A 239,091-nucleotide genomic window follows, 5' to 3' on the forward strand; every position below is an offset into this window, starting at 1 on the left:
TGGCAGGGGTCTTATAGCTGACATTTGGGGAAAAATCTGAAAACCGTGAATTTAGGGTTAGATCACACAAAAAAAATTAAATTGTGGTCATGAACTAATAATTAGTATTTTCAACTTTCCAAGTGAGTGACTATATCAAGTGGGGTATCATATGAAAGGTCTTCACCTGTACATTCAAAAACAGATTTTTATTTATTTTTATGCATCATAGTTTTTGAATTATCGTGCAAAATGTCGAAAAAATACGACTGTAGTACGGAACCCTCATTGCGCGAGCCTGACTCGCACTTGGCCGGTTTTTTTTTTTACTAATGTCATTTGTTATTTTTAGGTCTACCTGTTTCTGAGAAACTCTGCTAAAGACATTGAACATTGTTGCTGAGTCTCTACAATAAAGACTAAGTCATCGGCAAATTGAAGGTGAGTGATGCACTCCAGAGTCCAAAAGCTTAAACACGCCTTCCAAAGTTTTTTTTTATCATTGCGAAATAGGCTTGCCCTTTACGACAATCATTAATAAAAAGCAATGATGAGGTCTAGGTTGAAAGCGCGCTTGCCTAGAAGATGCCTATTCACTTTTGCCTTGAAGATATAATACTTAGGTAGGTGATACATATAGCAGTAATACCATAGTAAATTCCATAATATGTCAGCGTCATGGTGTCCGTAGTTGGCCGCGTTCATGCCAGCGTCTAATTTTGGCGCGCGCCGCTCGCGCTGTTGTTTCGCCATCACTTCGACTAACGACTCATATTTTATTTATTTCATGAAAAAAAACATAGCTTATTACGAAATTTGTCTTTGCAGACAACAGTTGGTCTCTTCTAACGATATTGACAATATATTCATAATCATGATCAACCCACCGCCAGTCCATTACTAGCACAGGTTTCCTCTCAGAATGAGAAGGGTTTAAGCCATAGTCCGCCTTACTGGCGAAATGCGGGTTGACAGACTACACACCGCTGAGTAAATTATGGAGAACTCTCAGGCATGCAAGTTTCGTCACGAGATACCTCAGGCCTTCACCGATGAAGCAAATGCTATCCAAAAGTTAGAGGTGCGTGCCTGGGATCGAAGTTCGAACTCCTGACCCCCGAATAGAGGGTCCACGTCTTAGCCATTAAGTTATAACCGCTTGTACTTATAACGAAATGAAGACCAAAGTCTTCGAACCTGTGTGTATTTCCAGTGATGACATACGAATCACAGACATAGAAAACCTCTAAGTAACTCTTTGAGGTTTCCTATTACTCCTAGGAGGCAGCGGGCGATGGAGAGAGCTATGTTTGGAGTTTCTCTACGTGAGCAAATCAGAAATGATAGGAGATCCGTACAAAAAACAATAGTAGCCGGACCTCCCACTCAGGTATAAGATCTTCAGCGCTCACCACTGCACCACTAGGGAGGTCGTCAAAAGTTTAGGTACACATTATAGTGCATTTGCTCTCAAAACCTAGATTTCAGACGCGAGGTGTAAACAGAATGGTTTATAGCCAGACCAACAAATTAACGTGAATTGGTTATGAATTCAGGGCCAAGAATTAAATTCAACGCAATAAATTGTAAGAGTAGTTACCTATATCATTATTTCTAGATAAGTACTTATAGTTAGTGGTCAATTGGTACTTAAACTTAAGTATTTTAAAGCATAATAGCTCTTCTCATAATGTTTATAATATTACCTACCCTTCTTATCTCATAATCTATACCTACTAAGTACAGATTTGTTTGTTATGGTTTGTAATTGATAAATTATCAGAAACTACTGAACTAAATTTAATAATTCTTTCACCAGCTCGTAGCTTTAATTTTAAGTTTGCGTAATAATTATCACCACTATATTATCTTAGAAATCCAACATCTGACCATCAAAAAGAGTTGGTTATTAATTACCTATTTTAAATAAATCATTTGACTTTTGACCATTATAAAGTTACTTTATTCAAAAGTAACTTAAGGCTGTAAAGTAATTAGGTAGGTATGTTCCTACCGCAGACGAAAGATAGAGCCTATTCAGCATTGACTTGAAGATATCATCATCATCAACCGATAGACGTCCACAGCTGGACATAGGTATCTTGTAGGGGCTTCCACACGCCACGCCACTTGAAGGTATAGGTAGGTACTAAAACTTAAAAGTGAAGTGGAAAACTGCTGCTCGATTGCGGTAGAATGACAGCTGCAAAGTCACGATCGCAATCGCTGATTGGTTGATGCTCGCTCAGTATTGGCTACAATGCATTGTTGCAACAAGAATCGCACAAACTCAGCCACCTGACATTATTTACCTGATTTGCATACCAGAACTGCATAACATTAAGCAACTCCTGTTGCACCCCTGCTTCCTCCATCTTTCTCCAAAGTATATCATAAGAAACTAAATCAAAAGCTTTGGAGAGATCGAGGAAACAGGCGTACACAGGTGTCTTTCTCCTTGTATAATATTGTAGTCTCTTTTAAGGCTAATATTGCGGTCTCAGTCGATAATCCAGGTCGAAAGCCGAACTGAGCATCGTGAAAATCGAGTGTTTCGCTCAGCTTTCTATCAAACAGACTGTCCAGAACCTTAGCTATAATAGTCGCAAGTGATATGGGCCTATAATTGGACTTATCAGAAAGATCTCCAGTTTTATTTTTTGCGATAGGGAAAATATACTAAGGGTATAGATTTATAATAAGGGTATAGATTTAGAGGCTTCTACTCGTACCTATAGATGATATCTCCCTCAGCATTGTAGTGATAACTTAATGAAATTTTTCTAAAACAGCAATTCTAATCTAGATTATTACCAACTTGTCTTGTAGACACGCTCAGCCAAAGTCTACCTTTTGTTCTAAATGCTAGCATTGTTGTTATTTTAAAATAAATGCTATCGTCGTTGGTGAATCATATTTCTTCAGGTGTTTGGCGAGTGATGAATAAAGGGCACATGTCGATTAAGGGCAGTGTGTCATGTCATAGCAGAGTGATCTAGAGTGAGGGAACTCTCGGGTTGATCCTGAATCGGCGATATGTCAAATATTAGGCTATGGTGACGTAAAATTAAAGGGAAATAGGGCTACTTTAGAGCTACCTGTGTCAAATGTAGTAACAAGTAACGTCGAAGCCTCGACGTTTTATTTTTAGAAGCAATGTTAGTGCATATTTCGGGCAGATAGATTGGTGGAACCACACACTGTGCGTTCCAGCGCACTGTGAGACCTCATGGTAATGAGGTGTAATGATTGTGAATACGGGGGTGAGTGTCGCTTCTCGTAGCTGTAGTGTTGCCAGAAGGGTACGAAAGTCGTACCCTTGTATTGAAAAATTCAATACAAAAAAAAAAAACAATTTTGAATTACATAGACTACAAGAAAAAGATAGACGGTTAGCTTGTATTTAAAAGGTGAAACCACAAAAACCAGATGTGTCACTTTTTTTGAGACTTTTTGGCACCCTATTGCATATCTTTTTCCTTGATTGTTTCTAGTTATACTTAAATCATACAACAGAGAGGCAATAAGTAAACAAATTTATTAATTGTAAATGCTTTTACATTTGTTGCGTGGAAAATCATCAAAGAAACTACACAATAAAATAAACAAATTTTAATTTATTGATAATAATAACTAATGAAAAAAATATTTTTACACAATACATCCTCATAATTAGTATTACACGCCTAAGAATAATAATTAATTATTTTGTAAACATACCATGACGTGGACTAGCAAATAAAAGATAACTTAACAAATCTTTTTTATTTTATTTTATACATAAGTTATTATTTATATTATAATAAGTGTCAAAATAATCCGTTTACTATATTTTGAGTGAGGACGTTAGAAAATATTTAAACTGTGGATATTTTCATTATTTGCGGAATCGAGGGTTTTATGGTGTTTCCCCAAGCCTATGAGATTATGAGAAAAGTTATTTTTAACCAAAGTCTTTTAGATCGCACATTCAAAACGAAAGTGACCTAAATGCACATTATTTTTTAAAATCCATTAATTCCTTTTTTAAATTAATGTTTTCTCAATGTAAACATTGTGACACATTCTTTTCATACTAGCCGAGCTGAGAGTTCCTATTTTTTGAGTTAGGTCAATGTCATTTTGAAGTTTCGATTTTATTATTACAGAATATAAAATAACTTTCAAAATCAAACTTATTGTATACTTGACGCCTAGGTCCGACCTTTATTTATTATTTTCAATAAGATTAAACATTATACATAGGTATACAGTTACAGGTTAAAATATGGCAGTCCATTCAAATGTAAAAGTGAGAAAAATTGGTCAAAATACAAAATATAAACCAAATTGAAGGAGCCATTTAAACTATCCATTAAATATTCAATATATATTATAGTTATTAATATATAATAATCCTATATAGTAAGTTATCATACACCAATGTGAAAAAGAAGCAGTTACAGTAGAAAACAACTTTTTATTTAAAAAAGTCTTATATTCTATATCACAGATTAAAGGAAAAAGATAGACAAGAGAATGGGCCGCCATTATATTATGAAACATGCCTGGAGAAACCGTTTAAATGTGGAAAGTATGTTTACATACATGATCCTGACACGCACAGGCCTCATTTTTGTGGTAACGTTTGTCCATGAATAGTTAGTCTATTTTTTTCCTTCAGTCCATGTATGCTATGCTACTCTAGCAGACCCAGGTCTATCCATTCATTATAATATGGCCTATATCTTTATCTGTCCAACCGACTATCTGTATATTAGTCCACCTTGGCCTCTCTATCATTTTCCCACGAAATTAAGACAGAGGTTTAAAGCGCAAACATATTTTAACCTCGGTCACAATAACTACGCGTAGCGAGTCACAAGTGTGTTTTGGCCTTAAGTTGGACAGATAAAAACAACATTCAATATGCGAAACGGTATTACATAGACAAATATATTCAGGCGTAATTTAAATCCTATTTTTTAATGAGACTGGCTTGCAATGCACATTGTCTACTATTACGTGAGCAACTAGTTGCGTTTTAACAAGATTTTAACTAACAAATTTGACAATTTGTCGGTTTTTGTATCTGTTAAATTAATTTGTCAGGTATCGAAAAATCTACACCACCTTCGGGGCTAGTTTTGACACTTTGATACAAATCAAACAGTAGCATGAGCAACTCGGTTGTTCTAGCAACTAGTTGATCGTCTGTGCAAAGTGTGCAGGTCAGGTCGCTCAAACATTAGTAGCCCGTGTGTTGCCAGCCTAAATAGATAGAGTAAAATAGAGGGGGAAAACAATAAAATGTTTGTGGGAGATTGTTGAATCATAAAAATGGCGGTGCGCTTGATTTGATATGCATTTCAATAATAATAATTAATATTTATTAGTCCTGTTTCCGAGTTATCAAGTAAAAAAACAAATAAATTTAAATTGACAGATTTAAATCAAATGACGCATTTGTTATAAAAACGTTACTCTTAGTAATTAACGTTATAAATAAAACGAATACAAAATAAATTATAAAAAAACTATATTGATGTAGTTTCTTGTTTTAAATCATTTGTGCTCGCGAACTTTACAATTTGAGCATGATATATTTGAAGTTACAACTTATAGACCTTAAGGAAAGTTTTGCGTGCGCATTCAAAGCGTTACCTTTTGACGTTTAATTTCTCTTTCTTTACGGTAACCCGGTACGGTATTTTTAGCACGGACGAGTCCGACCTTTATTTTATTTTTAACCTTAATTATAAACACCTACATATTACATTGTAACCTATCTAGATAAAAAGGCTTAAGTTAAATGAAAAGAAAAACACAATAGCGTGACAACCATCCATCGACTAAAAAAAGCCAACCTACATTTAGTTTACATTAAAAAAAAATGTTTGTGCTTAATTCCAACGAATACTGCGACAGTGGTATATAAGTTTTAACGACTTTTCACTTTACGACTCAAGATTTTGAGCCACTTTGAGCCTTATATGAGACCATATTCTTAACAAAGTTTGCGTAAACCTAGATATTATTCAAACAATATATTTTCCCATCCCATAAAAACCATGGTTAAAGCTTTACCCTATTTGCTTCACTTTTATAAACACATTTGCTCGTGAATGCTCCGTCTAGTTTTTCCTTTAGTCTATGATTTTACAGATTGCGCAAACTTGTTAAGTCTGTAGTAAACTTTTTTAATGGCTTTAAGGCTCTGGATTCAAGCACTTTTGAGCTTAAGTCACTTAAGTCACTGACATCGATATAAATGACAAGATATGCCCAAGCGAACAAAATTTTTCACGGTTTTGGAACCAAATAAATCAGCGCCACCTCTTACATACTAATGAACGACCCGTTTGAAATCCAGACGTCACTGAGTCGTGCCATTTTGCTTGTCCAATGGCCCTGTCCTTACAAAGTAATATATAAGTCAATGGTCACTGAATATATTACTCGACAAAGACCAATAAAATGGCGCAGAATTCCTTATTTCACTTTATTTAATTTTATTAAATAGCAACACAGAATGTTGAAGTTACAAATGCCTATAAATAACGCTTATACTCCTATACTCTAGCTTAGTCTTAAATGAACTCGGGACCTTTTTGTCCCGATACGATTAAATGTTGATTAAATTACTTTACAAATGATTTTTTTGCTCTGTGATACTTGCACGTGTTAGGGTCAACACTGACTAACGCGAGCGCACTGCGCTTATAATGTTGTTGATAAATGTATCATAAATATTACACGACTTAAAGACCATTTTTGAATCAAGCTCGTGCTGTGCTCAAGCGGTGCTGCGTCGATCAGTGTCCACCTTTACTTTGAAAAATGCAATATAAAATTATCGATAGAAATTGAGTTTGAATTTATGTTTAAGTGAGAGATAAGTACTATTTTGTCGTGTGAATGATTTTATCCGTGCAAGTTACAGACGCGAAGATATATATAATGATTGAAGAGTATGTATAATGCGTAAAAATGGGCTTTTCCGCCATTTTAACTGTTTTTTACCATTCGCCATTTTTCGCGATTTAGTCCTTTTTTAAAGGTGAACCGTACTTTTGACGCGACAGTTGACCTATAGAGCACCAATGGCACGTGAGAAGTCATTTTGTATGGATTATAGGTATGTTGGATCTCAGATTTACAGGTTGTATTAGTTAATTTTAAAACAAATTACACACAGCAATTTTTTAAAATAAAAATAGGGTAGGGTAGGGTTCTCGCAACCAATGCGTTTTTGTAATGCTAACTTCACTCAATACTTCATTAAGTTAGTCGTAAGTGTCAACAAACCGTATTTGTTAGCATTTGATTTTTTTAGTACGAGTTTAATCAATGAACAGTCACCATTAAAGTCTGATGATACAAAAAATTGGTTTATTAAATAACGACAATGCTATTCTTCCATGATTTTTAAAAAAATATAAAATAATATTAAGATAATAGAGATCTCTTAATAATCTGTGCGAAAACGATGCGACTTACACAACTAACTAAATAATTACATAAAATCCATAAATTAGTCCAGATTTAGAATTAAGGAGGTCCCCCACGGCAACTTTGTGCAGCGATTTAACAGTCGCGATGTCTTATACCTTTTTCCACATTTAATAATGCATACATTTTGAGAACTCACTCGCCATATTTGCTTTTTTTCAACCGTCACGTCTCACCTTTAAATTAAGCACTGTAATCGTACTTTAGACATGATAGTTTACAATATGGCGAGTGAGTTCTCTAAATGTACGCACTATAACAATGATTTTGCATCACCACTTTTGCGATACAGATACGACATAGTCTATACTCTATGCGCGGTAAGAACTTAGTATAGCGCTCTCTCTGTTACGTAATCCCATACAAATGATAGAGGCAAAAATCTCAGTGGGCGTTAACAATTTTGAGCCATCAACCTCAACTATTTTCTGCATCTGCATCGCTGCAAAAAGTTACCGTGGATGACCTCCTTTAGGGCGATCACGCACTCATCCGATTCGAGTCCGTGAAAATACGGATAAACTCGGATATTGCTTACGCACAAATCCGTTCTCTGATCCAGACTCAAGCTATCCAGTGGTCACATCTATGGCATACGTCCGATTTGAATCAGGGGCACATCCGAGAAATTCTCACGGATCACGGAGAGATAACGGATGACGGAAGTCGGAGCTAGTGCGTACGGAACGTATTTTCACGGGTTCAGATCGGATGAGTGTGTAACCGCCCTTAATTATTAAAATTATAATATACATAATAGGTATAATATTTATAATAGTAATCATTATTATAGCGACAAACATTATTTCCATTCAATAAATTACACGACGATTAATTATTTATTAAATAGTTTTTGGTTCTTTAGTAAACAGATTTTTTTGTTTATGAACTTTTTTCACGTATTTTTTTATTGGTGCGCGTGTGGTGTGCGTTCATTATCTGAAAAGGGAACAGAATACAACCGTTAAGTGAGACAAAATTTAGTGTTACAGTGAGACAAGGCTCTCTTGGCACTTGAACGACAATGGTACTGATTCTGAGCACAACCTAATTTTAGAGTATTCGCATCCTCTTCTTACTAATGTAATATGAAAAGGACAGATGCAATTTGACAGTTTTAAATCTATATATATAAAAGGAAAAGGTGACTGACTGACTGACTGACTGATCTATCAACGCACAGCTCAAACTACTGGACGGATCGGGCTGAAATTTGGCATGCAGATAGCAATTATGACGTAGGCATCCGCTAAGAAAGGATTTTTGAAAATTCAACTCCTAAGGGGGTGAAATAGGGTTTTGAAATTTTGTAGTCCACGCGGACGAAGTCGCGAGCATAAGCTAGTTTAATTATAAGATGGTAAAACCCGTGATTTTAGCGCACAGTCGCGAGCCTACTGTTTAAATTTGTAGCGTGCACTAAAATTTAGAGTCTTTAAATGTAAAGTTCATGTTCTGTCCCTGTTTAGCATTGTTAAAAAGAAAAGGATGCAGATACTCTAAATTTAGTTTAGAGAAAATCGCCCATTACATTATCCAATTTGCAGAGCGCTAGATGAGTTAGCGTGCTAAATTTGTATAGTGTAAAGGCAGTTAGACAGCTAGTGAGCCAATCTAGTGCGATCGCATGGACTCTGCCGCGCTAGCTCATCTCGTATACTAGCTAGCGCACTAAATTGCATGGTGTAAAGCGTTCTAGCGTGCTATACACTAGCTATGCTATGTGATCAATGTCAGTAGTTCTTCCAAACTGTGAAGATCCCAACCTTTAAAAAAATCTAAAATCAGATGGCTCCAATACGTTAAAAATGTTCACAATTTTTGTGTCAGCAATAAATATTCCTTGACCCAACATTTTCTGCGTCTTTTTTACTAATTATCATTAAACTCGACACCATTGCTAAAGCAATGCCAACTTTCTGGTGTTTTGATGGTGCCATATTTTGGATTGGAGAAATCCAATGATTACTAGACTACTTATTGAAAGAAATTTTTACTCACCATTAAAAAGAATCATATAGTAGACAGCGTTCCCTTCACGCTCCGAAAGGCTAAGCTATCATCATACATATACAATTATACATATACAATATACATATATAGAGATATACCGTGAACGGATGACACAGACACATTCTCACACATACATACAACTATACACTGGAGCAATGACATACAAAAACCCTAGATATACTTTAAGAAAATTAGAACGAGCCAAGAAAATCCCTAACATTTTTTTAAATAGCGAGCAAACGAGCAGGCGGGTCACCTGATGTTAAGTGATTACCGCCGCCCATGAACATTTGCAGCACCAGAGGAACCGCCAATGCATTGCCAGCTTTTCAGGAATTAGTTGATCCGCCCCTTTAATTTTTTGTGAAATTTAGTGGATAGTTAATATTGTATTAAGCTTAGCATTCATACAAATAATACTTGTAAGGAATTGTATTTTTTTCTTAATTTATAGACTAGCGCTTGGCAGCAATCAGACCTGCCGGCAAGTGATGATGCAGCCTAAGATAGAGCGCGCTTTCATTGTATATCTTTGATTTTTCTATATCAATGCCTTTTTGGCTGCTTTAAATGCTTCCATACAAGTTAACTATACAATAAATTAGTGAAGAAAGCTCTGTTTATCAAAACTTTATATAGCCTTTATATAGCCTAATGTTTGGTTTCGATATTCAATCTATCTGTAAACTGAGGATAAGCTACTTAGCAACATTGTTATTTGTCAAAGAATTAAACTTGACAAACAACAAAATTGATATAGTGCATACATTTTGAGAAAGGTCTCGCCATATATGCTCTATATTTCAATTGTCATGTCAAAAGTACGATTTTAGTCCTTTAATCTAAGGGTAAGATCTATAGAGCTCACTTTGACTTAGCTCAGATTTAATTAAGAGAGTTAAAACGAGACAGAGCTATAACTCTCACATAACTTTGTCTCGTTTTAACTCAATCTTAAGTCTGAGCAAAGTCAAAGTGCGCTCTATAGATCTCACCCTAAGGGTAAACTGTACTTTTCACATGACGGCGGACATATATAACAAAAATGGCGAGACCTTTCCTAAAATGAATGCATTATAAATAACTTATTGACAGATCACAAATAAATTGAATATTTAAACCGGATATAAGAGTTCATGCAACTAGGTTTTTTGTGACTAAAAGTTCCAGAACTTCAATCGAAATTTAACCTGATTTATTTCATATACTCTTTGACTATTCAGGTGAATCAGAAGCCTTAGTGTAAGGTCCAGTATCCACCAAAGCGGAAATGAGTTTCGCCGACCAACCAGATTGTTAAATGATAACGTGAAAAATAATCACGGCATCTCTCAAAAATCTAATTGGTCGACTGAACACGCCTGCTTTAGTAGACACTGCGCCTTATATTTGAGGTTAACCAACGTGATATTTTGGCATCACAAGACGACCTCGCATTGGTAAGCACGGCGTTGGCAGACCTCCCACTAGGTCAAACGACTCTGCGGAAGTCCCTAAAAGAGACATATTGCGTTTGTGCACTCATCCGTGAAGTGAAATCACGGATTCCGTAAAAATACGAATCGAATGAGTACGTTTGTGTATCACAGAAGAATCACGGATACGAACCGAATACGGATGAGTGCACAAACGTCCTATGTCCAGCAGTGGACATCTATCAGCTGACAATGATGCGATTACATAAATCTGATTTGTATGGACGGACAAACGTCGTGAATTGACATTTCCATACAAAATCAAGTTAACGTAAATCCTCAGGTTTTTTAACTTAAAAGTTCACACTTATGACTTCTGATTAGTTCACGTGAAAGTACGCTTTAAAAACAGACTTTCAAAGTTCAAAATTGCAAAACTGGTTCAAAATCGAGCGTTCATTCAATTACGTACTTTATATCGTTCGTCTTAAAGTTCACATTTCAATAAAATCGCGATGGAGGATTCTACAAATAGTTTATAATGCATAGACAAAAGCATCGAACCGACACAATCACGCACCGCAATCATAATTTTGTAAGGGAAAGACGTGCGCGTTCGATAGTAAAAAAAATCGTATAAATGCGGCCGCCATTTTGAATAGGTCGGCCATTTTGTTCGTGGCTAACATCTAAATATCGAAACGCACAAGTCCGGCAAACAGGGTGTATCAATTTATTGAGGACAGAAAATTTTTACAAGAGGGTTTTTAGAGACCCAAAGGGTGCCAACGGGACCCTATTACTAAGCCTCCGCTGTCCATCCGTCTGTCTATCTGTCAGCGGGCTCTATTTCTTGAACCGTAATAGGTAGAGTTGAAAATTTAACTATGTGTATTTCTATTGACGCTATAACAACAAATAATAAATATGGCCACCATGCAAAATAAAAAGTACATAGTGTTATATCTTGTACGATGGTACGGAACCATTCGTTATTTTTACTACTAGTTATTTATTGTTCTCGAAGAAGTATTAAATGTAAAAGCACGTTTTTGGATACTCCATTTCCAATAAAACCTCAAAAAATTGATACATACAGTCACAGTAGGATAAATTCGTTGGTGGGATAGTGTTGTGTGTGACGCGGTGGTGGGGGGTGGTATAGTAGGGGTGGGGGGGTGCTTAGTTCCAGATGCGCAGGAACGAGTCCCAGGAGCCGGTGGCCACGGCCATGCCGTTTTCAGTCACGCCGAGGCACGACACGCGGTTGTCGTGACCCGCCAAGATTCCTGCGGACAAAAATAAAAATTAAGTAACGTAACAAAAATAGTTTCGACAAGCCATACTAGATGGCGCTGTACATTGTAGAATCATGCTAAAACTTTTTTTTAAATATTTTAGAGAGCTGTTGAACTTCATCAAACCCTTCAGCGGCCTTAACTTGGATAAACCACACGTGCCGTGGAGAGCACTAGTGGCACATGGCACAGAGGGGGCACGTACCGGCGCGCTCGGACTTCATGGAGTCCCAGACGTTGCAGTTGAAGTCGTCGTAGCCGGCCAGCAGCAGGCGGCCCGACTTGGAGAAGGCGACGGACGTGATGCCGCAGATGATGTTGTCGTGCGAGTACATGGCCAGCTCCTGGTCGGCGCGGATGTCGAACATGCGGCACGTGGCGTCGTCCGAGCCCGTCGCGAACGCGAACCCGGACGGGAAGAACTGCGAACACGATCGATGCATCCATTAGTAAATGTGACCTTTCACGTAAATCCTCTGACTTGGACGCCTAGAGAGGATCATCATCAACTGAGACACCATCAAGAGAGAGCAAGAGAGAGAGATATCATCAAGATAGGAAGCATGCTTGGGGTGAGAGGGAACAATGGAACAATGCCCTGTTGGACAGCGCATGACTGCCGACTGGCGTGAAGTAGCGCAAGACACATAGAGTGACGACTTTCAAGGAAAACAACATTTCATTTTGGTCACTAAGTCAGCGAAACCAATATCTTCCAATGGCACTAGAATACAAAGAAAGAGTAATAAGGGAGCGAGATAAAGAGAAAGGGGGAGGAAAATAGGGAGGAAGAGAAAGAAAAGATAGAGGATGGGAAGAGATGTGGCGAGTAAGAAAAGGGAGAATAAGAGAAAGGGACAAAGATGGAGAAAAGCGGAAAAGGGAAGCGAGATAAAGAGAAGGGGAGAAAGGAGAAGGATGAAGGGGGAAGGATAAAAGAGGAAGATAGAGTGGAGAGAGGGAGATAGTCACCGTGACCGCGTTGATGTCGCTCTCGTGTCCGGGGAAGGTCTGCTTGCACTGGCAGTCGCGGATGTCCCACAGCTTGGCGGACGCGTCGCAGGCGCCGGACACGAACGTGCGCTGGTCCGGCGCGAGCGACAGGGACATGACGTCGCCCGTGTGTCCGGTGAACTGACCGCACTGCTGGCCGGTCTCGATGTCCCATAGGGCGCTGGCAAACAACAATTTTTAAGACTTTTTGGTGTGATTTTAGGGGATAGAGCAATTATTCTGTGTGCATACTGCATACACAAAAGACTGTCCAATTATGTCATCAGAAACAAGTTGAAAAAAGAAACCAGTCTTGAATATGCCCCATAGGGCATTAGGAATAACAAATTTCTGTATGTACAAAACAGCTTCTGGCTGTCCCATCAGCAACAAGTTGTGTCGTCGGCAACAAGTTGCAAGAAACCAGTCTTGGAATGGTTCCATAAGGCGCTGGCAAAGATACCGATTTCTTTAAGGTATTTTTGGGAAGATAGGGGGGATAGAGCAACTTTTCTGTATGATGCCTCACCAATTCTGTGTCAGCAACAAGTTGCACGGAACATATCCAAGGAGATGGTACTCACATAACAAATTCATTACCATTGATTGCACAACAAAACAAACATTTTTAGGAGGCAAGGGATGTCGAGAAGCAGATTTCCCTTGTAATATTCGAAAACACCCTCAAGATATTAATAATTAAAGGTAAGTAAGAGCGATTACGCACTGCACTTCCGTCATCCGAGTTCTCTCCGTCATCCGCGAGAATATCTCGGATGTGCCTCGGATTCAAATCGGACATATGACATCAATATGTCACTCATCGCGAGTCTTCGGTAGGTGGACTCACCAGGTCATATCCCCGGAGCTGGTGAGGATCTGGTTGTCGTCGAGGAACCGGCAGCAGGACAAGTAGCCCGAGTGTCCGGGCAGCTCGCGGGACACGCGCACGTTGCCCTCGCGAGTCTTCGGTAGGAGGACTCACCAGGTCATATCCCCGGAGCTGGTGAGGATCTGGTTGTCGTCGAGGAACCGGCAGCAGGACAAGTAGCCCGAGTGTCCAGGCAGCTCGCGGGACACGCGCACGTTGCCCTCGCGAGTCTTCGGTAGGTGGACTCACCAGGTCATATCCCCGGAGCTGGTGAGGATCTGGTTGTCGTCGAGGAACCGGCAGCAGGACAAGTAGCCCGAGTGTCCGGGCAGCTCGCGGGACACGCGCACGTTGCCCTCGCGAGTCTTCGGTAGGTGGACTCACCAGGTCATATCCCCGGAGCTGGTGAGGATCTGGTTGTCGTCGAGGAACCGGCAGCAGGACAAGTAGCCCGAGTGTCCGGGCAGCTCGCGGGACACGCGCACGTTGCCCTCGCGAGTCTTCGGTAGGTGGACTCACCAGGTCATATCCCCGGAGCTGGTGAGGATCTGGTTGTCGTCGAGGAACCGGCAGCAGGACAAGTAGCCCGAGTGTCCGGGCAGCTCGCGGGACACGCGCACGTTGCCCTCGCGAGTCTTCGGTAGGTGGACTCACCAGGTCATATCCCCGGAGCTGGTGAGGATCTGGTTGTCGTCGAGGAACCGGCAGCAGGACAAGTAGCCCGAGTGTCCGGGCAGCTCGCGGGACACGCGCACGTTGCCCTCGCGAGTCTTCGGTAGGTGGACTCACCAGGTCATATCCCCGGAGCTGGTGAGGATCTGGTTGTCGTCGAGGAACCGGCAGCAGGACAAGTAGCCCGAGTGTCCGGGCAGCTCGCGGGACACGCGCACGTTGCCCTCGCGAGTCTTCGGTAGGAGGACTCACCAGGTCATATCCCCGGAGCTGGTGAGGATCTGGTTGTCGTCGAGGAACCGGCAGCAGGACAAGTAGCCCGAGTGTCCGGGCAGCTCGCGGGACACGCGCACGTTGCCCTCGCGAGTCTTCGGTAGGTGGACTCACCAGGTCATATCCCCGGAGCTGGTGAGGATCTGGTTGTCGTCGAGGAACCGGCAGCAGGACAAGTAGCCCGAGTGTCCGGGCAGCTCGCGGGACACGCGCACGTTGCCCTCGCGAGTCTTCGGTAGGTGGACTCACCAGGTCATATCCCCGGAGCTGGTGAGGATCTGGTTGTCGTCGAGGAACCGGCAGCAGGACAAGTAGCCCGAGTGTCCGGGCAGCTCGCGGGACACGCGCACGTTGCCCTCGCGAGTCTTCGGTAGGTGGACTCACCAGGTCATATCCCCGGAGATCTGGTTGTCGTCGAGGAACCGGCAGCAGGACAAGTAGCCCGAGTGTCCGGGCAGCTCGCGGGACACGCGCACGTTGCCCTCGCGAGTCTTCGGTAGGTGGACTCACCAGGTCATATCCCCGGAGCTGGTGAGGATCTGGTTGTCGTCGAGGAACCGGCAGCAGGACAAGTAGCCCGAGTGTCCGGGCAGCTCGCGGGACACGCGCACGTTGCCCTCGCGAGTCTTCGGTAGGTGGACTCACCAGGTCATATCCCCGGAGCTGGTGAGGATCTGGTTGTCGTCGAGGAACCGGCAGCAGGACAAGTAGCCCGAGTGTCCGGGCAGCTCGCGGGACACGCGCACGTTGCCCTCGCGAGTCTTCGGTAGGTGGACTCACCAGGTCATATCCCCGGAGCTGGTGAGGATCTGGTTGTCGTCGAGGAACCGGCAGCAGGACAAGTAGCCCGAGTGTCCGGGCAGCTCGCGGGACACGCGCACGTTGCCCTCGCGAGTCTTCGGTAGGTGGACTCACCAGGTCATATCCCCGGAGCTGGTGAGGATCTGGTTGTCGTCGAGGAACCGGCAGCAGGACAAGTAGCCCGAGTGTCCGGGCAGCTCGCGGGACACGCGCACGTTGCCCTCGCGAGTCTTCGGTAGGTGGACTCACCAGGTCATATCCCCGGAGCTGGTGAGGATCTGGTTGTCGTCGAGGAACCGGCAGCAGGACAAGTAGCCCGAGTGTCCGGGCAGCTCGCGGGACACGCGCACGTTGCCCTCGCGAGTCTTCGGTAGGTGGACTCACCAGGTCATATCCCCGGAGCTGGTGAGGATCTGGTTGTCGTCGAGGAACCGGCAGCAGGACAAGTAGCCCGAGTGTCCGGGCAGCTCGCGGGACACGCGCACGTTGCCCTCGCGAGTCTTCGGTAGGTGGACTCACCAGGTCATATCCCCGGAGCTGGTGAGGATCTGGTTGTCGTCGAGGAACCGGCAGCAGGACAAGTAGCCCGAGTGTCCGGGCAGCTCGCGGGACACGCGCACGTTGCCCTCGCGAGTCTTCGGTAGGTGGACTCACCAGGTCATATCCCCGGAGCTGGTGAGGATCTGGTTGTCGTCGAGGAACCGGCAGCAGGACAAGTAGCCCGAGTGTCCGGGCAGCTCGCGGGACACGCGCACGTTGCCCTCGCGAGTCTTCGGTAGGTGGACTCACCAGGTCATATCCCCGGAGCTGGTGAGGATCTGGTTGTCGTCGAGGAACCGGCAGCAGGACAAGTAGCCCGAGTGTCCGGGCAGCTCGCGGGACACGCGCACGTTACCCTCGCGAGTCTTCAGACTGGAAATAACAGGGCCTTTTTGTTAGTGACTTGCCTTCTTCAGTTTCACACTTTATTATTATTATTTAGATACAAATTAGCCCTTGACTGCAATTTCACCTGGTGGCAAGTGATGAACATTAAGTGCTAGTATGGCAACCCAACACCAATAAACGCGCTGCTAGGCTCTTTTTTGATTAGTCGGTGCAGCAGCGGTGGGACAGCAGTTAGTTATTAGTGTAAGAAGTAGGAGAGCGAGTGAGAATGATAAGAGATATATGAAGAAATCTTCTGGAGCAGCCCATACAAGGCTGTAGCGCCGTTGACGATGGTGTGCTGTATACACGTGCGGCACTGCCTACCTGTAGATGGAGCAGATGTTGTCGAGGCCGCCGCACGCCACGTAGGAGCCGGAGGGCGCGTAGGCGCACGTCATGACCCATGACGACCGCAGTGGGATGGCGTGCACCTTGTTGGTTGTATGGCTGTCCCATACTATCAGTTTGCCATCCTGGCTAGCTGACACCAGATTCCTGGAAACAAGGGTATCAGATCAGTAAATAATAAATATCAGTACAGTATCATCGAACTTGGCCGTGATATTTGAAAATTCCTGAGGGATAAAATAGGGGTTTCAAATTTGTGTAATCCATGCTGACGAAGTCGCGGGCGTAAGCTAGTTAAATAATAACCAATTAAACACAAACGTTCTCACGCCATCTTCAAACAATAGGAGATTTCGATAAAAATGTAAACAGAGCTATTATATTCATAAAACAATGCAATAAAAGTATCCTGTTTATCAAACAAAAGTACCTGAAGAGTATACCTACGTCATAACAGAAAATAAACGCCAACTCAAAATATTATGGTGTCATGATTTTATTTTAGTCGCTTTATACTAATATTATAAATGCGAAAGGTCTGTCTGTCTGCTAGCTTTACACGGCCCACCCGTTCAACCGATTTTGACAAAGTTTGGTACAGAGCTAGCTTGCATCCCGGCGAAGGACATAGGCTACTTTTTATTCCGGGAAATCAAAGAGTTCCCACGGAATTTTAAAAACCTAAATCCACGCCGACGAAGTGGCGGGCATCATCTAGTTACAAATAAATGCGAATGTGTTTGTTTGTTTGTTATTTAGCATTGTAATATAACTCTGTCTCAAGTCTAAGCTACGTCAGAGTGTGCTCTATAGATCTCACCCTTAGTGTAGTAGCACACACCGGGTATCCGCTAAATCTAAAGTACACCAAAATTGCCTGGAAACCACATTACAGATTTCTGATTATATCCCGCCTTCACGTTCGAGGTAAAAATTTTATGAATCAAATTTCCGTTCCCAATCCTCTTTCTCTAAGTGGCGCGCGTTGTCCTTATAAAAATGTCACTTTTGCGAATGTTCATACGAATTCATGTGAGTTTAATTATAAACTAGCTGCCCCGGCGAACTTCGTACCTACCGCCTCACAGTCGATTCTTTTTCAGGATTTTTTTTAAATATTTCTCTCCGTAAGAACCGTTCCCCGTACTTTAAGGAATATTATGAAAAAAGAATTAGCGAAATCGGTTCAGCTGTTCTCGAGATTTGCGATCAGCAAGTAGCAACACATTCAGCGATTCATTTTTATATATAGAGACTAGCTGATGCCAGCGACATTTGTCCGCGTGGAATTATGTTTTTTTAAATCCCGTGGAAACTCTTTGATTTTCCGGGATAGCCTATGTCATTCTCCAGGTCTTTATCTATACCCATGCCAAAAATCACGTCAATCCGTTGCACCGTTGCGACGTGATTGAAGAACAAACAAATACACTTTCACATTTATAATAAGGGTACTGATTATTAAAAACGTAAATCTACGCGGACGAAGTTGCAGGCATCAGCTAGTATTTAATAATCCGTTTTCTCCTTGCATTATAAACATAAGCTGACCTATTTTACACCTGTGTTTCGGCGATTCGGTTGGATGTACGTACTCTCAACTTGTTATTGTTTTCACGAATGCGTCGATTCCTTCGAACGATCGATATTGAGGAAAACTAGAAGATTGTGTACAGATCGCAACGTGTCTTGGAAATTGTCGAATATAAATAGATTTATTTTTCGGAAGTGCCGTTTTTATGGCTCTAGAGAAATATACAATACGTTATCGTTCACATACATCCACTTGAAACAGAATAAAGATGGAAGAAACTTGAGGAATATAGTTTTCTTATTAGCAACCCTTAGTATCTCATAATATGAGAACTTTTGCCGGAGACGTAATTTCTGAATTTTCTGATAATGGGGCCGATTCTCTTGTACACAATCTCTAAACTAAACTAAATTAACAGGTCTAAATCTAGTGCCATCCTTTTCCGCAAGCAACATTATGAAAGGAATAGCAATACATTTAGGCGTGACATTTTAGTTTAGTTTAGAGATTGTGTACAATGGAATTAGCCACATTATCTGTTATAATAAAAAAGTATCATACTTAGTACAAAACGGTCTTTTACAGAAAAACCTCATTAAATACCATATCGAATATTGCAATTTACATGGTCATTAGTGCAATCATATTTTTTTATGGCCAAAAATAAAAATGGTACCTATCTCATAATCGGCATCCTTACCCTAATATTATCATCTTTCGTTGGAATAACAATGATGCCTAGCTAATTGACCGACCGAAGCGAGGTCTCCACTCTCCGAGTGTTGCACTTGCTATCAGAGCTTTATAACTTCTGAATTACTAAACGAAATTACTTTAAATTTAAACATAATATGTAAATTGATGGCCGTCAGCCGAATATTACATAAAAATATAGAAAAATCTTCGTTTCAGGGAGGATCCCATACGAAATGGGGGCTTTAAAGTGGAGGTTGAAGTGGACGCTATACGTAGCCTAATAGGAAATATGAAATTTTAATATGAAATTTCTAATTTTTAATATGAAATTATTTCAGTTATATCCTGTACTTGAACAACAAATACTAAAATTAGATAGATATTCTAAAAAAACCCAAATTATTTCAATTTTAATGGGCATCAGTATTTTTAACATAACCTCACTATAAATAATAGTAAAGCGAACTCTCTCTCAGCATTTTAACAGGCGAACTTCTCCAATTCTTTAGCTCTTTTTGTTGCGTCCACAGACCACCACCTATAGACGCCTACTAGCCGAACACCTCCGCTCGCCAAGCTTAGGCACTTGCTTAGCATAAAAGTCGGCCCACGCCCGTTCGGTACCCTCATTCCGCAAATTGTTATGATTATGTGACTTTTAAGTCCACCAATCACAACAAAGCATTCTCCCCTGTCCCCCGCCAACATTGTACGATTTTGTTTCATGCAAAACCTTGTATATGCATACTCTAGGAGTTGAATTCTATGTGGTTGCATCTAATGTTACTCTCACTCAAAAATGTAAGCAGTTTACCCAGGTCAGCGAGGATGGCCAGACCCGTTGAAGTGTTACCTGGAGTCGCTGCCCCAGTGCATCGCGTAGATCTTGGCGAGGTGTCCGCGCAGCGTGCGCCGCGTGCGCATCTGGATGCGGCCGATGGGCTCCAGGTTGGCCGTGGCCTGCGCGAGCGACGTGTCGCACGCCGCCTTGCGAGCATCCTGTGTACAAGACATGACATCAACAACAGAACCTTGGTACTCTATGACCAACTCTGTGGCACACTGAGCACTGTCAACAGGGAGTTGCTAACCTACAAGAGTCCCAAAATTTTTAACAATATTTTAGCCTAATATGACTTTTCCCTTTCCCTCTTAAGCATATATCTTCTAATAGGAATATTATGTACAACAATGCCATTTCATATTCCAAACCGATCTTTGACCGCTGAGCTATCGAGCTATTGAGGCACTACAAACTTTGGGTTAGATTCAGAGGTAGGTTCAAATACAAACAGAAAATCTTTATGAGTGAAAAACTTGTTTTCTGCTCTGTAATCTAAATATAAAAAACGAAAAGCTGACTGACTGATCTATCAACGCACAGCTCAAACGGACGGATCGGGCTGAAATTTGGCATTGCATTGCTATTATGACGTAGACATCAAGTAAGAAAGGATTTTCGAAAATTCAACCCCTGAGCGGGTAATATAGGGGTTTGAAATTTGTGTAGTCCACGAGGACGAAGTCGCAAGCATAAGCTAGCCATAAAAACATAGAAATGGGCTATTGCCTATTGCACTGTTTCATATGTGCGCCGGTCACGGACGGACGGGCGTCGATATAATAATATATATCTAGAAGAATATGATAATAAATTAGTTTTATGTCGATGGCTAAAGATAGTTTCTACTTGTGGCCTTTACGTTTCAACTCGACCTAGTATTTTCTTCGTTTGTTGTTTTATTACTGGAAAATAGAGCGACTTTGTACGTGTGGCGTTTCCTATACTTACGTTTTCATGAAAGTAGCCCTATTTTTCAAAAAAAAAAAACCGACTAAATCCGCGCGGAAGAAGTCGCGGATATCATAAAATATAGCCATGTTATCTGGATCATAATAACATATCGATTGACACCTCATTCATCAGAAACGTTGTTTGATGTACTCGTATATGGATACTTATGATAAATTACATATGCGGATGTCATTTTTTCCTGGCGCAGGCTGTCAAGCAAGAAGGGTTCCAGGAAGCGGATGGGTGAGGAAGACTGACTCATGGGCACGAAGGGGGCACATTTGCAAGACGAATGCAGGCTGATGGATACGAGATAATAGAGGTATTATAACATATGTACATTGTACCTGGATGGCATTTTTGAGCGTCTCCGCTTCCTGGCAGACGGTCAAACAAACACAGTTGCAGACATCGGGTAGGTAAGGAAGATGGTCCTCACCATGTGTCCTCGAAAAGGTTTAGGTATTTGTAGAACGAATACAGACTGATAGATGGATACGGGATAGTATCCTGGCGCAGGCTGTCCAGCTCGTTCATGGTGCTGCTGAGATCCGTCTACTTCCGCTACTCCGCTCCGGCGCGCCTCTTGCTACGCACTCTGCACCGCACCGACCTGCGAAGCCTCCCACCAGACAGAAATGAGCATACGTACCCGGATGGCATTTTTGAGCGTCTCCGCTTCCTGGCGCAGGCTGTCCAGCTCGTTCATGGTGCTGCTGAGATCCGTCTACTTCCGTTACTCCGCTCCGGCGCGCCTCTTGCTACGCACTCTGCACCGCACCGACCTGCGAAGCCTCCCACCAGACAGAAATGAGCATACGTACCCGGATGGCATTTTTGAGCGTCTCCGCTTCCTGGCGCACGCTGTCCAGCTCGTTCATGATGCTGCTGAGATCCGTCTACTTCCGCTACTCCGCTCCGGCGCGCCTCTTGCTACGCACTCTGCACCGCACCGACCTGCGAAGCCTCCCACCAGACAGAAATGAGCATACGTACCCGGATGGCATTTTTGAGCGTCTTCGCTTCCTGGCGCACGCTGTCCAGCTCGTTCATGATGCTGCTGAGATCCGTCTACTTCCGCTACTCCGCTCCGGCGCGCCTCTTGCTACGCACTCTGCACCGCACCGACCTGCGAAGCCTCCCACCAGACAGAAATGAGCATACGTACCCGGATGGCATTTTTGAGCGTCTCCGCTTCCTGGCGCAGGCTGTCCAGCTCGTTCATGGTGCTGCTGAGATCCGTCTACTTCCGCTACTCCGCTCCGGCGCGCCTCTTGCTACGCACTCTGCACCGCACCGACCTGCGAAGCCTCCCACCAGACAGAAATGAGCATACGTACCCGGATGGCATTTTTGAGCGTCTCCGCTTCCTGGCGCAGGCTGTCCAGCTCGTTCATGATGCTGCTGAGATCCGTCTACTTCCGCTACTCCGCTCCGGCGCGCCTCTTGCTACGCACTCTGCACCGCACCGACCTGCGAAGCCTCCCACCAGACAGAAATGAGCATACGTACCCGGATGGCATTTTTGAGCGTCTTCGCTTCCTGGCGCACGCTGTCCAGCTCGTTCATGATGCTGCTGAGATCCGTCTACTTCCGCTACTCCGCTCCGGCGCGCCTCTTGCTACGCACTCTGCACCGCACCGACCTGCGAAGCCTCCCACCAGACAGAAATGAGCATACGTACCCGGATGGCATTTTTGAGCGTCTCCGCTTCCTGGCGCAGGCTGTCCAGCTCGTTCATGGTGCTGCTGAGATCCGTCTACTTCCGCTACTCCGCTCCGGCGCGCCTCTTGCTACGCACTCTGCACCGCACCGACCTGCGAAACAACATACATTTTTAGAGATTCGTATCTTAGAAGAAACCCCGTTCAAGTGAGAGTTAGACTCGCGCACCGAGGGTTCCGTACTGCAATCGTATTTGATCGACATTTTGCACGATAAATCAAAAACTATTGTGCCTAAAAATTAATAAAAATCTGTTTTAGAATGTACAAATAAAGCCCTTACATATGAAATCCCACTTGGTATAAGTAATCTTACTTTGTAAGTTGAAAATAGCAATATTTGTTCATGAACACATTTTTTTTTTCATGTGTAACCACAAATTCACGGTTTTTAGATTTTTCCCCTCATGTCTGCTATAAGACCTACCTTCCTGCCAAATTTCATGATTCTAGGTCAACGGGAAGTACCCTATAGGTTTCTTGACAGACAGACAGACAACAAAGTGATCATATAAGGGTTCCGTTTTTCCTTTTGAGTTACGGAACCCTAAAAACCGGTAAGTGCGAGTCGGAATCGCACACGAAGAGTTCCGCACCATCGTACAAGAAATCTAAAACCAGTATGATAAAAATTTGCAAGTTGATGACGAATAGCGCCATTTTGAAGTGATTGTAAACTAATATTTGATCGGGAACACAAATCTTAATTTTTTTTGGGATGTATTCAGAAATTCACGGAGTTCGGATTTGTTCCTTTACTTTTACGTTTCGATTGTAGTTTATGCAGATGGCAGTGATTATGATTATGCGTGTTCAGCAAAAACTATACTTACGCACGAATGACAATAGTATGTCCCTACGTCACATGGTTTCCCTTGCCATCACAATCGCCCCCCATACAAGGCACAATGGAGCATTGACGCCTACAAGACGCTTGCGTTACTTGCGTTGTAGACGTTTGTTGCTGTGCGTTAATGCACAGATACTTTCAAATTGCAACCAACTTTGAACCACACAATTTTGTTGGACCGAGTAAAAAGTTAGCTATTGACGATATCATGTCATTTAAGAAGCAACCATATAAGCATGCAAATGAATAATTTTTTTTTAATATATAAAAGGAAAAGGTGACTGACTGACTGACTGACTGATCTATCAACGCACAGCTCAAACTACTGGACGGATCGGGCTGAAATTTGGCATGCAGATAGATATTATGACGTAGGCATCCGCTAAGAAAGGATTTTTGAAAATTCAACCCCTAAGAGGGTGAAATAGGGGTTTGAAATTTGTGTAGTCCACGCGGACGAAGTCGCGGGCATAAGCTAGTATTTAATATACGGTAATGATAATTTAATAATTTTAATTCTATTCTTATTGTATTTTAAATTTAAACCTTTTTTTGTATCTTTAATGTTTATCAATTTATTGTACCTACCTAAAATTGTATAAATACCTGACAGGGTCTCATGTATATTTAGCTTTTTTTTTTAAAAAAAAAAAAGAATATTAGCCATGTTAAATGACTAATATTCCCCTTTCCTCTCCAATTAAGCGTCAAGCTTGTGCTAGGAGTAGGTACGACAATAGTGCAACGGGCGGGGTTTGAACCGTCGACCTTTCGGTTTTCAGTCCACTCCTTTACCGGTTGAGCTATTGAGGCTTTAAGCACCCACCATCAATTAATGTACATGAAAGCAAATAAAAAAATCAAATCTAACCACTGAGTTTCTTGCTAAGGAGAGCGGGCATTCCAAACCTGTGCAGTAGTAAATTCAATTGACGATTCGAAAGTTTTTTAAAGTTTATTTGACTTCTTCAGATTTTTTTAGTGACAAGTCATGAAAATGCGCTTGCTTAGCAACAGAATTGTGATCTTCACATTGCGAATATTTGGCTGAATTTATCGAAAAAAGTTGACTTTTTTAAAGTTTTTACAGCGTCAGCCATTGCGATCGTTAGTCATGTCATTATCACTGTGCACTTCACAACGTCTCCTAAATATCGAAGAGCAGTGGGAGGGCGGGCGGTGCATTTCGCATGCTGCATGTTGCATCATACAGATCCGACCTGTTTCAGCGGATTACAGCAAATTAAGCTTTTGGTTCATTGTATGACACAGTAATGTTTTGTTTGGCATTGAGATAAAGCTAGCTATCATTGGCCGGTTTTTTGTTTTAAACTAGCTTATTGCCGCGATTTCATCCGCGTGGATTACACAAATTTCAAACCCCTATTTCTGCCCCTCAGACGCTGAATTTTCAAAAACCTTTCTTAAAATGTCTAGTGTCTACGTCATAAAAGCTATGTGTATGCAAAATTTCGGCCCAATCTAAAAGATTCAAAGATTCAAAGATTCTTTATTTGCGGAAACATTTTACAACGAGATGTTATTACATAAAATTGTCCAGTAGAAATGTTTCCAGCCAGTAGTTTGAACTGTGCGTTGATAGATTATTAAGTCAGTCAATCAGTCAGTCAGTCAGCTTTGTCTTTTATATAGTACTAGCTGATGCCCGCGACTTCGTCCGCGTGGATTTACATTTTTCAAAATCCCGCGGGAACTCTTTGATTTTCCGGGATAAAAAGTAGTTGTGTGTGTTGTGTGTAGTGTTAGTCCAGGGTATAATCTATCTCCATTCCAAATTCCATCCAAATCCGTTTCGCCGTTTTTGCGTAATTGAGTAACAAACATCCAAACATCCACATCTTCACATTTTTAATATTAGTAGGATATACATAGATAGCTGTGGCCTGTGACAGACAGGCGAACAGATGGACGTGCTGAAACCATAACGGATCCTTGTTTTACTACAAAACGGAACCTAAAAAACAAACAACTACAAATATAGGAGTGCCCTTATAGAAATGAAGCTGTTTTCAACAACACAATAATGTTTTGTTTGGCATTGAGATAGAGGGAGCCATCATTATCTCGCGTTGTTTTTATTTCACTCGCGATAGGTACTTCATTTATTTCTCTTTAGATTGACTGCGCACTTGTGGAGTTTGTTTATCAAGGAAAATTTTTAAACGTAAAAATAAACTTAAGAACAAAATTGACAAACCTTCAAAGGTCCATAATATTTCATCCATCCCCTAGAAGTTAGAACCCATGACTTAAAGACGAAATTCACGCGGTCGAAGCCGAAAACAAGAGCTAGTTGAAATATTGGCACCGATTCTGTGGTCTTTCTCTAAACTAAATTTAGAGTATCTGCATCTTTTTCTTTATAATATTTTAATTTAAAAAGGGCGAAACATTAATTTTACATTTAATGACTCATGCACAAATTTAAACAATAGGCTCGCGGACGAGCTTTCATAGCTCTTAATCTTCTACAATATAAAAATGAATCACTAAATGTGTTGCTGATCGCAAATCTCGAGAACAGCTGAACCGATTTCGCTAATTATTTTTTATAATACTCCTTGAAGTACGAGGATGGTTCTTACGGAGACAAAAATTTAAAAAATTTGAATCGACTGTTCGGCGGAACGAAGTTCGCCGGGGCAGCTAGTTAAATATAAAACTGCCAAACTGTGTCTGTCCTTTTCATATTACATTAGTAAGAAGAAGATGCGAATACTCAAAAATTTAGTTGTACTCAGAATTAGTACCAGTATTTACTTAAATAATCACAAACACAAAAACTCCAAATTATTTATTTCGGTAGAACAATTTTTAATACATACATGAAATTGGGGCCATTTCACTAGTATGTTTTAGTACTAAGACTCGTGGCAGGCGGCCCCGCTCTTTCATACAAATTGAAATCACTAAGTACCTAGTTCCTTTAATGTGTAATATTAATTATAGAGTTACAGTTAAATAATAGTAAATAGTAGTTTCTTTCTTTCTTTCTGATAGCCTAGTGGTTAGGATGTCCGCCTTCTAATCGGAGGTCGGGGGTTCGATCCCAGGCATGCAACTTTAACTTTTCGGAGTTATGTGCGTTTTAAGTAGTTAAGTAATTAAATATCACTTGCTTTAACGGTGAACGAAAACATCGTGAGGAAACTTGCATGCCTAAGAGTTCTCCATAATGTTCTCAAAGGTGTGTGAAGTCGGCCAAACCCTTCTCACTCTGAGAGGAGACCCGTGCTCTACAGTGAGCCGGCGCGGCGATGGGTTGATCATGATGGTCATGATCATGATGTATGCGTGAGTGAGTGTCGTTCATCATTACAATTAAAATAAGACAGTATAATTATGGGTCATTTTTGCTCCTTTTTTGATAGTTTACAGCGATGAGGACGTAAGCAACAAAAGAAGTAAATGAAAACATAAGGAAATAATTTCAGATACCATCCCGCAATTACTAGTGGAATATTTATATGAAGATCGGTTAAAATTAATTATACCTACCTACGGAGAAAATACAATAAGGATGTCGCATGCAGAAGACAATTATAAGCCCATCTGAATTCTGAATGCGTGCGTAATTTTACCCTTTATGACTAACTAGCTGACCCACCCTGACTTTGCTCGAATGGAATTTTTGAAATGGGCGAGAAATTTGCCGCAACACTTGAATGAAAATCTAAAAAACCGGCCAAGTGCGAGTCAGACTCGCGCCCCGAGGGTATTTTTTTCGACATTTTCCACGATATAAATCAAAAACTGTTAAGCATAAAAATAAATAAAAATCTGTTTTAGAATGTGTAGGTAGCCCTTTACCTACCAAATTTCATGATTCTAGGTCAACGGGAAGTACCCTATAGGTTTTCTTGACAGACAGACAAAGAGGTGATCCTATTAGAGTTCCGTTTTTCCTTTTGAGGTACGGAACCCTAAAAATGTCTATACCTATTGCAACGGATTTCTAAACTCCAAGCCAAAGTAACAGCCGTGAAGCAAGTTATAAATTTTATTCAAAGAAATATGTCGAAGCAACTCAACCGCTTGTCACACTTTAATACGTAAACAAGGTTAAACAACACATTATGTACTAACTACAGATCAATATGTAAACTCAACTTTACAGTTTTGTTTTGGACTGAATAGTTTTGAAACTTCTTTGAAGTATTTATTCTAAGAAAGTATTGGTTTGTTGGTTTGTCCTCCAATCACGTCGCAAGGGAGCAACGGATCGCCGTGCGTTTTTGCATGGGTAAGCATAGTTAAAGACCTGGAGAGTCACATAAGCGACTTTTATCCCGGAAAATCAAAGAGTTCTCACGGTGCTTTTAAAAACCTAAATCCACGCGGAGAAAGTCGCGGGCATCATCTAGTTAAGTATAAGAAGGTACCTAACAGCATACCAGGGCAGTAGGCCTCACGGCTCAATTCACACTATTATTGCTTATTAATTATTTTTAACAGCTAGTTAAGTTAGTCTGTATACCTATAGTACGCGACAGATCGAGATGGTAATCGGGGTATGAGGCTTAGGGACGCCCCGCACACCCGCAAGTCACCCGCACCAGGTTAGCGCGGGGCTGTGCGGGCGTGCGGGGCGTTCCCTCCCCGTTTGCCATCTCGACCTGTCGCGTACGATAGTTGTTACGCAAAAAAACAAACTGATCCAAATCTACGGAGCGTAACTCCGCGATATCAACACGTTTGTAGTTAGTACCATTTAGGTAGGCCGGTAGTAACTACCTTATCAATCGATGTTTTATGTTTATAACGCCCAACTGACGGTTACAGCTAATAATAGTAACTTTTCGATTGGCGCTTTTTACTATTGGCTAACATGCGAATATAATTAAAAAGCCGGCCAAGTGCGTGTCAGACTCGCGCATCGAGGGTTCCGTACTACAGTCGTATTTTATCGACATTTTGCACGATAAATCAAAAACTATTATGCCTAAAAATAAATAAAAATCTGTTTTAGAATGTACAGGTAAAGCCCTTTCATATGATATCCCACTTGGGATAGTAATGTTACTTTGAAAGTTGAAAATAGCAACAATTGTTCATGAACACATTTTAATATTTTTCTTGTGATGTAATCACAAATTCACGGTTTTTAGATTTTCCGCCTCATGTCTGCTATAAGACCTACCTTCTTGCCAAATTTCATTATTCTAGGTCAACGGGAAGTACCCTGTAGGTTTCTTGACAGACAGACAGACAACAAAGTGATCCTATAGGGGTTCCGTTTTTCCTTTTGAGGTACGGAACCCTAAAAATTATAACCACGATTGCGTGACCATATCAATTTTTTTTTAATTTATAGCCAGTGTCAGTCGGGATGATGTAAGAATCCTAACGATAGGTACCCACGTGCATCCAAATCTGTTCATGCATTGAGATGGTGGAATAAACAAACTCACATTCCCCTATTTCATCCCTTCAGAGCGATAGGGTTACATAAGGCAAGCTCGGGAATTCCACTGTGAATCATATTATGGAGGGTTGACTAATTTCATATTATATATTCAACACTGCTGTGATAGCCTAGTGGTAAGGACTCCGCCTTCTAATCGGAGGCCGGGGGTTCGATCCCGGTCACGCACCTCTAATTTTTCGGAGTCATGTGCGTTTTAAGTAATTAAACATCACTTGCTTTAACGGTGAAGGCAAACATCGTGAGGAAACCTGCATGCCTGAGAGTTCTGCATAATGTTCTCAAAGGCTTGTGAAGTCTACCAATCCGCACTGGCCAGCGTGGTAGACTATAGCCACTCTGAGAGGAGACCCGAGCTCTGCAGTGAGCCGGCGATGGGTTGATCATGATGATGATGATATTCAACACTGGGTTTGGCATTTCAATAGGGTTGTCAAAACATCCAACATTCCGAAACATTATTTTTTATCTTTAATACCTATTCACCAGTAGGTAGGCACCAGTGGCGTGCAGGTCATAGAGGCATAAATGCACTGCTTACCCCAGTTGTAATAGCTCAATGCAAATTTTGCATTATGACCTGCCAGTAAACACCCTAAAAGGTTCCCCTAACTAATGCCTACCCTGGCTTCAAACCCTGTGCACGCCACTGGTAGGCACTAAGACAAAGGAGAAAACGTAGAAAAGTTATAGTTTTTAGCGTTGGAAGATTCCCACTAGGACCTAGATGGACAGACGACATCAAACGAGGCTGCAGGAGCCGCCGGGTTGCGGCGGCGCAAGACCGTGGCGATTGAAAGTCCCTACAAGACCCTTTTATTTACAAAATACAAACAATAATTTTCAAACTAGGTTACGTCATATTATATTATGTTTACGGAAAAATTTCCTTTGTAAATAAATTTATTAATCACTAGCGACCCGCCCCGGCTTCGCATGGGTGCAATGTAGATACTAATGTGGTGTCATTGCCTCGGAAACTCAAATGAGAGGATTTTTTTCCGACCTAATTCACATTATTTCAATTTCTCTGTGGATTTCTAATTTTTTGAGACTTAAACTACAGCTATAAACCTTCCTCTTGAATCACTATCTGTTGGTGAAAACCGCATTAAAATCCGTTGCGTAGTTTAAAAGATCTACGCGTTCATACATACATACATACATACAGACAGCGGGAAGCGACTTTATTTTATACTATGTAGAGATGCATGTATCGTGCTATTGAGGAAAATACATAGTTAGGTACTATAATGGCTTTTTTCACACGCATCTATAGGGCAAGGCTGAGATGATTTAGGTATAGAACGTACTTTGACTCAGACTAGTCTATCCATACTAATATAATAAATGCGAAAGTGTGTGTCTGTCTGTCTGCTAGCTTTTCACGGCCCATCCGTTTAACCGATTTTGACGAAATTTGGTACAGAGATAGCTTGCATACAGGGTAAGTACATAGGCTACTTTTTATCCCGGAAAAATCAAGGGAATGTTCGGGAAGTTAAAAACCGAAACTCACGCGGACGAAGTCGCGGGCATCACCAGTATATTATAATAAAAGGAAGAGCTTGACTGCGCTGCCTCAGCTTGGTGCGTATTATGGGCACACCTAGCTGATGCCCGCGACTCCGTCCCTGGGGATTTAAGTTTTTTAAAATCCCGTGGTAGCTCTTTGAATATCCGGGATATAAAGTAGCCTATAATATCACTCTCCAGGTCTTTAACTGTACCCATGCAAAAATTACGTCAATCTGTTGCTCAGCTGCGACGTGATTGAATGACAAACCAACAAACAAATACACTTTGGTGAAACCGTATGGTGAAACCAAGTCACGTTTCGTCGTATCGCACCTTTTGATGTGCAGGGAAAACAACGCAAGGCATATCTGATGAACTAAACAGGTATGGCGCACAGGAAAGATATCTCTTTTTTATCGGTTACTACAATCTCACCTGGTGGTAAGTGATGATGCAGTCAAAGGTGGACTAAGATTTAAACACTCACTGAGATCCACTATCGTGGGCCAGTAATGGGTTGAGAATTAAGATGATGATTATGATGGTGATTGATACCATGTCAGCTATGATAGCTTCATCATCATCACGACGATAGATGTCCACTGCTGGACATAGGACACTTGTAGAGACTTCCACACGCCACGGACTTGAGCCGCCCGGCTACCTACGACTCGTCTAATGTCGTCCGTCCACCTAGTGGGGGGTCTTCCAACGCTGCGTCTTCCGGTGCGAGGTCGCCATTCCAGCACCTTGAGACCCCAACGTCTATCGGTTTTACAAACTATGTGCCCAGCCAAGCCACTTCAGCTTTGCAACCCGTTGAGAATCTGAACCTGCGAGCCGTTCTCATACGGATTTCCTCATTTCTGATTTGATCACGTAGAGAAACTACAAGCATAGCTCTCTCCATCACTCGGAGCTTTCTTATGAGGCCCATAGTTAGCTACCATGTCTCGGATCCATATGTCGTCACTTAAGACTGAGGACAAAAGACATCTCGAAGCTTCCTGAATACTGCCCAACCGAGTTAGATTCGGCGGCTGGCCTCTTTCTCGAAATTGGACCTACCCAACTGGATATGATAGCTTAGGAAAACTTTAGCTGAATTTTGGCAGACTAAATTGGTATGTGACCATATGATCAGATCCCCAAAGGATAAATGGACCAAAGAGGTCACTTACTGGTACCCCAGAGATGGGAAGAGAGCGAGAGGACGGCCACAGAGGAGATGGGAGGATGACCTGCCAAAGGGTTGGCGCGGACTAGCATTAGATAGGGAAAAATGGAGAAGTCTAGAGGAGGCCTATGTCCAAAGAGGACAACCTGAACTGTAAACTGCTGGTGTTACTAATTTTTTTTAGAATAAACTATGTAGGATAGGATAATTAAATAATAGGAAATAAGAAATTAGTAATACGTTTAGTTAGTAATATAAGATGTAAAACTAGTGTATCAGTGAATAAAGGCTATTTTATTATTTATTTATTTTTATTTAAATTGGTATGTTTCTATAGCTACAATAATAATAATTAAAAAATATCAGCACAAATTATATATTTTATGGTTTTGCACTTTTCTTCTCTATTACCATATAAGTTACAATGATGAAATTATCGCATATATACATATTTATCTCAAACCATAAAGCCATCTGTTGCTTTTATTGATGTTAACTACAGAACTAACATTGTCAACAAACATTATGCAGACCTCCAAGTATTGCAAAAGCTTGATCGCAATCCTTCAGGTAAGTTGACACTTTTTATGGTTCTGTACCTCAAAAGGGAAAACAGAACCCTTATAGGATCACTTTGTTCTGTCTGTCTGTCTGTCAAGAAACCTACAGGGTACTTCCCGTTGACCTAGAATAATGAAATTTGGCAGGTAGGTAGGTCTTATTGCAGACATGCAGGGAAAAATCTGAAAACCGTGAATTTATGGTTACATCACACAAAAAAAATTAAATTGTGGTCATGAACTAATAAATAATTAGTATTTTCAATTATCAAAGGAAGATAACTAAATCAAGTGGGGTATCATATGAAAGGGCTTCACCTGTGGATTCTAAAACAGATTTTTATTTATTTTTATGAATCATAGTTTTTGATTTATCATGCAAAATGTCGGAAAAATGCAACTGTACTACGAAACCCTCGGTGCGCGAGCCTGACTCACACTTGGCCGGTTTTTTACTAGAAACTGTAGTCTACAACTAGCTAAAATTGTCCAACTAGAATATCGTAAAAATGTACTGAGATCATGATGATGATGATGATGATAAAAAGTATTACTCTGCTTAGTTTGTAGTGAGCTTCTTCTCAGACTAGGGCACGTTTGCAATCTGCATAGCTTTAGTTTTAAGTTGGTGCAAAGAATTTCACCATTTGCTTCTAATTGGGTATTTGACTACATCAAAAATAAATTATTTCTCAGTGATTATTAAATAGAGAGTCTTCCAAAATACGTAAAATCCACGCCCTTTGTTGGTTTTAAGTTTAATAACTGTTTTAAATTATCGATTAAACTAAAAAAAGCACGTCAAATGATTGTATAGCGTATAGCGGTGGTTTATGGGGCTACAATTCATTATTGAAGATTTCAGAATAATAAAAAAAAATCAATTCAGTCACAGTGATATTTCATAGCTTGCCTCAGTTTTGTTAGGTACTAAGTTCTTCTTCTTAATTTGCTTTATGGCTTTCAGTAGTGCCACACTAAGTTATTCATCATTTGTACACGTATATTATAAATTATTAAATTTTCTACAAATTTTCCTGTATAATTACATATTATGACAAACTTGAAGGTAGGTTTTTGTGTATTTATTTCAAGACTTACTATTCAGTAGTCTGCATGCTTGCAATTATGTCCTTGAAAATTAAAGTTGATTGAATGAGTAATATTGAGTATTCATTTTTAAAACAAAATAAATATTATCATTCTTCAAATGATACCTATTAAGTTCTTGCTCACCTTTGTTTTAAACAATAGGTATGAATTATATCTGAATTACATAAGAAATAGGTGTTACACCCTAAATTTACTTGCAGAATCGCAAACAGAAGCATGAAATATTCATATAATTAAATAAACAAGGAAATGTAAGCCCCAGTTTGCCCAACATGAATAAAAATAAATTTGCAAGCATAATATTACTTACTGCATTACAATAGAGATATGGCTGGAAATATGCGAATAGTAACCAAATAACGCCCAAAACATAGGAGAGAAATTGATAAGGCGAATGAAGTACGAACGAATCGATGTCTCACTGACAGGGCCGTGCCTATAGGATTTCCCGAACGTAAAGCCCCATTTTCAACAAGTCACTGCCTTGCTTTGACAAATTCAGGATATCCTTCGACAAAGTAGGTCCCTTAACGATACTAATACTACATCGTAACTACTGAATTGATTAGTTCATCCTAGAAACAATAACGTCTGACATAGGGTGTACCTACCACGCACGACCGGCGACCATTTCAGACCAATACCATATTCATTCGTGTCACACCCAAATATCGAAAATATATTCACACGATTACAACGATAGACGAAAGATTCTAATGTAATATTACGGTAAATAATACAATAAAGACTTTACCCCACAATCAGCAACTCTCTTCGATTGATTCTCCAGTGGGTTTCGGGCGCTACCTAAACCACCATTAAGACTGGATCTTATCCTTTTGGCACATTTTGTATCTTTCTGACAACACTGCACTAAACTACGGATAATTCACAAGTTTTTAACATGGAGTTTTCCACCATTTAGTATTTCATATGTCCTTACTCCTGAAGCTCAATCCTTTTTGCGGCCATTTGCAAATTGCGTCAAAGTTCCTTCTTCGCGATTGGTAGATTCTAGGATACTGTGGACAGACTCGATCACGCTCTCTGGAGGAAAGTTAACAAACTAAATTTTTAGTTAAGTAAAAATACACTCTAATTCGTTCTAATAAGGCATAATTCTAAGCTTGTAGTTTACACATATGCTGTTTCGAATAAAATGAAATAGGGTGCGGTAAGGCTGAGGTGTGACCCCCGTATCGTGACGTCAAACTGGGCGTGAGGTTGTAAAGGCGCGGCATATTTAAAAAAAAATCACAAGATGTATTTAAATATGTTACTCTACTATATTATGCATGTATTATACCTATATAATATGTGCATAATATAAACCTTCCACTTGGATCACACTATCTATAAAAAAACCGCATCAAAATCCAGTAGCGTAGTTTTAAAAATCTAAGCATACATAGGGACTGACAGCGGGAAGCGACTTTGTTTTATACTAACTATAATTTGTAATTGATTTGTTCCATGAACACATTTTAATATTGTTTTGTGCTGTTATCATAATTTCACGGTTTTCGGATATTTCCCTTTGTCGTGTGCTATTTAAGACCTACCTACCTACCTGCCAAAATTCTAGGTCAACGGAAACGAAGTACCTTATAGGTTTCTTGACAAACACCAAATCAGGATTGAAGAGTTGGGATCCTGAAGTTCAATGGAGTAACTAGTCTATATGCTTGTTGGAATGGAGTAACTAGACAAAAATATATTTTTGTCTTTATCACTCTTCAGAGCTTTTCTATACACCTAGCTTGCTCTAAACGAGGTACTATTATTTTGATGCCATGTCTCCTTGATTCTTAGCCTGACCGTTGGATGAATGATTACCGCCTGACCCCTGACCTAAAATCGTACTTTTGACATGAAATTTGACACAAAAAGTAAAAAGGGCGCGTGAGGAGTAAAATTTTATACGTCATTGAAAAAATATTAGAGATTGCTAATGTATAGATCGACCGTGAGATCGACCGAATAGATGTTAAATGAGGGCGCCACTTTCGGTCTTGTGGTGGTCGTCCGTCAGTCGCGTAGTCGCTTATTGGTCTGTGTCAGTCGCAGTGGTCTACAGAATGTTATTGATCTGTGTCCACAGTCGTCTTTGTAGTTTGTGGGCTCAGTAGGCAGTAGGTAGGTAGGTAGGTAGGTACCTAACAGTTTGTGGGGTAGGTAGTTTGCACAGAGTACTTTTTACATAAGTAGTTTGTGATAAGTGATAATCTATGTTCATAGAGTTGCATAGAGTAAAGTAAAGCTCAGCAAGGTAATGTCTTTGTTGTTATTGTAAATTGTAAATCACTTGTAAATGTAAGCCGATGTGGATTTCGTGCGCATATTATTATAAATTATTTAACAATTACTGCGAAAATCATCGACACATTCGGAAATATCGGTGTATTTGTTTATGGACATAATATTGTGTGAATATTGGCTTTAGTGATACGCTCGAAATCCCTTACATTAAGCTATTGAAAAAGATTTATCTTCCGGCAAAATCGTAATATCATAACTCAAATTCAAACTATTACTTCATAATCTCAGTGATCTGGAGGTTTTCTGGTAAGTTTGTACAATTTGCTACGAATATGTATATGTCAGTTATTTGCACAGTGAGAAAATTTTAGTCTTAAAATTCATTTCACCTTGAAAATGCTCAATATTATTGCTCCGATAAGAATCATAAATTAAGTCAAGTTTTTCCTGAGTCGTTTTTGTAAGCATTTTTATGTCGCAAGGACATTCATTAAGGTGAATGCATTAGCTGGAATCTATGATAAGAGTAAATGTTTTTTGTTTCAATAAACCAACTTGAAATTTATTTATAGTCCATACATTTTATTAATAGTATAAGTGGAAAAATTGTGTCTGTCTACTAGCTTTTCCGGACCCATTTGTTTAACGGATTCTAACGAAGGGTTAGGTAGAGTTAGCTTGCATTCCAGAGATGGACATAAGCTACTTTTTGTCCTGGAAAATCAGTTTTTCACAGGATTTTTAAAATCCTAAATCCACCTAGACGGTGTTGGAAGTTCAATCCTGGGCTTCACCTCTAACTTTTCGGAGCTATTTTTTTTTTTCAGATAGGTACAAGTTAGCCCTTGACTGCAAGCTCACCTGGTGGTAAGTGATGATGCAGTCTAAGATGGAAGCGGGCTAACCTGGAAGGGGTATGTCAGTTTTTATTAAATCTACACGACATCGTACCGGAACGCTAAATCGGTTGGCGGCACGGCTTTGCCGGTAGGGTGGTAACTAGCCACGGCCGAAGCCTCCCAGAAATTTAATTGTGTGCTATAGCTATGTGTGTTTAACAATGAAATATTATTTGCTTTACCCGTGATGAAAAACCTCGTGAGTAAACCTGCATGCCTGAACGTTCTTCATAAAAATCTCAATGGTACTTATGTGAAGTCTGCCAATCTCCATTTGGCCAGCGTGGTGGACCATAGCCCTTGTGTGTAGAGGAGACCTGTGCTCAGTAGTAGCTGTGGCAGTACTGAGCAGGTTAGCAATGGGTCCGATAAACAAAATTAATGAACAAATTATCACCAACCTTGAGCAAATGAAGATATGACTCACATTCAATTGGCAAAGAATACCTTTGTGTTCAGTCAACTTAGTCATCCTTGTTGGTTTAGGAGGAGAAAACAAAGCCTGGATACATGTACCTATAAATTATGCACATAATAAATGTATGCTTTTTTACGGTTCTGTACCCGAAAGGTGCAAACGGGTCTCTATTACTATAGTGCGAAGAGGCTCTCTTGGCGAGCGGCGAAAATCGGAACTAACGTTGCCGTCAAGTGTCCCTTTTATTCCTCATTAAATAGAATAAAAATATTTTATTTCAGACAGCAACAACCGTCCATAATCAGTACCCTTATTATAAATGCGAAAGTTTGTTTGTTTGTTGGTTTATTGGTTTGTTGGTTTGTTTGTTTGTCCTTCAATCACGTCGCAACGGTGCAACGGTTTGACGTGATTTTTTGCATGGGTATAGATAACGACCTGGAGAGGGACATAGGCTTTTTTATCCCAGAAAATCGAAGAGTTCCCATGGGATTTTTAAAAACCTAATTCCACGCGGACGAAATTGCGGGCATCAGCTAGTCAATTTTAAATTAAAGTAGGTAACATCAATTAAAAGTAACAAAGTTATATGGGAAAAAATTTTGGTAGCTAAGTTAATGTTTTACTGTTTTCAATATTAAATTATTATTATTATTATTATACAATCTCGACAGGAGTGTTCCAACCCTACTGAGGAGTTGGGTCCTCGTCGTTAAATTCGTGGACCCCTCAACCCTGATGCTGAAAGGAATTGCATTCCTAAGTCATGGTGATTTAGAAACCGGCCTACGTCGTCGGTTAGAAAAGGGAACGATTAAACTGACGCGATGTCGCTAGATTCCAAATTCTGCTAATATTCCCGTTTGCATTGGGCTTTGAAATCGGTATGTAACTTGCCAGCGGGACAGGAGTGGAGAAGGCGGGTAGAGAGGCGCGAGGGGTGCAACGGATCGACGTGATTTTTTGTATGCATATAGGTACTTAGTTGAAGATCTGGAGAGATCTGGAAAATCAAAGAGAAGCACGGTTTTTTAAAAACCTTAATCTACGCGAACCAAGTCGCGGACATCAGCTAGTTTATAATATGGGTAGTGATATCGGTAGTTTAGTTAATTTCAAGCCAGTGCTCTTAAGCAAGCCTTAAGTCATTAAAACTAAGTACTTAGTAGTTTAAACTCAAGTTTAAATTATCTAGTCAAGTGTAAAATTTATTCATGAATTATAAACCAAAATTAAGGGCAAACACGAAGGTGGCATTGCAGACTCCGCGATAGCGACCTTGGCGGTCCCTTCACTGCAGGCCTAACTGCGGTTAAACTGAGCGTTCAACTTCTAACCCTAAATAGGTATGATCATCATCAGGATCAACTCATTGCCGTCTCACTACTGAGGACGGGCAGAGTCAATAGAGCGAGGAAACGCTCGGTTTGATTCTGAATCGACGATACATCAAATATTAGGCCATGGTGACGTGAAATCAAAGAAAAATAAAGCTACTTTTAGGCTACCTGCGTCAAGTATACTAACATTTGACGCCTGCCTTCGACGTTTGTATCTGAATAAGCTACCATACTAAACAAAAACCGGCCAAGTGCGAGTCAGACTCGCCCACTGAGGGTTCCGTACTACAATCGTATTTTATCGACATTTTGTACGATAAATCAAAAACTATTAAGTGTAAAAATAAATAAAAATCTGTTTTAGAATGTACAGGTAAAGCCCTTTCATATGATACCCCACTTGATATAGCAGTCTTACTTTGAATGTCAACAATAGCAATATTTTGTTCGAAACACATTTTTCTTGTGATGTGACCACAAATTCACGGTTTTCAGGTTTCCCCCCTAATGTCTGATATAAGCTCTACCTACCTGCCAAATTTCATGATTCTAGGTCAATGGGAAGTAGGTACCCTGTAGGTTTCTTGACAGACAGACAGACAGACAACAAAGTGATACTATAAGGGTTCCGTTTTTCCTTTTGAGGTACGGAACCCTAAAAAGGAACGTATTTTCACGGACTCAGATCGGATCGGATTTTTTATTTGTTTTTTTGTTTGTTCTTTAGGTAGTTAATTATAATTCGAAACAGGAAGTGATTTTTTTTGTTATTCTACGGTAATTTACTATTGTGATATATAATAAGTCTCGTATCAATGTGCGAAAATCTGTAAAAGATCCTACAGCAATATTATTTTTTAATCATCGGGGAGCAAAAAATCTGTCTAGGTGTTAAAATTCCTTAATGAAAAATATGCGAAATCGTTACCAAGTTCACTCTAGCACAGTGGATCGAATATTTGCATTGTCCCGGGTTTGATTTCCATACGCATTGATTGAAATACGACTTCTGTACATAGTATAAAATAAAGTCGCTTCCCGCTGCCTGTATGTATATATGTATGTATGTATGAACGCGTAGATCTTTTAAACTACGCAACGGATTTTAATGCGGTTTTCACCAATAGATAGAGTGATTCAAGAGGAATGTTTATAGGTATAGTTTAATATTGGCACCGATTCTAAGCACAACCTAATTTTAGAGTATTCGCACCCTCTTCTTACTATTGTAATATGAAAAGGACAGAAGCAGTTTGACATTTCTAAATTTAATTTTTAGATGGTAAAACCCGTGTTTTTAGCACGCACTCGCGAACGTACTGTTTAAATTTGTATTGTGCACTAAAATTTAGAGTCTTTAAATGTGAAAGTCATGTTCCGTTCCTTTTTTAGCATTAGTAAAAAGAAAAGGATGCAGATATTCTAAATTTAGTTTAGAGAGAGACTAGAGAATCGGGGCCATTGGTTTGTGTTAATTTGATGAAATATGACGGTATTTGAACAAAATGTCGGAGTATCTACATTGCACCCATGCGAAGCCGGGGCGGGTCGCTACTAGTACGAGATAAAAGTTTTACTATGAAAGTGCCTTTACTACTCTAAAGCCCACTGAAATGGACTTATGCAAGGATGCTGGAAGACGTGCGTCATACAAAATGACAGTTATTTTTTGCACCGATTGGAAGCCCCACCGATAGTTCTAATAAGTTTAAGTGAATTTGTGAAGTGATGATGATAAAAAGAATACCCGGCTGAGTTTGTTGTGGGCTCTTCTCAGACATGGGCGCGTTTGGAACTCTCGTAGCTTTAGTTTACGTAATTACATCATTATCTTACAAATCCAACAATTGACAATAATGATGGTTTGACCTTGACTTTGTCGACTCGGGCATAAACCTGAGCTATCACTGTTTGAAAGACTCTCCTCCACTCCACTCCGTCTGTATGCGTTGACCCTTACGGCGATTACGCACTACACTTCCGTCATCCGGGTTCTGTCCGTCATCCGTGAGAATATACATCGTGGATGCCAAAATGTCACTTCAATAGCTTGGATTTGGATTCGAGATCGGATTAGTGCATTAAGCAATATCCGAGATCGGTCCGAGTTTTTTAATTCCCGTATTTTCACGGACTCGGATCGGATGCGTGCGTAATCGCTCTTAGCGTAATATCGACGTGTGGTTAATATTAGAACTGAGAAGATAGCCGAGCGATCACCATTAGTATCAAATTAAGGTTAATTGAGAACTAAAACTCGCTTAACACAATTTCTCAATACGTTGCTGTATGGCTTAAGAAACAAGTTAAAATAAGATTAAATCTAGGGGCCCGTTCCCACGGCCGCCGTCCATTTCTGCAGGAACGGCTTTGGTTTCCGCATGACTGAGTGGTGTTGAGGCGTATAACTAAGTCAGTCAGTCAGTCAGTCAGTCACCTTTTCCTTTTACATATATTTAGATTAGCAGAAAAGTAAATCACTGTAAACATCTATTTAAGTACTTACCATTGTAATTGCATGTTTAACACACGCAATAAAAAAGCTGCAAGGTTAATTTTGACCATTTAGAAATGGATTTACAAGATAAAGTACAAAGTCGGTCACGTAGACGTTAATCGCGGGCTAAATGCGCTTACGCAGGTGTCGGCTAATGGGGCTGTTGCAAAATGACGGCGAAAATCAAGGCGAAAATGGTTAACTTTAAAGAGTTTACAGTAATTCGTCGTGAGAACTAAAAAATAAACTTTATCACTGCCCGTCTCTATATCTATATTTTTTTTATTAATAAAATTGAAATTTCAAATTATCAAAGAAACTTCCAAATTATTAAAAATCAATTACAAAGAATTATAATCAAATTAAACTCATATGGTTATTTGAACTGTACCATAACTGAATCACGCATTTTTAAAATTTTTGTCTGTCTGTCTGTTTGAACGGGCTAATCTTCGGAACGGCTGAACCTAATTTCACGGGACTTTCACAGGCAAGTAGAGAATTAATCAGGGCGTAACATAGGCTACTTTTTTAACCGACTTTCAAAAAAGGAGGAGTTGTGTTATATACGCCGAAATCTCCGAGATTTCTGAACCGATTTGAGTAATTTTTTTTAATCGATACAGTAGCTTTGCGAAATTGTCCCATAAAAAATTTGGATTACAACTCCTGAATCCTGATGCTGTACGGGACCTGACCACAAAATCGTTTTTTAAATGGCATTTAAAAAACGGATATTGGAGGTACCTACCAAGTAAAGACTTGTTGAACTCGAGGACCCTACTCCTCAGCCCTGATGCTGTAAGGAATTGTATTCTTAAATCGTGGTGATCCCACGGAATTTCTAAAGAACTGGCATTTAAATGTTTTTACGAAATATGGTACTTTGATATTATCTCGGGGAAGGTCTACTACATATAATCTACTTTTTGTCCTGGAAAATCAAAAGTTCCCACGGGTTTTTAAAAACCTAAATCAGAGTAACTATTTTAGGTACCTACATAGATTCGAATGATTTTTATTATGTCTATTTTTGAACACTGCTGGCAGGAAAAAACAATTTAATCACCCATAAAGTTAAAACCAACGCGAACAGGAAATCAGAAATCTAGATGGATATCTAGATAGGAATTATAATAATTTATTTTACTTTTCATACAGTAATATTATGCTAACGAAAACCAAGAAATAGAACTAGCAACAACTTCACCGCAAAATGACGCGCGAAGGCAGCGCGCGCAAAATTTCGATCGATGAACTGATGCGCGGCCGCAACGCGGGTCGCACATCAGTACAGACGTACAGTCGCGCGTTTTTATTTATATGGATCTACAAAGGCTTAGGAATCCAGAGATTTAAAAAATATAAATTCCAAACCGCTGCTGGGAATCGAACCCGGTACCTTGCTCAGTGCTTACCACTGCGCTATCATCAAATAACATGTTTCGCTCAGATGGCTAATCTCTATGAAGATTCGCCGCTGGCTGCCATCGGAATTTGGTTGGGAGGACAATCTAAATATATAAAAGGAAAAGGTGACTGACTGACTGACTGACTGACTGATCTATCAACGCACAGCTCAAACTACTGGACGGATCGGGCTGAAATTTGGCATGCAGATAGCTATTATGACGTAGGCATCCGCTAAGAAAGGATTTTTGAAAATTCAACCCCTAAAGGGGTGAAACAGGGGTTTGAAATTTGTGTAGTCCACGCGGACGAAGTCGCGAGCATTAGCTAGTCTAAATATATAAAAGGAAAAGGTGACTGACTGACTGATCTAACAACGCACAGCTCAAACTACTGGACTGATCGGGCTGAAATTTGGCATGCAGATAGCTATTATGACGTAGGCATCCGCTAAGAAAGGATTTTTGAAAATTCAACCCCTAAGGGGGTAAGTTAGGGGTTTGAAATATGTGTAGTCCACGTGGACGAAGTCGCGAGCATAAGCTAGTAAATCAATAATACGTGAATCTAGTCAATTTGTTGCTAAATGCCCATATCAGGCATAGATTGAAGAGGCAAAGATGTCCCAATGGGCCAGTACCTATGTGATACCGTGATACATGTCAGTGTGCCAAACACGTTTGCTTTTAGCCTGAGAACCGTTTTCTTGTTTGACTTCTCACAGTTTCAATAACATAGCTTATGGACTAAGAGCCCGTAAGGGCCAGACCTGCGTTATTTTATAAACGCTGACAGTTTCCCTGCGCTTTGTCCTCAACATTTAATAAATTGTTAAGGTTTAGGATGTCTGACAGTGGGTAGCCACGACACAGGCTGAGATCTATAGAGCGCACTCTGACTTTGCTCAGACTTAAGACAGAGCTAAAACGAGACATATCTATATCTCTCACATAAATCTGTCCCGTTTTAACTCAATCTTAAGTCTGAGCAAAGTCAAAGTGCGCTCTATAGATCTCAGCCTAAGTATCTATCAAAACACGACGTGATTTCTTTCTAATACTAAATTCCGAAGAAAAATAAAACTTTTGTAAGTACACGACGAAATATTTTGTAACTACACCTTTGTTCATGTTATCTACCAAACTTCATAGTCGCAGATCGTTCCTACCTGTAGCTGTGTTGAGAAACTATCTTATAACTTTTATAAAATAACTAAGGTCTGTACCCGTAGTACAAGATTTTACGTCTCACCAAACGAAACCAAATTCGAGAGTCGAAATACTTCCGCGTTACAGTAAAATGGACCTAAACAGCCTTGAATTGAAGTCAAATATTCAATGCCACTGATTTTAATTTCGCAATGTTTCCGCTTGGAGCGCTGGCTGTAGAAGTGTAGACAAACTTGAGCTTTAAAACAAGGCATTTAAGATCCAGTTTACTGTAACGCGGAAGTATTTCGACTCTCGAATTTGGTTTGGTTTGGTGAGACGTAAAATCTTGTACTACGGGTACTGGCTCTCACAAGCTCTCTCTATTAGAGTAGGTAAGCAGCAAGCTAGTGTTTAAGTTACCATGCTAATAACATATCTAGCTTTCTTCTGCGAAATTATGTATAGTTGCTGTACTAACGGTGTAGGAAAATTTCACGAGGAAATCTGTATGCCTGACTCACTTTCCTATTCTTATACTTATAATAATATACCTATACTCATAATAATGGAATGGCGACCTCGCACCGGAAGACGCAGCGTTGGAAGACCCCCCACTAGGTGGACGGACGACATCAGACGAGTCGCAGGGAGCTGCTGAATTCAGGCGGCGCAAGACCGTGGCGTGTGGAAGTCCCTACAAGAGACCTATGTCTAGCAGTGGACGTCTATCGGTTGATGATGATGATTTACGGACTACGGAACCCTAATAGTGCGAAGCCTGACTCGCACTTGGCCGGTTTTTGTGTGTTAAAAGTTAACCCAATTTCAAAAGTGAGAGGTACCGCACGCGTATAACCCAGGCGGCCTTAGGCATGCCTGCGACGGAAGTATAGCCTAGATTGGCCATCTAAGCCCTTAAGCTACTATTTAGTATCTAGCCTAGCCTAGCCTAGCCTAGGTACACCGAGTAAATCCAATTTTGCAATACCTACCTTGTGAAACCGTACAAGTTAGGCTTATTAAAGGTAGAAAAATAATTTTTATTTAAAGAAAGAAAGAAAACCTTTTTTATTTGATCAATAGACTACAATGAACACTACAACAAACCTTAAAACTAATTTAATTAATCTACATGTAAGCTGTGATAGCCTAGTGGTTAGGACGTCCGCTTTCTAATCGGAAGTCGGGGGTTCGATCCTGGGCACGCACCTCTAACTTTTCGGAGTTATGTGCGTTTTAATTAATTAAATATCACTTGCTTTAACGGTGAAGGAAAACATTGTGAGGAAACCTGTATGCCTGAGAGTTCTCCATAATGTTCTTAAAGGTGTGTGAAGTCTACCAATCCGCATATGGCCTGCGTGGTAGACTATGGCCAAAACCCTTCTCACTCTGAGAGGAGACCAGTGCTCTGTAATGAGCCGGTGATGGGTTGATCATGATGATGATAATGATTACATGTACTTTAAGTAGTAGGTACTTAATAGATGTTGCTCATCATCATCATCATCATCATCAACCCATTGCCGAGTCACTGCAGAGCACAGGTCCCCACTCAGTATGATAAGGATTTGGCCCATAGTCCACCTACCTCATACCTATCTGCGTACTTATATGAAGAAATATCACATAGGTATGTTCTACCGACTATTATATTGATTTGCACAGATTTGCGTAGTTTATTGCCAACTAAACAATGTTTCTCAAATGTGTCTGTTACATTACGAAACACATACAATTTGACCCACTTGCATTCCAGTACATACGGCAGAATTGTAATATTATTAATGCCAAAGTGTGTCTGTCTATCTGCTAGCCTTTTACGGCCATATCTGTTTAATCAATTTTAACTATTTTAAAGATATTGTATTGTATAAAACGGGTACATACCACGATTAATTAGGCGATTCTTAACTGCCGATATGTCGACTTAAACACCGGCCAAGTGCGTACCTCAAAAGGAAAAACGGAACCCTTATAGGATCACTTTGTTGTCTGTCTGTCTGTCGGTCTGTCAAGAAACCTACAGGGTACTTCCTGTTGACTTAGAATCATGTGTAATATGTACGAATTGACAGTTTAAACGTAGCATGTTCATATTAGCTGTAACATAAAAATGCAACTCCTCAATATATCGAAGTAGGTTGCCTGCACATCGGATTGAAAGAGAGGTGATGCAAAATTATGTAGGTTAGGTAGTTAAGCAATAAGATTTAAACAATAGTATGTAAGATTTATTTATTGTTATTGTTAGTCCATAAGCGAGAGTAGATCATAAGACGGCTCTCAATAAACATCTTTCACCGTTGCCGCATTTAATTATTACCATACGGCCACAACATATCTCATGGCGACCCTTGCCAGTCGGTGCATGCCTAATCTACGTGCGTGCACCGGCTGGGCACCGATCAAGAAGAAGACTACAAAATTTTCAAAAGAATATTATCAAGATTCAAGACTCAATTAGAACAAAAAGAAGAAAATAATTCCACGTCCTGTATTAAAAATCAAAAAACACTAACATCAAGAAATAAGTTCAAAAATGAATCGCTTATGAACAGAAGACAATCTCAAGCTTCATTGATCGGCCCAGCATCATCGTGCGTCCAGGGTTATCCCGGCCACAACTAGGAGGTGTCCAGGGTATTCCCGGCCCAGTTCGAGGAGTCCAGGGTTTTCCCGGCCCACTAAGATGCAGTAAAGAAGAGGCGCAGACTCCAGACCTCCGGACCTGATGACCAAAACCAGTCCTGACGACGACGGCGACTACACGGCGGTCACGAAATTGATGAATAAAATGCGTCGCTAATAGTTAAAGTAAGTGCAATTTATCTCTCGTAATGGGCAAATAGGTAGAATGTGTAGGAATTGTAATTTTTTTTTGGGTAGATAATTTAATTTTGTACGTATAGGATAGGAGAATATTGGTAATTTTTTTAAATAATAAATAATACTTGCTCCACTATCTACTCATAAGTTCCCTTCGTGCTTCATTTGTAAGATTTTATATAGTGTGTAGGATAGTTTAAAATAATAATAGATAATTAATAAATAAATAAGTAGGTACTTACTTCTTTCGTAAATATTCGGTGTTAAAATCGAAATATAATAATTCAGAGAATTATGACGGTGTCATCGCGTGGTCAACGACACACGCGTACCCGAACATTTTGTATTGTTATACGAGACAATGGTTTTGCTCGAGATGCAATTTGCAAATACAAGGAAATGAATATGAAATAAGGAGAATTTTTTCCCCTACAGACGTTTTTCGTCTAGTTTCGTGCAAGTTTTGACGATGTAAGACTATACCCGGCTTTGACAAATTAGGACTCTGCAAACCAAAGGCTTGATCACCCTTCGGCTGTAGAAGTGCTATAGGTATAAAATATACAATATTTATTTTGGATTGAGACATACTGACGTAGGAATCTGATTGTTATTTATTTGTTTAAACGCGATGTTTTGCGCATATTTAGTACCTCCTCATTCAACTATATATTTGTCTAGACTCTTGATCATTATCTACCGCGCTGGTGTTAGTGAAAGACCTAGAATTTTTATGAAAAGTTGAATGTTAGTGAAATACTTATTGAAAGAAATAAGTTTGATGAAGATTATAAGTGTTATGAAAAATGCTCGCAAGCATGTTATGTTAAATATTAATTAGGAGAGTACGCGCCGCGTTTGTTCATTTGTTTATTTATTTGTATTATGTGAAGAAGTAACTTGAAAGGAAGATGAAGACTAGGAGAGGTTTATTTTGACTGTCCAGGAAATATGAATACCTGAGATGTTTACTTCATAATAGGTATTATTATGGGTTTTAGAATAGAAACCTTATATTTACCGTCTTACGACGATGCTATACGACAGCTGTATACTTATGATGACGACTATTTGATAGGTCAAAGAATCTTTTAAAGTCGATTTGTGAAATCGATACCTCAGCTTATACATATCTAATACCTATGATGCTATTTTGAGATTATTTTATTACCTATGATGAGATTTTTCGAAACTTTTGTAAAAGTCAAATCCTTGACTGCACTTAATAGATTACGATATTTCTATTTATAAGTAAGGTTGAAAGTATGCCCATACGAAGTAAGAGATAAGATAAATTACACTTTAAGCACAGGAAGTAACTAAAAAAAAATGTTTCCTTACATAATTTAATTTTATTTAGCATTAGATTTTATTTTTGTGATTGTCATCATCTTTTCTTCTGATTCGATGTAGCGTCTAACATTTTTTTTTCTTTTAAGGGGAGGGGTAACCGCATACATTTTCAGGGGAGTTGTAATATGTACGAATTGACAGTTTAAACGTAGCATGTTCATATTAGCTGTAACATAAAAATGCAACTCCTCAATATATCGAAGTAGGTTGCCTGCACATCGGATTGAAAGAGAGGTGATGCAAAATTATGTAGGTTAGGTAGTTAAGCAATAAGATTTAAACAATAGTATGTAAGATTTATTTATTGTTATTGTTAGTCCATAAGCGAGAGTAGATCATAAGACGGCTCTCAATAAACATCTTTCACCGTTGCCGCATTTAATTATTACCATACGGCCACAACATATCTCACATGAAATTTGGCAGGTAGGTAGGTCTTATAGCTGACATTCGGAAAAAAAATCTGAAAACCGTGAATTTATTAGTTACATCACACAAAAAAAATTAAATTGTGGTCATGAACTTTAGTATTTTCAATTTTCGAAGTAAGATAACTATATCAAGTGGGGTATCATATGAAAGGTCTTCACCTGTACATTCTAAAACTGATTTATTTTTATGCATCATAGTTTTTGAATTATCGAGCAAAATGTCGAAAAATATGACTGTTGTACGGAACCCTCGTTGCGCGAGTCTGACTCGCACTTGGCCGGTTTTTTGGTACAGTTCGCAAGCATGATTTTTGGTACAGAGATAGCTTTGAAAGCTTTGATAGGTTTGAAATTTGTGTAGTCCACGCGGACGAAGTCGCGACCATAAGCTAGTATTTTATAATTACATTTTCGAATACAGATATTGCTATGATGCCTTTGTTTTGCCACGGCTTGGGATTAACACACACGACTCATTGTGTTTGCAACTGTTAAAATAATACCCTGAATCACGCAACTGACTTCGTAGTCACTACTAAGTACAAAGTGTAGAACCAGTTGAGATAACTAAAGCTACTGAAAGTCCTTTGTTAGAGGTCAACCTTGACGGGTCTTGACAGAAACGACAGACAGACAACGAAGGATGGAGAACACTCAGGCAGGTTTCCTCACGTTGGGGTGCTAGCCAGGTGCTGCCCCCTTTTGGATGCGTCCGAAGGGAAAAGCAGTATTCGGGCCGGTGCAGCTCGTAGCTAATAATCTCTCTTCGGGGATATTGTTGGCTATGGCTAATGACTTGGCAGGGGGAGGTTTTTCCGCGTGTTCTTCTGACTAGCAGAGGGCAAAGTGGACGAGGCGATGGGAAGCGGGCGACGTGCGCGGGATCGCGTTGTCGTCCGTTGGGTCTCCGGGTCGGGGGCCGCACTTCGTTGTGCGCCTCGGACGTACCGTGAGGGGACCTTGTGAGTGGGTCCCGATAGAGGGTCCGCCTCCGCGGATGTCGCTGACTGGGTCCGGTTGTTTGCTTCGGCGTTCCCGTGACCCAGTCACCAGGCGAAGCGCACGAGCGCCGCTGGGATTTAGTGGATATTCCGGTCGCCTGTCGGCCGGCGAGTCCCACATACCTTCCCTCCAGTTAGTTAGCTGGCTGGTTAGCTGGCTAGCTTCCAGGAAGAGGGATACATAAATATTTCCCAGCTTTAAAAAAAAGGTTACCTCACGTTTTTAAAACACACAACTAAAAAAATTTCGTGCCCGGAATCCAATCTTGGACCCTCGAGTAGAAAGCCAACGTCTTAACCACTTATTATTTACTAATTAATTATTAATTATTTCCTTTTTACTAAACAACTTAGCGAGTGTACTAATATTTTTTTTGTTTATTGTTTCAGGATCTACGTGGGCCCATATAACAAAATGTAAGTTTTTTTACATATTGTAGTTACCTACCTAGCTCATAATTCTGCGCGATTTCTTCACGACTGCTCAAAAAAGGAGTTTTAACGGTTCATGTGAGTTTCTGTATTTCACGATAACCTGTAAACACTTGAATAGATTAGGATGTATGGGGTATGTCCTTACATCATCCCGAATGACATTGGCTATAAATTTTTTGGGGTAAAGATATGGTGCCCAGAACTGGTACTTTCAAAAGGAACCCTTATAGGATCGATTCGTTGTCTCTCTGTCTGTCTGTCGAGAAACCTACAGGGTACCTACTTCCCGTTGAGCGAGAGTCATGCAGGTGGGTAAGTCTTATAGCAGACGTCAAGGGAAAGATCCGAAAACCATGAATTTGTGGTTATATCACAAAAAATATAATATGTTTATGAACAAATAATTCGTATTTTAACTTTTAAAATAAGATTACTGTACCAAGTTGGGTATCATATTATGAAGAACATTCTAAAGCAGATTTTTATTTATTTTTATGCATAAGTATAGTTTATTACCACGATTTTTTTTTTAGTTATGTAACCACAAATTCACGATTTTCAGATTTTACCCCTTATGTCTGCTATAAGACGTAGCTACCTGCCTTTCATGATTCTAGGTCAACTGCAAGTACCCTGTAGGTTTCTTGACAGACAAAGTGATCCTATAAGAGTTAGGTTTTTCCTTTTGAGGTACGGAACCCTAAAAAAAAGTACTTACCATTTTTGGTGGCGCTCTCTGGCAGTTTACACAGCCTTTGATATCGGATCAGACTATGAGGAGACCCGCTTACATACACCTTGTACATAACTATAAATAATTGAAACTACACATTTCGTACATATACTAACATCTAACCTCGTAACATTTGAGAGAAACTAACTAACATGTAAAGAGAAAGTACAATCGTAGATTAGGTATCTCGCGTGCACTTCTCAAAAAAAAAAAACTCAAAGCAGTTTGTTCAAAATTTTGATTTTCAATGGTTAAATATTACGAGTATGTAAAGATCATTATTATTTATGATCATTATTATTGTATTTGCAATACCCTGACAGGGTCTCATGTACTTATATTCAGCTTTAAGCACCCACCATCAATTAATGTAAATAAATAAATCTGAATTTGAAATCTGAATCTGAATCTGTAATGGGGATAATTATTAAGGCGCCCTGGTTTGATCAGAAACTTACAATAAATTGGCTGAGTTTCTTTCTGAGGGTACCTATTCTTTTTATTATGGACTAAGAGCTAGCGCGTGCTCAGTGGCGTGCACAGGGTTTGAAGCCAGGGTAGGCATTAGTTAGGGGAACCTGTTTACTGGCAGGTCATAATGTAAAATTTGCATTGAGCTATTACAACTGGGGTAAGCAGTGCATTTATGCCTCTATGATCTGCACGCCACTGCGCGTGCCAGACCTTCATCACACTAATATTATAAAGGCGAAAGTTTGTATGTGTGTGTGTGTGTATGTTGTTACTCCTTCACGCAAAAACTACTGAACGGATTTGGCTGAAATTTGGAATGAGCATAGATTATACTCTGGATTAACACATAGGCTACTTTTTATCCCGGAAAATCAAAGTGTTCCCACGGGATTTTGAAAACCTAATTCCACGCGAACGAAGTCGCGGGCAAAGCTAGTATTATTATATAACTTGGCAGTTCGCTCTAATTATTTCCATATTTTGCAAATTCGTTGCCTAAAAATGGTTAAAAATTGCGTGGTTGCTTTTTAGATCATGTTGCGATACTAAGATTTGATCTCGTAAAGTACAGCTATGTTACTACTAAATTACAAATGAATGAATGAAAGAAACAAATACTTTAAAAAAACCGATCAGTGCGTGTGGGACTTGCACGCGATGGGTTCCGTAAACCGTACCATCGTAAAGACATACTTAACACTTTTTTTTTTTGTGATGTTACCCCAAATTCACGGTCTTTGCATTATACCCTTTACTTGTGCTATAAGACATTGCATCCTGCCTAAATCAACGGGAAGTACTGAACGGAAATATCTGAGCACCTCTCTGGAATGCGCTTCCCCGCAGCTCGCCCATTTTCGCCTATCCAGTACCCAAAGAGTATATAACACTGCATTCTACCAGTACCGTTGCCTCTGCCAGTACCAGTGCCAGTACCGTTGCCAATGCAAGCACGTTGCATGACGTCATTAAGCCAGGTTCGTAGAATCGTAGATATTTCCGGCGGGTTGTACTTACACTATAGGTTTTGATTCCCTTGACGGGTTTTGACAGAGAGACAACAATAAGGGTTGCTCTGGAGGTACTAAACCCTAAAAATACTTGCATAAATAAAAAACATGCCTTAGTATAGGATGTTGTACTAATATCCGACGAGACGATCCGATCCATGCAGTCTAATTCACGCCTTACACCATACACATTACAGTTCATTATCACTTGTATGTTATGTTTGTATGTTTACCAAGATTGCGCGGGCGCAGAAAATGCATCGGTCGACTGGATGCGTTAACAACTTGGTTCCTACGTTGCATAAATGATCAAGAGCGTTCGTGGTTGCTATTTTAGTTCTGTGCATAATATGTGCGTAAGAGGGTAATTAAATGAAATTGACTCAGGACTGATTCCCATGGAAAGTTTTCTTAACTTTATAATATAGAACTTTAAAGAAGTCCTAGTCCGGTTTTAGTCCCTGATCTTTCATATAGGTATTACCCACTAAGGAGCTTCGTAGTCATCAACCGATAGGGGTCAACTACTAGACTTAGGTCTCTTGTACACACTTCCACCCGCCACGTTCTTGCGCCGCCTGCATCCAGCGGCATCCTACGACTCGCTTGACGTCGCCCGTCCATCTACATTCTAGATCCTAGTGGGGGTCTTCCGACGCTGCTCTTTCCGGTGCGAGGTCGCCATTCCAGCACTTGCCTTGGGCTCCCAACGTCCAGTGGCGTGCACAGAGTTTGAAGCCAGGGTAAGCATTAGTAAGATAGGCCTTAGATACACCTTATAGAGACCTGCTGAATGGCAGGTCATAAAGAAAAATGAGCACTGGTCATTTCAACTAGGGTAAGCAGTACTTTTATGCATCTATGAATTGCACGCCACTGCAAACGTCTATTGGTTTTTTAAACTATGTGCTCTGCCCATTGCCACTTTAGCTTTGCAACCCGCTAGGCTATGTCCTACATAGCTTAGCGGATTGGTTGGGGTCCGTAGATGGCTCTCCTCATTTCTGATATGATCACGTAGAGAAACTCCAAGCAGGCTGAGTGATTCTGAGCTTTCTTATGAGGCCCATAGTTAGCGACCATGTCTCGAATCCATATTATGCATGTATGATATCACTGGTACTTAACACGCATTGTTCGAAGACTTTGGTCTTCAAGCACTGAGGAATTTCAGATGAGGATTTTACGAACTTAGGGGCTATTATTCTAAGCTTATGAGCTTGTACCCTCTCTAATATGTGAAGGTTACAAGTCTTGTTAGTTGGGTAAGAAGCAATCACTACTTATGCTCGGAATGAAATTAAGCAACTATCTATAGACGAAACTATTTCAGATGTGCTTACGAAAACCTTTTATGACATTTTAACTGATTAACACTTAAGTTAAAGTTACTTTTAAAATGTGGATTTGCTTGTGAAATAGCTGATAGAAAAAAAAGCTGTTGACTAAAATAAAACCACAAGTTGATTATGCAATACGTCGGAGAGAGAGATTCGAGTTCTGGTCGAGTTCGACATTTATTCGACATGAGTTTTACTGTAGTTCGATTCGAGTGAAATCGCGGCGTTTCAGCTAGTTCATATGAGCAGTATAGGTGACTTACCTATAATAATTAATAATAATTATTACCCTCTCTCTCTCTCCGGTCGTTCCTTCATTGCTGAAGATCGTGGTCCTGGCAACCTGCCCTCGAATTATCTGTTTCCATCGGCTTCTGTCGGTGGCCATTTTCGCAATGTGATAAAATCTAGACCTGCTGGACTCCTTTAGCTGGTCGGACCACCTAGTTGGTGAGCGGCCTCTCGGTCTTTTGCCTTCAGTGTTGCCCGTCACTATGAGCTTTTCTAAGCTGTCATCCCCCCGCCCGCCCGTATGATGTGGCCGAAACATGAGAGCAATCGTTAGCAATTGGTAACATATGGAGGAGAGTCGAGCAGTGATTCCGAGTTGCGAAAGGATAGACACGTTTGTGCGCTTGGCAGTCCACGGAATCCGTATCAACCGCCTCCAGCACCACATTTCGAACGCATCTATTCTTTGCCTTTCTCTTGCTTTGATAGTCCATGTCTCGACTCATACATAAAAATTGGGAAAATTAAGGCACGAACGAGCGAATTATTACCCTACCTTACAATAAAATTGTACCTAGTATAGTAATCATAACTCGATTCAGAATCACGATTCCAACGGGCTCACGTTGTAACACCATAAGTTCTAAATACTGCTGAATCATACACACGTTTTTCCTCAATCTTCCATAATTCAGACTGACTAACTCGGTTATTCCATAGCTTTTCCTTCCCCCGAGACAATTGGTTATTTGCTTGAGTAACTACAATAGTCACTCGTACATTACCTACATCCCATTGAATGCTTGACAACATCTCGATACAGTGCGACAAGGCTCTTTTGGCACGTGGCGAAAATCTGAACTAACACCGCCATCTTGTGTCACGCTGTCCCCTCTTTCACACTCACAGTCACAGTTCACGACAGTTTGGGAGCTTCTGTAAAAACGTCGAGGCTTCGACGTCATTAGCAGGCGTCAAATGTTAGCACATTTGACACAGGTAGCCCTATTGTAGCCCTATTTTCCTTAGATTTCACGTCACTATAACCTAAAAGGCCGGCAACGCATCGGCGCTCGTTCCTCTGGTGCTGCAAATGTTCATGGGCGGCGGTAATCACTTAACATCAGGTGACCCGCCTGCTCCTTTGCTCGCTTTATCTATTTAAAAAAAAATTACAGAAATCGTCGATTCAGGATCAAACCGAGAGTTCCTACACTGTAGTTCGCTCTGCCTTTGTCCTACATATTGCATAACACTGACATAGTGTGCCGGTGTCACTAAACCCAAGATGGCGATTACGTCCGGCCATTGGGCACAATAAGCCACTTTCGTTACACTATCCCCATCTCGGATCCAAGTGATGTGCGCAACATTCATATCGATATTTCATTTGAATCGATAAATTAAGTAAATTATTTAAATGAATACTCAGAGGATCTTCCAAAATAAGCAAGATTCTCGTCCTTTGTTAGTTTTAAGTGTAATAACCATTTTAAATTATCGATTAAACTAAAAAAGTACGTCATTACGATGTGACGTCACATTCCAGTATTTCGTAGAATATTGCATACGCGTTTTGACATTCGATAAAAAGTCACTGATTTGACTAGTTGTCAAATATCGTATTTTTTGGGTTACATGTCCAAGTGAGTTCTAGTATTGGCTAGGTGATATTGCGCTTTGACTAGTTCACACATATTAGCGGTAACTCTAATGCCCATGTTACTATGCAAAACGTTATATTATTATCCCTGTCAGTACATCGCCTTATCTATTTACACATTATCTATCTCCTTATAGGATTAATTCATTCATTTTATCATTCAATTCTTATTAAGTCATTTACATTTATAAAGTGTGACTTGTACGTAATTTTTGTGTAAATACGGAGAATCGTATATATTGTATATTACTAGATGATGCCCGCGACTTCGTCCGCGTGGATTTAGGTTTTTTTAAATACCGTGGGAACTCTTTAATTTTCCGGGATAAAAGTAGCCTATGACCTTCCCCGGGATGTAAGCTAACTCTATACCAAATTTCATCAAAATCGGTTGAACTGTTGGGCCGTGAAAAGCTTGCAGACAGACACACACTTTCGCATTTATAATATTAGTATGGATATACAGAATGACGTTATATTATTTGCATAAAAATGTTAGAATTCACGTTATTTTATAATAATATCTAAAACCTCATCAGCGTACTATAACAAAAAGAGGAATACAATAGTAATATTTTTTGTAATGTAATGTTAAAATTTTTGGCTGTAAGAACATATTAAAAAAACCGGTCAAGTGCGAGGCGGTCTCGCACACGAAGGGTTCCGTACCATCGTACAAGATATACCTGATATTTTTATGTAGAAGTGACACATTAACACACAAATAAGAACATCTCATCATCATCATCAACGTCCACTGCTGGACATAGGTCTCTTGTAGGGACTTCCACACGCCACGGTCTTGCGCCTCCTGAATCCAGCGGCTCCCTGCGACTCGTCTGATGTCGTCCGTCCACCTAGTGGGGGGTCTTCCAAGTTCCAACACTGCGTCTTCCGGTGCGAGGTCGCCATTCCAGCACCTTGGGACCCCAAAGTCTATCGGTTGTACGAGGTACAGTACACTAAAAAATCTAAAAATACATTAACAATTAGAGTTATAATTTATTCCATTGTTTCCCAAATTGTAAAGGTTGAAATTGACAAGGTAACATAAAAAATTGTGAATAATGAATTCAATCGTTATTATTTTACACAATACCTGCACGTAGATGTAAAGATAAACTGTATTGTGCTTAAACTTGCATCACTGGTACTGTTTATTTATAGACTAGCGCTTGGCTGCAATCAGACCGTGGTACAGTGCGACAAGGCTACCTTGGCGCGTGGCGAAAATCGGAACTAACGTTGCCGTCAAGTGTCCCCTTTGTTCTTGTTTGAATATTCTAAGCATCTGTTCTCCAACAGCGCCCACCAGTCGTTGTCATTAAAGTGCCAAGAGAGCCTTATCGTACTGCAAGTGATGATGCAGCCTAAGATGGAGCGCACTAGCCTAGAAGATGTCTATTCACTCCTGACTTGAAAGTACCCAGATTAAAATTGGAGGGGAAAACTGATGCTGGAAGGACGTTCCATATTCTAGTGGTTCGAATTAGAAATGAGGAGGCAAACAGCTTCGTACGGATGTAGACCTTGGCGATGCCTTGCGGTACGATAGTAGAAAAGTGAAGGATCACGTCAAAAGTTTTTGGGCACTCTCTCCAAAATATACCCTGTAGGAATTTCCCTTCCAAACTTTGAAGTTTAGAATTGACCAGCGCTTCGTCACCAATGAGTCTTCTAGCGTGTGATCCACCGAATCCAATGCACCATGCTGGTACTTGGCAGAGCCATTCAACAAATGGCTGCAGTACTCCATGGACGATCGAACTTGAGCTATTCAAATAATCTAGATTTAATCTAGATCTAGGTATTCGAACTGATACTATAATCACATAATACCTTCCACTATAATCTTGTTTCCTATTTGCGTATCGTATTTAAGGTCATGTACGAGTACGGAGTAATTACATGATTAGGGAGATAATATGATAGCATAGATAAACAAAAATACGTGATAACTTAGATAAACAAAAATAAGTACTTATCGTAATATTATCCAAAGTCTGCTAAAGTACTAACGTTATTTTGCCCTCTAAGTCAGTCAAAGTTGATATTATTACAGCAATAAATAAATGGCTTATTTTAATCGTAAACAATTGAGATAAAAATTGTTGTTATTATAAAACAATAAAATGCTTAGATTTATCCGACTTCTTATAATCCAGTAGCTTATTGCCGCGACTTCGTCCGCGTGGACTACACAAGTTTTAAACCCCTATTTCACCCCCTTAGGGGTTTCAAAAATCCTTTCTTAGCGGATGCCTGCGCTATCTGCATGCCTAATTTCAGCCCGATCCGTCCGCTGTATTCAATTTGAATGGCTTACTTATTGCGCCTCACTTTTACTGACCTAATGTGATGTAAGAGACTTATGTCATGTCTATTGTCTTTTCATTTATTTCATTTATTATTTATGCATTCCAATATTGATTATATAAATTATTAAACAATTATTTTTATAATTAAAATATTGAAACCCCGTTGGGGCACAGCAGTCCTACTTTATTTTATTTTTATTTTGGTAAAAATACAGTAAGGCGTAGATGCATAGAACCCAAATAAATATATTTATATTGAATTTTATGCTGTGAAAATTTTTAACGATTTTATTTTATCTCTATAGACTTTTATCGACATAATTGTCGCATGGAAAGGTACATCACTAGTGGACCGGGCGAGTTATGAAACGTCATTTGTAAAGGTTCTGCTTTCCTTTGACTGCGATGTCGCTGTATTCAATCTGAATGGCTTACTTATGGCGCCTCACTTTTACTGACCTAATGTGATGTAACTTGGGGATTACGACACACTTTAGTGCTTATATTTTTTACTTGAAGCGAAGCAACGGCTCTACTGATTTTGATAAATGATAGGTCATTAGCAGAGTGAACTAGAGTGAGGGAACTCTCGGTTTGATCCTGAATCGACGATATGTCAAATGTTAGGCTATGATGACGTGAAATCTTGAATCGTGAAAACTTATCTGTATATATAAAATTCAAAGTCCTGTCTGACTGACTGACTTATATATCAACGAACGCGCTGGTCCTAGAGACATGAAATTTTGAGAGTGTGTTCTTTGTAAAAAATTAGGTAAAGTAAGTAAAGTAAAATATGCTTTATTGTACACCAAAACAAAAACAATAGACATATAACAAATACAGCATGTACAATAGGCGGCCTTATCGCTCAAATAGCGATCTCTTCCAGGCAACCTTAGGGTAGAGGATATTATAAAAATTAAAGAAAGCGGAAGGGGTGTACTAATGAAATAAAGTAAATACACATAATATACGTATGTATATATATATATATAAATGAAAATACAACAGTAAATAAGAGAGGAATAGACGACAGATAAGTGGAATAAAAGTAAAAATAAATAAACACATCAAATGGAGGATAAATAAAATAGTTTCAATTTTGTTTTAAAAATAGATAGTGATTGAGACTGTTTGATATCCAAGGGGAGAGAATCCACTAAGAAAGGATTTTTCGAAATTCTACCCCTAAGTGGGTTAAATAAAATAGGTGATGAAAGTTTGTATGAAAGTCTGTCATTTTTCAAGTTACTTGCATGAAAATCGGTATTTGGGTTGTCGGTCACAAATGAAGAAATACTTGTTCCAGGATTTTTGAAAATTCAACCACCACCTCGATTTCCTAAATTCCACCCGAGCGAAGCCGGGGCGGGTCAGCTAGTTGAATATAAAATGATTAAACGAAAGTGTTCTTGAGACATAAATCAAAACCTTGTTATAACTTATAGCTGACACAGTACAGGTACATCAGTTCGTAAAAGTGTTTGTTAAAAAGTAAATAAAAATGCATAATCCATCATCTACGGACACTGGACAGCCAGTAACAACTTTTCATGTTTGCAAAAGTAAAATATCCTGTTTCTCCATTATTCGCCAAAAAAACTACTAATTTCTGAATTTTATTATTAAGTAGCTTTTTTCCCCAACTTGAATAAGATTTTTCAAAAATCAAAAATCACGTTGGAAGTTCTTAAAACCATTTTATTAGTGAGGGGGCATCCATAAATTACGAGAGATGTTTAAGGGGGGGAGGGGTCGAGTCAAATCTCATCTAATCTTACGTTGGAGAGAGGGGGGGGTCTCGGCAAATATCACGCAATTTTTTTTTCTGATTGAAACAAAAAAAATTATACTATTTTGGTCCATTTAATCCAGATTGTTCATCTTAAGATTTAATCTTACTACGTACTACGATTAAGATCATTCACTAATTCGTTCGAAAGAAAATAATTTCATTCAAGTAAGAAACCCACATCTTGAAAAATCTTACGCGAGATTGGGGGATGGGGGAGGGGGTTGAATAAAATCTCACGACATCTCGCCAGGGGTGGGAGGGAGGGACAGAAAATTCAAAAAAACACCTCACGTAATTTATGGATGCCCCCTGAGGGATGTGAAATGGTGATAATAAAATTAATACCCGGCTGAGTTTGTTTTGGGCTTCGTCTCAGACCTGCCCCCCAATTGTGTAAGAATAACCATTTCATGGGTATCGCAATCGTCAAGAATTCTGCCCTTTGATTGGCTGTGAAAAAATGTAAACAGCGAATCAACCAATCAAAGGGCAGAATTTCTTGACGATTGCGATATGGAACCCTCGTAGCTTTAGTATGACGTTTATCAGTTATCACCAAACACCAATTGCCTGCCAATCCGCACTTGGCCAGCGTGACGGACTACGGCCAAACCTTTCTGATTCTTCACACCACCACAGCCACACATGACAGTTTGTTCCGGCGCTTCTTTTGCTTGAAGCGCGTTGGTCTTATGCTCAGGTGGACGAAGCGCCGGAATAACCAGCTCTTAGTTTTAAGATATTGTGCTGTGTGGCACAGTTTGCTAAATAAACGTCTTTTCTTTCTTTCTTTAATAATAATAATAATCTTTATTTGGGACTATAGCGCACAGTGTACAGTTATACAAAACACAACACCAAACAAACGTACTGAAAAAAAAACAAAAAAACACAACAAAGAACAAAACATGAAGACAAAAAGATCACAAATATTAACTTATAAGTACGGCTTTCCATGCATCTCAACCGAAAAAACCACCGCCATTACTTAGCTCCGATAGATGGTGCACGACTGTACGTGTATAGTATATATCTTTTTTTCTTTCTTTCTTCAGCCGGCGATGAGTTGATGATGATGATGATTATTACTATTACTAATCACCAATAACGTAAATTAGAGCGTCATTATCAGGGCGCGATGTCCAACGCTTATCGCAATGTTACTAGGCACTAGCACATTACGACGCACATACAGCAGCTGTTATTATTTTATCGTAATTATAATTACTGTGCTCTTATCGTCATCAGCCGGGTTGGAAATGTGTATACCTATAACATGAATGGAAGGTTCCAGAATAATATCAACTAGTCTTCGATATAAATAACAAGATATTATGGTCAAGCGAACAAAATTTTTCACAGTTTAGAAACCAAATAAATCAGCGCCACCTCTTAGATACTAATGAACGACCCGTTTGAAATTCAGACGTCACTGAGGTTGCATCGATGCTATAGCACCAATGAGTCGGTGCCATTGCTTATTCTATAACCCTGTCCATACGAAGTAATATATAAGTCTATGCAACTAGTCCACTCTGAATTGTTCGAAACTACTTAACTTACCTATAGCTCGCGACAGACCGACATGGCTATTGGGGAGGTAGGATTAGGTAGAATTTTCTATACAGGATTTTTGGTAAAAAATGGCTTCAGCTTGCTTAACTAAGCCCTCGTCCAAGGAGACGCGGGGCCAGCGACAGGTCGAGATGGCAATCGCCCTGCACACCCGCATAGCCCCCGCGCTAAACCCGCTATCGCCAAGCTTAGGCAGTTTCTTAGCATAAAAAGCGGCCAGCGTCCGTTCGGTACCCTCATTCCGCACATTGTCTTGATTACGTGACCTTTGAGTCCACCAATCACAACAAAGCTTTCTCCCCTGTCCCCCGCCAACGACCTCCCTGGTGCAATGGTAAGCGCTGTGGTCTTATTAGTGGGAGGTCCCGGGTTCGATTCCCGGTGGGGGTTTGGAATTTTATAATTTCTACCTATAGTCGGCTAAACTATTATAGATGAGGGGTATAGGCTGGCATGGTATGGGCATATAATGCGGAGGGAAGAAAGCCATGTCACTAGAAGAATGTTAAGTATGCATGTGGAAGGAAAAAAGAGGAGAGGACGACCAAAGAAAAGATGGATGGATTGCGTGAAAGAGGATATGCGTGAAAAAGAAGTGGATAATACGTTGACGAATGACAGGAATGAGTGGAAGAAGAAGACATGTTGTGCCGACCCCACGTAGCGTGGGATAAGGTAAGGAAGAAGAAGAAGAAGAAGAAGTCGGCTAAACGGCTTTGACCGTGGCTAGTTACAACCCTACCGGCAAAGCCGTGCCGCCAAGAGATTTAGCGTCCCGATACGATGATTCATAGAAACCAAAGGGGTATGGGTTTAATTCAAACTGCGATACCCCTTCCAGTTTAGCCCGCTTCCATCTTAGACTGCGTCACTTACCACCAGGTGAGATTGCAATCAAGGGCTAACCTGTATCTGAATTTAAAAAAAAACTCGATGCATTGAAGGCCCAGAAGGCTCTATTAGCTCAGTCTCCACAACCGGCCCGCCATGCCACTGCAATTACAGCGAGTTACAGTAACGGTATCCTAAAGGATAATTACATACTTGCCTCTTATTATTTAGCTTCAGCTGCCGACAATTACTATAATAACAATTATTTTATTAAGGTTAAAAGCTCTACAGCACACTCGTACTAAGGATTTGGCAATAGTCCACCACGCTGGCCAGTGCGGATTGGCAGACTTCACACACCTTTGAGAACATTATGGAGAACTCTCAGGTATGCAGTTTCCTCAGTGATAGTCAGCAAGTGATATTTAATTACTTAAAACGCACATAACTCCGAAAATCTTTGAAAAGAGCAACCGCCGAGTTTCTTGCTGAATTTCCGAAATAGTGGTACATGCATCTGGCGATTCAAAAATAGTTGTACAGGTTTAATTAAAAAATATATATATTTATTTATTTATAGTAAGAAGTGTGTGCCCTGGATCGAACCCCCGATCTCCTGAATAAGAGGTGGACGTTTTAACCACTAGACTGTCGGATCACGGCTTATACACAAAGAATTTCGCATATTTTATAATATTAGTAGGAAGTTGCATTCCTCCATAATAAGTTAAAATTACAAATTCTAAACATTTCCTTCAAAATAAGGTTAACATTACAAAGTCTAAAAAAAAACCGGCCAAGTGCGAGTCAGACGCGCGCTCTGAGCGTTCCGTACTACAATCGTATTTTATTGTCATTTTGCACGATAAATCAAAAACTATTATGCCTAAAAATAAATAAAAATCTGTTTTTGAATGTACAGGTGAAGCCCTTTCACATGATACCCCACTAGGTATAGTAATCTTACTTCGAAAGTTGAAAATAGCAATATTTGTCCATGGACACATTTTAATTTTTTTCTTGTGATGCAACCACAAAGTCACTTTTTTAAATGTTCCCCTCATGTCTGCTATGAGATCTACCTTCCTGCCAAATTTCATGATTCTAGGTCAACGAGAAGTCATCATCATCATCATGATCAACCCATCGCCGGCTCACTACAGAGCACGGGTCTCCTCTCAGAGTGAGAAGGGTTTGGCCATAGTCTACCACGCTGGCCATGTGCGGGTTGGTAGACGGGAACGGTATCAACGGGAAGTACCCTATAGGTTTCTTGACAGACAGACAACAAAGTGATCCTATAAGGGTTCCGTTTTTCCTTTTGAGGTACGGAACCCTAAAAATACCTATAGAAGCTTTTCAAATAGACGCCAATGATTCAACCTTGGACGTTAACTGGTTTACTTAAAACAAACTTATTTGTTATTCTATCAAAACTTAAAGAAACATATCTTTATATTATGTTTGCCTCAACTCCACTGTCCACAGAAATAAGGTCATGTTATTACAGAGCGTCATCGTCTACGTGCTGGCAAAAAAATATTATTAATCATAGATACAATAGCTGTACAAATGTACACTCATATTAGGGTTGCCACACAAGAGGGGATTATTTAATAATTTTAAACTTATTTCGTGGTGTACCAACATATATATATATTGTATATTAAATAAACTTGCCGGGCATTGCAAGTTTATAGCCTCTAGGCTAAGTAAAGTTAGCAATTCATTTGTTGGAAATTCTATACGTTTTTATAATAAGCTTCCAGAAGACATATTGGAGATGTATCTCATATTGGACAAGTTCAAAGTTTTCATAAAACGTAAACTTATTGAAAAATCCTATTACAATGTAAAAGATTATTTGAATAAGAAGAAAGCGATTTTGTAAAGTGGTGATAAAAAAAAGAATACCCGCCTGAGTTTGTTGTGGGCTCTTCTCAGACCTGGGCGCGTTTGGAACCCTCGTAGCTTTAGTTTTAAGTGCGTATTAATTATCACCACTATATCATATCTAAGTCTATCGGTTGTTCGTACGATGTGCCCCATTGCCGCTCGCATGGAGACAATATTCTATCCACGATTCGCAAAATCGACAGACCATCGAACAACTTGATTGATTTGTCTTTATATTGATTGAATCTATTCACTTTTGGTTTTTTATAGTTTTTAGGGTTCCGTGCCTCAAAAAGAAAAAGGAACCTATATAGGATCATTTCGTTGCCTGTCTGTCGTGTCTGTCAATTCGGGGGATTCAAAACCTATGGGGTACATCCCGTTAAACTAACATCGTGAGCAATGTCTTATAGCACAAGTACTTAAAGGAAAAATCCGAAAACCGTGAATTTTTGGTTACAGCACAAAAAATGAAAGAATGAATAATTAGTTTACTAAATCACATCAAGATGGCGTCCGTCATTAACTTACAATCAGTACCCTTATTATAAATGCGAAAGTGTGTTTGTTTGTTGGTTTGTCCTTCAAGCACGTCGCAACGGATTGACGTGATTTTTTGCATGGGTATAGTTAGAGACCTGGAGAGTGACATAGGCTGCTTTTATCCCGGAAAATCCTGGGATAAAAGCAGCTCCCAGGATTTTTTAAAACCTAAATCCACGCGCATGAAGTCGCGGGCATCGGCTAGTTTATTATATCATATTGGGGTCAAAAGGTCCTGGTCCAAAGGTGAACCCTGTCCCCGTAACAGAAAATCTAGTGTTGAGAAAGCTCCCAGTGCAAAAATCAAATAGCTTGAACTGCAGAGTTTAGTGGTACTAGCAAAAAGTGGTGGCGAATAAATGCAGAAAAAGGTGACAACCTTAATTTAGACATTCACACGCAGAGCCTACACCCCACCCCAATATAATTATGTACCTGATTATTAATACACACGATTTTAACCCTTAGTTATACATTTAATTCAGTCTAAATTACCATGAAGCATTTTTACGATCATCTCGAAAGTGATTTGCTCGAATGTGGTCTGATTCACAATGAGAAACTCGATTCAGTTAGTACGTGTCCGACAGTCGCGAGGGACGTGCGTTAATCGATAAAACTATTCGTCGACTCGATTAAAAATCGATTAAGATTATCTAGATAATCACTGTGTGTTAATAGTCTCGTGTTTATGTGTTAGTGCTGTGTGTTTTTGAGGATTTAGTGTGTTTTTGGTAAGTTTTATTTAGAGATTTGTGCGTTTTTAGTGTTGTTAAATACTAGGTAGCTAGGATTGGCAGTGGAAGGTCGTCAGTTCATATCCAATGCCTTCTGGAAACTTTTCTTTGTTTATAGATTAATTTTATGCGTTTTCGTGCTATATTTAATTAAAATATTTATAAAAAATATTTTTAATGTAGGTTTTTAATAATTAATAATACAACGCGAAGGTTATATTCTACACAAATAATAATTGACGTGACTTCATCACTATACCTATTTTTATTAATGTAAGTTACCTCACAATTGGTTCAGATTATTTTACGGTCCTTGCACACTAAATAAACTGTAGCAACTTTACAATAAGAGATAAGTAAAATATTGGCAACAAAGAATAAATGAATTCACAGATTTATTCATTTATTCCTCTTCCTCTACTTAAAATAAAAAACCGGCCAAGTGCGAGTCAGGCTCGCGCAATGAGGGTTCCGTACTACAGTCGTATTTTTTCGACATTTTGCACGATAATTCAAAAACTATGATGCACAAAAATAAATAAAAATCTGTTTTAGAATGTACAGGTGAAGACCTTTCATATGATACCCCACTTGATATACTTATCTTACTTCGAAAGTTGAAAATACTAATTATTAGTTCATGACCACCATTTAATTTTTTTTGTGTGATCTAACCCTAAATTCGCGGTTTTCAATTTTTCCCCAAATGTCAGCTATAAGATCTACCTACCTGCCAAATTTCGTGATTCTAGGTCAACGGGAAGTACCCCGTAGGTTTCTTGACAGACAGACAGACAGACAACAAAGTGATCCTATAAGGGTTTCCGTTTTTTCTTTTGAGGTACGGAACCCTAAAAATCATCAAATTATTTATTTACTAGCTTATGCTCGCGACTTCGTCCGTGTGGATTACACAAACAATCCCCTATTTCACCCTCTTAGGGGTTGAATTTTCAAAAATCCTTTCTTAGTGGATGCCTACGTCACTATAGCTATCTGCATGCCAAATTTCAGGCCGGCCCGTCCAGCAGTTTAAGCTATGCGTTGATAGATCAGTCAATCAGTCAGTCAGTCAGTCACCTTTTCCTTTTATATATTTAGATTCCTGTTTGACGTCTCTACAAGGATACGGAAATTCGATCCTAATCGATTCCTAATCGAGTATAATACCTGTATAATAATTTATTTATTATTCTGTATGACATTTGTATGACATTTAAGTAATTATTAGCTGCATGCACCCGACATGCAAATATAGCATGCTACTTTTTGCATTATACCTGTTAGGTGATTAGAATGATTTATGTAATTTTTAGGGTTCCGTACCCGAAGGATGCCAACGGGACCCTATTACTAAGCCTCTGCTGCCCGTCCGTCCATCCGTCTGTCTGTCAGTGGGCTGTATCTCGTGAAAAGTAATGGGTAGAAAGTTGAAATCACAGAATGTGTGTATCTATTGCCACTATAACAGCAAATAATAAAGATTTCAAAAATTAGCCATGAAAAATAAAGAAATGTTACTTCTTGTATGGAACCCCTCGTGTGCGAGTCCGACTCGCACTTGACCGGTTTTTACATATAAAATATCCTTTTTCCTTAATTCAAATGTAGACTTGACCTAAGTACTTTGGTTTCGAAAACCATTTCTTGCGACTTAATTATAATTTATACCCAAACAAGTCTAAATATATTTATAGAACTTTGAAATCACGTCAGTTACATTAAATGTGTTCATTGTAGTTTGCGTCATAATTTCATAACCTGACCATCAGCTGATTTTTAGGGTTCCGTTGCTCAAAAGGAAAAACGGAACCCTTATAGGATCACTTTTTGTCTGTCTGACGGAAACGGAAAAAACGGAACCCTTATAGATTAGTCGTGTCTGTCTGTCTGGATGTATGTCACAGCCACTTTTTTCCGAAACTATAAGGGCTATACTGTTGAAACTTGGTAAGTAGATGTATTCTGTGATACACAAAAATAGAAAAAAAAAAAAAAACTCAACTGAATAGTTTGCGCGAGAGACACTTCCAAGGTGGTAAAATGTGTGTCCCCCCCCCCCCCCCCCCCCCCCTGTAACTTCTAAAATAAGAGAATGATAAAACTAAAAAAAATATATGATGTACATTACCATGCAAACTTCCACCGAAAATTGGTTTGAATGAGATCTAGTAAATAGTTTTTGATTTATCGTGCAAAACGTCGATAAAATACGATTGTACTACGGAACCCTCAGTGTGCGAGTCTGATTCGCACTTAGCCGGTTTTTTTAAATAGAGATAGCGAGCAAACGAGCAGGCGGGTCACCTGATGTTAAGTGATTACCGCCGCCCATGAACATTTGCAGCACCAGAGGAACCGCCGATGCGTTGCCGGCTTTTTAGGAATTTGTTGGTTCGCCCCTTGAATACTTGCGGAGAAAAATCTGAAAACCGTGAATTTGTGTTTACATCACACAAAAAAAAATTAAATTGTGGTCATAAACTAATTAATAATTAGTATTTTCAATTTTCGAAGTAAAATAAAATTAATACGTCAGGCTCGTTGCGTGAGCCTGACTCGCACTTGGCTGGTTTTTTAACGTAATAAACCCGTTTAAGAGGAGTTTGTTCGTAGAGCGTACCATAATAACGTAGTTTAGCTCTCATTTTTAACCGACAGGGAAAAAGGAGGTGGTTCTCAATTCGGCCCGATGTTATTACACTTAATGTGTAAATCGAATACCAAAAATGTTCATAATCTCTATATATAAAAATGAATCGCTAAATGTGTTGCTGATCGCAAATCTCGAGGACATCTGAACCGATTTTGCTAATTTTTTTTACTTATATTCCTTGAAGTACGAGGATGGTTCTTACGGAGAGAAAATTTTTAAAAATTGTAAGGATAAAAAAAAAAGAATCGACTGCTAGGCGATACGAAGTTCGCCGGGTCAGCTAGAGTTATCAATAAGTAGGTATGTACAGTACGCAGCCGAAAGTAATGTACATCGGCCTTTAGAATGACATTTCGGCTTTGTAGAGCGTTGTCTCTGTCTCTCATGCCTATATGACGGTTTTGTCGGTCTCAACGACAGAGACAGTGCTCTACAAATTTGCTATCTCCTTCTAAAGGTCGATGTACATAACTTTCGGCCGCGTACTGTATATACTTAATGATAATTATAATACATATACATTTTTTGGTATTTGATTTTTATTTGTTATCATGATATCGCGGGTTAATGTTAATTAGGCGTCGAGGATAATAATTGATTGTGCAGATAACTTCTAGATAAAGAAAATAATAATTAGTACCTACACCATGACCATACCAATTTACAATAAGAAATATTAAGTAACTAGCTTATTCCCGCGACTTCAGCCGCGTGGACTGCACAAATTTCAAACCCCTATTTTACTTACTACCCTTAGGGGTTGTTTTTCAAAAATCCTTTCTAAGCGGATGTCTACGTCTTAATAGTTATCTGCATCATCACAAAGTACTGGACGGATCGGGCTGAAATTTGTAACGCAGATTAGAGCTATTATAACGTAGGTATCCGCTTAGAAAGGATTTTTGAAAATTAAATCCCTAAGGGGGTGAAATAGGGGTTTGAAATTTGTGTAGTCGCGAGCATAAGGTAGTACGACTATAAAGAAAGAAAGGTTTACCTGGTGAAGGGGTTAAAATGAAATGCAATTTGATAGCGATCTCTTTCCGTAAACACTAGTCTCTACCTAAACGAAAGGCGTACTTATGAAGGAGAAAGTCTTATCAAAACAAGTTTGTACAAAAAAATAACGCAAAAACCGACAACTTTCTCCCCACGGCCTGAGGATTAATTTTAGATGTTGATCAGAACTCAGAAGTGTTATATTATTTATGTTATATAATGATGACGGAGGTTATTATCGTATAATACCGAATGAATCATGAAAGTAGGCACAGTTCGCACTAAAGTTCATATCCGGTCGTTACATAGATTACGAGTAATACTGATTCTGAGCACAACTAAATTTTAGAGTATTCATGTCCTGTTCTTACTAATGTAATAAGAAAAGGACAGCTACAAAATTTGACAGTTTTCAATTTAATTTAGAACTGTCAAAACTCGTGACTTTAGCTGCCAGTCGCGAGAGTGAACACTAAAATTTAGAATCTTTAAATTTGAAATTCATGTTCCACAAATTTACGGTTTAAAGATTTTTCCCCTTACGTCTGCTATAAGACTATAGCTACCTGCCAAATTTCATGATTCTAGGTCAACGGAAAGTACCTACCCTCTAGGTTTCTTACTCTCTAGGTACAGACAGACGGACTAGAAAGTCATCCTATAAGGGTTTCTTTTTCCTTTTAAGGTACGGAACCCTAAAAATCGTTTTAGGCAATTCTAAATCTTTTTAGGTATATTTGCCTGTGATTATGAGATACTAGTGTACAATATCATAAACGCAGCAATGTTTTCGTAACATGCTAGCAAATGACTAGCAAAGCATGTCACAACTTTCCGGACCGGTCACTTCTCTACAACACACGCTAGTAACATGCTAGCAAATGACTAGCAAAGCATGTCACAACTTTCCGGACCGGTCACTTCTCTACAACACACGCTAGTAACATGCTAGCAAATGACTAGCAAAGCATGTCACAACTTTCCGGACCGGTCACTTCTCTACAACACACGCTAGTAACATGCTAGCAAATGACTAGCAAAGCATGTCACAACTTTCCGGACCGGTCACTTCTCTACAACACACGCTAGTAACATGCTAGCAAATGACTAGCAAAGCATGTCACAACTTTCCGGACCGGTCACTTCTCTACAACACACGCTAGTAACATGCTAGCAAATGACTAGCAAAGCATGTCACAACTTTCCGGACCGGTCACTTCTCTACAACACACGCTAGTAACATGCTAGCAAATGACTAGCAAAGCATGTCACAACTTTCCGGACCGGTCACTTCTCTACAACACACGCTAGTAACATGCTAGCAAATGACTAGCAAAGCATGTCACAACTTTCCGGACCGGTCACTTCTCTACAACACACGCTAGTAACATGCTAGCAAATGACTAGCAAAGCATGTCACAACTTTCCGGACCGGTCACTTCTCTACAACACACGCTAGTAACATGCTAGCAAATGACTAGCAAAGCATGTCACAACTTTCCGGACCGGTCACTTCTCTACAACACACGCTAGTAACATGCTAGCAAATGACTAGCAAAGCATGTCACAACTTTCCGGACCGGTCACTTCTCTACAACACACGCTAGTAACATGCTAGCAAATGACTAGCAAAGCATGTCACAACTTTCCGGACCGGTCACTTCTCTACAACACACGCTAGTAACATGCTAGCAAATGACTAGCAAAGCATGTCACAACTTTCCGGACCGGTCACTTCTCTACAACACACGCTAGTAACATGCTAGCAAATGACTAGCAAAGCATGTCACAACTTTCCGGACCGGTCACTTCTCTACAACACACGCTAGTAACATGCTAGCAAATGACTAGCAAAGCATGTCACAACTTTCCGGACCGGTCACTTCTCTACAACACACGCTAGTAACATGCTAGCAAATGACTAGCAAAGCTTGTCACAACTTTCCGGACCGGTCACTTCTCTACAACACACGCTAGTAACATGCTAGCAAATGACTAGCAAAGCATGTCACAACTTTCCGGACCGGTCACTTCTCTACAACACACGCTAGTAACATGCTAGCAAATGACTAGCAAAGCATGTCACAACTTTCCGGACCGGTCACTTCTCTACAACACACGCTAGTAACATGCTAGCAAATGACTAGCAAAGCATGTCACAACTTTCCGGACCGGTCACTTCTCTACAACACACGCTAGTAACATGCTAGCAAATGACTAGCAAAGCATGTCACAACTTTCCGGACCGGTCACTTCTCTACAACACACGCTAGTAACATGCTAGCAAATGACTAGCAAAGCATGTCACAACTTTCCGGACCGGTCACTTCTCTACAACACACGCTAGTAACATGCTAGCAAATGACTAGCAAAGCATGTCACAACTTTCCGGACCGGTCACTTCTCTACAACACACGCTAGTAACATGCTAGCAAATGACTAGCAAAGCATGTCACAACTTTCCGGACCGGTCACTTCTCTACAACACACGCTAGTAACATGCTAGCAAATGACTAGCAAAGCATGTCACAACTTTCCGGACCGGTCACTGCTCTACAACACACGCTAGTAACATGCTAGCAAATGACTAGCAAAGCATGTCACAACTTTCCGGACCGGTCACTTCTCTACAACACACGCTAGTAACATGCTAGCAAATGACTAGCAAAGCATGTCACAACTTTCCGGACCGGTCACTTCTCTACAACACACGCTAGTAACATGCTAGCAAATGACTAGCAAAGCATGTCACAACTTTCCGGACCGGTCACTTCTCTACAACACACGCTAGTAACATGCTAGCAAATGACTAGCAAAGCATGTCACAACTTTCCGGACCGGTCACTTCTCTACAACACACGCTAGTAACATGCTAGCAAATGACTAGCAAAGCATGTCACAACTTTCCGGACCGGTCACTTCTCTACAACACACGCTAGTAACATGCTAGCAAATGACTAGCAAAGCATGTCACAACTTTCCGGACCGGTCACTTCTCTACAACACACGCTAGTAACATGCTAGCAAATGACTAGCAAAGCATGTCACAACTTTCCGGACCGGTCACTTCTCTACAACACACGCTAGTAACATGCTAGCAAATGACTAGCAAAGCATGTCACAACTTTCCGGACCGGTCACTTCTCTACAACACACGCTAGTAACATGCTAGCAAATGACTAGCAAAGCATGTCACAACTTTCCGGACCGGTCACTTCTCTACAACACACGCTAGTAACATGCTAGCAAATGACTAGCAAAGCTTGTCACAACTTTCCGGACCGGTCACTTCTCTACAACACACGCTAGTAACATGCTAGCAAATGACTAGCAAAGCATGTCACAACTTTCCGGACCGGTCACTTCTCTACAACACACGCTAGTAACATGCTAGCAAATGACTAGCAAAGCATGTCACAACTTTCCGGACCGGTCACTTCTCTACAACACACGCTAGTAACATGCTAGCAAATGACTAGCAAAGCATGTCACAACTTTCCGGACCGGTCACTTCTCTACAACACACGCTAGTAACATGCTAGCAAATGACTAGCAAAGCATGTCACAACTTTCCGGACCGGTCACTTCTCTACAACACACGCTAGTAACATGCTAGCAAATGACTAGCAAAGCATGTCACAACTTTCCGGACCGGTCACTTCTCTACAACACACGCTAGTAACATGCTAGCAAATGACTAGCAAAGCATGTCACAACTTTCCGGACCGGTCACTTCTCTACAACACACGCTAGTAACATGCTAGCAAATGACTAGCAAAGCATGTCACAACTTTCCGGACCGGTCACTTCTCTACAACACACGCTAGTAACATGCTAGCAAATGACTAGCAAAGCATGTCACAACTTTCCGGACCGGTCACTTCTCTACAACACACGCTAGTAACATGCTAGCAAATGACTAGCATATCCTTCCATATAGATATTGTTACTAACACGCTGGTACACCTAATTGTCAGCTTAATACCACAGAGTAGGACTTAATACTGTGGATCTAAGTCTGAAATAAAATATTACTTATTTACCTATTTGAATTATTGTTATCGAAAAGATTCGTCTCTACTCCACGCCGTCTGTGTGCGTCGAACCTTATTAGTAAAAGCTGTAGATACCTGTAGTTGGTAATCAAAAACCGCAAGTGAAAGGTGAAAAAAAATGACACAAATACAACACACAATAACACAGTAAGTGGGTATACAGTTTAGTATAAAGACAGTAAGTATAAAGACGATAAAAAGTTTCTCTTGCTTGTAGCCCACTTTTTACAAGATGGCCGGAAACGGCCAATCTCGACGAGTCATTGCGATATGGCAGATTGGAAAAATATTTTAAGTATTTAATTTTACTGCAAATGTTCATGGGAGGCGGTAATCACTTAACATCAGGTGACCCGCCTCCGCTTTTGCTCGCCATTTTTATAAAATAAATAAACTATAGTTTGTACTTATTTATTTATGAAACATTTAATTATTATTTACTAGCTGATGCCCGCGACTTCGTACGCGTGGATTTAGGTTTTTAAAAATCCTGTGGGAACTCTTAAATTTTCCGGGATAAAAAGTAGCCTATGTCCTTCCCTGGGTTGCAAATACCTCTGCACCAAATTTCATCAAAATCGGTTGAACGGTTGAGCCGTGAAAAGCTAGCAGACAGACAGACAGACAGACACACTTTCGCATTTATAATATTAGTATGGATATGGATAGTCTAGCACAAACCAATAGTCAAGAAAAAGTTAAAGTTATTTGTCGATATGTGGATTGACTGACTAACTGCTATCAACGCACAGCTCAAACTACTGGACGGATCAGGCTGCAAGTTGGCATGCAGATAGCTATTATGACGTAGGCATCCGCTAAGAAAGAATTTTTGAAAATTCAACCCCTAAGGGGGTGAAATAGGGGTTTAAAATTTGTGTAGTCCACGCGGACGACGTCGCGAGCATAAGTTACTTGGTCGATATTGGTCCTTCAGGGCGGATCGGTTTGATTGATTATTAATGATTAGATATTAGGCCTATAGTAATTCGGTGTTAAATTACATATACTCATAATTTAAACTATGATACATTACGATTACACACATACCACATTACTATTGAGACAAAATTATAATTTATTTCTTATAAATATTTGAACTTAATAGGTTATTTGTAATAATTTATATTTGCCTCTATAATTTGCAAAAAACGGTGTTGCAGGAACAGCTGTTCTACTGTATAACTTCTATCAAATTAAGTTATTAAGCCTTAACTTGATTTAAATATGTAATAAGTAATTTGTAGGTACATGATATATTTACAAGGTTTCGACTTTGGAGTCCAATAACTAGTGGTAATCTAAAATTTATGCGCATAAAGCACACTGAGAGAAAAACTTTATAATTAACTAGATGATGCCTGCGACTTCGTCCGCGTGGATTTCGGTTTTTGAAAATCCCGTGGGAACTCTTTGATTTTCCGGGATAAAAAGTAGCCTATGTCCTTCTCCGGGATGCAAGCTATCTCTGTACCAAATTTTATCAAAATCGGTTGAACGGATGAATCGTGAAAAGCTAGCAGACAGACAGACACACTTTCGCATTTATAATATTAGTATGGATTTGGCAATTCGGCAACACGCTCAAGTTTTCAATCCGTTTAAATATATGAAAGGAAAAGATGACTGATTGACTGACTGACTGACGGATCGACGTGATTTTTTGCATGGGTATAGTCAAAGACCTGGAGAGTGACATAACCTTGGGTTCTAGGGTCTGAGTGCACACTATTATCTCAGAAGATAATAAGTGTACCTGTAAAGCATAATATTAAAATTAAAACTCTGTACCTATTTAATGCGTATTTAATACCCTTGTGTATAATGGATTATTATTATTTGCATTTTTTTAAATAAAAATAGCGAGCAAACGAGCAGGAGACCCACCTGATGCTAAGTGATTACCGCCGCCCATGAATATTTGCAGTACCAGAAGAACCACTAATGCGTTGCCGGCCTTTCAGGAATTTGTTGGTCCGCCCCTTGAGTAACCCCATGTTGTAATCTAATGGGAACACCGCTGATGGGAGTTGATTCCACAATTTGCACGTGCATGAAAAAAAGGATCTAGCACAACAAATTATCATAAAAACAATAAAAGTATTTTTAATGGAAAATTTTCGAGGAAAATCACCTTTGTTTATTGGTTTTGAAATTGTTTTCCTTTCAGAGTCGGCGTTATCATTTATCAGGCGTAAAACTACCAGTACCTGTACCTATATAGTACGCGACAGTTCGAGATGGCAATCATGGTATGAGGCGGGCGGACGCCCCGCACACCTGCACGTCACCGGCGTTATCCCGCACCGGGTTAGCGCGCGGGCTGTGCGGGGCGTCCCTACCCCGATTGCCACCTCGACCTGTCGCGTACCCATTGTAGGAAAATACGTTTTTTGTTGACTATTTCACTATCGTCTCAGTTAAACCACTGAATATATAATAGTACTACGTAGTTAAACCAAGTGATATTTATTTCGTTATTAAAACGCACATACTAACTCTGAAAAGTTAGAGGTGCGTGCTCGGGTTTGAGCCCCGGTCCTCCGGACTATAGGTATAGGAGGCCAAGCGACGTCTTTAACCACGAGGACATTACCACTACAAAAGTATTTTGTTTATGAAAAGAGACCATGGCATCATCATGGCATCATGGTGTGTGGCACGATTTAGGAAATAAACGTTTTTCCTTCTTCTTTCTTTCTTTTATTATCATCATCATAATTATCAACCGACACACACTTGCGCCATTGGATTCAGCCAGTGGCTCTGCGACTCGCCTGATGTCGTCCGTCCACCTAGTGGGAGGCCTGCCAACGCTGCGGCTTTCGGTGTGAGGTCACTTTGGGACCCTAAAGTCTTTGTTCGTACGATGTGCCCCAGTGCCGCTCGCATGGAGACAATATTCTATCCACGATTCGCAAAATCGACAGGCCATCGAAAAACTTGATTGATTTGTCTTTATATTGATTGAATCTATTCAATTTTGGTTTTTTATAGTTTTTAGGGTTCCGTACCTCAAAAAGAAAAAAGGAACCTATATAGGATCAATCTGTCAATTCGGGGGATTCAAAACCTATGGGGTACATCCCGTTAAACTAACAATGAGCAATGTCTTATTAGCACAATTATTACTTAAAGGAAAAATCCGAAAACCGTGAATTTGTGGTTACATCACAAAAAATGAAAGATCACGTCATAATAATTAGTTTACTAAATCACATCAAGATGGCGTCCGTCATCAACTTACAGTCAGTACCCTTATTATAAATGCGAAAGTGTGTTTGTTTGTTGGTTTGTTGTTTTGTTGATTTGTTGGTTTGTCCTTCAATCACGTCGCAACGGTGCAACGGATTGACGTGATTTTTTTGCATGGGTATAGATAAAGACCTGGAGAGTGACATAGGCTACTTTTTATCCCGGAAAATCAAAGAGTTTTTCACGGGATATTTAAAAAACCTAATTCCACGCGGATGAAGTCGCGGGCATCAGCTAGTTTTTTATAATTATGGTTTGAGATTTCTTGTACGAGCGTTGCGGAACTCTTCGTGTGCAAGTCCGACTCGCACTTGACCGGTTTTTTTTGAGTATTTGTGTATGATCGTCACGTAAGCTTTTCGCGCATCGTTAATAATTCAAAACCGCCTTTGTCTTTTAATTCTTGGCGCGTATGCCAAAATCATATGTACTTGTAGATAATGTCATTGTCGGTCAATCCTTATTAGGATTTATGTACATACAAAGAAAGAAACCTGTCTACTTTATTCCTATTAAGTAGGTAAGTTTTTATTTCCATCTGCTATGGGCTAGCATCATCATCATCAACCGATAGACGTCCACTGCTGGACATAGGTCTTTTGTAAGGACTTTCACACGCCACGTTCTTGCGCCGCCTGTATCCAGCGGCTCCCCGCGACTCGTCTGATGTCGTCCATCCACCTAGTGGGGAGGAGTCTCTTCCAACGCTGCGCCTTCGGGTGCGAGGTCGCCATTCCAGCACCTTAAGACCCCAATGTCTATCCGTTTTCCGATCGATGTGCCCTGCCCAGTGCCCGTGGCGGGCCACGCGCAGTGTAGGGTTCCGTAGTCACAATCCTCGAATAACAGATATATAACTCCTTAACCTGTGAACTTTACATAGCCCTGATAGTTTTCCTTTAAAATTGATTATATATACTACTGCTGTGAATTTTTTCACGTTCCTATATACTACCATTTGGCTGATAGAGGGGGGGGGGGGGGGGGGCGACGACACTGGAATCTAATAAAAATTAGCACTTTAAAACATCATATTTTACAAACGAATCTAGAAATCGAAAATGATGTTTCCACACCCACAGTATTTTTAAAAGACCTATTCAACGATACCCCACACTATGGGGTAGAAGAGAAAACAAAATTCATCCTCACTTTACATGTAGGGGTTCCTTGGTTACTACGGAACCCTAAAATCTGCCATACCCCTACCAGGTTAACCCGCTTCCATTTTAGACTGCATCATCACTTACCAGCTGAGATTGCAGGCAAGGGCTAACTTGTATTTGAATTTTAAAAAACCTTTAGATAGTGTGTTCTCGGTGCTACATCTTCTGTTGCTAAGATCAGAAATATATCTACTGATAGTAGGAAGGTTATGTATGGTTCTAAAGGCAGTAACATGCATACCGAGGGACCGATTTAAATAAATGTATTAACCACTTACGTCAATCGATGTAACAGCTCAAAGTTATTGGTTAATTATACAGTTTTTTGCACGCGGACGAGGATCGATTGTTAACTAGGACATGTGCGCTAAGACTTAACTTTTTGCCAAAGATAATACACGGGTGCTGTCTAAGTTAAAATTAACGAAAAAATATTTTTTCTTTTCAATATTTTTTACGAGAGACAAAAACGTTCAGAAGTTTTAAAAGGCTTACGTACTGCCGTCTGAAAAAAAGTAGTTTTTTAGTTTTCGCCAAAAAATGAGAGAATTTTCAAAAACGAATGTTTCTAAAAAATAGTGCGTAATGCCAGAATACTTAACCTTTGGTGGGACCAAAGTTTTAGGTATGATCCTCGACGTAGCAAACTTTTTGGAAACTTTTTCTAAATTTCCATGTTTTTTGGTGATAACATTTAAATATTTTTTGCATCTAAACGATTTATAGATACTTATACACGAATAGGATAGCAGCGTAGTTGTCACAGTTTTTAGTTGGGGTCCCAGGATGCTAGATTGGTGACCTCGTACCGGAAGGCATAGGCCATAGTATGCCACGCTAGCCGAGTGCAGATTGGCAAACCTCACAATCCTTTGAGAATATTCTCAGGCATGCATCTTGCCAGCCTTACGATGTTTAAACACACCGTTAAAGCAAGTGATATTTAATTGCTTATAAAACTATTCTAATCTAGTCTAGAGGTGCTTGTATGAAAAGATAGGGGAGCTTGCCCAGGATCGAACCCCCGACCTCCCGAATACGAGGTGGACGTCTTAACCACTAGGCCATCAAGGCCCTACTTCTCATACCTACTTTAGTAGGTACATAACCGCAGCTCGGTTGTCAATCTAAGGTAAGGTCAAGGCAAGCGCTCGCGTGCGTATCGACACGAGGCGTTTGACAAGGAGTCAGCCTGGGGCCGTAATTATTCCTATTATACCACGTTGATCGTTATACTGTACAGGATGTTTATTGTTTGTGTTACATCATCATTATCATTATCATGATCAACCCATCGCCGGCTCACTACAGAGCACGGGTCTCTTCTCAGAGTGAGAAGGGTTTGGCCATAGTCTACCACGCTGGCCATGTGCGGATTGGTAGACTTCACACACCTTTGAGAACATTATGGAGAACTCTCAGGCGTGCAGGTTTCCTCACGATGTTTTCCTTCAACGTTAAAGCACGTGATAATTAATTATTTAAAACGCACATAACTCCGAAAAGTTGGAGGTGCGTGCCCGGGATCGAACCCCCGACCTCCGATTAGAAGGCGGACGTCCTAACGTTGTGTTACATGCATTTAAATAAATAATTAAAAATATTTTTAGTAGGTACAAAGTAACAGAATTTTAGCTAGACAACAAACAGAAATCACGAACGAGAAAGAACAGTCAAAAGTGCTTTAAGAGGTTGGTCAAAATAAGATTACCTCGAATAAGAGTAGATAGATTTATTTGCACTATTGTAAGTAGGTACATCTGTCAATCCACACTTGGCCAGCGAGGTAGACTATGGCTTAACCATTCTCATTCTGAAAGGATACCTGTGCTCAGTAGTGGGCCGGTGATGATTTGATCATGATGTTAATGCAGTAGGTATATAGTAGGTACGATATTACATAATTATTATATTTAATATAAGACGTGCAATTTACAATCGGTCATTAAAGGCTGCAAAAAAATAGTGCTAAATATTTAAGGCATTTAAAATGATGCATTAATGCATTTAAATATTTATATTATGTGGAATTATAAATAATAATAAACAATGTGAATAATTTATTAAGCGCAAAAAAGAAAAACTTAGTGATATTATTAAAATTATACAATACTGCGTTTAATATTGAATTATAAATTAAAAAAAACCGGCCAAGTGCGAGTCAGGCTCGCGCAACGAGGGTTCCGTACTACAGGTATTATGTAATACGAATAAATTATAATAAAATATGACAATAAAATTAATCCTTAAAGTATTTACTGTAAATGATGATTGTTACCACCATTGTATTCTTTAGGTTATCTATTAGGATTGCTTATATATTAATCATTAGCGTGACTAGAAGCAGATAAATAGGTATATAATATTATATCTATATATATTTATGTTTTATAGTGAACAAATTATTGAAATAACTATTTAGTTAAAAGAAATAGAATAAAATATCAGTTGTAGAGGTCACAGTTAAGTGCTGGGTTACAATAAAACGGATATGACATGTCATTTACGATGTCTTATAAATCATGACACTGCATGTAAGATAATATCTGAAACTATGATTTTAGAGCGACTTAAAAGGCTAAATATTTTCAATAAAGAAACTGTCTACTTTTGCTTAATAGGCCTTGGACCTATTTTATTCAGTATAGCTGATCCCCGCGGCTTCGCCCGCGTAGATTTAGGTTTTTAAAGATCCCGTATAGCCTATGTCACTCAGGAATAATGTAGCTTTCTACTGGTGAAAGAATTTTTAAAATCGGTTCAGTAGTTCTAAAGATTACCCCCTACAAACAAACTTAACGACATTACCTCTTTATATAATACAAACAAACAAACAAAGTTTTCCTCTTTATAATATTAGTGTAGACAACGGGCCGTGCAGCAGAAATCGTAATATTTTAATTTCGCCATAACTTCAAAACCAAACGTCCAATTTTAATCATTCAAAGACCAAATATTATCTCCATAAACTGTTCTTAGTGATGAAATCATTTATTTTGATAAGGATTAATAGCATGAGTAAAATAAACGCGTTTAAATGTAGTCCAAAAAAATTCAAGATTTTTAAATAAAAAATGGTTGCTGTGCCTCACTCGACATAGATGGGTATAGTATGTCGCGGACTTTTTTGTAGATATTTATAAGATCTACAATTAATTAGAACATTTTATGGTTCTATCTTTTATAGTTTAGGCAGCGTACGCAAAATAAGTAACTTTTCTGGTTGATTTTTTACACCTTGTGTCCGAAAAACCCAAATATCTTACGGAACCCTATTTTTTTCCAAAATAAAATATAGCCTATGTTACTCGTGGATAATGTCTTTCGAATGGTGAAAGAATTTTTAAAATCGGTCCAGTAGTTTTTGAGCCTATTCAGTACAAACAAACAAACAAACAAACAAACAAACAAACAAACAAACAAAGTTTTCCTCTTCATAATATTATATATAGTGTAGACAACGGGCCGTGCAGCAGAAATCGTAATATTTTAATTTCGCCATAACTTCAAAACCAAACGTCCAATTTTAATCATTCAAAGACCAAATATTATCTCCATAAACTGTTCTTAGTGATGAAATCATTTATTTTGATAAGGATTAATAGCATGAGTAAAATAAACGCGTTTAAATGTAGTCCAAAAAAAAATCAAGATTTTTAAATAAAAAAATGGTTGCTGTGCCTCACTCGACATAGATGGGTATAGTGTGTCGCGGACTTTTTTGTAGATATTTATAAGATCTACAATTAATTAGAACATTTTATGGTTCTATCTTTTATAGTTTAGGCAGCGTACGCAAAATAAGTAACTTTTCTGGTTGATTTTTTACACCTTGTGTCCGAAAAACCCAAATATCTTACGGAACCCTATTTTTTTCCAAAATAAAATATAGCCTATGTTACTCGTGGATAATGTAGCTTTCGAATGGTGAAAGAATTTTTAAAATCGGTCCAGTAGTTTTTGAGCCTATTCAGTACAAACAAACAAACAAACAAACAAACAAACAAACAAACAAACAAAGTTTTCCTCTTTATAATATTATATATAGTGTAGACAACGGGCCGTGCAGCAGAAATCGTAATATTTTAATTTCGCCATAACTTCAAAACCAAACGTCCAATTTTAATCATTCAAAGACCAAATATTATCTCCATAAACTGTTCTTAGTGATGAAATCATTTATTTTGATAAGGATTAATAGCATGAGTAAAATAAACGCGTTAAAATGTAGTCCAAAAAAAAATCAAGATTTTTAAATAAAAAAATGGTTGCTGTGCCTCACTCGACATAGATGGGTATAGTGTGTCGCGGACTTTTTTGTAGATATTTATAAGATCTACAATTAATTAGAACATTTTATGGTTCTATCTTTTATAGTTTAGGCAGCGTACGCAAAATAAGTAACTTTTCTGGTTGATTTTTTACACCTTGTGTCCGAAAAAACCCAAATATCTTACGGAACCCTATTTTTTTCCAAAATAAAATATAGCCTATGTTACTCGTGGATAATGTAGCTTTCGAATGGTGAAAGAATTTTTAAAATCGGTCCAGTAGTTTTTGAGCCTATTCAGTACAAACAAACAAACAAACAAACAAACAAACAAACAAAGTTTTCCTCTTTATAATATTAGTGTAGATGTACTGCTAGTCTGTTTCTTATTAACTCTGGTTAACATTAAACATTTTATAATTTTTTTACAAAATTATTATTACAAGTAAATAGGGTTCTTTAATCTTTACCATTCATTTGCACAATTAAATAAATCATTTTGTATGATTTCAGTTGTAATGTTTTTACAGTATTTTTTCACGTGTATTTAAATACTGACTGATTTTCGACATTCTGTGAATAAAAATAAGTAGGTACTAAAAGTGTACATACAGCCTTCAGATACCTTATTTTTTATTTCTACCATTAGAATTTTTTGTCTTCTTCTTATATAGAGGATTTACTTTGTTATGTAAATCCTCTACATAAAATTGGATGAGTTTACTTTGTTATGTAAAGAGGATTGTGACTTTTTTGATCACTTTTGTTAACAAAAAAAAAGTAATAAGTACAAGTTTTTGTACAATACCCAATAGTAATGAACAAAAAATATTGATGGATTTTATTTAAAAAAAAGGTTTTAGCATTAGCATATGAAAAGGTGTGTCATTAGTCATTACATATTGCATTAGGTCCATTAGTACTTAGTAGAGATTAAAATAAAAAACCGGCCAAGTGGGAGTCAGGCTCGTGCAACGAGGTTTCCGTACTACAGTCATATTTTTTCGACATTTTGCACGATAATTCAAAAACTGTGATGCATAAAAATAAATAAAAATCTGTTTTAGAATGTACAGGTGAAGACCTTTTTATATGATACCCCACTTGATATAGTTATCTCACTTCGAAAGTTGAAAATACTAATTATTAGTTCATGACCATAATTAAATTTTTTTTGTCTGATTGACGGTTTTCAGATTTTTCCCCAAATGTCAGCTATAAGATCTACCTACCTGCCCATGATTCTAGTTCAACGGGAAGTACCCTGCAGGTTTCTTGACAGACAGACAGACAGACAGACAACAAAGTGATCCTATAAGGGTTCCGTTTTTCCTTTTGAGGTACGGAACCCTAAAAAGAGGAACGTGTAACTCCAAGGTAACGTTGACAATTAAATTAACCATCAAAGAACTAGGAATTACTTAATAGTTTAACAAAGAGATTAGATAATATAATTGCGTCAGTAATAAATAATAATAAATCTAAAGTTTCCTTTGTTCCGAAGTTTCCTTTGTTCCTAATTGGTGTTTTTATTGATAAGAACAAAGTTCAAAGTGGTAGACTTAAGGTGACGCAGGACGCTCGACCGAAATTGGCCGCGCACGTGGGTAACGTGTTTGCTTTTCACTTGACATTGTATGAGAAAGTTGAGAGGCACGATGATTATCACTGAAATCAAGCGCGCAAAAAAGGTTTAGGAAAAGTATTTTTGAGAAAAAACTACTGAATTTATGTTTGCAAAGTAAAGTTATTTCAACTAATGAATAAATAAACTACGTCTAATGATAAATTGTTTTAGAATTTTCATATCCCTAATTTTATTTATTTACGCCCAAAGTTGTCATAAATTTAGTGTTAAAATAGGAATCTTTTGAGGCCCGTAACTTTTAAATCAATATTTTTTCAATGTTTTAGATATCATTGAACCTAGATAATGACGAGATAAATCAATGTAATTCTTAGTTTTGTGCGTACAATATCGAATATTGTTGTATTTTCCCTCCTACGTTTGTATGGAGAAAGCACCGAACTGAGTCCCCTTAATGGTATCGGATGAACCTGTTATTTAATTGGATGCTACAAGAAAGCGGGTAAAACTAAAATAGAAAGTGTTTTTACCTATTGTACATATCATTTGTAGGAAACCTGTACGGCGCCTGAGAGTTCTCCACCATGTTCTCAAAGGCGTGTGAAGTCTGCCAATCTGTACTTGGCCGGCGTGGTGGACTATGGCCAAACACTTCTCATACTGAGATGAGACCCGTGTTTAGTAGTTGAATCGGCGATGGGTTGATCATGAAGATCCACAAGTTTAGACGTTTTGTCTGGGAGTCGCCCACGACCGCCGCCTACCCCCTTGAGAAGGACTTTCGGGCATTAGACACGGGGAGTCTATCGAAAGAAACCAGTCCTCGAGTCGGGAGGCGCACCTTCGTGTTCCTGGTGCGCCTCAGCCGGTGTGTAGGGACTTTATTAGTCCCCTGAGGTGGGTCCTCAGCGGGCGCCGCTGGGCTGGGTTGCGCGGACGTGTTTGGCCCCTAGCCCAGCCACCAGGCGATGCGTGGGACATCGTGGGGTTTTATTCGGTAAAAGTCCAACATAACCTTCGTGTCTCCCCGGATGCGGTGGTATCCATGAGGATTTCCCCACGGAAAAAAGGCGTTTTATGTGGACGAAATAAACGTTCTTGGATTTAAATTTTAACTATATTTGGTTATACAATAAATGATTTGCAGCTAGTCACTGTCGAGTCATTAGTTATACCTGTTACAGCTGGGCGTTTGGACAAATTAGAATTAACGAGCAAAGGAGTTTTTGTCTGTTAATTATCATCCGGTATTTTCATCCTTTTGCAGCTGTTTAATTAATATGATTTTTGTTCGGACATATCTCAAAAGATCTTAACATATAAATAAAAATAAAATAAAAAATAAATCATCTGTAAGTTTTTTGTCGAACCGAGGTACTTTACCTTTATTTTTCGGAAAAAAAAAACTATAAGTACTGCCCAAAATAGTATTATTATAAGAACAATACGCATACCCAGAGAGTTTTGATAAATAACGAGTTTTACATTCTGTGGGCATCAATCTATCAATCAATTAGCCTGTTTGCGTCCACTGCTGGACATAGGCCTTCCCAAGAGCGCGCCACCACACACGATCGTCTGCCTTCCTCATTTACCCACTTCCCGCTACCTTTTTAAGGTCATCAGTCCATCGGGTTGGAGGTCGTCCCACACTGCGCTTGCCGATACGCGGTCTCTACTCCAGAACACGTCTGCCCCAGCGACCATCGGTTCTGCGGCAGATGTGGCCTGCCCACTGCCAGTTCAGCCGGTTTATTTGTTGAGCTATGTCAGTCACTCTGGTTCTCCTTTCTCCTCGTTCCGGATTTTGTCCCTCAGAGAGACACCCAACGTAGCCCGCTCCATAGCACGCTGAGCGACTTTGAACTTGTGGACAAGGCCAACTGTCAGTGTCCACGTCTCAGCGCCATACGTCATCACAGGTAGGACACACTCATGAAAGACTTTCGTCTTTAGGCTTTGGGGTATCGACGAATTCTGTGGGCATATTGTTGTTGTTAAATATTAATGAAAATGTAGAAGAATTAAGCAATATGCACCGGTGACATAAAGAAGTTGATGGGAAGTCGCTGGCTGAAGGCTTTAGACTGGGAGTGGTGATGCTTATTGGTAAAGGCTTATGTCCAATAGGTATTGGAAGGTTGACGACTTCCCTGGCACAGTGGAGAACTCTGGTCTTATTTGTGGGAGTTCGATTCCCGGCAGGAGTTTGGAATTTTATAATTTAAAAATTTTCTAAAATGAATAATTTATTTATCTATAATTGAACGTAGGTATTCTCTGAAAAACGTTCGAACCCAGCATCAAAGTAAACTCAAGTCAGACAACATCCATTAGTCAAGGTAGACGAAAGAAAAGAAAGAAATATATTCATGTTAACTTCGCGCTTCCGTTGATTTGATTATAATATCAACTCTTTTGATATGACATCACAGTAAGAACTGTGTATACCGCGTAATCTGGCAGAACCATTGATTTATATATTACTTCGTATGGACAGGGTTATTGAACAAATGAAATGGCACCGACTCATTGGTGCTTTAGCACCAATGCAACCTCAGTGACGTCTGAATTTCAAACGGGTGGGTTCATTAGTATCTAAGAGGTAGCGCTGATTTATTTGGTTCCAAATCCGTGAAAAGTTTTGTTCGCTTGGGCATATCTTGTCATTTATATCGATGAACAGTCGTCATTATTTAATGACAGTTGTCATTATTTGAGGACTGCGCAAGATTATACGTTGCACGCCTCCATTATAAAGCATTTATGCGTAAATATGGGAACATGTCGGTTTTCTTCTTTGAATTCGATGCAGTAACGAGTTATTTTAGTACGTATTCGTTTTCGTGGTTAAGTAGTTCCGTACATGAATAGTGCCAACGGGACCCTATTACTAAGACTCCACTGTTTCGTAGGTAGGTAGGTCTTATAGCACAAGAAAAGGAATAAATCCGAAAACCGTGAATTTGTGGCTACATTACAGAAAAAAAATGTGTTCGTGAACAAATATTTTCAATTTTCAAAGTTAGATAACTTATAAACTATACCAAGTGGGGTATCATATGAAAGGGCTTTACTTATTCATTCTAAAACAGATTTTTATTTATTTGTATGCATAATATAGTTTTTGATTTATCGTGCAAAATGTCGAAAAATACGACTGCAATACGGAACTCTCGGTGCGCGAGTCTGACTCACACTTGGCCGGTTTTTTTGTATTGTTCTCGGGTTTGATAAAATTAATTGAGTGTAGTTGCTGAGATGTTTCTTAATAATGTTGCATAAGTAATAATATTATGTACTTATTACGTTTTTCTAAATCTTTTTATATTAAGTAAGTACTCGTACAAATGGCTTTTTGTTTCACAATAAATAATCTTGTAAACGGGTTTTATGCAAGTTAGTTTTTAACAAACTATGAAGGTATAGTACGCGACACGTCGAGATGGCAATGGAGGGAATACCGCGCACGCCCGGGTTACCGCGAGGGCTGTGTGGGTGTGCGGGGTGTCCTCACCCCGATTGCCATCTCGACCTGTCATTAAGTACTATCACTATCCATATTATAAATGCGAAAGTGTGTTTGTTTGTTGGTTTATTGGTTTGTCCTTCAATCACGTCGCCACGGAGTAACGGATTACCGTAATTTTTTGCATGGGTATATTTTTTAACCTGTACAGTGATTTTTTTTTCCGGAAAATCAAAGAGTTTCCACGGGATTTTCAAAAACCTAAATCCACGCGTACGAAGTCGCGGGCATGAGCTAGTATTATATATTCTATTGTAGTATTAGTATAGATATGGATATCAAGTTGAAATCAGTGTTGTCAATTTCGGTAGGTATATTTTTAACTAGCTGATGCCCGCGACTTCGTCCGCGTGGAATTAGGTTTTTAAAAATCCCGTGGGAACTCTTTGATTTTCCGGGATAAAAAGTAGCCTTTGTCACTACCCATGCAAAAAATCACGTGAATCCGTTGCACCGTTGCGACGTGATTGAAGAACAAACCAACAAACAAACACACTTTCGCATCCGTACCCTTATATAAATGCGAAAGTGTGTTTGTTTGTTGGTTTGTCCTTCAATCACGTCGCAACGCTGCAACGGATTGACGTGATTTTTTGCATGGGTATAGATAAAGACCTGGAGAGTGACATAGGCTACTTTTTATCCCGGAAAATCAAAGAGTTCCCACGGGATTTTTAAAAAACTAATTCCACGCGGACGAAGTCGCGGGCGTCAGCTAGTTTATAACAAGGGTACGGAATCCGTACTACGGATTAACAGCTTGGCTCTGAGGTCATGTTGTGTACAAAAATATTAAGAACCACTTAGATATAACTTATTATCAACGTTATGCGAAATACTTGCTTTTGTCTATCTTGTTTTGTTGCTGATTGACTTGCCTCCATCTTGTTATTGTCTGTGACAACGTAGGTAAGTAAACTTTTTTGAAACATCGTTTTTAGTTTATTTTATAATTTTTATATGGGAAAACTGGTGTTAATTGTCCATTGTTGCTTTATTTGTTGCGTACATCGATGGTTGTGAACAAGAAAAAAATTTTCTTTCTTTACTTGGAAGCTTAAAATGCGGAATTATTTCCTACATGAGGACCTGTGGTTCGTGTTGATGGGTATCCAGAAGGAGATACGACCACACGAGTAGATATACGACCGCTGCATCAATTGAGGTGATTCTGTTCGTCATGCTTTCGCCCTGCGGTGGACTGTGCAGTGTACATAGTTGATTGTACTGTGAATATTCCACCTAAGATGAATAGTGAAGATATTGCGTACGAAGTGCACTCTGACCGTCTGAGCAAGTATCAGCTCTGGCATAATATGGTTAGGACACTTATGTCGCATAGGCATGAATCAATTGGAATTGATTCATGTTCATGGAATCAATTCGTGGAATTGCAAAAGACTGGTTTAAAAGCTATTTGACTGAAAGGGTGCAATGCACACAGATAACAAAAATCGTAAACGGCGTAAAACACACTTACCAATCCACGTTCAAGTCTAACAAAACCGGTGTACCTCAGGGAAGCATTTTAGGACCAATTTTATTCTTACTTTATATAAACGATCTTCCTGATGTAACTCACCACAAAACCATCCTCTTTGCTGATGATACCACTGTTTTAATTAAGTGTACTGACGAAAAAACTTTTGAGACAGATATCAACTTAACTATTAGACGGATCACAGACTGGTTAGATAAAAATAATCTAAAACTTAATGTAGCAAAAACAAAAATGGTGGCATTTAAAAGCGTTCAAGCTAAAGATATTCCTCTTCAGATACATTGTAATAACTGTGTCATATGTGAAGTGGAATCAACAAAATTTCTAGGTATTGAACTTGATAAACATTGCAACTGGAAAAAACATATTGACAATGTATGTAGTAGAATTAATAAATTTGTGTTCGCTTTAAAAAGGTTAAGGAAAGTAGCCACTAGAGAAGCTGTCTTGAGCGCGTACCATGGCTATGTATCATCTGTACTTACTTACGGTTTGATAATTTGGGGCAACTCAGTTGACATAGACAGAGCATTCAGAGTACAAAAAAAGTGTATACGGGCAATATGCGGTGCACATTATATGGATAGTTGCAAACCCTTGTTTAAGTCCCTTAACATACTCCCTTTGCCTTGTATTTATATAAAGGAAATGTGCATTTTTGTAAAAAAGAACCCTGATCTTTTCACCAGACATGGAGATGAACTTGGAAAACGAACAAGACACAAAGACAGATTGATACTGCCTCGCATAAAATTATGCTTATTTCAAAATAATTCATATTGCATGGCAATAACCATATTTAACCAGCTTCCTCCCCATGTTAAAGTAATGTCACTGCCTTCACTTAAATCATTCTTAAATAAATGGTTATTAGAGGAATGCTACTATTCAATTAAGGAGTATCTAAAACCTTATAAGTGACTTTTTTTTTTTTTTTTTTTTTTAATTTTAAAGAGGCGGATAAAATGTTTATATTTAATAATTTATGATTGATATGACTGACTCATTGATATGGATATGACCTTAAGTATTGTGGTGTTATTCTAAGATTGTTATTTCTATTTTTTTAACTGATGAACATGTATACTTCTTTTTTTTTAATAATTATTATTGACTTGACAGGGGTTTTTTATATTTGAATAAAATCATATTGTTAACATTAGGTACTTTCTAGATAGATTCATTTAAATATAAATAAGTTAAGTAGATTATTGATTGTTAATTTTCACACTTTATTATTCTATGATAATGTAGTTACTATAATAAGTTGCACACCAAATTATTGGTTGAATGTCAAGGGCTCAAAATAGATTTAAGACCAAATTGTACCACATTCTGGCAAATAAAAAACTATTTCTATAAAACTATTTCTATAATTGAACTTGAAGAATCATCAGGTAGTTTAGGTCTTAGTTTTTTTTTTCTCATGTAAATTTTTTTTTTCTTGTTCCTGTGTGTTAATATTTTATGTTAAGTTTTTTTTGTAAGACAATTTAGTTTACAGTCAGTTCCAACATCCCAGTGTATAAAACTATAATATAAAAATGAATTACTAAATGTGTTGCTCATCGCAAATCTCGAGAACAGCTGTTCCGATTTTGCTAATTCTTTTTTTATAATATTCCTTGAAGTAGGTACGAGGATGGTTCTTACGGAGAGAAAAATTAAAAAAAATTAATCGACTGTTAAGGTACGGACAGACGTGCTCAAAAAAAGCGTGCTTTTATGCTAGCTTAATGTTAGCATGCTCATGCAACTGTTCACATTTGCCAGCAATAAGCATGCTTAAATAAACTGTAGAGTTATATGTTGTATGTTGTACTGAGTACATGCTAATAAGCAAACCCTGTTCAGACGCGCTCGGAGCACGCCCCCTTCTACCCGCGCCTCAGGTAGCATGCTCGAAAATCAAACGTCGGTTGATTTTTGAGCATGCTCGAAATAAGCATGCTCATTACATGACACACGTGCTACTAATGAGCACTTGCTCAATAAAAGCATGCTTTCGTGCTAGTAATGAGCACGTCTGTCCGTAGCTTTAAGGTACGGACAGACGTGCTCATTACTAGCACGAAAGCATGCTTTTATTGAGCAAGTGCTCATTAGTAGCACGTGTGTCATGTAATGAGCATGCTTATTTCGAGCATGCTCAAAAATCAACCGACGTTTGATTTTCGAGCATGCTACCTGAGGCGCGGGTAGAAGGGGGCGTGCTCCGAGCGCGTCTGAACAGGGTTTGCTTATTAGCATGTACTCAGTACAACATACAACATATAACTCTACAGTTTATTTAAGCATGCTTATTGCTGGCAAATGTGAACAGTTGCATGAGCATGCTAACATTAAGCTAGCATAAAAGCACGCTTTTTTTGAGCACGTCTGTCCGTACCTAACATACAACATATAACTCTACAGTTTATTTAAGCATGCTAATTGCTGGCAAATGTGAACAGTTGCATGAGCATGCTAACATTAAGCTAGCATAAAAGCACGCTTTTTTTGAGCACGTCTGTCCGTACCTAACATACAACATATAACTCTACAGTTTATTTAAGCATGCTAATTGCTGGCAAATGTGAACAGTTGCATGAGCATGCTAACATTAAGCAAGCATAAAAGCACGTTTTTTTTGAGCACGTCTGTCCGTACCTTTTAGGCGGAACGAAGTTCGCCGGGGCAGCTAGTCTTCTATAATATAAAAATGAATCACTAAATGTGTTGCTCATCGCAAATCTCGAGAACCGATTTCGCCAATTCTTTTTTTATAATATTCTTTGAAGTACGAGGATGGTTCTTTCGAAGAGAAAAATTAAAAAAATTAGGCGGTACGAAGGGGCAGCTAATACATGTCAAAATTGTGGACCGGCAGAAATCGAACCCGCGTCTCCTGGGATCGCGCCCACTCTGACCACTATAAGCTACGGTTCGCTTGCTGCCAGTGACGAAATTTGCGATATGGTATGTTCACTCAGTACTGAAGCGACTGTTTATGCCAAGTTTATTGTTTAGACCTCAGGCTTACGGAACCCTAAAAATTACCGTTCGGTTAATCAATGTCGTGCATATAATGTTTAATTCCAAAGAAATACTCCTTATTTTATATGTACATATTATATCATTTTGACACTTAAAAAAATATATATATATTTCATAGAGCCGGCAGTTACAAATTAAACCACGATCAGTGAAATAGTTGGTCATATAAATCTAAATATTTGTTTTTCTTTTAAAATATAATAAAACTTTTATAAAGGATAATATAATTTATTACCGGAGAATAACTAAAAATTCATTTGAGTAGGTAAATGTTTTAATTATTATTGAGGAAACAGTACGGAGGTGTGAATTGGTGTAATAAAATGTTAAGTGTGTATATATTTTTCGCAAATGTATACGAAATATTTGGTTATCCGTACCTAATAGCCTCGTGGTTACAGGGTTCTGACTACCTCTCATCTCTATGAAAATGATGATAGCTTAGGAGTTAAGACTTAAGACTCCTATTTGAGAGGTCAGGGGTTCAATCCCGGGCACGCATCTCCAACTTTTCCGAATTATGTGCGTAGCGTATGCACGTAGCGTGCATGTTGAGAAATAAAAAAAAGAACGTCTTTACTTAAAGACCAACTTCTGTTGCCCTGATTTTTTTTCGAACACATCGGTGCACGATGCCTATTGGGCTCGTCCCAGCGAAGATAGCTAGCTAGCTCTCTGTTTCATTCGCTAATCACGTGTTCAGAATCTATGGGTTGAGATGATGTTGCTTGGTGGTTGGTTATAGGTTGTCTGGTTTACAAAACGACATACTTACCCATTACCACTTACCACCAGGTGAGATTGCAGTCAAAACCTAACTTGCATCTGAACAAAAAAACTGGCCAAGTGCGAGTCAGGCTCGCGCAATGAGGGTTCCGTACTACACTCTTATTTTTTCGACATTTTGCACGATAATTCAAAAACTATGATGCATAAAAATAAATAAAAATCTGTTTTAGAATATACAGGTTAAGACCTTTCATATTATGATACCCCACTTGATATACTTATCTCACTTCGAAAGTTGAAAATACTAATTATTAGTTCATGACCACAATTTAATTTTTTTTGTGTGATGTAACCCTAAATTCACGGTTTTCAAATTTTTCCCCGAATGTCTGCTATAAGACCTACGTACCTGCCAAATTTCATGATTCTAGGTCAACGGAAAGTACCCTGTACCCTGACAGACAGACAGACAACAAAGTGATCCTATAAGGGTTCCGTTTTTCCTTTTGAGGTACGGAACCCTAAAAATTATAAAACTTTTACTTGATCGAAAAAATAACATTACTTGTTTTAATTGTTTCAGAAAAATGGAGGAGAAGGAACACACGCAGCCGATGACAACTTGACAAAACAAATGAAATAACATTAAAATTAATCCCAAACTAACCAGTTGCAGACTGTGATTCTAATCTATGTAACATAAAACACGATCTCTATTAATTTAATTACAATAATTTATTTGAAAACTTGCGAAACAAAATTCAATAATAAGTAAATAATAATTATACAAGTCGAGTTAAATAAGTCTAAACTAGTAAACAAACAACAACATATTTTTTTACTTAAAACCAACCTACTTTAAACAAATAAAATAGATATCAAACTGTTCAATATTAAATTTTAATCAATTAAAAAATAGTGACGTATCTAATATGTATTTTGCATATCGATAGTCTGAGAGACATCAAAAGTGAAAAAAAATAAAGTCGATATAGAGTAATAAGTGAAATAAAGACTATATACAGACAAATAATTGGCATACATAAGAAGTAAAGTAAAATGCCGGCGATTCTGACGAAGATTCGCGAGCAAGCGTTTCGAGTGCAGCCCACGGCGACCATTGCCGTGGGAGTTGGCGTCGGAGTCGCGCTAGCGGCGTGCGCCGTGTACGGAACCAGGGAGAAGAAGCAATCACCACCCTGTCATAACAATAATAACTATAAGGTATGCAAATGTCGTCTACCAATCCGCACATGGCCAGCGTGGTAGACTATGGCCAAAACCCTTCTCACTCAGAGAGGAGACCCGTACTCTGTAGTGTGCCGGCGATTGGTTGATCATGATGATGATGAAGCAAATGTCTTTTTTTTTAGGGTTCCGTATCTCAAAAGGAAAAACGGAACCCTTATAGGATCACTTTGTTGTCTGTCTGTCTGTCTGTTTGTCTGTCTGTCTGTCTGTCGGTCTGTCAAGAAACCTACAGGGTAGGTACTTGTCGTTGACCTAGAATCATGGGCAGGAAGGTAGATCTTATAGCTGACATTCGGGGAAAAATCTGAAAACCGTGAATTTGTGGTTACATCACACAAAAAAAATTAAATTGTAGTCATGAACTAATAGTAGTTAGTATTTTCATTTTTCTAAGTAAGATAACTATAGGTATATCAAGTGGGGTATCATATGAAAGGTCTTCACCTGTGCATTCTAAAACAGATTTTTATTTATTTTTATGTGTCATAGTTTTTGAATTATCCTGCAAAATGTCGAAAAAATACGACTGTAGTATGGAACCCTTATTGCGCGAGCCTGACTCGCACTTGGCTGGTTTTTTCTTTTCTTTGATGATTTGTTGAGCAAACACATCACAATTATTTTTTTAAAGAATATTAGCCATGTTATATGACTAATATTCCCCTTTCCTCTCCAACGAAGCGTCAAGCTTGTGCTAGGAGTAGGTACGACAATAGTGCAACGAAAAAATACGACTGTAGTCCGGAACCCTTGTTGCGCGAGCCTGACTCGTACTTGGCCGGTTTCTTTCTTTTTACATTAAGTAACTATAAATACAGATTAACATAATTCGCACGTTTTAGTATTTATAAATAATTAATGCAGTAGGTATTATGAAGCCTTCTTTTTATTATCTTTATTCTTTAGCCTTGACTCGTGACTCGTGATATGATGAAATAGTTGCAAACGTAGACTGCGAAAAAAAAAAATTGATTGCAAAGCGGCACAGTAACTACTTACCTACAGCAAAAAGTTTTTTTTAATTTTTTATTCAGATACAAGTTAGCCCTTGACTGCAATCTCACCTGGTGCTAAGTGATGATGCAGTCTAAGATGGAAGCGGGCTAACCTGGAAGGGGTATGGCAGTATTATTAAACCCACACCCCTTCTTTGGTTTTTACGAGGCATTATGCCGCAAACCTAAATCTTAGGCCTCATCATCACTTCCCATCCGGTGTGATTGTGTTCAAGCGTGTGCCTATCTATCATCATCAACCCGTCACCGGCACACTACTGGGAACAGGCCTCTCAGAATGAGAAGTGTTGTGGCCATAGTCATGCCATAAGTTCGGATTGGCAGACTTTACACATCTTTGAGAACAATATGGAGAACTCTCAGGCATGCAGGTTTACTAAATCACCATAAAATATACGAAACTGTGTTTGTTTGTTGGTTTGTCCTTCAATCACGTCGTAACAGATCAACGGATTGACGTGATTTTTTGCATGGCATTAAAGATCTGGAGAGTGACATAGGCTACTTTTTATCCCGGAAAGTCAAAGAGATTTTTAAAACCTAAATCCACGCGGATAAAGTCGCGGGCATCAGGTTGTGGTTAGTATTTTAAACTAATGATTAGGATTCTGATAAGGTCGTCAGGTTACCATTTTAGGTATTTTATACAACATAGTACAAGACAAATATAAGGAATCTTCAAGCTATCATTATGTTATTTGAATAAAAATGATATGCATGCAAAAATACCGTATTCGCGAACTTTCGGTTTCATAATATTGTGACCTTTGCGATAGCTCGAACATAACTTATATTTGACCGACTTTTGCGTACATACGTACGTCTTACATAGCTTAGGTACCTACCTGCTTTTAAAGTATGACATAATAAAAACTTACAAAGCACTGGTGCTACTTTGTCTGGTGGGACCGTGGCAGCTCTAGGCGCCCCGTGGCCACAGCCACCCAAATAAATAAATAAATAAAAATCTTTTTTATTCGTATAAACTTTTACAAGTACTTACGAATAGTCGGATGCATCTACCACTGGTTCGGAATGCCTTTCCTACCGAGAAGAACCAGCAAGAAACTCGGCGGTTGCTCTTTTCAATGCTTAGTTAATCGGCAGCCTATCCTATCTTATGAAGTGTATGAACTATTACGTACCTACTGTCGTCTCGCTCCGATATGCCACGCACAATAGATAGAGTGCTCACGGATTAGAGAAACCTCTTCCAGAGACACTCGGCGTATGGCCAGGAAGTGAAACAGACGTGCATAGCATAGTGTGGTGTATAGGACAGAAGCCGATATTACAGGTGTAAGAGGGATAAGCATATAGTACATTTGTGACTGCTGTTGTGTGTGAGGATAAACTCCACAAACACAATATGAACCGCACCGAATCAGATACACGAGGTCAGTCAGTCACAAATACGTAACAGTTGCGCAACCATAACCTGCCGCACACAAACCCGTCGCGTTCACATCACCACTGCCTCCTCATTATGTTGTTTACTATCTATACAATATTTAAATAACGACTTCAAATGTAAACATTCCATATCATAGAATTTTCCATGATCTCTCTCTCTGTCATTTAAAAAATATAAATAAATAAGTTATTAAGATTCCTTTAGAGTGGATAGGATATAGGATACCCGCGACTTCGTCCGCGTGGATTTAGATTTTTAAAAATCCCGTGGGAACTCGTAAATGTTCCGGGATAAAAAGTAGCCTATGTCCTTCCCCGGGATGTAAGCTAACTCTGTACCGAATTTCATCAAAATCGGTTGAACGGTTGGGCCGTGAAAAGCAAGCAGACAGACAGACAGACACACTTTCGCATTTATATTATTAGTATGGATTTTATTAAATATAGACTTAAGTCCACCTTAAGCCGACCCAGGAATATACCTACTCGTTCAAAGTCAATATTAATTGTTTGAACTTTTAATTAAAACAACGTAAATATTATGATTGACATTAAAATTAATGGATTTACATTTCTAATGGCAATATATGTAGCTACGGGATAAAAAATATGTACGCAAGTATTTTTTTTATTTTTTTGGACAATCAACAGTAGGGCGATTGTCTAAAACCTGCATCAATCATTATTACAATCTCAGTTGTTCTGATTGGCTGAATTTGTGCGAGTCTTGTTGCAACAATGCATTGTGGCCAATAGTGAGCGAGTATTAACCAATCAGAGATGATTGCGATCGTGACATTGTAGCTGTCAAACAACCGCGGTAGGGCCACAGGTTACAAAAAAATCTTTTATAAATGCTATTTTGAGGACCCATTTGGTGATTCCACAGCTTGCAATGAGAAACTTGATAGACGGAGAAAAAACGATAACGGAAATAGGGACAAAAGAAAGAGGTGCTAAAATTAGATACAGCAAGCTGTGGCAATCAACTAACTGGATCCAGTGCCACGACCAAAAACATAATATGAAGCCAAATTAACAATAAAACCAAAAACATTAAATTCAGTATAAAACTAAAATATGGAGGTGCAGAAAGACATAATTATGTAAAAAATATTTTAAAACCTTAACTCGTACATATTATATCCTAAATTAAAAAATCAACATCAAAATTTATTTCATGTAGGAGAACTAATGTCTCTTATGCTTCGTCAATGACTCTACCATCCGGCTCGGAATGCAGATTCTATTGAGAAAGGAGTTACTGATATTAAAGAGGACTTAGGAAAAGTAAAATAGACGAAATTGATTTTTGGCTTTGACTTGCGGTAAAGTTCCCAATGGCTCCTAGATCGCAAATTCAGACCAAATCAGAGATCTATAGAGCGTACTTTGACTTCGCTCAGGTTTAAGTTTCAATTAAAACGAGACAGATTTATGCCAGTATTATGACAGAGATATTATGACGCTGTCTCGTTTTTACAGTGTCGCGGTTGTAAGTCTGAGCAAAGTCAAAGTGAGCTCTATAATCTCAACTTGAGCGTTGTCTAGGGGTTTGGACAGTGACGTCACCTCAGAAGAGGGACTTTTAATTACAGCTAACAAAGTTGAGAATACGTACCAATAATCGATTTTTTACATTTTCAGGTTGCGAAAAATGGTCAGCTGCAAACGGTGCAAAATGGCGGCGAAGTGCAGAGCTGCGGGGGACGCTGCGGCGCAGAGCAGTGCGCGCTGTGCAGGGGAGACGCGGACACCGACAACAAACAGAACATTGTAAGTTGTGTCGTAGCTGATGACTCTTGTACAGGCTGTAACCAGAACGCTAGCAAAAACTTATGCTACCTTTTTTTTTTAAAATTCAGATACAAGTTAGCCCTTGACCGCAATATCACCTGGTGGTAAGTGATGATGCAGTCTAAGATGATAGCGGGCTAACCTGGAAGGGGTATGGCAGTTTTTATTAAACCCATACATACCCCTTTGGTTTCTACACGGCATCGCACCGGAACGCTAAATTGCTTGGCGGCACGGCTTTGCCGGTAGGGTGGTAACTAGCCACGGCCGAAGCCTCCCACCAGACCAGACCAGAAATTTAGAAATGATAAAATTCCAAACCCCTGCCAGGAATCGAACCCGGGACCTCCCAATATTAAGACCACAGCGCTCACCACTGCGCCAGGGAGGTCGTCAAGTCATAGGTCCTAAACACAATCCAATACCAATTACCATTTGCCCCATTTTGTAGTTTTTGTGGTTTAGTAATATAAACACGCAAGATGTAGCGGGCAAAACTCGGGTCAATGCCCCATCTACGACGCGGCATTGACGCCGAGTGGCCTACTTACGGAACGTTCGTTGACCTCTAGCGTCAGTCAGTTGTTTTAACTTTGTATGATAGTGTTTTAGCTATCTGTCAATAGTTATGTTCTCTATTACAGGAAGATGCTGACGATACACAATCTACAGAGCCCGAGCACGTGCCCGGCCTCAATTTAGAGTTCGTCAGGCAGCTGGTCAGCCTGGCGAGGATCATGGTGCCCGGGTTCCGCAGTCACGAGGTGGCGCTTCTGGCCGCGCACACAGTTTGTCTGTTCTCCAGAACCTTCCTGTCGATATACGTCGCGACCTTGGAAGGTTCAATAGGTTGGTCATTTTTTTCAAACTTTATAAATCTAGTTTAGCGTTTATAAATCTTAATATTTTTTATTCGATTAAACTTTTACAAGTACTTTTGAATCGTCAAATGCATCTACCACAGGTTCGAAATGATTTATTTATTTACTAGCTGATGCCCGCGACTTCGTCCGCGTGGAATGAGGTTTTTTAAAAATCCAGTAGGAACTCTTTGATTTTCTCTAAAACAAACGCTTATAAAATTGCTTCTACGTAAACGCACTCATACAAATGTTTAAATTGAGTGCGGGTCGCGCCGCCCATCGCAACGCGCTACGCCCCGCGTCTCTGTAAACGAGGCCTTAGGGGTTCAATTTTCAAAAATCCATGCGGACGATACACCTATATAAGTCTTTTTTCGATGGATGACATTGACAAAAGTAAACAAGTTTAGTATGAACGATATGACCCTGCCTTAGCTAAAGTTCAATAGGTAACATTCTGTGGTTGAATATATTCAATAAAAAGTTTTGCCAAGTCTCCCTTGACCGATACATTCTTGATGTATTGTATTTCGTATTTTACTTTTATTTACTTAATGAATTCAGCCTTTACTCATAAAAAAACTAGAGGATGCCCGCGACTTCGTCCGCGTGGATTTAGGTTGTTTCAATCCCGTGAGGACTCATTGCTTTTCCAAGATAACAAGTAGCCTAGTTTCCCCATAATACGCATTTTTTACACGACCATTAGGAGAAAAACCAATTTTATTCGATTGATATAAAACCAATTTCAATGAAATTTCGTATTTACGTTCAATGTTTAATACACTAAAGGGGTTACGGTATTATACCCTTTTTATGGTAACAGAGCACATAGAATTTTAAATATATAAATATTTATAAAAAGCGTGCAACAAATTTGCGCTCGGGCGGCGCAGACTACCGCTCCCGTACCCCGTCAGTCGCCCGCACAGGGGGTGGCAACTTTGTATGGGGCCGTTGCAGACTTTTTTATGGAATCATTTAGAATGAAACAAAGAAATTCTTTGTCTCATTCTAGACTTCAAAGTCAGAGACAAAGTTTCAAACTATAAACAACTGGCAACTATCTACTCTATGGTACGTTTGTTTTTAGGTTGTTGGTTTAAATATGAAAGTTTTCATTCCCAACAGTTGTGATAAATTTGTATATTTTTAGTTGTATTTCATGTGGTTTAGTGTTTTTGCTTCTATTTTTCTCTCCCTGTTAGCTTGAAGAAACTCGCAGCAGTGTGATTGAGACTAGAGAAAAATAAGAACAGTGACTTATTGTTTGGTGACTCTTTTCGTTTGTAAGATTAAATTTATCATGTCTGATAAATATAGAAAGCGTGTTAAGTGCTGTGCATCGGCTTTCGACCCAACACTTACTATCCACTCTTTACCAAGAGCCGGAAAGGCATCTAATTATGCAAGGTAAATATTGTCGTGTCCCTTAAGTACCAGCTGTTCTTTTTATCTACAAACCGGCTAAAGAAGTCAGAAACGCTGGTGTTTTTGATATTTTGGTTTATTATATAGTATTATTATAATGTTTCAGACTTCGAATTTGGGCAGAATATTGTTTTGCCAATGTAACTGAGTAGGTGTTGAAAAGCTTGCACACCAGCAGTGTGCCTGGCTCACCAGCAGAAACATTGCAACAACATTCAATTTCAGTGGTATGTACCTAGTAACTATTCATTTCTATTGCAATTTGTAAAAAATTCTCAGAAAAACATCAATTTTGTTCATTTTGCCTCATTTTAGAACCTGTCCTAATGTGCCTATCTTGTCTCTGCCAGCAGACACATCACAACAACATTTAATTCAGTTGGTACATAATATAAATTTCTATTGCAATATGTACCTACTTAACACATTCTCAGTAGATAAACCAATATATTGATTTTGTGTATTTTGCCTTATTCCAGGAACAGTCAGTGTGGCTTCCGCAACCCACTAGGTACCAAATGTACCTATCTTATCTCGGCCACCAGATACATCACAGTGGTATGTAATATAATGTTTCTATTGCAATTTTTTATAAATCATCAGTTAAAAAAATATAATAATTTTGTGTATTTTGCCTTATTTCAGGACCTGTCTGTGCTTCCACAAACCACTACTAAATATGCCTATATGCCTATATTGGTTCTGTTCATTATTCTATTTATGATATATTGAATAAGTAGTTCTTGCTATGTAACATATTCCCTAGTTTGAAAAACATTTCAGTATTAGATTATTAATAATAATTAATCTGTTTAAAAGATAATAATTCTATTAAGATTTATTACTGTAATCCAACTTTGGTTTAACTATAACCTGTTTTTGTAATTTCTTCATTATGTATGCTGTGGATTATGACGTATTTGTAATAAAACACTTTAAAAGTACATTTTTTTTACTTCATAAAAAAAAATAAGTAAAAACATAACTTAAATCTTTGTATGCTTTTCACAGTATAATATAAAAATTTATTTCTAAAAATTATAGCATTTAAAAAGTTTTTACTTGTTTTATTCCAGTTTTGTTATGACCGCTTTTCAATCGCCATAAATAATAATCTTTAACTGTGGAATAAACTCCTCGGTTAAAGATTATTTGGCGATTGAAATGCGGGCCTAATATAGAAAAAAAAAAATACGGGGTTCGTAATTTCGCGCCAAAAGTTTAATTCTATGGAATCACTAATAGATGGCGTGACGGTGCACAGTCTGCACTTTATTTGTATGTAGTTGGGCTTCTTCTCCTGGAGTAAATGTGTTCTGTGCGCCCGCAACGCGTCTTTGAGAGCACCCGTGTTTAACTTCAATCCTATTTCACCTGGCATCAGTACCCTTTTTATAAATTCGAAAGTGTGTTTGTTTGTTGGTTTGTACTTCAATCACGGTGCAACAGATTGACGTGTTTTTGCATGGGTATAGATAAAGACCTGGAGAGTGACATACGCTACCTTTCATCCCGGGAAATCAAAGAGTTCCCACGGGATTTTTACAAAAACCTAATTCTACGCGGACGAAGTCGCGAGCATCAGCTTGTAGGTTAATTAATAAAGGCATTAGCAATAACCAGATTATAATCCATTCTTCTTTCTCCCCACAGTAAAACACATAGTCCAAAAAGATCTCCGATCGTTTTCCGCCCTCCTGATGCAGTGGTTCGGCATCGCGGTCCCTGCCACGTTCGTGAACTCCATGATCAGATACCTGGAGAGCAGGCTGGCTCTTGCCTTCAGGACCAGACTGGTGAACCACGCCTACGAGCTGTACTTCAAGAACCAAACGTATTATAAGGTCGCCAATCTCGATGCTAGGATAGAAAACGCTGATCACAGGTATGTGTGTTTTTTTAAATTTCTATTACAGTCAGCCCTTGACTGCAATCTCATCTACAGCCCTCGGGGTGATTACGTATCTCGCGACAGGCGTAAATCTCGCGATCATTGCTGTCAAACGGCCGGCTAGAGAGAGACATCAAATGAACTGTCGCATTGCTACTGCTGTCGCTACTGCAACGTTTTACGTAATCTCCCCGCCTTTTTCTATACCTTGTTCCTTGCCGTCATGTTGGCACCATTGCTTTGTCAGGTTTGTATTGTGTGAAGTACAATGGTGCCAACATGACGGAAAGGAACAAGTGATAGTGAACGATCTGTAGTGGTAAGTGCAGTCTAAGATAGAAGCGAGCTAACTTGGTAGAGTTATCACTCCTGATGCAGCGTATGCATTTGATCACGTAGAGAAACTTCAAGCATAGCTCTCTCCATCTCCCGCTGAGTGACTCTGAGCTTTCTTATGTATTATTCAAGTAATAACATGTATTTGGTTGTTGTCAACAGGCTAACGGAAGACGTATCAGTGTTCACACAGTCGGTAGCCCACCTGTACAGTTCACTCACGAAGCCTTGCTTCGACCTACTACTCATCGTACTAACTCTCGCAAGCTATTCTAGTAAAATGAAGGGGAATATTTTTATTGGTGAGTTTTTGTAGTATTTTCGCAACCACCTCGGTTTTGCTCCTATAGGAATTTCCAAAAATCCGACCCTTCTCCTTGTCTACATTATACGGGAAACCTCAAGTGCGAAATTTCAGATTTCTAGGTCCAAGAGTTTGGGCTGAGCGTTGATGAGTCAGTCAGTGAGTGAGTCAGGCCTTTTATTCTTATATATTAGCTAACTTTAACGCTTAGTTTCACTTAGGAAAGATTTTGGAAAATCGTGCGTTTTCTAGAAGCCATTGAACGGCGAGAAACCACTGAAATTTGTTCCATTATCCGAAAGTATCTCACAAAGCATTCCTCGGCGTAACATAAATCGATGTACTGAGCTAATAGCTAAACAAGCGAAAGTCGTCAACTGTAATAAAAAAAAAACTTTTTAACGCAATACGTACTTAATTACAGCTATAATGGTAATGAAATGGTATAAGAAAAAGTTGTTACTCACCAGGCCCCGGCATAGCGACGGTGGTGATATGCCTCACGGGGCAGCTGCTGCGCATCCTGAGCCCGCGGTTCGGCGCGCTGGCGGGCGAGGAGGCGCGCATGAAGGCCAACCTGCGGCACGTGCACTCGCGACTCATCGCGCACGCGGAGGAGGTCGCTTTCTACGGCGGACACAGGGTGAGTGTCGGCCGAAAAGTTTTAGAGGGGAGCACCCTCTAAATTTTTCGGTCTAGCAAGATAGACCAACGGTTTAGAGACGGTGGTGGATGGCTCAACTATAGTCGTCCAACATGAAAGATCATTCACCAAAGTCATCATCATGATCATTAGTCAAAGATCATTACCTATCTCTTTGCTATCATCAGTAACGGCATAGTTTATTATTTAAATCTATATGTGTATATATATCTATGTAGTCTTATGTATGTCTATTATACTTTATTTGTATGTATTAGTGTATTTACAATATGTATTTTATAATCTTATTATATGGTTTAGTTTATTTAGCTATTGGTATTTAGGTTTATTTTACACCACCTCCCATTGTCCATTTGTTCGTTTTTTCCCTAGCGTTAAGGTTGTCTGGAAGAGATCGCTATTTAGCGATAAGACCGCCTTTTTGTACCTACTTATTAAGATTTCTTTTTGTAACCTGTCATTTGTGTTTCTGTGGTGCAATAAAGTATATACATACATACATACATACATACATGAAATAAATAAATTTTGATTTTTGATTTGACTTCCTCCAGGTGGAGCTAGGCCAGCTCCAGTCGGCCTACAAAGAGCTGGTGGCGCAGATGACGTCGGTGTTCAACAAGAAGCTGTGGTACGTGATGCTGGAGCAGTTCTGCATGAAGTACGTGTGGTCCGGCACCGGCATGGTCATGCTGGCGCTGCCCATCCTCACCGGCACCAGGGCTGACGGTACGTTCATACCTCCCGATACGCTACCCGCGTACTACTATAGTCCCTCTCGCTCAAGGAGAGTTACTGTACCCGACAGGAAATATATATCGACCTTTTGAAAGAGATAGCGGTTTTGTAGAGCATTGTCTCTGTCGTTGAGACCGACATAACGTTACATAGGTATGAGGGACAGAGACAACGCTCTACGAAGCCGAAATCTCTTTCTAAAGGTCAATGTACAATATTTCCTGCCGGCTACTGTACTTACTTGTGGAATGTTATTCCTTCTATTTTACGTATGCTTCGGCTGGTAGCCTAGTATACTGCTATGCTGCTGTATAACTTCAAAACGAAAATTGTATTTAATGCGAAGGTGAACACAAAAATGGAAACAAATTTTGGAACGGCACCTAGTAAAAGGAAGAAACATTTTAAGTTAAATTTTGAATTTTGACTGAAGTTTCACTTTAAACTGATAAGGGGTTAAATATAAAAAATCCAAATCAAAAAAGTATTTGTTATAATTATGATTATGATAAATGAAATTATTAGCAGCATGTTTGGTTTCGACAGAAGGTACATAAAATGAAGGAGATTAACAACGAGAAATTAACGATTTAGGACACTAAATGATGAAAATGAAAACGATGAAATCAATGATGATTATCTTATGTATACGCTTTGATATCTTGTAAGCTACAAAACCCAAACGTGAGTAAAATAGATCTTACATTAAGTTGTTTTTTTTAATTTTTAAAGGTAAATCAGACGAAAGCATAAGTGCAAGAACAGAATACATGACGACGTCTCGGAATCTACTCAACTCGGCTGCAGATGCCATCGAGAGGCTCATGTCTAGTTATAAGGTATAAACTATATTCTATTTACTAACTAAAATTTATTTAATAATTGTAATTATATTCTGTATATTTACTAACAAAATTAATAAAAATTAAAACTGAATTTAAATAAGTGGAAATTGCCACAAAGTGAAATCCAAGCTTTGAAAATGTAAAGTTTTGGATTTTAAAACGTAATGTCAGTGTAAACAAATCTCACAAATTACACTATTGCATTATATACATTTTATGCAGCTTGTGACGAATGTAATATGATGTGCATAATGTTATGTTATTGTTAATTATTTTATTTGTAGCTTGTTGTTGTGCCATAAATAAAGTATAATTTAAATCATTAAATATATTAGTAATTGTTACTGACGTAAACATAAAGGAATAATAATAATAATAATAACAGATACAGAAAGAATTTGAATGATAATTATTGAGATGGTGTGTGTTTAACCCTGACCAAAAAACACCACTGTACTAGGCATGCAAATTATAAAGTCAATTTTCTTCGCCAATGACACTTAGCTTGAAGAAAACACGTAGGAGGTTGTTCGGTTTTTCTTTATGAGTCTGTTCTGGTTTTTCCCAGTCTGATTATATGCATGTGATTTATTCAAGGTTTCTTTTCCAGGAAGTGGTTACCCTCGCGGGCTATGCGACTCGAGTGTCAGATATGTTGGTAGTATTCGGCGAGGTGGCGCGAGGGCGCTGCGTGCGCGCGGTGCACGTGTCCGCGCCCACTCACGGCTTCCAGGTCACCTTCCGCGACAAGCAGCCCATCCCACAAGGTGAGACTACCGCCTGGGCCGCTAACTAGACGGCGCCACTTGTACAATACATCGCGCTACTAGTTTCACACATGTTGGTGGATTTCTTTTGTAACGTAGGCACTCAGCAAGGATTTTTATAAATTCCACTCTTAAATTAAGACTGTAAATTGTATTAAAGTCCTTCATTTTTCCATAACATATATCCATGTATCATATCTATGACAATGACAATAAGGCTTGAAACTTTCGTTTAAAAATTAAGGAATACGTGTTTCAGTTCGTTGATTTTTGGAAATGTTGTTATAGGTAAAATCTCGTACACAACGGACCTATCAATACGACTGAAGAACGTGCCCATCGTAACTCCGGCGTGCGACGTGGTCGCTAGCGGGGTCTCCATCGAACTGAAGCCGGGGACACATCTACTCATCGTTGGACCCAACGGCTGTGGGAAATCAAGGTTAGTACAGTACGCGGCAGAAAATAATGTACATCGACCTTTACAATGAGATTTCGGCTTCCGAGAGCGTTGTCTCTGTCACTAATATCTACGTAGGGGGTTGTCTCGGGGTGCTCAAGTTAAAAATGTATTGTAAGTAATTTTGTCCACAGTTTGTTCCGCATCATCTCTGGGCTGTGGCCCGTGTTCGGCGGCGAGCTCAGCGTGCCGAAGCCCTGCGAGTGCGCGCACTGCGCGGCGGAGCCCGGCGCGCCGCCACACTGCCTCGCGCGACCCGTCATGTTCTACATACCTCAGAGGCAAGTATTGTCGTGGCTTTAGTTTTAAGTTTACGTAATTAATTGTCACTATTACATCATCTTACAAATCCAACAATTGACAGTTAAGAAGTGTACTATACTTAGTACTTACTTGGAATAAATTATTTGAGTTTGACTATGAAATTGTAGAGCGAGTTATCGGCAGCTCCCGGTCCCCTCTGATTCCACAAGAGAGAGAGAAAAGAGATAATGAGAGAGAGAGATATATAACAGTTTACGCGATGGAAAAAGGGGCGTTTGTTAAACTTTAGACTGCAGTGCTGTGCGAGCTGAATTGCACTTTATTGCGTTGGAAGAAGAGTTGCTATTTATTTAAACGCTATGCGAAGATGTTGAAATAATTTGATCAAAAAATCCTTAATAAAAAACATTGCTGAATTGTAGAAGACGTCGCTAAATTATCGCCAACTCAATCTTGGATGTATATAGTCTTCTGAAGTTAAAACTCCATTAGCGAGATTCAAGCTTCGTAGTAAGTAACTCAAGATACCTGTAGTGCCATCTAGTTTGTCCTTTGTTAGTCAAGTCACACAAATTGTTATCCATTATCACAGTATAATCAACAGGTGTATCCTCTTTTGCAGACCATACATGTCAATGGGCTCTTTAATAGACCAAATTACCTACCCCTCTCGCGTGTCGGACGACGACACAGCAGCAGAGGCACGCGCCATGCACATTCTACGAGTAGTGCGGCTTGACGCGTGTGCAGCACGACACGGGGGGCTCAGGGCCGTCTGTGATTGGCGGAGCACGCTGTCTGGAGGGGAGAAGCAGAGGATGGCGTGTGCTAGAATGTTCTATCACAGGTGAGGTTTAAAATTAAGTTATCCCATTATTTATGCCGCAAGACCTCCCTTCGTGCCAAGGATGTAGTTCAAGGGGAAGCATCTCATAGATTTTGGCAAGCTTATGCTCGCGACTACGTCCACGTGGACTACACAAATTTCAAACCCCCAGCTATTATGACGAAAGCATCCGCTAAGATAGATAGGGATCTATCTTAGCGGATGCTTTCGTCATAATAGCTATCTGCATGCCAAACTTCAACGCGATCCGTCTAGTAGTTTGAGCTGTGCGTTGATACGATACGTATGATCAGTCAGTCGGTCACCTTCTCCTTTTATATATTTAGATTACAGAGCACTTTGTATGAAAATGAATAGCTGTAACTTTTTATTGAGTAAAACTTTATTGAGTTTACTAGTAACTTGATTAAAAAAAAATTAAGGGCAATTAGTATTCAGACTTCAAGCAGTTTCTGAAAAAAAGGCTTTGACTGACGGACAACAGTGTTTTTTCATTATGAAGTGTGGAACCATAATCACAATTGAGGAGCTGTCAAACAATATGGTGTAGTTACACTTCTTTTTACAATCTACTAGATGATGCCCGCGACTTCGTCTGCGTGGATTTAGGTTTTTAAAAATCCTTTGGGAACTCTTCATTTTTCAGGGATAAAAAGTAGCCTATGTCCTTCCTCGGGATGCAAGCTATATTTGTACCAAATTTCGTCAGAATCGGTTGAACGGTTGAGCCGTGAAAAGCTAGCAAACAGAGAGACAGACACATTTTCGCATTTATGTTTTTTTTTAAATAGTTATAGCGAGCAAACGCAAAATATTAGTATGGATGGATTTTGTGTTCAAATCCTAAGTATTGTTTCAGACCAGTATACGCGCTATTGGACGAGTGCACGAGCGCCGTGTCCATAGACACGGAGGTGGTGATGTACGAGGAAGCCATCAAGGAGGGCATCACCCTACTGTCCATCACGCACCGCCCCAGTGTTTGGTGAGTTTTACTTTCATCATCTGATTTCACCCTCACCATCTGGGTGTCTGGTGCACTTCGACCGTCCGCTGCGCCAGATCCTTCTTTCCACGCACGTGCAAACTGTGGAACCAACTCCCATCGGCGGTGTTCCCACTAGATTATAACATGGGGTTATTCAAGGGGCGGACCAACAAATTCCTAAAAGGCCGGCAACGCATCGGCGGCTCCTCTGGTGCTGCAAATGTTCATGGGCGGCGGTAATCACTTAACATCAGGTGACCCGCCTGCTCGCTTGCTCGCTATATCTATTAAAAAAAAAAAAAAAAACTGAGTTTCTGTAGGGTCTTCTCAGACCTGGGCGCGTTTGGAACCCTTCCGTATGTCATTGAGACCGGCATAACATCATATAAGTATCGACAGAGACAACGCTTTACAAAGCCGAAATGTCATTCTAAAGGTCGATGTACAATTTCCTGCTGGCTACTATATCCACAGGCAAAACTGATCTCAGAGGGCGCCACAAGAGGTCCGGCCAATGCAAGCTGTCATTCTTCTTTCTGGCTGAACTCTAAGCTGGCTTCTATTGTCTTTCGTAAACATTTTTTCATTTTTTTTCTAGGCGGTACCACACCCACGTGCTAGAATTCGACGGCGCGGGCAGCTGGTCGTACAGAGCGCTGGAGAAGGACGCGCCCGCCCTCACGCCCAGCTTGCCGCGCATCGCCGAGAGCGCCGACACGCACGACAAGGAACAGACCATCGAGTGAATTGTTGTTGCTAGTGAAATTGTAACTAAGAGACACAACCCTGGGACCTTTTGTTGCCCGCGTTTTCTGCCTATAACTTGAGAGTTGCGTGGTTACATAAGTTACACTTACCCCCAGCGCTGACGGTAAGCGCGCGGAGCACGAGCTTTATACAATACCCGGCAGAAAATTGTACTTCGACCTTTAGAAAGAGATAACGGTTTCGTAGTGCGCTGTCTGTGTCGTTGAGACCGACAAAACTTTACAAAGGTATGAGTGACAGAGACAACGAAGAAACTCTACGAAGCCGAAATGTCATTCTAAAGGTCGATGTACAATTTCCTGCTGGCTACTATATCCACAGGCAAAACTGATCTCAGAGGGCGCCACAAGAGGTCCGGCCAATGCAAGCTGTCATCTTCATAGTTTCTTACTTACAGTGCGACAAGGTTATCTTGGCGCGTGGCGAAAATCTGAACTAACGTTGCCCTCAAGTGTCCGTTTTCTTGTTTGAATATTCTAAGCCTTTGTCCTCCAACAGCGCCCCCCTCTGTCAATGTCATTCAAGTGCCAAGAGAGCCTTGTCGCACTGTAGTAGGCGGTTTCATGTTTTAAATTATGGCGTATGAAAGCTCATTTTTTTAAAACTGGTTTACGGCTCTGGGTTCTAGCCCTTTTGAGTTTGACAAGTTAATTTAGCCGGTTCCACAGATGATACTACCTCTATGGCCGGTTCGCTTATGCGCCACCTGTTGGGATAAATTGGTAGTGTGAATACCCAATCGACGGCGCAGGCAGCTGGTCCTTCGAGCCCTCACGCCTCCCTTATCGCGCATTGGCTGTAGTTGAAAATAAATTAATATATCGACTATGGGAAACCATTTTCAAACGTGAAACACATTTGAAAAAATGTTAGTTCGTTTTTTGGCGGGGCAGTCGTGTTTTTATTTTCTTAATGACAACTTCATCATCATCATCATCAGCCTGTGGCGTCCACTGTTGGACATAGGCCTTCTCTAAAGAGCGCCACCACACCCGGTCCTCAGCCTTCCTCATCCAGCCACTTCCCGCCAGCCTCTTTATATCGTCGGTCCATCGTGCTGGGGGCAACTTGACAATGACAACTTGTTTACCTGAAATTAGTAAAGTATGTAATTAAACCGAGATAAAATAAGAGATTTTGTAAAAAAAATGAGATTTTCCGAAAAATATCACCGAATATTGGTGATGGCAATCCGATCCAAATACGTAACTTTAGCATAGAATCGAGATACAACCTAGGCAGTCTATAACTAGATTGATTTTTAGGTCATTCAGTCAAACGTATCAAAGTATACCAGTTTATAGTTTCATTTTAGTATTTTTAAGGTTTTTTTTTAAATATTATTAAATTGAATGTTACCTTAGTACTATTATTTTATTGTGATAACACAAAGAACGTTTAAATAAGTTTAAAATATAGGTATATATACATTTTAATAGCCTATAATTAAAATATTTAAATAATTAAAAATTGTAGGGCTATTCCGAGTTTTGGTAACTATATTATTTGTATGACAATTCACTATTTAACCTTTTGGAGCATTATATGAATTTTCATACAAATAGGTACTTTTAGGGCGCCTCCAAATTTGCCGTAAAATGCCGCGCGGTGTTGCGTGGCTGCAGCGCTGCGGCCGCGCTGCTTTGTAAATTCATATGATTTCAGTCGATGTACTGATGCGCGACTGCAGCGCTGCAGCCACGCTGTTTCCGCGCGGCATTTTACGGCAAATTTGGATTGCAGCAAATTTGAAGGGCTAGCGAAAAACGTCCTTACCTCAAAAAATTAATGACGCACTGATAGCCTAGTGGTTAAGACTTCATTCAAGAGATTCGCGGTTCGATCCCAGATCTCTAACTAGCAAATATCACTTGCGTAACGGTGAAGGAAAACATCGTGAGGAAACCTGCATGCCTGAGAGTTTTCAAAGGTGTGTGAAGTCTGCCAATCCGCACTTGGCTAGCGTGGTAGATTTTAGCCGAAACTCTTCTCATTCTAGGGAGTGACGTGTGCTTGTTTACTTTTTTGTGGCAGGACGCTTAAACGTTTGAAAAGCTCGCAATAGTTCGACTGGTTGGTTACATGGATAAATAATTAATCATTGTAACGTTAGAAAATCATGTCTACAGACTATATTAGTTTTTATACTGTGGTAATCCAAGATGGCTGTCTAAAATTTTTTTTAATGTGAGACTGTCCAGAATAGGGTAATTATTTCCATTTTTTTTTTCTACGGACTTTAATGTAAAATAGAGGCGGAGTTTAGTTCGCGACAAGTCGAGATGGCAATCGGGGTTTGAGGCGGGGGGACGCCCCTTGCCATCTCAACCTGTCGCGTACTATAGGTGTGTGTATTTTGTTCTTCACAAATCAAGATGAAGGTTTAGTATACTGTGTAACATTTTCAAAAAGACACGATCTTATTTGATCTATTTTCAGAGACCTATGTCCACGGCTGGACATAGGTCTCTTCATAGCCCAGGGCCTTGCGCCTGTCCTCCGGTGACGCTGTAGCGGCCAGTAGGTCTCAATCAGAATCTATGCCCACGACAGGTCGAGATGGCAATCGGTGTATTAGGCGGGGGGACGCCCCGCACACACGCACCAGGCTGTGCGGGTGTGCGGGGCGTTACCTCCCCGATTGCCATCTCCACCTGTCGCGTACTATAGATATGCCCACTGGACAGTCAGTAAACGATACATATCGACGTAATTTGTACGGAATGTAGTTACAGTACGCGGCAGAAGTAATGTACATCGACCTTTAGAAGGAGATAGCAGATTTGTAGAGCACTGTCTCTGTCGTTGAGACCGACAAACCGTCATATAGGTATAAGTGACAGAAACAACGCTCTACAAAGCCGAAATGTCATTCTAAAGGCCGATGTACATAACTTTCTGTCGTGTACTGTATATATTTATTAGATTGTGATGTTGGTGTGAATACGGCTGTATATAGTGTAATATATGATATAGTATGTGTAGAGTAGCGGCTGCCGACAGTGATGTTTGTGGTGATAACAATAAACGGGCTTTTCTATATACTTGCTTATTTGTTTCATTTTAAATTTTTTTATTTATTTATTCAGATTCAGAAGCTGTGATAGCCTGTTGGTTAGGACGTCCGCCTTCTAATCGGAGGTCGGGGGTCCGATCCACTTCTAACTTTTCGGAGTTATGTGCGTTTTTAACCGACTTCAAAAAAGGAGTTGGTTCTCAAAAGTAATTAAATATCACTTGCTTTAAAGTTTTAACGGTGCAGGGAAATATTTTAGAGAAAACCTGCATGCCTGAGAGTTCTCCATAATGTTCTCAAAAGTGTGTGAAGTCTACCAATCTGTACTTGGCCAGCGTGGTAGACTATGGCCAAAACCCTTTTCATTCTGAGAGGAGACCCATGCTCTGCTATCTCTAGCTAAAGCCGCTATCTTTTTCTAAAAGACTATGTACAATATTTTCGGTCGGGTTCTATACCGTAGTGTAAGCTGTAATAGTCTAGTGGCTAGGACGTCCGCCTTCTAATCGGAGGTCGGGGGTTCGATCCCGGGCACGCACCTCTAACTTTTCGCGAGTTATGTGCGTTTTAAGTAATTAAATATTACTTGCTTTAACGGTGAAGGAAAACGTGAGGAAACCTGCATACCTAAGAGTTCTCCATAAGGTGTGTGAAGTCTACCAATCCGCACATGGCCACCGTGGTAGACTATGACCAAAACCCCTGATTGACATGATTTTCAAACTTCATTTCGTTTCGCCCAGTGTTGGGGACAATACGCAGAAAAACTTTCAGCTTTATAAAATAACGAAGGTCTGGCACGCGCTAGCTCTCTCTTTATAACAATACAATTAAATTAAAATTATTACCCTTAATCCTAAATTAATTTTATTACCCTGAATCCTTTTCAAGCTGGAATTTAATCCTTATAAAAGTAAGGTGTACTTTTAATAAATAAGTTTTCTTCAATAATATTTTCTGAACTAAGTAGGTACTCACTTACCTAAATAGTTACTTTTCACGCTATAAGTTGGGGCATCGACTTCTCAGATAAGAAATATGTCGTTGTACCTATAACTATGGATTAACCGCGTATTATAGGTTCACGATTACTAATAATTAATTATCTTTTATTAATAAAACTAATAGTTTTAATTTTAATTATTGGATCAATATTCAACAGTAGTACTAGCAAAACAAAAACAATATTGTAGTTAAAAGTATAATGCTCTGGCATAATAGGAAAGGTGAAATATATCTCGAATTGTACACATAATAATTTGATTTATGTGTTTTTTTTAAATGTATGTAGCAGTGGCGTGCAGGTCATAGAGGCATAAATGCACTGCTTACCCCAGTTGTTTAGCTCAATGCATATTTTTCATTATGACCTGCCAGTAAACAGGTTCGTACTTAACTAATGCATACCCTGGCTTCAAACCCTGTGCACGCCACTGGTATGTAAGTACACAGATTTTTTCAAGCCATGCCATAATCATAAGTTCTTTATTCCGTTACAAATAAGCCCTTGACTGCGATCTCACCTGATGATGAGTGACAATGCAGTCTAAGATGAAAGCGGGAAAATTTGAAAGAGGTACCTATGGCAGTTTTATTAAACCCACTGAGTAGAAATTTGCCTACCCCATATGGGTTTCTACGTGGCATCGTAGAAATCTAACTTTTGAGGGCTCCGTACCCGTAGGGTGCTTAACGGGACCCTATTATTACTAAGCCACCGCTGTCCGTCCGTCTGTCTGTCAGCGGGCTGTATATCGTAAAAAATAATAGATAGATAGTTGAAATTTTTACGGAATGTGTATTTCTATTTCCGCCATAAAAACTAATAAAAATTCCAAAACGTCCGCCATTAAAATAAAAGTGTTATTTCTTGTACGATGGTACGGAAACGGAACCCTTCGTGTGCGAGTCCGACTCGCACTTGACCGATTTCTAAATAATTACATACCTACTGCCTACTTATCTACTGAGTAGGTAGCAACATAATTATATAGGTAGGTATAGTAATTAAACATAATTGATAATAGTCTCGTAGTGTGGAGAAATGGTAGATTGTTGATCCCGGTCCATCCGAGGCAAAAATAAGCTGCGCTTATCTCAGGTTCGACGAACTGGCAAATTCCTAGAGGCAAACAGCCAGGAATTGGGTCGAAAGAGTTTAATTATTATCAAAGGTAGCTAGCTGTACAGTAGGTATTAACAGTGCGACAAGGCTCTTCTAGCGCGTGGCGAAAATCGGAACTAACGCCGCCATCTTGTCAAGTTTCAGGCTGTTATCTTATCTTCTTCTTCTTCCTTACCTTATCCCACGCTACGTGGGGTCGGCACAACATGTCTTCTTCTTCCACTCATTCCTGTCATTCGTCAACGTATTATCCACCTCTTTTTCACGCATATCCTCTTTCACGCAATCCATCCACCTTTTCTTTGGTCGTCCTCTCCTCTTTTTTCCTTCCACATGCATACTTAAAATTCTTCTAGTGACATGGCTTTCTTCCCTCCGCATTATATGCCCATACCATGCCAGCCTATTACCCCTCATCTTTTCTACCACTGGCGCTACTTTTAAACTACCCCTTATATATTCATTCCTTATCTTATCCATCCTTGTCACACCACACATCCATCTCAACATTCGCATTTCAGGCGCATGTACTCTCCTTTCATCCGTCCCTTTTACCGCCCAACATTCTGAACCATACAATGTGACAGGTCTAACGACTGTTTTATAGATTTTCCCCTTAAGTTTAAGGGGCATTTGCGGGTCGCATGTAACACCTGAGACCTGTCGCCATTTCATCCATCCCGCATTCATTCTATTGTTCACGTCTCTTATATGCTAAGTAAAAAATCTGAAATTCACTATTTTTGTTAAATATTAGAGCCATTCCATTTACATACCTAACATCATGATAATATATTACTTATCCTGATCAAATGTGTCTGCATATTATAGCTATATTTAGCACTAGGTAAATGTTAAACATCATATGTTGCAAGTCCATGGTCTCTTTCATCAACATCTCTCTTCATCTTTCTCGATTTGGAAACAGGGACGGCTTTCCCAGATTCTCATACAGTTAAAATTAAATAAAACTTACTCGATTATTCCTCCACTTAAAATGCCTCGAGCAGAAGAAGCGCCGGAATTAACAACATTGCCAACTAAGTTCTGATTCGCAAAATACCTACATATTAGACGTCCGGCACGGAATAGCCTCGGGGCGATAGCATTTGAGGTACGTGGCCTTACCGAGTAGGTACCTACTACTCAATCATGCAACGAAATTCTAGAAAACCAGCCAAGTGCGAGTCAGGCTCGCGCAACTAGGGTTCCGTACTACAGTCGTATTTTTTCCACATTTTGAACGATAATTCAAAAACTATGATGCATAAAAATAAATAAAAATCTGTTTTAGCATGCACAGGTGAATACCTTTCATATCATACCCCACTTGATATAGTTATCTTACTTCTAAAATTGAAAATACTAATCATTAGTTCACGACCACAATTTTTTTTGTGTGATGTAACCACAAATTCACGGTTTTCAGATTTTTCCCCGAATGGCAGCTATAAGATCTACCTACCTGCCAAATTTCATGATTCTAGGTCAACGGGAAGTACCCTGTAGGTTTCTTGACAGACCGACAGACAGACAGACAACAAAGTGATTCTATAATGGTTCCGTTTTTCCTTTTGAGGCACGGAACCCTAAAAAGAGCGTAAAAACCGAAAAAAGCTCATACAACGAGTTGGTTGTGTCCCCCGTATCACGCGGGTCCATTGTCCAAGAACAACGCTGCTTGACCCCCGGAGCGAGGTGTCGATATACTCACTCTATACACAGACTAGAGCCGAAACATAGATGGAGACCCGCGAAACACGTGCTCATAGAGTGAAGTCATTCGTGTCGTCCAACCCTGTAAATGGATACAAGAAAGTTTGTTTCAAATACAGGATATTGATTATGTCATATAAAAAACCGGCAAAGTGCGAGTCAGACTCGCGCACCGAGGGTTCCGTACCTACTCGAGTATAATTTCGATATTTTGCACGGTAAATCAAAAACTAAGATGCATAAAAATAAATAAAAATCTGTTTTAGAAAGCACAGATGAAGACCTTTCATATGATACCCAACTTGATATCTTACTTCGAAAATTGAAAATACGAATTATTAGTTAGTAGACAGACAAAAAAAGTGATCCTATGAGGGTTCTGTTTCTCCTTTTGAGGTATGGAACCCTAAAAACTAGAAAGAGTGCATTTTCCGATCTCCAATTTCCACTGTCTAATTTTACACTCCTCGATTTTTAGGGATCCGTACCCAAAGGTTTAAAAATGGAGTCCTATTAATGACACTCTGCTGTCTGTTTGTCTGTCCGCGTGTCACAGGTCTCTAGCACGCAGATGAAATGAGTTGATGATGAATGACCTGAGATTTTCGTATTTGGTGTAGAACCAACCAAAAACCAAATTCTATCAATTCGCTGCTACTGGACCTCAGGTTCAGTATGGTATCTAACCGGCTTCTCCAGGCCTGTTTCATTTGTTGTCACTCTCTGTACTGTCTATGTCTTCCTATGCGTCTGTACCTCAAATACTAGTAGCAGTAGATAATTATCACCGGAACATCCCTCGCATATATTAGTAAGCGTGACCCGCGTGCGTCCAGTCCAGGGGCCGGAAAGTCGCTTAGTATCACCTTTTGTAGTTTTTACTAGCGCTGTCTATTTGTTGGTCACCTGAACTAAATTATTGCTTGATTTACTTTACTCTATGGTCAGAGATTGCAAATGGCTGCCATTTGTGTTGTGAATTGGCATGGTGTTTTGTTTTTTCTGTTTTGGCGAAAGGTAAATTCCGTTACTAGTACGTCGAGTCGAGTGGTTTCTACTTCGTCTTCTCGTGAAATTAACATTTAGTGATCTGTGAGACATAATAAAAATAAAAAGTAAATCACAATCAGTGTTGTTATTCCAATGAACCTATAATTAAGGTGCCAAAAAGGTGGTCCTGTTACACTGCGTGCATTGAATAGATAAACCAAAATCACATGGATCTTTGACTTTTCAGTGTTTTATTGTTTTCAATTCACTAATAAATTAAGTATTATTGTTAAATTAATACTTGTTTTGAAACTCAATAAAACACTGTAAAGTCAAAGGTCTATTGTGGTTTTGGTTTACCTATATAATGCACGTAGTAGGTACCACCTATTTATTTATAGGTATAGTAGGTATATATGTATGTAGGTACCTATAGGTATGTATACAGTTACAGTTGTAGGTGACCAACTAATAGATGGTGCTAGGTTTGCATTAGGAATTTGGGTGACATTAAAAACTTATGAGAAGGCTCTCTATTTCCAGTGTATTACTTTACTCTATGGTCCAGTCGCAGCCCGGCCGCCGTCGCACGCATGTGTGACTCTCATCTCCTCTCCTACTTCATCTGTGTACGTAGAAGGAACCTTCCGCGATCATGTTCCGCGTGTTTTATCTTCTCCTAGTCATAATAAACATATCTAGTTTAGGTGATATAGTTTCTTGCGCGAATTGTGTTAATGCAGAACTCGATGTAAGAGAACTTAACGATGTAAGAATAGAGTTTGTGAAACAGCAGATCCTGAAAAAGTTAAGGTTAACGAAGAAGCCCGCCGTGGCTGTGCCGGTGAACAGCTTGCCGAACCCGGTGGCGCAGGGACAGACGCTGAGCCAAGGGACTGCCAAGCCGCCCGAGTTTGATGATTACTATGGACGGACCGAGCAGAAGATCATCTTTCCTGTTGAAGGTAAGAATAGGGTTAAGGATTTTTGTAACAGACAAAAGAATATTGAAAACTAGTTTCTGCCCGCGGCTTCGCCAGCGTGGCCCACAGGAAACAAATGGCATTTTTTTCGGTTTTTAAGGGTGGTAACCCTTAAGGGGGCATTTCCAAAATAACTTAAAAAAGATTTTTATTATTTTAAATCTAATAATCTAAATACCAATTTTCACGTCCCTAACTTCAAAAACATAGGACTTTCATACAACCTTCCAACCCCCATTTCATCCCTTTAGGGGGGATTTTCTCATAGTCTTTTCTTAGCTGACACCTAACCTGAAGAGAAACCTTCTTTCCAAAATTTCAAGTTAATAATATCAATAATTAAAACTTTCTCATACAAACTTTCATCCCCTATTTTACCACCCTTATGGGCAAATTTTCCAAAAATCCTGAAAAACGTATTTCTTCATTTGTGACCGAAAACCCAAATACCAATTTTCATGCAAATAACTTGAAAGATGACGGACTTTCATACAAACTTCCATCCCCCATTTAACCCACTTAGGGGTGGAATTTCGAAAAATCTTTTCTTATTGGATACCTAATCTTTACAAAGAATAGACTCTCCAAATTTTATGTCTTTAGAGCCAGCGGTTTAGGCTGTGCGTTGATATAATATTATAATATGTCAGTCAGTCAGTCAGGACTTTGAATTTTATATAGGTAGGTATACCTATAGATAAAAGTTAAGGGAAAAATTAAAACAAAATGCTAGGGGGGAAAGCTTGGAGTTTTTTCTAGTGAAGGATTGAGTAAAATTTACTAAAAATTAAATAAAATTGATAAAATCGTAATAAGTAAGTACTTAGTAGTAGAGTAGTAGTAGATCATGTGCGTGCTTTTGTGGATTTTCCTGAAGATTCGAAATTAATTTATTCATTATCTAAAACTTGGAATACATAATAGCTAAACATATTTTTGCAATTAAACAATATACTTATGGAGCTTGGGTCGCTTGGAGCTTGTCGACTTGGGTCAACATTGCCTATCGCGATCAGCTGATATGCGCTGTCACAAAAGCCACAGGTACCTACGTCCCTTTGCCAGAAACTAATTAATTAATTAGGAATAAGTATACATTATAAGCTGTGATAACCTTGTGGTTAGGACGTCCGCCTTCTGATCGGAGGTCTTCTAAATGGCGCGAAAACTTTTTCCGCGTTTTTTTTTTTCGTGTGAAAAGCTGTAGGTTTTTAAAAAGATCACGGCTGTACCTTACCTTTTTCAACTTTTCTTAATCAGATACTAAGTAAGTAGCTACTTAATATTCAGCAATCTTTGAAAACAGCTTAAAACAATGTTAAGAACGTGTCGGTATTTTTTATTATTATTTTAGCAGCAAAAAAATATACAAAAATATTAAAATGAATAATCAAGAGGAAAAGTAACTAAGTAGTTAATTATGAATCTAATTATTTATCTGCATTATCAAGAAAGCTAATTACATTGACAATAACAACGTACTAACATACATCTGTTATATACTATGCATATGCATATTAATAATTAAGATAGGGATATAAATAGTCAGGTAGAGACTGCGCTCTACTAAGATTAGTAGTCATACAGTTTCGATATAGTAACACTTAATGTTCAGACACTTTAACTTTAAATGAGCAATCTTGTATAATGTACCATCATCATGATCAACCCATCATCGGCTCACTACAGAGGACGGTTCTCCTCTCAGAGTGAGAAGGGTTTTTCATATGCGGACTGATATACTTCACACACCTTTGAGAACATTATGAAGAACTCTCAGAGATGCAGGTTTCCTCACGATGTTGTCCTTCCCCGTTAAAGCAAGTGATATTTAATTAATTAAAACGCACATAATTCCGTAAAGTTAGAGGTGCGTGCCCGGGATCGAACCCCCGACCTCCGATTAGAAGGCGGACGTCCTAACCACTAGGCTAGGTGATTTTTTTGTAGGACAGAAAATATAGGCGTGGCATGATTTGTTAATATTAGCGGAGTGATCTAGTAAGAAATACTATAATATCGGACGATATTATGTCAAGATCAAAAGGTCGCCTAGATGAGCCCGACGAGACTTCCGTGATGAACTCATTAAGATAATGCCATGATAGACATTACCCTTCTTGTGGGTTTCTAATTTCTTTTAGCATCAAAACTACAATTCCATGGCTGTAGCCAAGGAGAGGGTTTTGGAATTTACCATTTATTTTTTGATAGTTGTTACTCGCAACTTCGAAATAGATTTGGGTTTTTAAAAGGTGGGAAAAGGTAACAGATAGACAGACAGATATAATTTCGATATAATTCAGTTAAGGCCTTGAGAACCCCCCCCCCCCCCCCCCCCCTAAATTTCGAACCCGTATTTTACACCCTTAGGGGTTGAATTTTCAAAAATCCTTTCTTAGCGGATGTCCACGCCCGCGCCGTCCAGTAGTTTGAGCTGTGCGTTGATAGATCAGTTAGTCACCTTTTATTTTTATATATTTAAATTTCTTAGGGGCGTAACCCTTTCCCGTCAATCACATAATGGTAGGGTTTTACCACGTAATTCTTATAATTTTGTAAATTTTCTTTCAAATTCATTTTCAGTTAAGAAAATAATACCTAAGCAATAATAAAATAAACCAAGCAAAAAATTTGTCGCTTGTCAATTGCTGATACAATTAAGAGTTCAGTATATAGACTATAGGACAAAGTACCGAAATAGTGTTCAAAGTCCAAAAGAAACAGTTTGAAAAATAAGCAAAAATGAAAGAATCGCTAAGTAGGTACCTGTGTTATGTTATACACCTACACAGTAGGTACATGTCAGAGCACGTGCTCGAGGTCCAAGGTTCGATCCGAAATCAGGTGAATAGGTTAATATTAATACATGAACTTCATGCAACGTAGTTTTGAACACATGACTAGGTAGATATGAGAAAGTGTTGCATCATTCATTCTGATAAAGTAAAATGTGTTTAAGTATAGATTTTTTTTTATATTTCACTCGTAACTTTGCACTGTACGCGGCTGAAAATAATGTATGTCGGCCTTTAGAATGACATTTCGGCTTTGTAGAGCGGTGTCTCTGTCACTTATACCCATATGATGTTTTGTGGAGTAAGATCGAGATCTTTAAGAGCGAGCTCAAACCAGCCTCAGGCAGGCACTGAAAATTATTTTTTGTGCAATTTGAACTAAGTTAAATGCTGAAATATAAAAATAAACCATGAACTATTGCTACGATCTGATAATTGTAGAGACGAAGATGGCAAAAATTTAATAGCATATATACCTAGACTTAGCTTGGAAAATGTGTAAAGGCCGAGAAAATATTATAATAAATGGTTTTTTTTTAATTTTCTCGGATTTAGCCCAAAACTAGTGCACGGCTGCAGCCATTAACAGGAAGGTATATTAACAGAAACTGTTCAACACATCTATTAAATATAAGTAGGTAGGTATTAGTCGCAATAATATGGGTCGTGCTATCGTGCATCGTGAGGTTATCTCGAAGTAATTCGCGAATCATTCACATACAAACTATTGTAAACTAAATAATGGCTTTTATCAAATTTCCGTCTGAGCATCCCGACCCCACGTGTTGGGGTCAAAGGGTTGCGGGGTCATCGCAGACCTGTTCATTTTCTAAACATTCCGAAACAATTTGCATCGAAATCGGTATTTTTTTTGTAACGCATGATAAGATGGGGTCATTTAATTTTTATTATGTTAAGATAATTTTATTGTTGAAGATTAGTCATGCCTTTTTGCAAACTCGGTTGGCAAGTAGAGAGTAGGTAATTGTGTACTGAACAATAACAATTCCTTTATAGTTTAAACAATATTTTTGTGAAGATAATATACAAACAAATAGGTAATTCACTATTATTTACCGTATTTAATTCACTATAATTAGATACCGTACACAGGTAGGTTTCTATTATTAACTTTTGAAAAGTAAGCAGTTTTCGTGCCGGCTATTCTCAGTAGAACCTGCTTTTCCAAACCAGTGGTAGAGTTGTGACGTATCACATAAAAGTCATAATATGTTGGACTCCGTAAAATAAAATCTTACCTCTATGGGTTTAACAGCTTTTATCTTTTATAGTCGAGTCGTAGACGTAAACGTACGGTTAGATATGGGAGCCCTCCACAAATATTTTGACGACCTCCCTGGCGCAGTGGTGAGCGCTGTGGTCTTAATAGTGGGAGGTCCCGGGTTCGATTCCTGGCAGGGGTTTGGAATTTTATAATTTCTAAATTTCTGGTCTGGTCTGGTGGGAGGCTTCGGCCGTGGCTAGTTACCACCCTACCGGCAACGCCGTGCCGCCGAGCGACTTAGCGTTCCGGTACGATGCCGTGTAGTAACCAAAGGGGTATGGGTTTAATAAAAACTGCCTTACCCCTTCCAGGTTAGCCCGCTATCATCTTAGACTGCATTGTCACTTACCAACAGGTGAGATTGCAGTCAAGGGCTAACTTTTATCAGAAAAAAAAAACATCCTAAAAAATCTCCTACCATTACGGAAAGAGGGGGAAAACCTATAGGGTAGGGATTCCCTCAGGATCCGAATTTGGGTATCGCGATATACATTTTAAATACTCAACAAATATGATAAATCGTATGAAATCTTCCATTATATCCATTATAGTATGTACTTTCCGTTGACCAAGAATCGTGAAATTTGGCAAGTTTTTAGATCTCACAGCAAAAGTAAAGGAAAAAACCGAAAATTGTTAATTTGAGATAACTAAGATACTTATAACTACTCAAATAGGTAGGTACTAATATCACATAAAAAGTATTTTTATTTACGACTAAGCAATTAAATTACACTATTATTAATACACTATTCAATCATTATATCAATCAGTATATTTCCAAGGTTCTTTTTCCACAACCACACCGCGCGCCATTGTAAGGAATTTCACCCTCACCACCTAGGGGTGTCTGGTGCACTTCGACCGTCCGCTGCGCCAGATCCTTCTTTCCACGCACGTGCAAACTGTGGAACCAACTCCCATCGGCGGTGTTCCCACTAGATTACAACATGGGGTTATTCAAGGGGCGGACCAACAAATTCCTAAAAGGCCGGCAACGCATCGGCGGTTCCTCTGGTGCTGCAAATGTTCATGGGCGGCGGTAATCATTTAACATCAGGTGACCCGCCTGCTCGTTTGCTCGCTATATCTATTAAAAAAAGGTACGGAACACTCGATGCACGAGTCCGACTCGAACGCGGCAAGTATTTTGAGAGGTAGCCGAACTTAATTGCACGCTAGTTTACAATCAATATAATACAAAGAAATATAGCGGGATGCTCACGCAGGCGCCGAGTGTGCAGATAAACGCGACCCCAGCTCTAATTAATTTTATTTCTTAAAAAAAGGTCGACCCCAGATAACCGGTATCTAATGGTGTCTTAAAATATCCATCCCGGAACAAAGTAGACTTGAGACTTCGTCCTCCTTTGAGAAACTTCCCAATAGCATATTAGCGAAGTAGGTATATGTAGTAGGGATGTATCCTATGTCAAAAATAAATTATAATTTCTTGGTGATTTACTTAGTTTTTTTTCTTCATATTACCGACTGCCAATGAGCTTTTTTTTTATAGAGATGGCGAGCAAACGAGCAGGTGGGTCACCGCCGCCCATGAACATTTGCAGGCAGCTCCAGAGGAACTGCCGATGCGTTGCCGGCCTTTTAGGAATCTGTTTGTCCGCCCCTTGAATACTACTTAATTGAACTATGATGTAGCCTCATAATCTAGATTATTTACCGAACAGAAAGTCTTCCATAATCTACATCTACACTTCTACACTAATATTATAAAGAGGAAAACTTTGTTTGTTTGTTTGTTTGTTTGTTTGTTTGTTTGTTTGTTTGTTTGTTTGTTTGTTTGTTTGTTTGTTTGTACTGAATAGGCTCAAAAACTACTGGACCGATTTTAAAAATTCTTTCACCATTCGAAAGCTACATTATCCACGAGTAACATAGGCTATATTTTATTTTGGAAAAAAATAGGGTTCCGTAAGATATTGGGTTTTTCGGACACAAGGTGTAAAAAATCAACCAGAAAAGTTACTTATTTTGCGTACGCTGCCTAAACTATAAAAGATAGAACCATAAAATGTTCTAATTAATTGTAGATCTTATAAATATCTACAAAAAAGTCCGCGACACACTATACCCATCTATGTCGAGTGAGGCACAGCAACCATTTTTTTATTTAAAAATCTTGAATTTTTTTTGGACTACATTTAAACGCGTTTATTTTACTCATGCTATTAATCCTTATCAAAATAAATGATTTCATCACTAAGAACAGTTTATGGAGATAATATTTGGTCTTTGAATGATTAAAATTGGACGTTTGGTTTTGAAGTTATGGCGAAATTAAAATATTACGATTTCTGCTGCACGGCCCGTTGTATTATTATTATATAAAGAGGTAATGTCGTTAAGTTTGTTTGTAGGGGGTAATCTTTAGAACTACTGAACCGATTTTAAAAATTCTTTCACCAGTAGAAAGCTACATTATTCCTGAGTGACATAGGCTATACGGGATCTTTAAAAACCTAAATCTACGCGGGCGAAGCCGCGGGGATCAGCTAGTACTTATAATAAAACTGTAACAGGTCAAATTCTGTACATTGAAGATATTTTGAAAATTTTTTTTCGAGGGCACTCTATAATCGATACTGAACCCAAAACTGTAATTTTTTTTCATTTTTGTCTGTCTGTCTGTCTGTCTATCTGTCTGTCTGTCTGTATGTCTGTATCACGGCCGCGCATCACGCTGAAACTACTGAATGGATTCCAATGAAACTTGGTACGATTTACTTCATACTATGAGGAAGAATATAGGATACTTTTTATCCCGAAATTCAGCATGGTTCCCGTAGGAGAGGGGATGAAAGTTAAAATGTATACCGAGTTGTAATTCATTAACGCGTAGTCCGATTTCATTCATTCTTTTTTTGTTAGAAAGGGGATATTTTAAAAATTGTTCCGTAAATATTTCAAGGTCATTGGTTTTTAACCGACTGTCAAAAAGGAGGTGGTTCTTTTTTCTACATCGATTTTTTCGAGGTTTCTGGACCGATTTGCAATTTTTTTTTTAAATCAACAAAAAAAGTTTTCGTGGTGGTCACATAAAAAATTCTGGATTCAACTCCTTAATCCTGATGCTGCAGGGTTACTGCCCGCCTGAGTTATCAAGATTCAGGAAGTGTTCATAGTGAATTCATATTGTAGGTACCAAGCAACGACTTTATTCTCAGACTTCAAGTCTCAACTCCTCAACCCTGATGATGTAGGGTACAGCACTCCTAAACTATAATGTTTCAGGAACTGCGGATGATGCAACATTATTTTAGGTACCAATCATAGGCTACATCATTGAACTTCGGATCCTAACTCCTCAATCCTGATGCTGCAAAGTACTGAAGTCCTAAATCGTGGGGATTTTAGAATTTCTGATAGTGAATTGATATTTAAAAAAAAAAATTTGAATCGACTGTTAGGCGGAACGAAGTTCGCCGGGTCAGCTAGTATGTATTATAATGCATGCCCTCTATTACTTTTAAGTTTAAAATATAACTTTAAATTATCGATTTATTTTCACATTTCAATATATCATACTAAGCTCCCATTTAGATTAAAAGTTGATGTTTTGTCTGCTGTCTTCAACATTTATCCAAATACCTAATACAAAATTTCCCATACATATCACTCTAGTGAGTACAGATCACTTAAATAGTGATAAGGTCGCCCTTTGTTTTTTTAAGTGTATCCTGTATTCTTACTCTCTGTAATTCTAGTAACAATAAAGTTGTTTTAAATTAAATTAAATTAAATTAAATATCACTTATCAGGAATTTTACGGTGGCATTTTTATGGAACATCAGCTCTATCCACGAACTTTTAAAGTAATACTTAACTAAATCATATCAGAAATAATGCTAAATATTTATCATTGAATTTAACAACCATATAATTGCCGATATTGGCAAAATTTACTACATTAATAATAACAAGATAACAGGAGATGCGAAACAGCTCTACAATAGTTTTTTTTTAATTCGATGAAAGGTTAACCATCGCAACTGCCAGTTTACTTATTCCATTTATCCACCCTTAAACAGGCACCCTAGAGACGTGACACTCAGAAACGTGTCTGTCTATCCACCTATTATAGGGTTAGTTTACTGACTTTGTACATTTACTAAAAAATAATGTTTTAGTCACAGTTATAATTAATTTTATTCCTTCTATCCACCCTGCGGCTCAGACTAAAAAAATTTTTTTAGTTTAGGCGGGTGGATAGACAGACAGACGTTTTCGAGTATACACCCAAGGGTGGTTGTTTTAGGGTGGATAAACGGAATACTCGAGCAAGTCGATTGCGAAAAAGTTTCATCAAACATTTCTACAATCTCAATTGTTATTGAGTGAATAATATGATATTCTAGGAAGTGAGCTAACATACAAAGGTCATTTTTACCATAATAAGTTTCCTGGCAGTATCGTAACAGAACGCTAAATCGCGTGGCAACGGCGTATCTTTGTCGGGAAGATGATGTGGTGGTGGAAGACGGCGGATGCTCAGACCGTGATTTGTGTATGAATTTATAATATAGTTAAAGTAGTGGAGAGTGACATAAGTTAAATATTTTTTTATCGGAAAATCAAAGAGTTGGCATGGGATTTTTAAACCCAAGTCCACAGTTCCACACAAACGAAGTCGCCGATATCGTCGGGTTGCTTTACAAACTAACAGAATGTTTACTCCACACAATGTGCAACGCAACTAACTTATAATAATTGTAACTTAACGTAAAGATTACCTATCTTTACGTACTTCCATAAATACCTATTTATTGACAAATCGCAATAATTTTATCACGCGTTGACAACGTGGTCTGTGTAGTAGGTTGTAGGTACCTACTTATACTTCGAGTAATAATTATGTTTATACTGTAAGAACATTTTTATTAGATAAGTACACGCATTTAATAAGGAAGTATATAGTTCATATCACTGTTAGCAGAATTACTAACTATACCTATCTACAAAGTTAATTTATCATTATACCTACTACCTATTGTAGTTAAACTATTGGCGACCCAATACTGAGTACGGCTCTCTTCTCAGAATTAGACCCCCCACACTGATCAAGTCTGGATTGGCAGCACCTTTGAGACATTATAGAGAACTCCAGACACACAGGTTTCCTTAGAAAGTTTTCCTTCACCATTAAAGTAAGTGATTGGGAAAAGTTAGTGGTGTGTGCCCAGTATCGAACTTCAGAGTTTTTGAATCACATCAATCAGAGTTTTACCCAATTGTGGAGTGTGAGGAAGAGATTTTACATGAGGATCTGTCATCGTAATCGTAATCGACAGGAAATTCTGCCCCTTGATTGGTTTCATTCGCGGTTTACATTTTTTAACAGCCAATTAAGGGGCACAATTTGCTACCAATTAGGTACGATTACGATGAATACGTTTTTCTTACAGAATGATTTATTTGTTACATATTCGTTTATGATATTTTGTTTTTAATGTATTTATTATTCTTTATGATAATAAATAACAAAATTATTAAGTAGGTATGTAATTAGTAATCTTTATTTACTATTTACATTTACCAATTATGTTTGTTTATTATTTATATTTAGATATCTATCTGCTACCTATCAGATTTTTAGAAGTGAAGATTTGTCTTGTTTTGAAATTCAAGATCTCATTTACTTAGAGAGATCTTGAATTTTTCCAAATAAATAAAATTTAAGTGTGTGGTGGGACTTAGTAAGTAGTGTTTTAGTATTTAAGCTACAACAGTCAAAATCAAATCACGCAAGATCCCAGTGATTACAGCCAATTATTCACAGTAGATAATATAATAATTAATTAGTCTAATAATTATTGTTATCAGCCGCGGGGCGAAGGGGTAAGTTAGTCAGTTTTTGGGAATCACCATTAATTTGCGATAACTCTTCTTATAATTAGGCACGAGGTAGTTAGTAACCTACTAAGTAATGAAAAAATCCAGAAATAGGAAAAAGTAATCTTTTTGATAACTTTTTTAAGTTTTCCAAATCATGCTGCCTAAAGCTGTTTATCATGATACCTAACTACAGGCACTTCAATAATAGAAATAATACCTAAATAAATCTCAAATTTATTTATTTATCAGTTGTTTGTTTTGTGTTTGTATTTGCCACTTGTTTTTCATTTAAAATAATAATACAATATGTATTTTATTATTATTATTCAGATACAAGTTAGCCTTTGACTGCAATCTCACCTGGTGGTAAGTGATGATGCAGTCTAAGATGATAGCGGGCTAACCTGGAAGGGGTATGGCAGTTTTTATTAAACTCATACCCCTTTGGTTTCTACACGGTATCGTACCGGAACGCTAAATCGCTTGGCGGCACGGCTTTGCCGGTAAGGTGGTAACTAGCCACGGCCGAAGCCTCCCACCAGACCAGACCAGAAATTTAGAAATTATAAAATTCCAAACCCCTGCCAGGAATCGAACCCGGGACCTCCCACTTTTAAGACCACAGCGCTCACCACTGCGCCATGGAGGTCGTCAAATGTGTATGGTTGGTATGTTAGTATGGTATGGACTTAATCCGTTTATATCCGTCGCGGATGGGGTGGATTAACTGAATTTGTAGGTACACCATTTTTAGTCCGGGATGGATAAGTGGACACAGGTTTCCGAGTATTCACCTAGGGTGGTTGTTTTAGGGTGGATAAACGGAATAAGCGACTCAAAACTCGGAGGATTTTTTTTTATTTTTATTGCAAGATAAGCTTGATGACAATAATGCCAATAAAAAGCAATGATGAGGTCTAGGTTGGAATGCGCTTGCATTGCGGTTCGTATCAAAACCGTTGATACCCAAAAGACGCGCGTCTCGCCTAGTCGCACCAAGGCGAGCCGCGTGCCGCCACCTGTGTGCCAGAGTAAATAAAGCTTACTTTAAGGTGCCGCTACACTCCGCTCACTCCATTCTTTCGGTGTGCGTGGCGCCTAAGAATTTGTTTATCTCATAGTCGGCCTTTCGGGTCGCTCCTTGCCCTAATTAACTTCCAATCCAATAACTAATTAACACCTAATAAGAGATCTTATTTTTAGCGACCTATTCAATGCAGCGCGAAACATTACACGCATAAGTAATTTAAAGGTTCGGGTTCCGGGTAAAAATCGCAAAATTTGTCGCACTGATACAGCTGTTTTAATATTTGTATCACATATTATCGCGCTTATATACCTAAGTTTCAGCTACTCGGTAGTCAATGGCGCTTACCTAGAGGGGTATGTATGTAACAGCCGTACTCAGAGTTGCTTAATCGTTACTTAAGTTTAGTTAAAACGAGACAGAACTATATCTCATACATAAATCTGTCTCGTTTTAACTCAATCTTAACGATTAGCGGCTCTGAGTACGGCGGTAAGTAGTTGTTTATCTAAGTTATTTTTCCGCCTAATTGGCTAAGTAAGTCATATCAGATGTCAGATCAGTCATATTTCTCAAGCTCCAATTATCAAGGTTCACCGACCAGTGAGCACACAAGTCACGACATATCGTTAATTAAGCTATAAGTATCATTGTATTTTTGCGTTTTTAACGAACTACGTTCAATTTAACTGTACCTAATACACAATCTGTGTTTACAGCGAAGTGCAAAAATCATCACCTATTTTAAGAAGCCAATTACTGAATTTGTTATTTTTGATAATGCACAGTCCTTACCTAAGTAATTTTTTTTAGAGTTCCGTACCTCAAAAGGAAAAACGGAACCCTTATAGGATCACTTTGTTGTCTGTCTGTCTGTCTGTATGTCTGTCTGTCCGTCTATCTGTCAAGAAACCTACAGGGTATTTCCCGTTGACCTAGAATCATGAAATTTGGCAGGTAGGTACATCTTATAGCTGACATTTGGGGAAAAACCTGAAAACCGTGAATTTAGGGTTAGATCACACAAAAAAAATTAAATTTAGTAAATATTTAAATTTAATAAATTTAGTATTTTTAACTTTCGAAGTGAGATAACTATATCAAGTGGGGTATCATATGAAAGGTCTTCACCTGTACATTCTAAAACAGATTTTTATTTATTTTTATGCATCATAGTTTTTGAATTATCGTGCAAAATGTCGAAAAAATACGACTGTAGAGTGTAGTACGGAACCCTCATTGCGCGAGCCTGACTCGCACTTGGCCGGATTTTTTTATTAGGTGCTCAAAAATATTACATAAGAAGCAGGTGACTAGAACGTGTGACGAAAGTAGGTAGTTCTACTAATATCAGTACCTTTTGGTCACTTGGTAGCGAACATAATATGATTTACTTTAGAGGTGAAGGAAAACATCGTAAGAGTTCTCCATAATGTTCTCAAGGGTGTGTGAAGTCTGCCAATCTACACTTCGCCAGCGTGGTAAACTATGGCCAAACCCTTGGCCTCCCTCGTTGTCAATGGGCCGGCGATCGATGGGTTGACCAAGATGATATTGTCACCAAGTGTAGTTGGTCGGATGGTTACTAAAGTACTAAATAATATTTAACGTGTGTGTTTGTTTGTTCCAGGGGAATGTCTAACGTCGGGACGGTACCCGTTCATCTGCCTGCAGTTCGAGCTGCCTCCCGACGTGGAACCAGAAGAGGTCACTGTTGTGGAGCTCTGGTTCTATAAGGTAATTTTACTAATTTCAATTAAAATCTGTAAAACCCATTGAAATAAAATGCTCAAGAAATGGAAATAAGTGCTTCAAACGCGGCACGAAACATATCAGCCAAAAGCTTATTTCAAATTACTCAAATTTTTTGACTTATTGCTTAGCTACTAAGTTTTATTTTAGAATAAATATTATTGTTGTCATTTGAAAAATTCGAATATTTTAAATTTATCGTCAATGACAAGAGGTCTTAAATATAAATATTTTGCAATCGTTATTAAACTTTATGTTCAAGTGTTAAGGTTTATATTAAACTGAAGTTGTCGATATTATAAAACTTTTTTCTACATTTCATAATAAGAAACATACCTAGACATTAGAGGTGTCAAATACAGGTTCATGTGTGTATCACAATATTATCACGTGTTACAGACAAATATTTAATAATTATTTACGTTACATTATTTTGTTACAAAAAAAAAATTGCTTGAACCGTGAGGCGCAAGCAGAAAAATGGGTGCAATCGATTTTCGACCTTATTGACATACGTCAGAAAACAGCATTTTAGCAATCTATGAATTATACTGAGCAAGAATATGACAAAAACAACTTTCTCATAACCGTCAATAAGGTCGAGATTTGCTTGCACCGATTTCACCATGAGGCGCAAGCATATAAATGGGTGCAAGCGATTTCCGACCTTATTGACATAGGGAACAACATTTTAACAATCTATGAATGATACCTACTGAACAAGAATATGACAAAAAACAACTTTCTCATAACCGTCAATAAGGTCGAGAACTAGGGTATAGCTTGTATTTAACTCGATTGATTTAAATTTTAAATTTTACTCTTAATAGGTACCCAATCCATACCCTCGCGACAGGTCGAAATGTCAATCGGGGAGGGAATGCCCCACACACCCGCACGGCCCCTGTGCTAACCCAGTGCGGGCGAGCGAGGGTGACGTGCGGGTGTGCGGGGTGTCACCCCCGCCTCATACCCCGATTGCCATCTCAACCTGTCGCGGAATAAAGTACCTAGTACCTACCTATGTATGTAAAAATAAAAACAAGTAGAACGATAAAGCAATGTCAAGTAGATACCTACAATACAATAGGTAGGTAAGTTTACCTAGTTACCTATAAAAAAATCTTTTTAGTAGGTAACTACTATATTTATTATCATACATTTCTACATATTTATTATCATACGAATTATAAAATGATGATGATGATTTCTAAAAAGAACAATACCACTTCACGTACCTAACCTATTACCTATAATACTTAAATGTATGATAATACCTACACTTTGAAAAACATTTTCTCATACGATTTATAAAATGACGCAAGTATTTCCAAAAAGAACAAATCTACTATAATAGGTATTATTAACGCGCGACACAAATCTATCACAACACAAAAATGTACCTAATCTACATTATTTTGCCTAATCTACATTACAATTATTCGCATTAAATATTTATCGACACTCAAGTTCACAAATAAATAAAACTGCATTCAAAATTTATTACGAAACAAACAAAATGATAAAAATACTAGCCGCATACTCGTATCATCACAGTCAACGTGTAACAGGCCAATACGAAAATTCGATGTAATAATTATTCACCGTCGAATCGCGACGATATTTGTATTCAGCTGTACCTACCTAATATATTTTATTCTAATATCGTCGCTCGGTCGCCCCGCGCGCGGCATATCAAAGATCGAACGCCTGAGTTATTTTTTAGGAAGGATTTTCTCAAATTTTCACTACTTATTATATATTGTATTCAATTTTGTTTTAATCTAAAAACGAATATCTTGAATACATTTATATATTTAATAAATTTATTAGGTACATTATTTTTTGACACCTCTACTAGACATGTGTATATATGAGTGCAAACTGGCCACTTGAGCGATGCGAATTCGTTAGTGAACCCTCGTCTACCTACTATTATAAGTCGATGGTAAAACCAGACCTCTATCGCTCATCGGTGCCTCTTGAGCGTGCGACCCGCAGCGCCAGGTCCTCTGCAACCTAGGTCAGAACTCAGGGGTCAGGAAAGCACTACTATGTTCTAGCTCTGTGATGTTGTAGCGAAGTGATTTTGTACGACTTCTCTCTCTCTCTATAATCATTAGGTATCTACCCTTTTAGGACTAAGGTTTTCAAAAATACCGTGGAAACTCTTTGATTTTCCAAAATAAAAATTAGCTTATTGACATAAGCTAATTTTTATCCTATTATTATTAGTTGAAAATCTGATAATATATAGGTAGATAATATATCTATGCAAAAAATAATTTTCACCAATCTATCAATGTCTTCCACAGGAGCGCGACCCTCTCGACGAATACAACCAAACCTTCGTGATATCAGAAGCAGCGCACTGGGACCACCAGCAGCAGTTCAAGAAGACGAAGCCCATCGCCATCAAGGAGACGGACATCGGCGAGGGCTGGGTGCGGGTGGAGCTGGCCTGGGCGGTGCGCGTGTGGCTGGAGGGCCGCGAGCGGTGGCACACGCTGCACGTGGCGTGCAGGACGTGCCAGGTGAGACCAGTGTGCTAGACGGGGGTGGCCAGCAGCAGTTCCAGAGACAAACGAAACGCATTACATTACGTTTTAATTTGTAACCTGATAAAATTTAAAAATGTTAATTTTGTTAACTGCTATCACAAATGATGGTTTGGAAAGCAGCTTTTACAGAAGCTGCAAGAAACTTGTATACCTAATTACCTACTGAATAAATAAATAAATAAAAGTTTATTAAGCTCACAAAGCAAGAGAAACAAAAAACATAAACCAAATATTAAAAATTACAAAATTAAAACGATCCTTTCTACTCTCTAATAGACCTAACACAAAAATCACCTTCTGGTCTGTGCGTGTTCGGTGTTGCCTATTCTTAGCTAATCAATAGAAATCTACAAACAGACAAGCTAGAATTCTAACCCGATTTTCTTCCACAGCTACGCCGCGCACCGCTCTCCTTCCACGAGAAGCACCGCCCATTCCTCGTGCTCTACACCAAGTACGCTGGCAAGCGCCGGAGAGGCCGGACGCTGGAGTGTGGCTCCAACACCAGCGAGTGTTGCCGCGAGCCGCTGTACGTCAGCTTCCAGGAGCTGGGCTGGGACGACTGGATCATCCAACCCGCGGGGTATCACGCCTACTTCTGCAAGGGGACTTGCGCGCCCATATCTGCCGTGTCACAGGCGGACAGCTATCATCATAATATCATTAGAGTAAGTTAACAATTTCTGATATTTTTATTTTATTTTATTCAGACACAAGCCCTTGATTGCAATCTCACCTGGTGGTAAGTGATGATGCGGTCTAAGATGGAAGCGGGCTAACCTGGAAGGGGTATGCCAGTATTTATTATAGCCATGCCCCTTTGGATTTTACAAGGAATCGTACCGGAACGCTAAATCGCTTGGCGGCACGGCTTTGCACGGCCGAAGCCTCCCGCCAGATATAACCATGATATGATAAAATTTAAACAATTTGTGCGCACTAGGCTTGAATTAAGTCCCTGAACGACGAGCGAGCCATAAGCTTGCAGTAAAGATTTCGATGTCGTCTGACCCACCTATAGTGTGGGGTCTTCCAACGCTGCGCTTTCCAGTGCGAGGTCGCCATTCACATTCTTACACCTTATGACCCCAACGTCTATGCCCGTCGTTTGCCACTTCAGCGTCAACCCATTATGTTATGTCGGATACTCTGATTCTCTTACGTATCTCCTCATTTCTGATTTAATCACATAGAGAGACCTCAGACCCCATAGCTCTGAGTGACTGTGAGCTTTCATACGAAAGCTCCTTCGATTAGCACTAGTTCAGAAGGTTATCTTTCCTTCCAGAAGTACTTCTACACAGTGGAGAGGCGAGCGGAGTTCAACCCGTGCTGCGCGCCCACCACCTTCAGCTCGCTGCAGCTGCTCTACATGGACTCCAACAACACGGTGACGCAGAAGACTCTGCCCAATATGGTGGTAGAGTCGTGCGGGTGTATGTGAGAGTTATAGCCGTACTCAGAGTCGCTTAATCGTTACTTAAGTTTAGTTGAAACGAGACAGAGCTATAGGTATCTCTCGCATAAATCTGTCTCGTTTTAACTCAATCTTAAGTAACGATTAGCGACTCTGAGTACCTACGTTAGATTATGTTTAGGTTTAATTTTAACATTAGGTATTTTAAGGCTAGTTTACACCAAGCTGGGAAAGTTAAAAGTTGGTTTGCAAATTTTTTTTTTACTAATACAGTTTACAGTACGCGGCAGAAAATATTATACATCGACCGTTAGAAAGAGATAGCGGTTTTGTAGAGCGTTGTCTCTGTCACTCATACCTATGATCCGTTTTGTCGGTCTCAACGACAGAGACAACGCTCTACAAAGCTGCTATCTCTTTCTAAAGTTCGATGTACAATATTTTCTGCAGCATATCGTCAGTACGATCGATATGAATCTACCCGTAATCTGTCGATTAGCTACTTAGCAACGTTATTATTTGGCAAAAAATATAGTCTTTTTTGAAAAATAACAACAATGTTGCAAAATAACTATCAAAATATTATAAGTAGATTACTTTGTAGTCTTCAAGACGAGCAAACTCAAAATTCAGTCTACTTAATAACTTAATTTATCGACAAACAAAAATAATTTAGTCCAGTATCAGATTTTTATTTACAGAAATTATCCTACAAATCATACATAGCTTGTTTTTTAACTTACCGATTATAGTTGCCTCAACACTCGTGACTGGACCGAACACTCGCTTGGTGTAAACTAGGTACATACGCGGCCGAAAGTGATGTACATCGGCCTTTAGAATGACATTAATTCTGCTTTGACGAGCGTTGTCTCTGTCACTCATACCTATATGACCTTTTGTCGGTCTCAACGACAGGGACAACGCTCTACAAAATATCTGCTATCTCCTTCTAAAGGTCGATGGCCGACTTTCGGCCGCGTACGGTAGGTGCGGTGTGATAAGTGAATTTTGCTGAATTGACATTTAAGTATACCTAGTTTAATTTATGAGATGAGTAAAATGAGCCTGAAAGAGATGAAAATATGAATGATAGTCAGAGGCGTCTTTACCTATGGTGTAGGGTGTGCGGCGCGCACGGGCGCCGGGTCTAAGGGGGCGCCGAGCGCCCTCTAATGCGACACCTCCAAAGATGCGTCGATGCCGGCGCTCTCAAAGAACCTACGCTCGTATTATGGCCGACGCCGTCATCATTTAAAATTGCACCATTTGCATCCGAATTTCCGTTTGAAAATATAACTGTTAGTATTCCATTTTGACCCTGCTCCTACTAGACTAGAGGGCGCCAGGGTACTGCACAGGGTTGCACACGAGCGCCACAAGGGCCGCGTCTGGTGATAGTCATACCTGCGTATATGAAAGTGAATGAGATTATAATGATGAAATGGGTGATAGTTGTTCTACTTAAGTTTATGTGATATTGTGGTTCCGACATTATGTTATAGTTGTATAAGGTCTGTTGTGAATTGTGATGTATTTATGTACTTAGAATTATTTACTTTAATGTGCATTTACGTTAGCTAAGTATTTAATTGATAAATTTATTAGGTACCTACCTATTATAATTTTTATTTTTATCATTAGTTAAACCTAGGTCCTAGGATAGGATAAAGAAATCGTCCTTTATTGATAATAATTGTAATGGTAGCGAAATAACTATATGGGTTTTTGACTTTTGCTTTTTAACCAAAGAAAAATTAAGCAAGTAGGTATGATCTACAATCTATGAACCAACCTTAACAATTTGTTTTATGTAGAGGATATGTCTTATAAGTTAGTTAAGTATATAAGTATTTTGGTATGCATTTAAAATGAAGGATATCGTATCTAAAACAATTTTGTGAGTAATTTTTGGGTTATTTTTTAAAAATAATTTTTGTTATTTTTTCATGTTGACTTGCAAAAATACACACAGACAGTAGAATTTATAGACATGGTGGGAAGCTTCGGCCGTGACTAGTTACAACCCTATCGGCAAAAGCCGAACCACCAAGTGATTTAGCGTTCCGGTGCGATCGATATCGCGTAAAAACCGATACGTCATACGGAATAGATGAGGGTTAAATAAAAACTGCCATACTCCTTCCAAGTTAACCCGCCTCCATATTAAACTGCATCATCACCAAGTGAATTTGTAACGGAATATTAAAAAAACTGGTCAAGTGCGAGTCGCACAAGAAATCTCAAATCAATATAGTTAAAGTTTGCAAGTAATGCAGCGCCATCTTGATGTAATTTAGTAAACTTTTTTCGTGAAGGAACCACAAATTCACGGTTTTCGGGTTTTATCCTTTACTAACGGCACAGGAAAATAGGTTTTGATTCCCGATTCTTGACAGACACGACCGACAGACAGATAGACAACGAAGTGACCCTATAATGGTTTCTTTTTCCTTTGGTAGTATGGAACCCTAAAATATCGGATAAATTCGATGTTTTTTAAAGATAACTACTAGTGATAACAAATAAAATATTAATTAATTAAAGTTTAATGAGGGCCGTAAAGAGTGATTTAGATACACACAGAGCAAAGTCCTCTCATTTTAAGTTCACGTCGCCTCGCTCACCGACCAATGCTTATCACAATATACTTAATTGCTTCAATGATTTATTAGTTACTTTTGTTTACACACAACAAGTATGCCCATTATTTATTAACTGTGAATTCCCTTGTGATAGGTACCTACCTATTAAAATTAATTAAACCAAATATCGGCTTTGTTCGCACCAAATGGTTAGTCAGCGGAACGTTAAAGCGGTGATGGCCTAGTGGTTAAAACGGCTGCCTCCTATTCGGGAGGTCGTGGGTTCGATCCTAGGCACGCACCTTTAAATTTCAATTAAACTAGCTTATGGTCGCGACTTCCGCGTGGACTACACAAATTTCAAACCTCTATTTCATCCCCTTAGGGGTTGAATTCTCAAAAATCCTTTCTTAGCGGATGTCTACGTCATAATAGCTATCTGCATGCTAAATTTCAGCCCGACCCATCGGGTAGTTTGAGCTGTGCGTTGATAGATCAGTCAGTCAGTCACCTTTTCCTTTTATTATTTAGACATCACTTGATTTAACAGTAAAGGAAAAATCGTAAGGAAACCTGCATGCCTAAGCGTTATCCTACATAATGTTCTCGAAGGTGTGTGAAGTCTGCCAATCCGCACAAGTTGTCCAGCGTGGTGGACTATGGTCAAACCTTTCTTATTCTGAGAAGAGAGAAGGCTTGATTTTTTGCTTTTTAATTGCAAAAGACAGTCAAAGATTTCTATTCTTCATTTAAATGTGTACCGAAATTGTTTTGGTATGATAAATTATCAAATAGGTATTTATTTAATTAAGCTATACTTAATTAAGAGATTAATTTAAAAGTGCTTCATTAAATTGGTGACTCACCTTTATGAATCTCGGATCTATAGATAGGGCGTAGGGCTTGAGTCTTGACTTAGAGGTAAAAAACATGACAGGTTATATCAGACTTATAACTCGGTCTCGTCTTAACTCTAAGTAAAGTCAAAGTATATAACACTTAGGCTGAGATCTATAGAGCGCACTCTGCCTTTTCTTAGACTTAAGACAGAGTTAAAATGAGACAGAGCTAATATATATCTCACATAAATCTGTCTCGTTTTAAAACTCAATCTTAAGTTTGAGCAAAGTCAAAGTGCGCTCTATAGATCTCAGCCTTAAAGTTAAACACACCAAGTGAGTTCTTACGATGGAGCATTTTTAAATACTACCACAGCCAAGGAATTAGCGACAACAAAAGCAATGAGTCTCAATTTAATGACAAGTTCCATGTAGGCCTTGATGTTGCTAGTTCCTGTACTATAACAGCGACCACGCAGTCATCCGATCCGAATCCGTGAAAACACGGATATAAAAATATCTATTTACGATATAATATGTCATAAGCTACCATAGGTACAAATAGTTCGTAAAACAAAAAGGAACGTATTTTCACGGACTCGGACCGGTCTTAATCTATATTATTATAGTTAATTAGTTAGTTACTATTCAACAGGCACAAGGAAATCTTTTCTTAGGCCGCGATCACACCTGTAAGTTTTACTGACGTAAGTAGCATACGTAATTGACAACAAATTAATTAGGGTGAATGTACTTAGGTATGAAAAGTTTGTCATTAGTAAATTTTGTCGTGTAAGCTACTTACGCGACTAAAACTTACAGTTGTATCTGCGGCCTTAGAATAGGTCAATAAGCCAAAATACCTCGTTAAGCATATCACTTTCTATGATAAGAAAAAAAATTACTTACTTAACTACTTTTATGTTAATAAAAAAGACAGTTTTTTCGATAAAAAAACAAAACATTATTGATAGATTTATTTTGTATGAATCTTCTTCAAATATTTTCCTATAGGTAATAATTTACCTACCTACTATATAAATAAAATATCAAAAATCAAGGTTTTTAGCTGTCGGTAGTCGGTAGAATACTTTCTCACAATCATCAGCTGTTTCTCTGAATTTAAATAACGATACGATACAAAATATTATAAGTATGAAATTAAGTCCAAAACTTTTGGCGTTAGCTGCTTTTTAGCAAAAGAACGGCAGCTTAGTTTCTTCGTACTTGAACTGTTCTTACAAAAATAGTTTGATGTACAGACATACAGTGCTCGAGTATTATAGTTTTAGTGTTATGCAGACTAAATAAAAATATTCATTTCGTTACAAACTATCTTTTATTTAAACACTTTCTTTTGAACTTTCGTCATTTATACTTTGCTTAGACTTAAGTTACCGTTAAAACGAGACAGATTTATGCCAACTATATAACACTGCCTCGTTTTAACCGTGTCTTAAGTCTGAGCAAAGTCACAGTGCACTCTATAGATCTCACCCTAAGGGCTCTTTTCTGGAGACACGGCGCGCAGCACGACGTGGCCAAGTTTGAGAGGGTTTATGTAGAAGCGTTTGCTTGTTTTATGGCGTAGTACGATACGACGCGCGACGCAGCGCACCACGCGACGTGCAACGCACCGCGTCTCCAGAAAATAACCCTTCGTGTTATCCTTATCCGCAGGGAGTATTATGAAAGGAATTGGGTATTTTACTACTTTTGAACTTGATAAATATTATTACTTTATTATAAACTAGGATAAAAATAATGACGCACGCTGAAAAACTATTAAAATCCAACAAAGATTTACAAAGTTACAGGCATTTTAATTTTGGACTGGGAGGGTCTTCTATCCCTTTCTCGCAAAACGAAAATTTGTATGAAACCGCACGAAGCTACTGTGGCATTAGTCACAATGACGTCATAATTCTATATCGCTATCTCTGTCTAATCAGAAAATTTTAAATGCTTATAACTTTTTGTTACTTGATCGACTTAATTAGTTTTTTTCAGTTTTCGTCTTTATTTTTATCCTAGTTTACAATAAAGCAATAAAAAAATTAAATTCAAATACCCAATTGCAAGACATGTAGATCTGTCACTTTTTATGATTTGAAAACAGCAACTGCAAAGTTTCTGCCGGTTCTTCTCGGTAGAATCTGCTTTCCGAACCGGTGTGGTAGTCTCCGCACCTGGTGTTAAGCAATTACCGCCGCATAAGCATTCCTATCAGGAATTTATTGATCTGACTCTTGAAATCCCCCCCCATGCTGAAATCCAGTGGGAATACGGTCAGAGGGAGTTAGTTGAGAGAGGTACAGTACAATGCAGAAAATCTTCGACTTTTAGAAAGAGATAGCGGTTTCGTAGAGCGTTGTCTCTATCGTTGCGACCGACAAAACGTCACAATAGCTATGAGTAACAGAGACAACGCTCTGCAAAGCCGAAATCTCATTCTAAAGGTCCATGTACAATATTTTTTGCCGCGTACTGTACAAACTTTCATCTTTATAATATTAGTGTGATTTCACCCGTAAAAACTAAAAAAAGTTGAAAGGTATGCAAATAATACTATGGTTCAACGCACAACACATCATTTATTAAATAATTTATAATAATTATTTATTTATTAATAAACAGGTAGTTACATAATATAAGCAACAGATCACATTAGCAAAACGCGGCCAGAAGTATCTTGTATCGTGTATACACAATAATTACAGTACGCGCCATAAAGTAATGCACATCGACCTTTAGAAGGAGTCGTTGAGACCGACAAAACGTCATATAGGTATGAGTGACAGAGACAACGCTCTACAAAGCTGAAATGTCATTCTAAAGGCCGATGTACGTTATTTTCTGCCGCGTAATGTATAGTACTACCACTTTCACTGTCACTTTCATTTATTCCATCAATGGGAACGAGTTATGCAGAAATCAGCCAGTAAGAGAAAAGTGAAAAAGTATAAATTGAATTATGAGCTTTAACACGTTGCAATAAAGCTCACAAACACACAGTTTCACCTGATTTCTGCAGAGCCCGTTCCAATGAAAAATGCATTTAAGGATTGAAAAAAGTCTAAATTAGACATTTTTTCTTCTAATATAGTAGCCTACTTAAAACCGGTGAAATGAAATAAAAATAGATCGGATATCTAAATATATAAAGGGAAATGGTGACTGACTGATTGACTGACTGACTGATCTATCAACGCACAGCTCAAACTACTGGACAGATCAAGCTGAAATTTGGCATGCAGATAGCTATTATGACGTAAGCATCCGCTAAGAAAGGATTTTTGAAAATTCAACTCCTAAGGGGGTGAAATAGGGGGTTGAAATTTGTGTAGTCCACGCGGACGAAGACGCGAGCATAAGCTAGTTCAAAATAAGTTCACTAGAAGCTTTTAAACCATTTTACCGATTTAAAGGTAAGCTACTTAAGGCTTCTTTACAGTGCATTTTAACTTTGCTCAGACTTGACAGTGTTAAGACGAGACAGATTTATATCTAAATATATAAAAGGAAAAGGTGACTGACTGACTGACATTACCACACAACGCACAGCTCAACCTACTGGACGGATCGGGCTGAAATTTTGAAATTGGATTTTTGAAGGGGTTTGAAATTTGTGCAGTCCATGCGGACGAAGTCGCAAGCATAAGTTGGTGGGGACATAAATCTGTCTTATTTTAACTCTGACTTAAGTTTGAGCAAAGCAAAAGTACCCTCTACAGATCTCAGCTGTCAAAAATAATATAAAATATGTGAATATTTCCTTCAGTCATACTAAAAACAATAAAAATAAAAATGACTATCCCAATTATGCAATTAACAGTTAATCTTAGTTTTTCGTAATCAACACAAAAAAAAGCTAAGTAATTACTATTTAAAATTACACTAAATTACATTAAGGTGAATAATCACATTTTCTGTAAATCTGTATAAATAGATATAGTGCAATATATTAAAAAAGTGGGAGATTTGAAATTATTTTTGTACCACTAAAGTATACATTTGAACTAATTATTTGAATTTTCCCGAATTATACTCAATTGAACGAAGTGTATACACTTGGGCGACAGGTCAAGATGGCAATCGAGGATGGAACGCCCCGCACACCCGCACAGCCCTCACGCTACAGGTGCAGGCGAGCGCGGGTGACGTGCGGGGGGCTCCCTCCCGCCTCATACCCCGATTGCTATCTCAACCTGTGGTGGACTAAACAATATCTAGCCGAATGTGTGACATTTATAGTGTTTAAACTATCGGCAATCACAGTACAAACATTTTTATCAATAAAAAACTATTTTTTTTTATATTTGAGAACTTTTTTAAATTAATTAATAGAATATATTAGGTACCTACTACCTACGCACGGGTAGTTATTCTATACTATTAACATTTTTCTAACAGTAATGTGATATTTCACCTTAAATATAAAAAGACAGACAAAAATCTGTTACTTACATAGTTATTTTTAAAAGTTTAAAACATCACAGAGTTGGGAGTCTCGCTCCAAAGTTGCCTCAATAGTTGGACATTATCCTTAACTAGAAACATTAAATACATAGAAATATAGGTCAAAAGTTGACGCTGTCGAGTAAAATCACAGCTTAGCAACCATCCAGTTTCAAAATAAGCGTACTATAACCCTATCCGCAGAATGAAGTTAGTATAGCGCTCTCTCTGTTACGTAATCCCATACAAATGATAAGAGGCAAAAATCTCAGTGGGCCTTAACCATTTTGAGTCACCAACCAATCACAAACGTGTTTTCAAAAAACATTTGAAATTTAATTAGAAAAATTAGTTACGTTTCTGATTAGTCGGTGTATCAAATGGTTAGCGCCGACTGATATATTTGGCTCTGTCATTTGTATGGGATTACGTAAAAAAAGAGAGCGTTATACTAACTTCTCTAAGTGGATAGAAATAGTGCAGAGCAAACGGTGCTCGATGAAAAAGCGCACAATTTGCAGTCGCAATAATAATACCACAAATTCTGTCAATTTCAATAATCCGATGTTTGACAACTAGTCAAATCAGTACCTTTTTAACAAACGTCAAAACACGCGCTTAGTATGCGAGCTTCAATGAAATACTAGCATGTGACGTCACAATGATTTGACGTGCTCTTTTTAGTTTAATCCATAATTTAAAATGGTTATTACACTTAAAACTAACAAAAAGCCGTGGATTTTAAGTATTTTGGAAACCCCCATATTTAATAATCACCGAGAAATAATTTATTTTTGGCATATGCAAACCGTATTACGATTGTCGCGATTTTCGGGTTTCGAAATGTTTGAAAACCATAACGGCAGCAATCGTCAGCGATGTATTGTATGTATTAATTGTTTCTGAACTGTATGATTGCTAAACGGTGGTCGAAAATAGAATGGCACAATTTAATGATTTCTTCTCTTATAATTTCAATGTCTTTTAGACTTGGCAGGTTTTGGTTTTTTGTAATTAATTTTTAAATAGTTATACGCTTACAAACTAAATGTTTCATACATTTTGGAATGATTTCTTCGATCACAAGCCTTCGATTTTGGAAAAAAAAATTCAATGGTGTTAAAATTTTAACTAGACTTTTCTAGTCCAAATTCTAACAGCAAAACACGCCCCTTACCGAAAAAATATTGCGGGGAGTCGCTCAATCAATCAATTTCATGTTCTCATGGAAAAAAATAATGAAGTGTATATAGCCACAAACGGTCGTTAGGGCGGTTTCAGACTAGCGTATTTTTTTGAGCGTATACGGTCGTTTCAGCATACGCGCTTACACGCGCGCTACATACGCGCTTCAAAAAACCGGACGCGCGCATACGGGCATATTTCGGCGTGTTCGCTCGAACCGGTGGTGTTTCGGGGAGGTGTCTCTCGCGGCTCGCGCTTATACGAGCTTAGAAGCGTGTCAACGCTCGTACGAGTTGAGTGTGTGCCAAAAGGCGCGCCTATACGCGCCTACATGCGCTTCCAAAAACGAGCCTATACGCGCGTATAATACGCTAGTCTGAAACCGCCCTTAGATTTAAAAAAAATATTCAGCCACAAATGAAGTCATTCCATTGAAAATTAAACCTTAACAGTTTGCGTTAAGGAACAAATTTAAAGCCTTATTATCATTTTTCATACGAACGACCGCTTGTGTAGCCGTATATGGTCGAATTTTTAATTAAACAAAATTTTTTTACGTTTCCAGTGTTACCAGATTTTTATTGATAAATAGTGCTGGGGGCAAAAAGAATCACCAACCGAGTTGGTACAGTTGCTATGGGTAACTTTAGAAAGGTGTAACATTGTGAGTCGATGGTTCAATGCAATCCATACTTAATATTATAAATGCGAAAGTGTGTCTGTCTGTCTGTCTGCTAGCTTTTCACGGCCCAACGGATTTTGATGAAATTTGGTGCAGAGGTAGCTTAGATCCCGGGGAAGGACATAGGCTTTTATTCCCGGAAAATCAAAGAGTTTCCGCGAGATTTTTAAAAAACCTAAATGCACGCGGACAAAGTCGCGGGCATCATCTAGTTAATTATAAGATAAAAACTCAATCACCTGCTGTAAATTATTTAATAACATCTAAGACCACCTAATTACTACTTACACCGTGAAGCGTATCTTAAAACCCTTATTTAAAGCACTATTATACCAATCTAACCTACCTCTGGTACTTATTTTAGTTTAGTAATTATTTACTAGTTTTATGATGTTTCCTTCTTACTCTGCTTGTGTGAGCTCAAATTAAAATAGAGAAGCGGGAACTGGTTCAGTGCCTCATTTACATGATACAACTGAACCACATTCATCACTATTTTCCTAAATAGGGTATCATTATTTTACGATTGTTTAATTAAAAATTCGAGTATAGACACTCCCAATTCCCAAAAATTATCATATATTTAAATCATCACGTAGTTTATATTTTGTCAAACAAAATATGCCACAAGAAATCAAGAATTCTCAATAGCACTGTTTAAAAAAAAATGGAATATTTCACATTATTTTATAATAATTTTTGTATAAATATTATAAAAACTCTAAATACACACAACCTTTGTGACCTTGAAAAATTCAAGATGGCGATATTTTCCTGTCAAAAATTGTTTATTACATTAACTAGCCTATTTTTTCATTAAATCAACAATAAATATAATTATATAATAAATATTATAACAATATAATATATAGTTTAGAATTGTGACTAACATTAAAAATACTGTATCATACGTCATTTATCTTTCGCAGTCATTTTGAGAACCCAGCTGGTCATCTATATATGTCTCTTTCCTTACCATATCATTTGCATATTTCGTCTCATTATCTGAAAAAAAAATATCTTTATGAAATGTGTGAAGTCTGCCAAACTGTATTTGGTACTTGTAGTAGAGTATGACCAAACTCTTTTCATTCTGAGAGGAGTCCCTTGTACAGTGCGACTAGGCTAACTGGGCGCGTGGCGAAAATCGGAACTGATGTTGCCGCCTTTGTTCTCCAACAGCGCCCCCCTGTCAATGTCATTCAAGTGCCAAGAGAGCCTTGTAGCACTGTAGTTTTAGTGATTTAGTATTTTTCAAACCCGCAATGTATAGCGTGCAAAACTCGGGATCAATGCCCCGTCTACGACGCAGCATTTACCCCGCGGCACCTAACCACGCAACGCTCGTTGACCTCTAGCGTAAGCTAGATATTTTATTTACAATACATTGCGAACTTTTAAAATAGGGTTTTACTTACTTTTTCGGTGGTTATATCAGTGTGTGGTGAGTTTATCAGTGTCTTTGTCGGAGGGAGGCGCGGGCTCCGAGCGCGCGACCTTGATCAGCACCGGGGAGGGGAGGGACGGGGGCTCCGGTCTGGTCAGGGGAGTTAGGGCTCCAGAGTTCACGTCCTCTATCGCCTTGCGGAGCTGGGAACAAAAGGTCACTTGAGAAAAGTCGCGCTCGCTGCGCTTGCAAATAAATGGAGAGTAATTTTATCCAAATCCTTTCAACTAAATGATATGGTGGTTAATTCTGTTGTCACACAATCACAATTTTTGAACTAAGCTAAAATTACAGGTTGAAATCTATTGCTATCCTTTTCACAATACTCCCTGTGGAGTAATACGACGTTCGTAGTCGGGGTTTAGTTTTTTCTCTAAAGGTACGGAATCCTAATAATATTTACAATGAAAGAACTCACCTCTTTGAGAGACACCACGCCTATTAGTCTTCCGATGGCCGTCACGTACGCGCGACTCACGCCCAGAGTCGAGAACAACGAATGTACCTGTTAATAAAAGGAAATAAAGTCTACCTGGGGTCGGCTAAATATTTAAAATATTACTTATTTAGTCCGCGACAGGGTGAGATAGCAATTTAATTTTTAATTTTAATTTATTTTATTTTGTAGAGACAAACAGATACAATTAGTTAACTAGATAGTATATATATAAAAACACTTAAACCAAAGCAGTCTCCAATGAGAAATTAACACTTATAACAAAAAGTTATGTTCACAATACACGGGCACAGTATGCGTATGAAAAACTAGGCACAGAGTATTTAAAACTAACTAGGTAGGTAAACTTATGGAACACAGAACTAATATCGACTAAAGTATAAACTATAACTAGGCAGAATTTGATATAACATCCTTAATTGCTAATTTATACCTATGGAGACAATCGCGGTATGAGGCCGGGGGACACACTGCACACCCGCACTCGCCCGCACCGGTTCAGCGCGGGGGCTGTGCGGGTGTGCGGGGCGTTCCCTCCCCGATTTCCATTTCAAACTGTCGCGTACTATAGAAAATCGTTCACACGGTATTTAAAAAACTTAAACCGGCTCGTTGGAAAGCTTGGAGCACCGCAGAGACGTAAGCTCTCTTTGCGTGTTCTATCGCCTCTACAATGGGGAGTGCTCTGAAGAATTATTTGACCTTATTCCACCCTCCCTTTTCTACAACTGCACCGCACGCCACCGCAAACAATTTCACCCTCGCCACTTGGGTGTTTGGTACACTTCGACCACCCGTTGTGCCAGATCCTTTTCTCCACGCACATGCAAACTGTGGAATCAACTCCCTTCGTCGGTGTTCCCATTAGATTACAACATGGAGTTATTCAAGGGGCAAACCAACAAATTCCTGAGAGGCCGGCAGCGCATTGGTGGTTCCTCTGGTACTGCAAATGTTCATGGGCGGCGGTAATCACTTAACATCAGGTGACCCGCCTGCTCCGCTGCCATTTTTATTTAAAAATACAAACCAATGCGGACGAATACGCAGGCATTATCTTCTAGTACATAATTCATAGCCAGCTGTGATAGCCTAGTGGTTAGGACGTCCGCCTTCTAATCGGAGGTCGGGGGTTCGATCCCGGGCACGCACCTCTAACTTTTCGGAGTTATGTGCGTTTTAATTAATTAAATATCACTTGCTTTACGGTGAAGAAAAACATCGTGAGGAAACCTGCATACCTGAGAGTTCTCCATAATGTTCTCAAAGGTGTGTGAAGTCTACCAATCCACACATGGCCAGCGCGGTAGACTATGGCCAAAACCCTTCTCATTCTGAGAGGCGACCCGTGCTCTGTAGTGAGCCGGCGATGGATTGATCATGATGATGATGATGATGATGATGACATAATTCATACTAATGTTGTAAATGACTATGATTATGATACGAGACCTTAAGCAGCGAGGTCCGCTCCACCAGCTGGAAGGGCGCGGGGTCGATGTGACAGATGTACAGATTCTCGTCTTCAAACTCCGAATCATCCGCGTCGTGTAGCTGTAGTAACAACATTATCAAAATCAGTCAAGCAAAAATTTGGAAGTCAGTGGAAATTGCTGATAGAAGCAACTAAAAAATTATGAAATAACAGTGTTTTTTTTGGATTTTTAAATTAATTGTTTTATCAAAAAAAACCGGCCAAGTGCGAGTCAGGGTCGCGCAACGAGGGTTCCGTACTACAGTCGTATTTTTTGACATTTTGTACGATAATTCAAAAACTATGATGCATAAAAATAGACATAGAATGCACAGATGAAGACCTTTCATATGATATCCCCACTTGAAATAGTTATCTTACTTTGAAAATTGAAAATACTAATTATTAGTTCATCACCACAATTTAAGTTATTTTTGTGTGATGTTACCCTAAATTCACGGTTTTCAGATTTTTCCCCTTATGTCTGCTATAAGACCTATCTACCTGCCAAATTTAATGATTCCAAGTCAACGGAAAGTACCCTGTAGGTTTCTTGACAGACCAACCGACAGACAGACAGACAACAAAGTGATCCTATAAGGGTTCCGTTTTTCCTTTTGAGGTACGGAACCCTAAAAATGTAGGTATAGTACGCGACAGGTCAAGATGGCAACCGGGGGGCGGATAGCGCGGGGGCTGTGCGGGCAAGGCAAAATAGTTGTCACTTTAATAAATGAGGAAGTTTCTGACCAACGTTCGATACAATTTTCATAGATGGCGCTTAAATACTAACACCACTAAAAACGAAAAGTAATACCTATATCTATATGATCTATGCTTTAATGTTTAGGTCGTGTCAATCAATGACACAGATGAAGAGTAACAGTTAGCGTGCACTGCAGTTTTCCTTATGTTACTTCGCCATAAAATCTGTGAACTATAATAGAAATAATTAATTAATTTTGCATCGGGGAAGAAACGTAAGGATTGACTTGACCTAAAGCATAGATCATATATATATATATATATATATATATATATAGGTATTATTTTTCGTTTCTAGTGGTGTTAGTATTTAAGCCCCATCTATGAAAATTTTTACGAACGTTGCCCTGAAACTTCCTCATTGACTCACAATTTCTCGTTTCCTTGCGATCTGCAACATCCGATCGAAGTCGATCTCTTTGGCCATTTCCAGTTGCTCCCACGCCTTCTGGTCTTCTGGCGACATGTCGCACACTCGTTCGCGAGGCTACAACAAACAGAACTACAGTCATACAATTGCTGTTTGGCTTTATAAAATAGCAAGAACAAAATTTAAATTTAAATTAAATTTAAAAACAACTTTATTGTTACTAAAATTACAGAGAGTAAGAATACAGGATACACTTAAAAAACAAAGGGCGACCTTATCACTAAAGTGATCTCTTCCAGACAACCCATACTTAAGAACTTATAGAACTGTAAGACGGGGAGTCGCAATGTAGCTATAAATATATATATATATATATATAAATAGATATATAGGCATACATAAACATACACTCTAATAGGTACATACTATACAGTATAATGTTATATAGTATAATATAATATATACATATATACATAATGTAAAATTCTATTTTGTTCTCATGGGAATTTCAGCTCTCTCATCTGATTGGTCTGATGTGTAAATGTGTAGGTTTTTTTATAATTATTTATGTTTTATTTAAACTTTCAATATAATGTATGTACATGCGAATTTCGAGTAGATTAGATACTCAGTTTTTTCTCGTAGGTAGTGAGTGAGTTATTTCATAACACATCATAGTGTGTGTCACTCGGGGCTAAAATATTTTGTTGTTTTTTTTATTTTTATTCAGATACAAGTTAGCTCTTGACTGCAATCTCACCTGGTGGTAAGTGATGACGCAGTCTAAGACGGAAGCTGACTAACCTGGAAGGGGTATGGCAGTTTTTATGAAACCCAGCCGAGGTTTGGTTTCTACAAGGCATCGTACGGGAACGCTAAAACGCTTGGCGGCACGGCTTTGCCGGTAGGGTGGTACCTAGTCACGGCTGAAGCCTCCCACAAGACCAGAGCAGAAATTTAGAAATTTAATAATTGCAAACCCCTGCCAGGAATAGAACCCGGGACCTCCCACTAATAAGACCACAGTGCTTACCACTGCGCCAGGGAGGTCGTCGTTCTCGGACGGCCGTCAAAGGGAATTGTTTCCACAATCCACAGTTTGCATGTGGCACAACGGATGGTCGAGACTCCAGAGTTATTTTAGCGTTTAAACTACCGTGAGTGATTTCCATTATAAATACTATCTGTCCCGGCTTACTCACGTGTGTAGTCGACGTTAGCCCGACTAGTTTCGAACCCATCCGGGGTCCTTTTTCAAGGGAGTCCGTCCGCGCACGCGCCGCGGTTTTGACAGTCAAAACTGCGGCGCGTGCGCGGACGGACTCCCTTGAAAAAGGACCCCGGATGGGTTCGAAACTAGTCGGGCTAACGTCGACTACACACGTGAGTAAGCCGGGACAGATAGTATTTATACTCCAGAGTTAGTTTGAAAGGCCAATCTTTCGGATTTCAATCCGCTCCTTTTTGACTGTATTTTTTTAATGTATAGACTAGCGTTTGGCTGCAAGCCCCTTCCAGGTTAGCCCGCTATCATCTTAGACTGCATCATCACTTACCACCAGGTGAGATTGGAGTCAAGGGCTAACTTGTATCTGAATTAAAAAAAAAAAAATCAGGCCTGGTGCAGAGATGATACAGCCTAAGATGGAGCGCGCTTGAGCTATTGAAGCTGTAATGGGTGAGCTACTCACCAACTGCACTTTCTTGTTGATGGACGGACTGCGAGGCAGTCCACCCAGCTGATCAGTCAGTCCGCTTTCCACGTCGGGTAAGAGAGTCGATCTCTTGAAGATAGCTTCGAAAGCTGCTCGAATTCTGACAAAAGAAAGGATTTTTGAAGTGAATACATCTTTAGTACCGTTATGATTCAAAACTCGATGAAAAAAGTGAAACTAAAAATTTTTTGCAGAGCTCCACTTTTTTGGATGTAACATCCGCCAGGTCGATTTTTGGATGTAACATCCGCCAGGTCGATTTTTGGATGTAACATCCGCCAGGTCGATTTTGGATGTAACATCCGCCAGGTCGATTTTTGGATGTAACATCCGCCAGGTCGATTTTTGGATGTAACATCCGCCAGGTCGATTTTTGGATGTAACATCCGCCAGGTCGATTTTTGGATGTAACATCCGCCAGGTTGATTTTTTCGCATAAAACGAAGCCTATGTCACCCGGACCATAACAACGAATCATTTGACACCTCATTCATCAAAAAGTAGTTTAGGCGCTACGGTGGAATACACATAATGTGATACAAGCATACATAAAAGACGCGGCCGAAAGTAATGTACATCGGCCCTTAGAATGACATTTCTTTCGGCTTTGTAGAGCGTTGTCTCAGTCACTCATACCTATATGACGTTTTGTCGGTTTCAACGACAGGGACAACGCTCTACAAAATCTGCTATCTATAGGTCGATATCTATTACTTTCGGCCGCGTACTGTATACATACATAGACTAACCATATACATATCATACACCTAAGACTGCGCCAGGGAGGTCATCAAATATTTTCATTTGTGGTCCTGGCAAACATCGCTACCCCCAAACTGAGGAGCCCTGGCGATACCTGGGTGTGAATGAGTCTGTCTTCTTGAGGAATGACTCTATCCTGAACAGTTGCCCAGGCTGCATAGACCACTACCCTATACTGAGGAACCCTGGTGAGTGGTGACATACCTGGTCTCCGCGCCGGTGACGGTGGTGTACACAGAGGGGTGCAGCGCCACGGGGGTCTGCGGCCCGCTGCCCGGCGACACCAACCCCCCTCCTCGGGTTAAAGTGAACGAGTTTGTCTTCTTGAGGATTGACTTTGGCCTGAACAGTTGTCCAGGGGCTGTAACACGGTGAAAAACCAAATTAGCCAGGTAACTTTATTTTAAACCAAAAGAAGTGATTCGCTCCTCCATATCAAATTAATTTTAATATTCTTTTGTAAAAATGCTGACCTGGTATAAGGCCGCCCTGGTCCTGTGTGGTCAGAGAACTGCCTCTGGTCATCCCACTCCCTGGAACTTGAAGCATGTCTGGCGCTGGAGTCACCTGGAAAAATATCATCCAATTTCCAGTAAATTCCATTTCCAATGTGTAGATGGCGCTGTGCTTAATTCTACCACGCTGAAAAAGTTTCTTCTACAAGCTCGATAGAAACAATATTTGAATTGGTAACTCGGTCGGAGTTTTTAATCTCCAGGTACTTTTACCCTATAAGAAATTCTTCTTTCGAGGCACACGGCTCATCCTTTCTGATTTCTATGAATAAAATCTCCTCACCTCGAAGCGGGAAGGGCGCCTCGTCTTCTTCTCCTCGTCCCGGCGCCTCGCCTCGGCCTCTCTCTGCCACAGCGCAGCCACCTGCAGGCGCCTCGAGCGGCCTACTTGCTGCTCTATGACCCGCACCAGCTCCCAACGGTGAATTGACCCCAGTAGAACCATAGATGCTGGACTGTCCACAAGTGGGAAACTCTTGATTGTCTGTGGGAATCCAATTAAAATGATAGATTCGTTAAAAAGATATTGCGTATGACCAACATAACGGGTTGCGGTGCCGAAGTGGCAATGATTATTGAGCAGGTCACATAATTCTTAAAACCGATAGACATTGGGGTCCCAAGGTGCTAAAATGGCGACTTTGCACGTGGACAGACGTCAAACGAGTCGCAGAGCCGCTGGATTCAGGCGGCGCTAGACCATGTGGAAGTCCCTACAAAGACCTATGTCCAGCTGTGGTTCTATCGGTTGATAATAATGATAATGATGGGAGTGATATTGAAAATTTTGTACGGAAAAGTTGCACAAAATAGGCAATAGGAATTGATCCTTTATCCCATATTAGCTTTTCTAATAAAAGACCTGGGCGCGTTTGGAACCCTCGTAGCGTTAGTTTTTAAGGATATCACCATCATCTTAAATACAAAATAAAAAATAAAATATTACACCATATCACCATCAAAAATAATAAATAAAATCTTACAAATCCAACAATCAACACTCAAAAAGTGTACAATAGTACCTACTTTGAATATGTGGTAAAGGCTACGGAATAGTCCAGAACTCACCTTGTTCCCTTTGAGGATATCCTTGAGCTGCTGGAAGGTCATCCGGTTCCAGATGTACTTGACGTCTCGAATCATGAAGTCTTCCACGCAAATGTCGTACATACCTGCAAGCAAGGACAAGTCTCACTGTATAATGTTGTACTTACTATAACCTGTTAATTTAAGTTTAATATGACATTCTTACTGATAATCGAAACTATTTATATTAACATACTTGTACCTACCTAATATTACTAAATTATTAACAAAGAAGAAACTAATTGACATTATAACAAACTTAATTAATTAATGCGATCAATAAATAAAAATAATTTCGATTCTAAATGAATGCCCTATATAATTACCTGATAAAATCTATTATAAAATAATGTAACACGTAGCTTGCATGTAATTATATATTTGGCATGTATGTATTGTTAATGTACCTAACTTTGCAATGCCCTAACGGGGCTTCATGTAACCATGAAAGCAAATAAATAAATAAATCATAAATCATAATGCCGATGAAGCATTCACGAGAGCGCCTCGCTCATAAAAGTCAAAAAGTCCAAAATATAATAGATGCCGACGTGTTTTACCAAAAAGAAGCAGCTTTCATAAAAGCAATTTTATTCTATTTAAATCAGTAAATAGATTATATAGTTAAGTACTTTTGTGTTAAGTGATTTTTTTAGAATGTAATCACTAATTAGCTTTTAATAACTTTGCATGTACACGTTTTGGTTTAGACTGTTAGTGTATATTGTTTAAAATGAAAAAAAAAAATTAATCGCACAGAATATACCAATCGCATTCTGTGAGCTCTCCTACGCATTGAACATTATGCTTTAACTAGGTTATGCTCGCGACTTCATCCGCCTGGATGATCAAACCCCTATTTCACCTCCTTAAGAGGTTAAATTTTCAAAAATCCTTTCTTAGCGGATGCCTACGTTATAATAGCTATTTGCATGCCAAATTTCAGCCCGATCCGTCCGGTAGTTTGAGCTGTGCGTTGATAGATCAGTTAGCCAGTCAGTCAGTCACCTTTTCCTTTTATATATTTAGACAACATTGGTTCAAATTTGTTTGATTTAACAAATAAACTATATTAACCGACTAATACTAAGGGCCGGTTGTTTCAACAAACTTTGACGGACACGTAACCTTTAAATATGGCGCTAACGAACGTAAGTAAAGAAAAAGCGTTGATTCAGCATCTATTAGCGCTAACGTTCGTTAAAAAGTTACGTTTACGTTAACCAGTGCTGGCGCCATTGGTGATCGTCAAATCTGTTCGTTACCTCATACTTCTTACAAACGGAATATTTTATTTACAAATTATAATGGAATCAATTTAATTCAAAGCTTTTAATGGTAGTTTTTTTTGAAGATGAAAGAGAGTTTGTAAGAAAGGAAAAGTGTTTAAAATGCGAAGTAGCAATATTAATAACTATGTATATAATTTAATATACTTAAAATGAAATAAAAAAAAGGATACGGAGAAGTAAGTTAATTTTTAGGGTTAGTTTCGCAACCAAAATAACAATGACGAACAGTTTTTTGTACAATGAAGCAACGCACTTAAATTAACAGATATTAAAGTTCGTCTACGTCTGTTAAATTTTAACGAACGAATCTTACGAAGACCAATGGTTTGAAACAACCGGCCCTATATTGTGTCGTCGAACGTCGCGATGCCGTTGTGTGACGCTGACGTTGCGTCCGTTTACCCGTCTAATAATTCGACTAGATAACGCATGGACGGTGGACCGTCGAATCGTCGATGAGTCTTTAACCGTCTATTGGACTAGTCCGTTCATTCAACGCCCATCCCTGCTTTGCTACGGTCGAGCTCGCATACCGCTCCCGTACAATATAAAAGACTTTATTTATCAGCCTAGGTCACAGAGTACTTACGGCTGGCAGAAGACAGCAGATCGGGTAGATAAGGCAGTTTCTTGATGAGGATGATGCTGTCGAAGCACGAGGGCTGCAGCAGCGCCGCCGTCGCGTTGGCTGCCAGCACCGCTGCCATTATTGGCAGCAAGTGGGTCACCTGCCCAAATACACTGGCTTATTAGCTGCATGTTTGACAATGGTACTGATTCTAAGCGCAACTAAATTTTAGAGTATTGACATCCTTTTCTTGTCAATGCGATACGAAAAGGAGAGACAGATCCAATTCTATATATATAAACTAGCTTATGCTCGCGACTTCATCCGCGTGGACTTCACAAATTTCAAACCCCTATTTTACCCCTTTAGGGGTTGAATTTTCAAAAATCCTTTCTTAGCGGATGTCTACGTCATAATAGTTATCTGCATACCAAATTTCAGCCCGATCCGTCCAGTAGTTTGAGCCGTGCGTTAATAGTCAGTCAGTCAGTCACATTTTCCTTTTGTATATTTAGATTCGCGCAGCTAATAAGCTAATTGGCACCGGCGGCTTTCTGGTTAGGACTCCTAACCTTTAAGCTATCCTAATTTAAGCTCGGTCCGTCCAGTAGTTTGAGCTGTGCGTTGATAGCTCAGTCAGTCAGTCAGCTTTTCCTTTATAGATGTTTGATTACCTGTCCCGTCATCTCGATGCAGATGACGATGGTGGAGACGGTGTGCGTCACGGCGCCCGTGAACGCCGCCGCGCCCACCGTCGCGTACCCGCCTGACACAAAACATATACTATTCATAATAATTATTATTAAAAAAAAAACACCACTGCCCTGCTAAAAAACCGGCCAAGTGCGAGTCAGACTCAGAGTTCCGTACTCGGGTATTTTTTTCAACATTTTGCGCGATAAATAAAAAAAAATTATGCATGGAAATAAATAGAAATCTGTTTTAGAATTTTTTTTTTTTTTTTTTTTTATTCAGATACAAGTTAGCCCTTGACTGCAATCTCACCTGATGGTAAGTGATGATGCAGTCTAAGATGATAGCGGGCTAACCTGGAAGGGGTATGGCAGTTTTTATTAAACCCATACCCCTTTGGTTTCTACACGGCATCGTACCGGAACGCTAAATCGCTTGGCGGCACGGCTTTGCCGGTAGGGTGGTAACTAGCCACGGCCGAAGCCTCCCACCAGACCAGACCAGAAATTTAGAAATTATAAAATTCCAAACCCCTGCTAGGAATCGAACCCGGGACCTCCCACTAATAAGACCACAGCGCTCACAGGTAAAGCTCTTTTATATGATACCCCACTTGGTATCGGAACCGCACCGGAAGACGTAGCGTTAGAAGACCTCCCACTTGGTGGATGGACGACATCAGACGAGTCGCTGGATGGCGGCGGCGCAAGACCGTGGCGTGTGGAAGTCCCTACAAGAGACCTATGTCCAGCAGTGGACGTCTATCGGTTGATGATGATGATGATGATGATTCTTTGTTAATGTATGACCTGGCAGAATCTTCTGTATGTGTCCCCCGTAGGCCACGCCCAGCGGACAGAAGTAGTGCATGACTTCGCCCGTGAACCTGCCCAGCGAAGCGCCCATCTTGAAGGCCGGCACGAAGATACCGGCCGGCACGGGCAGCGTGCACGCCACCATGCTCAGGAAAAACTGAAATTAACAAATACTCAAGTATAAAAACACATTATCTTACAAATTGAAGACGACAATCTTATTTATTTCTCCTTAAGTACGTTTATAGAGTATATATTAGTCTATTTTATTAGTATATTGGTATTATACATATTATTTAATACATGTATTAGTGGTTTATGTATTAGTATGTATCAGTTATTTGAATGTATGTTTATTAGTATATTACACACCACCTGCAGTCTAATTTTCCTTTTACTTTACAATCTTTAAGGTTGCCTGGTAGAGATCGCTAATTAGCGATAAGGCCGCCTTTTGTATCTTCCTTCTGTCTGTGTTTTTTATTCTTTAATGTAATCCTTCTTATGGTTGTGCAAATAAAGTGTATTTATTATTATTATTATTATTATCGTCCTCATAAAGTCCGGACCACATTACACGATAGAGAAGATGTATAATATGATGAGGCATCCGAAGTGGTCCACTTCAGGCGTCCGCCAGTGGTCCACGGACCATGATAGCCGCTTGCCCCGCCGTTAAGCTATCCGACTAGGTGAAATTGGCGAATAGAGACGACACCTGAGTTTAACTCACGATAGAGAAGAAGTATATGATGAGGCATCCGAAGTGGTCCACTTTAGACGTCCGCTAGTGGTCCACTCCACGGACCACGATGGCCGCTTGCCCCGCCGTTATGCTATCCGATCAGATGAAATTGGCGAATAGAGACAACACCTGAGTTTAACTCACGATAGAGAAGAAGTATATGATGAGGCATCCGAAGTGGTCCACTTCAGGCGTCCGCCAGTGGTCCACGGACCATGATAGCCGCTTGCCCCGCCGTTAAGCTATCCGACTAGGTGAAATTGGCGAATAGAGACGACACCTGAGTTTAACTCACGATAGAGAAGAAGTATATGATCAGGCATCCAAAGTGGTCCACTTTAGACGTCCGCTAGTGGTCCACTCCACGGACCACGATGGCCGCTTGCCCCGCCGTTATGCTATCCGATCAGATGAAATTGGCGAATAGAGACAACACCTGAGTTTAACTCACGATAGAGAAGAAGTATATGATGAGGCATCCGAAGTGGTCCACTTTAGACGTCCGCTAGTGGTCCACTCCACGGACCACGATGGCCGCTTGCCCCGCCGTTATGCTATCCGATCAGATGAAATTGGCGAATAGAGACAACACATGAGTTTAACTCACGATAGAGAAGAAGTATATGATGAGACATCCGAAGTGGTCCACTTCAGGCGTCCGCCAGTGGTCCACGATGGCCGCTTGCTCCGCCGTTAGACTGTCCGACCACGTGAAGTTGGCGAATAGAGACAACACCTACAGAAGAAAGATATTAATTAAATAATTAAAATTACGTTGACAGGTCTAAATATAGTTCTATCCGTTTAAGCAGGGAGCTTTTTTTAATGATAAGGATAGCAATATACAGGGTGTAAGTAGCAAGCAAAAACGATGACAGGTAGTACGGATAGTACTGATGATACTACAAAAACCGCGAAAAATAAATAATAAAAATGACCGGATTTTTTAAAGGTTCGCAAATAAAATGTGACTGAGAGGTCAACGAACTTTGCGTAGATAAGTGCCATGGGATCCCGAGTTACACCCTGTTAGAGAGTAAGGCTCGGTATTCACCTAAGAGGAGAGGAGATGCGTTCAATCGACCAATCAAAATAAAAAATTATCACGTCATTTTTAAAAATCGGATTGGTTTACTGTACACATCTCCTCTCCGCTCCGCTTAGGTGGATACCGGGCCTTAGTTAAGTTTCGAGTTTGTGTACAATAGAATTAGCCACAATGTAATATTCACCTGTTCCTGGTTGCCCAGATCGGCCGCCATGTATTTCCCGATGCCGGGCGGGAAGAGAATCGACATCACCGCGAGCGTCATGAACCCGGGGTAGATGAAGCGGCTGGAAACACATTAAATATAACTAAATACACACAACGCATACACACACACACACACACACACACACACACACACACACACAAGCATACACACACTGTTGTAATTTTATTATTGTATATACCTACATTTATTCTAAATCTATTCTGTTAAAATAGTTTTAATTATAATTTTAAGTAGAATCTCTGTTGGCCTTCTATTATAACTAGATTTAAATTTAAATAATAAATTATGTATTTACGCTGTTGATTACTTTCAAAAAAAAAAAAAATCAGTGCGAAGTACAACGAAACCAGCGCGGGATTAAATTTCTGAAAATGAGTCAGCAAAATCTAAAAAAAAATGTAGGTTTTTAATGCGAATTCTACAGTCTATTTTAATTTACGGAACTTTACGAGAAACTTTGACACCTCAATAAAAGATGACTGCCTCAAAACCGCAGCCATGGCACGTTCCCACGGAGGTAAAAGAGGAATAAGGGATTTATGCCGAAACGTGCCGGCACGAGCCGTGCCACGTACGAGGCGCGGACGAGGCACGGATTCAAAACATCACGAACATTTTATATGAAGCAGTTTATGCTCCACCGTGCCGTGTCCGTGTCTCGGCCGTGCACGTTCATATTACACTCGGTGTAATACGAACGTGCGGCACGTACACGGCTCGTGACCGGCACGGTCTAGCATAAATCATCCTTTAGTCGTTAATTTTCCTCCCTTTACACTAAAATGGAATTTAAGATTAAATTTTTCTATATTTTTTTCAATAAAACCACATATTCTTTTTCGTATTGAAAACTTAAGCTGTTGTTACAATAAATTAAAAACATTTACTGCCGCACTCGAGTCGCTAATCGTTACTTAAGATTGAGTTAAAACGAGACAGATTTATGTGAGAGATATAGCTCTGTCTCGTTTTAACTAAACTTAAGTAACGATTAAGCGGCTCTGAGTGCGGCATTTAGCACTCACTTTTTTTGTAGGAAGTTGCTGAGGACTTTGGTGTTTCTCATGAACAGTACGTACTGGCGATGCAGGAACACCCACAGAGCTGCCATCAGCCCGCACACGATGCTGCCAACATTGAGATAAAATAAGATCTAAATCCTAAAATCACGAAATAGGTGATGAGAACTGCTGATAGATGGCACTAGCAGTGCTCATAAACGCCGAAAAATAATTTGTTTTCTCAGTCGCTTGGTATATTTTAATATTATATTTATATTCAACGTACCTATTTCATAAAACGTAAACTAATTGAAAAATCCTATTACAATGTAAAGGATTATTTAAATGATAAGCAAACTTGGGAATGAGTTGCTTAACGACTTTGTGATAGTTCTAATAAGTTTCAATAATTTTGTAAAGTGGTGATAATAAAAAGAATACCCGGCTGAGTTTGTTGTGGGCTCTTCTCAGACCTGGGCGCGTTTGGAACCCTCGTAGCTTTAGTTTTAAGTTTGCGTTATAATTATCACCACTATATCTTACAAATCTAACACTATACCAGACAATCAATAAGAGTAATTTATTACCTATTTTGAATAAATCATTTGACTTTGACTTTGACTTGACTTATTTATGAACTCAGAATTTTCTTATCATTTATCATGATATTATAACAATGTGTAAGAAATTTACTATCGTCAGGTGTCCTCAAACATCTTATGGTTTTTTTAATTTGTTACGTTTGCTTATGGCCAAAGAAAAATCAAAACACGTCAAAAAGTAATCCTTGAATAGGGGCATTTCTTACCCCAGCAACACAAACACAGCGAACTCCTGAGGGTCGAAGGGGAAGTCCTGAGGCAAGTTGGTCGGGAACAGAGGCTTGACTGTGGGCATGGCGCCCGACCACACCGCCAGTAGGCGGAACATCTGCGAAACGAGGAACATCACGATCAACTCATCGCCAGGTCTATCTCAGAGCCACCGAGCAAGTATAGTGCATTCAAAATACAATTGTGACAGACGATATGTCTGACGTTAGAGACATAGAGAGGGAGCGTAGGGCGTTGGCGGTCCGATGTAATATGCTAGCCCGGAGGTTTGCACGGTGTAATAAAGACGTAAAGCTCACTCTTTTTAACCGACTTCAAAAAAAGGAGGAGGTTCTCAATTCGTCGGAATCTTTTTTTTTTTTTTTTTTTTTTTTTTTTATGTATGTTCCCCGATTACTCGAAAACGCCTGGACCGATTTTGAAAATTATTTTTTTGTTTGAAAGGGTATACTTCAAAGTTGGTCCCATTTCAATTTGGTGAAGATCTGATGAACATCTTCGAAGATAGATACTGGAACTCCTCAATGAATAAGAGTAAATTGCTCGCGATCAGTGTAATAGCTTAGTAAACAGTAGATTTTTAACCAGTCATAGCATAATTCCATGGGGCCACTAAAAATTGTGAAATAAAAATTTTTTACAAAAAAAATAAAAACCGACTTCGTTACACAAACACTAAAAATTGAAAAATAATTTAATTTATTACCGAATATATTATGTATACAAGAGTTAATATAGTTCCATAATAATATTTTTTGGGGTCGGTGCCAATGAGGTGCCATTGTGGAGTCCCATAAAAATATGAAGTCTAGACGATTCGCGCAGCTAAAGCTAATTGGCACCGGCATAAAAAAGTATTATTATGGAACTATATTAACTCTTGTATACATAATATATTCGGTAATAAATTAAATTATTTTTCAATTTTTAGTGTTTGTGTAACGAAGTCGGTTTTTATTTTTTTTTGTAAATTTTTTTTAAAGCATATTGTCAGACATTTTACACGTGTAGCCTGTGGGTGACGTATACGCAGAGGGCCTACAACGACCTACGAGTGCAGTATAACAATGGTTTCAGAGTACTGATGGGGTTACCGCGCTGGTGCAGTGCGTCACAGATGTTTGCGGAGGCTCACACAGATGATTTTTACGCGATTGTGAGAAAAAGAGCTGCATCTGTGATGAGCAGGGTGCGTGGGAGCTCCAACAGTATTCTGAGAACATTGGGCTGCAAAGTGGGAAAACCCTTTTATGAAACACTGGGTGTACATACACATGAACACCAAGTGGTCAAGGGGGTATATGAATTGATTATAATTTGAATTAATTAATAATAATAATTGTAATTTTATTTAGTTACTAACATAGTTAATAAGTTCTTCTGTTACTAACACATTATGGATGAAACATCTGAAATAAAATAAATAATAATAATAATAATAATAAAATAAACTGGCGTGTTTCCACATGAGACCGTCATCTATAATATAAAAATGAATCACTAAATGTGTTGCTCATCGCAAATCTCGAGAACCGCTGAACCGATTTCGCTAATTCTTTTTTTATAATATTCCTTGAAGTACCAGGATGGTTAAAAATATATGGTAAAAGTAATGTGTATCGACCTTTAGAGGGAGATAGCAGATTTGTAGAGCATTGTCTCTGTCGTTGAGACGTTACTTAAACGTCATATACAGGTATGCGTGACAGAGACAACGCTCTACAAAGTCGAAATGTCATTCTAAAGGCCGATGTACATTATTTTCTGCCGCGTACTGTACTAAAAGCAGTGATGGTCTGTGGTTAACACGTCGGCCCCTATTTAGAGGTCCTGGAGTTCAACCCTGGGCACGCATCTAACTTTTCGGAGTTTTATTTAAATTCATTATAGGCAGACGCTTGACCACAATCACACCTGATGGAAAGTGATGACGTGGCCTAAGATGAGACGCGTTTACCTAGAAGATGCCTATTCCCTTTTGTTTTAAAGATACCCGGGTTACAAATGGTAGGAAATAAGTTGGTTGGTAATAGTTTTAGGTAATTGAAGAGTATCTGAATATATAAAAAAAAAGATTCCGACGAATTGAGAACCTGAGCCGTATATTTTTGAAGTCGGTTAAAAAGGAAAAGGTGACTGACTGACTGATCTATCAACGCACAGCTCAAACTACTGGACGGATCGGGCTGAAATTTTGCATGCAGATAACTATTATTATGTTGACATCCGCTAAAGGATTTTTGAAAATTCAACCCCTAAGGAGGTTTGAATTTGTGTAGTCCACGGACATAAGCTAATGGAAACATAAAATAGGTAGGTAGGTAGGTAACATATATATATATATTATGGATTGTATATATATATTGATATTTATAATAGTTATGTATATGTATGATAGTTATGTATGTATTACTGAAATAATTAATTATATTATATTATACTACTTCATTTTTCTGTTTTGCGTGTAAGTACTATCCAACACACCTAGTTTCTCCATTACACCAAAGGTTGCCTGGTAGAGATTGCTGTGAGCAATAAGGCCGCCTTTGCATACAATTATTTTTTAGTTTTAGTTTCTGTAATAGTTATGTAATATTTTTGTATGCAATAAAGTATTTCTATCTATCTATCTATCTATCTATCTATAGGTATTTAGCTCACAATAGCGCTGCAGCAAGCAGCGAAGAAGCCGCGCCAGTAGTTGCGCACTGCGAAGTACGTGGTCGTTACCTCTATGGAGAACAACACTCCTGCAACAAACAGAACATTCACATTTCTAAAAACCGACCAAGTGCGAGTCAGGCTCGCGCAATGAGGGTTCCGTACTACAGCCGTATTTTTTCGACATTTTGCACGATAATTTTTTTTTTTTTAAAGAATATTAGCCATGTTAAATGACTAATATTCCCCTTTCCTCTCCAACTAAGCGTCAGGCTAGGAGTAGGTACGACAATAGTGCAACGGGCGGGGTTTGAACCGTCGACCTTTCGGTTTTCAGTCCACTCCTTTACCGGTTGAGCTATTGAGGCTTCATAATTCAAAAACTATGACGCATAAAAATAAATAAAAATCTGTTTTAGAATGCACAGGTAAAGCCCTTTCATATGATACCCCACTTGATATAGTTAACTTACTTTGAAAGTTGAAAATAGCAATATTTGTTCATGACCACAATTTAATTTTTTTTGTGTCATGTAATCACAAATTCCCGATTTTCAGATTTTTCCCCGAATGTCTGCTATAAGACCTACCTACCTGCCTTCTAGGTCAACGGGAAGTACCCTGTAGGTTTCTTGACAGACACGATAGACAGACAGACAGACAGATAGATAGACAGACAACAAAGACAACCCTATAAGGGTTCCTTTTTCCTTTTGCGGTACGTAACTCTAAAAATTCGGTCAAACATAGTTATTGCGACTTTTAAATACATATACTTCTCTTAATGATGCCCGCGACTTCACCCACACGGTATTTTAAATATCCCGTGGGATCACTTTAATTTTCCAGGATGAAAAGTAGCCTCCGGGATGCAAACTATCTTTGTATCCATCAAAATCGATTAAGCGGGTTGACCGTGAAAATGTAACAAACAAACAGACAGACAGACAGACAGTTTCATATTTAAAATCATCATCTACAGTCATCCACAGTCCACTGCTGGACATAGATCTCTTGTAGGGACTTCCACACACCACGATCATTGATAATATCAGTATGGAGAAGGCTACAAGGACATTAGCAAATGAAGATGTATAATAATAGATGTAATCAATCAGACCTGGAAAATACTTACTCGTCGTGGAATTATCTGGAATCTTCTAGATCCAGTTAATTATTATGGAACACTAAATTAATTGTTCCTTACGAAGAAATTATTCATAGAACTATTTATGCTTTACGTTAATAAAACTTTAACTGACACTGCGTGAAGATGTATAATAATAGATGCAATCAATCAGACCTGGAAAATACTTACTCGTCGTGGAATTATCTGGAATCTTCTAGATCCAGTTAATTATTATGGAACACTAAATTAATTGTTCCTTACGAAGAAATTATTCATAGAACTATTTATGCTTTACGTTAATAAAACTTTAACTGACACTGCGTGAAGATGTATAATAATAGATGCAATCAATCAGACCTGGAAAATACTTACTCGTCGTGGAATTATCTGGAATCTTCTAGATCCAGTTAATTATTATGGAACACTAAATTAATTGTTCCTTACGAAGAAATTATTCATAGAACTATTTATGCTTTACGTTAATAAACTTTAACTGACACTGCGTGAAGATGTATAATAATAGATGCAATCAATCAGACCTGGAAAATACTTACTCGTCGTGGAATTATCTGGAATCTTCTAGATCCAGTTAATTATAATAGAACACTAAATTAATTGTTCCTTACGAAGAAATTATTCATAGAACTATTTATGGTTTACGTTAATAAAATTTTAAGTGACACTGCGCGATTATGGTAACTAAAGAATACCCTGAGTTTATTACATGGGGTCTTGGACTGTAGTAATAAAATGGTGTGATTTGTATAGGTGGTAGTTTATGGGGCTACAATTCATTATTGTAGAGAATAATAAAATAAAAAGCGTGATTTTTATTTATTTACTAGCGACCCGCCCCGGCTTTGCACGGGGTGCAATGTAGATACTAATGTTGTCACTGTGGTTATTTTGTTATATTTCAAAACAATGAGACAGCATTTTCGATAAAAGCTCTCAGTCAGCTTGATTTCTTCCGAAATCTTGAACTATTATCGTCATTTTTCAACAAATTAGCACAAAACAATATTTAACTATACCTATAAACCTTCCTCTTGAATCACTCTATCTATTGGTGAAAACCGCATTAAAATCCGTTGCGTAGTTTAAAAGATCTACGCGTTCATACATACAGACAGCGGGAAGCGACTTCATTATACTATGTAGAGATATTGCTATAATTCAAAGTCAAAGTCAAATATTTTATTCAAAACTAGCTGCCCCGGCGAACTTCGTACCGCCTAACAGTCGCCCATCTTTTTCAGGATCCTCGTACTTCAAGGAATATTATAAAAAAGAATTTGCACTAATTAACAGCTTTTAACTTTTATAACAGTTTTTTACCTAGATTTTATTAAATTTGTATAACGCGAACTCGCCATCCTCACATAAACTTTAACAGTTTCTAGAGGATGGCGAACTGTTTATTTTAAAATGTATTATTGAAATTTACGTGATCAATAAAAAAAAAATAAAAAAAATTGCGAAATCGGTTCAGCTGTTCTCGATATTTGCGATCAGCAACACATTTAGCGATTCATTTTTATGTATAGAGAAAATAAATAATTAGAATTTTGAATTTTGACACCTATGAATGATCATAATAGTGGCGGAAGCACCATGATGATGATCATGAAGGAAACTCAAATATATCATCACCTCCAACAGGAGCGGCGAAGCAGGAGGCGACTCCCACGGCGCAAGCGGCGGCCAACATCTCCGTAGTTCTGGACTCGTTGCTGTAGATGCCTTGGAAGGTCGTCACCAGTTTGGACAGTAACGCGGCTACCATTGACGCGATGTGGACTGAGGGGCCCTGGAATTACGGATCTATTATTATTTAATGATATGGATATAGCGGAAGCGACACAACAGACTGCAGGCAAGCCAAAGAGGCTTTCCCCAACATAGACAAACGGCAAACTAACAAACTACTCCGCCTGGACAGAGGTAAACTTAGGAAGGTGGTGGGACTCATAACAGGGCTTTTCGTTATAGGTATCACCGACAGTCCTTTGTGCAGGGCTTGCATGGAGGTCGACGAAACACCGACGCACGTGGTCCTAGAGTGCACGGGCGTAGCAGAACAACGCGAACGCCATTTGGGTTCCCCGACCTCATTCCATGAAGCCCTCGGCAACCTGGGCGGTCTACTCGGCTTCTGGAGTGAGCTTGGATGGCTGGAGTGAAGACTTCAGCGGGGAGGGGCAATGCACGCACAACAGACGGAAACGTTTAAGTGCGGAAACCAGCCCAGAGCGAAGAAGAAGAAGAAGCGAAAGCGACCGACATAGCTCAAAGGATTAGCAGTGAAGTGGCAATGGGCAGGTCACGTCTGTCGTAGAACCGACGGTTGATGACTACGTATTGTAGTATTGGTACGTATGTACCAGCTGAAAATCAGCGCTGTATGTTCTTGTGCAACAAGGCATACAGCATAATGCTGAGCTGGGACCCTTTTTTCGGGTTGTGCCACACAATATGACAGTTTGTTCCGGCGCTTCTTTTGCTTGTTCTCAGGTGGAAGAAGCGCCGGAATAACCAGCTCTTAGCTTTAAGTTGTAATGTGTGGCACAATTGCATAAATAAACGTCTTTTCTTTCTTTCTTTCATTCTTTCTATTGACTGAAAGTAGACGTGTTCTGGAGTTGATACCATCGTACCACGTACCGGTAAGCGCAGTGTAGGACGACCTCCAGCCTGTTCGACCGACGCAGCGGACGAATACAAGCTGATGGATTGGATTGGGTATGGATATGAATACGAAATATCAAAAAAGATACCTGGCATCGACATATTTCATGACTCAGCTACTGCATTCAAAAAAAAGCTCTTATCATTTTACGGTGGGTTCATCTCCTAAGTAACTTAATTATTAATTGTTTAGTTAAGTAGTTAGTTAAGTTCTTTTTATTTGTCTAGATATTTTGCAAATGCTGTGTACACATTTTATAGATACATTTATCAGCCTGTGTTTGTCTATAAGTGTCGTAGTTTGTGTTAAATTAATGTATTGTGTGTGTTCCTAATAAATAAAAATAAATAAATATGGTAGGAATGGTAACGATGAATGAAAAACGCAAATCAAAATCGGACATGTCAGTTAGTATGATATAAAAAATCCAAGCTTTACTTTTCTAATCTAGGACCAAGAACTAAGAAGACTCATATTTTGGAGTCTAGATTTTTGTGAATAAACTCTTACCTCTTTGCCAAGTGGCAGACCCGATCCAAGCGTGGCAGTGAGACCGATGAGCTTAGAGATCAAAGCACGAAACGTTAGGTACTCTTTTAGATGAACTCCTCTTAATATTGTCTTCATTTCTGGTATACCGGAACCTAAAAAATATAAAAATTAACACTTTTGTAGCTTGTAGCTCATAATTTATTTTTAAAGAGAGCAACCGCCGAGTTTGTTGCTGGTTCTTTTCAAAGCAAAGGCATTCTGAAAGAGTGATAAATAATTCACTTGACGATTCGAAAGCATTTTGTAAAAAAATCTTTATTAACATTACAAGTATGGTTTGGTGTTCCCCAAGGCATAACTTTAGGACCACTACTATTCTTTATTCTTACTAAAACCAAAAATAATATTTTACTATATTTGTTTACAGTAAAAGATATTTGAATGACTACGGAATTAGGTATTTTAACAAATAAGGTAATAGATAATACACAAAGGAATATTAACTTACCGATACTCTGAGCGGCTACTATATGGACGAATCCAGCAGCAAAGAGAATTAAGCATACAGGGAGGGAAACCCACGCTACATATTGACTGAAAGTAGACGTGGCTAAATCTTTGTACATCCACATTCGTGCTGCAAATAAAAAATTAATAAATTACTTCACGACGATTGGGATAAAGATTTCCTGAAATTTTTTAAAAATAAATTAAGGTTGAATAAACATAATTTGAGAAAACAAGGAGATAGATTTGGAGTTTTATCTATTTGATTTGGCATACATATTCCTAAAGCTAATAAAAAATAGGATTGCACTTTGATGGAATCATCATCAATCATGTTTGATGGCAAGCAATGATGAGGTCTACGTTAGAGCGCGCTTGCCCTGAAGATGTCTATTTTCACTCTTACCCTAAAAGTACTCAAGTTATACGTGACAGGAAGCCGGAAGAGCAATCCACATGTTAGCGATTTGTATCAGAAACGTTGAACAAAATGTTTTATGTCAGTATACATCGCGATTTTATGCTAAAGTACCTATAAATCATGTCCATAAGTAGGTAACTTACTTGTTCATCCTACATGTAGCATGTAAAAGATAATAACGTTATTGTAATACATGAAGTATTATGCAAATCAGTAATACATTGCAATTTAGCTACTAAAGGTAATGTCTTGGCCGTCACGTGAATGAATTATATGTGCCCGTTATTATTGTACGAGATGCATATAATGTACAATAACCACACAGTTATGATGCAGTTTATGAATAACTGTTAAAGTCATGATATTAGCATTTGAATAAGATATATGACGTCCTTTTATAATGGCTTGAAACATGTGCAGTACGCGGCAGAAAGTAATGTACATCGGCTTTTAGAATGACATTTCAGCTTTGTAGAGCATTGTCACTGTCACTCATACCTATATGATGTTCTATCGGTCTCAACGTCGGAGACAATGCTCTACAAATCTGCTATCTCCTTCTAAATATCGATGTACAATACTTTCTGCCACGTACCGTACGTAAGCGTCATATTCGATTCAAAAATGACTCTATTATTCGTTTTTTTACCATTATTACAAACAGCGATGCCTTTGTCCATCGCATTGTCGACGCCGAGTTCGCCAAGAATACTCAGCATTTTCTCTGTGTCTCTACACGTTACCTAACGGCCTCTACAACTATGCGAAGCCGGTGGCAGGAGGCTCAGTCGTCTCATTTCTTCTACTTCTTTGCGTGCCTCTCCGACTAGCGAAGGTTGGCAGTCAGCTTAGCGTATTCTACTCTGTTCTTCGCGAGGCGAAATATTTCTGCGGCACTTGCGATTCCCGTCCACTCCCGGATGCAACGCAGCCAGGACTTTTTTCTGCGACCGACGCCTCTTCTACCGGCAACTTCTCCCATCATGATGAGTTGTAGGAGTTCGTACCTCTCGTGCCTAAGCACGTGCCCCAAATATGCGACTTTCCTCATTTTGATGGTTTGCAAATTTGGTCTCATTTAGAAGGTGTTAAATGTTTTTCTTACCATTATTACAGACAGCGATGCCCTTGTCCATCGCGAAGTTGAGTATCGCCATGATGATGCCGAGCAGCGCCAGAAACACCCAGTCCTCGCCGAGCCGCGCGAATGTGTGTCTCCACACGTATCCTAGTAAACTTTATATCATTGAATAAGCTTTGTATCAGGCTATTTATATGATCATTTTATATAATAGTACTAACTTATGACTACGACTACGTCCGCGTGGACTACACCAATTACAAACCCCTATTTTACTCCCTTAAGGGTTGAATTTTCAAACATCCTTTTTTATCCAACGTCTACGCCACAATAGCTATCTGCATGCAAAATTTCAGTCCGATCCGTGTATTAGTTTGAGCTGCGCGTTCATAGATCAGTCGGTCAGACAATAAATCAGTTAGCTTTTCTTATTATATATTTAGATATGCCCGCGACTTCGCCCACATGGACTACACAAATTTCAAACCCCTATTAAAATAGGGGTTTGAAATTCCCCTTTTGAACCCATTGAAACCCCCTTATGGGTCGAATTTTTAAAAATCCTTTCTTAACGGATGTCTACGTCATAATAGCTATCTGCATGCCAAATTTCAGTTCAATCCGTTCAGTAGTTTGAGCTGTGCGTTGATAGATGTGTCAGTCAGTCAGTCAGTCAATCAATCAGTCAGCTCTTCCTTTTACATATTATTTAGATTTAGACTTTAATGACTTTACCTAGCATTTAGAACTGTTCTTTAAACTTACCTAATACTTTAAAAAATTTCCCCCTAGGTCGATGTTTGCCCGTCTCCAACTCCTTCTGCCGCAGCTTGTCATCTTTCCGTCTCCTCTTCCTCAGTCTTCTGAGTCTTCTAGCCTCTTCTCTTGCCGCTTCACTTAGGTCGCGTTGATAGCGACCATACATCTAGAAGAAAAGAAAATATTATATGTTTACTTTTGTTGTTTCGAATTTCAAAACGGAATGGTTTTGCACGCTCTTTTGGTTTTTTTTTTAATTTGTACCAAAAACATTTGCAGTAGTGGCGATTACGCAGTGCACTTCCGTCATCCGAGTTCTATCCGTCATCCGTGAGAATACCAGCTATTATCGACGACGACATATTATGTCATAAGCTACCATACAAAACAAAAAGGAACGTATTTTCACGGACTCGGACCGTATGAGTGCGTAACCGCTGTAAGGAGAAAAAGAGAGTAAAAGTGGACAGGTGGTGGTGGAAGGTTTTGTTTTTCTTTATTATTTGTGTCTTTCTTTCTCTACTCTAGAAGAAAAAGAAAAAATAGATGTAAAACTCTAAACATTGTAAAACAGAAAGCCGCACTTAGCGTGTCAGTATTTGTTAATCGTTAGTATCTTCTAAAGTAAGAAGTTATAGTGAAAATGAATGAAAATGCAGTTTTAACCTCCATTTGAACACATCACTAAAGATTTTCCACGAGTCCTAATTAATGACCTCTGTATAAAAGTACTACAGATTTTTTTTTTCTTTACGCCCACTGCTACTGTGTGTCGTACGATTTGAAGTATGGTGAAATCGCTTAATCTAGCCTTGAATCCAGGCTTTGTTTGCCAACGATATCGTTAATCTTAGCTGTTTGTCAAAGATAAACGATCGGTTACCTATGCAATTATACGCTTAAGATTAGAGACAAATTAGAATTGTGCAAAAATATACAAGCGTGTGTTCTTTGGTCACAAGACTCCACGATTACTTTTGGTTTATGTCTTCCTGGTACATCATCATCATCATCGTCTCATCGTCGGCTCACTACTGAGCATTGGTCTCCTCTTCAGAATGAGAAGGGTTTGGCTATAGCCTATCACTGGACATTTGCGGATTGGCAGACTTCACACACCTTTGAGAACATTATGGAGAACTTTCAGACATGTAGCTTTTCTCACGATGTTTTCCTCCACCGTTAAATTAAGTAAGTAATATTTAATTGCTCAAAAGTAACACACATATTACTCCGAAAAGTTAGAGGTGCGTGCCTGGGATCAAATCCCGGACTCTCCCTGGTACATATGGCGTGTTTAATTCTGGTATTCCTCAAGAAGATTGCGATTGCAATTTTGTTTCAAATGATTTAATAGGTTTGTATTTAAAGCAGTTCGTTACTTTGCAGAATTCCACGGCATACGAGTATGATAAAGGACTGTAAAATTTTACCGATGACACCTATAGTCCGCGACAGGTCGAGATGGCAAGCGGGTTATGAAGCGGGGAGATACCCCGCACACCCGCACGTCAGCCTGGTTAGCGCGGGGGCTGTGCGGGTGTGCGTGACGTTCCCTCCCCGATTGGCATTTCAACCTGTCGCGCCCTAAGGCAATGCCTCCACGGCAAACGGAACAAACGTATAACCCGTTTACTAAAAGATTGGACCTGGCGTTGATTAATAATTTGAAAAAAATTAAAAACTCAACAAGTGGCAGACAAAAATTCGTAGTACGTGTATCGTATCTTTGTCACTGATACCCGTACTACGAATTTTTGTCTGCCATTTGTTGAGTTTGTAATTTTATTCAAATTTTTAATCGACGCCAGGTCCAATCTTTTAGTAAACGAGTTGCATATATAATTTTGAGGAGTTTTAGAATCGGCTTTATACAGGTAAGCTGGCATAAAACCGGCAAATATTTTGTCCAAATTCAACACAAGGTAAACCAGGAGTGTTTAACTTGCTACAGTTATCTCAGGCCGCTAATCTTCAGTTCAAAGTCTGCACACAAGGATTTTGCCTTGTATTCAAAACCGCCATTTCTTAAGAGAAAAGAGGTGTAGTACGTATAGTTCGCGACAGGTTGAGATGGCAATCGGGGTATGAGGCGGGGGGACGCCCCGCACACCCGCACGTCACCCACGCTCGCCCGCACCGGGTCAGCACGGGGACTGTGCGGGTGTGTGGGGCGTTCGCTCCCCGATTGGCATCTCGACCTGTCGCTGGCCCGGCGTCTCCCTGGACGAGGGCTTAGTAACTAAGCAAGCTGGAAAAACCGGCCAAGTGCGAGTCAGGCTTGTGCAACGAGGGTTCCGTACTACAGTCATATTTTTTCGACATTTTGCACGATAATTCAAAAACTATGATGCATAAAAATAAATAAAAATCTGTTTTAGAATGTACAGGTGAAGACTTTTCTTATGATACCCCACTTGATATAGTTATCTTACTTCAAAAATTGAAAATACTAATCATTATAAGATCTGCTATAAGACCTACCTACCTGCCAAATTTCATGATTCTAGGTCAACGGGAAGTACCCTGACAGACCGACAGACAGACAGACAACAAAGTGATCCTATAAGGGTTCCGTTTTTCCTTTTGAGGTGCGGAACCCTAAAAAAGCTGAAAAACCTCCTGTATAGAAGGTTCTACCTAATTATTCAGAGCGATTAAAATTCACATCGAGCGCAACCTTTCATAAATACATAAGAAGACAGCCCGTCCTTCTGTCCGTCTGTCCGTGCACGTCCAATGAATTTGTAGACTCAGGAACTGTTTTCCTCTATGCAATTTGCGCATAATCTCGCACTATCCTACTGGACTAAGAGCCAGCGCGTGCCAGGCCTTCGTTATTTTATAAAAGCTGAAAGTGTCTCTGCGTATTGTTCCCAACGTGTTCCCAACACAGGGAGGAAGGATCAGCGTCTATGAAGTTTGGAACATGGTGTTGGTGGCTTTGGGAGATAACAGGTAATAAAAGCGTAAAAAATCTTACATCAAAGTACCTATAAAGTCTAATTTTTTACATTTCCTTCAAAAAAGTATTAGAAATCACGTCATGCATTGCCAGACACTTAGTATCGTGGCAACCCCCTGCCAGACCCCCTTAAACTTTTAAACTTTAAGGTCGTCTGGCAGGGGCTTGCCACGACATCACGTATCTAGAAATGAATAACGTGATTTCTAATACTAAAAAATTGACTTTATACCTACTTTGACGTAAGATGTTTTACACCTTTTTTACCTGTTATCTCCCAAATCCACCATGATCCAAACTTCATAGTCGCTGATCGTTCCTCCCTGTGTTGGGGACAATACGCGTAGAAACTTTCAGATTTTATAAAATAACGAATGTCTGGCACACACTGGCTCTCTCTCTATACAATTTGATATGTTTTATTCAATATCGATATGACAACCTATTGTTTTATAGCAGGATACAACGCCTTAACACGAGTAAGGTAAAATAGTCGTAAAATTATTCCAATCAGATATTGTCAACGTGATGATTGATGATTTGGGGGACCTATAGAGGCCTCTCCTTTGACGACCTCCCTGGCGCAGTGGTTAGCACTGTGGTCTTATTAGTGGGAGGTCCCGGGTTGGATTCCCGGCAGTGGAAATTCAAATTCAAAGTCAAATAATTTAATCAGAATAGGTAACTAGTAGGTAGGTAGGATAGGAGATACGCTAACTGATGGTCAAAATTATTGTTAACTAGCTGATGCCCGCGACTTCGTACGCGTCGATTTAGGTTTTTAAAATCCTGTGAGAACTCTTAAATGTCCTTCCCCGGGTTGCAAGCTACCTCTGTACCAAATTTCGTCAAAATCGGTTAAACGGTTGAGCCGTGAAAAGCTAGCAGACAGACAGACAGACAGACACACTGTCGCATTTATAATATTAGTATGGATTTGTAAGATGATCAGTGGTGATAATTAATTACGTAATTAAATTAAAGGAAAAAGCTTAAACTATTTGACGGATCGGGCTGGCATGCAGATAGCTATTATGACGTAGACATCCACTAAGAAAGGCCTTTAGAAAATTCAACCCCTAAGTGAGTAAACTAGGGGATTGATGTAGTCTACGCGGACGAAGACGCTGGCATGAGCTAGTTACAGATATATTTTATCATTATTAAGTGTGTAAAATTTAAATGACCTAAATTTTCAATGCTCTTTGAAGGTGTTAACACCTGAGTGGCTGATTAGCGCGTGTTCGAGTGTTCAGTTTGGTAGGTCTGCGATACTTTATTGTGCAACTGGCCTATGCTCGCGACTTCGTCCGCGTGCATTACACCAAGTCATAAACAGCTATCTGCATGCCAAATTTCAGCCCGATCCGTCCAGCAGTTTGAGCTATGCGTTGATAGATCAATCAGTCATTTAGTCAGCTTTTCCGTTTTTTTTGTCACCTGATGTTAAGTGATTTTTTTTTATTTTTTTTGTGTTAAGTGATTACCGCCGCCCATGAACATTTGCAGCTCCAGAGGAACCGCCGATGCGTTGCCGGCCTTTTAGGAATTAGTTGGTCCACCCCTTGAATAACCCCATGTTGTAATCTAAAGAGAACACCGCCGAAGGGAGTTGATTCCACAGTGTGCATATGCGTGGAAAAATGGATCTGGCACAACCGATGGTCGAAGTACTCCAGAAACCCAAGTGGTGAGGGTGGAATTGATTGCGGTGGCGTGCGGTGCGGTTGTAGAAAAAGGAGGGTGGAATGAGATTAAACAACTCTTCGGAACACTCTCCGTTACAGAGGCGGTAGAACACGCAAAGAGAGCTTACGTCTCTGCGGTGTTCCAGGCTTTCCAACGAGCCGGTTAGTTTGGGATCGTCCACAAGTCGAGCCGTTTATAAAGATACTAGCTTAGGCCCAGTATCCACCTAAGCGGAGAAGAGAGGAGATGCGTTCAATCGACCAATCAGATTCAAAACAGATGACGTGAAAAAATTATCACGTCATTTTTTAAAAATCGTATTGGTTTACTGTACAATCTCCTCTCCGCTCCGCTTAGGTGGACACCGGGCCTTATGCTCGCGACTTAGTCCGCGTACAGGTCAAGACTTGTGGTGCACTATACAGAGGTCCGACGAAGCCGTCTAGACTCTAGACTAGACAGCAATCGTGCGGGACCACATGAAATGTGTTTTCCTACAAAAAAGTCGAGACTACGTTGCGTTCTCATAATTGCAAACTCACGACTTATTTGTTTTTGAGGAATATAGGTAATACCTAATGTTCCTTGTAATGACGTCACTGATACATCGCTAATACGCACAGACATGTGCTAATACGCAATTTGTACCTTTATTAGTTACCTGTAGTATATAAGATGTAACCAGATCGCTAGCAAAACTTAGCGTTATTGTTTTTCTACCTAAACACAATCCAATTGCAATAACTATTTGCCTCATTTTGTAGTTTTAGTGATTTAGTATTTTTCAACCCCGCAATGTATAGCGTGCAAAAATAGGGTCAATACCCCACCTACGACGTGGCATTGACTCCGAGTGGCCTACTTACGCAACGTTCGATGACCTTTAGCTTCAGTCAGATGTTTTATTTGCAATATATCGTGAACTTTTACAAAATGTAGGATTTTTCAAGATATTTTCGCGTTTTTATTGGTGTTATCATATCAGTAATCATCAGTAGTATTATTTGTTCGTTTTTGCTAGCGTTCTGGTTACAGCCCTGTATAAGAAAAAGAAATATTCTCGCTGTTCTACTTCAAAGACCAAAGTAGAACAGCGAGAATACGCAATACTTTTACACACATGTTTTCAAAAACATTCGAAATTCAATTAGAAAACATAGTTTCGTTGGTGATTGGTTGATGATTGTTTCGAAATTCCCACGGGATAGGGAATAAAGGAGATTTATATTATATATATTTTAAAGCGCTTGGCTGTAATTAGACCTGTGGCCCTACCGCGGTTGTTTGACAGCTACAATGTCACAATCGCAATAATCTCTGATTGGTTAATGCTCGCTCACTATTGGCTACAATGCGTTGTTGCAACAAGAATGGCACAAATTCAGCCAATCAGAACAATTGAGATTGTAATAATGATTGATGCAGGTTTTAGACAATCGCCCTGCCGGTGGCAAGTGATGATGCAGCCTAAGATGGAGCGCGCTTGCCTAGAAGATGCCTATTCACTCTAGACTTGAAGGTACCTATATTATAATTGGAGGGGAAAACTGATGCTGGAAGGGCGTCTCAACGAACCGCTAGGAAACGGTTCGAATTGGAAACGAGGAGGCAAATCGCTTCGTACTTATCCATGGAATTTTGACTACGCACGAGTTGAAACCTTGGCGATGCCGTGCCGTACGATAGTAGAAAGGTGAAGGAGGAACCAGGGCGAAAAGTTCTTGAGCACACTCTCCGAAATAAATCCTGTAGAATACCGATAGACGGGCAGCTTTGCGCCGATTTTTCAGCCGATCGTTGAGCACAGCCGCGGGCGATGGCTAGTATTGTTTATTGTGTATGAACTCAATTATCTAATGAGTAAGAATAATTACTGCACACAGATAATGAGCGTCTCACGCGGCACGTATGTGTCCAACAAAACATTAATTATTATTTATTTAACAACTAGCTGCCCCGGCGAACTTCGTACCGCCAAAGATAATATATTAAACAAGTACAGATCGCTCACTCTCTATTTAAAATTGTAACTAGTTCAAGACTATTACTAGATGGCGTCACTTCGTTCGTATGAAATATATTTTTTATGGATTTGACGAAATATCATATTTTACTTGTCTGGTTCATCAAATTTATTTATATTTAGTAACAAAATACAAAATTTTCACAACATCACCACCGGAAAAAGCTAATTCTTAATTTTAATTATTGACTCATTGAACTTTACGATATCCATAGCATTTTGCTTTGGATAGCTGAAGTAGTATTACAAAATTCCAGTAGATGGCGTAACAAAATGACTTGTTACTTGAAAATAAATAAATTCGATAACTCACATTTTAGCTTGCACAATAATGCCATCACACTATAAGGAGTTGACCTACAAGGTACCGGCGACTTAAAGGAGTTTTACGCAAGCTTTAAATGAATGTATGACGTTAGCGATCTTACTTGTATATATTATCTTTGGTACCGCCTAACAGTCGAATCTTTTCAAGGATTTTTTTTAAATTTTTCTCTCCGTATGAACCATCCTCGTACTTAGAATAGAATAATGTTTATTCGAGGTATATAGGTGGTACATGGTGTAGGCAATATCGTCCTGTACAGCAGTGCAACACCTCGAACAGGTAGGCCACTCAGCTTGTGTTGAGACGTCGGGCCCCTCAGACACAAACCTCTAGAGCAAATATCTGAGGTACCAGATGCCCCAACGCTGATTTTCAGTGACCGCCTTTTAAATCTAAATATATAAAAGGAAAAGGTGACTGACTGACTGACTGACTGACTGACTGAATGACTGACTGACTGACTGACTGATCTATCAACGCACAGCTTAAACTACTGGACGGATCGGGCTGAAATTTGGCATGCAGATAGCTATTATGACGTAGGCATCCGCTAAGAAAGGATTTTTGAAATTTCAACCCCTAAGGGGGTGAAATACGGGTTTGAAATTTGTGTAGTCCACGCGGACAAAGTCGCGAGCATAAGCTAGTATTACCTAAACGTCAGTGGCATAGAATATATAAAGTTGGCGAGTAAATGGATAAATAAAATGAAATAAAGTGTTTACAGTTTTTAAATTTAAAGTGATATAGGACATAAAAGAAGAAATAAGAAATTACTTCACTACTATTTAAATACTTCAACGAGTACTGGTAAGTGGTAAGTGGTAACACTTAATATTTGAAGACTTGGGTTACTTCACTTAAATACGAGTAGACAGATTATATCCTTGCTATCTCTCGGTATAGTTTACACGCGGTCGAGTCACAACAATTGAGTAGGCAATTATTAAATTTACCTCATCCTACCGTATATCCTTTCCTCCCACGGGATTCTTGGCGGGAATTATCTGACGAGACGGGTCAGGTGACTGAAGTGTAGACTAGTCTTCCTACTTTGTGGAGGAATACCGCTTCGTGATAATTAAGGCTATTTGATTCGGTAAACTGATAGTAAAGAGCGGTGATAACCTTTTTTTTTTTTTTTATTCATTATAGGTGTACGCTTGACCACAATCACACCTGATGGGAAGTGATGATGTGGCCTAAGATGGGACGCGTTTACCTAGAAGATGCCTATTCACTCTTGTTTTAAAGATACCCGGGTTGTAATTGGTAGGAAACCATAGAGCAGAAACAAAGAGGAGATGTTGTATTAAGATTTCCCTATGAAATATCGAGTGACATTTTGCGGGGTGAGGGGTTGTGGAACGCCGCCCACTTCTCAATTTTCCTTCTGCGGGTTAGTAGCAAAACTACTCGCTTAGCGACCTAACATCGATATATTGATGTCACTACATAGTTCAGCTATCTCACACTAGATGTCAATAAGTGTAGAAATTACGTATAAAATTACTTACAAATGAAATGTGATACCATTCATAGCATCAGAACGTCTGTCTGAATAACTTTGACACGATAAAACACAACACTTCATCCTTTTGTTCTTAAAAACGCGAAAACACACCGATAATACGAGTCTCAATATATGTGAACCTGACGAACGCAGACAGCATACTAACTAAGGCCCCGCCCACAGTGATGACGTCAGGACCTAGTTGAAAATCACAGTGCACAGTTGCTTAGGCCAACTCCTCTTCGTTTCTGCTCTGTGTAGGAAACACATCGCGGAAGAGTATTCCAAACCTTAGCCATACGTATGAGGAATGATGACGCAAAACGTTTCGTGCGTGTAGATGGAATGTCGACGACATAAGGATGGAAACTCGCCCGACGTCTTGCGGTTCGGTGGTAAAATGGTGAAGGGGGGACAAGATCGAAAAGTTCCTGAGCACACTCTCCGAAATATATCCTATAAAACACTGATAAGCCGGCGACCTTGCGGCGGTGATCGAGACTTTGTAGTTTCGCCAGTAAACCTAGTGGTTTAAGACGTTGGTGTTCTATACGGGAGGTCAAGGGTTCGATCCCGATTTAATATTAGCCATATTAAATGACTAATATTCCCCTTTCCTCTCCAATTAAGCGTCAGGCGTGTGCTAGGAGTAGGTACGACAATAGTGCAACGGGCGGGATTTGAACCGTCGACCTTTCGGTTTTCAGTCCACTCCTATACCCGTTGAGCTATTGAGGCTCACTTCTAACTTTATGAAGTTAGATGCGTTTTTTAACAATAAAATATCACTTGCTTTAACGGTGATGGAAAACATCGTGAGGAAACCTGCATGCCTGAGAGTTCTCCATAATGTTCTCTAAGGTGTGTGAAGTCTGCCAATCTGCACTCGAGCAGCTGGACAAGATATACTTTTGAGCTCTTGTATTTTGAGCTTTTGAGCTATTGATTGATTCAGGTTGTAAGCGTGGCGCGAAATGGCCGTTAACTTTGAAAAAATGTAAAGTCCCGGCGCGTTGGCCAAAATCTTTAAAGCCCTTTGTGTAGTCCACGCGCAGGAAGTCGCGGGCATAAGCTAGTTCTATATAATCTTGGTAATCACCTCAGTTCCTCATCCGTCGTAGACGCATCGCGTGCGTGCAGCATCCGCACAGATAAGATCGCGACTTTGGACCGGGTCGGACCTTAGCCCTGAATTGACTCCTTTAAGGACAATACTAAACACAAAGGTTCTGACGTAATTACGCAACTAGGATTCAGTTAAAATCAGAAAATATAATCTTCTTGTTTTTAGGGTTCCGTACCTCAAAATGAAAAAACGGAACCCTTATAGGATCACTTTGTTGTCTATCTGTCTGTCCGTCTGTCGTGTCTGTCAAGAAAACGTATAGGGTACTTCCCGTTGACATATACCTAATCATGAAATTTGGCAGGTAGGTAGAGCTTATAGCACAAGTAAAGGAAAAAATCCGAAAACCGTTAATTTGTGGTTACATCACAAAATAAAATTAACAATATATTAGTATTTTCAACTTTCAAAGTAAGATTACTATATTAAGTGGGGTATCATATGAAAGGTCTTCACCTGTACATTCTAAAACAGATTTTTATTTATTTTTATGCATCATAGTTTTTGAATTATCGTGCAAAATGTCGAAAAAAGACGACTGTTGTACGGAACTCTCATTGCGCGAGCCTGACTCGCACTTGGCCGGTTTTTTATTAAGATACAAGTTAGCCCTTGACTGCAAGACTTGTAACTTTGTAGCACATAGTGCTTTTGAATCGTCGCTGAATTTACCACTGGTTCGGCCCTCTTACCGAAAGAAGAACCAGCAAGAAACTCGGCGGTTGCTCTTTTAAAATGTGGTTCTATTGCCATATTATAGCGGACCGACAGCAAGAGACCATTTTTTGTCAGCAATCATGACACTGACAAAAACGTGGCACTTTTCCTGTTATCTAGGACTAGATGGCGGGTAAGCCTAATAATGTAGGGCATTATTCGAGGAAAATTCTTTGCGGAAAATCCGATAGATGTTGTCATAGGTAGGTACTTAGGTAGGTACATCAGAATATATTGAGGAAAACGACTATTTGTTTAATATTAAAAATATGAGAAATTCGTTACACTTATAAATGCATTTTTAAGTTCTCACGCGTTATTTTAACTTTTTGTGTCAACTGTAATGTCAAAAGTACGACTTTAGTCCTTACTAGTTTATGCTCGCGACTTCGTCCGCGTGGCCTACGCAAATTTCAAACCCCTATTTCACCCATTTAGGGGTTGAATTTTCAAAAATCCTTTCTTAGCGAATGCCTACGTCATAATAGCTATCTGCATGCCAAATTTCAGCCCCATCCGTCCAGTAGTTTGAGCTGTGAGTCGATAGATCAGTCAGTCAGTCAGTCACCTACATTTATACATTTAGATGTAAGAAAAGGTACGAGAACTATTAAAATAACACGGAGTTTAAGTAAATGAGTGTACCACATTAGTGTAACGACCGTGTAATGGCCCATTTGACTGGTTTGCATATCGTAAGTGATACTTTGCCACTTAGGTCTTCCTATACAATATAGGGTTGTCACTTTTGGAAATTTTTTAGGGTTCCGTACCTCAAAAGGAAAAACGGAACCCTTATAGGATCTCTTTGTTGTCTGTCTGTCAATCATGAAATTTGGCAGGAAGGTAGGTCTTATAGCAGAAAAATCTGAAAACCATGAAATTGTGATTATGTCACAAGAGAAAAACTAAACTATGTTCATGAACAACTATTGCTATGTATTTTCAACTTTCATAAGGTAGATTACTATACCAAGTGGGTTATCATATGAAAGGGTTTTACGTGTACATTCTAAAACAGATTTTTAGTTATTTTTAGGCACAGTAGTTCTTGATTTATCGTGCAAAATGTCGATAAAATACGATTATAGTACGGAACCCTCAGTGCGCGAGTCTGACTCGCACTTGGCCGGTTTTTTAACTTACATGGCGGGCATTTTTTTAATTGGTTGTTATAGCGGCAACAGAAATACACACTCTGTGAAAATTTCAACTCTCTACGTATTACAGCTCATGAGACACAACCCGCTGACAGACAGACGGACAGAGAGTGGAGGCTTAGGCTTAATAGGGTCCGTTGGCATCCTATGGGTAAGGAGCCTTAAAGATGGTGTGACCAGGGTTGTCAGTCAGTAGAATATTATTAAGACACATTCTGTCGATAAGTTCAATGCTTGTTCAATCAAATCAATCAATGTATAATGTTATAGTTATTGGACTAAGAGTCAGCACGTGCCAGACCTTCGCTATTTTATAAAAGCTGAAAGTTTCTCACCCTTGAACTTTTAAACTTTGAGGGCGTCCTATAGGGGGTTCCCACGACACTAAGCGTCCGGTGATTTTTAATACTATTCTGAAGAAAATATAAAAAAATTAAACTTTATAATTTGACGAAACATTTTTTTTACACCTTTGTTACCTGGTGCTCGATTGCGGTCGAATGACAGGTATAATGTATCTGTATCTTTTTGATATAACAGGACGTGTTTTATCAAAAAGATACAGCTTTCATAAAAGCAATTTTTTTCTATTTAAATAGATTATAATATAGTTAAGTACTTTTGTGTGTTAAGTGATTTTTTTAGAAAGTAATTACTAATTAGCTGTAATAACTTTGCATCATGTACACGCTTTGGTTAAGACTGTTAGTGTATATTGTTTGTAATGTAATAATAAATAAAAAAATAATGTCACGATCACAAACACCTCTGAATAGTTGACGCTCGCTCACTATTGGCTACAATGCATTGTTGCAAGAAGAATCGCACAAATTCAGCCAATTACAACAATTGAGATTGTAATAATGATTGATGCAGGTTTCCAAATCCACCATGATCCAAACTTCATAGTCGCTGATCGTTCCTCTCTGTGTTGGGGACAATACGCGTAGAAACTTTCAGCTTATATAAAATAACAAAGGTCTGGCACGCGCTGGCTCTCTCTATATTATAAAGACCTGATAACAGCCATGTGACATTATAAGCGTACAGTCCACACTCAACTTTATTTATTTATTAGCATAAGATACGGTATGTTTACATTCGGTCAGTGGGACGGACGTGAGCAAACCCGCTTTGTATTGATTCATTTTTTTATTTTGTAGTGGGGTAATTATGCTGATTATGATTATCACGAAATGCCAATAATAACAATAGATATGTAATGTGTACAATGCAAGTTTATTTATTTTTATGTATGGAACTAAGTATGCTATAATGTATAGTCGGCGACAGGTCGAGATGGCAATCGGGGTATGAGGCGGGAGGACGCCCCGCACACCTGCAGTCTGCATGTCACCCGCGCTCGCCCGCAACGGGTTATCCCACGTTCCCACTTGTCGCATGATGTTCCAGGCCGGCACCACGGAGCAGCAGCGGAGATCTCAGCTGTGCTAGTGACGTCTAACCCCCAAGGGGGGAGAGCAGTGGCGTGCAAGTCATAGAGGCATAAATGCACTGTTTACCCCAGTTGTAATAGCTCAATGCATATTTTACATTTTGACCTGCCAGTAAACAGGTTCCTACCTAACTAATGCCTACCCTGGCTTCAAACCCTGTGCACGCCACTGGGGGAGAGTGAGCATAAGGGACTAGGAGGAGACATAAAACAGTTTGTAGGGAGTCAAGAAGGCGCCCCGGGAAAATGCCAAGAGCAAGTACCGAACGGGCGCCCTCCCGCGATTCGGCCCATATAACCGAGAGGTTGGTGGGGCTATGGGAGGTGGAGAGTTCCAGTGGTAGTACATTTTGACACAAAATTGATTTAGATACCTAGTATATTTTGGCACAAAATTGATTTCTGACAATATATCGCGCGTGAGAAGTCATTTTGTACGGACTATACAGGTTTTCTAGACAGGCACGACAGACTGACAGAACGGATAGACAACAAAATGATCCTATAAACGTTCCTTTTTTGTTGTTGAGGTACGGAACCTTAACGAAACCTGCTCCTCGATTACGGTAGAATGACAGCTACAATATCACGATCGCAATCATCTCATATGCCTTTGATTGGTTGACGCTCGTTCGCTATTAGCTACAATGCATTGTTGCAACAAGAATCGCACAAATTCAGCCAATCACAACAATTGAGTTTGTAATAATGATCGATGCAGGTTTTACGAAATCGACCTACAGATATTCACGAATCACGACCAGAAATCACGTCATTCTCGCAACCCACCAGGTGCGATCTACATAAGTAATCAAACTCTTTTTAGCGTAATTAGTGGCTGTAATTAGGAGATACCTAGTTACCGTGTAATTACCTACCGCAGTGCTAATGTTTGAGCAAACAAACAATGATATTAGAAGACCTCTTTTTCTTCTAATATCATTGCAAACAAACCGTTAATCACGTACACAAACAAGGTTAAAAAAACTCTTTTCGGGCGAAGATACTTTCACTCTAGGTATTACTTAGTACTCTAGGTATCAGGTATAAGTATTGGTGTAAGTCTCTTTCTCTTAGGCTGACGAAAATTGTTAAAAATATCGAAAGAAATCCAGCTGACTGAGAGCTTTCATCGAAAATGCCGTCTTTTTCTTTTGAAATATAACAGAACAGACTGGACTTCGTCCGCGTGAATTTAGGTTTTTTGAAAATCCCGTGGGAACTCTTTGATTTTCGGGGATAAAAAGTAGTCTATGTCCTTTCCTGGGATGTAAGCTAACTCTGTACCAAATTTCGTCAATATCTGTTAAACTGTTGGGCCGTGAAAAGCTAATAGAGTATAGACTCATAAGACTCGTAAAAAAAAAAAACAAAAAAAAAACTTTTTATTCAAATAAAAGTTTTACAAGTACTTTCGAATCGTCGGATGCATCTACCACTGGTTCGGAATGCCTTTCCTACCGAGAAGAACCAGCGAGAAGTAGGTTACAGAGGTATAACTTGCATACTGGAAATTTACATAGGCAACTTTTTATCCCGGAAAATCAAAAAGTTCCCGCGGGATTTTTAAATAACAACTCCATGCGGATGAAGTCGCGGGCATCATTTAGTAGGTTTTATTTCTTAGGGCACATGACCAATCGAGCCTGGTCTGCCACTACGCTAGGCGGTCAAAACTTTTTAACTTACCAATGTCCCCAAATAGCTATGCCCGATGTCCTCCTCCGAGGTGTCCCCAGAGACCAGGGTCTGCTGTTTCCCCCACTTCATTTCCACCTATCTTCGGCACTTTTTACTAAAATCTGGCGCTTTTACTATTTTCGTTTGCGGCACTTTTGGACGTTACTATTTATGTTTCGAATGCATTTTGATTTTTTCGGCTGTGTGCGTCGTTTGTTACGACGTTGTTTTATCGATGTCGATGATTGCTGGTATAAGTCCCGCAAATTGCTATTGCGCTGGAACCATGTCTCATTAACATCGAAATGACGGCATTAAATCCGTCGAAATAAAAATACCATCAGCTACAAACTTCAGTCTAGTGCTGACGTCAGTAAAATGGCGGCCACACGCATTAGCGGGCGAGGGCTTTATATCCAGTTTATCATCAGTAATTTTTTTTCTAGTTTTCTATCATCATCATGATCAACCCATCGCCGGCTCACTACAGAGCACAGCTCTCTCTCAAAGTGAGAAGGGTTTTGGTCATAGTCTACCACGCTAGCTATGTGCGGATTGGTAGACTTTACATACCTTTGATAACATTATGGAGAACTCTCAGGCATGCAGGTTTCCTCACGATGTTTTCCTGCACCCTTAACGCAAGTGTAAAACAGATTTTTATTTATTTTTATGCATAGATTTTGATTTATCGGGTAAAATGTCGAATACGACTGTAGTACGGAACCCTCGGTGCGCAAGTCTGACTCGCACTTGGCTGGTTTTTTCAAAGGGTCTCTCGCGTTGCGGCGCCGCGGCCGCGCGATGGGGATGGGTTTGAAACTAATCGGGCATACTCCGACTATAATTACGTGAGTCCAGCCGTAAGATATATTTTATATTTTTACAAATTAGTGCTGTTTTAGGATTTGTCTATGATGGAATCAGTACCCTTATTACAAATGCGAAAGTGTGTTTGTTTGTTGGTTTGTCCTTCAATCACGTCGCAACGGTGCAACGGATTGACGTAATTTTTTGCATGGGTATAATTTAAGACCTGGAGAGAGACATAGGCTATTTTTTATCCCGGAAAATCTAAGAGTTGCCATGGGATTTTCAAAAACCTAACTTCACGCGGACGAAGTCGCGGGCATCAGCTAGTATCTAAATATATAAAAGGAAAGGCTGACTGACTGACTGATCTATCAACGCACATCTCAAACTACTGGACGGATCGGGCTGAAATTTGGCATGCAGATAGATATTATAGCGTAGGCATCCGCTACGGAAGAATTTTAGAAAATTCAATCCCTAAGGGGGTGAAATAGGGGTTTGAAATTTATGTAGTCCACGCGGACGAAGTCGCGAGCATAAGCTAGTATTATTTTAAAATCATAGTTTTTACAATTTAAAACCTTGGTCTGTTATTTAAAACACTAATTTAAATAAAAAGGTCTCAGAAGTTATTATTTATTAAGTTAAATCAAAAAGGTGAGTAGGTAAGTCAAATGTAAGTAGGTAGATTTAAGAGATAATAACCCTATAATGAGTTGACTCATACTTTAATTTAATTACTTACTAGCTGAGGCCCGCGACTTCGTTCGCGTGGATTTAGATATTTGAAAATCCCGTGGGAACTCTTTCATTTTCCGGAATGAAAAGTAGTCTACGTCACTCTCCAGGTTATAAACTATACCCAAGCAAAAAACACGTCGACAAACAAACACACTTCCGCATTTATAATATATGAGTACTTATATCCTTGGGATATATCTATATTTAAAATTGTAATAAGATGCAATTAATGCAGAGCGGTGATGGTCTAGTGGTTAAGACGTCCGCCTTCTTTTCGGGAGATCGGGGGTTCGATCCGGGCACCATTAACTTTTCTGAGTTGTGTGCGTTTTAAAACAATTTCGACGACCTCCCTGGCGCTGTGGTCTTATGTGGGAGGTCCCAGGTTCGATTCCTGGCAGGGATTTTGATTTTATAATTTCTTAAGGTCTGGTCTGGTGGGAGGCTTCGGCCGTAGCTAGCTTACCACCCTACCGGCAAAGCCGTGCCGCCAAGCGATTTAGCGTTCCGGTACGATGCCGTGTAGAAACCAAACCGGCTTGGGTTTATTAAAAACTGCCATACCGCTTCCATCTTAGACTGCATCGTCACTTACCACCAGGTGAGATTGCAGTCAAGGGCTAACTTGTATCTGAATAAAAAAATAAAAAAAAGAAGCGTGGCAGACTATGGCTTAACCCCTTCTCACTCTGAGAGGAGACCCGTGCTCAGTAGAGGGCCGGTAATGGGTCGATCAAAGATCATGATTGGGATAGTCATTTAAAATTAAATTGAGATGCATTAAATTATTTTAAATTACAAGCAAGTGATATATTCAAATAATAACTTCACTCCCTATCAGAAAATACAAAAAAATTTGAATAATCCTTGTATTTCTTTTGTAAACGCACCACACCTCGTAATCGAAACAACAAAATTTTTTTTTTTTTTTTTTTTTTTTTTTTTTTTTTTTTTTTTTTTTTTTTTTTTTAAATCGCGATTTTTTTTTTTAAAGTGATCCAACACCTCGACCGGAGTGTCGGTTCAGGTAGACTGACCTAATCATGAGCGCCAACTCACGCTGAAAACTCTGAAACTTAAGCCGCGGACACACTATACTAATTTAACTAATTTTCCCGCTTCATTTTCAAGAAAGGATGTTACTCAATCATTTACTTGATAGCCCGGTGTTCTTTACATGACCAAATGAGACCTAAAGGATGGCTCAGCGGCGGACTGAAACCTAAACGGTCCATCGTTCATATCCTATTTGAACTACTCTCGCAATAAGCGAAGCGATTTGCCTCCACATTTCTGATTCGAAACGACAAGATTTGGAACATCCTTCCAGCATCAGTATGTGTACCTTGTGGTACCTTGAAGTCAAGAATTTAGAGCCTCAATAGCTCAACCGGTAAAGGAGTGGACTGAAAACCGAAAGGTCGACGGTTCAAACCCCGCCCGTTGCACTATTGTCGTACCTACTCCTAGCACAAGCCTGACGCTTAGTTGGAGAGGAAAGTGGAATATAAGTCATTTAACATGGCTAATATACTTTAAAAAAATAAAAAATAAAGAGTGAATAGGCATCTAGGCAAGCGCGCTCCATCTTACGCTGCATCATCACTTGCCACCAGGTCTGATTGCAGCCAAGCGCTAGTCTATAAATTTAAAAAGAAAATCCTAGGAAAAGCTTTTCCCTTAGTTATAGGAGCTGAAGTTGTGATAGCTTAAAGGTTAGGAGTCCTAACCAGAAAGCCGCCGGTGCCAATTAGCTTATTAGCTGCGCGAATCTAAATATACAAAAGGAAAAGGTGACTGACTGACTGACTATCAACGCACAGCTCAAACTACTGGACGGATCGGGCTGAAATTTGGTATGTAGATAACTATTATGGCGTAGGCAACCGCTAAGAAAGGACTTTTGAAAATTCAACCCCTAAGGGGGTGAAATATTGGTTTGAAGTTTGTGTAGTCCACGCGGACGAAGTCGCGAGCATAAGCAAGTAATTTAATAAAGCTTTGTGTCCAAAGCCTTACACATTTGTCATGGTCTCATCATAATATTATACCTACATACAGGGTGTAACCAGAACGCTAACAAAAACTTAGCGTTATTGTTATACTAACTACCTAAACACAATCCAACACCAATAACCATTTGCCTCATTTTGTAGTTTTTGTGATTTAGTATCTTTCAAACCAGCAATGTATAGCGCGCAAAACTCGTGTGGCCTACATACGCAACGTTCGTTGACCTCTAGCATCAGTCAGGTGTTTTATTTGCAATATATCGTGAACTTTTACGAAATTATAGAATTTTTAAATATTTTTTTCGGGGTTTTTTTTTGGCCAGCGTTCTGGTTACACCCTGTATAGTTTGTAAGAGTTTACAGTTCATATTAGCGAGTCCTCCAACATCGATAACTATAATGTTAATCGATGTCTATTCACAACACTAATTGGCCGATAAGTGTCCAATCCCGAATATTTGCACGTGATTTTTTTGAAATTTGGCTACCTAGGTACGTGTCGTAATTGTTAGCACTGTAGTCTTATAAGCGGAGAATACCAGGTTCGATTCTCGGTAGGGTCAATTCGGGAGTTTATCTTTTCAAAGTCAAAGTCAAATGATTTATAAAACAAGTGATATTTAATTACTTAAAACGCACGTAGCTCCGAAAAGTTAGAGGTGCGTGCCCGGAATCGAACCCCCGACCTCCGTTTAGAAGGTGGACGGCCTTGTTGATTAAAGCATTAGTTTAAAAGGAATAGCTAACTGATCTATCAACGCACAGCTCAAACTTACTGGGCGTACAGATAGCTATTAATATGATCTAGATATGTATCAATTAAGAAAAGATTTTTGAAAATTCAACCCCAAAAATAGGAGTTTGTAAGAAAGAAAGAAAGAAAACTAGTTTATTCATCTTATGCCTAAGGTAGGTACAAACAAACTTAAAATTAATGGTTAGTAGGTAGTAGTTAGTAGATAATAAGAAGTATTTAATAATTAATTTAATCTAAAAATAAAAATAAAAGGTGACTGACTGACTGACTGACTGACTGACTGATCTATCAACGCACAGCTGAAACTACTGGACGGATTGGGCTGAAATTTGGCATGCAGATAGCTATTATGACGTAGGCATCCGCTAAGAAAGGATTTTTGGAAATTCAACCCCTAAGGGGGTGAAATAGGGGTTTGAAATTTGTGAAGTCCACGCGGACGAAGTCGCGGGCAGAAGCTAGTTTAATCTAAAATTAGTTCTTGCACCCACTTGGCACAAGATGAAATGGCCCCAGCTCAGCATTAATGCTGCAGGTTTTAAGAATAAAACCTGAGCGCTGGTATTCTGCCGGGACCAACAAGAGTGACGTGCACGAGCTTAACAGTCTTCACCAACATCTGTGATTGACAGGATGAGTTCGATTGAACGGAGCTAAAATAAAAAATAGTCATTGTGTGAATGGCGTGTATGAGTATTTGTATGAGTATGGCGTGTAATTAAAAATCTGAGAGCATCAAGACCGGGAGCCGCAGCAGAAACAGCTGAAAACGGCAAGCGGCGCAAGTATGCCTCTCTTATAGAGAGTTACATTTTTGTGCCGTTTGCCGTGGAGACCCTGGGGCCATGGAGTCTTAGTGCTAAAAATTTTTTACGAGACATTTCACCGCGATTAATAGCCTCAACTGGTGACAGAAGGGCTGGCTCATTTTTTGCGCAACGGATCAGCCTGGCTGTCCAGCGCGGAAATGCAGCCAGTATTCTTGGCACCATTCCACGCGGTCATGATTTATATAGTAATTAGATAAGGCTAGCTTTAAGTTTTATTGTATTAAAAAAAAAAAAAAAAAATCTTAAAAACTTGCCGTTTTATATAAAGGTAATAGAAAGGCAAAAATTGTAATTTGTTTGAAATTCCGTTAGTTATGACTTTTGAGGTTTTTTGCATGAAAATTGGTATTTTAGGGTTTTACTTGACTGCATCATCGCTTACCACCAGGTGAGATCGTAGGCAAGGGCTAACTTGTCAACGAATAAACTTATCCACAACACAATTTCACAGCCAAGTCGTGCGGAAGTACGCACGACCGTGAATATTGTCACTCTTCACATTAGGCTAAGTGTTCACAGTACTTACCTAATTACGCCGGTTAGGCCTATTTAAACTACACTAGCTTGCCCAAGACTTCGTCCGCGTGGATTTAGGTTTTTAAAAATCCCGTGTTAACTCTTTAATTTTCCAGGATAAAAAGTAGCCTATATCCTTCCCCGGGATGTACTCTGTAACTCTGTACCAAATTTCATCGAAATCGGTTAAACTGTTAGGCCGTGAAAAGACATTAATCTATATATATAAAATTCAAAGTCCTGACTGACTGACTGACTGACTGAAATAGATATCAACGCACAGCCTAAACCGCTTGGCCTAAAGACATGAAATTTGGAAGGTCAATTCTTTGTGAAGAGTAGGTATCCACTAAGAAAGGATTTTTCGAAATTCCACCCCTAAGTGGGTTAAATGGGGGATGGAAGTTTGTATGAAAGTCGGTCATTTTTCAAGTTATTTGCTTGAAAATTGCTATTTGGGTTTTCGGTTACAAATGAAGAAATACGCGTCTCAGAATTTTCGGAAAGTTTGTCCATAAGGGTGGTAAAATAGGGGATGTAAGTTTGTATGGAAAAGTTTTAATTATTGATATTATAATTGACTAGAAATTTGGAAACTAGGTTTTTTGTTGAGGTACGGTGTCAGCTAAGAAACGACTATGAGAAATAATCCCCCCCCCCCCCCCCCCCCCCTAAAGGAGTGAAATGGGGGTTGGAAGGTTATATGTGTTATTCGGTGCTGTTCAGGGTGCGCGTCCAGATGTTATAATGTTTGTTTCTGAAAAAATGCCATTTGTTTCCTGTAGGCCACGCGGGCGAAGCATGTAGTCCCGTTGTCCCCGTTAGCCGTATCCCCGTTAACGGGGACATCGGGATTTGAATAAAATTATTAAAAACTTATCCCGTTGTCCCCGTTGTCATTTCCGTTTAACGGGGACATCGGGATTTGAATAAAATTATTAAAAACTTATCCCGTTGTCCCCGTTATCAATTCCCCTTCAACGGGGACTGCGGTAAATGAACATAATTGTTAAAAACTCTTTCCGTTGTTTTCGTACTCTGCTCCCTTTGACAGTATCCGAGAGTCGACATTATTATTTAATTAAACTAAGTACTTCTTTGGGAGCCAGTGGTCAAAGTCGTACGTGCCAAATCTTTTTGCAAATAAAGATATTTATTTATTTATTCATTATTTATTTATTATGAGTGAAGTTGGCAGTGGGAGACGTCGAGCATTCTGATTGGTCAAAAAAGTCCTCCTCCAGAAAAGTATCTTATTACTTTCTATGATATTAGTACAATAGTACTTATAACTCTATGATTGCAAAATTGACATTCGAAACGGCCAATCAGAGACGGCCTCATAATGACCAGCAAATTGTCAAAATATCATTGCCTTACAATATCACTATAGTGTCCCCGTGACATTACAATGACACTAAAACCAGACCGTTAAATTTTGAGAAATGAAGTCGATTGACAATCTACCGTTTAATTATAATATCACTACTGAAATTATAATATCACTGCTTTGACAATATACCTGCGACATATACACGCTGAAATTTTAATGGTTGTTTTCCCCAAAAGCAAAATGATTGTCGTGGTATTACAATCGATTTATAAATAAATAAAAATATTTGAGTCAAAAATGACAAATTTACAATCGAGAAAAGACCTCGAGAGAGACCTCGAACCAATAGTGATACCACGTGCGTGCAGGCTAGTTTATGCCATATCACTACGCGCGAGAGCTTATTTTGCTCTAAACTTTTTCACTTTATTGACAGCGTGGTTCCAGTGGATGTACCTACCCACTATTCACGTTACATCTAGGGAGGTACTACTGTTTCTCACACTTTAGAGTTGTCGATTTTTTTTTAATTATTTTAAGATAAAAACATTTGTATTTTTTAAGTTTAACTCAAAATTTCCATAGTACTACTGAGGGCAAATCGTTCTGCTGCGGGAAGACAAACACTAAAATTTCACCGTGTATATAGAAATATCACTCACTCACTGAAGTAAAAATCGACATTTAGGTTATTAAGTTTAAATAATAAAAATCTGTATAAGTCAGTTTGGGAAATTCCCCTCGTAAGGGTGGTAAAATAGTTTTATAGAAAAGTTTTAAATATTGTTATTTTAACTTGCAATTTGAAACGTAAGTTCTTTCTAGGGGGTAGGTATCAGGTAAGAAGATTCCCCCCTATGGGGATGAAAGGGGGGTCAATGGTTGTATGAAAGACCTATGTTTTTGAAGTTAGAGACGTGAAAATTGTCATTTAGGTTACTAGCTTTAAATAATAAAAATCTGTATAAATCATTTTAGATAATCCCGCGACTTCGACCGCGTAAAATTTCTGGTTTCTCATGAGATCAGAAATTTTCCCGCTGCAAAAGGCGTCACTAACCTACTCACCTTAAGGCACAGAACCCAGAATACCTAAATGCCAATTTTCATATCTATTACTTCAAAAACATAGGTTTTTCATGTAACCTTTCAACCCCCATTTCACCCCCATCTGAAAAAGAAAGATTTTACAAAAATACACTCCATTTTCGTAAAATCTTTCTTTATCAGATACTTTTTTTTTTTTTAATTACCAACATAAAGAATGTTTAACAAATCTAATTAAGACACAGCAAAAAACCACGAAGGTTTAAAAAGTGTGTCATTCCGTCTATTTCTTAATACATAATAATAGTGCTTCTATAAACAATTTACATTGTTTATAGAAGCACTTATTACATTACATTTGATACAAAAACTTACCCCTTAAAAAGAATATTCGCTTACAAAATTTCATCCCCTATTCTACAAACCTTAAGAGGGGATTTTCCAAAATAACTCAAGCCTATTGGCGATTTTCATACCTATAACTTCAAAAACATAGGACTTTCATATAACCTTTTAACTCCAATTTTACCTCTGTAAAAAAACCTCTATGTTTTCGTAAAAAAATCTTAGATAAGCGTAGGAGTTGCAAGTTTATTACGGTTCCTAGCTAGTCTGTCGTGGAAATCACCGTTTTTTTGTAACGGAGAATGTTATGTCTAACAAAAATTATTATATTATTGTAAATATATTGAGAAGCTACTATAAGAATATCTATTTCCTTAAATTTCTCTCCTAGGGAATCGCGCGGTTTTAAATTATAAATTGCACGTATTGCCCTTTTTTGTAATACGATTTTTTTCCAATATCTGCTGCTTTACCCCATAGCAAGATTCCATAAGACTGTGGAATTGACTCTCGGATACTGTTAACGGGGGCAGAGTACGGAAACAACGGAAAGAGTTTTTAACAATTTTATTCATTTACCGCAGTCCCCGTTGAAGGGGAATAGAGAACGGGGACAACGGGATAGATTTTCAATAATTTTATTCAAATACTGTTGTCCCCGTTAAACAGAAACGACAACGGGGACAACGGGATAAGTTTTTAATAATTTAATTCAAATCCCGATGTCCCCGTTAACGGGGATATCGATAACGGGGACAACAGGACTACACCGGGCGAAGCCGCGGGCAGAAGCTAGTAATATTAGTAAGGATGGAGAACTCTCAGGCATGCAAGTTTCCTTCACCGTTAAAGCCTACCGTGGGAATTTCACTAATAGTTAAGTACTAATCCTTATAACTATTATCATTCTAAAAGCTATATTATTATAGGAATATGAACTCTATAATCATAGCAGTAAGAAGTTAAGACTGAATATAAAATCTAGATCTCTGGGGATAATATACGCTATTCAATAAGTAAACCTTGGAATTATTTATAGGTCGTTTGTTAATAGTATACAGTACGCGGCCGAAAGTAATGTACATCGATATTTAGAACGGGGTAGCAGATTTGTAGAGCGTTGTCCCTGTCATTGAGACCGACAAAACGTCATATAGGTATGAGTGACAGAGACAACGCTCTACAAAGCCAAAATGTCGAAAAAATATTTAATATCACTCAGCGAAGGAAAGGAATTTCACCCTCACCATCTGGGTGTCTGGTGCACTTCGACCGTCCGCTGCGCCAGATCCTTCTTTCCACGCACGTGCAAACTGTGGAACCAACTCCCATCGGCGGTGTTCCCACTAGATTATAACATGGGGTTATTCAAGGGGCGGACCAACTAATTCCTAAAAGGCCGGCAACGCATCGGCGGCTCCTCTGGTGCTGCAAATGTTCATGGGCGGCGGTAATCACTTAACATCAGGTGACCCGCCTGCTCGTTTGCTCGCTATATCTATTAAAAAAAAAAGCGAAACGGACTGGAGGAAACTATAAGGCTTCCTTGTTGGAACTTAAAAACTATGGAACTGACTGAAACTATGGAACTTAAAAACTCACCTAGTTACATAATCTAGTGCTCACGGTGTCTAGTACTTACCACTATTTATAGCTAGCCGCTAGTTACTAGATCAAGTGTTCGATAATGCCCACTTATATTATTATAATAATTATATTAACTAGCTTATGCTCGCGACTTCGTCCGCGTGGACTACAAAATTTCAAACCCCTATTTCACCCCCTTAGGAGTTGAATTTTCAAAAATCCTTTCTTAGCGGATGCCTACATCATAATAGCTATCTGCATGCCAAATTTCAGCCAGATCCGTCCAGTAGTTTGAGCTGTGCGTTGATAGATCAGTCAGTCAGTCACCTTTTCCTTTTATATATATAGATGAAAGAAGATAACTTTCAGACTTTGTGAGTTTTCATACACATAATTATGAAAATATGACTTTTCATGTCATTTTTTCACATGCTATTTGTGAAATGGCCCATCTCTACTACACAGAGATGCCACTCCACGATTCTGTGCCACGATACGAGCTCTATATGGCCGCTCACGAAGTAGGCACGTAATCAATATATATAAAAGGAGAAGGTGACTGACTGACTGACTGACTGACTGACTGATCTATCAAGTCTAGTAATATATAGAATTCAAAGTTCTGACTGATTGACTGACTTATATATCAACGCACAGCCTAAACCGCTGGTCCTAGAGAGATGAAATTTGGAGGGTGTGTTCTTAGTAAAGAGGAAGTATCCACTAAGAAAGGATTTTTCGAAATTCCACCCCTAAGTGGGTTAAATGGGGGATAGAAGATTGTATGAAAGTCCGTCATTTTTGAAGTTACATCGATGAAAATTGGTAATTAAGCTTTCGGTTAAAAATAAAAAAATACGTATTTCACGATTTTGAATATTCTACTACCAAGGGGGTTAAAGAGGGGATGAAAGTTTGTATGCAAGTCCGTCATTTTTCAAGTTATTTTCATGAAAATTGGTATTTGGGGTTTAGCTCACAAATTAAGAAATACTACGTTGATTTTCTAAATTCTACCCGAGCGAAGCCGGGGAGGGTCAGCTAGTTACATTTAGTACGCTAGTGCGCACGATCACCGACCCGAGATACGCGCGAGTTGCATCGCTGCGTGATAGAAAAAGAAAAACAACCTATACATAGTAAAATTACTTTAACCCAAATGTGTGAAAAGTGATTAGGACTTCCGCCTTCTAATCGGAGGTCGGGGGTTCGATCCCGGGCACGCACCTCTAACTTTTCGGAGTGTGCATTTTAAGTAATTAAATGTCACTTTCTTTAACTGTGAAGGAAAACTTCGCGAGGAAACCTGCATGCACGAGAGTTCATCATAATGTTCTCCAAGGCGTGTGGAGTCTACCAATCCACACACGACTAGCGTGGCCAAAACTCGAGGAGACCCGTGCTCTGTAGTGAGCCGGCGATGGGTTAATCGTCCCTAATACGTAACTATGTAGGACTGTAGGTACACGGAGCACGCTGCAGCGATTATCTACGTGAAGGAGCACACATAATGGATGTCTTGCGAGCGAGGCGAGGGGGCGACACCGATTATGTCCAGTCCGTGGCACCACAACCATTTCAACGAGATAATATTATACATACTAGATGGTGCCCGCGACTACGTCCGCGTGGATTTAGGTTTTCAAAATTCCCGTGGGAACTCTTTGATTTTCCGGGATAAAAAGTAGCCTATGTCCTTCCTCGGGATGCAAGCTATCTCTGTACCTAATTTCGTCAAAATCGGTTGAACGGTTGGGCCCTGAAAGGCTAGCAGACAGACAGACACACTTTCGCATTTATAATATTAGTATGGATGTTATTTTATTTTTTATTTTATTATTTGATACACCAACGTACACTATATTCATTTAAAATATTGCATAAAATAGTTATTATGGATTATCCAGTACTGTTAAATCTATGAGCACACGAGTAGATATTATAGACCAGAGGGGAAGCTTCACACTAGCTCACGCACACCACGACGTGCCACGGACGCTCCGTGCGCCCAGCTTGGCGGCAAACGGAGCGTCCGTGACACGTCGTGGTGTGCGTGAGCTGCGCTAGAGTGAGTGAACCTACAGCCAGCCGCTAGTATGAAGCTTCCCCTCTGGTCTATATATCTACTCGTGTGCTATGAGCCCGTGTGACTTAAAAACTACGTATTTTTACAGAAACCTGGATAACCACCGACACAGATCATCATCATCATCATGACGCATTCATAATAAGGGTACTGATGGTACGGCACAGGTTCTTACCGAGAAACCTAATATTTTTATGTACAATGTACAAACAACATCTTTGACTTCAGTGTTGCAGTTAAATGGCAGGCCTCAGGATTTTCATGATTGTACCAGAAATCTACAGATCTCGGGTCTTATCATGAACCACCTCCCTTCCAGGCACTAACTCCCTTCGGCGGTGTTCCCATTACATTACAACATGGGGCTATCCAAGGGGCGGACCAACAAATTCTTGAAAGCCGGCAACGCATTCGCTGTTCCTTTGCAGATGTTCATGGGCGGCGGTTACGCCTGCTCGTTTGCTCGATCTTTTCATGAAAATATATATCATTTCGTGTTTTGTTTCGTTAGTGGCTTCGGCCGTAGCTAGTTACCATCCTACCGGCAAAGCCGTGCCGCCAAGCGATTTAGCGTTCCGGTACAATGCCGTGTAAAACCAAAGGTGTATGTATGGGTTAAATAAAAACTGCCATACTCCTTCCAGGTTAGCCCGCTTCTATCTTAGACTGCATCGTCACTTACCACCAGGTGAGATTGTAGTCAAGGTTGTTGTAGAATAAAAAAATAAAAAAAATACTTCTTCACCGATGATGAGTCCTTACAAGGTACACTCAATGAAACAAATTCAGAATCATCCATACTAATATTATAAATGCGAAAGTGTGTCTGTCTGTCTGTCTGTCTGTTAGCTTTTCACGGCCCAACAGTTCTACCGATTTTGATGAAATTTGGTACAGAGTTAACTTACATCCCGGGGCTGTAGGCTACTTTTTATCCGGGAAAATTAAAGAGTTTCCATGGGATTTTAGAAAAACCTAAATCCATGCGGACGAAGTCGCGGGCATCATCTAGTAATTTTATAATGTCTTCGCGTACACAATTGTGTATTTGACCACATCAAAAATAAATTATTTCTCAGTGATTATTAAATGAGTGAGGGTCTTCCAAAATACGTCAGATCCACATCCTTTGTTCGTTTTAAGTGTAATAACTATTAACCATTTTAAATTATCGATTAAACTAAAAAAGTACGTCATTATGATGTGACATCACATTCCAGCCCCCCAATTGTGTAAGAATAACCATTTCATGGCTATCGCAATCGTCAAGAATTCTGCCCTTTGATTGGCTGTGAAAAAATGTAAACAGCGAATCAACCAATCAAAGGGCAGAATTTCTTGACGATTGCGATAGCCATGAAATGGTTATTCTTACACAATTGGGGGGCAGGTCAGCAATATCTTCTAAAGAGTTCAAAATATTGCTTAATCGTCGTGTTTTCAAGATCCCTATGCCTAAAATTAAAACTTGTTTTGCTAGACGTTTCAGTCCATATGTGGAATCATTTATTTATAACAAAATAGTAAGCATATGTGACATCAAGCATTGTTCCATAAAGCAAGCCAAATCTAAAATTGCATCATGGCTCGCTTCCTTAAGCTACGATGAAACTGAAAAACTTTTCTTGCATTTAACATGAGGGCACTTTGTCATTACTATTTAGATAATAATCTATACTTAACACAATAATGTATATAATTAATCTTAACATAGCTTGCACTGTAACCTTATTTTTAATCTTAGATAAATACCTACCTTAATTAAGTGAACGTAGACTAGTAAACCGAGCGTCAATTTACCGGTTAATTGTTTATTGTTAATTCTATTAGGTACCCACGACACAGGACTACCTAATGTGGGTACCATAACACAATGTTATAATTGATATGGTAAATAAATATTTTTTCATTTTTCATTTTCAGTATTTCAGATCCACATCCTTTGTTCGTTTTAAGTGTAATAACTAATAACCATTTTAAATTATCGATTAAACTAAAAAAGTACGTCATTATGATGTGACATCACATTCCAGTATTTCATAGAATCTCGCATACTAAGCGCGCGTTTTGACGTTTCATAAAAAGTTACTGATTTGACTAGTTGTGAAATACCGTATTACAGCACAAGTTGTAACCTTGAGCATAATAATATAATGAGACGCCTGAAATTCCGACAAGTAACAATTAAACCTTGACACCTAACTAGTACGAATGTTGGACGTGAGGCCGATCGGAGGCATTTACGCAAACTATAGTTACCAACTTCAAATATTCAAAAGTTTTCACTACTTTTAAAGTAATCATCATCATCATTTATGAGTATATATGAAGTATAAGAAAGCTCAGAATCACTTAGCGGGCGATGGAGAAGCTACGCTTGGAGTTTCTTTACGTGATCAAATCAGAAATGAGTAGATCCGTAGGAGAACTAGAGTAACCGACATAGCTCAACGGGTTGCGAAGCTGAAGTGGCAATGGGCAGGGCACATAGTTCGTACAACCGATAGACGTTGGGGTCCCAAGGTGCTGGAATGGCGACCTCGCACCGGAAGACGCAGTATTGGAAGACCCCCCACTAGGTGGACGGACGACATCAGACGAGTCGCAGGGAGCCGCTGGATTCAGGTGGCGCAAGACCGTGGCGTGACCGTGGAAGTCCCTACAAGAGACCTATGTATGTCCAGCAGTGGACGTCTATCGGTTGACTTTTAAAGTGATAACAATAAATAACTTTCAGAGTTAGTTATGTGCGTTCTTAAGCAATCAAATGTCACTTGCTTTAACGGTGAAGGAAAACATCGTGAGGAAACCTGCATGCCCGAGAGCTCTCCGTAATTTTCTCAAAGGTGTGTAAAGTTAGGCGATCCGCACCTGGCCAGCGCGGCGTGGCGGACTGTGACCTAAACCCTTCTCAGAGAGGAAACCCGTGCTCAATAGTGGGCCGGTGATGGGTTGATGATGATAAAGAAGATTTTCTAAGCTATGTTAGTATTCGATAGATACAGTATGTGTGGAGAACCAGAAAGTTTCGACTAGGACTAAATTTGAATATTAGCTGTAACATGTTAAGATAATAATCTGGTAATCTCACCGCAAATCCGCCGTAGCCGTAATTTAAGTAATCTATGCTCGCAGGCGGCGTTGCATGACGTCATAATGTATAGTGACGTCAAAAGGTTAAACCTCATACGTCAAACTAGATTGCACTCATAATGTAGGTACATATTTATTGATTATTTATTGTAAATGGTAGCGTAAGGCATTGTGTATTGTTAAAGTTCATAATAGTGTTCTAGGTCAGTCGCTAGGTATACAGATAGGCAGAGGCGTGCAGGACATAGAGGCATAAAAGCATAGCTTACCCAGGTTTGATAGCTCAGTGCTCATTTCTCAATGACTTGCCGTTAAATAGATAACCTACCTCACTAATGCCTACCCTACGTTCAAAGCCTGTGCTCGCCACTGCAGATAGGTATAGTACACGACATGTCGAAATGGCAATCGGGGAGGGAAAGCTCCGCACACCCCCCTTTTTTTTCTCGTGAGGAAAATCCATCACGGATACCACCGGCCACGGGGGTGCACAGTGGTTATGTCGGACTCCTACCGACTAAACACCTCACGAAGTTCCACCCCACCGCTAACGACGGAGCACAGGGGACCAACAACGCCTCGTTACTCCGCCAGCGGATGTCCGCCGCAGCAGACCCACCACTGGGGCACTACGTGCTACCAAGCACCGTTAGAGGCATGCCGGAACCACAGCACGCCAACCAACCCGAGGAGCACACCGTGAGCGTACCGCCCGCACACCCCCTGTGAGCGCGGGTGACGTGCGGGCAGTGGCGTGCAGCTCATAGAAGCATAAACACACTGCTTACCCTCATTGTAATAAATCAATGCTTTTAAACTACCGTGAGTGATTTCCATTATAAATACTATCTGTCCCGGCTTACTCACGTGCAGTGGCGTGCAGGTCATAGAGGCATAAATGCACTGCTTACCCCAGTTGCATAGCTCAATACATATTTTTCATAATGACCTGCCAGTAAACAGGCTCTTACTTAACTAGTGCCTACCCTGGCTTCAAACCCTGTGCACGCCACTGCTCACGTGTGTAGTCGACGTTAGGACAAGGGCATCAGTCGTGGGACGGGACACCATTAGCTTCGCGTGCCTGGATTTCGGTGACGGTTCCAGTGATGAAGAACAGCAGGAACTGTCGGGAGACGATCGGCAGCTGTCTCCCCCCCCCACCCCAGCCACCCTCACAACGGGCTCTACGGGCAGCGGCACGAGCGTCCCGCAGTCAAAACCGCGGCGCGTGCGCGGACGGACTCCCTTGAAAAAGGACCCCGGATGGGTTCGAAACTAGTCGGGCTAACGTCGACTACACACGTGAGTAAGCCGGGACAGATAGTATTTACAAATCAATGCTTATTTTTCATTATAACCTGCCGTAAAATAAGTTCTTACCTAAATGCATACCCTGGCTTGAACTCCTGTGCACGCCACTGCGTGCGGGCGTGCGGGGCGTCCTGTCCCCCCGCCCGCTATCATCGCTCTTTACACTGTCCAGCAATGGACATCCAGTATTGTAAGTACTGATGATGATGATGAGTCCGTGAATCAGCGAAATGATATAGAGTATCCAGCAATAAACCCAATTAGTACTGCAGCTATTTATAACCGCACTACAAGGAAAATAGCTAAATATAGATCTTAGGAATTGGGTTACATCGTAAATGATAGTGAGCATTATAACTCAAGACAATACGTACAGACAATATATTGTCTTCCCTGCCGGTAAAGCTGTGTCGCCAAGCTATTTAGCGTTCCGGTACGATGCCATGCCATGCCAAGAAGAAAGAAAAACGTTTATTTTTTAAGGCTGTACCACACATTACCATTATTAGGTTAGGTTATCCCGGCGCCTCTTATACTTGAGTAGTAAAGTCAAAAGACCTCAAGTAGAAGAAGCGCCGGAATAAACCATGTCATGTGTGGCACAACCCGAAAAAAAAAAAAAAAAGGGGTATGGATTTTAATAAAAACCACCATACCCCTTCCGGGTTAGCCCGCTTCGATCTTAGACTGCCACTTCCACCACCACCACCACTTTCCACCATGTGAGATTGCAGGCAAGGGCTAACTTGTTTCTGAATGATAATAAAAAGATTCCTGGTGAAAAGGCAGCCTTACCGAAAGAATTCGGCGTATTGACTGGGCACATGACCGCGTTATCAGATAAGCTATCAGGCGCATTAGGTGTGATATAAGCTTGTGATAGCGGTTTGATAAGCCGAGATAATCTCTACAAAGTCAATGTCGCGCTGGGAGTTGTGACAGTTCACTCACTTCCTGTACCCCTTTTTTTTTCTTTTTTTTTTTTTCCCGTGGGGAAATCCTCATGGATGCCACCGCACCCGGGGAGGTGCGGAGGTTATGTCGGACTCTTACCGACTAAAACCCCACGATGTTCCACGCATCGCCTGGTGGCTGGGCCACGGGGCCAAACACGTTCGCGCAACCCAGCCAGCGGCGCCTGCTGAGGACCCACCTCAGGGGACCAATGAAGTCCCTACACACCGTCTGAGGCGCATCAGGAACACGAAGGTGCGCCTCCCGACTCGAGGACTGGTTTCTTTCCGGACGATAGACTCCCCGCGTCCATTGCCCGAGAGTCCTTCTAAAGGGGGTAGGCGGCGGTCGTGGGCGGCTCGCCTACGCCCGACCCTCCTACGACGGATGGCATGAGAGTCGAAATCATCTTCTCTCATGCGCTCCGCCGACTCCTTCTGCGACATTATCTCCTCGCAAAAGGACTCTACCGCTTTCCAAACCCATCGCTGCCCGCCATGGCTTTGACCACGGCTGGCAGGGAGAGGTCTTGCCCCACTGCCGCCACGAGCGTCTCTCGCGACTCAGCCCATGCTGGGCACTCTGCCAGAGTGTGTTGCGCCGTGTCTACGGCGCTGCCACACTCATGGCACTCCTCAGTAGGCTCTCTACCTGCGATCTTGCACAGGTACCTTCCGAAGCAGCCGTGCCCCGAAAGAACCTGCACAAGATGGAAGGTAAGTACTCCGTGCCCTCTCTCCACCCACTGTTGAAGAACGGACCGGATCGCCGCCACTGTCCTGTGACCTGCGCTGGGTGATTCGAGTCTCCCCCACCATTGGTGGACGAGCTCGGCCTACTTCCTGTACCCCTAGCACAAGTCAGTAGGTTCTGTACATTTCGATAAATCATTAATAGTACACGGCAGAAAATCAGCCTCCGCGTGGACTACACAAATTTCAAACCTTTATTTCACCCACTTAGGGGTTGAATTTTCAAAAATCCTTTCTTAACGGATGCCTACGTCATAATAGCTATCTGCATGCCCGATCCGTCCTGTAGTTTAAGCTGTGCGTTGATAGGTCAGTCAGTCACCTCCTTTTATATATTTAGACTAGCTTATGCTCGCGACTTCGTTCGCGTGGACTACACAAATTTCAAACTCCTATTTCACCCCCTTAGGGGTTGAATTTTCAAAAATCTTTTCTTAGCGGATGCCTACGTCATAATAGCTATCTGCATGCAAAATTTCAGCCCGATCCGTCCAGTAGTTTGAGCTGTGCGTTGATAGATCAGTCAGTCAGTCAGTCAGTCAGTCAGTCAGTCAGTCAGTCAGTCAGTCAGTCAGTCAGTCAGTCACCATTTCCTTTTATATATTTAGATTATGGGGTTTTTTACGAAACAGTAGGTATTTTGGTTTTTCTTTCGCCTGGGTTTTCAACAATAGCTAATTAAAATCCATTTATTGCTACCCATACGGGCATTACTTCATAAATTATTTTTCATTGCGCAAATCGTTAAATTTTTTCTGCATTTTTTTGCAATGCATATCTTATAACCAGGTCGGGGGGGAAATACCGTTGTTATCATATTAAGGTGGATTCATGCTGCACCATTCACGGGCCGTCCGTGGAGCTGTCAAGAGTTTTATGACCGGGCACGTGGCACGGGTAAGTAGTGACTAGTCCACGCGGACGAAGTTCAACACCTTATTTTATCCCCTTAGGGGCTGAATTTCCAAAAATCATTTCTTAGCGGCTGTCTACGTCATGATAGCTATCTGCATGCCAAATTTCAGCTCGATCCGTCCAGTGAGCCGTGCGTTGATAGATCAGTCACACAGTCAGTCAGTCACCGTTTCCATTTATATATTTAGATAAATAAAAATCAAATAGAAATTAAAACACCGGAGGGCTGGCAGTTATCTCGGTCAGCAAACTAGTCTGTCAACGAGGTATCGCAGCCAGCGTTCTGGGCACCCTACCTCGTTACGATGGTTTAGATTTAGATGATATTTTTGAATTGTAGTTTTACTATTTAATTGTTATAGGCTTGTATTCTACTAATAAAATGTAATGAACACAAAAAATAGAAATAAAAAGGTTTTTTATTCAAATAAACTTTTACAAGTCTCTTGACTCTTGACGTCTTTCTTTGAGAAAGTTTGACCCTTGGGTCATTAAATCCATTTGCCACTACTTCAAAATGTCTTTCCTACCGAGAACCAGCAAGAAACTCGGCGGTTGTGCTCTAGAAAACAGATCTTCTACCTCGGACCGCAACCAGGCCGCACACGGTGTATCGTAAACCCACCCTAATGTAAAGCGCACTCGTTTTCAAAACCCGTTTCTTTGGATGACCTAAGTCCGAACTTTTACCAGTTCTTGCAATATTTTATGATACCATCTTGGGCGAATCTCGCACTCGGATCACGGCTTATAATGACGTTGGGACGAATGGGTTGGTTGCAGTGGCGTGCACAAGGCTAGAAGCCAGGGTAAGCATTAGTTAGGTAGGAACCTGTTTACTGGCAGGTCATAATGAAAAATATTATGCATTAAGCTATTACAACTGGGGCAAGCAGTGCATTTATGCCTCTATGACCTGCACGCCACTGGTTGGTTTTTTTTATTTTTATTTTTTAAAAAGAATATTAGTTAAATGACAAATATTCCCCTTTCCTCTCCAACTAAGCGTCAGGCTTGTGCTAGGAGTAGGTACGACAATAGTGCAACGGGCGGGGTTTGAACCGTCGACCTTTCGGTTTTCAGTCCACTCCTTTACCGGTTGAGCTATTGAGGCTCAAATTGAGGTTGTACTCGATTAGTCCGTACGCGCCCAAGACTGGCGCGAGTCCACGTCCGGGTCACTTTAGAAATCGGGGACCTCGTCTTCGCTGGCAAAGACGCTGTGCAGAGGTTGTAATGGTGTATTGCTCTACAAGATACGGTCATTGCCGGTCATGATATGATCGTCGCGCGTCGGGGTCGTTAAGGATGTGCCTAGGGCGTCTTTTATCGGGGGTCCGGTTACTATGGGGGTGTTGTAGAAGGTTATGGTAACAGATTACATTTATGATTGATTCTCTATTTAGACCTTGTAAAAGATTTATAGGTCTACTAGCTTATGCTCACGACTTCGTCCGCGTGGACTGCACAAATTTCAAGCCCCTATTTTACCTCCTTAGCGGTTGAATTTTCAAAAATCCTTCCTTAGTGGACGCCTACGTCATAATAGCTATCTGCATGCCAAATTTCAGCCCAATCCGTCCAGTAGTTTGAGCTGTGCCTTGATAGATCAGCTAGTCAGTCAGTCAGTCAGCTTTTCCTTTAATAATAACTAGCTTATGCTCGCGACTTCGTCCGCGTGGACTACAAAATTTCAAAACCCTATTTCACCCCCTTAGGAGTTGAATTTTCAAAAATCCTTTCTTAGCGGATGCCAACGTCATAATAGCTATCTGCATGCCAAATTTCAGCCCGATCCGTCCAGTAGTTTGAGCTGTGCGTTGATAGATCAGTCAGTCAGTCAGTCACCTTTTCCTTTTATATATATAGATTTTGGAGTACGGTGCGAATGCCGTATCATGATGCCGCATAATTGGTTCGTCAGTCAACTTTTGTTTACGTTTACCGTCGCGCGTTACGTACCTATGACACATTACAAACAATAGAATTAATATTAAAACGAGAACAAAATTAATCAATTTAATCATGCTTTAATCCCACCAAAACACAGATAACTATAGTCCGCGACAGATTGAGATGGCAATCGGGGTATGAGGCGGGGGGGTACTTACCTACTGTTAGGTATCTACATTCGTCAAAAATACACAAATTAAGTAGATCTTAGCCTACATTAATTAGCCTAGATCTTCGTGGAAAGTACCTAAATATCTACCTATACAACTCGATATACACCGTTATGCTTTTTTTTCTTATTCATGCAAACGCATGACCACAATCACACCTGATGGAAAGTGATGATAAAGTGTTTTATAGGACTTACTAGCTTATGCTCGCGACTTCGTCCGCGTGGTCAAACACATATTGCACTTGCATTGAATTTTCAGAAATCCTTTCTTAGCGGATGCCTACGTCATAATAGCTATCTGCATTCTGCATGCCAAATTTCAGCCCGATCCGTCCAGTAGTTTGAGTTGTGCGTTGATAGATCAGTCAGTCAATCAGTCAGTTAGTCACCTTTTCCTTTTATATATTTAGATATCTATTTTAGTACTTATTTAGAAATATTAAAAGCAAGTTTTAAGATGTTTTTAAGAATCGCTACTTTAAGCCTCCAGTCATTTAAAAAAATGCCAAAAATGGACTTGGCCTCTTTTTGTTTGAAGCGTCCAATTGTAGGTATTATGGTAGGCAGGTCTGTCTGTTCTTTTGGATTAAGATAAGCTAGATTGGTTAACGCGGGGTATTAGCGCTCTAGCTCTATTATTTAGCGTGATAAACACTTTTGTTTTTTAAAGCATAGACAAAATGTTTTTGTAGGTTTTTAATCTATCCAATCTGAGTACAATACCTATATCATGTTTCTGATTCATGATCATCTCAATACGCGCCGGTCCACTACTGAGCACGGGTGATGGAAAGGGAGTTACAACGCTCAGCAATGAAGAATTTAACGCAGGAGGAAGAAGACTTCTAGCAGAACTTTTACGCTTAGGAGGGGAAATTTCCCCAGAGTCCGTTCAATCAATCAATCAATCAGCCTGTTTGCGCCCACTGCTGGACATAGGCCTTCCCAAGAGCGCGCCACCACACACGATCCTCCGCCTTCCTCATCCACCCATTTCCCGCTATCTTCTTAAGGTCGTCAGTCCAGCGGGTTGGAGGTCGTCCCACACTGCACTTGCTGTCCGTCCAAAGTCCGTTGTATAGTGAAAAATACCAAGAGACCTTACTATATAAACGTAATTTTTTTTTTTTTAAGAATATTACTTTACAAATGGTATTTTGAAAGACATAAATAGAAACTTAGGAACTAGATGGGTTTTAAAACCAATCTAAAAAGAAGTATTTTCATTTCCTGTGTTGTGTTTTTTAATGAGATGTTAGAGTACTCAATACGCAATGACCCCACTATCTAGGGTCAAAAAGGGTATTCTAAGGGTCAAAAATGCTATTTATTATCAATTAACCCAGTAAAACCAATCCAAAGGTAAAAGTTTCATTAGACACATAAAAACTTTTTTTCTAGGGCAAACAATGTATTGTTGAGTGACCATCTCCTTTATGATTTTCTTATTTTGCCCTTCGGTTCGGGTCTTTAACTATGCCCATGCAAAAAATCACGTCGATCAGTTGCTCCGTTGCGACGTGATTGAAGGACAAACCAACAAAAAAAACACACTTTCGCATTTATATTATGGGTATTGACTAAAAATTTTCTGATAACTCAAGCCATTTCTGGTAATTAAGGTATTTTACTGTCGATAAAAAAGGTCTTATCAAGCAGACAGACAGACAACAAAGTGATATACCTATAAGTTTTTCATTATGAGTCACAGAACCCTACAAATTACACAATATTTAGAAAATAACCACAAATTCACGGTTTTCACATTTTTCCCCTTATGTCTGCTATAAGACCTACCTACCTGCCAAATTTCATGATTCTAGAATCTAGATCAACGGGAAGTACCCTGTAGGTTTTTTGACAGACCGACAGACAACAAAGTGATCCTATAAGGGTTCCGTTTTTCCTTTTGAGGTACGGAACCCTAAAAACTACATTTCCCAAGAGTTTAGTTCAGAGGTGGTCGTGATGTAAAGAATAGTTAACTAAGTACAGGTAGTTAGTGCATTTTTTTTTCCTCAACATTGCATTGACTCCAAGGCTCATGGTGTCTCATTTCCTAATGTATTTTATATCATTGCACTTATAATTTACAACTATTTAACTAGGCGGCGTCGATTCTAATGTCTTTCTCTTAACCAATGCTTACTAACAAATACTTATACAGGACTAGAGTCTAGACCATGCCCGCCACTTCGTCCGCGTAGATTAAAGTTTTTAAAAATCCCGTGGGAACTCTTTGTGTTTCCGGGATAAAAAGTCTATGTCCTTCCCCGGGATGCAAGCTATCGCTGTACCGAATTTCGTCAAAATCGGTTGAACGGTTGAGCCGTGAAAAGCTAGCAGACAGACAGACAGACAGAAACACTTTCGCATTTATAATATTAGTAATTAAGTATGGATGTAACCAGAATGCAGGCAAAAACGAAGACTGGTGTTAGTACCTACTGATGATTACTGATAATATGTTACCACAAAAAAAAACGCGAAATATTGCAAATAAAACATCTGACTGACGCTAGAGGTCAACGAACGTTGCGTAAGTAGGCCACTAGGAGTCAATGCCGCGTCGTAGGCATGACACTGACTCTTAAAAAAGTATTATTACTTAGTAAATAGCTACTAAGCTGTGATAGCCTAGTGGTTAGGACGTCCGCCTTCTAATCGGAGGTCGGGGGTTCTTTAACGGTGAAGGAAAACATCGTGAGGAAACCTGCATGCCTGAGAGTTCTCCATGATGTTCTCAAAGGTGTGTGAAGTCTACCAATCCGCACATGGCCAGCGTGGTAGACTATGGCCAAAAACCTTTCTCACTCTCCCGCGCTCTGTAGTGAGCCTTTGATGGGTTGATCATGATGATGATGAAATAGCTACACTAAAAGACTAAAGAGGTTTGTTTGCGTGTCCTAATTCAAGTCGTAAATGATTGAATCGATTGACGAGATGAGTTGTTCATAGGCCTGCCGCCCGGAGAATATAAAACTGATTCGCATCTGAATCTATTTCAATTCCATATCATTTGACATACAAGCGAATTGCTATTGAACGCTTAAACATTATTATCATCCGAACGTATGGCATTCCGAACCAGTGGTAAATTAAAACTACCTGACTATTCATAAGCACTTTTAAAAAGTTTACATGAATAAAAAAACATTCTATTCTATTCTATTCTATTCATCATCATCATCCGATAGACGTCCACAACTGGACATAATTCTCTTGTAGGGACTTTCATACGCTACGGTCTCCGACGCCTGAGTCCAGCGGCTCCCAGCGACTCGCCTAACGTCGTCCGTCCTCCGTGCGAGGTCGCCATTCCAGCACCTTGGGCAGGGCACATAATACTTCGTAACACGAGCGAGAGCTGGATGCTGACGCCCACCCGCTCCGCAGAAGAAGACAGAGGAGACATTACGCTCACCTCCTCTTGCCCTAGTTTTCGATGACGCAGTGGTAGCGCTGTGGTCTTATTAATAGGAGGTCCCGGGTTCGATTCCTGGCAGGGGTTCATAATTTAAAAGCCTCAATAGCTCAACGGGTAAAGGAGTGGACTGAAAACCGAAAGGTCGACGGTTCAAACCCCGCCCGTTGCACTATTGTCATACCTACTCCTAGCACAAGCTTGACGCTTAGTTGGAGAGGAAAGGGGAATATTAGTCATTTAACATGGATAATATTCTTTAAAAAAAAAAAAAAAAACTAAATTTCTGGTCTGGTCTGGTGGGAGGCTTCGGCCGTGGCTAGTTACCACCCTACCGGCAACGCCATGCCACCAAGCGTTCCGGTACGATGCCGCGTAGATGCCGCGCTACTTTTTATCCCGGAAAATCAATCAGTTCCCAGGGGATTTTTAAAATTAAAAGCCTAAATCCACGCGGACGAAGTCGTGGGAATCATCTAGTATAGTATTGAAGTATGGATTACGTCAATCCATCAGCCTGTTTGCATCCACTGCTGGACATAGGCCTTATACTACAGCAGCAATCTTACCTACACTTCTTGGGAAGTAGGTAAATAATATAAGACAATTTATGTAGGTTTTAATTTTAGTTTCATTATCTATACTAAATGCTAGCAATAATATGGGTGCTTATTATACTAATAGATAAAGCCATTATGATTCAAATTTTTCACAGATTTGACAACCATATAAAGAAGCATACAGAATTGCACTAGAACAACTCTATTACCTACTTTCAATAACATTCAAATATTTATTGTTAACTGATCTCCATGAATTCGGACTAGACAAAGTCGTACAATAGATTTTTATTATAATATTTATACAGCATATTTTTTAGAGTAACACATTTTGTAGTAGACATAGCACTTGTCTTTTATTGACGACCTCCGTGGCGCAGTGGTAAGCACTGTCTTGTAAGTGGGATGTCCTGGGTTCGATTTCCGGCGGGGGTTTGGTATTTCTTAATTTCTAAAATTCTGGTCTAGTTTGGTGGGGCTTCGGCCGTGGCTAGTTACCAGCCTACCGGCAAAGCCGTACGATGCCGTGTAGAAACCAAAAGGGGTGGGGGTTTATTAAAAACTGCCATACCCCTTCCAGGTTAGCCTGCTACTATCTTAAACTGCATCATTACTTACCACCAGGTGAGATTGCAGTAAAGGGCTAACTTGTATCTGAATAAATAAATAAAAACATATTCTAACAATTTGTGGTTACAGGAACTAAGAAACTACAATTCCAAACTTACTGTAACATGATAATAATTTAATTCAACAGTATGACAAATGAATAACCAAAAAAATGATTATTTAGTAATAATGGTCTACTCACACTTGTAACACATAGTAAGCTTACACTAAGTTGAGTCATACCTAATTCATACTATTTTATAGAAACACACTAAAAAGCAGTTTAATATCATGGAGGCTAACTTGGAGTGGGTAGATATGGCAGTTTAATTAAGCCCATACCCCTAATTATTTAGATGGATATAATAATAGTTGAAGACCTATAGATAGAGTGACATAAGCTAGTTTTTATCCCGGAAAATCAAACACTGCCCACGCTGAAGAAGTCACAGGCATCATCTTAATTCTCACACTCTTACTATCTTGATCATGGTAGCATGTCATTTATATGACCAAATGGGCAAATACATAGAAGAATAATGCATAAAGCATCTCCCCTCATGGGAGTGTGTGTCACTTTTTTACACAGCATAATAATATTTTACCTGTACTATTTTTTTTAATACTAAGCATGTGACTTACTTTGCAATAAATTAGCAAAATGTATGTAAATTGTGTTAGTCACACTATAATTCAATATTTATGAGTCTTAAAATCGCAAAACTATTGAATTTGCATTTAAATGACCCATTTTGTTCCAAATGCACAGTTTTTAGGGTTCCATACCTCAAATGAAACCCTTGTAGGATTACTTTGTTGTCTGTCTGTCTGTCAAGAAAACCTATAGGGTACTTCCCGTTAACCTAGAATCATGAAGTTTGGTAGGTAGGTCTTATAGCACAAGTAAAGGAGTAACTCCGAAAACCATAAATTTGTGGTTACATCACGAAAACAATATTAAAATGTGTTTCAATTTTCATAGTAAGATAATTATACCAAGTGGGGTATCACTACCATATGAAAAGACTTTACATTCTAAAACAGATTTTTATTTATTTTCATAGGTGCCTATAAAAATAGCCGAGTACGGAACCCTCGGTGCGCGAGTTTGACTCGCACTTGGCCGGTTTTTCTATTGTTACATAACTAAGGAGAGTATAAATGTCTGTACTGACTGACCAATTTACCAAATAGTGTCCGAATGGCTAGACATATTGAGCTTGAAATGACATCTTTGTGCTCTACGTAAGTTGAGAACTGCTAGATACATTTAAATTGGGTATTTTCCTACTTTTGAATTTGAAAAATATTATTACTTTATTATAAACTAGGATAAAAATAATGACGTACGCTGAAAAAAATATTAAAATCCAACAAAGATTTACAAAGTTACAGGCATTTTAATTTTGGAGTGGGAGGGTCTTCTATCCCTTTCTCGCAAAACGAAAATTTGTATGAAACCGCACGAAGCTACTATGGCATAAGTAAGGTGTGACGTCAAAATGCTATATCGCTATCTCTGTCTAATCAGCAATATTTAAATGCTAATAACTTTTTTGTTATTTGACTGATCTGAGAGAACTTTGCTCAGGTAGGCAGGTTTTTTTTAAATATAAATGGCGAGCAAACGTGCAGGCGGGTCACATGGTGTTAAGTGATTGCCACCACCCATGAATATTTGCAGTACCAGAGGAACCACCAATGTGTTGCCGGCCTTTTGTTGGTCAAGGAATTTGTTGGTCTGCCACTTGAATAACCCCATGTTGTTATCAAATTTGAACACTGCCGAAGGGAGTTGATTCTACAGTTTGCATGTGTGTGGAAAAAAGCATCTGGCACAACAGACGGTCGAAGTGCACCAAACACCCAGGTGGTGAGTGTTAAATTGTTTGCAGTGGCATGCAGTGCAGTTGTAGAAAAAGAAGGATGGAAGGGGTGGTGAGGTTTTAAATATTCCAGAATTGCTCCCAGAAGTTTTCTCTGCATGTAAAATCAACATTGGACTAACTACGACTTGTGTCATGATCTCTGGCACTCATTAGGTGACCTGATAGCATAGAGAATATACTTTTATTTTATTTTATTCAGATACAAGTTAGCCCTTGACAGCAATCTCACCTGGTGGTAAGTGATGATGCAGTCTCAGATGAAAGCGGGCTAACCTGGAAGGGGTATGTATGGCAGTCTTGCAAGGGAATAAATAGTTGTCCTTTTGAAAATGATTTTATTTAATAGGAAATCTTTAAATGACACCACCCACTCAAGCTTTGTGCAATATTAAGTAACTATTTAATTAAGATAAGTATTAAGTAGGCACCTCATTAAGATAAAGATTAAATGGACAACAGACAGCATCCGCCTATAAGATGTTACTTAGTTACATAATTAAACTTATCTTTAAAGTTCACTGAAACACAGTATATAAACATCAGAATTGTATCAGAAAATACTAGCTGATGAAAAATGATAAATTTATATTGCTATAGGTACATCTAAAAACACAATCATTAAATCAGTTCCCAGACTTGTTAATATTTTATTCATATGGATAAGCAGAACTGATTACCTACGTTTGTTTGTAACATAAATATTGTAAAATTACACGGATGTTATATATGTAACCCTGCAGTGAAATCATTATGTAGAAACGTTTTCTAGATGGAAAAGAAAGTTTCAACTTTCGACTTTTATTTCGCCAACTTTATAAAGTTATCTCAGCACTTACCAAAGTATTTTGGTATCCCAAACCAGCCTCATCGTCCGAAGTTTCCTCCTTTTTCAGTTCCTTCATAGCTGCTGTTCCTCACAAATCAAAATAAACAGTTCCAACTTCCAAACAAAACAACGCGAAAATTTTACACTTTGCAAAATCACAGCTCAGTCGACCGTCCGTGGACTTGTAACTTTTTTTTAGCCGGCTTTGATTTGACTTATGACGTCCGTTCAGTAGTAACCACCTCCGTATTCATGGTCCAGTGTGTATCACACGATTATTTTGTAATTGAATAAACGCGATTTAATGCAAATTGCGCGTGAGCAACAGGAAATATAGCTCAGCAATCAACACACGTTCAAATCACTTCTCGTCCAATGACCGACTGCGAAGTTGACAATTTGAATTGAAATGACACTTTGTATTGTTGTCTGTCAAATATTTACCGCCCGCGGTGACAGTTCGTGCATTCAATTTCATAGTTTGGGGACGATTTGTCCGTGAACTAGAAGTTATCGGCTTATCACAATAAACTGATTTCGATCTGTTGTAATCTTTTTTTATCAATGATATAACTTCAACAAAAGATGAAATAAAACTACTGAATTACTTAATTAAATTATTTAAGATTGAATTAAAAGGACGTTCGATCTGAGACATGACTTAAAAGTTATCAGTAACTGAACGCAGCTATTTATTTCAGTCAACCTTTCCTTTCCGCATTAGATTTGAACTGAAATAAACCATAATATTATAATTTGACTAATGTCTTTATCTACTTGTATAAAACTTAGTGAATAAACACTTGTTTTGTCCAGTTGATAAGATAAGATGCAAGAACCTAGAAATATACCTACCTCAAAAATGTTCGCGAATGTAGGTACCTATCTTATCATATTTTATTATGATTTATTATCTTAATAACCTGTAAATATTCCTCTCCGATGTCTTTGTCCGATAATTTTGTGGCTATAGCTTATAGCCAATAAAATACTTCTAGTTTTAAAAACAAAGGGTTTATTTTTACTATCATTATCACCAACCGATATATTAGGTAGGTACCTACGTCCATTGTTGGACAGAGGCACGTCTCTTGAGTTATAGGGACTTCCACGTACCACGGTCTTACGCCGCCTAAATCCAGCAGCTCCCTACGACTCGTTTGATGTCGTCTTACACCTAGTGGGAAACTTCCATTGGTGCTTTTGGATCCCGTTCCCGATGTTTATCGGGTTTTCGAACTACCTATGTCCTCTGTTCATTACCACTTCAGCTTCGCAACCCTTTGATCTATGTCCGTTACCTACTTACCTAGCAACGAACCTCCTCCTCGGATGTAGTTAATACATCAGTACCCTTATTATAAATGCGAAAGTGTGTTTGTTTGTTGGTTTGTCCTTCAATCACGTCGCAATGGTGCAACGGATTGACGTGATTTTTGGATGGATATAGTTAAAGACCTGGAGAGTGACATAGGCTACTTTTTATCCCGGATAATCAACGAGTTCCCACGGGATTTAAAACCTAAATCCACGCGAACGAATTCGTGTACAAAGTGTCTAACTAACTAACTTCATAAAAATATTTCAATTCGTTTAATACTTAGTAGGTACCTACCTATGTGATTCCGTATAAATCTCCTTGCAAACAAGAGGTTCCAGGTTTGATTTCCATTGCGTGGTAACCATTGAACCTTGGGACCCCGTCTATAGATAGATCCTCAGAACCAGGGCCATCTTTCCCACTGGGCACTCCGGGCACGTGCCCAGGGCCCACGATCGATAGGGGCCCACTAGTCCCTGCCACTTGCATTTATCAATTATTATTTTTTGTAAATGTATCAAAAATTTCGCTTCCGTTGGACAACAAAGGCTTAGAAAATTCAAAAAAGAACAAAGGGGGCACTTGACGGCAACGTTAGTTCTGATTTTCGCCACGCGCCAAGATAGCTTTGTCGAACTGCATAATATGTATAGTGCGCCGGCGGTAGAGAGTATCTAGACATGATAAAGATGATGACACAAATAAAACAACACTTTTAAAACGTATCGTATATTTTTGTAGTTATCAACTGAAATAAATTTTATAGTGAGTAGGCAACATTAAAATTAAATAGGATACAGGTACCTAATCCAGTAGCTATCACAATACATAGTGGTGCTAATCGGTTGTCCAGAATATCAAAAGGGGGCACAAGTGGGCAGCTTAGCAAACCAATAAACCAACATACAAACACACTTTCGCATTTATAATAAGGGTACTGATTTGCTGCCCATTGTATACCCGATCTAAAAAATTTAAGACAACCGTATTAGCTTATTGTTTTACATTTTTACCTCTTTATGCAAATGAAAATACGGTAAAACCTAAATATAGAGTCTAATTTAAGCCGCAAAGAGTAAAGTTAATTTATTATAAGTACATACATACGTACCTATAGTTATTATAGGTAAGTACTCGCATTCTTAATTACTAGGTAGGTATACATTTTAGTTTTTTTTTTTCGATATTAACTTTTACGTGAATTGACTTTTATCGTGCCTACCTATCATAAATATGTAGCTCCACATTTTTTTATTAATATCAATAATAATTAATTGATATAGGCTATTATAGGTAAGATATATCGTAACAATTCGTTCATAATATATTTATCTTTCTTATTTATCACAAAAAATGATTTAATACATTAAGATAAGATGAATGAAGAAAGACAAATTATGTTTGAAGTAAATAATTTAGGTACCAACTAAAAGTAGATAGGTATTTAGTTTACAATTAATTTAAATTAATAAGTAGTTACAAAAATCCAGATATCAGAACAAAATATAAAGTTAAATTGGGAAATAAGCAACAAGTAATAATAATCGAATAACTAGTAACCTACCTACTTAAAAGCAAAAAAATAAGAGAGATCACTTGAAAATAAAGTATTTTTAAACTGTAGATTCAATAGGTGCATGAAGGTCAATGGATAGATTAGAATTAGATAAACTTAGGTATAATTACTTTATTTGTAAGATAAATTTTCTACTGAATTCAAATTTCTTTATTGCGAATATGGGTATTCAGTGGAGATGTTACAAAAAATCCGGCCAAGTGCGAGTCAGGCTCGCGCAATGAGGGTTCCGTACTACAGTCGTATTTTTTCGACATTTTGCACGATAATTCAAAAACTATGATGCATAAAAATAAATAAAAATCTGTTTTAGAATTTACTGGTTAGTTATCTCACTTTGAAAATTGAAAATACTAATTATTAATTCTTGACCACAATTTAATTTTTTTTGATTTTTCCCCGAATGTCTGCTATAAGACCTCTACCTGCCAAATTAATTGATTCTAGGTCAACGGGAAATACTCTGCAGGTTTCTTGACAGACCGACAGACAGACAGACAACAAAGTGATCCTATAAGGGTTCCGTTCTTCCTTTTACCGGTACGGAACCCTAAAAAAACACAAAGGTACAGCCAAATTCTGCCTGCATGCAATATGTTATGATATACTTAACAACATGTACATAGTTTTTATAATTTTGAGAGTTACTTACTTATTGCATTAAGTAAATTGGTTACGAGAAACTAACGATTCGCGGTTATGTATGCAAAATTAATGTTAATGATCAGTAAATAACAATATTCCGAGAACATTAAAACGAGGCTATAAAATTAACACTTGCGTCTGTTGAATACATTAACGATTATCGTCATCGAAATGATAACATTATGATTGAAATCACGTTGAAATCGTTAATTAATTATCATATTATGCAAATAGAGATAAATAAATAGAATGATGTCTTTAAGATATATTTCTACTAGCTGATGCCCGCGACTTACATTTTTCACAATCCCGCGGGAACTCTTTGATTTTCCGGGATAAAAAGTAGCCTATGTGTTAATCCAGGGTATAATCTATCTCCATTCCAAATTTCATTCAAATCCGTTCAGCCCTTTTTGCGTGATTGAGTAACAAACATCCAAACATCCACACTTTCACAGGATATTCTGCCAAATTAAAACATGAGTGTGTATAAGTCTCGCAAATTGCTAATGCGCGTGGCTACCATTTTAATGACGTCAGCACTAGACTGAAGTTTCGAGCTGATGGTATATTTTTATTTCGGCTGACGTCAAAATGATGTCATTTCGATGTTAATGAGACATGGTTCCAGCGCAATAGCTTATGTAATGTTGACTTATGTAATATATTCTAATAATAGGTATGCTATCTAAAATAAATTAAAATTTAAGTGAAAGGTGGATAAATAAAACACCAAATCTTAAATAGTTTAAAATTAAGATAGGTAACTTAAGATAGCAATAATGATTATCTGATGAAACCAAAAAGATTTGAGAGTTAAATCAGTCATTAAATGTATTGTTTGAAATACTAACTGCATCCGGCAAAATGCTTTAATCAAGATATCAGACATACTACCGTTATCTTTATACTAACTAGCAATAAATTAGCTCCCTTAACAAAGGTTGAGGAGCATCTACAGACCTGCCAACAAAACAAACCAGAAAACTGTTTGCTTGTTTTGTTTCTCCAATTTCAGGTTCCACCAGTAAATTGCCAAGAAAGTAGGTAATCAATTCAACCATCAGAACAAGTGGGTACCTATAGCCGCTGGCATATCATAGTTTAGTTTTATTATCTCTAAAAATCGATAGAAATCTGATTTTCCCATAAGAAATGCAATTTTTAGGAAAGTGGTCCTATCAAAAGCAGCTTTCTTTCTTTACAGAAAAGGATAGCACTAGATTTAAATCTACAAAATAGAAGCAGCTACAATTTACGCCCACTATCCAAGAGTTTACTAATCCGCATTGGGCCAGCGTGGCAGACTATGGCCTAAACCATTCTCACTCGGAGAGGAGAACCGTGCTCAGTAATGGGCTGGTAATGGTTGATCGTGACGATAATGATGATCCACGTGTTCAAATCTGTTGATTGCCTGATAAATTGGCATATGCAATACTGGCAGTTGCCAAGTTGGCATGTCTGAAGATGCGTGAAGGAGGTAAGGACACAATAACGTGTCGGTTAGGACAATCAGATGTACTGCGCGAACTGGATCCAGTAGGTGGCGTTCAGCACCGCGAACAGAAGCGGGAAGAAGACGCGAGAGAAGCGGTCGATGCTCACCGCCCGCATGCGGGCCTTGGCTGCGTCCGCTGGTTCCTGGAAAGAAGCGACTATGAGATATGGTTGGTACAATCATTGTAAATCTTCTTTATATTCCTTCTTGCTACATGGTAAGAACCAAGTTAGCCCTTGAGTCTGATCTCACCTGGTGAAAAGTGATGATGCAGTAGTAAGATATGATAACACGCTAATGATAGCACTATTATCTATTTTTTTGCATTCGCTATAGGCAAATGTTTGACCACAATCACTCCTGATGGAATATGATGTGGCCTAGAAGATGCCTATATTCACCCTTGTTTTAAATATGTCGACGACATAAGAATGGCACCTCACCCGACATCTTGCGGTACGGCTCGGTGGTAAGGTGAAGGGGAGACTAGATTGAAAAGCTCCTGAGCATACTACAAAATGTCTATACTTATGCATAAAAGGAAATGCTGATCGACTGACTGACTGACTGATCTATCAACGCACAGCTAAAACTATACTGGACGGTTCGGACTGAAATTTTGCATGCAGATATACTCAAGTTGTTTGCCGGGCACTGTACGTAAATTTTCAACTGAATAGGTCCAGTAAGTAGATTCGGAGAAAATTGGCTGTAATAGTTGGACAGACAGATACACGAATGATCCTAGAGCTACGTTTTTTCATTCGAACGTACGGAACCCTAAAAAGTAAGTATTATTCATTACCTTCGGCTTCCCACCTCTGTCATCAAGGATGATATTGACTAGGCAGTACTCCATCAGTGCCATGAACACGAAACTGAAATGAAAATTCATAAATGAAGTTTTACATATTTTTCATTCAGGACATGGAAACGCCACATATAATCACACTAGCTGATGCCCGCGACTCGTTCGCGTGGATTTAGGTTTTAAAGAATCCTGTGGGAACTCTTCAATTTTTCGGGATAAAAGTAGCCTACTGCCTATGTCCTTCCCCGGGATGTAAGCTATCTCTGTACCAAATTTCGTCAAAATCGGTTGAACGGTTGAGACGTGAAAAGCTAGCAGACAGACAGACAGACACAATATTAGTATGGATTAGCACGAAGTGCCGATGATATAAATGGTATAACAGGAAGTGGCTGGAAGAGGAAAGCTGAGCACAGGGTGTGGTGGACTTCATTAGGAAAGACCTATGTCCAACAGTGGAATTCCACAGACTGACGATGATGATTTGGTGGATGGAGTAGCAGAAGCAATACTTACACAGTACAGACAGACATAAATGCGTCAACAGCTTTGAGATACGACACGGGCGGAAGCTGTGCTTGGGACTTGGCGTGCTGCGTGGACAGAGTCAGCAGTGACGTGACGCCCAACGTCACTCGTGCTGGTGCTGCGTCAGGTTTGATCCAGAAGGAGACCCACTGCAAGAATAATTAATCTGTCATCATCCATCAGTTAAAATATTGGACGAGAATCAATGCCTCTTTGCTGAAAAGTACACCAGTTACCAGTTTGAACTTTGAACTATTGTTTTGATTAGAATATGTGAAACACATTCTAGGGCGGCAGTGGGAGGGCGGGCGGTGCATGTCGTATGCTGCATGTTGCACCATACAAATTCGACCAGTTTCAGCGGAATATAGCAAATTAAGCTATTAGTTCATTGTATGTGTGAAGTCTGTCAATCCTTGGCAAAGGATTGGCCAGCGTGATGGACTACGCCTTCTCATTCTGAGGGGAGATCTCCGCTCAGTAGTAGGCTGATAATGGGTTGATGATGATAGTGTTAACAGAATGGTGAAATATAAAGAAAACTAAGGGCAAAAAGAATTTGGTTCAACTTACAGACATAATGACAATAAGACAGGTCGGTATGTAGGTGTTGAACAAGTGGTACCCCAGGCGACGCTTCAGCTTGAATATCACTTCTAGGCAGGTGAAGTTTCCTGTAAAGAAAACAATTAAAATATAAACGAATCTATGATAGAAGAGAGCTTTTTATCCCGTAAAACCAATAAGTTCCCACGGGATTTGTTAAAAACCTAACTCCACGAGTATGAAGTCGCGGACATAAGCTAGTTAAAATATAAATGAATTTATAATAGAGAGAACCAGCGAGGGCAGACCTTCGTTAAAAGCTGAAAGTATGCGCATTGTGCCCAACACAGGGAGGAACGATCAGCGACTATAAAATTTGGATCAGAGTGGCTTTGGCACTTACGTCAAAGTATAAAGTATTGTTTTTTATTATTTTTTTTGGGAATAGTACACTTTAGTGTCGTGGCAACCGTCTACCAGTCACCCTTAACGTTTTAAAGCTCAAGGGCGTCTCTTAGTTATAAGTTCGCTGGCTCTTAGTCCATAGCATACATAGTACGACTGAAAAACAAAAGCATATGTGCATAGGCCAATAATCTAGCTTATTCAAAACTAGGGCAAGGCAACTTCAGTTAAAGCCAAAGTTAACAGAAAATTCTCGAAGATTAGAAGAAATTAACACAGGGATTTTGTTAATCATATTTATGCTCTAGATTAAGATAATCTAGTACCTCAGTTTTGGGTGTTGTCACGAGTTTTATCTCTTAGCAAGCATGGTTTTTGGATCAAGGTTCAACATAAACTTTCAGGTTTGCGTTCTAATTTGTTTTTACAGCGGACAATTTATTAATTTGGCCTGATTAGGAGATGCTGCTGAGCTATGATAGCCTAGTGGCTAGGACGTCCGCCTTCTAATCGGAGGTCGCGGGTTCGATCCCGGACACGCACCTCTAACTTTTCGGAGTTATGTGCGTTTTAATTTAATATCACTTGCTTTAACGGTGAAGGAAAACATCGTGAGAAAACCTGCAGGCCTGAGAGTTTTCCATATTGTTCTCAAAGTTGTGAGAAGTCTACCAGTCCGCACATGGCCAGCGTGGTAGACTATGGCCAAAACCCTTCTCACTCTGAGAGGAGACCTGCAGTGAGCCGGCGATGGGTTGATCATGATGATTAGGAGAATGCGCATTATAATTAAGAATCTTCGTTAAGTATTTTAACGGGCGATGGAGCGAGCAATCCTTGGAGTCTCTACTTGTGATCTAATCAGACAGTACATCCAGGTAGACAGTCGTCTATCACCAAACGAATCGCAGGGAGCCGCTGGATTCAGGCGGCGCAAGACCGTGGTGTGTGGAAGTCCCTACAAGAGACCTATGTCCAGTTGTGGACGTCTATCGGTTGTTGTTGAAGGTCGTCACATACTGCACTTGCTAGTACACGGTCTCCACTCCAGAACACGTCTACCCCACGGCCATCGGTTCTGCGAAGGACATGGCCTGCCCACTGCCACTTCAGCTGGCTAATTCGTTGAACTAAGTCGGTCACTCAGGTTTCTTCACTTCTGATTTCTTCGCTACAGATTTTGTCCCTCAGAGAGACACTCAAGATAGCCCGCTCCATAGCACACCGAGCGACTTTGAACTTGAGGACAAGGCCAACTGTCAGGGTGAGATCTATAGAACGCACTCTGGCTTAGCTTAGACGTTAAAACGAAACAGAGCTATATCTCTCACATAAATCTGTTTCGTTTTAACTCAGTCTTAAGTCTAGGCAAAGTCAAAGTGCGCTCTATAGATCTCAGCCTCAGAGTCCACGTCTCAACGCCATACGTCATCACAAAACACACTTACCAGTAGAATAAACCTGCGTGCAGTCGGCAGTTCTGTTCTGCACCAGCTCCAGCTGTGGCAGCTCTATGTTCTCATCCACCACCAGAGGGACTTCAGGATCCCACTGGAAGATCAGGTCATCTGTCGTGTGTGATACTGGAAAAAGGTCATTCTTTTAACTTCTTCTGTTGGTAATAATTTTGTTAGAAAAATTGTCTGATTTTCAATCCTCAGCACGCACCTCTAATTTTTCGGAGAGCGTTTGCTTTGAATGTTGACGGTGAAGGAAAATATCGTGAGGAAACCTGCGTATCGGAGAGTTCTCCATAATGCAATTCTCCTTAATTCTTAATGTAATTGCTTAGGTACCTATGCGGTGCGGAGCCAGAGCATACGTAAGTTAGATATTTACTTTTTTTTTTTAAATAGATATAGCGAGCAAACGAGCAGGCGGGTCACCTGATGTTAAGTGATTACCGCCGCCCATGAACATTTGCAGCACCAGAGGAACCGCCGATGCGTTGCCGCCGCGGCCTTTTAGGAATTTGTTGGTCCGCCCCTTGAATTAAAAAAATATTACTTTATTTAAAAAAATTAAAGGTGATCATCATAATAATATATTCATCCACATCTAAGTTTTTTTTCTCATATCTTTCAAATCCATGGCATCTTCTTTAATCCTTTGGGCACCTGTACGCCGAATTTTAAAAGAGAGTGATGAAAATTTAAAATAGTCCAATCGATAACGACAATCGATAATCGTGTGTATGTCCACAGCTACAATATGTAGATAAGTACTTAGGTTTGATCATCGATCGAAATTTTAATTGGAAATTTCACATAGGGGCTGTGTGCAATAAGCTAAGATCGATATTAGGCAAATTTTACCACCTAGACCGAGTCTTAAGTAAACAGACAAAACTAGTGGTATACTATGCGTTAGCAGACTCAGTAATTAGTTATGGTTTGAGTATTTATGGCAGAACATTTAGTACCTTTAGTTCCTAAAATATTTAATGCAATCGGTTGGGCTGAGGAGGATATCGATAGGCTCAGTGAGGGAGTCCTTAAGAAGAGGTTAAAGAAACACTTACTTAGGGACTCTCTAACTGACTATCATGCTTCTTAACAATTATTAATTTGTGTTTTTGTGTTTTCTTTGGTTATTTATTAGTAAGTTGTTAGTATACTCAATTGTGTTAGTTTATCTTTTAGTGAAGTAGGAAGGTTTAAATTAGTATGTAGTACAGTTTTATTATAAGAATAGATATAGGTGTGTGAATAGCGTTAAGGAAATATAGTAGTAAGTTATGTACATAGTATTAAGAGCGCCATCTCGCCAAACTGGCCCACCAGTTTGGCGAGATAGATATGTAGGAAACTATGTAAAATTAATATGAATAAATAATTTAAAAAAAAAAACAATACACTTAATATGAAAAGGAAGGTCAAAGAAATGTGAAGTGAAATCATCTTCAGTAGTCAGTTCGACCTTGTTAACTTTGAGCTTGATTTGTTTGCTTGCAATTCCTATATAAAAAGAAATTTTATAAGTCGCAAGCTGCAGCGTCACGTTTTTAGGGTTCCGTAGTAAACAAGGAACCCTTATAGTTTCGCCATGTCCGTCCGTCTGTCCGTCCGTCCGTCCTCGGTTAATCTCAGAGACTATTAGTGCTAGAAATCTGTAATTTGGCATGGGTATAAATATTAATCACGCCTACAAAGTGGTAAAATAAAATTGTGATAAATATTTTTCTTTAGGGTAGCTCCCCTACATGTAAAGTGGGGATGAATTTTTTTTTCTCGTCTACCCCATTGTGCGGGGTATCGTTGAATAGGTCTTTTAAAAATACTGTGGGTGTGGGAACGTCATTTTTTTGATTTCTAGATCCGTTTGTAAAATATGATGTTTTAAAGTGCTAATTTTTATTAGAGTTAAGTGTCTCCCCCCCCCCCCCCCCCTCTATCAGCCAAATGGTAGTATATAGGAACGTGAAAAAATTCACAGCAGTAGTATATATAATCAATTTTAAAGGAAAACTATCATGGCTAAGTAGGGTACACATGTTAAGGAGTTATATCTGTTTTTCGAGGTTACAATAATTGTGACTACGGAACCCTACACTGCGCGTGGCCCGCCACGCACTTGGCCGGTTTTATTCAGTTATAATTAACCCCAAGTATCACTACTCCTATTGTAAATGCGAAAGTGTGTTGGTTTGTTGGTTTGTCCTTCAATCACGTCGCAACGGAGCAACGGATCGATTTTGCATGGGCATAGTTAACGACCTGGAGAGTGACATAGGCTACTTTATATCCCGGAAAATCAAAGAGTTCCCACGGGATTTATAAAAACCTAAACCCACGTGGACGGAGTCGCGGGTATCAGCTAGTGTAATTAGTGTAATTAGTGTAATTAGAGCCTCAATAGCTCAACCGGTATAGGAGTGGACTGAAAACCGAAAGGTCGACGGTTCAAACCCCGCCCGTTGCACTATTGTCGTACCTACTCCTAGCACAAGCCTGACGCTTAATTGGAGAGGAAAGGGAAATATTAGTCATTTAACATGGCTAATATTCTTTTTAAAAAAAAAAAAAGAAAAAAAAATTATAAAGAACCGATGGTAGCCTAGTGGTTAAGGATTCGGTCGTTAGTCGGAGGGTCCGGGGTTGATCCTGAGCACGCACCTCTAACTTTTCGGAGTTAAGTGCGTTTTTAAGTAATTAAAATCATTATTCCATCGCCGGCTCACTGTTGAGCATAGGTCTCCTCTCAGGTTGAAAAAGGGTTTGGCCATAGTACAGACCACCACCTATAGACGCCTCATAGCCGGACACCCCCGATCGCCAAGCTTAAGGCACTTGCTTAGCATAAAAGTCGGCCCACGCCCTTTTGGTACCCTCTACCTTTGAGAACATAATAATATCGATCTAATTCCCATGGGATTTTTATAAACCTAATTCCACACGGATGAAGTCGTGAGCACCATCTAAGTAGTAATTAATAATTAATTGCTACTTTTGAACTTTATTTATAGCAAAAATTAATAGCGCTAAAAGAGAGAAAATATGACATGAAAGCCCAACAATAGAGTATGCGCGATCGGCAAACATTCGACAGCTCTTCAGTGTGTAGGTAAAGTTTGTGGGCTGATACAGTAAGAGATTGATTTCTCGAGTGCACGTAAAATGTGGGCCAAGTGGTCTCGACAATGCTCAGGGCCTCTGAAGTCAGCTCGTTTTTATCGTAGAGATCTTTGAGGGCTCGATGGAGGACCGCCGCGTTATAAAGTGGCGGAGTCCATAAATAGGTAAGTCTTGAAGGCTATTTCTGTGGGACGACTTTTAAAGGTTGTTTATTACACGGCTCGACTTTGCTTGTTATTTGTTTTTCAAGTTCTTTCGAGTTACAGGTTGTGAGGACATTCTTTTGGATGCATATTTATCTCTACAGATTCTGCTTTTCATATTGCTTTTACATAATATATCTATCAAAATATATATAAAAAAGGTGGCTGACTGACTGTTAGACTGATCTATCAACGCACAGCTCAAACTACTGGACGGATCGGGGTGAAATATGAGTTATGACATGCAAATAGCTATTATGACGTAGGCATCCGCTAAGAAAGGATTTTTGAAAATTCAACCCCTAAGGCGGTGAAATAGGGGTTTGAGATTTGTGTAGTCCACGCGGATAAAGTCGCGAGCATATTATGCTAGCCTTCTATATTTAAAAAAGGAAAGCTGACTGACTGATCTATATCAACGCACAGTTCAAATCATGCAGATAGCTATTATGACATATTATGTAGCCATCCGCTAAGAAAGTATTTTTGAAAATTCCGCAAGTCCGACTCGCACTTGGCTGATTTTTGTAATTTAGCGGTAATTCCATAGCCTTGGTCGCGTATTAGGTAGGTATTAGGTACCTCGTGTATAGAGCTTCGCTGGCGGCTCGTTAGTTATTCAATGGCTCTTCAAACACAACTGACTGACGCGGACGGTCTAATTTTATCGTTTAGCTCTTTGATCATTTTTATATGAATATTAATGATTTACCGAATACCTAAAATGGGATACCTACCTAATAACTACTCAACCCATGGCCCATGCCCTAATACTATCGAGTACAGTACGCGGCAGAAAATAATGTGCATCGACCTTTAGAAAGAGGTAGCTGTTTTGTAGAGCATTGTCTATCTCGTCGAGACCGACAAAACGTCATACGTATGAGTGACAGAGACAACGCTCTACAAAGCCGAAATGTCATTCAGGCCGAAGTAGTGACGGTTCACGAGACACAGCCCGCTGACAGATGGAGGGACGGACGGACGGGCGGGCGGACGGACGGAGAGCGGAGTCTTTAATAGTGCCCCATTGGGCAGTCCCTTCGGGTAGGGGATAGTTTCGTCAGGTCTTCGAATGTGTTATTTACTTATTAGAATGCTTAAAATAGGTACGTCTACCTAACTAACCTAACCTAATGTTATCTTTAGAATTATTTTGAACGTATTTTTTACTCATAATATATTTTGAAGTGCAACTCATTTCTGCCTACCATTTACTCTCGGCACAATTTAATAAATAAATTAACACATTTTACGTTTTAAATTAAAGCAAAGTTTTAATTAGGCAACGTTGCTATTAAAAAATGCAAGCGCAAAAAAATTTACTGAAAAATATTTTCAGAAATATTTTTATAATTTATTTCAAAATAAATTAAGTTACACTTAGCTTAGCTTTGAAGCGGTGCTTACCTAGTGGTTCTGACGACCCTGGCTCAGTGGTAAGCGCTTTAGTCTTGTTAGTGGGAGGTCCCGGGTTCGATGCCCGGCAGGGGTTTTTTTTTTTTTTAAATAATATTAGCCATGTTAAATGACTAATATTCCCCTTTCCTCTCCAATTAAGCCAAATTTCAGCCCGATCCGTCCAGTAGTTTTAACTGTGCGTTGATAGATCAGTCAGTCAGTCAGTCAGTCAGTTACCATTTCCTTTTATATATTTAGATTATAAATTTCAAATGAGCCTCTGCCGGGAATCGAACCCGGGAGCTCCCAAGTCCACAGTGCTCACCAATGCCCCAGAGAGCCTTTGTTAATTGAAGCTTGGTTGGTTAATAAGGTTACCAGTTCAAAAACATCATTATAGGCTGAAGTATGCACACAGACAGTAATAATTATTTTCAAAGAGCCCTACAAAATAAAATTATATATATTTTTAATTTTTTTTACGCTTTATTCTGAGTGTTTAATTAGGGAACATCATAGTTTTATTTATGAACTGACTATCTTTTTCCCACGATTCAAATTGAAATTTATTTATTTCAAGATTCACCGATTCATTTTTTGCGCAGAGGATCAGCCTGGCTGTCCAGCGCGGAAATGCAGCCAGTATTCTTGGCACCATTCCACGCGGGCATGATTTGTGTAGTAAACTAGATCCACGTGGAGTTGGGTCTAAAAAATCCCGTGGGAATCTTGATTTTCTTGAATAAGTATCTTAAATTTTTATAATATAAAAAAATAAATAAACGAATTTGTAGTTTTTGAGGTCAAACCTTGATTCTTTGAACTTCCGAAATGTGTCTCTACAGTCTACACCGCTTTTGGGACGCATATCGCCTTAATCAAGTAAGTAGGTACCTAGTACAAGAAAGAAAAAACTCCGTTTACGGGTAAGTAATACTGTACTAATTAACGTTTTTGGGTCGCACTCATTTTTATTAGTCGAATCATCATTTCTTTTTTGTCATTGGCGTGACTCCAAATCTACAGAATGCATCCACAATAGGAGTCTCATTCATCATCATCATCATGATCACCGCCAGCCCACTACTGAGAACTGGTCTTCTCTCAGAATGAGAAGGATTTAACTTTGGGCCATAGTCCGCCACGCTGGCCAAGTGGGTATTGGCAAACTTCACGCACCATTCAGAGCATTACGAAGAACTCTTAGATGTACAGGTTTCCTTACGATGTTTTCCTCCACAGATAAAGCGATACTAACTCCTAAAAGTTAGAGGTGCGAAGTGTGCCGAGAACCGAACCCCAGACACACCGACTAGGAGACCGAACATCTTAATCACAAGCCTATTTTAAGTTTTTTTTAAATAAAGAATATTAGCTAAGTTAATTGCTGACTAATATTCCCCTTTCTCCTCCAGTAAAGCTTGTGCTAGGAGTAGTTACGACAATAGTGCAACGGGTGGGATTTAAACCGGCGACCTTTCAGTTTTCAGTTCGCTCCTTTAACCGTTGAGCTATCGAGGCCTTTATATGTATATATATATATATATATATATTTTAATTCCTCTCCAACTAAGCGTCAAGCTTGTGCTAGGAGTAGGTACGACAATAGTGCAACGGGTGGGATTTAAACCGTCGACCTTTCGGCTCTCAGTCCACTCCTCTACCCGTTGAGCTATTGAGGCTTCCTATATATAACCTAGTTGCTTAAAAATAGGGCTAGCCAAAAAACGGACGTCTGCGTTACAGACCTAGTTCTAAAACCTCTACTGGAAGTTAATTTCTGCATAAGTCGGTCTTTTGTCCGCTCGACGCTTCCTGTGCCTCTGCATCCGTGTTCTGTGCCAAGGTGCTCCATTATTTCACTACCTAAGATCTCTTTATACTTAAAACTATGCGACACATTTTTCTTTACGAAGATACAATTTTTAGGGTTCCGTAGTAAACAAGGAACCCCTATGGTTTCGCCATGTCCGTCCGTCCGCCCGTCCGTCCTCGGTTAATCTCAGAGACTATTAGTGTACTCAAAACTATGCGACACATTTTTCTTTACGAAGATACAATTTTTAGGGTTCCGTAGTAAACAAGGAACTCTTATAGTTTCGCCATGTCCGTCCGTCCGTCAGTCCGTCCTCGGTTAATCTCAGAGACTATTAGTGCTAGAAATCTGTAATTTGGCATGGGTATAAATATTAATCACGCCGACAAAGTGGTGAAATAAAATTTTGATAAATATTTTTCTTTAGGGTAGCTCCCCTACATGTAAAGTGGGGATGAATTTTTTTTTCTCGTCTACCCCATAGTGTGGGATATCGTTGAATAGGTCTTTTAAAAATACTGTGGGCGTGGGAACATCATTTTTCGATTTCTAGATCCGTTTGTAAAATATGATGTTTTAAATTGCTAATTTTTATTGGCGTCAAGTGTCCCCCCCCCCCCCCCCTTTAAAAAATATATAAATGCTAGTATATAGGAACGTGAAAAATTCACAGCAGTAGTATATATAATCAATTTTAAAGGAAAACTATCATGTTTAAGTAGGGTTCACAGGTTAAGGAGTTATATCTGTTTTTCGAAGATTGTGACTACGGAACCCTACACTGCGTGTGGCCCGCCACGCACTTGGCCGGTTTTTTTATTGTCGTGTGTGGTGGCGCACTCTTGGGAACGCCTATGTCCAGCGGTGGACGCAAACAGGCTGATTGATTGAAATGAAATGAAATGAAATGATTGAAATGAAATGATTTATTTGTTTTAAAAGGTCTTTTTAAAATTGTGCCAGGGACCCTGAAGTAAGTTTGCAAAACCTGTATCTCAGGGTCCCCGCTCTCCCTCCTCCATCATTAACAAATAAACACTTATACAAAACTAAATTTAGTGATATGGTATGAATATGAAACTTATTGATTGATTGATTGATTTCCATATTATCTGATGAATTCCATTGGCCTGTCTCAATGATATTAGAAATCTTTTTCTTCTAATATCATTGGCCTGTCTAGAGTATATTATGCTGCGCCGTACGATTATTATTATCAACCAGTGAAACGTACCTTTAGGATATTCTGTGCTTTAGGTATATACCTACTACGGATTAAAAATAATATGTTGTAGGTACAGTATTAAAAACTTCGTACTTATATCGCACGTGAACATTTAAAATTAACTCGACGCCGCTTTTGAAGCGATTAAAACTTTCGCCTCGATTTTTATTGACAAAAAATTTGATTTTCAAAAATATTTAAAGTATAAAAGTAGGTACTAGATGATGCCTGCGACTTCGTTCGCGTAAATATTAGGTTTTCTGTTAATCCTGTGGGAGCTCTTTGATTTTCCGGGATGTAAAATAGTGTCCAGGGTGCAAGCTAAATTTCTATCTAAATATATATATATAAAAGGAAAAGGTGACTGACTGACTGACTGACTGACTGACCTATCAACGCACAACTCAAACTACTGAACGGATCGGGCTGTAATTTGCCATGCAGAATGCAGATAGCTATTATGACGCAGGCAGCCTAAGAAAGGATTTTTAAAAATTCAAACCCTAAGGAGGTGAATTAGTGGTTTGTGTAGTCCACGCAGACGAAGTCGCGAGCATAAGCTAGTATAATATATTATGTTTTAGAAATCTCCCGCATCCCAAAAGCGTACCCTATCAACCAGCAAAATTGTTTTGCAGTGGAATTTATAGAATGCATTTTAGAAATCTCCCGAATGCATATTTATTTTTCCTATCAATCAAATATAATGTTCATGGAATTTGGAACATCCTACTTACAGCATAAGTTTTACCATTAGATTTAGAAAAACCGGCACGCGTTTTTTATATCTAGATTCTAGATCATTGAAAATTAAGATGTTAAAGATTTTGCAATGCTCATAAAGGTAAAAAATATATTTTAAAAGGATCTGCAATGTATTGAAAAAAACATTTTTAGGGTTCCGTACCCCAAAAAGGAAAAATGAACCCTTATAGGATCACTTTGTTGTCTGTCTGTCAGTCGGTCTGTCAAGAAAACTTATATACTTCCCGTTGACCTAGAATCATGAAATTATCATTTGTCATTAAAAAATAGTTAAATTGTGTTCATGAAAAAATAATTAAGTAGGTAGGTAAGTATTAGGTATTTTCAATTCTCAAAGTGAGATTAATATACCAAGTGGGGTATAATATGAAAGGGCTTTACCTTTAGATTCTAAAACAGATTTTTATTTATTTTTACGCATAATAGTTTTTGATTTATCGTGCATAATGTCGATAAAATACGACTGTAGTACGGAACTCTCGGTGCGCGAGCTTGACTCGCATATAGCCGGTATTTTTAGGGTTCCGTACCTCAAAAGGAAAAACGGAACCCTTATAGGATCACTTTGTTGTCTGTCTGTCTGTCTGTCTGTCTGTCCGTCTGTCTGTCAAGAAACCTACAGGGTACTTCCCGTGGACGTAGAATCATGAAATTTGGCAGGTAGGTACATCTTATAGCTGACATTTGGGGAAAAATCTGAAAACCGCGAATTTAGGGTTAGATCACACAAAAAAAAAATTGTGGTCATGAACTAATAATTAGTTCTTTCAACTTTCGAAGTGAGTGACTATATCAAGTGGGGTATCATATGAAAGGTCTTCACCTGTACATTCTAAAACAGATTTTTATTTATTTTTATGCATCATAGTTTTTGAATTATCGTGCATAATGTCGATAAAATACGACTATAGTACGGAACCCTCGTTGCGCGAGCCTGACTCGCACTTGGCTGGTTTTTTTGTTTTGAGAGCTTATCGCTATGGCTACGCTATTCATTAAAGCTCGATAAAGTATTCTGATACTTAAAATAATAAAACGAATATTTTCCAACATGACAAGTACCTCAGCCATTAAAATGAAGCCTTCACTGAAAGTAATTAGATCTTATCTAGATGTAATAAAATATTGTATTGTACCTACGTACCATTGTGTTACTAATTAGTCACAGTTAATTAATGATATTTTTAGAAATACTTAGGTATTAATTTTATAAAAGCATGTTTTGGTGACGATATTTCAATTTTTACAAGTAGGTAAGTATTTAATGACTACTTATATTTCCTGACTTGCCTTATAAAGTGGGTAAAACATGATTCCAAACGGCCAACCTTTTTTTTTTTTTTTTTTTTTTTTTTTTTTAATTTCATTGAACTTTGGAAATCTAAAAATTCGAAACAACTCACAGCTTTCCATCTGCAGCTTGCACTCCTGCGTGTCATGGGGGTAGATGAGGAAATTCATGGCGCAGCTCAGCTTCAGGGTGAGCTTCACCATGTAGAGGATGGTCTTGTCCTTGTACAGCCACACGTAGTGGTTGGGGATGGTCATGGTCTGGAAGGTGACGGACTTGGCGTTCTTGAAGAAGGAGTCCGGTCTCCACATCTGCTTCAGCCAGTCGACTTCCAGCAGCCTGGTGACATAGTGAGAACAACAATTACATACGAGCATTTCTGAATTTTGTATTAACTATTTCAAAAAAAAAAACCGGCCAAGTGCGTAGGTACTCGAGTACCTACTCGAGTAATTTTTTCGACATTTTGCACGATACATCAAAAATTATTATGCATATAAAAATAAATAAAAATCTGTTTTAGGATATGAAAGTAAAGCCCTTTCATATGACAGGTACTCCACTTGGTATAATATTAATCTTACTTTGACAGTTGAAACTACTAATTATTTATTCATGAACACATTTTAATTTTTTTTTTTTGATGTAACCACAAATTCATTTCGTTACTTACTTGTTCTATACATTGTTCTATATTGTTAGCTCGTTGAACTCTTTTCCACTGGAGCTAAAATTAGCTCATCTTAGCTCTATTGGAAAAGAGTAGGTACAAAGTTATACTACGTAAGTTCGATTAGTTTTTTTTTTTTTTTTTTTTTTTTTTTTCTTCTATTAGTTAACATTCTCAGTCGACAAGCCATGAAACGAAGAGATGGTAGGAACGAAACGACATTCCGAACCAGCAGTAAATTATTTGACGATTCAAAATTGTAATTTTATTTTATTATTGTATATACCTACATTTATTCTAACTCTATTCTGTTAAAATAGTTTAATTATAATTTTAAGTAATCTCTTTTGGCCTTCTGTTATACCTAGATTTAAATTTAAATAATAATTATGTATTTACGCTGTTGATTACTTTCAAATAAACAAAAATAAAAAAATAAAATAAAAATAAAAGCACTTGTAAAGTTCACTTGAATAAAAAAACCGGCCAAGTGCGAGTCAGGCTCGCGCAATGAGGGTTCCGTACTACAGTCGTATTTTTTCGACATTTTGCACGATAATTCAAAAACTATGATGCATAAAAATAAATAAAAATCTGTTTTAGAATGTACAGGTGAAGACCTTTCATATGATACCCCACCCCAGACGGACAGACAGACAGACAGACAACAAAGTGATCCTATAAGGGTTCCGTTTTTCCTTTTGAGGTACGGAACCCTAAAAATATTCTTTTCGATACCAACAGAAACCAGTAGGTACCTACTTCAGGTGACGATTTAAAAATAAATTCAAACTTGGAAAAAAGTAGATGCGACGCCTTTATTTTTCTAATTTCGAATTTTTTAATTTAAGAGAGCAGAGTTCATGGCCTGAATATAAAAGTTGTCTGAAGAAAGGCGAATCTTAATCACCTGTATTCAGTCGTCATGTTCTCCGGCAGTCGGAGGCGAAAGTCTTTCCAGGTTTGAGCGAAAAATATGTCTGCTGCGTAGGTCTGAAACAAAACAAATAGGTACCTACTCAACAAATAGCAAATACGAGTAGCTACTTCATAAACTAGGCAATGCTTTTATGTCATTTATTCAAAACTAGCTGTTGCCCGCGAGTTCGTCCGCGTCCTGCGGGAATTGTATTTTCCCGTGGATTTCCCAAAAAAAAATCTTTCATATTTGTATGAATTTTCCTTTTATATATTTAGATATAGATAAGTAGATAGAAGATAGATGTTACAGCTAACCTTATCTAATTAGTAATTATTGTTAAAATCATGCCTGCGTGGAATGGTGATAAAAATACCGGCTGTAATTTGCGCGATCCTTTGCGCAATAAATGTCACCAGATGATGCTATGAACCGCGGTTAAATGCCTCGCAATTTTATAGGACTAATGGAGATTACGAATGCACTTCCGTCATCAGAGTTGTATCCGTCAATCTTTGAGAATACCAGCGATTATCTACGATCTGAGGGTTCCGTAGTACAATCGTATTTTATCGACATTTTGCACGATAAATCGAAAACTACTTACTAGATCTCGTTCATACCAATTTTCGGTGGAAATTTGCATGTACATCGTATATTTTTTTAAGTTTTATCATTCTCTTATTTTAGAAGTTACAAACTTCAATATCATTTTTGAAGACCTATCCACAGATATGAGTTTGATGAAAAAAAAAATTGAGTTTCAGTTCTAAGTATGGGGAACCCCAAAATTTATTGTTTTTTTCTATTTTTGTGTAAAAATCTTAATGCGGTTCACAGAATACATCTACTTACCTACCAAGTTTCAACAGTATAGCTCTTATATAGTTTCGGAGAAAAGTGGCTGTGACATACGGTAGGACAGACAGACAGACAGACATGACGAATCTATAAGGGTTCCGTTTTTTGCCATTCGGCTACGGAACCCTAAAAAGGAACGTATTTTGTCGGACTCGGATCGGATGAGTTCGTAACCGCCGTAAAACTCTATATTTATGCCTTAGCGCATGGCAGTGACTGATGATGTGTAGAGACGTTTCCGCATCCTCTTGACAGAGCCTTCGTACACACATAAGTACCCGTAGTACAAGATTTTACGTCTCACCAAACCAAACCAAATTCGAGAGTCGAAATACTTCCGCGTTACAGTAAACTGGATCTTAATTGCCTTGTTTTAAAGCTCAAGTTTGTCTACACTTCTACAGCCAGCGCTCCAAGCGGAAACATTGCGAAATTAAAATCAGTGGCATTGAATATTTGACTTCAATTCAAGGCTGTTTAGGGTCCATTTTACTGTAACGCGGAAGTATTTCAACTCTCGAATTTGGTTTCGTTTGGTGAGACGTAAAATCTTGTACTACGGGTACAGTGTCTTGAAGCTTCAGGTTGAACATAAATTGTGTCTGTTCAAGCCACAGTGTCCTGTTAATGCCCGCACTAGTGTGCATAATAAGTACCGTTCTCGGCCAAAAGTAATGTACATCGACCTTTAGACGGAGATAGCCTTTAGCAAATTTGTAGAGCACTGTCTCTGTCGTTGAGACCGACAATACGTCATATAGGTATGAGTGACAGAGACAACGCTCTACAAAGCCGAAATATCATTCTAAAGGCCGTTACTTTTGGCTGCGTACTGTAGGTACTTACTGGCTTAGTTTCCTTTCAGACTATCATTTCAATGGATCAGCCTCTGAGCTATAAGTACTAAGTAGAAATCTAGCTTTAATAATTGCGGTTGCAAATTCTTTCCGCGAGCTTCGCAATTTTCCGCGTCGTAGATCAAAAGGGGTCGTGAAATGCCTATTCATAAAGAATTCTAGTTTCAGGAGACAAAAACTGAAAAGTCGATTGTTCGTCGACTTATTGGCAAGCATTTAGGGAAAGAGAACGCAAACCCCATGCGAAGTCCAAGGAAGCCTTTATCTAAATATATAAAAGGAAAAGCTGACTGACTGACTGACTGACTGATCTATCAACGCACAGCTCAAATTACTGGCCAGATCGGGCTGAAGTTCGGCATGCTATTATGACGTTTGCATCCGCTAAGGAAGTATTTTTGAAAATTAAAACCCTAAGGGGGTGAAATAGGGGTTTGAAATTTGTGTTGTCCACGCGGACGAAGTCGCGAGCGTAAGCTAGTAATATATAAGAGGAAAAGCTGACTGACTGACTGACTGATCTATTAACGCACAGCCTAAACTACTGGACGGATCGGGCTGAAATTTGGCATGCAGATAGCTATTCTGACGTAGACATCCACTAAGAAAGGATTTTTAAAAATTTTAACCCATAAGGGGGCAAAATAGAGGTTTGAAATTTGTGTAGTCCATTAGTGAGTTATATAGTTAGTTAGTAGTGCCACAGGGGCCATATAATATGTATATATATTTTTAATTGAATATGTTATAATATGGCGTCTGTGGCTGTATGGCGATATTATCAAACATGAAAAAATTACTTTTTAGTTTGTTGTTTGGCACGGCATACTTGTTTAGATTTTATTATTTCCACTTGACACTACACTTAAAATTATTTTTTTAAATAATATGCTTCGTCTGCTTGATATTCAGGTCAAGTTTGAGATACTTAAGTATGACATTTCAAATTCTCGTGTACTGATTTTCACTAAAGTTGAAGCAGTATTTAATAATGTTTTCCGTTGAAAATTAAAGAGAAAAGTCGCTAAATCCGTACTCAAGGAGAATTCTAGTTGGAATTGGAACAGACAAAATCTGAAAAGTCGACCTTCACAGACTTGCACTTAGAAAGTCTTGCAAAAGTAAAAGTTTAATGTGTGCGCTTAAAATTATTAATTAAAAAGCATCTCTAAGAAAGAGTTCAAATTGAATTCAAAGCTAAATTTCGGTAGGAAAAGCATTCCGAACTAGTGGTAGATGCATTTGACGATCCAAAAGTACTTGTAAAAGTTTAATTGAATAATAAATATCAATTTGTCACTTTTCATACTAAGTAGTAATATTTATTTAAAGAGCTCGTCGGGAATAATAATACCACATAATACCGAGTAAGGTATTCTACATGTAGCAAAGGTTTCAATGAAAAATTCTTGCCTAACGAGAAAATTCGCAAATTGAGCTTGAAATAATAAATAATAAATAAAAAATATTCTTATTTATTTTATTAGTTTTATTCATTGATGTTGGAATCCCCCTTATTAGACGATAGGAGGTTTTATTTGCAGAGTACGTTAATTTCTAAAACGCATACCATAAGGCCGTCATTTATCAATGAAAATGATTCCCCTTATACAGCTGGTCTTATAACCGGTGTTTATATGGGGTTTTCAAATGGGTGAATGAACAAATTTTTCAAAATCTACGCTTGTTCTAGTCTTCTTGTCCGGAAATCCCTTAAAATCAGTTGATCCGCCTGAGATCGTTTACTTACTATTAATTTTATTCATATCACAAAAATATTAATAACCTAATGGATAATATCAAAGCTGAAAAGGCCAAGTAGCCTTAGCGATTTCTCGTTTCTTTACATTCAAAATGATGGTCCTAATAAATGCCACATTTCTTTTGCTTTAGGTACGTCTATCTTGCCCTATTTTTAGACTGCATCATTACTTTAAAAAGCAATGATGTTTAAGTAGTTACAATACTTTTTGAGCCTGTGAGCACTTGAAAAAGTTTACTTGGATAAAAATATATTATATTCTGTCTAAGGAACAAACTAAGTAGGTAAGCTCAATTTAGCAAAAGTCGAGATTTCATTTTTTTACTCGAGATAATTATTACTGAAAACCATAGTTTTTTTTCATTTTGCATATTCTTTAAACGTTAACTAAATTTGAATATGGCCAGTATTTTACTTTTTATCAAATTCGAAATAAGTAGGTAGGTACTATACCTTTGTCGCATTCATCAGTCTATTTTAATGCTATCTGCAAAAGTGGGGGACTTGAAAGAGCGTATTTTGATTTTGTTAAGACGTAGATAAGACACAGTTAAAACAAGACAGATTGATGTAACAGACAAAAATCTGCCTCGTTTAACTTTAAGGCTGAAATCTATACTTTGACTTTGCTCAGACATCAGACACGGTTAAACCATATCCTATCTTACGGCTGGCCATAGATTCAGAAATGAGGAAATCCGTAGGAGTAGCAGAGTCACCGACATAGCTCAATGGGTCGCGAAGCTAATAGTTTGAAAAACCGATTCATCTTGGCTTGGGGTGTTAGAATAGCGGCCTCGCACAGGACAGCGCAGCGATGGAAGACCCCTTACCAGATACACAGACGACATCAAACGAGTCTGTGGGAGCCCCAGGATGACGGCGGAGTAAAACCGTGGAAAGTACAGGAGATCCTTATGTCCAGCAGTGGACCTCTATCGATTGATGATGATGATGACTCAGGATATACAGTTTTATAACCTTACCATGGAGTTCTCATCGATGGAGTCCAGCCCCATGACGGTGACGTGGAAGTTGACGATGGTGGGCTGGTCATCCTTCTTGGGCGGTCGCATCTTGTCGTAGAGGCGAGGGTCCTCGGGCAGGAGATCCTGGAAGGCCACCAGCGTTGACCTGGGCATATTGTGACAAACATACCAATTTTATTTATATGCAAATAGGCACTTCGGTCTAAGTTTAAAGTCGCTCAGCGAGCTTTGGAGAGGGTTATGTATATTCCTCAGTGCTTGAAGAGCAAAATTTTCGAACAGTGCGTGTTGCCAGTGATGACATGGATCCGAGACATATGGTCGCTAACTATGGGCCTCATAAGAAAGCTCACAGTCACTCAGCGGGCGATGGAGAGAGCTACCCTTGCAGTATCTCTACGTGATCAAATCAGAAATGAAGAGATCCGTATCGAGAACTAGCATAACCGACTTAGCTCAACGGGCTGCGAAGCTGAAGTGGCAATGGGCACTGGCAATGGCACATATTTCGTAAAACCGATAGACGTTGGGGTACCAAGGTGCTGGAATGGCGACTTAGCACCGGAAGACGCAGCGTTGGAAGACCCCCCCCCCCACTAGGTGGACGGACGACATCAGACGAGTCGCAGGGAGCCGCTGGATTCAGACGGCGCAAGACCGTGGCGTGTGGAAGTCCCTACAACAAACCTATATCCAGCAGTGGACGTCTATGGTTGTTGATGATGATGATGATGATGTTATTGAGTCTCTCTGAAGGAGAAGATTAGAAATGAAGAGATCCGCAGAAGAACCAAGGTCACTGACATAGCCCAAACCATCAGCAAGTTGAAGTGGCAATGGGCACATAGAAGGAGCGTAGGTCGCTGGAGCCGGTAAGTTCTAGAGTGGAGATTGCGAATAATCAAGCGTAGTGTATGTGGGACGCCCTCCAGCATGATGAACCGACGATATAAAGAGGCTGGCGGGAAGTGGCTGGATGAGGAAGGCTTTGGACCGCGTGTGGTGGCGCTCTTTGAGGAAATGTTCTCCATAATGTTTTCAAAGGTGTTTGAAGTCTGTCAATCCGCTGTTGGCCAGCGTGGTGGATGGCCAAACCCTTCTGATACCGAGAGGAGACTCGTCTCTGTAGTGAGCCGGCTATGGGTTGATCATGATGATTTCTCCGTGCGTGTTATGTGTACGTCAGACCCAGAAAGGGGAGACAGACTCATAGGCACAAGGATTAGATAGAAATAATTTGTAGGGAGTCAAGAAGGCGCCCCGGGAAAGAGTCACCGAGTAAGTACCGAACGTGCGCCCTTCCGTGCTTCGGCCCATATAACCGCGAGGTTGGTGGCGCCATGGGAGGTGGTGTGGTGGTTTGTCTCCTCCGTGCCTCTCGGGGAACATGTTAAGCCGTCGGTCCTAAATATTACCACTAACATTGTATTTGTGGTTACATCACAAAAAGTATTAAAATGGTGGTTAAAGTGGAGTTATTATATGAAAGGGCTTTATTCTCAAACAGATTTTTATTTATTTGTATGCATTTTAGTTTTCGATTTATCGTGAATTTTTTTGAAAAATACGTTTGCAGGACGGAACCCTCGGTGCGTGAGTCTGACTCGCACTTGGCCGGTTTTTATCTAATCTTACTACTCAAAATCGAGCTTTAGTCACTTCTTGGTACTTACTGTGCATAGCAAAGATCGCCTGCACCGAGCCACAGGCGAATCAGTAGCAAGGACATCCATAGAATCTTTCCCGCGGCCATTTTCACTTAAATCACGCTTCTAATTTATTATTACTACATATTCATTCAATTAATAATTTAAGAAACTAGTTTTTAACCAAATAATTAAAAGAAAATACATTAAAAAAATTCCACTCCAATTTCGTTAAATTAAAACTATATTTTCCTATCTATATTTTGTCATTTGTCCATCATAATTAGGCTGAAGATGTAACGCCCGTTGCCTCAATTTTTTTTTTGAGAAAATTAAAAAATTAAAAGTTTGTAACTCCGCCGCTTTGACAGCAGCCGTCGAAAGCGCGCGAAACAGTGATGGCGGACGTGAAAAAAATGGTTTTTGAAATATTTTGCACATGCGTGATGAAGTATGCAGGAATTTCATTAAAATACTAACTGACAGACTACTGGTCTAGGCATCGGCTTTCCGGGTTCGCTGTTCGATCCCGGGCACGCATCTCTAACTTTTCGGAGTGTGCACTTAAAGCAATTAAATATCACTAATTGAAACCTCGTGGGGAAACCTGTACACCTGAGAATCCTCGTAATATTTTCTAAGAGGTGCAGTGAAGTCTGGCAATCAGCTCTT

The 239,091-nt window shown here is 39.3% G+C and overlaps 5 protein-coding genes and 1 long non-coding RNA gene across 22 annotated transcripts; 3 read left to right on the forward strand and 3 right to left on the reverse strand.

The window, feature by feature from the left end:
* Nucleotides 1-3,498: 3,498 nt before the first annotated feature.
* On the reverse strand, nucleotides 3,499-21,895 carry Gbeta13F (guanine nucleotide-binding protein subunit beta-1). The gene is made up of 8 exons (XM_034980939.2): nucleotides 21,762-21,895; nucleotides 20,168-20,313; nucleotides 17,061-17,231; nucleotides 16,596-16,718; nucleotides 13,169-13,370; nucleotides 12,402-12,618; nucleotides 9,472-12,187; nucleotides 3,499-8,409 (listed from the first exon to the last, which is right to left on the reverse strand). The coding sequence occupies exons 1-7, from the start codon at nucleotides 21,816-21,818 to the stop codon at nucleotides 12,081-12,083; spliced, it is 1,023 nt and encodes a 340-aa protein (XP_034836830.1). The 5' UTR covers nucleotides 21,819-21,895; the 3' UTR covers nucleotides 3,499-8,409; nucleotides 9,472-12,080.
* A 13,890-nt stretch (nucleotides 21,896-35,785) lies between these two features.
* On the forward strand, nucleotides 35,786-111,140 carry Abcd1 (ATP binding cassette subfamily D). Of its 2 annotated transcripts, XM_069506549.1 has the most exons (16): nucleotides 35,786-36,062; nucleotides 49,476-49,502; nucleotides 92,037-92,677; nucleotides 96,781-96,909; nucleotides 97,575-97,779; nucleotides 100,878-101,109; nucleotides 101,614-101,753; nucleotides 102,226-102,398; nucleotides 102,974-103,148; nucleotides 103,890-103,996; nucleotides 104,613-104,769; nucleotides 105,058-105,211; nucleotides 105,364-105,510; nucleotides 106,116-106,340; nucleotides 107,200-107,325; nucleotides 107,927-111,140. In XM_069506549.1, the coding sequence occupies exons 3-16, from the start codon at nucleotides 92,513-92,515 to the stop codon at nucleotides 108,072-108,074; spliced, it is 2,283 nt and encodes a 760-aa protein (XP_069362650.1). In that variant the 5' UTR covers nucleotides 35,786-36,062; nucleotides 49,476-49,502; nucleotides 92,037-92,512; the 3' UTR covers nucleotides 108,075-111,140. The 2 variants fall into 2 exon arrangements, with proteins under 2 accessions (XP_069362650.1, XP_034836826.1); XM_034980935.2 differs by lacking the exons at nucleotides 35,786-36,062; nucleotides 49,476-49,502 and adding an exon at nucleotides 64,494-64,666.
* Nucleotides 98,729-99,990, forward strand: LOC138403999 (uncharacterized). Of its 2 annotated transcripts, XR_011238107.1 has the most exons (5): nucleotides 98,729-98,870; nucleotides 99,002-99,206; nucleotides 99,331-99,451; nucleotides 99,704-99,782; nucleotides 99,870-99,990. It is a non-coding gene; the product is annotated as an uncharacterized lncRNA (long non-coding RNA). The 2 variants fall into 2 exon arrangements; XR_011238106.1 differs by lacking the exon at nucleotides 98,729-98,870 and having other exon boundaries at nucleotides 98,898-99,206.
* A 5,373-nt stretch (nucleotides 111,141-116,513) lies between the features above and the next one.
* On the forward strand, nucleotides 116,514-221,367 carry daw (dawdle). 2 transcript variants are annotated; one of them, XM_069506638.1, is made up of 6 exons: nucleotides 116,514-116,908; nucleotides 129,520-129,626; nucleotides 131,957-132,175; nucleotides 132,595-132,870; nucleotides 133,491-134,370; nucleotides 221,315-221,367. In XM_069506638.1, exons 1-5 carry the CDS (start codon nucleotides 116,599-116,601, stop codon nucleotides 133,644-133,646), a joined length of 1,068 nt encoding a protein of 355 aa, XP_069362739.1. In that variant the 5' UTR covers nucleotides 116,514-116,598; the 3' UTR covers nucleotides 133,647-134,370; nucleotides 221,315-221,367. The 2 variants fall into 2 exon arrangements, with proteins under 2 accessions (XP_069362739.1, XP_069362740.1); XM_069506639.1 differs by having other exon boundaries at nucleotides 133,494-134,370.
* Nucleotides 143,901-212,502, reverse strand: ClC-a (chloride channel protein 2). 13 transcript variants are annotated; one of them, XM_069506523.1, is made up of 25 exons: nucleotides 186,024-186,154; nucleotides 183,589-183,827; nucleotides 168,929-169,088; nucleotides 168,188-168,310; nucleotides 166,663-166,791; nucleotides 166,173-166,306; nucleotides 164,627-164,783; nucleotides 161,845-161,933; nucleotides 159,159-159,280; nucleotides 158,375-158,476; nucleotides 157,305-157,407; nucleotides 156,680-156,808; nucleotides 155,322-155,484; nucleotides 154,494-154,585; nucleotides 153,841-153,979; nucleotides 151,942-152,045; nucleotides 151,157-151,357; nucleotides 150,832-150,925; nucleotides 150,563-150,719; nucleotides 149,573-149,696; nucleotides 147,882-147,998; nucleotides 146,725-146,826; nucleotides 145,234-145,320; nucleotides 144,787-144,958; nucleotides 143,903-144,373 (listed from the first exon to the last, which is right to left on the reverse strand). In XM_069506523.1, exons 2-24 carry the CDS (start codon nucleotides 183,667-183,669, stop codon nucleotides 144,803-144,805), a joined length of 2,865 nt encoding a protein of 954 aa, XP_069362624.1. In that variant the 5' UTR covers nucleotides 183,670-183,827; nucleotides 186,024-186,154; the 3' UTR covers nucleotides 143,903-144,373; nucleotides 144,787-144,802. The 13 variants fall into 13 exon arrangements, with proteins under 13 accessions (XP_069362630.1, XP_069362631.1, XP_069362624.1 ...); XM_069506526.1 differs by having other exon boundaries at nucleotides 183,589-183,779; nucleotides 186,029-186,118; XM_069506527.1 differs by having other exon boundaries at nucleotides 183,589-183,731; nucleotides 185,960-186,117.
* ort (ora transientless) lies at nucleotides 214,142-238,812 on the reverse strand. 2 transcript variants are annotated; one of them, XM_034980936.2, is made up of 9 exons: nucleotides 238,447-238,812; nucleotides 236,771-236,918; nucleotides 232,296-232,378; nucleotides 230,828-231,054; nucleotides 220,889-221,023; nucleotides 219,063-219,163; nucleotides 218,478-218,638; nucleotides 217,956-218,028; nucleotides 214,142-217,293 (listed from the first exon to the last, which is right to left on the reverse strand). In XM_034980936.2, exons 1-9 carry the CDS (start codon nucleotides 238,524-238,526, stop codon nucleotides 217,165-217,167), a joined length of 1,137 nt encoding a protein of 378 aa, XP_034836827.1. In that variant the 5' UTR covers nucleotides 238,527-238,812; the 3' UTR covers nucleotides 214,142-217,164. The 2 variants fall into 2 exon arrangements, with proteins under 2 accessions (XP_034836827.1, XP_069362736.1); XM_069506635.1 differs by having other exon boundaries at nucleotides 236,771-236,923; nucleotides 238,446-238,812.
* Nucleotides 238,813-239,091: the final 279 nt, after the last annotated feature.

Source organism: Maniola hyperantus, chromosome 23 (assembly GCF_902806685.2).
Source record: "Maniola hyperantus chromosome 23, iAphHyp1.2, whole genome shotgun sequence".
In the NCBI taxonomy this organism is placed as follows: Eukaryota; Metazoa; Arthropoda; class Insecta; order Lepidoptera; family Nymphalidae; genus Maniola; species Maniola hyperantus.

What these genes read in the sequence shown, in the direction of transcription:
- ort (XM_069506635.1), bottom strand. Translation starts at nt 238,526, where the DNA reads ATGGCCGCGGGAAAGATTCTATGGATGTCCTTGCTACTGATTCGCCTG. An exon ending in CAAGCTGCAGATGGAAAGCT is followed by an intron (nt 221,024 to 230,827) that starts GTGAGTTGTTTC and finishes ACCTTTTTCCAG; the next exon opens with TATCACACACGACAGATGAC. An exon ending in GTCTTATTGTCATTATGTCT is followed by an intron (nt 218,639 to 219,062) that starts GTAAGTTGAACC and finishes TTATTCTTGCAG; the next exon opens with TGGGTCTCCTTCTGGATCAA.
- Gbeta13F (XM_034980939.2), bottom strand. Translation starts at nt 21,818, where the DNA reads ATGAACGAGCTGGACAGCCTGCGCCAGGAAGCGGAGACGCTCAAAAAT. An exon ending in CGCTCAAAAATGCCATCCGG is followed by an intron (nt 20,314 to 21,761) that starts GTACGTATGCTC and finishes TCTTGTACACAG; the next exon opens with GATGCTCGCAAGGCGGCGTG. An exon ending in AACATCTGCTCCATCTACAG is followed by an intron (nt 16,719 to 17,060) that starts GTAGGCAGTGCC and finishes TGTTATTTCCAG; the next exon opens with TCTGAAGACTCGCGAGGGTA.
- ClC-a (XM_069506523.1), bottom strand. Translation starts at nt 183,669, where the DNA reads ATGAAGTGGGGGAAACAGCAGACCCTGGTCTCTGGGGACACCTCGGAG. An exon ending in AGTAGCCGCTCAGAGTATCG is followed by an intron (nt 166,307 to 166,662) that starts GTAAGTTAATAT and finishes TATATTTTTTAG; the next exon opens with GTTCCGGTATACCAGAAATG. An exon ending in TCAACAAGAAAGTGCAGTTG is followed by an intron (nt 147,999 to 149,572) that starts GTGAGTAGCTCA and finishes TGTTTGTTGTAG; the next exon opens with CCTCGCGAACGAGTGTGCGA.
- daw (XM_069506638.1), top strand. Translation starts at nt 116,599, where the DNA reads ATGTTCCGCGTGTTTTATCTTCTCCTAGTCATAATAAACATATCTAGT. An exon ending in TGGAGCTCTGGTTCTATAAG is followed by an intron (nt 129,627 to 131,956) that starts GTAATTTTACTA and finishes TGTCTTCCACAG; the next exon opens with GAGCGCGACCCTCTCGACGA. An exon ending in ATCATCATAATATCATTAGA is followed by an intron (nt 132,871 to 133,490) that starts GTAAGTTAACAA and finishes CTTTCCTTCCAG; the next exon opens with AAGTACTTCTACACAGTGGA.
- Abcd1 (XM_069506549.1), top strand. Translation starts at nt 92,513, where the DNA reads ATGCCGGCGATTCTGACGAAGATTCGCGAGCAAGCGTTTCGAGTGCAG. An exon ending in GACCTTGGAAGGTTCAATAG is followed by an intron (nt 97,780 to 100,877) that starts GTTGGTCATTTT and finishes TTCTCCCCACAG; the next exon opens with TAAAACACATAGTCCAAAAA. An exon ending in CTTTCTACGGCGGACACAGG is followed by an intron (nt 102,399 to 102,973) that starts GTGAGTGTCGGC and finishes GACTTCCTCCAG; the next exon opens with GTGGAGCTAGGCCAGCTCCA.